Source organism: Tachypleus tridentatus, chromosome 13, assembly GCF_004210375.1.
Source record: "Tachypleus tridentatus isolate NWPU-2018 chromosome 13, ASM421037v1, whole genome shotgun sequence".
Classification (NCBI taxonomy): domain Eukaryota; kingdom Metazoa; phylum Arthropoda; class Merostomata; order Xiphosura; family Limulidae; genus Tachypleus; species Tachypleus tridentatus.
Window position 1 is genome coordinate 252,047,834 of NC_134837.1, and position 275,014 is coordinate 252,322,847.

Below are 275,014 nucleotides of genomic sequence, written 5' to 3' on the forward strand. Positions count from 1 at the left end.
GTTCGAAGTGCTATTTATTCAAAATATACTCTAATCTGAACATAATACTTTAAAATTATAAAATATGTACAATATTTGTTATTTTAAACACATCATACAGTACTGACAACACAGTTTTGATATTACTTGTGTAATGAAGGCGAAACGATTAATTTTAATTTCACTTCTTTATACGCACTGGAAATTCGTGCATGTATATATATATATATATACTACATTAACCAGTTTATAATCTAGTTTGTCCAATAAATACACCAATATTCGTGACAATCACTTTGAACGTATGACAATGAAACATAAACTCCAAATTATTTCTTAAACATAGATTCTAAATTAGTAAACGAATTTGAAAACTACTGAAATTACATGTAAATAGTAACTATTTATGCAAATTAGATGAAGATCATGGGTTTAGGCTTATATATTTGAAGGTACTCACTCTTTATAGTTAAGCCTAACTTTAGTAAGACTAAATATACTTTGATATTATTGTTCGACTAGATAAAAATAAATAAATAATATTACCACTGTAAACACACAACGTAATATTTTAAAGTAACTTTTGGGTATATCTTTATTCTGCATTCAACAGGAACAATCAATTTTTGTCACAACGAAATCGATACTGATTTAAAAAAGGAAAAGTTATAAGATTTAAAGCTTCAAAACAGTGATAGTTCATATATATATTAATACTCGTGAATTTTTTCTTTTTTATAACGCTATTGTAATAATATAGTTATCACTGATTTAAATTACTGAACAGAAATTAGTGACAAATAAAAATGTACTATAGTAATATATTTGTTGAAAACATACATGTACATTATACGGTTAACACTACTGTAGAAGGCAACATCAAAATATCCAAACACCTATTGTGCAAATTAAATATTTGAGTGTAGTATTTTATAACCAATGTTTAGCAAAGTTACAATAAATTTTATTCTCATTTATTTGTTCTCTTTCGCTGATCTCATGTAACAAGTAATTTTCTATATTTTTGAGGTAAATACCTCAAAAATGAAGATAAAAATTCACTAACTCGTAATATAAACCAGTAAATTTATAAAGTTGTATGTATATAGTGCTATATTAGTAAATAAAAAAATAACTACTTTAAGTATAACTTCAAACTAGTTATAAATTTGTATGACATTCTACAAAAGACACATAAGTTTGGAAAATCTTCACAACACATGTTAAATATTATGTGTCCCAGCTTCATTTGGCTCTTTACTTGAGGGGAAACTTGCATTGACATTCACAGGAACTAAACTGCTAGTGAACACTGTTGAATATTTTAAACTTTTAAGAGTTTGAAAATCAAAATATATTTTAACTTTTAGTGTTTAATTACTGGGAATCGAACGTATTTTGAATTAACAGAAAAGTTTCACAGTGAGTCAACGATAATTTAACGGACTTAAATAGCTAAAATCTGGGGCTCGACTACCCGCAGTGAACAGAGCGCAGACAAGACCATTGTGTAGCTTGCGAGCTAACCAGTAACGGCTGAGAGAAAACAAAACGAAAACGAGTTGTGATAAGTATGGGTGAACAACGCGGGTGAAATTATAATGTTTTGTCATAAGACTCATAAAGAACTTCATGATATAGAACAAGATCTCTGAAAAATATTAAAGGCTTTAAGCAGCATTACGTTTTATGCGAGAAGCATCACACTGATATATAGTTTCATTACTGTGCACTTTCACTCGGTATCAGTATGATATATATTTTTTAAATTTTAATGCACAGAATGTGTTTTAAAAGTTATTAGGTTAGAAATGGGGATCGTGAAATACAAATGTTTTTAATTCCTATTTAATAATAATAATATCATCCATGATGCTTAGTCTTTACTAACCCCATTCACCAAACAATCCACTCCACTTGCTAGTATGAGATGGAATCCCTACCATACAGTTTCGACTTCTTACACCCGCCTTTCTGGGTGAGCTACGTCATCATTAGTTGCTCTACCTACCAGAAACACCCAGCACGTGGGGTAGGGCAGCCAATCACAGATAGGAATTTTTCAATGACGTCTCATCACTAGCTCATATAGTTATACGGATTGCAGTTCAACAATAACCACTACCACGCTTTTCGTTGCTACAGTAGCCTGGGGTTGGGTTCAGTCGAAGAACGTAATATACACAGAAGAAACCGAAGGCAGTGGCGGTGGTGACCCACAGCCCATGCGAACCTTGTTGCAGAAGTCTGTTTCTGGTAAGTTAGTTTCCTTCCTATTTCTGTGCATGAAAATTTAATGTATATACTATATCCGAATTCAAGAAGCATGTTTGACAAGAGTTTCACAGAAAAATTATACAGGAAGGTAAAAAAATATTGCTTGTTGTTTTGGGTAATGAAAGTTCTATTTGTATATAACATTTTTTAAAGCGTTTTATATATACTTTAAAAGTTTGTTTGGGATAGTTGCGAAAAAGTACACAAATACTTCCTTATCTTGAGCTGCTAGAAAAAAGGAACTTAATAGCACCCACCGCCAACCGTTGGGTATTTTTATAATGAGCACGGCCCCAAAACGTGGATCGCCAGTTTGTTGCAATGGGTTATAAACCATAGACACAATAATTTAAATAATTAACCAAATACCAAATTATTATGTAGCTATTGTTCAGTTGCGTTTTCAGAAAATTATTATTCTCACTTGCGTATGCAAAGTGTACCAAACTTAGCAATACACTTTTGTTGATTTAGCTTGTAACCGCTAGATGTCGCCTTGGGAAAGAATGTATGAGGGTTATGTTAGACTTAATGTATACGTAAGAAAATATTATTTTTTTTGTATATTAACATCAGTTTTTTTTTAACTTCAGTTGAAGTTGATAACATTAATGTACAAATAAGTAGTACAGGTAAAATCCTGGAAGCTTAATTTGTAATATTTACACAAAAATTCAAAATCAGTATGTAATAATCATTAGGCCTAGTAATGTAGTATACTAATATGGCTGAAGTTACAAAATGAAAATAACAGCCGATGTTATTGGTATCACACGTGATATCTTACCGTTATCAAGAACATTAAACTAGCAACAATCATACTGATTTTATATGTTAAACACTTAGTGTTATTTAATGATGATATAAATTTTAGATATTCTCAACAGAATATCAATCGAATTATTTTGTCTCAACTTCAGTTTAATATAGACAAATGACAACAACAGGAAAATTGAGAAATTAAAAGATTCAAGTTAATAGTGCTGACTAAACTTAAAATACATGTATACCTGCTACACATTGCAGTGTAACTTACATTTGACAGTATTACTCTGAATGTTAGTGTTGCAGTGTCACACTGCTTTCAACAAATATCTTATATATAACAAGTTTATGTACTTGCATGTCAAAAACTGTTAATATACTATTGTGACTTATCATGTGTAAGTATTAAAAACTAGAAATAAAAATAACTAAAGAAAGTTTGTGATGTAGTAGTAAGACAAAAAAATTAGGCCTTGTCTACTAGTACCACTTATCTTCTGTTACTAAGAAATACTTAGTAGTGGCAATATTAATAGCTACGTCACTTGAATGAAAACCTTGAGTTCCATAAATGGATACAAAATTTGTTGTTGTACTTTAGTATGTATAAATGTTGTAACACAATCACTTATTTGGAAAAAAAAAAAGAATTTGTTTGAAAAAGTACACCAACTAATGTTTTTTCATAGCCTATTATTGAAACGAGGATGAAGAGTGAATGAAAAAAACCTTTCTTTTTTGTTGGGTAACTTGCTTTATACAAAGGGGACAGTATTGTAACTCTAAAAATAAAAACATATTCAAGTTACAAAGCCTATCTTTCTCCTGGTTTATTAGTAGCATAATTCACTTGTACTCTTAGCTATTTATGAGCTTTTATAACTCAAATTTTTTTCTAAGTTTCTGAAAAATGTGAAGCAGGTGACAGGCTTGTATTGTTTATATAGGGTGTATGGAAAATCACTGTGCATTTTAGTCTGTTAATAAATATATAAATGCACAGTGACTTTCCAAACACCCTGTATAATAAACAGAGAATTTTGTGATACTGTTTTTAGGTGTGTGGCTTGAATTCATTATTAGTATAAGTACATAAGTTTGATGAAAATTACAAATTATATAATGTAACGTAATTTTTAGAAACTAATTGATACCTTTGGCATACATTGGTATATCATCACTATTTGTGTTCTGTATTGGATTTCTTTATTAGAGCAACAATACAGAATTGCTTAAGAATACAGATGTTTATGTAATGTATCATTACAGACAATAAAGGATCATTTTGTCTTTCGAGGATGTCCTTGCACACTCACTTGTAAGAATCTAAATTTGCCCTGTATTATATTTTTTCTCAGAAATTATATAAACTTTAATCTATTCCCTCTTTAAAGTTTTGTAATATATTTTCTTTCACTGTTGTCTATATGTTAACCACTCAGTTAGAGAAAAGTTAACTAGAGTCTGTGTATTTCCAAACCTTAAACTTGTATCCTTTCATTCTGTTCTTTCAAAATACTACTCTATAATATCAGAGGTATTTTTCCTATCAGTTCCACATATAATCATGCAAACTTCCATATTCTATGGTTGACATAATATATTCTTCTTTGCTTTCTTTCATGAGTTTTCAGAATAACTCTTCCATCATCCTAGTATATCTTGCAGTGAGACAAGATTCCTTCTGATATAGAAAAACTAAACCTGCACACAACAATACATGCAAGGCCTAACTAGTAAAGTTATCTAACTAAAAAAAAAAAAAGATAGCTTAGTTTGAATACATTATTTTAGAGTACAAAATAACTAAAGCTTAAGTGACTTAGTTCAATATTTAGAAGTTTTAAGGGCCTGGATAAACAAACAGCCTGTGAAAGATGTGTTTTAATTGTATAACAAAAAAGTATAGGTATAAATTAGATTCTTGGAAAGAAAATGGTACATAATTTATTTTATAATATGATTTAACTGATGATGTATATTTTAATTATAAATTTATTTGAAACATTGTTTGATATATTGACGTAAGAAATGAGTTTGTATTCTCTATTTCTTTGGTTGATTTAGGGTTAACATTGTCTGGTTTGTTGAATATTTTTCTGTTTTTAAGTTGGTATGCTGTATCTTGGTTTGGTCTTCAGCCTTGATGATTTTTGGTATTTTTAAATTGTATGACCTTCGGTTGGATTTATATTTAGAATCAGGGGCTGGCAATTAGTGCAAACTGGTTGCTTTAATAATTATTTTTATGTATCATAAAGTATATAGAATTAACAGTATGATATTCTATTCAATATTGACTTTTATTGTTGTAAGGTTTTGTATGTACGTGTGGAGTTTCATACTTTTTCATCTGATATAGTTTACAACTAGTTATGTCCAGCAAATATAATCTGTTTACAAAGTTTTATTTACACAAGCTTTACTAAATGCATTTTAGCTGACGTGTGTATGATCCATTATTAGACAAGTTGATACATTTTAAATTCAACATTTATACACTAAAACCACTTTAAAAAAAGTTCAATATGAAATTTATTGACTAATTTTATTTTTATTTTATGTATTGACAGTACTAGTCAATTTTTAAGCTTTTGAAAGAAATAACAGTAGATAATTTTGAAGTGTGGATACTAATAATTTTTGTAATGGTAGGATCTATATTTATCTCAATCTGTACATATATTTGGTAATGAGAATAAGGTAACAGACACAGAACTTCACACTTGAAGTATAGGATAAAGTTCATTGATTATATAGAGATCTGGCTGTAGTAATTATAAACATACTAATTTCATTATAATTATTAGTTAGTACTGTACCATGTTCTCAGTACTCCCTTAAGAAGTTGATACCAGGGAAGGGGCTGATAATGGACTGTTAATTAATATAATTTTGTTTTCACAATTAATATGGTTAAGTGATGTACAAAAAAAAATACCATGTTATCTATGTAATGTTTTGGGACAACAAGAATTTTTTCTATGGAATTCTAATAAAATTTTGCCACTCATTAAAATATTTTCAACAATTTTGTCATAAAAGCTGGACATTATATTAGCACTACTTACTGTTTTGTATATGAAATATCTAAATAAAACTTTGGATTGTTTCAAAAACAGTTCGCATATACATATAACTTTCATTGGATGAAGTTTTGACATCAGTGAAAATGAATTGAAAAGCAAGATTAGAGCTTACTAAATTAGATAAGTGTTGGGTTACAAAGGAAGACTTGAAAGTAATTGTAGTTTTTCCAAGTAAACTGACATTTAAAGAAGTAAGCAAAGTGTCTCAGTTTTAAAATGACTTGTGTTTTTCGAAGCCTAACTATTCAGTTTGTCTCAAAGCACTAATAATTATGAACTTTATACTAAAAAATTATGACTAAATGACAGTAAATGCCTTGAAATTGATAACTGTTTAACTTCTGAATCAAGTAGAATAATTAACAAAATAATCTACTCACTGTAAGCTGCTTGTGTGTGTTGTACACATGTGCTTGCTGTTCATTGCTATCTTGTACTTGGTTGTATTAATGATTAATGAGAAATTGATATTAATACAAACTACATCTGCTGTTTACATTAATAACTAAATCATTTGCTGACTTAAAGCTGCTTAGGGGAAGGTACAGTCTATTTGACCTGTGACATGGAGTACTAGACCAGAAGCTGGCTTTTTGATTTGTCTTTTGATTTGAGAGAGAGAGAGAGAGAGAGAAAAAAAAAAGTGAAATTCTATTTATGTCGTCTTGTGTCACATTTCCTAATAGGTGCTGGAACTTACCCAGTGTTGGAAATTTTTTAAAATATTTAAATAACACCATAGACTTTTTAAAAGATATAATGCTAGTCCCAACTGTAAACATGTTATTTTTGAGGTTATTAGTTTCACATTATTCTCGTATCACTGGAAGACGTAAAGTTGTATATTATATAGGCGCAAACGTTATATTAGTACACTTACGTGATATAATTGTGAATTGTTTTTATTCACATTTCAAGCTTTATATAAAAATGAGTTAAGCGTTGCATGATCGGTGTTAGTTCTGAAAGTCAAAGCGATTTGTGTCGGTGTTGTTATTCGTGGTGAGCACAGCCCAGGTTGCTTTGTGCTTAACTACAAACTAAACAAAATAATAGTAAGTAGTGTTTGCAATGCTGTAAAGAATTTCCATTACCGTGCTCTCCCGATGGTATGTCTGCGGACTTGCAACGCAAGAAATCGGGTTTTAATACCCGGGGTAGACAGATAAATAGTCCACTGTGTAGCTTCATGTTTAATTACTAACAAAGAAACCATTGACTGCTCTGTAATGTAAATGTTTATTTTAAATTTTCCATATCACATTTCTTTTCATTAAAATATACAAAGTGCGTATTCAATTACAAGACAGTACAAATTGTCATAGCTTGAGTCGTGCTTTGCAGCAAAGCTTACTATCTGGATTTTTCTAGAACACGTTTTATTAATAAATTAAGTTGGCTTATACTTGTTTGTTTCAATTATTAATGTGTCTTGATTACTGGGGCATTGAAACTTGTTTTATTATAAAATCGCAAAGTGTGCAATCAAATTAAAAGTCCACAATTTTTCTTTCATCTTGTCTGTTTTTTTAATTTCGCGCAAAGCTTCTCAAGGGCTATTTGCGCTAGCTGTCCCTAATTTAGCAGTGTAAGACTAGAGGGAAGGCAGCTAGTCATCACCACCTATCGCCAACTCTTAGGTTACTCTTTTACCAACGAATAGTGGGATTGAGTGTAACATTATAACGCCCCCACGGCTGAAAGGTCGAGCATGTTTGGTGCGACCGGGATACGAACCCGCGACTTTCAGATTACGAGTCGAACGCCTTAACTTGCCGGGCGTCTCTTTCATTCTGAGATGGTTGTAGCTTGGAGGGCATGACGTTACATATTAAATGTGTACGTTATAGTAGTGAACCTTCCTGATGTAATTTTGATTTTTCTTCACTTTTCTACCATTCGATCAAAAGAAATGTGACATCAAATGATAAATGAACTACCTTTAACTACGGTTAAGTTATTTATGCGTGTGAAGTTGTATCAATGTGTTAGGCATCATTTCTCAACACATTGTTCAACCAACATATATATAAGATATAGTTCTAATGTTTGCCAAAAAAAACATCGCAAAAGCAATTTTAAACATTTTTTTTTTTATGTTCCACACTTGCTTGTGGTCTTTTTTCAAATAAAGTTGGTCCTGCATGGCCAGGTGGGTTAAGGCGTTCGACTCGTCATCTGAGAGTCGCGGGTTCGAATCCCCATCGCTCCAAACACACTCACCCTTTCAGCCGTGGGGGCATTATAATGTGACGGTCAATCCCACTATTCGTTGTAAAAGGAGTAGCCCAAGAGTTGGCGGTGGGTGGTGATGACTAGCTATCTTCCCTCTAGTCTTACACTGCTAAATTAGGGACGGCTAGCGCTGATAGCCCTCGTGTAGCTTTACGCGAAATTAAAAACAAAGTTGTTAATATTCAGTTTCGGCTAGATGGCGCCACTAGTATAAAAATTATAAATAAAATTGACAAAAATTATATATAAACACGTATTCATAAAAAAAAATGAGTGATGCTTAGGTAATGGTTCATTATTTATTTGCAGACTCTCCAAGTGTACAGATTGAAGTTGGAATCTAATTTCGTTTAGATGATGTGGGGTTGTATATGGTATTGTGCTAGAAAGGTTAAGTTGGCAATGGATATGGCAGATATAACGGGTTTGACACACTAGTCGTCTTTTTTTCTCTCAAGTTTTACAACGAAAATTTTCTTACTATTAAGTGAGACACTGTCTCCAACCTTAAGTTATGATTGCCTGTTGATGTGAATTTCTCAAGATAATTGCTCAACACATCTTGTTATCAATATAAATATTTAATTTGATATAAATTTTTATTTCTAATGTTTTACAAATAATGAGTACCAATAATAGACAGTTCTCACAAAAACTTTGCATGCAAAGAAAACAAGAATTTAATCACTGAAGTAACTATTTCTGTTTGACGATTGGTAGAAATAAAAGTACTTTCCATATATTATTCATAACTTATTAAAATTGTCTGTGATTCTACATAGTACACAATATTAAAACTTTGTTTTCTCCTTGAAGTTAAAGCCTTTCAGGATTCCAACTCCTATATAAAAACGAATGACTTTCCTCAATTTCCACATTTATATTACGTCCATGAGGTTAAAGCTACCACTTGGTTTATAAAAAAAAAAGAGGTAATAATCCTATGTCCAATATTTGTGCATCGTTATTTCCTAGTCGATGTCCCTTTCGCTTCTGAAACGTATTTAGAAAAAACCTTTCAAGTTTTTATGTGCTACAAGTCTGCGGAATTATAACGCTGGAAACTTGGTTTCAATACTGGTAGCAGGCACAGTACAAATAAACTATTGTGTAGCTTTGTGCTCAGCTATAAACAAACCTAAAAACAATTATGCGCAACTATCCTATCCTTTTCATTTTGAAATCCCAAATCTGTAGAATTACCCAAAGTTATTTAAGGTAAACAATTAAGCGAATCTCGTCATCCATTGTATTCTATAATGAATTTCTTTCAAATAGTTTTACAGTTGAAAAGTTATTCAACTATAAAGGATTTATGTTATAATTAAAAGTGTGCCTAAACTAAAGTACGAAAACAACTCTCTAAATATGAATTAAAACTCATGGTTGCCTTTTCCAATGGTTACAAAATAGGTACATATATTATAAGAAGGCAAACAGAGGTTATCTAAACATGTCGGTTCCATTGTATTAAAAATAGTGTTTTATTTTACGCATTATGATTGTTCCCGTGCCTTAATTTGATAGGTTTGAGCACAAAGAAGGGCGTATATTTACACATAGCTATTTTAGTTTGTTCTTTTTTTGACCTTCACACGACAGACTTTCTATCACGGGGTTAACAAGTTCTGAATGTTGAGACCATCGTTCGCTTCCTTTTGCTCCTAAAGATAAACGCACTCAATAATATGGAGCAATCGGTGCGTTATAAGGGTGACGTTCAATCCCAATATTCGGTGAGGTAAAATTTTCCGCTGTGTGCTGTGATGTGGCTTACTCTCTCCTAGTTTTTAAGTCCAAAACTAGGAATGGCTGGCACAGGTGGCCCTCGAGTGATTTTACGTGAATATATGAGAACAAACAATTATATAGATAGGTATTTAAGTGCACTCCGATACGCACGTTTTTATTATGTGGTAAACGTTGCAAATAGAACAAATAGCATACAAAAAAAATAGAACAAAAAAAAATTAAACGTAAAGGTCGTGTAGCATCTATGAATTTGATATGCGTATTGGGAAAAAAAAATGTCAGTAAAATTTTGCTTCGGTTAGTTTATATTCTCTGTAATTACAACCGACGTTACATCAAAACACCCTTATACCGTTTTTAATGGAAGCTTTGAAGAATGCTGAGAAACTTTAAAAGTGCCAGTTGCCGAAATGACGTTAAAACTATGTCCCATAGCTAATGGAGGCACCGCTAATTGTGGCATCAGTGCCTGTCAGGATCAATCATGTTCTTTTGCTCTCACTAGGAACGGAAATTGTTTGGAGACCTCAATCATGTTTTAAGATCGTCCACTTCAGCGTCACCGACATGATTTCTTACAGTTAATAGTGTTTGGTGTATTATAGAATATCGAGGCTTTTGTTCTACGGTTTGTTTGTTTGTTTGTTTTTTAAACGGGAGGTTACTATGCGTATAGATACAAGGATGTCAAGTGGCTGTTTCCATCTACTGTTTGTAGGAAAACCGCTGCCGAGACATTTTATTAAGTTGAGAGGGAAAAGGGGTTTCTAGAATATTCATCGTAAACTCTGCGCAGCGTTGGACTCGTAAGTGAAGGCGACACACGTACATGAGTTTTTGTTGAATCAGAAAACGGTCAAATGACTCTGTGAAAGCATGTTAGTTTTAGTGCCTTTCTGAACATTGTCAATCAAAACTCTTATAACGAGATAGTTTAAAAGTACGTAAACTACTCGATTCAGGTATCTAAAGATATCTTTCCAGAAAAGAACTTAAGTATCATTAAAAAGTCGTATCAATAATATATGAAATACATTTTGTTGTTAATAAAAATATTCCATTACAATACTTCCAAAAATGAAAAACAAATAATAAACAAGTATATTAATTTTTATGTGCACGTACTTGCTAGCTTAATTGGTCTACCGTCACAGTTCTTTAAAATTATGTTTTAACAGTTTCTACTGCGTGTCTGTGGGTGGGGGGGAGTGATTGATTTTTTAATTGTTCGGTAAACACTGACAGTACTGAACTAATTCACTGTCTGACTCAGTTACACATCATTCATTTTGTTTTCCTGCGACCCGGCATGGCCAGGTAGTTAGGGCGCTCGACTCGTAATCTGAGAATCAAGGGTTCGATTCCCTATCACAAATCACGCTCGCCTTTTCAGCCGTAGGGTCGTTATAAAGTGACGGTCAATCCCATTATTCGTTGGTAAGAGAGTAGCCCAAGAGTTGGCGGTGGGTGGTGATAACTATGGACTTTCTCTATAGTCTTAAACTGCTAAATAAGGGACGACTAGCGTAGATAGTTCTTGTGGAGCTTTGCTCAAAATTCAGAAAACACAAGTAACTAAATCATTTTTTACACGCTCGTAAATTGAAGATTAAAACATCCTTGAGCCAAAATAAATACAAACGTCTAAATGTTTAAAAAACCATAGCTTGCAGTAATAACAATGTGTTTGAGACAACGCGAAGTCAGTTTTCAAAATGAATATACATATGCATAAACAAAGATAACACAGGTACGATAATTTATTCTAAAATATATGTAATGATTTAATTCAAAATGTAATTTTCGTATTAACAAAAGATAAAACAATTTCACTTTAGAGTAAATATAAGATTTTTAAAGAAATATTTACTCACCTCAATTCTTATTCAAACATAAATTTCGATAACTTTACTGAATTATGTTAAAGTTTTGTTATTCATTTACATGTTACAAACGTTTATTTTCCACGATACGATATATACTTCTAGAAATCTTTTATTGTTACACGGTTAAAAGGAAGTTGCCCCCAAATAGCATAACAGTATGTCTGCGGATTAACAACGGTGGAATCGGGGTTTCGATTCTTGTGTTGGGCAGAGCACAGATAACCCATTGTGTAGCATTGTATTTAACTTCACACAAACAAGCTAATTATAAAGAATTATCAGAATCAAAGTTATGCTTCGTCACTTCTTTTGCTATTTAAGAATCTTGAAATCGATTTTATTTACTTGAGATCTTCAAGTCTAGTTTTATTATACAGGGTGCTCGGAAAGTCAATGTGCAGTTTTGTAATCATATGCTATAACAACATTCATTCAGTCTATTTCAAGCCAGCAACTGATAGCGGTGTTTAGAAACAAAATAAGAAGGATCCAGGCCTGCATTGATGCCAACGGGGGTCACTTTCAACATTGTTTATAATTGTCATTCATATTTACCTCCTGTATTCTATATTGAAACATGTCTGTTAATAAATATACAAGTGCACAGTGACTTTCGGAACACCCTGTATATAAAACAAAGTAGAACAGCAGTCTCCAATTATTTTTCACATTGGATACTACATCAGGTGATGACCATAAAGTCAAAGGTTGGGTCTGAGCTTGGGAAATATGGTATATTCTCTTAAGTGTTATAATGATTAAGGGCTCTGTTTTATAAAATATCTTATTACAATGCGAGCCACGAATCAGGTTTTCGAGAGCCTGACGTGGCTCACTGACTGCCTTGCCCGGCATGACCAGGTGGTTAAGGCACTCGACTCGTAATCGGAGGGTCGCGAGTTAGAATCCCCGTTGCATCAAACACGTTCGCCCTTTCAGCAGTGGGGCGTTATAACGTGACGGTCAATCCCACTATTCGTTGGTAAAAGAGTAGCCCAAGAGTTGGCGGTGGTCGGTAATGACTACCTGCCTTCCCTCTAGTCTTACACTGTTAAATTATAGACGGCTAGCGCAGATAGCTCTCGTGTAGCTTTGCGCGAAATTCAAAACAAACCAAACTAACCGCCTTTCGGAGATCACCGTTATTGAGGCTGGTTACTTTCTTGTTTTAAAGAGTTTACTGTCATTATATTTAAAAAGAATTGCAACATGTGTGTTCACTATTTTTTAAATTCATATAAGTATCTTTTTGTTTGCCCAAAAATAAATTAATGCTAAAGTCCCCCATAAAAGAGAGAAGCGTCGCAACCTATTATGTCATTTCAATAACAATTATGTAAAATTTACAGAAAATATGTAACTCGAACCATTACCGTTTTATTTAGTACAAACTCTAATAAGACAGCTAAAACGAAGAACTGAGTAATAAATTAACGAAATGTAAACTGAAACTAACTAAAAAAATATATATATATAAACTATGATGACACTGAGAAACTATAGTTTCTGTTCGGAAGCATTATTTAATCTTTTGCTCACTAAGCCTATTATAGAGTCTAAAATAAGATGTACATTGAATTTTATCTATGTAGAATGTTGTATACTGATGCACAGTAAAGCGTCAATATATCTAATGTTTTGTTCTCCAGTAGCGTGAGTTTGCTTTTGGAACATTCCAGAACACTCCTGTATGTTTACGACGATATTTCTGGAAACAGTTGTCACCTGTATGGGGTCAACTTCACAATGATATGTTCTAGAAAGATTGTTATTTAGTGTCGAAATGAAGTTTCAATGTTTCCGCTACGTTTCAAGCGTTGAAGGAAGTGTGTATTGAAACATGAAGCGTGTTTTCCTATTAAAGTTAAGCCCTGTATTTTATAATTTGTAGGATTTAAAGGTATGTTTTTTGTTTTAATTTAACATACACTGTGAAACTTTGTGTATTTTTCAAGTGGAAAACGGTCTTTTAGAAGCTTGAATATCACACTACGTAATTGTTCGTAAGTTCTAAACAGAGCACGAGAAGACAAGAAGGGTAAAGATATATATTCATGGTTCATTGTAATAAAAAATAAAAAAGCAGAAAATGTGTTTATACTAGTATAGCTGTATATATAACATATATATAACTACATCGGGAGACATATTGGTAAATTAAGTCTGATTGGATCCTCATGGACTACAGCTCTCACCTTTGATTTAATAGTCAATTTTGCAGCTACGCAGAAGGTTCAGAAAAACAAACAAACGAAAAAGGCATCAGAGACATTAGTTGGACACTAATTAGTTGTCCAGACAAGTGGAATATGATGAATATTTTACGTTCTATTACCTAAAATCCAGACAAGTGAAATGTGATAAATATTTGAGTAGCCCAAGAGTTGGCGGTGGGTGATGATGACTAGCTGCTTTCCCTCTTTTCTTACACTGCTAAATTAGGGACGGCTAGCGCAGATATCCCTCGTTTAACACAGTTGAAAAGGCGAGCATGTTTGGTGCGACGGGGATGATGCAAAATTAGGGACGGCTAGCAGATAGACCTCGTGTAGCTTTGCGCGAAATTCAAAAACAAACAAACAATTCACAGTTCTTATTAACTTTACACAACCAGTTACTTCTGTCCTCTTACTACTAGCTATTTAAAGTGGCTTAAAAATTATAAACTATTTTTCGAGAAATAATCTTTAATGTTTCATATTACATTCTCAAGGAGACAAAACATGAGAATATGATTCTTTTAGAATTTAAAACGTTCTCAAGATACATACATCCAACAAAATGTTTATTGGCATATAGTGTTGTTTTTGTCTCAGGACATCTGCCATGGAAATTATGTAAATTTATCATTAACATTAAATTATCTGTTTCTCGAATATGTAATTCGCCACAATTTACACATTTTAAAAGATATTTAACGTTCTTAGAATTGCAACTAAATAACTTATTAATAAAAAAACAAAACAAAATTTCTTTGTTATTGGTTTGGTAGGTTTCATATAACCTAAATTACATAAAACACAGTTCTCTCTGTTACAACTAAAGTTACCTTCTATAGAATAATTTGGGTGGGTGAGGGGTTATTCAGTAATCTATGCCAATTTTTAAGTTGTCTTTTTGATAAAATAACTTTTGAATACATGTTAGTTTTTATCTACTATTTGTTTTAACTGTTTATTAACAAATGAAATATTAAAATGTATATTTGGACAACGACGTACAACAAAAGTAATAATACTTAAATAGAGACATTAGTGACTCTAAAGCGAATATTATATGTAGATAATGTGGGTGTCAAACTTAATTACTTCAATTAGGAGAACCTGGCTTATAAGACAGAAGTGAAAATACAAAACGACAAACAGTGCAAAGTATTTATAAATTATTTATAAGGCCATTTGATAAACAATTTTTTTTAAATATTATAATTGAATATACGAGGTCTGTTCAAAAAATACTTGGACTGTTTGAATTGCGCGGCTCCAGTTGGTTCCAGTGGAATCCGCTTGGTGTCGCTAGGTTCGCACATATCAGCTGATTACGACGCCATTTTCCGATTGCAGATATCTTCATTTGTGTATTAGCTACGCGGTTTTAAGTGAAGTGCAATTTTTTCGTTTTGCGGATTTCAGAATGAATGACCTGAAGGAGCAACGACTTGCTGTGAAATTTTGTGTTAAACTTGGAAAATCTGCGACTGAAACTTTTGCTATGCTTAACACGGCTTACGGTGATGTTGCTATAAAGCGTACGGCATGTTTCAAGTGGCATGACCGTTTTAAGGATGATCGACAGTCCATTGAAGATGATGAGCATCCTGGACGTCCTTCCACGTCAACTGACGACCCACACGTCGACAAAATCAATACCCTGGTGTGGGCAAATCGACGTCTGACTGTCAGGGAGCTTGCTGAAGAGTGTGGGATATCAGTTGGATCTTGTTACGAGATTTTGACCGAAAAATTGAAGATGCACCGCGTTGCTGCGAAATTTGTGCCTCAGAACTCGTGAGTCTTTGGCCAAACACTCGATCACTGTTCTTCCCCACCCCCCGTACTCACCTGACCTTGTTCCTTGCAATTTTTTCTTGTTCCCCAAACTCAAAAGACCCTTGAAAGGAAGAAGATTTGAGACAATTCCCGAGATTAAGGCAAATGCGACGAAGGAACTGGAGGACATTACAAAAGAAGCGTACCAGGACTGTTTCAACAAGTGGAAACACCGTTGGGATAAGTGTGTGCGTTGGGGAGGAGAGTACTCTGAAGGCGTCCCAGACCTGTAATTTCTAAATAAAGTACATTTTGTTTTATGACGTCAGTCCGCGTATTTTTTTAGCAGCCCTCGTACACCTCTTTGCACGTTCTACTTAAATGAGTCAAGTCTCTCTGAGTGGGTATTTGGGTATTGATGTTAAATACCCAGGAGGGTCAGGTACATTAGACCTCTTCCTCCCTCCCGAACGTTGATAGCGTCTGTCGTTCAGGGGTTTGTTTTGTTATAGCTTTGGGCCAGATTATAACACCGTACTCAGGCCCGTTTCAGGGCACAGTCCATGCATGGACACACAATAAAAGGTTTTTTTTAATTTCATTTTAATATTTTTTGTATTTTTCTTTTTTTCTTATGTTACTTTTTTGCATAGAGAAAACGCTACTACTACTAGTAACAATAGAATAGAGAGAAAAATTAAATAAATAAAAGAGAATTATATAAGAAAATTAGGGATCAATAATAGAAAAACAAGGATTAAGTGCAAGGTGGCCAGCTTGTGCAACATTCCTCAAATACATGTTAAAAGGGGAGAGGTATTTAGGACTATTTACATCATGTACGTGGTATCTGTCGAGATCACACATTAAGTCATTCTTATGCTAATTCTTATTAAAATGATTTAGAGAATTAGAGAATACTTAAATGAGAGGGTTTCATTGTTGTTTTTTAAATTTCGCGCAAAGCTACACGCGAACTATCTGTGCTAGCCGTTCCTAATTTAAGAAGGAAAGACTCGAGGGAAGGCAGCTAGTCATCACAACCCCCTGCCAATAGTTTGGATACTCTATTACCAATGAATAGTGAGATTGACGGTAACATTATAACGCTCCCAGGGGATAAAAGGGCGAACATGGTTGGTGTGAGGGGGATTCGAACCCACGACCCTCAGCTTGCGAGTCGAATATCTTAACCACCTGGCCATGGCGGGCCCTAAGTATTTTATAACTCGTTCTTGATGAGAAACTAATAAAAGTGTTAACACCCATACCAGCCGTTCTGAGATACAGTTTTATAACTTGGTTCATTTTATTTTTAAGTGTTTCCATATTCATGAATTTTGCTCATTTAACTCTGTCAGTCTCGAATATTACCCTTTCTTAAGAAAGTTCTTATTTCGCTTATTTAAAGTATGTTATTCACCAAAGTTTTCTGACACGTGATGTAACAGAATCTCTTCTCTTGTATTACGTCTATAACTATATGATAATTCATTAACTTCCTTCCATGTTTCAGGACATTTAATTAAAAAAAAAAAAAGAGTAGATACGCTTATTTACCTATTTACCCACGCAGGTATGATTTGAAGCGTATATAGTGGCAGATTTAATGTTGTGTGGGGCCAGGGGATAATAATAGTTGGGGTCTCCATTAAAAGCATGGATCCTACGGCTGAGCCCCATATAGCCGCTACCTAAATACTCCACTGAGCGTATACTTTTAGCGTTATGGAATAAAAAAATATAAAGAATTGACGAAAAAATATTATTGTGTTTGTCCTAGGTTTACATTTTCTCTTGTGTAAACGTATATCTTAATCAACCATTCACACGAGCTTTGAGTGTCGCATGTGATTTTCACGTTGATATCATAAGTTGATTCAAAGCAAGCAGTTCGTCCTATTACCACGTTCACGAGCATCAGTTGTATATCAAATAAACGTAGCTGTGTATCGCATATCATACTCAGTTGCATTACCATTATGTCCTATGAATTACATGTGATACATAGAAAAGGAATAGGTTTAAAGTAGAATCTACAACGAACAACAAAAATAAATGTTAATGAACTTTTAAAAAACCATTTGCTAATAGAATATTTTTATTTTTCGAAAGTTTAGTGTAGTAATATATCTACTAATTCAATGTTGAATATCTTTATTATTATATTTTGCTAAGGAATCCTACTTCGTCTATATCTTATATTCATCGCGATATTGCCATTTTAACAGATGGCATAAAGATATATGAGGACCACATATTTAAGTACTAATATGAAGAAATTCGCGCAAAGCTACACGAGGGCTATCTGCGCTAGCCGTCCCTAATTTAGTAGTGTAAGACCAGAGGGAAGGCAGCTAGTCATCGCCACCGACCTCCCCTCCAACTCTTGGGATACTCTTTTACTAACGAATAGTGGAATTAACTGTAACATTATAACACCTCCACGGCTGAAATGACAAGCATTTTGATGTGACGGCGATTCAAACCCGCGACCCTAAGATTGCGAGTCGAGTGCCTTAACCACCTGGCCATGCAGGGCCACTTTAAAGATTTTCACTTTGATTTTTTAATCAACGTTCTTTAACCTTCATAATAGATACATATGCCATTTAAATTTGTTAACTGTTACACGCTGTAACGTTAAAAAAATTGGGTTTCAATAGCATCAATGGGCATAGCATAAACAGCCCATTTTGTAGCTTAACAACCAGCAAATAGCCACTATATTTTCTAAATTTGATTTTTTACCTATAGCTGGTAATTTCACCGCTTTATAACCTAACCTAACTAAAATGCATTCATTCACTTCTTAGATTTAATTTTTGCATGAATTGTTATTATAATCCATATTTTGTATAAAAAATATTCTGTTTCTGAATCTTTGGACATTTTAAATTGCATCAAAACCATTACCACTAACATAAATGTGTGCTCACACACACACACAGGTTTAAATAAATTTAAATATTTGAATGTTTTCTGCTGCTGTTTTTTTTTTTTTTTTTTTCAATTAAAATAATAACTTTGTGAAAACATAAAAAGGAATTTCGTAATATGTTTCGATATCCGTATTTTGTCTCGTTAATTTATAGGATTTCATATCCATCGTTTTAATACCAACATAAAAAAGAACATTGTATTTAAATTTCCCTTACCGATTTCCCCTTCTTAAATATCTTCTTATTTCTTATTCTATTTTATTTAGTTTAACAGAATTCAAATAACAATTATTTTTTTTATTATTGTATTTCTTTTTACACGGAATAATAAAAATATAATAGAGGTCAAATTAATGTTTCGATAATTTCCAAATTTATAATTCTTACATATGTGAATTTTCTAATCATTAATTTGCATAATATTATAAAGGCAGACGTTTGTTACATTTAAAAACTACTGTGTTTATAACCGTATTTACACCTAATTCTTGAAAATCCTTAAATATTCGTAAAATTATATAAAAATGCTTTTCATTTTTAAGTTGGTATAATACGATACTTTGTTAATATTGTGATATGTTTTATTTTAATAAAATATAATTAATCTTGCAAGTCTAGAAATTCTATGAGTGGTTACTTGAATTAACGTTTTGTATTTGCAATCAGTGTTGCTGATCATGATAGCTAAAAATATATTTGTTATTATTAAATAAGTCATTCTTTTAGTACGTATTAAATCACGTGTAAATTTACTCAGTGGTGTACTTCCATATATGTTGTTTTGAATTAAGCTACACAATGGGCTATCTGTGCTCTGCCCACCACGGGTATCGAAACCCGGTTTTTAGCAATTCCATAGAATAGTAAGATGTCACTAAAACATATGTTAGTCGTAATTGAGGAAATTATTTTCCAGAAATGAATGTTTAGGTATTAAAAGCTATACAACGTTTTTAGATGTTAATTTGTTGTAAATTATGTATATAGTGAAAAATGTGCATAAGGCATTTTGATAATTTTAAATTTTGACGCTAGGACAACATTTACAGTGCGTGTGCACATTATAGCCCATTGTGTAGCTTCATGCTATAACAACATTTGCAGTCTACACATTAGATAATTTTAAAACATGAAAAAAAGTTATCCATTTAGCATCGTAATCAATATAAGTATCTGTAGTATGTATGGAAAAAGAGGTTGAGTGAATGGACCTAAAAAAACAAACAAAAAAAAACCTTCAATAAAAATGTTTACCGACGAAAGATGGCGCCTTTACTGGAGTTAATTTCTGATTTGGACTGAAAAACTGAACGCTGTAAAGAAATAGACCAATAAAAATATACAATTTTCTGAAATGAAAATTCTAGATTTAAATAAAAAATGCAGAAAACACTTAAAGTAGGATACTGCAATTGTATACTATATACTGCAAATGTTTTTCTCTAACTTGTACTTGCAGTTTTACCTTAATACATTTTGTTTTACAAGATTTGTATTTTTAAAATTCTACAAAAATACTTTTATGAAGATAAATTAGAGATTTTTTTTTCTAAACTCGCTTTAAAGAGGATTTGCTTAGAGATATTTTTATTTCACGTTCTGAACCTTTTGTGAAAAATACTTCCCATATAGTCTTTGTTCATCTGCTGAGATCTATAGTGAACGTTTAACGCGCGGTTAGGACGTCTAGTGATAATTTGTTGAACTAATACTGTTGCGCATAACAAATATAATTATTCAATTACGCTTTAAATTAAAAACTACGATACAGTTCTAAGTATGGAACAAAAAGCTAAAGTATTAAACAGAGGTTCTGTTAAGTGTTATGCTTTTTCAAGCTATTTAAATTCAGAAAGATATATGCAGGAATAGCATATTTGTTAAAATTCTATTTCTAAATGATCCAGGAGATATAAAGACGAAATACCCTCTACAAGGAATATTTAATGTTTTTCAGCATATCTCCTTTGTTACGAATAAACAAAATGCGGTTTTCTGGTTGCTCAGAGCAAGTTTTAGAGGTTATAATAGTAAAATTGGGATTTCGATACCTTTCGTAAACACAGTGCAAATAGCAGGTAGCTTTGTGCTTGAGAACAAAGAAAGAAACTAGATACAAAATATAAACTAGAACTGTTTTTGTGTGTAGTGTATTTTATTATTATTATTATTAGCTAATGTTTTTCATCCACAGTTTTGATACTCTTAAGAAGAAACCGTACGTGCTATTAAGAGAAGACAGTACAATAACTAACACAAGGATGTACTTCACAGGGGCGAGTTCGTTAAACTTTATATATATATTTGCTCTAAGTTGAAGGTCTAGTTTTTGCTTGACAGCTCTTGGCCGTCAGATGGCCTTTCTTATAGTAGCGTAGTAGGTGCACAGCAAATAATTCCTAACGCACGTGGTAAATGTTGCCTGAAAAAAAAAAGTATGTATATTTGTCGTATTTACATGTACGGGTTTACATGTACGCATATAAATAGTGATATACCCACAGGGAAAATATGTTTGCATTATATATATATATATATTTATATGCATGTATGGTTGAGAATAGTACAACAACCACCTGTGAGTCAGCCAGTCATGAGGCGGAGCCGCGTCGCACGCTCTGCGCGCTCTTCAACCCTTGTTCACCCTTTCTGTCAGTGTTTCTCTTCTCCTGTTCGTGTGTTGACGCCCAACCGCTTTACGGCAGTTCCTCGTTCCTGGGACTAGGAACGATAGCTTCTGTTTTCTCTGAGCATTTGTAGGCCTTTTCCTATAGGCATATCACCTGGGAAAGGATTAGCTAAGTTCGCGGGATGGGCGCTAACACTTACGGAAAAACAGGAGACTGGTCGGCGTGAGTCAGACCGTTTTTACCAAATGTCAGCTGTTGTCTGTTTTTGTGTGTGGCACAAATGCGTTGTTTTTTATTGACTACTTCAACTGTGATCAGTAAAAACTTCCCAAATGAAGAAATTGCAGTTTGGTTGAACGGCGTGCCTTAATATGCTGAGAGAGGGGAGAAAGGTTTTTCAGGTTTTCTTACAAATGGAACTGCTATCAGTTCGAACTTTTATCTGTTAGAGATATTACAGGACATTAAAAGTTGTATAGGGTAATAACACACTCCCCGTAAAAAGCAATTATTCGATCTTTTAAAGCTGAAAGTCACAATTTTCGTATACATTGAGAACTCGCGAATGTTTTTTTTTTTTTTTTAATTTGTTTATTTCTTATCTAGAATAACTTTTATCTCGTGCGCAAAAGCTTTATAAGTGCCTCACTCTGGCGTTCTTTCCCTTCTTTATGGGCACCTTGCAGCCCTATTGTACAACGCAGCCGATGGAACAGGTTCGTGAGTTGATGAACCACTGTACTGTACCACCAACGCCTGACACTACGGCCACTTCTGCCCCTGGTCCAGGAGTAGGCCCCTCCTCCGGGGCTCCCTCATCCCCTTTCGTACCCACGGGATGTCTTGGAAATCGCATTATGTCACGTAACATGAATGGCACAGGTAAGTCAAGTGTTTCTCACGAAGCTTTTCTTAACCCGACCTTGTTTTCTGTTCGTTTACCTTCTATTTTCGAGTATATCTATAGAGTGTAAATATATGTTTCTTTCTCTCTTCGAGTACCTTTACGTAGAGTGCAACATTTCTTTCAGACGTACACGCACATATTTTGGTTCTTTGTAAAACTTGTAGCTACACATACAATTTCAATTTTGAACACCATTCTTACGTCCTAATAGATTCGTTTTTTCTTGTTAAACTAGGAGAGAATAAGGTTTTCTTCCCAAGACATCCGAATAAATAATTCTTATTTTCCAACATATTTTTACACAACAAAGCCTTTTTTTTCTTCTTCTGTCAACAGTAAATCCATTTAAGCAAACTTTCATCTTCGTGAGGTCTGATTATTTTTACTTCTATATATTCATCGCCTGATATAACCAACCTTTGGTTAGTAAGAAAAGCCAACATATATATATATATAATCCGGGTAATAGTTTCTGTCTGTCCTCACGATAGGGTTAAGTTTTGTTTCCAAACAAGGCAGGGGTGCTTCTTTGTTCAAAGGTATCCAATCAATTTTTTTTTATACATCGCTTTGAAAGAAGAGATGAAGAACTAACGGTTGGAAACGAAGCGCTATGCAGTAGTCTGTATGTCAGTAGCTAAATACAATAAAAATGAATTTTACAAAGAGTAATTGCCTTTATGATTGAAAGTAAAAATAAGATGACATGATTAGCCGGTATGTTTTAGCTCTGCGTTGAAAGGAGTGGCCGAAACTGTATTTCATGGTTGAAAATATTTACGGGCTTAGGGAATTTAATCTGATAACGTGCTGGTCTGTGTGGATATGAAGAGTGATTATTTCTGCTACCAAGTCAATATTTACAGTAAAACAAACATGTGTTTTTTGTATTTTATTATTTTCGTTCTTTGGTGCTGCGTGTATTTTATTTGATTTTTTAAAGTGCTTATTCTATTTCCAGTGTAGGACAGGTGATTAAGGGGCGCTTGACTCGCCATCTAAGGGTCGAAGGTTCGAATCCCCATTACCGAACATGTTAGTCCTTTCAGCCGTGGGGGCGTTAAAATGTCACAGTTAATTCCACTATTCTTTGGTAAAAGAGTAGCCTAAGAGATGGCGGTGGGCGGTGATGACTAGCTGTTTTCCCTCTAGTCTTACATTGCTAAATTAGGGAAGCTATTGCAGATAGTCCGCGTGTAGCTTTGTGCGAAATTTTAACAAAATCAAACAAATCTTATTTTTTTCAATAAACAACGAATTCAGTCCTTCGACACGTAACGTTATACAAAACAGGTTTCCGTTACAAAATATTTAGAGAAAGTATCTTTCAAGTTTAGTTTTTTTTTAAATTTATACTTATAAAAGAGACTTTTGGTTGCGAAGAACCACGTTTGTGGCAAATGTTAGTTTTAACATTGAAAGAGATAAGGGACAATAACCGTATTTCTGTAACAACTAAAGCATGAGAACTGAACTCCTGTATACAGCTTATTTGATCTAGCAGTCTCCTTGCTTCTGTTTACACCTGAGCTTATTCGTTTTACCAAAGATCTGCTATAAAGGCTAATACCAGTAAACCAGGTAAGTCACCGAACATTTGTTTTTAAACAAGATCATGCTTGTAAGTTTCTTTGGTTAAGACAACGGATAATAATGTTTTTTTTTGTTTTGTTTTTTCTGCTAGCATCTAGCTTAAATATTGTTAAAAGGCCACTTCTATTCGCCTTACCTAATCAAACGAATTGCGCCTTACGTTATTTATTTGATGTTACGAATAATAAAAGTTAGTCAGTTTCGTTCTCTGCTGTGCTGTAGAGTTGATACCCCAATACGCTTGGTTGTGCAGGTTGTGGGATCGAAACACGGCGCAGAACGTGGCATTTCTCTAGTGTGACGGTAAGTTACACCGTTAGTTTGTAAAAGAGTAGCCCTGTAGTTGGCAGAGAGTGTTGCCAGCCGGCTGAACTTGTTTGAGTTGCCATTTCGTAATTACGGAAAGCGGATAAACTTAGTAACTTTGTCACAAACAAAGCAGTAAACTATTTTTTTTCGCCCTAATATCGGACTGAACCAGTTGGATGATTAGAACAATCTATGCTTGATAAGTCTTGAGTTGGCTCAGTTTTTGTTAAAAGCTCTATAGCAACTAACTCTGTATGTATCTTAGTTTCTTTTAGTTTTCGTTCTGTCGTTATAACAGACTTGTTTTGTGGAGAAACTTGTTTGAGACAGCAAGCCGTTTGTTTCTTGTTCGTGTGACTTTGATCGTTCTGATGTGTGTAATTTGTTCATAAGTCCTTTATTTTGGGCAACGTTTGTCTCATATTCATATTTCCAGAGTTCCCAACTTAGGTGACAAAGTGAGAGAGATATATATCCTTGTGGCGAAACCGAGGTTGCTAGCACTGCGGGCACGCGACACTCCTAGGGGTGCCCTTAGGGCATGTTTCTGGTCATAATGTTGCGGAATACCATTTCTTGCGGTTGACACCAATTTAAAAGGTTATCAAACCGTAATAAAATAAACATCCGATCTGCAAAGTTTGTTGATTAAAAAAAAAATCACGTCCTTTTTCTCTGAAAAGTGGATCAACGGTAACGTTCTCAAGAAAACAAACAATGGAGTTTGTGTCTTGCTGTACGGGATAATTTCGTATATCATCGTGAGGGATGAAACGCAATCGTCACAGTTACAGTTGTCGCTGATTGGTGGAGACTTGGCACTTCTGTATACATAGTTGTATTACCGGATTAAGACAATTCCACCTTGGATCCTCTTTGTACGTTGAAAGTCAAACATACGCGATTAAATAAATTCAAAAGGCATTGACACAGCGCTAATTGCCGTAGACGTGATAGTAAAGTTTGAATTTCATCACCGAGATAGTGTAAATACTGCACGGTGCAATGCTGTTCATATGGAAGAGCAGAGTGTTGGAACTTCAATACGGAAAATACTAATTACATTTCCCTGATAGTATTCTCCGGATATCTTTCCTGCGGTCTTTGGTACAAAACCAATGTTTGTTTTTAACCACAGAAATACACGTTAGAAAGGTATTACCACAAAGATGTTATCGTGGAATAACGTATAGGAACCACGTTATATTTAACCGGATTTAACTTGACAGAATATTTTTGATACTTATATTAGTCATAATAAAGTTAGCCAGAAAAATAGCATAGCGATAATTTTGCGTACAGTACTCTCTATGCTTCATTAAGCCGTAAATATAAGAATAAGCCATGGTGAATACCGTAATTATTGTTTGTACAATAATTCTTGATTGGAACCCTGTACAAGATCCCATTAAATCTCCTGTTATTAGTACATGTCTAATTAGGAAACTACTACCACTGCCACCTGCTGGATTAAATTATATCTTTAAAATGTTAGTAAAATTGACTTCTGTCTCAATATTATCACGTGTGCAGGAAAATCTGATATGTGAATATTCATTTTAAAATTCTGTTTTACTGAACATTGATTTATCTGAGCTTCTTAGATCGCCCCTGAATTAAAACATGGTCCAGGTCACTCCCTGACCTTGAACTAAGACACGTCCCGAAGTGAATCAAGTCGCATTCAACCTCCCTTCATCTTGAACTCAAATACAGCCCAGCACGAATTGACGTAGCAAAGAAAGTGGGTTGGGTGAATGGTCAATAATGATTTATTGAGAAAAAAAAGACAGTAGAAAATACGTGTAACCTTAAAACTGTGTCTACCCCATCTTCACAGACTGTGGAAACAACCCCATCTGTTTTTTGGAAAACATCAGTGAGAAAAAAGGAAAGTAGAAATGGATATTCACTGGAACTTGTTGAACAAATTTGAATTGTGGGCAATGAATAAAACACGACATTATTATTGTGTAATAAAAACTTAACTTTTATTTACAAGTTCAAATACATACGCTTGTAGAAAGTAATTTGATGAGATTTATTGTTTTAACAGCGACACTTTAGGTATTGGGTGTTTTAATATATTAGGATTAAGTGTTAACTTATTTCAGTGTTTAGAAGCACTTTTAAGTTAGAAGAAAGTGCAAAACTTTGGATATTCGCAAAATTCTTTACGATCAGCTTTATTTTACGGCATTAATTTGGCGAAATTATTATATTTTCAAAATACTTCAACAGAATAATTGTAACGTCAAGGTTTTAAACTACTAAGTTTACGCCAGTGAATTTTTTTTTTTTTTAGAATGTCGATGCTTCTCAGTGTCACAGAGATATCTGCAAACTAACAAAGCTGACATTTGGGTTTTGATACCCCTGGTGAGCAGAACACAGATTGCTCATTCTGTAGCTTTGCACTTAATTACAAAGAAGTTACAAAAATTTCGATATGTTTATTTCAGAAAGATCTGTAATACAGTGAGTAGTTATTCTGTGAGAAATTTTATTTGATGTGTTTCGTTTGTTTTTCAAATTCGTGCAAAGCTACATGAGTGCTGTTTACGCTAGCTACAACTCCTATGGCAGTGTAACTCTAAAATAGAGGGAAGGCGGCTAGTTATCACTACCAACCACCCACTCTTGGGTGGCTCGTTTACCAACAAACAGTGGAATGACCGTCACATTAGAACGTACTCAGAGCTGAAAGGACGAGCATGTTTGTTGTGTCGGAGGTTCGAACCCGCGACTCTTAAATTGCGAGTTGAGCACCCTAACCACCTGACCATGCCGGCCCATAATTTTATTTGAAAAACAGAAATATTTTAAACATGTGTATATATATATATATATATATATATATATATAACACAATTGTGAACTCGCGTAAATCCAAAATAATTTAATATAATTTAACACAATATTATAATTATTATTAATTACCACTTCTTCTTCACTGAACTATTGTTAATTTTTGATCTTATGTGTGGTTGGAAAGATCCGTTAATATAAATACAACACAAAAGGTAGAGTAAACCGTACTTACCCTGATCCCTTTCAGGGCATTGTTCGTGTAACTACTTACATTGTTGTGACAAATATTCTTTCACTCGTATTTGGTGTTACAAAGACCTGAACAGTTTAACTTCTATTTTTACACATTTTAATAGTTCCAACAGTAGTGGTGAGCATTGAATAAATACTCTTTCTTTTGTTTGTGTGTTTTTGAATTTCGCACAAAGCTACTCGAGGGCTATCTGTGCTAGCCGTCCCTAATTTAGTAGTGTAAGACTAGAGGGAAGGCAGCTAGTCATCACCACCCACCGCCGACTCTAGGGCTACTCTTTTACCATCGAATAGTGGGATTGACCGTCACATTATAACGCCCCCATGGCTGGGAGGGCGAGCATGTTTGGTGTGACGGGGATGCGAACTCGCGACCCTCAGATTACGAGTCGCACTCCTTAACACGCTTGGCCATGCCGGGCCACGCGAAAAGCTACATGAGGTATATCTGCGCTAGCCGTCCCTAATTTAGCAAAGTAGGAATAGAGGGAAAGCAGGCAGTCATCACCACCCACCTCTTGGGCTACTCTTTTTACCAACGAATAGTGGGATTGAACTTAACATTATAACGCCTCCACGGTTGAAAGGGTGAGTATGTTTGGTGCGACAGGGGTTTGAACCCGTGACCCTCAGATTACCAGTCAAACGCTTTAAAACACCTGTTGGTTAACATCACTACATTACAATTAGAGCAAAATTGAATTTCTACTACATGTTGTTGATTTATTTCAGAACTTTGTTATAATACAAGATCTTTAGAAAATAACATTTATATTTGAGGGTTTATAATACAAAAGTAAAATAACATGTAGAGAAATTAATAGTAAGAAAACAATGACTTGCAAGTGTTAGCTATTGTTATAACTACATCACATAGTGTTATCTTTTTTTTTTTCAGTGTCGTGAGGTGTTTTGTGGGAAACATTTTTAAATATATATTCCAGTCAAAACTTCCAGGTCTTTCATGATCAGGCGGGTTAAGACGTTCCACTCGTAATCTGAGGGTTGGGGGTTCGAATCTCCGTCGCACCAAACACGTTCGCCCTTTCAGCAGTGGGGGCGTTATAATGTGACGGTCAGTCCCATTATTCATTGGTAAAAGAGTAGCCCAAGAGTTGGCGGTGGGTGGTGATGACTAGCTACCTTCCCTCTAGTCTTACACTGCTAAATTAGGGACGGCTAGCGCAGATAGCCCTCGTGTAGCTTTGCGCGAAAGTCAAAAAACAAACAAAACTTCCATCAATACAAACACTTTTATGCGAATTTAAGTCACAACCTTCGTTTAACTACTGATGTATCTATTATTTATAGATAAATAAAAAAGAAATTAGTGAAACAGTTTTCTACAGTTGGTCTCTTTTCTTGGACATGCTGTCGAAGTAATTTTTGTGTTTATAGTTCTGTTGCGTCATATAGCCTGAGATACCTGGACGACTTTTGTGTATTTTCATATGTTGCAATACGTTGTGGCATTTTGCTTACCATGGACGGGGTACGACTTATCGCAGGTCTTTTTCTGAATGGTCCTAGAACCTAATTTGATTAATTTTCCTTGGTTTTTCCAATGACATTAATTACAAGGGATAGTTTCGTATCGGAAGACCTAAATCACTGATCTGAACATCTTTTATTATCTGGGATACAGCTAGCTGTTACATACCTTCCTCGAAAGCGAATAATTTTCAGTAACATCATGCTATCTATGTAATGACAAACAATCTCAGAATGTAGTTCTGATACAGTTCGTTCCATAGTGACTTTATATCGGCTGTATTTTCACAAGATTTGCTAATTTGCACACCCAAAATCGTTTTAATGTGAGGTATGTAACTCTTGTTACGTACTAGAGGGCTTATATTTTTATTTATAGGCAGAAGCAATAATTATGTAAATTCGTATTTTTTTAAGTGCATATCGGAGATAAGGTATCATTATTTAAATAAATACAACATCCAGGTAAATGAAACCTTTTTAATGTACTCGATTTGACTTGTCTTTATCAATGGGTGGGAATGTAGGCATCTACATTTGAACCAATTCAAACATATCGGAATAGAACACAAAACAATACAACGTTCCCCGCTGGTACAGCGGTAAGTTACAGATTCTCAACGTTAAAACAGAGGCTCGACAGATAGCCTGATGTAGCTTTGCTATGAGAAAACGAACAATACATGTGACACTTTTTTGAGGAGTCCTTATTCTCCTGAAACAAATATGATAAAAAATATTCAAATGCGGTTTAAAATAAGAATACGTTTCTAAAAACTTAATTACTTGGTTTTTCACATTATATGTTCTTCCTTCAACTTGAGTGTGTTTTATTTTGCCAGAAGTGTGGCTGCATGCAAAGTGTGGATATATTTCATAAACAATGTCCACAATGAATTATTATTATTTGTTTAATTGTTTTCTTTTAAGGGCAAAACTATACAGTAGGTTATCTGTGGGTATTGAGTCCTAAATTCTAGCGTTAAAAGTTCTCAAGTTTACCGCTGAACCACTGGGACGAATTCGTACTATAACTGTTATGATTTCAAATAAGACAAGTTTGTGTTTTAAAATACAGTCTGAAGGCAGAATAATATTTAAGTTCGTGTAATATAACGTGATGTTAAGTACGGTAAGAATGCATTAAGATATTACACTGGTATTTATATAAAACTGTTTAGCGCCAAGTTTAAAAATATACATGATATCGTTTTGAGCGACTGGCTTCGTAACTCGTGTGATTCAAATGTGTTTCATAGGCGCAGTTGTCCATCTTAATGTCATTTAATATACGTGCTTGGAATGCATTACTTCAGGGTTGTCAAGGGTCCTTTTTCTTCCATATATCTTCGTACAAGACGCCAGTGTTTCTAGTATCACACTTTAAGAGAGAGAAAGATATGCTATGAATTATGTCTGGTAAGAAATAGGAAAACGCGGGAAAATAAGAATTCCGATAGCTTGGAAACTTTTTTGTGTCTGTACATAGTTCCGTAATTGTGAAAGTTCACACAAACCTCAAAACTTAATCTCGTTACAAGGGTCGTTAATTATCTTCTTCCGTGTGGTCTTCTGTCTACTTTGAGCTAGGCTTACCGTACGTCAATAGAAGAGGACGCAAAAATGTGCAGTTTGCATTGAAAGAACCATAAGGACTTCCGTATATCAAGTTTCGAGAACCCAACGAACGTAAGTGAAACTTCTTGTTGAAATACGACAACTGACGGATTACCTGATTTGTTTTTCTAAGTAGGATCACTTTTCTCGAAGCGCTTTAATTAAACGCTGTAACAGGCACAGAAACGTGTAAGTACAACGTCGTGAAGTACACGTGTACCTGAACACTCCAAGATGAAAACCGTAACTACATTCTCAGTAAAAGTATTAGTTCTGTTTGTACCAAATATAAAAACTTATGTTATAATTAAAACCATAAAATATATATTTATAAATATATATGCTAAAAACGCGTTCTTCTCTCGGAGGTAAACAGCTGTTTGGTATTGGTTACAATTTATTACTCTAGAAATGAAAAAAAAAATGTTACTTATACGAATACGTACGTGATAATTTATCGTAATATAAAACCATTTTTTTATCCTAAACTTTAGGACAACAGCTTGGTTATTACTTAGTTGTTTTTTTCATCCTGAGTTTCAAACAGTTCATTATTCAGTTAGCGTATTCACACGTACATGCTATCATTTCATAAGTGAAATTACACACACCACTGCTAGCGATTAGGAATATCGTATATTTAACATTTTAAACGTGAATTTGATCATTTCTGATGTATGGGCTGGACGTGACCTGTATGGTAATCACAGTGTTCCAACAATAATTTTCGAATATTTTAAATAAAAAGGGCTATCCGTATTGAACACAAAAATAGTCGTATATTTTGTCTATATTGTGCTTGAGTTTCACTTTCATGGCGTACAGAAATGTAATATGTGGAGGTCATAATCCTGTATCTCGAAGGAACTCCTGTGGATATTCATTATGAATCTATTTGTAAATAGATGCCAAACGTGGTCATTACGATTGTTTACCTGTGGTCACCTTGATTTTATAAATAAACGTCATTAATGGCCACGTTTTTTGTTCATTTATTTACGAAGAAGTGTGTGTGTGTGCGTGTAGTAGTGTACTTTGTGCACAGTTCTAAGAATTTACAAGTGTAAGCAAGGAATAATATATTTTTCATATTCAAGTCGATGTTCCCTCTAATGTGTGGAATGAATGCACTGGTATCAAGGTAATGCGTGCTACCATTTGGTTTTAAGGAGGGGTTTTGTTTTTGAATTTGGCGCAAAGCTACACGAGGGCTATCTGCGCTAGCCGTCCCCAATTTAGCAGTGTAAGACTAGAGGGAAGGTAGCTAGTCATCACCACCCACCGCCAACTCTTGGGCTACTCTTTTACCAACGAATAGTGGGATTGACCGTCACATTATAACGCCCCCACTGTTGAAATGGTGAGCACGTTTGGTGCGACGGGGATTCGAACCCGTGACCCTCAGATTACGAGTCGAACGCCTTAACCCACTTGACCATACCGGGTCTTAAAGAGGGGGATATATTTTTAAACCATCCATAGCATTAAATCTTTAGGTCGTTTTACAATGCTACCAGTTGGTTATTTGGGTTTAAGACTTATCGGCTACCAGGATCATTAAGGCTGTCAGTGTGTTGAGACTCCTCATCATTACAGAGGATGTGCGCGGCTGGAATAATGAAGTGTGCAGCTCATGGTTGGATATTGTGCGGCTGCACATTCTAAAGGGAATACTGATCAAGATCTGAAGAGGATTTTCGTACAGTATCAGCTCTCATCAGGTCGACTAGGGTATGACAGATAAAGTGATGGTTGAGAAGCTATTTATATCATTAATTGTATTAACAACAACTGTTGTGACATGAGCTATATTAAGTAGCTGAAATTCAAGTATTATCAATTTATTTAAGTAATTTTCAAATCAGAATTAGGGTTATGGATTGAAACAACGTCACATTGTATCCTTTTGTGAGTTGGGTTAGACATGGCCTAATAGCTAGCGTGACAGAGTAAGAAGAAAAGATCCAGGGTTCGAGCCGTTATATATAGCTGTATACCCTTTGCACTTCGGGTACAAGTATTAGCACAGATAACGAAAGGTGCTTTCTGTTCAGCAGGTACAAATTCAACACGCTCTACCTAAATGTTAATGTTGCTTAGGTTTAACCAGTATGTCGTAAAACATGCCTTTTTTAAGTACTAGATACCGGATGTGATTAAGTTCCTGAAAATAATTAAATAACAATTTATATTCTTTGATTTCATTTTTATCCTATTTTTATATCATACGTTATAACTTGTACCCTGGGATCCTTTCAATTACTGCACCGTTTTTATTTTTTTATTTATCTTTGTTTCGGCTTGTTATTGGTTATAACAATCTAATATAAATAATTAGTCAGAGGTTTGGATTTGCTGTTTTCAACGCAGTCCTTCCTTTTGTTTACTTAAATCTGTTTCTCTTAAATTTCTCTAAATATATATATATATATATATATATATATATGTTTGTGTGTATACAGTTATCTTGAAATAAACTAGCTCTCAGAAAAAATAAAATATAAGTAATGTATACATATTTATTTTAAAGATACTAAACTATGTAAACGTGCAATCTGTTTCTATTGCATTAGAAACATGAAAAATTTATTTGTATAAGTAATCGAGAGCGTCATAAAGAACCACCCAGTTTAACAAATTAACTTTTGTAAAATCTACCGATTGGTTTCAAAGGTTGTTTTATAAGCCCTCCCCATGGTGATTTAGCAGCCAGTTTAATGGATTATAACCCTAAAAATTGAAATTTCATACCCCATTGCAGGTAGAGCAGAAATAACTCATTGTGTAGCTTTTAGCATAACATAAGAAAACAAGAAGGAATCCTCAATAACCATGGCTGTAATTGGACCTCAACTTGGTCAAGAGGAGGATCTATTAACAAAAAGATTGTATTTGAAATACAAAACAAAATCGGAACCATTCTACAAGCCGCTGTGCCGCGGCTAAAAATGAGCGAGTAATATATATATATACTGATAAAAAATCAAGCGACAATAATATACACATACACACATATTCAAAATGGAGGAAAATTGCTGCGTAAAATATTTTCTGGTATACATAATCTTAAGAATTCCTTAGATGATTTCGTCATCACTCAAAAAGGAAAGCTGATGCATTCGCTCTCTTCGAAGAGAACGTTCAGATACCTTGTATACACCTAGAAGTAAAAAAATAATTCTATGGTATTTTCAGTGTTCGTTGTTGTGAAACTGGAAAACATCGTCACTTCAATTTGAAAATAGTTAACTATAATTTCGAATAAATAAAGTGGAGTTTTTATCGTAAATATATTTTTATGCACGTGGGCATACTTCTGCTGTCTTTAAATGGCTACTAGATTACAATGATAGAACCACTTTTTACTTAAAAATACACGTTTTATTGTTTCTACTTGTGACTGTCAAATGATCTCGGTTATTAAAAATCACAAGCGGGCAGAACGTATTTCATCTATAGTTAACAAAGAAAATAAAACAACAATAATATTTAATTAATTTTTATATTTCGTTTTGCAGTTTTCTCTAGGACAACCACCTTTTATGTTTCGTTTCAGTTTTCTTCAGAATGACCACTTTTTCATGTTTCGTACTGTAGTTTTGTTTATCACGAGCAGCCTGGTTTTTTTTCTTCTACTATTTCATTTTGCCATTTTCACAGGAACTAGGCTACAGAAATGTAAACTGAAAAAGGAACCACGAGTAACAATGGAAAACGTGATTTGTGGATAGATTAGTGTAAGTGCCAAGAATAACAAATGTTCATCAAAAGAAGGTGGCGCCATTAAAAATATGTAAATACTTTAAATGCAAATTAAATAAGTGACTGGTATCCTAATATCCGGTTACATATATTAAGTTTTTTGTTTTTTTTTTTGGTTTTGGAAGGTGGGTATTAGAATCGATGACAATATGTTACTGTATCAGGATATGACACTTGAAATTGACATTTGACCTTTTTATTAACGATCTTTACTTGAAAGTGACCAAATTTAGAAATATACGTCATCTTATGATTAATTGTTTAGTATTTAAGGTCAATCGAAACTCAACTTCTCTCCGTACGTTGTTTTTTGTTTTTGAAGTTTTGAGGTAAGAGTCACACCCTTACTTGTTCAGATATGCAAAGCGGTACGATCATTATCACCGTGAAACAACAAATCTAAAATAGAAGGTGGTTAGCATTTTTTTAAACCTCTGTAATGCAGTACTTGATAGTTTCTCGAGCATGTGAAAAATGGCAAATGGCCAAGTCATACGTGCAGTTTTTGACTTAACCGTATGACGTCACCTACTTTCAAGTGACCCTCTTCGCGATGGCACACTTCCTACTGGAAAACATATGCAACCCACAGTTCTCATGCACGACATTCAAGTTTGTTTTATTTTATATATTTTGGGTTCGCAACTACATCACTCACGCATTACCCTTTCCAACCCAGTATTATTTCGGTATAGTAATAGCGTCACTCACGAATGTATTATTCACGTAAGAAACTTGAAATAAAATCGAAATAACCTCCAAGTGATATTTTAAGTTAATAAAGAAACACAATGCATCACGTTTTCTTTCTCGCAGAGTAATTTACTAATATTTGTTGAATTTGTGTTGTAAACGTGAAGAAAAAATAAATACCAGCAGTCAGGCTTAAGCGATCACTAAAATTTGAGTATATATATTAAAATAGTTAACGCATCAGACATAAAACATGAATGGGTGATTTGCAGGATAAAAATAGAAAATATCTCCTTTTTTTATTCGGGTTCAATACATTTGTGACTAAGTAGCAAAGAATGAATTTAACATCAATACTCCATATGGTGTATGTATGTATGTATGTATGTAGAATTAATGCCTTGCAAAGGTATTCGCTCCTTACCAGTAGGGCCCGGCATGGCCTAGCGCGTAAGGCATGCGACTCGTAATCCGAGGGTCGCGGGTTCGCGCCCCCGTCGCGCTAAACATGCTCGACCTCCCAGCCGTGGGGGTGTATAATGTGACGGTCAATCCCACTATTCGTTGGTAAAAGAGTAGCCCAAGAGTTGGCGGTGGGTGGTGATGACTAGCTGCCTTCCCTCTAGTCTTACACTGCTAAATTAGGGACGGCTAGCACAGATAGCCCTCGAGTAGCTTTGTGCGAAATTCCAAAACAAACAAACAAACCTTACCAATAGGGCCTGGCATGGCCAGGTGGTTAAGGTTAAGGCACTCAACTCGTAATCTGACGGTCACGGGTTCGAATCCTCGTCACACCAAACATGCTCGCCCTTTCAACCGTGGGGGCGTTATAATGTGACAGTCAATCCCACTATTCGTTGGTAAAAGGATGGTCCAAGAGTTGGTGGTGATGATTAGCTGCCTTATCTCTAGTCTTTCACTACTAAATTAGGGACGGCTAGTGTAGATAGCTCTCGTGTAGCTTTGCGCGCGAAATTCAAACCAAACCCTACCAATAGTGTCACATTTTGTTGAAGTACAAATAATGTTATCAGTTTTTTAATGAGTTTGTTTTTATCCAATACTTTAAAGATCAAACGTAACACTGTGTTGTGCGAAAAGGTTGAATGTCAGCAAAACCTACAAAGAAAATGTATAAATTGAAAGTTCCTGATATCATAAGTATTCTCAGTCGGTACCTGGTGGGAGCACCTTTGGCAACAATTATTACTGCGAGTCTTTTTTGGGTAGGTCTCTACCATCTCTGCCCAATGGGGTGGTGTAATATTTGCTTAATTTGGGAGAGTGGCCTGATACGGGGAGTGATTGAATAGTATGAAGCACATTACACTTTTCAGTGGTGGACTTCACCGTACTCAAAGGGGTAATAAGTAACTTTGTAAACTTCTCCTGATCTATGCTTCTCTATCACTTTATTCCTAACTTGTTTGGATAATTCCTTGTTCTTCTTGTTTGGTTTTTTTGTATCACTATGTGTGTTGTGGGTTGAATAGATGCATTTACTCTGAAGTCAAGGTAAACCACTTTGACTATACACAGACAGAGATCATTACAATAATTTTGTCACCTTTCAAATTGCGCCCCGCTAGAACAGTGGTATGTCTACGTATTTACAACTCTACAATCAGGGATTTAATTCTCTTCGGTGGGCTCAACAGATAGTCTGATGTGGCTTTGCTATAAGAAAAAAAACAAAACCTTTCAAATCAATATTTTACATCTGAACTAATTTATGGTTGTCGTAGCAAAGCTTTGAGAATATTCTACTTTTCTTTAAGTTTAGAGTAGATTCTAAATATAAAGTCCCATTTCAAAATTTTATTTTTCCAATTTCTGATGGCAACAAAATATAGAAACTTTGCAGGATGGATGAATATTTTTGCATGAACGTAACGGCCAGATAAAAGGTCCTTAGAGTACGGATGTAATAGTTCTTAATTTGAACTAATGGGCAGAGGGAAAGCAGCCTGATAACAGAACCCACCGTCAAAAGGGCGTTCTTTAACTCTTTGACTAGAATAAGGAATCGATTGTTGTTTTATTGTACCAACTGTTCAAAATGCAAATAATATATAGCGGAATCTAGTCTTGAATTATGGACCATCGAAACTTGTCTGAAACGCTAACCAATATGTCACACCCGGTCAAAGAGGAAGGGAGTTCAATCTGTGTAATGGCTGGTAAACATTGAGACGTGTGATATCATGTAACTGCACTATCTTATTTAACTGCTCGAAACTTAAAAACCCCTTCTGTCATTCCAATCTAACAACTGACCAATCATGTCATGAAAACAACATGTTCGCTGCTTAAAAATAATGGGATATTGTGATTATTGATTAAACGTATAACTTATCACTCACCAGTCTGTATAGGTTTAGGTCAACTTATGACTCACCAGTCTGTATTGGGGTTTTGAGAAATATATTCTATATTACTTCTGAATGACATTTAATCCCTTCATTAGTAATCCTGAGTAATTATAACGCTAAAAAAACGTATTTTAATAGCTCGTTGTGTAGCTTTTTGCTCAACCACAACAACAATGAAAAACAGTTTATACCTTAACGTTGCACCATAGTTTTGACACTGGATGAGTAATTGTTGAAATAGATAGTTGAAGCTTATAGCTAAAATTCTACATCCGAAAGGAATACAACAATCGGAACTTGTATTAAATTATAGGCTGTAGCGGAAGTCATTAGCTCAAGATCTGAACGAATGATTGGACTGGTTTATAGTGTTTTACTTAATGGAACTAAGGACAGTGGATGTGCGAAACTATTAGCACCATTCGTAATAAAAGCCACTATCCAAGCGTTTAGGATCCAGACATCAAAATATTCGCTGTTAAACATTACGTTTGGCTTGTGCCTGAGACCTAACATTGATGTTTTAAATATGAACCATATCAGGAGAGCACTACCTTTCATTTATATGAATGGTTCCCTTTGTTTTAAAATACATAACATCGAGATCTCTTTCAATATCGTAAAGATTCTGCAGCCTTCATATTTTTCTCTATAATTATTTATTTTCAGCGCGCATACTTTAACTATTTGCTTAGGGGTGCGGGATTTTGTTTAAACCAAAAATGGTTAAAACAAATACTCGCAAATTTTAATGTCGAATGATAACATATTGTGCATTGAGTTTGGTAAGACCTGTGAATCCTGGGCTCGTTATTTGTGAAAGAGCATTTTGGTTTTAGTCCGACAAAACTACATATTGGGTTGAGGAATAATTCGTGAGCGTTTTTTCAAGTTAAAAAATATATTCATAAATGAAACGCTTTCGCAAAATATTTCATGTCATTTGGTAGATAATTTTTTGCTCTAATAGATGGTGTGTTTGATTTTCATATGTCTTTAATTTTTGCTTTCATTTTCAGCTCATTAAATGGAATGTCAAGTGGACAAAATCGAGCATTTTCGACACCATCTGCTTTTCGCATTTAATTTCTTGCAATTTCGTTTAAAACAATGCATACTATATACCTAGGTATTACATGAAATAAAGTATCATAATAAATGTTTTGGGTGTAATGTGTTCATGCATTGAAGTATTGTATAGTCTTGCATGTAATGCTTGAATGAAATTATTTAAAAACGCTCACGAATTATTCCTCAACCTAATATATTCTACTTATAAAGATGACGGTCAAATTACACTATTTCGTCAGAGAGGTTCTTGTTTGCCGGTAGGTGATATGGAGTAGTTGCATTCCCTCTAGTCCGTTAATTAAAATAAAAGACGACTAAATCATATTGTTCTTGAGTAACTTTGCACAAATATCCGGAAAAACAAATAAATAGTGAAATTAAGTTGGTTTTATTTACAAGTTTCTATTATTAGAATTATTAGTACTTTTACTTATTGAAAAACGTGTGTTTAAGGAGTCTTAATGTAAAATGATTAAAAAAACCTTATTACCCGAGCGATTTCGACAGGTGGACCGTTTTCTTCAGGGGCCCGGCATCGCTAGGTAGCTAGGATCGTGGGTTCGAATCCCTGTCACACCAAACATACTCGCTCTTTTAGCCGTGGGGGGCGTTATAAAGTTTCGGTCGATCTTACTATTCGTTGGTAAAAGAGTAGCACAAGAGTTGGCGGTGAGTGGTGATGACTAGCTGACTTTCTTCTAGTCTTACACTGCTAAATTAGCGCAGACATCCCTCATGTAGCTCTGCGCGAAATTAAAAGAAGAAACAAATTCTTCTTGAGTCTTCCTTGGAAGAAGGAAAGTCCATTTTTCGAAAGGGCGCGATCTCATTTTAATTAGTGCTGATTGACTTAGCTTTCAAAACGTGACATTTAATAGTAATATGTATGTCTCACATATTTTTCTAAAAAAATGTCGTTATTGCCAATAAAGGTATATAACAATATCTTCTTTATTGTATGCCACTGCTATTATCGACACTTGTTCACGTCTGTTAAGGAAATGACGTAAGTGCGAATGCGTATTTAGATTTTAAGGTGCGCGCGCATTATCATAACAAACAAAAAACGAGTTTTTGTCATAGACTAACAGAGAACTGCAAGACATTTGCGCTTATATTTTTTTTTTTTTATAGGAACAGTACTTCTTTAAATACAGGAATACGAGAATAATACCAACGAATTCTAATTGCAGACATATTGCCAGTGTAATTCTCCTGTCAAAATGCTTTATAAGCATGCGCAGTAAGAATTTTACCCAGAAAACAGTGCTTGGCGAATAAGTTACTACAACTGTTCTATGCACGAAGGAATAACAAAAAAAATTGGACGTAAATATTCTTTACTAACAATTTTGTACAATAACATTAAAAGGGTTATAGAATAACATTATAAGGTTATTTATAGATAGCATTAAATACGGTATAGTTTAGTCCTAACGAAGCTAATGTTAAAAATGTACACGACACAGAATTTCTCTTTATAAAACTTAGGCCTAACAAAGTTTTATAAAGTACGACATGAATTACAAGCAATCTTCTACAATTCGGTGTCTACAATTGCATTACGTTTGTATTATTCCACAAAACTTGTATTCATAGAAATACTGTTACAATAAAGATACTAATACGACATCAAACATTTTACGGATCTCTGCTGCTATATATATCATTATTATTGGAAAACTTTAGTGGACGCGTAAGAAATAAGGCTACTTAAATTACTATCGACATTTTTGTAATGTATTGTTAGGCACTTACTAAATATTTTTAGTTAATTTAGCTTCAAAATTAAAAGTGAATTTAGAATCAAACTATTATACGACGGATTGCCCGACAGAAAAACTAGTTTAATCCAATAACTGGTGAATTCAGCTGATAGCCCGCTATGGCTTTGCTATAAGAAAAGACACACACGTTTCATAACACCTGCATGGTCCTAGATACGTCGATTAAGTCTGACGCTGATCAAAATTGTACTGTATAATTAAGAACATTGAGGCCACCGGTGGGGTTAATGGATGAATAATGATTTTATTATTGGTTTTCGAGAGTTTTCTGGCCAGATTATTGCCAGTGTATATATTTAATAACGGATGTTAAACGAAACTGATTTTTTATTTTTCATTACCTTTGTGTAAAGCCATTTAAGTTAATTTATGTGAAACAAAAATCTTTATATTTTATATCGCTCGCTGCAATGCCAAGAGGGTAGATTATTATTATTTTTTAAAAAAACAACTTTTTGTTTTGTTATAGCAAAGCCACATCGGACTATCTGCTGAGTCCACCGAGGGAAATCGAACCCCTGATTTTAGCGTTCTAAATCCGTAGGCTTACCGCTGTACACGCGGGTGACTAAAACTGTTACTTGCGTTGAGCAATTAGTACGACTTTGAAATCTAGAATAAAGACACATAACACCATATACTTGACGCGCATGGATAAATACTAAATGTACTTCCGCAGGGTTCTGAAACTGTTTTGTTTCAAGAATAAATAAAACTAAAGTTAAAAGTAAAAGTAGTTTTATTTCTTGCTTTTCAAGTTTACATGTCACGCTGTTGTAGTCTATAGAGAGCATAATTCTTTTCGTGATTCACGCGCACGTTTTATTGACATCACGACAATACAGACTGCAACGTTAAGCGTCCCTTATGTGGCATCATTTTAGTGTCTACTGACAGCCAACACACTACTGTATTGTGGTGCGAGTGGTAAAGACAGATGACCCTCTTTCAAGGATGTCAAGTTATACAAAATGATAGAGCAGTCATTTGTTACTTAGTTCAGTACAATATAAATAATACAGATCTTGTACAGGACTCTAATAATATGCAAATACAAATTTTATACTGTTTACTCGTATATCAATATTTTACAGAAGTTATCAGAAAATCCTTGTCTTTAGATAACTTAGCTGAATACTGCCTTTGCTTAATCCGCACAACGAACAAAGCCAAAGTAGTAATGTTAATCAAACTGCTATGTTACAGTTTATCTGTGAAATGGTGGATTAACGTCTATCAACTGGTAGTTTTTTATCCCCCATACCATGGTGGGGAATATTTTTTTTTGCCTGTTTTTATTTTTGGAAAAGGTTTGAAAGGTTTGGGACATAATTTACCAAGGGTAAAGGTGGACGAGACCTAGAATGAGGTGCTGACGAATAATGTTTGATAGACACGTGACAGAGGTGAATAAGCTGTGTGTCGCATGTATACCCATAAATAAAGCAATGTTAAGGATTGAATAACACTGTAATATCATTCTTGCAGAAAATGCCATGCTGGACTGCTATTCATACCCCCTGGTGGTGATTAGTAATTTTGATTTGTTTTGAATTTTGGGCAAAGCTATGCAAGGGCTATCTGCGCTAGCCGTCCGTAATTTAGCAGTGTAATACTAGAGGGAGGACAGCTAATCATCACCCACCGCCAACTCTTGGGCTACTCTTTTTACTAACGAATAGTGGGATCGACTATAACATTATAACTCCTCCACGGCTAAAAGGGCGAGCATGTTTAGTGTGACAGGGATTCGAATCCGCGACCCTCGGTACTAGTCGAGTGCCTTACCAAACGTGAATTTATATGGTTTGTCTTTTATAGGAGTTTAGAATGGCCTGGTGGTTAGGGCGCTCGAATCGTGACCTACGGGTTTGTAATCTATATCATTCAATGCGCTCGCCCTTTCAACCTTGGGGGCGTTATAATGTGACATTAATCCCACGTTTTGCACGTAAAAGAGTAACCAAAGAGTTGGCGGCGAGTGGTGTTGAGTAGCTGTCTTCTCTGTAGTTTTTCACTGTTAGTGCTGACAGCCCTCGAGCAAGCTATGCGCGAAATTCAAACCATAGCGTACTATAAGTCGTGAAAGTGTGGGTAATAAACGAGATAAGATTGTCGCGTCACCTGCTTTATTATTCTGCTCACAGCCGAATTTATACTTTATAGTTAGACAGGATATCTGATTTATGGTTATACAAGTTTCAACAAGTGGCATTTTTGGTTAGGTTACGGAAGTACCTTTCTCATTTATTATATTTAACTTTAAGTAACTTTAACATAAGCTAAATGTATTAGAAGGCCTTTTCCTTAAAGGAGCCCCCCAGTGGTATAATGGTATGTCTGCGGACTCATACCACAAAAAACCGGGTTTCAATACACGTGATGGTCATAGCAAAGATAGCTCATTGTGTAGCTTTGTGCTTAATTCTAAACAAAGAAACGCTTAAGGTAAATAGCGGTAATATTCTGTGAACATTTTTATTGTAGCCTAAACTGTGCTTTACATAACTGTTGTGCTTTTTTTCCAGGCAAACAAAAGGTGTCGTAAATGATATGTATATATTTATACTGCCAATCTGTTTACGCACTGCTTTAAATGTATCATACCGCTTAATGAACAGTAGGCGCCTTATTATGTTACGTGACGTAAAGAGACAAAAACGCAAATTTTCTTTACAACACGAGATCCCTTGTCTGTGATTCACTATGTGTCTTAGCGCATATATTGCTTAATGCTTCTAACGCGAGATCTTGTGGTTGTGCTCTGTACGGATATACGTGTATCACCATGCGTTAATGCGTTTAGCCACTGGGCGGGCTTCATTCGGATCTCGAATGTAAACGCAGTGTACAAAACATTTCCAACATGTTTTTATGGTTACTCTAAAAAAAAATGTTAAAATGTGATTTATGTTAGTTCCTCTCATTTGAATTTCATTTACGAAGTCTTGTTCCAAAGGGGTGTTTTCATCTGTATTTTAACAAAATATGAACAGCCTTACTATTCAACTTAAAATGTCTTCAGACTTTTGAGTACAACATTTATCTTTATGTTTTAAAATTGTATTGTTAAAGTTCCAAAACCTTCTTGTTGTAAAACAGTTTGAAATGTTTGTACTTTAGTGTATAATATAAAATAAATTAGCTTACCAAGTATACACACACACACACACACACACACACACAGAGATTTGTTCGGAACTGTTGATCTGTAACTCTCCATGGTTGTCAACATCTGAACTTTTCACCCCTGATGTTTTTTTTTTATTTTACACATAAATAGGTTGAGTAAATTATATTTAAACGAATTTAGGGTCATCACGTCGTTACAGGTCGTGCCACCAAGTGCAGTCGTGCTCTATCTGATGACCGTGTGTCTTGAAAATAGCTCTTAAGTATAGTTTACGTTGCAAAGGGCTTCATTGTAAGAATGTCATCTTCAAAGCACACCACTCTTCTCTATGAACTTTCCATAATCCATATAGTTTCTTATCTGTTATTTCAACCATCTGATCGCACAAAAATCGACGTCACAGAGTCTATCTTTAAAAGTGAAACCGTGACCGAGCTTTAAGTGTCTACCCTCAAGCAAAGAAGAGATAACATGAATCCAAGGAAATTCATAACTTATGTAGCTAGAAACTCAACCAGTTTGTCCTCATATGGAATAGCATGAATACCTTTACATTTTTTAACTGTTAGGGGTATGCGACAGTGAACCCATGCCTTGTTGTCCTCTTTTCGAGACAGAGACCCTTCTTGCTTCATGCTGTTGTCTAAGTCACTTGGACAACTTTTTCCACTGACTTTTGTGCTTGTGAATTCTTACTTATTACAAACTTCCAAACTTTGCTTACCACAACTGGGTTACAAAGTGTTTCAATTCTCTTTCTGGATGTTCCTAGAAACCCAAATTGATCCATATTCTTTTTTATGTATGTGTGTATGTGTGAGTGTATATATATATATATATATATATATTTTTTTTTTTCTGAGGTGATTTCGGTTCACAAGTAAAAAGTTTAATAGTAAGTCTCGTAAACCGAATATAAGTTAACATTCATATTTATGCCCCAAACATAATTTATTTGGCCTTATTATAAAGCAACAACAACAACAACAACAAACAAACAGGGACTACGTAAATAACTTTCCTTTACTTGTTTATTATGATGTTCTCTTATGGTGACACATACGTGTTGTTGATCTGTATTTCATGGTTTCCGACCCAAGTTTTTGGTGAAAATGATGGTTGTAAGAAATCATCTTTTATCATTAACTCAATTTTTATTTGCAACAACTGGAATAGAAAATATTTACTTGATGTGTTTTGAAATTCTTGCAAAGCTATTTGAGGACTATCAGTGTTAGCCGTTCCTAATTATGTAGTAATAGTCTAGAGGGAAGACAGCTGTTTAACACCACCCACCTCAACTCTTGAGCTATTCTTTTTACTAACGAATAGTAAAATTGACCGTTACGATATAACCCCTACTGGCAGAAAGAGCAAACATGTGCAGTGATAGGGATTCAAATCCGTGACTCGAAGATTGCTAGTCGGGTGGCCTTATCATCAGTCTGTATCAGGCCTAAAAGGAAATTAAGTTGTTTGTGTTTTCTTATAGCAAAACCATATCGGACAATCTGCTGTGTTCACGGAGGAGACTCGAACTCATGATTTTATCGTTGTAAATCTGAACACTTACCACTGCTTCACTGGGGTACAGGAGAATGGGGAAGACGAAATTAAAACAATCAAACCCCTTTGTATCCTAACTAACTAGTCTAAGTAATTAATTATATAAATTATTTGCTGTGATACCGGTCATAACTGAACGAATATCTTATTCACAAAGATCTGTCACGTGATTTATTTTATTGTTGTTATTGTTAAAGTCTATCATATTTGCGTAAAAAGTTGGTTTACACTGATGTAGTATTCGAAATATGTTTTTATATTAATTAATTTACCTGAATAGTTTTAATTATGTGAGGAAGTTGGATATTCATAATTCGTTAGATGACTCTGAAACTGTACAAAAAAAAAAACTGGCTTTTGTACTGTATATAATTTCTAAGGCACGTGGTCACGTGGTTTCGTATTTCGGGACAGAGAGCATGTTAGGTGTTTCCATGATCGTGCGCATATTTGTTATCACGCGAAGATAAAAAAAAAAAAGGAAAAAAAGAGAACGTTGTGCGCATGCTCTCGTTTTTATATTAAACTAAGTGTTGAAGAACTAGTTTAGAAAGCAACAGGACTATTGTTTGTCGAGCTGAAGCCTTGTTTCTGACAGGATGGTCCTGTTGACTTAGAGTTCCAATAATTTTCTTTAAAGTTTAAAATCGCAGGGTAGGTAGGTTAAAAAAAAACAGCCATAATCAGATAGTTGAAAGGATTAGGTTTTGTGTGTGTGTGGCTTCATGAACGTGTCGAATTCTTGGATTGACCAAACAGGGTTGATGGCTTTTGCGAGAAGCAGTTACGAACTGCACCCAAAGAGAGGAAGTTTTTTTGTTTTTTTTCTTTCCCGTATGGGAATAAGCGAACCACACCGTACAAGCGTCCGCGTATTTTTAGCTATCGTTCTTGTTGATGGTGTTATCAAAGGGTTAGAGACAAAGAGGCTCGTGAACCGTCAGAATATCAGGCGACTTATTCATACGTTTCAGTACTAACCAATATATTTGGTTAAAAACACCGAATTTTCCCTCTTCTACAGAGCACGGGTACGGTACTGTTTAAAAATATATATATATATATATATATATTCGTAAAACTTGTACGTATTTAACCTTCTATTAAATATTTTGGTTACTGTCAACATTCTAGGCGTACAGCGTACAGACACACACGTACTCCAGCTTCCACTTGTACCACCGACACGGCATATTTTTTATCAGATACGTCCTCGCAGACGGAGTGATCAATACCGAGTAACAACAAGAAAATTCGTCGAGTGAGCTTAACTAGAGGACGAAGCCGTCGCTAGGAGTTTTATGTATTTTTTAAAGGCATAAAACGTCCACTTTTCCTGAAAGCAATATTCGAGAAGATTCGTCTCTGAACATTTTTTTTAAAGTACGTCGTGTATTTATGGATTTTGCTATCGCTGCGTGCTTTCTGATTCTTCTTAAAATTATGTTTTGTAATACAAGACTTCAGTGAGAGATTCTTGTTTTCTTATAAATCGTGGCACGTATTATGTTACAAATCACACTTACAAACAAAACAGAAGTCATCTTATGTAGGTAGATTATTCTTAGGTTTATGACATAATTTCACTGTGGCTTGTACATATATATGTATGTATGTATGTGTCGTGTACATGTATTTGTATTTGTTTGAAGATTGTGAGTCATTGTTCAGTCTTTTAAGGATAGTCCCTAGTCAGCTCATATATATAACTGTACATAAAAACGTCAGTGCTTCATGTTATAAACACTTTCAGGAACAGTAAGATATTAAATACTGACGCACACCTCTTTATCCGATGATCCTTACATAAATAAAAGTATCGACACGAAAGCTGTGACATATGTAGTTTTATTTGCGAATAAACAGACGAACCTTCGTAGCTAAGATTTGTTAAAAACCAAATATGTTATTTTGCTTATACTTACCTATCTAGTCTCTAGCACTTGTGTTGGATACTAATTCGAATCCTGGTCACACCAAACATGCTCGCCTTTTCTCCCGTGGGGCGTTATAATGTTAAGTTCAATTCCACTATTCGTTGATAAAAGAGTAGCCCAAGAGTTGGCGGTGGGTGGTGATGACTAGTTGCCTTCCCTCTAGTCTTACACTGCTAAATTAGGGACGGCTAGCACAGATAGCCCTCGTTTAGCTTTGCGCCAAATTCAAAATAAACCAAACCAAAAACCAGAATTTTAGTTATTCATCAAGCCTTTTATACTGAGTTGTGATAGTTACTTCTACATTTTATTTTGTTTTTATATTGATTATTTCTGTTTTTGTGACAGTGTTTGAAATAACTTCATGTATAAAGTTGCAGTAGAAAAGAAATCATGTAAGAAAGAAACTGATTTGAAGAACAGTGTAGGATACACATTGATCTGATGAACATTGCATTATGGGATGCTTAAAAGTTAGAACTTTGAAAACTGTACATCCGTTCGTCAAGGACTAAATTAATATTGAGCAAAATGTCGTGTTTTATAAGCAACACATTCTCTTTAATGTTTTATTTTGTTTGTTTCGAATTATTCTGAATTTCATTTGTAAAATAATAAGGAATTTACGTAATTTTGGGGACATGTCGTATGGGATTATTTCAATTTGTTCTTGTTAGAAACAGGAATATATAGACCAGGCCTGGCACCATGCTCAGGTGCACATGTTCCGACTTTTAAGTAACTTCCGTATGCTTGTGCCATATGTCGAAGCGCAACAGTAGACGACAGAGAGCTATGTTGTTAAAATCGACCCTTTGTTATGCTTAAGTGAAACAGATGGAATTTTACCATTATCCACTTTCATATTTGTTATACGACCTATTCTGTCTTGAGTTCGCTCTATTAATAGCTTGAAATATACTTACATGCGAAAAACGCAATCAGACTAAACCGTGTAAGACTAGCATTTTAAAATAATATAGTTTTGTTCGTTTAAATTGATACTTATTTCTTATTCTGTATGCTGTTTTTTTAGTGCTAGTGTTTCAAAGGTGATCACAGAATCAAATAAATTAAGGTTCTCTTTTTTTTATGTGAGTATTTGTTAACCCCAGGAACGTCTATAGAGCATTATAAATCACGTTCATTTAATCTGTATAATGCGTTACGTGACCAATTATGAGTTGTAATATTGAGAACTGGTGTCACTGGCTTCTTATTTACAATACGCCACCTGTAACACTTGTCTATAGGGCTTTGTTATTACATTGAGATAGAGAGCGAATACAGCATGTTTATACTTAGCGTGTGTGTGTGTTGGTCACATTCTGGTGAAAAAAATGCATAGAACTTTGTTTTTTAGCCGCGGCAGAGTGGCTCCTAGAACGACTGTTTTTTTCTTTTTTTCACCAAGTACAAACTTTTAACTTTAGCTCCATCTCTTGACCGATTTTAGACATCATCGTCATACGGTATAAGCACACAGTGATTTGTTGTTCGCAACTAAAACTGGTTAGAAAATGTCACGTTCATCAAATTTATTTTTATGTAACCAATTATGATATAGCTTCGAACCCAACGAGAAATTAGGTGGTTCGAACAAATTGCAGAAACCCATATTTGTTCTGTATAAAGTATCATAAATCTGTCATGCAAACGTCATCAGCGGCTGTCATTTTAATGTGGATTTCTAACGCTAATAATGACAGTTCGATGCGCGTGGTATGGAGGATACAGATATATCATTTTGTATCTAAATGCTTAACAATAAACAAACCAAAACTGTTTACTCTGCTTAAAAGGGGTTCTACTTTTTATGAATAAATTCATATATATTTATATATAATTTTTATTTCGGTTTTTAGAAGTTACATTACTCTTTGATTTGAAAATCAACCAAAACAATCCACACTTTTTTTTGTCGTCCTGGATAGTTACGTATAGACTTCAGCACTAGTGACCTCCAGCGTATGAAGATGATGCTTCTCGTCCATTATATTTTTTCTCTCCAAGTGTATATAAATGCTGCAGGGTACGAAGTGGATTTCTGAGAGAGAAGGAACACTGCTCTGTCGGAAAAATAACAACAAACAAACACCTCATAATTGTTTTCGTTTGACAAACGTAACAGTAAACAGGAAAAGTAGTGTCTAACTTGGACGTTTTTATTGATTTATCTGTGTGACTTGAGAAAAATAAGTACACTCTGTACGTAATGAGTGAATATATTTACCTGAAAATGGAGCTCTGGTGGTTGAAAATGGTATGACTGTATCCTAGTTATAACATGCATTTTGTATTTTCTAGTTGTTGAGGTACAACACGTTCACATTTATCTTGAGATTTAGCTCCGTAAGAGCCTTGCTTCTTTACTAAAGGAACTATAATAAAGTAATATTTTACTATAGTTGTTTACGTTGTGGTAGAGAAGTCGCTAAAACCTACATTTAGTATATAAACAGTGGTAATTAGGTAGATGTAGGATATGTGAAGTGCACTATTATGCCAGTCTCAAGCTTATGTATTCATTTAAATAATATCATTTACTCAATTTATGTTTCATATATTAACGAAATATTGAAATACTCTTTAACACTTAATGACATGAGAGGGCCACATTCCCGCCGTTAACTGGCTGACTGAATAGGTACTTTGTTTTACTCAGGTTATGGCGGGAGGATGTACCAAGAACATCACAGCGCCCCCTGCCGACAACCAGGTATGTGGTAACGCCATTCTTTAGGGTAGATATTTAACTTGTACTATTTCTTTTTATAATATGAATGCAGGATTTGCTACTCATGTTTCAAATATAATTTTCACGTATACAGCTTAGCTCCACTTACTTTTAGTTCAATACATAAATGTTTATTTGTTTTGTCGCATTAATCTCTTTGTTCGTTGGAGATATTCACTCAGTTTGGGATTTCGCCCAAATACCTTTTTTTTTGTACGTTAGACGTGTAGTACTTTTTTTGAGGTAGGAATATTTTTTTTTGCCATATAAAGATATCTACTGTAATTACAATGCCCTACTTATAGTTTGTTTTATAGAATATTGTATATCGCGTTGACACGAAAGTGATTGGTTAGTAACAGACTGTATACGTGTTAAAAATAAAATGTCAAAATATTGTGCTACATAACGGTCACACACATACGTGTTTTGATAAAGATGTATATGTGAAAGATGTACTGATACATATTACTGAAAGTAAAAGGTAGCGTCAGTTTTAATATATTTATTGCCCAGGACTTTTAAAAACAACAATTCAAACTTATTCACTTATTGTTATTAGATACAATTATATATGTAGCCTGAATAGTAACGTGCAGGGAGTCGTCAACAACAACAACAACAAAAGGACATTTTTCAATCATCACAAGGCAAGACGTTTTGTTTTTTTTTTTAAGCGGGGCTTACTGGGAGAGAGAGAGACCATGGAAACTGTGAGTTACTTCTGGTACACATAAAGTAATGAGGCGTGTCTTTTCATAGTTGCAGACATTTGTTAATGCCTCAGAAGAAGGGCATTTTTGGAGCATAAAGGAAAAAAAGCAAGAAATGATCTGTAATCAATAAATTTGGGACTAGCCTGTTAGACGAGGAAGGAGTTGTAATACAAATATCTGGGCACAGCAGTAAAATGACAGTTCAACATATTTTAATACTTAAAAAAAGAGGAAACCAAACAATGAGAAACATATTAACCAGCGTGTCAAGCAGACGTCTACAGTAACCTGGAGCTGTACCAGCGTGTCAAGCAGACGTCTACAGTAACCTGGAGCTGTACCAGCGTGTCAAGCAGACGTCTACAGTAATCTGGCGCTGTTTTCGCAAATGGCGGGAACCATGGTAACAAAAGCACAATTAAGTTTGCCAGACATCACCAGGGCGACAGAGACTTGTGAAAATAATATGCTTCGCAAAGAAACATAGGTGCCATAAATTTTCCGTTGCAAAAATCACATATGCATTAATTTCCCGTTGCACTGGCGTGTTTTTTTTTACCATAAAGGTGGTTAACGTTTACTGATGGCACCATTAAGGTACACGTGAATACACACAGTTTTCGCGAGATTTTATCAACATAATCATTTGAAGGGGGAAGCGCTCCCGAAGTCACGTGCTAAAAAAGTTAAAATAGAACAAAGGCTATTTTCACATTATTACTATATTAATAATATAGAAAAGCTACTAGGGACCGCATCACCACAGGTATCGTGTCTTCGTGAACGTGAAATTAAGTTTTGTACTATTTTACATTTAAAACAAACCCACAGATCTTTGTAACAAAAAATGTTACCTTTCGTAACGTTTTTATTTTTTAAATGTTACCGCTGATAGGATTTTTCATAAGTATAAATTAGAAAACTATGATGAGTTACTACGAACTAAAGTGGAATGGGGAATAAGGCTGGGACGATTAATTCATTTTGTGTAATAAAATACAATACCAGAAAATCTTGCATCAGACTAGCTGGCGTGTGTGATTGTGCACTGTAAGTATCATGACATAATTTCTGTGTACAACATCTAGGGCAAGATGATTAATATTTACTAAAAGCTTTTATCCCATTTTTTTCAAATGCGAAGAATATCTCAATTACGACGGTCTCACTTTTAACGCACAAAACTAATGTTGCATAATATCTTTCTCAGTTTTAAATCCCTTACAACATTACACGTTTAAAGACAACAGTTCGTTGATACCTCCATATCAGATGTTGGCGTTAAGATTTAGTGGTATCTAACAAGCTACATTGTAATAATTTAAAATATTAAAATGTACATTGAAATAGGAGGTACCAAACTGTTTCTGGTAACATTTGGTGTAATCTGTCAGTTTAACATTATGAATGGCAATGCGCAGATGGCGTGTGCTGTTTTACTAGCTGCCTTTCCTCTAGTCCACCAGTTCAATATTTTAGATGATGTGTGCTGTTTTACTAGCTGCTTTTCCTCAAGTCTGTCAGTTCAACATTTCGGATGACTATGCTCAGATGATGTTTGAAGATTACTAGCTGCCTTTCCTCTAATCCATCAGTTCAACATTTCGGATGACTATGCTCAGATGATGTGTGATGTTTACTAGCTGCCTTTCCTCTAATCCATCAGTTCAACATTTCGGATGACTATGCTCAGATGATGTGTGATGCTCACTAGCTGCCTTTCCTCTAGTTCACCAGTTCAACATTTCGGATGACTATGCTCAGATGATGTGTGATGTTTACTAGCTGCCTTTCCTCTAATCCATCAGTTCAACATTTCGGATGACTATGCTCAGATGATGTGTGATGCTCACTAGCTGCCTTTCCTCTAGTTCACCAGTTCAACATTTCGGATGATTATGCTCAGATGATGTGTGATGTTTACTAGCTACCTTTCCTCTAGTCCATCAGTTCAACATTTCGGATGACTATGCTCAGATGATGTGTGATGTTCACTAGCTACCTTTCCTCTAGTCCACCAGTTCAACATTTCGGATGATTATGCTCAGATGATGTGTGATGTTTACTAGCTGCCTTTTCTCTAGTACACCAGTTCAATATTTTAGTTGATGTGTGCTGTTTACTAGCTGCCTTTTCTCTAGTACACCAGTTCAATATTTTAGTTGATGTGTGCTGTTTACTAGCTGCTTTTCCTCAAGTCTGTCAGTTCAACATTTCGGATGACTATGCTCAGATGATGTTTGAAGATTACTAGCTGCCTTTCCTCTAATCCATCAGTTCAACATTTCGGATGACTAGGCTCAGATGATGTGTGATGCTCACTAGCTGCCTTTCCTCTAGTTCACCAGTTCAACATTTCGGATAACTATGCTCAGATGATGTGTGATGTTCACTAGCTACCTTTCCTCTAGTCCACCAGTTCAACATTTCGGATAACTATGCTCAGATGATGTGTGATGTTCACTAGCTACCTTTCCTCTAGTCCACCAGTTCAACATTTCGGATAACTATGCTCAGATGATGTGTGATGTTCACTAGCTACCTTTCCTCTAGTCCACCAGTTCAACATTTCGGATAACTATGCTCAGATGATGTGTGATGTTCACTAGTTACCTTTCCTCTAGTCCACCAGTTCAACATTTCGGATGACTATGCTCAGATGATGTGTGATGCTCACTAGCTACCTTTCCTCTAGTCCACCAGTTCAACATTTCGGATGACTATGCTCAGGTGATGTGTGATGCTCACTAGCTACCTTTCCTCTAGTCCATCAGTTCAACATTTCGGATGACTATGCTGAGGTGGCCTTTGCAAAGGATTACAGAAATATTTTTAGTAAACGTTTACTTTAGTTGGCAGTATGCAGCTTAATATGTGTATCCAAAGTGAGAACAAATAAAAATTGTATGTGTTGACATGAATACAAGATGGGGGGATTCATTTTACGTGAATGAAGATTTCAAAAAATTATTTTGACTGGCACCGCTGTAATCACTTCCTTGAAACCTTTATGAATAAATTTAGCCTAAGCTGGATCCATGCACTAATAACAGGAGTGGACACAGGAATTTGGACATAGGTATATCAGTTTAACCAGTTTCATGGTATATACAAAAATTATGGGGAAGTGGTTAGTGCGCTTGACGAGTGATTTGAGAGCCGCAGGTTTGAATCTCCTCTCCAGCGAACATGCTTGCCTTTTCAGCCGTGGGGGAGTGTGTTCTAATATTACGGTAAATCCCACTATTCATTAGTAAACGAGTAACCCAATAGTTGGCGGTTGGTGGTGATAAATAACTGCCTTCTCTCTAGTCCAGTGGTGCACAAACTTTTTGAGTCAGGGGCCACAAACAGACTTCTCGTAACCGTTGGGGGCCACAAAAAAGTGAAGATTAAAATCATCCCACAGTTGTTTCACACAAGATGGACATCACATTTAAGAACACACAAATAACGATCACATCAAAGGGTTTGCACATTATTCTAAGAAATGTTATGATACCTCAACTGTCACAAAGTCAGTGCGATAGATGATGGTGCTGCATGTCATCTACGAGCTTAGAAATGTCCGGTTTGATGTTTGACGGTGAAAGACGCAAGACTGCTTTCAGATGATCATCAGTCAGCTAATTGCGAGTGTTGTTCTTGTTCAGTTTCAGATGCGAGAAAGCCTGTTCGTAGCAGTACGTGCTGTCAAGCATGCTGGTGTGGATAAGTGCGTTCTCTTTCAGATTAGCAAATGTATCAGGCAACGTTTTGTAGAAGTCAAGCAAACTGTTTTCGCGGTAAATAGCACGCAGTTCATCAGATTCCTGGAGATCAGTAATTTCGAGTTGATATTCTGCTGACAAGTCATCCACTGACACACTGAACGGATCAGCAAAGAGTTTCATCAACAATCTGCATTGGTCAAAGTCACAAAACCGTGAGTTGAAGGATTGAATCAAGGTATCTAGCTTCCCAACATAAACTTGTGTCAATGTCCTGATTCTTCTGTAGCTGTGACTAAAAAGTGGGAAAGTGCACGAAGTTGCCTGATGCTGCTTGGTGCCGGAACAACTGCAACTTTGTCCTGAAAGCTGAGACGTGATTTGCAAGCTGACAGACAAGCTGATTTTTGCCTTGCAACTTCCAATTCAGATCATTCAAGTGTTGTGTCATGTCGACCAGAAAGGTTAAATCAGCTTGCCATGCTGGATCAGTCATGGAAATCACTTCTGTGTCTTTTGTTGTTGCTTCTGAGGAATTCTAGCTCCTCATCAGTCAACTCCCAGAATTTTCTGAGCATCTTCTCTCGACTCAGCCAGCGTACTTCGTAGTGATACACAAGGTCACCGTAGTCTGAATCAATTTCTTCAAGAAGACTTCGAAACTGACGGTGATTGAGCCCTCGCGATTTGATGAAATTAATGGTTTTCGTCGCTAATACCATCAGTGCCTGAAAACCAAGTTTTTTACTGCACAGGTTCTGTTGGTGAATAATACAGTGCAACTTCACCAACTGTCTGTTATGCTTTCCTCGATGCTTCATCAACATTGCTACCAGCCCGCTACTTTCTCCGGTCATGGCTGGTGCTCCATCAGTTGTCACACTTACCAGTTTCGTGAAATCCAATGAAACACTACTATACTACTGTTTCCTCGAATAGAGCAGACCCAGTTGTCTGACCCTTCATGGAACCCATACCGATTAGTTCTTCTGTGATATTAAATGATGACGACACATTACGAACAAAAACTAGTAGCTGTGCTGTTGAACTGACGTCAGTCGACTCGCCTGCTGCCAAAGAGAAGTAGACAAAGTTGGCTGCTTTATTTGTAAGCTGCCTTGTCACGTCTGCTGAGAGGTGTGAAATTCTTCGTTGAACTGTCATACGATTCAAAGCCACCGTCTGTAGCTTGCGAACTGCTTCCGGACACAACTTTTCCGATGCAATAATCATACACTGCTTGACAAAATCACCATCAGTGAACGGTCGGCCAGACTTCGCTATCATCAACGAAATATTGCAACTGACCTCACATGCTGCACCTAAATCTGCTGACTGCTTTGAGAAAACGTTCTACTGGTAATTCAGCGACCGCCGCAGAGATTCAATTCGAGCTGTTCGCTCATCACCGACAACGTTGTGGAAGTCTTTATGCTTTGACGCTTTATATTGGATACCTTCGCCACTGCTACTGTCCAATGACACAGCAGACAAATCACGTTCTTCTGTTGTTGAACAAAACAGTATTCCGCAGTCCAATCATCATGAAATTACCGGTTTTCGTCGCCAAATTTTCTTTTACGATTAGCTGCTATTTTTGTTACGAAATAATATCAAAATAGGGCTTGTAAGTAAATCTCGAAGAATAATTGGAACGCGTGAGATTTCGTAATTACGTTAAATATTACGTCGTTGCGCCAATGATTAAATGCTTATGCATTAACGAGATTTGCTTATTAAATTTTCTTTATTGCTTGACACAAATATGGAACCATCCAGTATCTAATCTAATGCATATTCTTCTATAGCGCTTAATCTTCGCGCAGGCGCGAACTCTCTATGTTTGACTTTCCCGTTGGACATCGCGGGCTGGACTTGTGGCACCACTGCTCTAGTCTTTCACTGCTAAATTAGAAAGGGCTGGCTGAGACAGCCCTCGTGTAGCTATGCCCTAAATTTAAACCAGACTATACTTGCCATTTTTCCCGAGAAATAAAAAGTTTCCTAGTCTTTTGGACCTTATATCTACTTTTGAATTAGTATATATATAATACCATATAACAAGAAACAGAAGTGATAATGATATATGTACTTAATTAATTGGAATTTAAAAGATTGCGTTTGATCAGTGTGTTTACATCTACAGAAAAAATAAGGAAGTGAATGTTGTTTATAATTAGAGTAGCAACTTTCTGAAATTTCTCCATTTCTCTTGATTGTTTTTCTTTTCTTACTACCATTCTGTACGTTTTCTATAGCTTATTGTAGTATAAACAGTCGATCTGTACTTAGTATGACCTTACTCTGTTGCTGCACTGTACACAAAATGTATAATTAATTATTCTAGGCTTTTGAAAATGTCTTGCACTGTGGAAGCTAACAACTCTTACCCGTTCATTTTTTCAGCTTTCATAAATCAAAGTCTAGCGTGATTTGTCGAGAATTTTTGAGTGCGCTCAGTTTCGTATATTTTTATTACAATCAATAATCAAGATTGAAAAAGGAATCGATCATGACATATTTTCTCGATCCATTCGAAAATAAGTTTAGCTTCATTTGCTACGAGAAATTTATTGATTTATTTCTTCAGAAAGTGAGTTTTTTCCTTTTATTTTTACAAACAATGGCGTAGTTTCATTGGTTAAACGTGTGTTTCACGTGCAACAAAAATAGTTCGCTGTGTCACAGACTGTATTGTTTTTGTTTAAACGGATACGTTTGCTGACGAAGACGTTTAGTTAGTTTCGTTCCATCGAAAAGGTTTCGGTTTTGTTTATTCAAATAAAGGAATAACTGTTTGTATGCAACTTAGTGTTTTCGTTTTAACATTCAAAGAAAGGTTGTTGGTGTTTTTTTTTTTGCATAGAATGGTCTAAATTATCATTTGTGCTTAAACTACGTGGTTTATTTTTTTTTTCTTTCAAGAGCTTGTTTTAAACAGCTCAAGTAAAGTTTTCAGTTTCATTTGTTCAAAGAGATGATTAGATTGAGAATTATTGAACGAGAACATTAATTGTTTTATGGGAGGCCGATTCTTCTATAACTTGATGAAAGAGTTGGTATTATTTTCACTGTTGTTTGCCAAATCACTGGCCTAGACTTTGTTTAAGATTAGTAATACTTTCGCTTCTTCACATTAGGGTTGTTCTTACTGCATCAGAGGTTTACTTGAATTTCCTAATGTAATCCACTCAAATGAGACATCAACTTTGTTTTCACTCTTTTCTGCTTCTAATCTCCATTGCTTTTCTTAACGGCGAGGTGGGGTAATCCGTGGGTCGCGGGTTCGCATCCCCGTCGCGCCAAACATGCTCGCCCTTTCAGCCGTGGGGGCGTTATAAAGTTACGGTCAATCCCACTATTCGTTGGTAAACGAGTAGCCCAAGAGTTGGCGGTGGGTGGTGATGACTAGCTGTGTTCCCTCTAGTCTTACACTGCTAAATTAGGGACGGCTAACGCAGATAGCTCCTGAGTAGCTTTGTGCGAAATTCAAAACAAACAAGCTTTTCTTAACGGATAACTGTGTAACTGGTGTGTGGTATTGTTTCCCATTCAGGATATTATACAGAGTGTCATTAGAATGTGTTTGTGATAAGGTTCTTCTGTATGCTTTTGTTGTTCTTTTCCTCTTTTGTGGTTTGTGAGTTAATGGGAAGTACAGCCCCGTCAAAGATGTTATTTAACAACTGCCAACTTTTTCATACATTCTTCTGTCATATTATTATCATTTTGCTCAAGCTGGTTGTGTAATATAAAAAAGAAAATATCTTATTAAATTGCACTCTGTACCTTTAAACGATTTCATTTTCCCCCTCCCCAGAAAGATGTCACTGTAGGAAGACGCCAGAATTAAATACAACAGAACAAAACAAGATGATTTTACTGTAAACGTAGTTATTAATGAAATAAATCAGTAAATAATAAATAATTATTGTTACTCAAGGCTGCATGTGTGTGTGTGTGTGTGTTAGCTCAAAACTGGCTAATCGCTAGACCGTCTGCCACCAATCCCACCATATAACCTTAGGAGCCTTAGGGGAATCGCGTAAGGGTCTACATTACGATTTGATCCGCAATGTCTCATCATAGGGGTCACTGTGTTTTTCTCGTGTGTTGAACGAGTATGTCAGCTAATAATGATATAAATGTTTAGTTTGTTTGCTTAAAATTAAGCACAAAGCTACACAATGGGCTATTTGTGCTCTGCAAATCACGGATATTGAACTCCGGATTCCGGCGTATTAAGTCTGCAGAAATACCGCTGTGTCACTGATGGGCATAAATGTTCAGAGTTACAGATATTTAAAACTACGAACACTAAAATATTAAGTTTCACAATAATTCCATTTAAATCAGGACCGTAACTCGCTATGTTTCTTTCGTCACGATTGTAAAGGCATATGTCGTTAGATAGAGCAGATCTGTGTTTTCCGTTAAGCAGTCATTGGGGGGGGGGGTCTTCCTAACAGAAGGTCTGACGAATACAACATCGCAGAGTATGGGTTCATTACTTTCAAAATTCTGATTATGTCCAACACAAAAAAGGATTCAACTCCTATAAATGCAAAAACAAACAACACAATCTTTAATGACAATGCAAACAACGCAGAAATGCATCATAATGTAGTAAAACAAAACTCCTGTGTTTGCAATGGTTGTGTTTGATTGGCAAGATTTTGTTTTAATTTCTTGCTAATTTAAGAGTGTAAGAACAGAAAGAAGACAGTTAGCCATCACTACACACTGTCAACTATTGGGCTACAAATTGACTGGCACTTTATAACGCCCACGGCTGAAATGGTAAGCGTGTTTGGCGTGACGGGGATTCGAACCGGCGACCCTCAGATTACGAGTCGAGTGCCCTAACCATGTGGCCACGCCGGGTCATGGACAGGCAAGAGAGAGTAATGTGAAACTAAACCTTCATTGGTTTTCTTTCAGCAGTCGTATGTGATACTTTCTGTAAGCTGAAATAAAAACAATAAAATTGGTTGGGTTTGTTTTGAATTTCGCGTAAAGCTACTCGAGGGCTATCTGCTCTAGCCGTTCCTAATTTACCAGTGTAAGACTAGAAGGAAGGCAGCTAGTCTTTACCACTCACCGTCAACTCTGGGGCTACTCTTTTACCAAGGAATAGTGAGATTGACCGTCACATTATAATGCCCCCACAGCTGAAAGGGCGAGCATCTTTGGTGTGACGGGGATTCGAACCCGCAACCTTCAGATTGCGAGTCGAGTGCCTTAACTACCTGGCAATGCCTGGCCTAAACGCAGAATAAGTAATTAAACTTCACAGCTATGCAACGAAAATAAATTTTACTGCATAACATGTTTATGTGACGTAAGACATGATTGAACTCATTAACATTCCGCATTAACAGGCAAATGATTATCAATTTGCTGCCTTTGCTGTCGATAACACTGTTAACTGATGGGAACACTCATACACAGGTATGGGTATGTTACATTAAAACTTGTTTTAAAGTCTGACCACGTTGTTACAATTATGGTGAGAACGGTACCATGTGCCTGCTACGTCCTAAATTCTATTTTTTTAATTAGAAAAATATGTTTATCTTCCACTTTAGTTTGGATATATAAAATCGCTCAAAAACAAAAAATAACAACATCGCTTTCTCTTACTGTAGCTGCACGCGAAACCAGTATCCAACAAGTGATCGTTAAACGCGCCCTCTTACAGGGAAAATAGCTGTGATGTTCCGAAATATTCAGCTGTCGTTTCTTTCTACGAATCGTATAGAAGCCCAGAACTTCTCTATCCCTGCATTCGAACTCAAGCGATTCAAAATCACGTGACCAAATTATCGTGCCATGAACAGCTTAGCTTTGTTTATATTATTGTATTTTTGGTATTAAAAGCCAATCACTCTCATGTTACACAGATTTTTTTCATTAATTTTGACTAAGAATCAGCTTTTGTAATACATATAATAGCTTACCTGAAATCTCACTCTTAAGAGATTTTGCGACTTGTATATTTTGTACGTTCGTTGTTGAGATGTTTTGCTTTAACAATGTTGTAAAATTGTTTTCATTTTATTGTTTCCCCGTCACACCAAACCGTATAGGTTTGTCAGGGTTTACTTTTAGGCGTAGCTACTCACGTGTAGGTTTGTCAGGGCTTACTTTTAGGCGTAGTTATGTGTGTATACTATTCTTAGAGTTAATTATGAAACTATGATCATATAAATGTTCTCTTACTCTAAAAGTGTGTGTGTGTGTGTGTGTGTTATGTACAGTTGTCAGTTCTAAACTAAAGTAAAAGAAGAACTCGTAACATCAACATTAAAGTTTTCTACCTACCTGACGATACTAACTACACCCAGCGAAAGGTGGTGTTTTTGAAAACTCGAAATGTTTTAAAAATGTATTCATTGTTTTATCCGTAATAAAAAAACAAAACAACTTTGATTTTTCAGCACTGCTTTATGATTGGTTATCAGTTGCTAGTTTTGTTTTACGGTTTAGTTTTCATGCTTCTCCTTCCTGTTTGATTTCGTTAGAATGGTTCTTTCGGAATCGCAGGGCATTAAAACCCTGTGCTCTAGTTTAAAAAACTAGAAATCCCAGTCTGACTACCCTGCCAATTTTCTGCATTACTGAAACCATTTTACTACCTATTACCAGGGGGCTCTGTACGGTGGTTAATTTTATAAACATACACTTGTCTGGTTATCTATCTTAGTATTCAGATGTATACCAAGGATAGGCATGTAGAGAAGTGTTATTACAGTGTTTCCCAAACACTAGTTATTGTGTCGTAGATGCATAAGACATTATAAAAAGAAAACGAAATAGATGAAATTGTGTTTGTTTGGTTGGAATTAAGCACAAAACCACACAATGTGATCCGCTCATCACGGGTATCGTAACCCGATTTCCATCGGTGAGAGTCCGCAGACACATCGCAAAATTCTGAAACTAACAACTGCCATGATAAGTGTGACAGATGATGTTAGGGCACTTGTGAGCATAAGTAGGTCTAATCAACTTGCGTGACGACAGTCTGAGTTTCGTAATCTGTTTGTTGTTCTAAAAATAAGAGATCGTAATTTGTGTGAATTTGGAGAGAATTGCAGATTTATATGGCTTGTTAGCGCGCATAAAAGCTGACATTTATGTTAGTATGACTATCTAAGATACTTGTTTTTTGAGCTACAACATTAAAATAGTGAAAATAAAAATAAAAATAATTGATATGAACGCCACATATATATATATTTATTTATATTTTTGTATTAGTTAACCTCACGTATGTTGTCGTCTAGACGGCTGAATAAAGAAATAAAAAATGTCTGGCTGACACAAGTTTTCGTGATAACGTATGCGTCTATGTTTGCTGGACTGCTCCAATAGTAATTTTTCTGCAGATATCTATCTGGTTGGAGAGTGTATGTGAAGAATGCGGAAAGTCTAATTAAATATTCATGGTCAATCTTTAGGTTACTCTGACTGAAATGAACAAAGTCTGTTTCGATGGAGACATATTTTTTAAAGAAATCTATAAAAATAATAAAAAGCGTCGCTTCAGCCCAATGAAATATTAAATTCGAAAGGATCGCAGAACAAGGTAGCTAGTTTTCGGGAAAAGATAAATACGGTCAAACAGGAAGTAAAATTAACCAACAGAGATGAGTTTTGCGTAATTTCCGCCATCTATCGGGCAGTTTCTGTAGATTATATTTACAATATGTCATTCTCTAGTCGAATTGACTTAAATTCATGAAAACAACAATTTCTCCACGATAATTGTTTGTAGCATTATTGATATATTTTGATAACGTAGAAACAAAAAGTACAACAGCAGGTGCAACGCACTTATTAACCAAATATTGACCAGTTATTTAACAATATTCCAAATAAAATGAGATCACTGTTCGGTATAAAAAGTAAATAAGTTAGTATTGAAGAAATGTGTAGTCAATATAGAAAACTGTTTGTTTGTTCTTGAATTTCGTGCATAGCTACACGAGGGTTATCTGCGCTAGCCGTCCCTAATTTAGCAGTGTAAGACTAGAGGGAGGGCAGCTAGTCATCACCACCCACCGCCAACTCTTGTCTACTCTTTTAACAACGAATAATGGGACTGACCGTCACATTATAACGCCCTCACTGCTGAAAGGGCGAGCACGTTTGGTGCGAAGGGAATTCGAACCCATGACCCACGGATAACAATTCGAGTACCTTAACTACCTGACCGTCAATATTAGAAGAATCAGAAACTGTTATTTAAAGTTTATGAACAATATAAAGAGAGCTGAAAGCATGAATAAGAAAATGTTGATGATTTGTTTATGGTTTAGTAATATACATAAATATTTATATAAATTTATATATTTATATATATTTATATAAATGTATATATGGTAATATACATTTATTGAATATTCACACACAGCAAGTCTTGTAGATCTTTATTTTTATATTATGTATTATTCGTATTTTTTTTTGTATTCTATCTGTTTTAAATTAGAACTGAATTGAATATTTAGTGCAGATTAATTAAAGAAGTAAAGCGGTGTGAATTCTATACGTTTTAACCTATATGTTTGTGGTGTAAAGGAATGTTATCTTACTTGATGTACTGGAATCACATTAGAATGTAACTGATAAATAGCGATGTGCCATTGTCGTACTTACAACGTTATTTGTATGTGTGTGTATTCATATCACGAAAGCTTACGCTGGTTCTTTATCAGAGTTCTAGTCTGTTGTAATGACATATGATTTATAAGTTGCTGGGCGTATTAATCACTAGTAATAACAAGTCCTGTAATCGATCTTTACTTCATCAAATTCTTGCACCGTGAAGAACTTGAAGTGAAATGAATTTTTATTTTTAATATGTTAACTACTATAAAATGAGTCAATACGTGGAGGGCTACACAAATGTGCATCATCCTAAATCTGATTAGTACAATAAACTCCAGCCAGGTGGTTAAGGCACTCGACTCGTAATCCGAAGGTCGCGGTTTCGAATCTCCGTCATACCAAACATGCTCGCTCCTTCAGCCGTGGAGTTGTTATAATGTAACGGTCAATCCCACTTTTCGTTGGTAAAAGAGTAGCCCAAGAGTTGGCGGTGGGTAGTGATGACTAGTGATGCCTTCCCTCTAGTCTTACACTACTAAATTAGGGATGGCTAGCGCAGATAGCTCTCGTGTAGCTTTGCGCGAAATTCAAAAACAAACTCATCCGCTATCAGAAGTTTAATTTACTTTTGTAACAGTTTTGATCTTCTCTAATCTACTCACACAAGACTAACTTGTTTTCTTGATAACCTTGAGTCCTTATTACGAAAAGACTTTACACCAGAATTATAATTTTTCGACCTACTTTATGAGATTGATAAAATATTGTATGGATTGTTTTTAGTTTTAGCCGTTTAAACATAACATATTCTTGATTGATACCTAACCGCTCCCCGTTAGTACAGTGGTACGTCTACGGATTTGCAACGCTAAAATCAGGTATTCGATTCCTCTTTGTGGGTTCAGCAGATAGCCCGATTTGGCTTTGCTATAAGATAAAACATACACACAGTACCGAGCTGTGGAAATGTCACAGTTCATATTTATATACCGCATTTAATACAAAAAAGTGAACCAATTTTCATTGCATGAATCCGGTATTACAGTTGTTTGTTTTTTTTAACTTTGCGCAAAGCTATGCGAGGGCTTTCTGTGCTAGCTGTCTCTAACTTAGCAGTGAAGGACTAGAGGAAAAGCAGCTAATTATGGTTTAATTTTAGACAGCATCCATATTGTTCTGTGTATGTTATTTGTATGAGAACGTTTTTGATGGTGATGGTAACCTTGCTTTTCATAGTGCTTTGCCTCATGCGTAGTTTTATTGAGATAGGTAAACATTCGTAAACGAAGTGATGAGGGTGCCATTGTATTTATTTTCTGAAATTTCTAACAGCATATTTGACAACAGAGCATGCAGTTGAGGAAGTCTGTTTCTCCCAAGATTTATCGGACTGTCATTGCCTGTTTCCATAGGTCTGCGATGGTTTTACTGTTTTAAAATGTGTATAGCTTCTACGGTAATTCCTGTGCGATGAATTCGAAAATATATCCACTTTTATCCAACACTTACAAATTTTTCACAAAACGTAATGTATAGTATTTTTACATAAATGAATCATTTTCACTGAAACTGGGTCACTTTTTAGTAGCTGTTTCTCTTCCCGATTCGTAAAAAAATTTAAAAAATCCTTAAATGATATTAAAATAATATTATTTTCGAAATATGCGTAGGTAAGTTATGGAAAATCCGTCATTGAAACCAAAATAACTTTTAGGAAGTTTAAATTTGCAGTCCTGTGTTGTTTTATTGCTGATGAGTGTAAACAAAAACTTCAAATATAAGTATTACATTTATTTATTTTTTCTCTCTTATAGTTGCGATGACATCACAACCCATGAACGAATCAGAATTGCAGTTATATCGAGTGCTGCAGCGAGCTAACCTTTTGTCGTACTATGACACATTCATATGTCAAGGTAAGTGGTAACCTTGCCAATTTCGTGTTAGCTAACTCGTAACTATGCGTCAAGATATAGAGTAATTATCATAATGGTTTAATGAATAGGTTTACCTTTGCTCACACATAATGTTCTAATTAGCTTAACGTACAAGTTTATTACTACTTATTTTACGAAGCATATGTCACTATTTATGTATCTAACCAAAACTTCTGCGCCATCTGTTGAATAGTATCACACACAAAAAGCCATAAAATATTCACACTTTGGGTATTCAAGAGTCAGATAATTATGAAATTAACTACAGTGTGTGCAACAACTATTTCTTTGTAACAGAACACCATTTCAAATAAGAGTACCTTCCTCACAAAAATAACACAACTTTTATTGGGATTGTCTGTACGTGAGGGTTTGATAATGTATCTTTATTGGTGTAATTTATTAATGTACTGCTCAGAAACTGGAGTTCTGAAAAACAAGTTATTCTTCAATAAACGGTATCACGTTTAAATCATTAGAGTAAAATTTATGAAAACTTGGAGTTCTGTACATTGAATCATTCTGATACGACTAGTTGCTTATGACCAAAGAATACAATTCGAACATTGTTCCAGAAAAACAAAACAATCTTTTTTTCTAGAAAATATTCACTTATCTCTCTCTCTCTCTCTTTTTTTTAGTGAGGGTACGAATACTATGATACTATGAATTACTTGTACAAACAATCGCCAGTAGGGCGGCGTTTCTGCCAGTCTATATAAATTACATGCCAAGTTACATGGGAATAATCTTACTAAGGTATCATTTGAAGCTTAATAAGTCTCTTTAGTAAGACATTTCCGTACTTTGCAAACACATCAACTTCAGTATGTTTGTTTTTGATTTATGTGACGGTTAATTGCAACCCGGGCCCGGCGTGGCCAGGTTGGTAGGGCACTGGACTCGCAATGCGAGGGTAGTGGGTTCGAATTCCCATCACACCAAACAACCTCGTCCTTTCAGTCGTGGAGACGTTATAATGTTATACTCAGCCTCGCTATTTGTTGGTAAAAGAGTAACCCAAGAGTAGGTGGTGGTTACTAGCTGTTTTCCTTCTGGTATTTCATTGCTAAGTCAGGAATCATAGCGCAGATAGCTCTCGTGTAGCCTTGGGCGAAATTAAAAAAACAACAAACAAACAAACAGTTGTAATTGCGGCTTCATGCATTGAAAGTTGGTTCAGTTTTTTTTTTTTTTCGTAATGAATTTCGTAATGAATATTAGGACGAAATATATTCCTCCCTGTGTAAAGTGTGTTCGTAATAAGAACTTAAGGTTGTCAAGGAAACACGTTAGTCTTATGATAGTAGATTACAGGTCACCACTTTCACGGAACTTAGTTAAACTTGCGATAGCGGATGAGGACAAATCAAAACCGTTAAGGAAGTGAGTCAAGTCACACTTGTGATAGCGGATGAGGACAAATCAAAACCGTTAAGGAAGTGAGTCAGGTCACGATTGTGATAGCGGATGAGGACAAATAAAACCGTTAAGGAAGTGAGTCAGGTCACGATTGTGATAGCGGATGAGGACAAATCAAAACCGTTAAGGAAGTGAGTCAAGTCACTTGTGATAGCGGATGAGGACAAATCAAAACCGTTAAGGAAGTGAGTCAGGTCACGATTGTGATAGCGGATGAGGACAAATCAAAACCGTTAAGGAAGTGAGTTAAGTCACACTTGTGATAGCGGATGAGGACAAATCAAAACCGTTAAGGAAGTGAGTCAGGTCACGATTGTGATAGCGGATGAGGACAAATCAAAACCGTTAAGGAAGTGAGTCAGGTCACGATTGTGATAGCGGATGAGGACAAATCAAAACCGTTAAGGAAGTGAGTCAGGTTACACTTGTGATAGCGGATGAGGACAAATCAAAACCGTTAAGGAAGTGAGTCAGGTCACACTTGTGATAGCGGATGAGGACAAATCAAAACCGTTAAGGAAGTGAGTCAGGTCACACTTGTGATAGCGGATGAGGACAAATCAAAACCGTTAAGGAAGTGAGTCAAGTCACACTTGTGATAGCGGATGAGGACAAATCAAAACCGTTAAGGAAGTGAGTCAAGTCACACTTGTGATAGCGGATGAGGACAAATCAAAACCGTTAAGGAAGTGAGTCAAGTCACACTTGTGATAGCGGATGAGGACAAATCAAAACCGTTAAGGAAGTGAGTCAGGTCACACTTGTGATAGCGGATGAAGACAAATCAAAACCGTTAAGGAAGTGAGTCAAGTCACACTTGTGATAGCGGATGAGGACAAATCAAAACCGTTAAGGAAGTTAGTCAGGTCACACTTGTGATAGCGGATGAGGACAAATCAAAACCGTTAAGGAAGTGAGTCAGGTCACGATTGTGATAGCTGATGAGAGAAGGTTAAGGTTTTAACAGAAGTACGGTGTTCTGCAAAATATTTTATCCCCTATGCTGCTAATAAGTTTCAGGTATTTTTGTGTGAAAGAACTAATTCAAATAACCAAAAATATTTATTATATTTATCTTGAGTCAGTTTTTAAACGTTTCAAAGAACAAAAGGTGTGTTGTTACTCACTTTAGTGATTAAACATAAAATAATGTTGAAAACATTGTGCAAAAACCTTCACTCCCTCAGCTTTTACTGTTCCTGATATCACTTTACGTCACTTTCTTGGTAAATAAATACAAGTGATTTCGTACCATTCTATCAGGTATTAAAGTATGTGGCCTACTTAGGTTAGGTGGTTAAGGCAGTCAACTCGTGATCTGAGGGTCGCAGGTTCGAATCTCCATCACACCAAACGCGCTTGCCATTTCAGCCGTGGCGTGTTATAACGTGACGGTCAATCCCACGATTCGTTGGTACAACAGTAGCCCAAGAGTTGGCGGTGGTTGGTGATGACTTGCTGCCTTCCTTCTGGTCTTACACTGCTAAATTAGAGAAGGCTAGCGCACATAGCCTTCGTGCAGCTTTTCGTAAAATGCAAACCAAAGTATGTTATAGAACCATGTGACCAAATATTTTAGATGACATATATTCATTAGTACTGATTTGAGCAGAGTATTTTGAAAAGTTAAAATTTGGTTTACTGTCACGTGTTGAGAACGTTAAGAAAAGAGCTCTCTATAGACCTATGGAATGTGTCGTGAAGAAATGTGTCACATCACCTCAACTGAGATGTAATTGTCAAGGCAACAGTGATGCTGGAGAAACTGCAAACTGTACAACAACTAGAGATATTGGGGACAATATCACGTACCTTACACAAAAAAGGCTTCTATATTAGGATGGTAAGAAAGAAGCCACTACTGATGAAAATTCATCTTATATCACGAATGAACTGTGCTCGTAAACATTTAAACAACCATAAAACAATGCGGCAGAAAGTTCTTTGGTCAGACGAAACCAAACTAGGACGTGTTGATTAAATAGCAAAAGATTTGTATGAAGGAAACGCAACACTGCTCATGACCCGGCAAATACAGTCCCAGTTCTCAAGCATGGTGGTGGGTCCATAATGCCGTGGGGATGTTTTTATGCTTGTTTGTTTGTAGTTAAACACAAAGCTGCACAAATGGCCATCTGTGTTCTGCCCACCACGGTTATCAAAATACATTTTCTAACATTGTAACTCGGCAGACATATCTTGTACCATTGTGGGGCTGTTTTTCTGTAGCTTGCATTGGAGAACTTGTAGACATTCAAGGGATCATGGACAGTGCAAAATATACACAGATGTTGGGGGTAAACCTGAAGAAATCAGCTGAAAAACTCGGTCGAAGTTTTACATTTCAACAGGATAATGATCCCAAACTCAGACTAAAGACAAGTCTAGGATTGTTTCGGAGAATTAAAATTTAGTTCCTTGACTGGTCAAGCGAAAGTCATATCTAAATCCTCTGGAAAAGGTTTCAAAGCTGCTCTGCATTGGAGACATCCCTTTGACTTACAAGAAGCAGAAGATATCTGTAAGCAGTAGTAGACAAAAATATCTCCATCATACTGTGCCAAGCTTGTGGAGGTGTAGTCCAACATTATTTTTTACTCTTATTGCTGCTAAAGGAGGTTTAACCAAATACTAATTGAATTATCATCTTAGATGGTAAACACTTTTGCAACGTGTGTTTTCAAGATTTTCCCTTTTGTTATATCACTACAGTTTGTTATAACGTACGTACCTTTTTCTCTTTGTAATAATTACAAACTGACTTGTGATTAATATAACAAAAACTGATAACTAATACAGGGGGATAAAGACTTTTGCAAGACACTGTATATTACGCTCGTTATGGCAGATAAGGAGAGGTCAAGGCTGACATCACTAGAAGAGGGCCTGGAATATTGTGCCAAATTAAAAGTGTTCTTAGAGTTTATTGCTGTTGTATCTTGCGATTTTCTTTTTTAAGATTTGTCTTGAATCTTCTGTACAGTTTTTGAAAAGATGTTTTTGTAAATTCTGTATTTAAAGAAGTATTGTCGCAATAAAGGCACCAGTTTGACTACAAATGTTTTCAAGATCTTTGCTGATACTAATTCAACATCCAGTTTGCAACAACTACGAGTGTTTAAATGACTGCTTATTTTGTATCATAACTTAACTGTCGAAGCTTAAGTATAGAACTTATAATATTGTAATTCTAAGATTTTACTTCGCTTTCCACTATTTTTGTAAGCAGCACTCTTATTTAGTGCCTTCATGACACTGTATGTAGTCTGAGTGGTTACTCTTATTTAGTGCCTTTATAACACTGTATGTAGTCTGAGTGGTCACTCTTATTTAGTGCCTTTATAACACTGTATGTAGTCTGAGTGGTCACTCTTATTTAGTGCCTTTATAACACTGTAGTTTAAGGGGTATCTCTTATTTAGTGTCTTTATAACACTTTAGTCTGAGTGGTCTCTTACTTTTCGATATTTATTGGGATCAGGATATCTTATTTCAAAGTATATATGTACAATATCACTTTAATTTAACACCAGCTCTTCTGTCTGCTGAAACGAACAACACCAGAAAAGGTATATAATACCATTTATAAGTGAAAATTAGTTTCCAGAATTCAGTAAATCTACCAACACCAGGTGACTCTGAAACACAATAAGTTTTATTTCATCATAAGAATACAGTACCGTTGAAAGTTCACTATGCTCATTTCTCTTTGTTTCAACAACAGACTCCAGGCGAGGTATACACTGTATACGTAACATATTTTCAGTGGCTTGTATCACGTGATGCAGAACATAATGTTTTTGCTCAAATGTTAACATCGGGTGGTTTTGTTAATCGACGGCTGAATAAATGAGGTGTGACTTTAAATTCCTTATGTTCAGACGTAATTCCCAATGACGTCACGTAATAAGTAAATGCTGCTTCAAGATCAACTTGCAGCGCTACCTGTCGCCGTTCTGTTTTGTAAATGTGTTCCTTGTGAATAATTTTTATACAACTGTACCCACTGTTTTTTTTTATGAATTGTTTAAAATTCGAATCTCGCAAACTTGAGTCGTGTTATCCCCATATTTTATACTTAACGATGCCTTTAATATTACACTTTGTAGGGTAATTATTCGCTTATTAATGTGAGCGAAATTTTTGACTAAAGCAAAAAGAAACTTATGCAAGTACATTCTAAAAAGATATTTTAACCGAGCTCCGATGTTCAAGTTAATTTAAAGTAAATTGGGAAATTATGCGTGAAAGTTGTATTAGTGGCCATGCTTGGTATAGAGTGTTCCTTCATAATTATGAACTGTGTATTGAGGTGGATTTTGGATGAAAAAATCAATGATATATATGATATTTCCTTTAAACCCATTAATACATATTTTCAGGTTAACTAATTTGCAAGAAACCGTTTAAGAGGTTACGTTTCTTTTGTGGAAAAACTGTAATATCACATTCGTCAAAACAATTCATTATGGCCCGGCATGGCCAGATGGTTAAGGCACTCGACTCGTAATCTGAGGGTCACGGGTTTGAATCCCTATCACACCAAACATGCACGTCCTTTCAGCCGTAGGGGTGTTATAATGCCTTTCCTCTAGACTTACAATGCAAAATTAGGGACCGCTAGCACAGATAGCCTGCGTGAAGCTTTGCGCGAAATTCAAACAAAAAAACAATTCGTTATCAGTAACTTCTGATTAAAACAAGCTGTCCCTGTAAATGAGACAAAAATTTTGGGCTAAGTCATGTAAAAAGACATTGTTAATTTAATAAATTTGTCTAACTAAGATCATGCAATGTCACAGCTTTATTTCCAGTTAAGCACAAAGCTACACAGTGGGATATCTGTGCTATGCCCACCACGGTATCGAAACACAGTTTATACCGTTGTGAATTCGCAAACATATTACTGTTACACCAGGGGCCAATGTCATAAATAAACTCGTTGTCTTTATCGACATTTTTGTTTATAATCCCAGTAATTCATCACAAAGATCTACCATTTTAGGATATTTAAGTGAATCCTAAATCAATATATTAAACTAACAACGCTAAATAAACCTCATATATACAGTCGTGAAAAAATTAGGACACCCTATGAAAGCCTGTGTATTTTTGTAACATTGTTGGATATATAGATATTTAATCTCAATTTTAACAATACTGAGATATTATAGGAATATAACTAAACAAGTAAAACCGAAGAAAAGATTTTTCAAGATCTTCTGTAAATGTAATTTTACAAAAATGCATATTATAAATGAAAAAAAAGTTAGGACACCCCCACATTTATTCCCACTTAAAATGGCTCAACTCACACACAGGTGTATCATACCAGGTGCACATGATTAGAAGATCGTTACTCAGCATTTTGAATGAGGCTTGCCCTATTTAAACCTCAGACATTTAGTTTGGTGTGCTCCTGACTATTGAAGTGAGAGTGAGCACCATGGTGACAGCAAAAGAGCTGTCTGAGGCCTTCAGAAAGAAAATTGTAGCAGCTTATGAGTCTGATAAGGGACTTAAAAAGATCCCAAAAGATTTTGAAATCGGCTATTCCATTGTCCGGAAAATAATCAACAAGTGGAGGGTTTTCAAAACAACTGCCAACATGCCCAGGTCTGGTCGTCCAAGCAAGTTCACCCCGGAGCAGACTGCAAGATGCTAAAAGAGGTCTCCAAACACCCTAACATGTCATCACGGGATCTACAGCAGGCTCTGGCTACTGTTGATGTGAAAGTGCATGCCTCTACAATCAGAAAGAGACTGCACAAGTTTAACTTGCATGGGAGGTGTGCAAGGAGGAAACCTTTGCTCTCTAACAGAAACATCAAGGCCAGACTGAAGTTTGCCAGAGAGAATGTAGACAAAGACCAGGACTTCTGGAATATTGTTCTTTGGACAGATGAGTCCAAAATTGAATTATTTGGACACCAGAGCAGAGGACATGTTTGGCGTAAACCAAATACAGCACTCCAGGAAAAGAACTTCATACCAACTGTGAAGCATGGAGGTGGAAGTGTCATGGTTTGGGGCTGCTTTGCTGCAGCAGGGTCTGGGGACAGCTCACAATCATAGAATCCACCATGAATTCTACTGTGTATCAGAGGGTGCTTTAGACCATTTGTACGAAAATTAAAGTTGAAGAGGAACTGGACCCTGCAACACTACAATGACCCAAAATATACCAGTAAATCCACCAAGAGCTGACTGAAGACTAAGAAATGGAGAGTCCTGGAATGGCCGAGTCAAAGCCCAGATCTTAATCCCATTGAGATGCTGTGGGGTGACTTGAAACTGGCTGTACATGCAAGAAACATTTCAAACATCTCACAGCTGAAAGAATTCTGCATTGAGGAGTGGGGAAAACTTTCTTCAGACCGATGTCAGAGACTGGTAGATGGCTACAAGAAGCGTCTCACTGCAGTTATTTCAGCCAAAGGGGGTAACACAAGCTATTAGGGGTAGGGTGTCCTAACTTTTTCCTCACTTAGAATATGCATTTTTGTAGAATAACATTTACAGAAGATCTTGAAAAGTGTTTTCTTCAGTTTTAATTGTTTAATTATATTCCTATAATATCTCAGTATTGTTGAAATTGAGATTAAATATCTATATATCCAAAAAAATGTTACACAAATACACAGGCTTTCACAGGGTGTCCTAACTTTTTCACATGACTGTATGTATACACACACACACACACACACACACACACACACACACACACACACACACACACACACATATATATATATATATATACAATAAATATTGTTTAAAACAATAAAAAATAAATCATTATTTATATTAAATATTTCAATAGAGATTGTTACCGAATGAAACATAACTTACAAAACCTATAAAACTGGTTGATGGTTTCATGCACCATCACTAATTTTTTGTCCCTTGGAAAAACCGTATTTAGTGTGTGGTTGTTTTGTCTTTATTTAATTAGTTTTTAACTGATGATAAAATCATGGAAAACATTTTTAAATAAACAAATGCGCATGTTTTTTTATGGCATGCTAAAAATACACGTTTTTTCCTTATTTTGATATGTTCTTATATAATAGATCATAATTATCATCTTGTTAGACAGGTAAAAAACACTTGTAAGAAATATATGCTGTTGTTTTTTTAGGATGTTTAGTTACTTGGATGTGAGTAAAAGACACTCATGTATGAAAATTAAAGTGCTCAGTGACGTGAAGTACATAAGTTGTTATGTTTTTGATCAAGTCCAGATTTGCGTCTTAGTTTACTTCTTGCTTATTTCAATTTGTTAATTTTGAAACTGTGCGCAAACCTTGATGTGAAATTAATTTTCCACAGTCAGTAAACGAAATGGTTTGTTTGTTTGTTTGTTTGCTTAGAATTTCGCATAAAACTACACGAAGGCTATTTGCATTAGTCATCCCTAGTTTACCAGTGCAAGACTAGAGGGAAGGCAGCAAGTCATCACCATCCACCGCCAATTCATGGACTGTTCTTTTACCAACGAATAGTGGGATTGATCGCATCATGATAACGCCCCCACGGCTGAAAGGGCGAGAATTTTTGGTGTGATGGGGATTTTGTACCCGCGACCCTCAGATTACGATTCGGATGATCTAACCACCTGACCATGCTTGGCCAAACGACTTTGTGGTGCGTTTTTATTTTGTTTGTAATCATTATTAGGCCCGGCATGTACAAGGTGGTTAAAGCACGCGGCTCGTAATCCGAGGGTCGCGGGTTCGAATCCCCGTCACACCAAGCATGTTCGCCCTTTCAGCCGTGAGGGCGTTATAATGTGACGATCAATCCCATTATTCGTTGGTGAAAAAGTAGCCCAAGAGTTGGTGGTGATGACTAGCTGCCTTTCCTTTAGTCTTTCACTGCTAAATGAGGAACGGCTAGCACAGACAGCTCTCGTGTAACTTTGCTAGAGATTCAGAACAAATCAAACCAAACCCAGTTATCATTAAACATTTGAATGATTGCATGGTATGCCCTTTAGGAAAAGTTTACTGACAAAAAACCAATAAAATATAGTAATATTTATAAAACAAGTGAACTGTGTATGTTTTTATCATATTCATCGTAACTAGTTTTAGATACAAATCAATAAGAATGATAAAAAAAAAAATACACCAATAGTTAGCTTGATTTTATAACAGTTTTAGCCATATTGGTTTTCTGACGTTTTTCACCTTTAAGAACACTGAAAATACGATTCTGTGTTGGATTTCGTCAGTTCTTGTTTTTATTATTTATGGGAACCATAGTCATGCAGTTGTCCAAGTGCTAGTGTGGACGGTTATGTACGAATTTTGCCGAGAGCTATTAACAAAGGTAATTGAAATACTATTTGAAACGTTCTGTGATTTGAGAGTGTAGGTCTCGAACGTTAAACTTCGTTAAAACTTCGTTAAACGTGCTTTGAACGTTTTTTTTAAATACGTCTAATAGTTGAAGCCACTTGATGGCTTAAAAAACTTTAGCTTCTTTAAGAATTGAAAATATTGTATCTGGGATCTAAAACAATAATTATGTCGCTGTGCTTCAGAATTACAGTTAAGTGGCTATTGAGGAAAAAAAAAGAAAATTAATGCACATATAAAATAAAAACAGCAGAACTTACTGCATTGCTGTTCAAAATGGTGCGTTACGTCATCCCTTTTCCGTGGTAACACACGTCACAGAAGTCGAGTCTCTCTGAGTGGGTATTTGGGTATTGATGTTAAATACCCAGGAGGGTCAGGTACATTAGACCTCTTCCTCCCTCCCGAACGATGATAGCGTCTGGCGTTCAGGGGTTTGTTTTGTTATAGCTTTGGGCCAGAGAATAACACCGTACTCAGGCCCGTTTCAGGACACAGTCCATGTATGGACACATAAGAAAAGGTTTTTTTTATTTAATTTTATTTTTTTCATTTTAATATTTTTGTATTTTTCTTTTTTTTTTCTTATGTTACTTTTATTGCATAGAGAAAAATCTACTAATGCTACTACTAGTAGTAACAATAAAATAGAAAGAAAAAATAAATAAATAAAAGAGAATTATATAAGAAAATTAGGGATCAATAATAAAAAACAAGGATTAAGTGCAAGGTGGCCAGCTTGTGTAACATTCCTTAAATACATGTTAAAAGGGAGAGGTATTTAGGACTATTTACATCATGCACGTTGTATCTGTCGAGATCACATATTAAGTTATTCTTATGCCAATTCTTATTGAAATGTTTTAGATAATTAGAGGATACTTAAATGACAGGGTTTCATTGTTGTTTTTTTAAATTATGCAAGAGTCTTTCAGATATTGTGTCTATGTTCGCATACTTGTGCATGAATGTGGTTGAAGTACTGCGTGGTATTTTATATGCCGAAGTTAAAACTGAATTTTGTATTCTTTGTAGTTTCTGTAAATGTGTGGGTGCTATGTTAATCCATACAGGAGATGCATGTTCTATTATGGGTCTAATGTACGTTTTGTAGATTTTAAGTATGTTGTCTGGTGATGTTCCTTTGTTTTTACCTGAAAGACTTGTTACATAATTTGGATCTGTTTTGTGATTTAGTTCTGAACAGAAGTTGTCCCAGTTTTCTTGTTTTTGTTGTCTTATATTATTTCTTATAGTGTTGATCTGTGCTTTTTGTGTGGGGTTGCGATTTTGTATGTACTGTCTGCGGAGTATACGTTTGTTTTTTATTAAGTGTATTATATCTTGATGTGGTTGCCAATAGTGAGTTGATGTGAAGTGTTTTTGTTTCGGTATAGAGCTGTTGGCTGCATGTTTTAGACACACAGAGATGATATGACAATACACATCTATATCTGATGCATCCGCGGCAAAATGTAGTACTTCGGGAGGTAAGGTTTGATTTAAGATAGTTTGAAAAAATGGCCAATTAGCTTTGTTATAACTCAGTTGATCTTTAACTTTAATTTTGTTTAAGTGGGGGGGTGAGATTGAAGATACACCAAACTGGGAGGTGGTCACTGTCCAAATCGTGACCAACATGAAAGTTTACAAATTTGCGACTCATATTATACGAACACAGGCATAGGTCCAGTATTTCACTGGTGCCATGTGCGTACGAGATATGTGTCGGTGTTGCATCGTTTAATAAAATTAAGTTAGTTTCATCCAGAAATTGATAAAGTATCTTGCCGTTTTCGTTTGTACTTCGACAGTAGAATGCTGTATGTTTACTATTTAAATATCTTGTAATGATTAGATTGGGATTGTTATTATACGGTGAATACAAAAGATTTGCATCTTACACTGTACCAGGCGAGCAGTATTTGCCCGCCACAGTGACGTCAGTATGATTATACGTTTTTATGTTGATAACTACGGATTCGTTAGAGGAAGGTAGGTTAAGTTCCTGAACTGTAAGTTCAGTCCTGTACAATAATAAAATTCCTCTGCTGGGATCTCTAGTATCCATCCTGTCATGTTTGATAATGGAGTAACCTCTTAATTTGAATAGATGGTAGTTATAGAGGGCAGTTTCACTAATTATAATAACATCAGGTTGTAAGGAGTTTGTTGTATCTTCAATCTCATGTTTCTTGGAAGCAAGAGCACCCTGGATATTGATGTGTAGTACTGTAAAGTTATCCATGTTTAAAGGAGTTAACGATGGAGGTTAAAATTTGCGGCAGGAATTTATGGATGTTTTTCAAAATGATTTTAATAATTATGTCTGTGAGACTGTTGGTATTGGTAAGGTTTGTATATTCTGCCATAATTTCCCAGAAGGTGGAAGTAATGGCAGATGTCAGTGTGGTTTCAATCGTCGTTTGCGTGGTTGGTTGTGTGTCTTGAGGTGGTTTGGGTGATTCGTCTTTACTTAGTGATGGTTTTTCCTGTCGGAGTGATTATGTCTTGACCACTGCGGCATAGGTGTTTGTTTGTGTAGTTGTGTTTTCTGGTGCTGGAGTGGTAGGTAGTGTGGGTTTGATGATTGTTTTCAAGGTGGTGGTGGCGGCTTGTTCGTGTTGGGATTTTTAATTTCATACAAGTGTGTTTTAATGGATTTATATTTTTGGCATCCTTTATAGTTAGCCGTATGTTCCTTCCCACAATTGCAGCATTTGGGTTTGGGGTTTTGTTTAGTGCATTGTGAAATGTGACGTCACAGAAGTTTGACTGTGTGGGTATTTGGGTATTGATGTTGTTAAATACCCAGGAGGGTCAGGTACATTTGACCTCTTCCTCCCTCCCGAACGATTATAGCGTCTGTCTTTAGGGGTTTTTTTTTTTTGGTTTTTTTTAAAGCTTTGGGCCAGAGTAAAGTATAACATCATACTCAGGTCAATTTCAGGGCTCAGTCCATGCATGGACGAACAAGGAGTTTTTTTTTTTTGTTTTTTTTTTCCATTTAATTTTTTTTTTTGTATTTTCATATATATATATATTTTTTTTGTATTTTTTCTCCTTTTTCTCGATTGAGAGAATGCTACTACTACTTGTAGTAACACAAACACTCACACAGAAAAGAAAGTAATAATAATTATTATTATTCAATACTTGAATAATAATTCAAAAGAAGAAAAAATAAAATAATAATAATGATTAAAAAAAAGAAAATAATAATTATAAAATAAAAGAAACAAGGACTAAGTGTCTAGTGCATAGTGGCCAGCTTGTGTTACATTTCTTAAATATATGTTAAAGGGGAGGTATTTAGTACCATTTACATCATGTACGTGATATCTGTCGAGATCACACATTAAGTCATTTTGTGCCAATTCTTATTGAAGTATTTTAGAGAATTATGCAAGAGTCTTTCAGCTATTGTATCTATGTTTGCATACTTGTGCATGAATGTGGTTGAGGTGCTACGTGGTACTTTGTATGCTGAAGTTAGTACAGAAGTTTGTATACGTTGAAGTTTCTGTACATGTGTGGGTGCTATGTTAATCCAGGCAGGTGATGCATATTCTATTGTTGGTCTAATGTACGTTTTGTAGATTTTAAGTATGTTGTCTGGTGATGTTCCTTGGATTTTACCTGAAAGACTTCTTGCATAGTTTGCTCTTTTCAGATTCGTATCAGTACATTTTTAATATGTGGTAGCCACGTTAATTTTGAGTCATAGGTTAGACCTAGAAATTTAGCAGAAGTAGCAGTCAGTAAAAGTGATCCATTCATATAGAGTTTTGGTGGATCTTTTTCAGCTTATTCAGTCTGCTGAATACTATGACTTGGGTTTTGGAATATTAACTTTGATTCTGTATTTCTGGCAGTATTCTTCGATGTTATTTAGGACTGGTTGTAGGTTCGTTGCTGCTATTGACGGGTGGGGGCACTTTTCCAGACTGCTACATCGTCAGCGAACTGCGATGCATAACCTAAATTTAGGTCCGACAGAGGCATATTACTCACGTACATGATAAATAATATAGGGCTAACAACCCCTCCCTGCGGGACTCCTGCTTCGGGTGAAAAGGACCCTGAGTGGGCCCCATTTACATTTACTTTACACATTCTGTTATCCAGGAAGTTGGACAGCCAGCGAATAGTTTCCTGGGGTAATGCCATTTCAAGCAATCTATGTCTTAAGCCGTTATGCCACACTGTGTCAAATGCTTTCTCAATGTCGAGAAAGCAAGCTACAGTGCATTCTTTTTTTGTTGAAGCTGTCGGTAATTGATTCTGTAAGTCGAATCAGGTGGTCTGTAGTTTGGCGGTTTTCGAAATCCGTTTTGAATTTCTGGTAATTTTGAATTTTCTTCTAAGTAAACTGACAGACGATTACTAATTATCATCTCTAATACTTTGCCAATACAACTGGTTAAGCTAATCGGGCGGTAGTTGTTTGGTTTATTCGCTGACTTTCCTTCTTTCTGGAACATTAATATTATTGCTTCCTTCCCAAGAAACGGGGATATATCCAGCTGATAGTGAGAGATTAAATAACGCTGTTAGGTGTTCATATAATCTCTGAGTGCCTTGTTTTAGGAGGATAGCTTGAATACCATCTTCTCCAGGAGCTTTGTTTTTTGTGTTTTTAATAGCAGTTACTACTTCTGTAACAGTGATATGTTTTACCAGTTGATGAGTGCTCCAGTCTTTTGTTTTTTCTTTGTTTTGAATTTCGCGCAAAGCTACACAAGAGCTATCTGCACTAGCCGTCCCTGATTTAGCAATGTAAGACTAGAAGGAAGGCAGCTATTCATCACCACCCGTCGCCAACTTTTGGGCTACTCTTTTACCAACGAATAGTGAGATTGACCGTCACTTTATAACGCTTCAACGGCTGAAAGGGCGAGCATGCTTGGTGTGACGGGGAGTCGAACGCCTTAAACTACCTACCTGGCCATGCCGGGCCAACTGTATTGCTTTATAAACGTCATTGTTTTAGAAATACTGTTTTAAATCACTGTATACGTCCCTACAAAAGATAAGTTTAAGCCCGATTTTTAAATGACCTGGAATGAAATATTAAGTGAAGTTTTATGGAAAATTGTTTCCCGCTGAAAATAGTAAATTATGCATTTTGTGTTTGCAATAAATAATCCTGGGTTTCAAGCTACCTGACTGGTATGCATTCATACAAAATACCACGAATTTTCTTTTTTGTTCTCCAGTTGCTTGAGTTATGCGACTATTGAAATATTTTTGTTTTAAAAGTAGTTTGTATCGCTTTTTTAGATAGAGATCATTCTTAATTATGTACCGTTGCCGGAGTCACGTGGATTCTTTTGCCATAATGTTCATGGATTCTCAACTATTATAATTTAGACACTGTACCTTGCTTATGGTGACTGGGATATGAATTATTATGGATATAATTCTGTATTATTCTGGTACCACAGGTTGATCAATATTCCTTTGCTTTACATTACCATTAAGTATAAGGCATATCTCACTTTAAAAGCCAAATTATCTATCTGAACACATCTGTATAATCTTGATTGTATGAATATTTTGCATCGGAAAGAACTGCCACATGCTTTTACCAAACACAACCTATTTTTGGAGAAACCATAAAACATAAGAACGCAAAAATGTAGTTCTGATACATTCCGTTTCTGATACATTTTTGTGGTTATCAAGTTATTTCTTACTTTGCATACTGAAATCTTTTTATGTTAACGTACTCAAACCTGTACTGTGCGTCTAGGCATCACATTATGTTTGGTGTTATTGTGATTAGTTAATATAAAATATTTTAATTATTAGTACCACAAGACTCTATTTGGTATATGCGTCCTGTAATTGTTTTCACATGACTGGTAGATATTACAATGTGACAGATACCTGCGTCTGTACTATGTGGTAACCTACCCTTAAAAATATTGTGTCCTTGGAAAATATTAAATATTATCTGTGACTTTGTTTTACCTTCTATTGAATAAAGAAACTCTTTAACAAACTTTTTTTTTTCTTTTTTAAAGGATCCCCTCGGGTGGGTTAGTGGTAAGTTCACAGATTTACAATGCTTAAATTCAGTGTTTGATTCCATCGGAGGATAGAGCGTTAATAGCCCGTTTTGTAGGTTGGCGCTGAAGTAAACAAATAAAGTTTATAATTAAAGCATTCGTGAGTCACCTAGCGCTATGTAGTATCTTGGTATTGTAACGTATTTACTGTTTTAGGTTTATTTTAATACTTACATTTGTTTCAGTTTGATGCTTGTGTCGTATATTGCTGGACGTGTATTGCGCAAGTCCCCACTGTTCTCTAACTTTGTAAAAGATTCTCAAGAATAAGAATCAACATTATATTTATTTTACGAAAACGCTAGTGTGTCTTCGAACATTGTTGAACATTCGAGAATCTCGCTTTAAACTATATAAATAGACGTACCGAGAGATAAAACAGAATATATCATTGGTCAGTAACAGTCAAGATACCAAAAGCCTCAGAAGCTGTAATTGTGATTAACACTGCTACGAAAAGTGGGGCCTAATAGGCCCCAGAGCAACTTGAAAGGTTATTAATATTAGGCTAATAATTTTGTATTTAAATGAAATTGCCATTTAAATCCATTAATGAATGGATTAACGAGATTCACACTGTCCCTATCTACTATCTAGCGAAACCACAGCCAGGGGAACGGGCTTAGAGAAATCAGGACTAGAAACGTCTTTTCGTAGGAGTGTTAACGCTTATTAATTGCAAAACTGTAGGATTTGACCAGGAACGTTTATATATTTCGAACATTACGAATCGTTCAAGTTCAGAGAGTTAATTTCGGACGTAAGTATTTCCACGGAAACATTAGGTATTTTCGTCGGTAAAAAGTGAGCATGTAAACCGCGTTAGGCCAAACAAGAATAGAGCTAGCTAGCATTCCCGTCAAGTAAAGTGTACCTGTGCATCAACATAAAAGTAATTTGTGCCTTGCAGACCTGGACAAACCAGATAGAAGACTGAATATTGTTTGTAAGCTTGTAATTTTATATATATATATAATTGTTTGTATTAAATATTTGTATTTCTTTGTATATTAGAATATATTTATGTTAAAAAAGAAACCTGTGTGTGCACTCTTGTTGGCAAATATTCTAAATTTGATACTAATTGAAATTCAGTTAACTTTCAAATTAAAATTATCGGCTATATGAATAAGTCGACCTTCGTCCGAAATAAATTATAAAGCGAAACAGTAACTATATGCAAAATATATTTATTTATAATAAAACCCTCAGTAAATGAATAGCAATCATCTGAAAATGTGGAATATTGTTCAGCCAACTGGTTCGCTGAATACTTAATACTTATTCACATGTGTGAAATTCGAAGGTCTTGCAAAGTTGGTCCGGCATGGCCAGGTGGGTTAAGGCGTTCAATTCCTACTCTGCGGGTCGCGGATTCGAATCCCTGTCGCCCCAACATGCTCGTCCTTACAGATGTGGGGGCGTCATAATGTGGCGGCCTATCCCATTATTCTTTTGTGGCCCAAGAGTTTGTGGTGGGTGGTGATGACTAGTTGCCTTTCCTCTAGTCTTACACTGCTAAAATAGGGACATTTAGCGTAGATAGCCCTTGTGTAGCTTTGCGCGAAATTCAAAAAGCAAACAAACTTACAAAGTTTAAATGAATTAGTGACAATTTACTGTGAAGTAAACTGTTTAACAGAGATTTAGAAAGAAAATTTACGCTTAGTTTGCTATTTGAAATAGATAAAGTATATTTACGAGTATTTTCACGCGATTTTATAAAATATGAATTAATTATCGCACCTTTTTGAGTATTCTTATTAATCAACATATTTGACACTTGTAAGTATAAAAAACAAATTAATTATAAATACATAGGTTGTTCGTGCCCCTATCTATCAAAATACGTCGTGAAGAAGTTTGGTTTGTTTTGAATTTCGCGCAAAACTACACGAGGGCTGTCTGCGCTAGCCGTCTCTAATTTAGTAGTGTAAGACTAGAGGGAAGGCAGCTAGTTATCACTACCCACCGCCAACTCTTGGGCTACTCTTTTACCAATGAATAGTGGGATTGATCGTAATATCATAACGTCCCCACGGCTGAAAGGGCGAGCATGTTTGGTGCGATCGGGATTCGAACCCGCGACCCTCAGATTACGAGTCGAGTGCCTTAACCACCTAGCTGGAGTTTATTTGTTAATTAAACACTTAAAAGAACTACATTTTTAAAATACCCATAAGTTTTGTTTTCCGTTGTACATTGCGAAACTTTTGTATATTTTATTCACAAAGTTTGACAAGGTTTACTTAGCATCAAGTGGAACGTCGTGAACAAAATATACAAAACTTTTACAGTGTACAAACAGATAAAAACACTTGTGTAGATGCTTTGTATTTAATGTTAAAAGGTTCACCTGCTTTTGTTGTTGTATTGTATAGTTTTACTGGGCTTATCTTAGTATTCATACATGTTTTGTTTTTATTAGGATGCAATTGCCAATTTTGATTTCTTCGTGTTGTTATTTTCTACAATTAGCTACTTCTGTTGCTTCTTGAAATAGGATTAGTTCTTATTTAGTATAATTCACTTAGTATACCTCTAGATACCATTATTAAAGGGTATTTTTATATAATTATATCTGAATTTTTCTTTGTTAAACAACTTAGAGTGAGTATAGGCATTTTTGTTAAGGGTAAAGATGTTGCTGTTTAATTACAGTCCTTTATATAAGGGTTCTAACGCCTTATTATATGGTTTTGTTCCAATTTTGTGCAAAGCTACATCTGCACTATCCATTCCTAATTTAGCAGTGGAAGACTAGAGAGAAGACAGCGATCGCCATCCATCGCTAGCTCTTTGGCCACTCTTTAACCAATGATAATATGATATTAATCAAAGTTTGTTGTGTATGGTGCGTGTGTTCCTATAACACGTTGTCAAGAAACTCTTTAAGTTGATGTAGTTCTACTTGTCTTTGGTCTTTGTCATTCTATTGAGGTCACACCTGTTCTACCATGGAAGGCAAGATTGAATAATTCATGTTGTGCAAGAATGTACAAAGCAATGCCCTTTAATGGTAGTTCAGGTAGCATTTCGAATAAATGCCTTCTACGAGGGCTGTTAAAAAATACGCGGACTGACGTCATAAAACAAAATGTACTTTATTTAGAAGTTACAGGTCTGGGACCCCTTCAAAGTACTCTCCTCCCCAATGCACACACTTATCCCAACGGTGTTTCCACTTGTTGAAACAGTCTTGGTACGCTTCTTTTGTAATGTCCTCCATCTCCTTCGTCGCATTTGCCTTAATCTCGGGAATCGTCTCAAATCTTCTTCCTTTCAAGGGTCTTTTGAGTTTGAGGAACAAGAAAAAATCGCAAGGAGCAAGGTCAGGTGAGTACGGGGGGTGGGGAAGAACAGTGATCGAGTGTTTGGCCAAAGACTCACGAGTTCTGAGGCACAAATTTCGCAGCAACGCGGTGCATCTTCAATTTTTCGGTCAAAATCTCGTAACAAGATCCAACTGATATCCCACACTCTTCAGCAAGCTCCCTGACAGTCAGACGTCGATTTGCCCGCACCAGGGTGTTGATTTTGTCGACGTGTGGGTCGTCAGTTGACGTGGAAGGACGTCCAGGATGCTCATCATCTTCAATGGACTGTCGATCATCCTTAAAACGGTCATGCCACTTGAAACATGCCGTACGCTTTATAGCAACATCACCGTAAGCCGTGTTAAGCATAGCAAAAGTTTCAGTCGCAGATTTTCCAAGTTTAACACAAAATTTCACAGCAAATCGTTGCTCCTTCAGGTCATTCATTCTGAAATCCGCCAAACGAAAAAATCGCACTTCACTTAAAACCGCGTAGCTAATACACAAATGAAGATATCTGCAATCGGGAAATGGCGTCGTAATCAGCTGATCTGTGCGAACCTAGCGACACCAAGTGGATTCCTCTGGAATCATCTGGAGCCGCGCAATTCAAACAGTCCGCGTATTTTTTGAACAGACCTCGTATATGGTTGAATGAGAATGACCAGTCACACAGGCATTCCTGGTTGCTTTGGGTAAATCCTACATTAATTGTGAGTTTAAACAGTGCGGTAAATGTTACCGGCCTAATCAGTTGAAGATACAATGGAAGTGAAGACATCATGTTTGTAAAGCAGGTACACACATTGTGTTTTTGTAATGAATGAATGAAATTCTTAGCGTTTATTTTACTTTGTACTAATTCTCTTAGTTTTGTTCTCACGTCAAATACTCAGAGGTTCACAACTACTTCACAATAAACATCTTGTTAACCTCCTGTTATTATACGGATCTATCCCATTGCTGTAAGGTTAATTTCTGTTTTACCTGGATGTACCATAACGATATGATCGTTTTCCATTACATGATAGGCTATAGATGGTTTGTACATTCCTATCTTTTTACAAACTCTTTTATACTTTTTTATCCTTGTTTCTAATGGTCGTTTCGTTTCTCGTATTAACATAATACTTTGAAATTCCTTATTTTGATATGTATATATTTTCTGCTATATAAAACATTGCTTAACTTGTCATGGGTTTAAAAGGTTCCGTGACTCCTGTGAGTAAGTTGCAGATTTTATTAGAAACTTTAAGGTATTAGATCATTTTTAACAAGTCCAATTCTTTGTCTGAACAGTTAGATCCTGTGAAAGACCCAGAAAATCTAGAAGAAAGATTGAGAAAAAATATTTTACTTTACTCGGGTCCATCTTGACAGTCTTTGTGATTAACCTGTATTTAATTTATTGACCGAACCAAACAAGAAGAAACAGTAAGGGTAATATAATAACATTAAATAAGCCACTTTTTCAAATGTTGGTTTTACAAATACGTGACAGAGAGTCGAATTCAACAAAATACGATGAGAAATTTGTTTGTTTGATTTGAAGTTAAGCTCAAAGCTACACAATGGGCTATCTGTGCTCTGTCCTCCACGAGTATCGAAACCCGATTTCTAGACTTGTAAGTCCACAGACGTACCTCTGTGCTACTAGGAGGCACGATTAGAAATAACACTTTTCAACATGAAGATGAAAAAAGTAAAGAATTAGAGAAAACTATACATTATCGAAATTAATTGGTCTGGAAATAGAGTCCTAATAACTTTTGAAACAATGGGCATTCCTTCTTCAGGATGAAGAAAAGTCCAGGTTCTGCCATTTAATACTGACGAAAGAATGTCTACTTTCTGAAAACGTTCGGATTATTTTGTTTTGTGCTTTTTCCTCGTAGTAGCTTGTTTTTTGTTGGTCCTTCTTGCTTTAGAATATTGTGCTGGAAGTTACTTGTCTATCACAGTCCAATATAAAAAATATATTGGTTTGGTTGTTTATAAGCTATACAATGGGCTATTCATGTTCGGGCCACCGGAGGTATAAAAACCTGATTCATAGTGTTTTAAGCCTGCAGATTTACTACTGAGCCACTGGAGGGAAGGGGAGGGGTTCTAAAAGTGAATAAAAAGGAAAATGAAACTACAGTTACATTTAACATGCCTACAACATCTCAGTCAATAATACCCAGCGATGTTGACAAAATAATCAACACTAGTGTAAGTCTCCTCTCAAGTGTTCACATACAAATTGAACTAGATACGCTACGTAGCATCTGTTTGTGACTTGTTAATCTCAGACACAAAACTAGTTAAACAAGGTATGGTCCAGACAAACCATTCCTCACACTGAAATAAAGTACAAAGTAAATAATGAACAAACTGGTTATATCTGACATTAAGGGACAATTTAAAAGTCCAAGGTATGGTCTAGACAAACCATTCCTCACACTGAAATAAAGTACAAAGTAAATAATGAACAAACTGGTTATATCTGACATTAAGGGACAATTTAAAAGTCGAAGGTATGGTCTAGACAAACCATTCCTCACATTGAAATAAAGTACAAAGTGAATAATGAACAAACTGGCTATATCTGACATTAAGGGACAATTTAAAAGTCGAAGATATGGTCTAGACAAACCATTCCTCACACTGAAATAAAGTACAAAGTAAATAATGAACAAAGTGGTTATATCTGACATTAAGGGACAATTTAAAAGCTCAAGTCTGTTTCATCAACTTTGTTAAAAGCACGTGACTTACTTAACAGGCTGAAGTATAAGATTTGTTGTTTTTGTTGTCGGAAAGTTTGAGAAGGTTACTTTTCACCAAAAGTAGTTATACATACATTTGTAAGGGTTAAATGGACGGTGTGATCTCTTGATGTCTAACGCGCAACTCATTAATGCTGTTAATTATAGTTCACATGTTTACTGCCGTGTTCATACGCGAGCGAGTAATGTAGTCCTCCAAATTTTATGTTTATCGATTTCACATTTAACTGGTGTACTTTATCCATTGGATTTACTGTTTCACTGAAGTAGCTGTGAACACGATATTCTAATGTTATTTGGTAATTACCGTTAGTTTAGGTGGAGGGAAAAAAAGCGAATGGTTACAGAAGAGTTGCGGTTACTGTTCGCTTTTCTCTCTCCTCTCTTTCTGTCTATTTACCTATGTTCTGTGGAGTAGCATCTTTAGTACTGATGAGTCTGGAGAAGAAAGGTATGATTATAACTCGTTTTGATATAATTGCTTGGGCGTGTGCTTTTATTTCGTGAGTGTCTCGATGTTCTGCGTGTGGTTTATAGTATCTCGTGTCGAGTGGTAATAAATTGTGAGTTGGTGCTTTAGGTTTATTGGAGAAACGCACTTGTAAAAGTTGTATCATTTGTACGTGTTTGTCACTGGATGTTCTGCTAAAAAACTGAATATTCGATTGTTAAGTAAACAAATAGATGTATAAGAAATGCAATACATTTACAGAAAACGTTAGACGGCCGTATTTACGCTTTGGTGTGTCAAATTTGTCATTCTGTACGTTTGAAGCCGTACTGCTTTAAGTTAGACTAAATCTTTTGACCATTACGAGAGAGGTCTGTAATCTAATTTTTACCTCAGTAAAGATTTATTTGGTAAACATATTATTTTTTATATTTTTACATCACTGCTTTAGCTTGGTAATTGCCAATAGAATGTAAATGCTTTAATGTGTTTTTATTAACAGTTAATAGAAAATATTTAAATATTATAACACTTTTAGTTTGCGTTCGTGTAAAAGTCATCGCCTGTAAATAATTTCTGGGTTATTTGTGTTGATACTTAAGAGTCGAAATTGAATTCGAAATATTCGTATTATTGAATGGTTATAAATCCACTTCCACAATGAGCACAATTCACACGAGTTCTTATAATGAAAAGATGCTTAATATGTGGAGGTTTATTTTGAATTTCACGCACAGCTACACGAGTGCTAACTGCGCTAGCCGCCCTTAATTTAGTAGTGTAAGACTAGAGGGAAAATAGCCAGTCATCACCACCCACCGCCTACTCTTGGGCTACTGTTTTACCAATGAACAGTGGGGTTGAGCGTAACATTATAACGCCTCCTCGACTAAAAGGGCAAGCATGTTTGATGTGACAGGGATTAGAACCTGCGACCCTCGAGTGCCTTAACCACGTGGCTATGCTGGGCCGCAGATGTTTAAAAGGAACCTCGCTTTAATACAGTATTATGTATTCGTAGAGTACTGTAGTACGTTGTAAACACAGTTGACAACTGAACTTAAGCAGAAAAAATATACTGCTGGCCTAAGGAATTTTTGTATGCTATTGTTATATATATGTGTATGTATGTTACAGATTTTGCAACCATTATATATGTATTATACCTAATAAAATTGATTGACTGTGGAAAGGACGGAGTTCACTTTGTTTCCCGGAACTTGTACTCTTTCGGAAATGCACAGTATTTGTAAAGATAATGAAAGTTTTATGTAAAAAAATGGACAGTATCATGGAATAAAGATTTAATATTTTAGATGAAGGAGAACAGAACTGTCATTAGTTTACCGTAATGACAAGAGAATCCCTGAAACTATGAAAAAAGTATCTTCAAAGACTAAGTGACAAATAGAAACTGTTACGTAAATAATTCAGGCTATTTGTCTATAAATTTGTAATTAAAAGGGACTAAGAGAATACTTCTTTAAATTAAAGTACAATACTGGAAGTGAAAACGAATCACGATTACAACAATGATTATAACTTATTGAGCATTTTTGTTAGAACAATGATTATAACTTATTGAGCATTTTTGTTAGAACAATGATTATAACTTATTGAACAGTATTGTTAGAACAATGATTATAACTTATTGAACAGTATTGTTAGAACAAAGATTATAACTTATTGAACAGTATTGTTAGAACAATGATTATAACTTATTGAACAGTATTGTTAAAACAATGATTATAACTTATTGAACAGTATTGTTAAAACAATGATTATAACTTATTGAACAGTATTGTTAGAACAATGATTATAACTTATTGAACAGTATTGTTAAAACAATGATTATAACTTATTGAACAGTATTGTTAGAACAATGATTATAACTTATTGAACAGTATTGTTAGAACAATAGTTATAAATTGTGGAACAGTATTGTTAGAACAATAAATGGCAACTTTTATAACAGTATTGTTAGAACAATAAATGGCAACTTTTATAACAGTATTGTTAGAACAATAAATGACAACTTATAGAACAGTATTCTTGGAACAATGGTTGGAAGCTTAATGTGTTGTCCGAGTAAAATATTTATCCTCTAGTAACAATTCTGAGTATCTTTGGCTAGGTGGAGACGATGTCCAACAGCTTTGTGAGGCCGGAGAGGAGGAGTTTTTGGAAATAATGGCTTTAGTTGGGATGGCTAGTAAACCATTGCATGTGCGACGTCTTCAGAAGGCACTACAAGAATGGGTGAACAATCCTGGTGAGTGAACCATTTTCCATTCTTTTGCGTTTTTCAAAGGCGTTTATACAAATTTTATCTGCATCTGTACAAATGAATTAAGTTCCATTAGTTACATTGTTCGTACAGGAACAATAGTAATATATATGTATGTAACAAAATTAACAGTTTTACCGTCGTTAGCTTCTGCAGTAACAGTTTGAAATACACAGGTGTCGCTGTAAGTTTCATAATCTCTTTGACTTTATTGTTTCTCTATTTTATGAAAAACTTAGCAATGTAATAGAGAGGCAAACATTTATATTACTGCAAAGTGAAATTTTAAAGCTTACGAAGCAATTTCAAAGCTAGAGTTTATACGCTTATGAACCTTAATTGGTCCCGATTTCCGTTCAGATGCTATCTGTGAGAATAGAAGTTGTTAGTAGTACCCCTGCTGTTGATTGATGCAACATTTTCGACATTCAATAACTGTCAAGTAGAAAAACAATCAAAAACAAAATTGCGATTACCGTAGATTGCAAATAATGGATGCTAGGTGTAGAAAAAGAGAGAGATTTTTCAGATTGCATGGCAGGCATCCTTACATAGGAAAAACAAACAAACGTGCATTGCTGAATAAAATCTATAAACTTCATCAAGGAGAAAGTGCTTAGAACACTCTGGATATTAAAAATTTGTCATAGCTGATCTCCCATCTACTCCTAAGTAAAAACGTAGTGCATTGACTCTTCGACTTTCAATCAAGCTAGTTTGACACAACTTTTAAATGGCGTTTCTTCATTAACTAGTCATTTCTAAACAGCTCTGTGAATTTATCTGAAATATGCTGTATAAAGTACTTTTTTGTTTCTGAGAAAAAGGTATTCTATGTAGAGTTATTTTAAACTAAGTTGTTTGATCTTTATAGGATTTGAGTGATTTGCTTTGTGGTTACATTTCTAACCTCAAGGACTAACCGTTATATTATGAGGCACTGCTTTAGTAAACGATTAAAAAAACGTTACTTATAACTAAAAACGATATGCAGTTGGCCCATAAGTAGAGCGTTTGAAAGGGTCTCTAATTTGCGAGATCAAAACCAACACGAATTTGGCGAACCACAATCAGTATACAGAGCATGCTAATACTACTATCTTCCTACCCTAAAAAATAGTTTAAAAATAGCTGATACGAGGATTAAGTTTGGACGCAATTTACCTTGAAATATAACTTGAACAATTTCCTGACTGTTCACATAAAATTCATAAACATCCAAATTGTTAACTACCATAAACAGCTGGGCTGTGACTATATAAGCACAATTCTTTATTTTTTACACCACAAAAACAGAGGATTCGGATAAACCCCTTGAACTCCCCCTACATACGTGTCTCTACACGCCCTATAAACCGTGTGGTGAGATGTGCTTAAAACTAAAATGTTTAGCTTTGTGAAACACAATAACAATGAAGGGAAGACGTGTTGGTGTTTAAGTTATGTACTGATGAGTATTTAATACGGAATGTTTAGCTTTGTGAAACACAATAACAATGAAGGGAAGACGTGTTGGTGTTTAAGTTATGTACTGATGAGTATTTAATACGGAATGTTTAGCTTTGTGAAACACAATAACAATGAAGGGAAGACGTGTTGGTGTTTAAGTTATGCACTGATGAGTATTTAATACGGAATGTTTAGCTTTGTGAAACACAATAACAATGAAGGGAAGACGTGTTGGTGTTTAAGTTATGCACTGATGAGTATTTAATACGGAATGTTTAGCTTTGTGAAACACAATAACAATGAAGGGAAGACGTGTTGGTGTTTAAGTTATGCACTGATGAGTATTTAATACGGAATGTTTAGCTTTGTGAAACACAATAACAATGAAGGGAAGACGTGTTGGTGTTTAAGTTATGCACTGATGAGTATTTAATACGGAATGTTTAGCTTTGTGAAACACAATAACAATGAAGGGAAGACGTGTTGGTGTTTAAGTTATGCACTGATGAGTATTTAATACGGAATGTTTAGCTTTGTGAAACACAATAACAATGAAGGGAAGACGTGTTGGTGTTTAAGTTATGTACTGATGAGTATTTAATACGAAATGTTTAGCTATGTGAAACACAATAACAATGAAGGGAAGACGTGTTGGTGTTTAAGTTATGTACTGATGAGTATTTAATACGGAGCTATGTTTAAGCTTTGTGAAACACAATAACAATGTTTAAGGGAAGACGTGTTGGTGTTTAAGTTATGTACTGATGAGTATTTAATACGGAATGTTTAGCTTTGTGAAACACAATAACAATGAAGGAAAGACGTGTTGGTGTTTAAGTTATGCACTGATGAGTATTTAATACGGAATGTTTAGCTATGTGAAACACAATAACAATGAAGGGAAGACGTGTTGGTGTTTAAGTTATGTACTGATGAGTATTTAATACGGAATGTTTAGCTTTGTGAAACACAATAACAATGAAGGGAAGACGTGTTGGTGTTTACGTTATGCACTGATGAGTATTTAATACGGAATGTTTAGCTTTGTGAAACACAATAACAATGAAGGGAAGACGTGTTGGTGTTTAAGTTATGCACTGATGAGTATTTAATACGGAATGTTTAGCTTTGTGAAACACAATAACAATGAAGGGAAGACGTGTTGGTGTTTAAGTTATGCACTGATGAGTATTTAATACGGAATGTTTAGCTTTGTGAAACACAATAACAATGAAGGGAAGACGTGTTGGTGTTTAAGTTATGCACTGATGAGTATTTAATACGGAATGTTTAGCTTTGTGAAACACAATAACAATGAAGGGAAGACGTGTTGGTGTTTAAGTTATGCACTGATGAGTATTTAATACGGAATGTTTAGCTTTGTGAAACACAATAACAATGAAGGGAAGACGTGTTGGTGTTTAAGTTATGTACTGATGAGTATTTAATACGGAATGTTTAGCTTTGTGAAACACAATAACAATGAAGGGAAGACGTGTTGGTGTTTAAGTTATGTACTGATGAGTATTTAATACGGAATGTTTAGCTTTGTGAAACACAATAACAATGAAGGGAAGACGTGTTGGTGTTTAAGTTATGTACTGATGAGTATTTAATACGGAATGTTTAGCTTTGTGAAACACAATAACAATGAAGGGAAGACGTGGTGGTGTATAAGTTACGTACTGATGAGTATTTAATACGGAATGTTTAGCTATGTGAAACACAATAACAACGACAGTAAGACGTGTGTGTTAAAACAGTATGGGGATGACTATTTAGTTTTAAATATTTAGCTTTGCAAACAAAACAACCAAAGTAAAACGAAAAGTACACGCGTAGGCGTTTAATTATATACTGTTGAGTATTTAATAAAAAAGCATTTAGATTTAAGAAACACAACAACGATGAAATGTGGACATGCAAATCTTTAAATTGTCTCTCGAGTTGTAATAATGTCAGCGGAATTTGATTGATAATAATTTAAATTATCTTTAGAGAATATAGACAAAATGAATTTCATTTTTGGATGAAGAAACACACGTACCTTATGTGGAAACATATTCTTAACAAAAGAAACATACCTACCTTACGTGGAAACATATTCTTAACAAAAGAAACATACCTACCTTACGTGGAAACATATTCTTAACAAAAGGAACATACCTACCTTATGTGGAAACATATTCTTAACAAAAGAAACATACCTACCTTATGTGGAAACATATTCATAACAAAAGAAACATACCTACCTTATGTGGAAACATATTCATAACAAAAGAAACATACCTACCTTACGTGGAAACATATTCTTAACAAAAGAAACATACCTACCTTATGTGGAAACATATTCTTAACAAAAGAAACATACCTACCTTACGTGTAAACATATTCATAACAAAAGGAACATACCTACCTTATGTGGAAACATATTCTTAACAAAAGAAACATACTTACCTTACGTGGAAACATATTCTTAACAAAAGAAACATACCTACCTTATGTGGAAATATATTCGTTACAAAAGAAACATACCTACCTTACGTGGAAACATATTCATAACAAAAGACACATACCTATCTTACGTCGAAACATATTCATAACAAAAGACACATACCTACCTTACGTGGAAACATATTCATAACAAAAGAAACATGCCTACCTTACGTGGAAACATATTCATGACACAAGTTCTTGTGTTGCCTTGATGTTTTCCAAGTCAGAAATACCATGAGGAACATTAGTGTAATTTAAGTTTCCACATTAATGAACCATGCTGTTTTCAGGATAATATTCAACTGAATCTTTATTATAGGTTAACATTTGATGAAGCAGTGGGTATTAACTTAAGTTTAGGAGTAGAGCATAGTGTATTAAACACCTATTAATTATATGTACGAATTACCTTCAGTACTTCGGCTTAATGGGCTGAAACAATAACCAAATAAAATAATGTCTGACCACGTGTAATGAAAGCCATATTTTGGTTTTATCGCATTTTAAATATTACCTTCGGTAACTATTGCCCTAAAAAAAAAGTGTTTTCATTTTAATGTGGCCCAGCATGGCTAAGCGTGTTAAGGCGTTCGACTCGTAATCCGAGGGTCGTGGGTTCCAATCCTTGTAGCACCAAACATGCTCGCCCTCCCAGCCGTGTGGGCGTTATAATGTGACGATCAATCCCACTATTCGTTGGTAAAAGAGTAGCTCAAGAGTTGATGGTGATAACTAGCTGCCTTCCCTCTAATCCTACACTGCTAAGTTAGGACAGCTAGCGCAAATAGCCCTCGTGTAGCTTTGCGCGAAATTCAAAAACAAACAAAACATTTTATTGCGTCATTAGCTACTAAGTGAACTCTAGGTAGAAAGCATGGAAGTAAATTATACTGATCTACTATTTTGGTAGAACCAGAGAGAAAGAAAATATATATACATATTTTACTGGATATGTTTTGTAAAATAGATTATATTACACCGAGTTTGATTATTCAAAAACCAGATTAACTGTAACTGCTTTCGAACTGGATGAGGGAATCCTTGGGAGTCCGGATGTTTCGTGATGATAAATAAACTATTAATACACAGATGTTGGGTATGCTATATTACAACTAATAAAAGTACTCCATATCAACACGTCCAGTTGTGCTCTTTCCGACAGACATTTTCCTTGATCATAACTCGACAGCGTAATTTATTCTGTAATAGGCTCCGTCGTAATGCTGTCACGTCCAAAGTACACCACTCCTACCTTTATGTTTTACACAATCCATTGTGTACAAGGACAACAGTTTCCCAATACCCTTTACAACAGCTGTTACGCATTATAATTCATCTTGGACGAGTCTCCAATTTATTATCCTATGCAGGTCTCTTTACAGAAATTTTAATTTTAATTTAAAAGATAATTAAATGTCGATATGTATTAAGTTTACGATATTTGCCAACACGATTGCTACACATTTTTTTTTCTTAACAGAAATATATTTTAATACACAAACAACAATACAATTTATAATAACGGTTGTTACAAATAATGATTTATATACAAAAGTTTTACAAATTCCCTAAGAACTTGTATCTTGTCTGGAACCGAATATTGTGTTGACGAGCGAATTAATTCTAACTTGATATTGTCACACTTTACTTAGCCTCCCAGCGGCACAGCGGTATGTCTGTGGATTCACACCGCTAGAAACCGAGTTTCAAAACTCGTGGTGGGCAGAACACAGGTAGCTCTTTGTATAACTTTGTGCTTAATGTTAACAAAAAAAAAAAACGCTTCGCTTAAGCTAGCTGTCTATTGTTAGTTGGCCTCGCGTCCCTTACAAGCTTGTCTTTTTACCGATGAAAATAAACTTATAATCTCGTAGAGAAATACTAAGGTCCGAAGTTATTTTGCTGAAGTTAAATGGTTTGTAATGTTCGAAATCTATAAACGTTCTCGGTCAACTGTCTGTAGTTTTCCGATTAATAAGCGTTTATCACAATTATAGCTCCCGAGATTTATAGTATACAAATTGTAGCAAAATAACACGTACCACCTGCTCAATACACGTAGATAGTAAAATAAATGTATAGCAATAAATCTGTTACACAGCGCAGTCTCATGCTATTCCGTACGAAGCAGCTGGAAAATGATATATGCGAATGTTAAACGGACATGTTGAAAGAACTTGCGTACAGGAGACTTATGGCGCTTTTCAGAAATATCACTTATGAGTATTTTGTATACATTTGCTCACATGTGAATGGATTTTTACCTCTGACCTTTGTGTTCCTGGATTCTCAACTGTTACAAGACACCGCACTTTGATTCGTACGGCAGGGGGTACGACTTGCTGCAGGTCTCTTTCTTCATGGTCTTAGTGTTTCAAGTTGATCCACATTCCTTTATTTTCCAACGCCATTATTTCTCTTCCTCCAGTTTGTGAGCGCTACATTTTCCTAAATTGTAATACTAAAATGTGGGGCTCATTTCCTTGCTATGGTTTGTTTATTTTAGAATTTCGCGCAAAGCTACACGAGGGCTATCTGTGCTAGCTGTTCCTAATTTAGCAGTGTAAGACTAGAGGGAAGGCAGCTAGTCATTATCACCCACCGCTAACTCTTGGGTTACTCTTTCATCAACAACTACTGGGATTGATTGTCACACTGTAGCTCCCCCACAGCTGAAATGGTGAGCATGTTTGGTGTGACTGGGATTCGTACCCGCGACCCTCAGATTACGAGTTGAACGCCCTAACCTCCTGGCCATGCCGAGCCTCCTCGCAATGGACTGAGTGCAGCTATCTCCGTGCGTAAGTTTTTGCTGAAGAACATTGGCATTAAGTACAAACGATATCCCTGTCTTGGGAATTCGAAATCCGCGAAGTAAACACATTTTTTACGATCCAAGTGTATAAATATTTTGCATACGAAAGTACTGTTACATGTCCTCTCCAAAAGCGATCGATTTTTTGTGGCACCACACCACTTACAAAACGACAAACAATGTCAAAATGTAACACCACACCACTTACAAAACGACAAACAATGTCAAAATGTAACACCACACCACTTACAAAACGACAAACAATGTCAAAATGTAGCACCACACCACTTACAAAACGACAAACAATGTCAAAATGTAGCACCACACCACTTACAAAACGACAAACAATGTCAAAATGTGGCACCACACCACTTACAAAACGACAATGTCAAAATGTGGCACCACACCACTTACAAAACGACAAACAATGTCAAAATGGGGCACCACACCACTTACAAAACGACAATGTCAAAATGTGGCACCACACCACTTACAAAACGACAAACAATGTCAAAATATAGCACCACACCACTTACAAAACGACAAACAATGTCAAAATGTGGCACCACACCACTTACAAAACGACAAACAATGTCAAAATGTGGCACCACACCACTTACAAAACGACAAACAATGTCAAAATGTGGCACCACACCACTTACAAAACGACAAACAATGTCAAAATGTGGCACCACACCACTTACGAAACGACAAACAATGTCAAAAGGTAGCACCACACCACTTACAAAACGACAAACAATGTCAAAATGTAGCACCACACCACTTACAAAACGACAAACAATGTCAAAATGTGGCACCACACCACTTACAAAACGACAAACAATGTCAAAATGTGGCACCACACCACTTACAAAACGACAAACAATGTCAAAATGTGGCACCACACCACTTACAAAACGACAAACAATGTCAAAATATAGTTTTAATACGTGCTTTCCACCGCGTCTTTATATCGGCTCTGGTTGTCTTTTTTGCTAATTTTCATGCTCAAAATTGTTTTTGCTACAACGTACTCAACCCTAAATACATGTTGCAAAGTGAACAATGCAATGACTAACATTTGACTCGTAATGATTTACCCAGAAACGTCGATATTTTACTTGGGATATCTATCACTTGTCAAACATTTAACCAACAGTTTTTTGTGCAGCTATTAAAATTTCCATAAATGTACACAAGTGTTACTCCTATAAAATATGTCTCTGATTTGGAATAATACCTTGATTATTTTTTTTAAACATGTCACAAGAAAAGGTTAATTACTTTTATCATACAGGTGTTCAGTTAAGTTTTGCAATAGTAATAAATGCGGATAATGTACATAAACAATTCTGTAGAATGCGTTGTTAGATAAACTCACTTCTACATAGTTTTGCTACTGCTGAATATGATACGTCAAGCAAAAGGATTTATTATTTAATTAATTTTAAAGAACAGTTTGATAGATTTTAACTTCGAGTGTTTAATGAAAATGATATTGTTATACTAGCTGCAGATAGAAGGGATATTTAACTCAGTTGGAGTAACGTTAAAGCCAACTTATGATAAAATTGTTCCACTCCTTTAACTCTGTAATTATAGAAGTGTATTTTATAAATAAAGCTGTGTATTGTTAACAGCAAGTGACCCGTATATCCATCCACTTGTATTTTGCAGCTGCAAAACATTTTTCAGTCTTAGTATGACATGGTGGTTAGGGCGCTCTACTGATAATAAGTGAATTTCAAATTCGAATACCGTCACCAAACTCGCTCGTTTTATCAGTCATGGGAACGTAGTAGTTGATAGTTAAAAAGTGTAGCCCAAGAGTTGACGGTAGGCGGTGTTGTCTAAATGTCTTTCCTCTTCTATATTAGGAACGGCTATCGCAGACAGCCCTTTGGTTGCTTTACTGAAAATCTTAAACAAGGTGCACAAAATAAAAGAGAAAAGCGGATATTTTTTGTCATAACATAATGTCAAAGGAATTTGGTTTTCTGTGAAAACAGAGAAAATTTGTAATTAAACTTTTTATTTTAAAACTGCAATGGCTTTTAAAACTTTAAGGTGATTTCCAGGTAAAGGCTATTGGTGATTTATTTTGATGATTTCTGAAACGTACAAGTGATTTCATTGTTTCTAATTACTTATTGTTGAATAACGTGGATTGTTCTTTATATACATGCACACCCGTACACCAAGCCACCCCACACTGTAGGAATATTTCACTAACCATAGAACTTGTGACTTATTTATTCTTCGTGGCACAGACTCATTTTTACCCTTGCGTAGTGAAATAAGCCATTTTTGTATTTCAGTTAGGTCTTTAGAATAAAACGCTCTAAACAAATCAATAAAACCTGTGTGAATGGGTGTAATGAGAAAGTTAAACAGGCCACGTGCTCTTCATCAGTCATGTACTTGTCAAACATGTGTGTGTATATATATATAAACACACACACTTATTAGGGTGTTTTAAAGCTGTTTTATGAAAAGCAACAAAGTAGTCACACTTATCACCAGTGTATAGCATATGTTTATATGCCTATTGTTTTATATAAATATGTTATTTTTAGGAAAGAATTTAAGATTGTTCAACTGATAATTTCTTTCTCTCTCTCTTTTTAATCTGTAAAAAACGATTGTAAAACACGTGAATACTTACTGAGAGAACTAAATATAACTGTGTTAAAATCTAAGAACCGACAACTCAACTTTCATATTCAATTTACTGCGATTTGGTTAACGAAAACTTGAGAGAATGTGGCAGTATCTATGTATGCGTTGTTTCTAGAAATGATGTGACACTATACAAGGAATATGTATATATTTATAAACACACATACACAACTTGTTCAATGATCCCTTTTATATAGCCATACACAAACGTCTCCAACGTTTTAAATGAGTTATAATTGAATGTACATATGAATGTGATGTTATACAAGGACTAATGATACTTCTAGTTGCTAAAAAACTATACGTGACCAGTAGGACTTCTCGTGGGGACTGCTTATGTGTTCACATAGTGCAAAAGTTTTTTTGTGTGTATACTTGTGTACAAAGACGACTTAGGTATTCAGCCAGAGAAAACCGCTTGTGTGTATAATTATATACAAGGACTTGTTACATGTTTAATTAGAGAGAAGGCTAATTTTGTGTATAATTACATACAAGGACTGGTTACATGTTTAGTTAGAGAGAAGGCTAATTTTGTGTATAATTATATACAAGGACTGGTTACATGTTTAGTTAGAGAGAAGGCTAATTTTGTGTATAATTATATACAAGGACTGGTTACATGTTCAGTTAGAGAGAAGGCTAATTTTGTGTATAATTATATACAAGGACTGGTTACATGTTTAGTTAGAGAGAAGGCTAATTTTGTGTATAATTACATACAATGACTTGTTACATGTTTAATTAGAGAGAAGGCTAATTTTGTGTATAATTATATACAAGGACTGGTTACATGTTTAGTTAGAGAGAAGGCTAATTTTGTGTATAATTATATACAAGGACTGGTTACATGTTTAGTTAGAGAGAAGGCTAATTTTGTGTATAATTATATACAAGGATTGGTTACAAATTTAGTTCGAGAGAATACTGCTCTGTGTTTAATTACACACAACTCTGTATGGTTGTTCAGAATTCCTCAATAGCAGCGGCATTTGAAAAGCTCTAAGGCAAGATTAGAATAAATTAGTCTATCAGATCTTTGTATTCCATCTTGTGAGGCCCGGCATGGCCAGGTGGTTAGAGCGCTCGACTCGTAATTTGAGAGTTACGAGTTCGAATGCCCGTCGCACCATGCGCGCCCTTTCAGTCGTGTGGACGTTATAATGTAACAGTCAATCCCACTATTCGTTGGTAAAAGAGTAGCTCAAGAGCTGTCGGTGAGTGGTGATGACTAGCTGCCTTCCTTCTAGTCTTGCACTGCTGAATTATGGACGGCTTGCGCAGATAGCCCTCGAGTAGCTTTGCGCGAAATTCAAAACAAACCAAACCTTTTTGTGAGGTATATTTTTGTGCGCCAGCAATACCAAGCGCGGTGCACGGTATACCCTATTCAGTTTTATCACTCTTCAGGATTTTATCAGCCTGCCTCAAATTGAAATTCCTTTAAGTAGGATTAGAGTAAATTAATCCATAAAACTGTGGGCTTGGTCAATTACATCAATTCAAAAGGTTTGGCCTCCTTGGTCCAGAACTGAAATTAGATCTCAAATCGGTCAAGAAATGACGGAGGCATGAGCTAAAAACTGAAATTAGATCTCAAATCGGTCAAGAAATGACGGAGGCATGAGCTAAAAGTTTGTACTTGAAAAACAAACAAACAAACAAACAAAAAAACTCAGAGTCATTCAATGAGTCGCCATGCTGCTGCAAATAATAAGCTATTTGAGCTTTGACAACTGTGGGGAAGAGAATCCCGAATTTTAGCGTTATAAGCTCGTTAACTTACCTCTGAACCACCGGATAACCATCAGTGGAGTCAAATCTGCATGCGTATCATACCCCCAGTGACACAGCAATATGTCTGCAGACTCACGTCGCTAGAAACCGGGTTTGGATACCCGTTGTGGGAAGAGCACAAACAACTTATTGTGTAGCCTTGTGCTTAACTTACAAACAAACAAGCTGCATGAAAAGTTGTTTGTGGCTGATGAGCTGTATTTTGTGATCAATTGGGAGATTCTTCGTTTGTTATATACTAATCATTTTACAGTATAAAATTTATATTTATTATATATGTTAACTTTCAATATAAAATACTGAATTAGTAACGCAAGGGTTGGGTTGGACGTGTACAAAAGCACTTCACGAAGATAGATTAAATAGAATTACAAATTGATGTCCAAAAATAAGTTTAATTCTGTCCGTACTGTTCTGTCCCTGAACGCTACATATATGTTTCTGTATTTTTATTTTTCAGCCATATTTCAGACACCTCTTGTGCCCGCCTTGCCCCCAAATCATCTTATGAATTCTCTAACAGCTTCCAACAGGGCGGGTCCTGGCCACTGTTCTAACCCTGGAGCTCCCGTAAATCTATCTCAGTCTTCGAGAATGACAATTCGGCCCAGCCCCCCTATACCAATTCTTCCCAACACTAGCAGCCATTCTTCCCCCTCACCCGGTAGAAAGGAGGTACCGTCTCCCAGTCAGACGTTTCATCAACATCACCAGCATCAACATTTTTCTCAGTTGCCACAACAACAACATCAAATTAGCCAGTCATATCAACAGGTAATTAAACCAGTTTGTATATGCTTGCCTTTGTTTATTTGCTACCAAATGAAATTTAAATTTACATTTCTCCTTCATTTGTAGCAATTGATATTTGTTTTGGTTTCGTGTAACTGTTGTCTTGTGCTAGTTTTGATGGTTGTATGTATATACGAAATTAATGTTTATTTTAAAACTGGATTTTTCTATTAGTTGTTAAACAGAAATCTACATAACGAACTATCTGTGCTTTGCCCACCGCGGGTATTGAAATCCGATTTGTAGAATTACAAGCTCTCAGACTTCTCTCTGAGCCACACGGGACAGGGGAATTCAACTGAAAATAATGTATGTTGGAATACATTAAATATCATTAAAAGTAAACAAAAAAATTAACACTGGTAGTACACCAGCTTCAGTCTAATAAGTAATTATATTACCACTTTCCTACCGAATGTAAACTCACATTAAAGTTATTACAATGCGAGACTAGAGCTAACCAGTAACTACTACAATCTCTAATGATATCGATGTCTATTTAGAACAAAACTCGAGTGTCAGTCACTTTCTCTTTGTCGGGATTTAGGTCTTTAATTAAATACCAGGGAGAATCAGGTTTCTCCTTCCTGTACTATGGCTTATGGTTTTTGTAGATACAACATGAAGGTCAGAGTAAACCGCGCCTACTGAGCTTGCTGATTCTGCCTCATCGAGATTTAGGTCCTTTGTTTGGACCTAGGAGAGTCAGGTGCAACTGTGACCTCATCCTTCTGCATCATGGATGCAATTCCTCCTTCATCCTGGATGTGATTTTAATTTCTCAGCATGGGCTTTGTGTGCACTATTAAATGTTAAACACAACATGAAAGATGGCACTGCCTTCAGGAATGTTTATCACATGAATTCAGTTCCTCTGTCAGGATCAGTACATTTATGTTCTAACGTTCATCATTTACAATGAGATGAACTTACTATTTATAATCCATATGTTTCAGTGTCATTCATATTGTGGCATATACTATGTGTATTTACATAAATACCTCCCCTTTTATAAACTACAAAATGATATGAGGTTTAGCAATAAGTGGGATATTACTAAATTTATAGTACACGTATAAGGGTTAGATATACTTTAAGTTAATTTCCATGAGATATGATATAGCGATATAATGTGCGTAACATTTCATTTTTATATAGGTTATTTTCAAATAAGTGAATGATCTGTTTAGAAGTCTGTTGGTTGTGTGTTTGCATATTTATGTACGAATTTAGGGTTTGTTGAGCGGGGAGCTTTATATACGTTAGTAATATAGCCTTTTTGTTTTTGTAGCTTAGTTTTAATTGTCTTAGATGCGACATTCATTTAGGCTGGTCAAATGTATTCTATGACTGATCGTATGTTTTGTTCGTTTATTTTTGATATGTTAGTTGGTGTTGTTCCTGTATTATTTCCTGACAGACTTTCAATTTCTTTTATTCTTTGCCAGATTTTATTTGAAATTTCGTTTTATATATATCTTTTCCAAGATAATTTTGCGTCATGGGTGGAGAACAAGAAATTTTGCTGATGTGGTCGTCTGTTCCACAATTTGGAGTTGATTTTGATCATTTTCTTTAGTTTTTGCTAGAACTAGGAGTTATGGGTTTAGTATATTAAGTTTTATTCGTTTTTTGAAACGAATTTCAGTGATCGTATTTAATGGGTGTTGTAGATTTGTGGCCGCTATAAATAATGTTTTGGAACTCTTACAGATAACTACATTGTCTGCACATTTTGAAGTGAAGAAAAATGTGGGTCATCAATTGGAATGTCACATACATGATGAAGAGTATGGGGCAAACTACACCTCTTTGAGGTACACCTGCCTCACGGACAAAATACTCTGAGTAGGTGCCCTCGGCATTTTCTATTTTTCTGGAAAGTTTGACAAACAGCCAATAAATCTTGGCGATAATTTAATTTCTAACACCTCATACCTGAGTGCCAGGTTGTATCGAAAGCCTCTTCTAAATCGAGGAGATAACCAACTGTGCACTCTATCAATAACAGTTTCAGTTAATCCTACTAAATGATCACGTACTAAGTACAATAAAGGTTAGGTTAGTTTTGAATCTCGCGCAAAGCTGCACGAGGGTTATCTGTCCCTAATTTAGCAGTGTAAGATTAGAGGGAAGGCAAATAGTCATCACCACCCACCGCAAACTCTTGAACTACTCTTTCATCAACCAATAGTAGGATTGACTGTAACATTATATAGCGCCCCCACAGCTGAAAGGCGAGCATGTTTGGTGTAACTGGGATTCAAACCCCCGAATTGTGAGTCAAGCGCCCTAAACACCTGGCCATGCCGAGTCTGCTACGTTAGGTAGTAGAAATGAAAGACAAATTATTGGTTGAGAGTCTGAGTCATCTAACGAAAATGGAGTTTTGCAAATAAAGAACAAATCCTGGTCAATAAATTTTTACAGAGATCTTTTCTGAGTTATTCAGTCTTTATAATATATTATTTTTTGCATAAATATTTAGTTTATTTGTAGACAAGCCCAAAGGTACGCAGTGGGTTTTATATGTGCCGTGGCCCCAAAGGTATCGAAACCCAGTTTGTAATGTTACAAGCCTATTTCAGGTTTATCTGAACCACTGTGAGTATCACCATAGTGATGTAGCTCAGCTTGGTTGATGTTTTGATGCTGCTTTTTAGATTATTTACAATCTTCTTGGGAAGAATTTGTGTGAAGCAGAGACAAACCCAGGTTTATCCATGAAAAGCATTAGTATTCAGTTCTTGGGTTGTCCAAGGTATGTAGTCTGGACTCCAGTGTCAATGGTCTTGATTGTGAAAATCAATCAATACAGGATTTCGATTATTGTAGACAGCTGTCTTGAGTAAGTCGCAAAGTTTGGATCGATACAAGTACAGTAAATACGTTTTGACGTTAACACTGAGCACCAGCGCAGTCACGAAAGTGTATCAACCCCCCCCCTCCACGTGGATCAGCGGCAAGTCTGAAGGCTTATAACGTTAAAAGCCAAGTTTCGATACCTGTGGTGGGCACAACAAAAAATTTGTCGCCTTTGATCGACCAGTTATGTCTCGCTACTCCTCCAAACACGAGAAATAATACACCAAGTCACATCTGAGGCAACAATAACATAACATTGACACACACCCATTTTACATCACACTGAGACCACGTGACAATTCTTTCACATTTAAATCTCCGCTGACGCGTTCTTAAGCAATAATGGCGCGAAATGCAAATGTAAGAATGTAAAAACTAAAAGTAATTAAAAAAGTTAAGTAAAGCATTCCCTTTGGCTAAAACCTCTTAATTGGAGGACTCTGCAATTCATGCGAAGTTTAATAAGCAATAAATCAAATAGAGTAAATATTACTCGCTCAATTGAATATAATGCCTTCATCAGTTGAAAGGAGTCAATACTGTGTAATTGTTAGCGCTGAGAAATCGTAATATCGAACAAATTTTGAGTTGTGAATATAGTCTCTGGATATCCGTGAAATATCATTATATGAAGAACTCTTGGCCGTTCTTTATTTTTGGCCCCTGACGTAACAGGATTTAGCAAAACTAAAACCATTACATAAGAAATACAAAACAGCAGTACTGAATTAAGGGAAAAAATAATCTGTTTAGACATTCAATTTTTTTTTTTTTTTAAGCTATACCAGCTTTAAGTTTTAACAATTCATTTTTTCACAGTGTAATTCAGTTGGTAAATAATAATAATTTATATATTATAAAGAATTGCAACACGCTCTTAACCAACAATATATTAAGTACGTACTATTAGGAAATTAAAATAATAAAAAAAAGTAAAACGTTTATGATGTATAAGCACTTTGGAAGTGCTACAATACGACTCTTTGCACTTTCCTGCTGGCTCATGTGCCATTCATTTTGTACATTCTTCGCATAATCAAAGAGTCTCCTATATAAACAAGACACTTATCGATTTTTATTATCCTGCACGGTAATATTTCATCAAAGGTTTTAAAGGAAGTTAAGAACGGGACACGTGCTACTTTTTTTTTTTTTTGCAAGTCCTTAAATAGTGCGCATGTGCCAAAGGAGTGGAAGTCAGCTAATTTCATTCCTCTTTCCAAGGAAGGCAATAGAAATTGCCCCAGAGACTACTGTCCTATTAGTCTTATATCAATTGTGGAATAAAGTTTTGGAAAGCTTTGATAAAAGATGCTTTGTAAAGCCATTTAACAAAGTTTAAATTTTTATTCTATAGTCAACATGGTTTCACTAAAGGAAAATGTTGCCTTACAAATCTTTTGACATTTTTTGAAAAGGTTACTGCTTATGTTGATGAGGGCAAAAGAGTAGACTTGGTATATCTGGAATTTCACAAAACCTTTGACAAAGTGCCATATAAAAGGCTTGTAAAAATTTTCTCTGTAGATGTGGGAGATAAGTTAGCAAATTGGACAGATGAGTGACTGGATGGAAGAAAGCAGAGGGTTGTTATAAATGGAGACCATTCAAACTAGATTACTGTTACAAGTAGGGTACCTCAGGTCTCAGTCTTAGGACTTTTGCACTTGTGATTTTCATCAATAATATAGACGAAGGAATGTTCAATAAATGATTTAAATTTGCTGATAATATTAAAGTTTGGGTGTTGCTAACTGTGAAGAGGATGCTGCTGTTTTATAAAAGAACTTTAATCATCTAGTGAGTTGGACAAATAAATGACAGATGAGTTTTATGATAAATGCAAGATGATGCATGTGAGTCATTATAATTTGAATTTTAAGTATAACTTGGATGGGAATAACCTTAAGAGTGTCGTGAAGGAAAACTATCTCGGTGTAATGGTTGATCAGTTTCATAAATTCAGTGTGTTATTACTAGCAGTAGGGGAAGTAGGCTTTTAGGATATATCTACAGAAATATTGAATACAAGTTTAAAGATGTTATAATTTCATTGTATAAGCCACTGGTTAGACCACATTTGGAGTATTGCATTTAGTTTAGGGTTCCTTTCCTTTGGAAAGGCAGTGAATTGTTGGAAAGTGTTCAGAGAAGGGTTACAAAATGGTGCCTGGGATGGAGAGGTTATCATACAAAGAGAGGATGAAATCTCACAAATTGTTTTCTCATGAAAGAAAAAGGCCTAGAGGGCATCTGATTGAGCTGTTTAAGATTGGGTACCTAATAGTGTTGATACATCATGTTTAACAGAGAGAATAGTAGGACTAAGGGAAGCATATAAATTTTGGTAAGATAGGTGTCATCTTCAACTAAGGCAGTTTTATTTTTCTAACAGGGTGGTTGGTCTTTGGAATGGATTGCCTTTAGATGTTGTAGGGCCAATACATTTAAGTGGGTTTAAGATAGTATACGTATGATAAAAACTTGATAAGTATATGGATGAGAAAGTCTGGCTTTAAGATACTTTTTTTTTTTAATTTATTTGATAACTTAGTTTAGTTTAGAGGATAGGACAGCCAAAATGGACCAATAGTGCCTTGTTGTCACTAAATATTATACTAACCTATCATCTCTTGAGAATATTGTATCAGTTTCTTAGTTCATCTCCTTTTATGATGTCATACCATGTCCTTAAACAATGGTTAATTAAACGCGGATTTGAACGCCATTATAAAGAAAATTTATAGTACGATTGCACTTAATTAATCTGCTGGAAAAGATAAACGAGAATACGTTTTGGAAATATAACTCAAGCATGTTGTAGGATATGTATGTATATACTTGTTTCAATATTTACACACCTTTTGAAGTAATGTAATTACCTTTTCTAGTACAGAAATAACTTTGGCTAATTTTCACCAAGTTTGTTTTCAAAGTTAGTTAATAGTTACTTACTTAAATTCGCGAATTGAGTATTTTTTATAGTTTGGTTTGTTGCAAGTTAAGAACAAAGCTACACGATGGGCTATCTGTTCTCTGCCCACCACGGGCATCTAAGCCCGTTTTCTAGCGTTGTAAGTCCGTTACCTTACCACTGTGCCACTAGGGGGATATCTTATTTTGGTCATTATGCTTTGTATCGAATGCAGCTTAAACTTCATGGATTTTTGTGCCTGAAAGAGTTTCCGGTGTTTTTTGCTATGTTTACCATTTTATGACGCTACAAATCCGGTTTTGAAACCCGTGGTAGGTATATCTCACATATCCTATTGTGTAGCTTTGCCTTTAACAATAAACAAACAAAAAGTATTATTTACTTAACAGCTTGTTACTAAATACAAAACTGGTATATCGAAATACATAATAACGCCGAGCATTGTGATTATGTTATGGCGTGTGAAAACGTTTTTACTGTGTTAAATCGCAGGAATCTGTGAGGTACCCCAAAACAATAAGCCAGAATGCTTGCATAGGGTGGTTTACTGGAAACTAATGTACACAATAATACTGTTTGTTTGTTGTTTTATTCATATAAGTACTTGAAAATCAAAATCACTTGTATTATCTTTAACTTATGGCTATTAGCACTTTTTACTTTCGCGTGTTACCAAATATTGTGTGTAGGAATACGAATCGGAAGGTTTAGTGTTCGAAACAGAATTCCCCAGAGTTGAGGGTTTGTTATGAGAATGAAATCAATCCCAATATTTGTTTCTGAGAATTGCAGAAAAACAAACAATAAACTCTTACTTCTCGTTGTCTATTGCCTTTCAAGTCAGTAATTTAAAATTATGAACACTTCCACTCGAATCTTTCAGGTCTCACCAAACATGCTTGTCCTTTCAGCCGTGGGGCGATGTAATGTTACGGTCAATCCCACTATTCGTTGGTAAAAGAGTGACCCAAGAGATGACGGTGTGTGGGGATGAATAGCTGCCTTCCCTTTAGTCTTACACTGCTAAATTAGGGACGGGTAGCGCAGATATCCCTCGTATAGCTTTGCGCGAAAATTCAAAACAAACAAACAAACCTTTAGGGCTATGACCTGACCGTTTAGCGCACGCGCACATAATGTGTCGTTAGGGTTACAAGTTACGATACTTCAGCAAGTATTAAATTCTGTTGCAGTTACAAAGCAGGAATGATGTTACTTATAGATAAGTATTACATTTGATCAGTTAGAAACTGATGAGGGGCAAACCAGAATTTATCTGGTATATTAAGTTTGAAAAACGAAGTAATGAACCAGTGTAATTTTCTTGCTTTTAGTTCCATCTTCCACAATCACATAGTGTTGTACAGTTGGCTTTATAATACGAATTTCGTCTCAACCATTAATATTTTGTCAGTTGTATCTCAGCCGGTCTGAAGATTGCAACAAATGTTCATATAATAGTGTTATCTGTTTTTGAAGAACTATACTCTCTGAAGTATTGAATTTACCTGCTAATTGTATCCATGTTTATATTGGTATCTACATCAGTTGTTCTAACAATATGTTTTCTACCGATGTGCATATTTTCATAATGTTCAAATCTCTCTGCAAAATTGTTTGTTTTCAGTGTTAGCTACCCATGAAATGTGATGTTGAGATGAATATTTCGTTTCAGTTCTGGTGGCTGTATAGGGGGCGTTTTTTAGACAGTTTATTCTGCAAAACTAGGCATAGGTACCACAACAGAACATTTTTTACGACATGTTTTTACGAAAGAAAAGTGCAGTTTTGTATAATTTCACGTTACATTTTGTACCAATAGTGTTCTCTCTGCATTTACTCTTTAACCCTCAAATGTCCGGTTTGTTTTTATACCACTTGTTGCATATTTTATCCACGTGCAGCATCATATTGATAGAAAGAAGGAAAAATGAAATCACTCAGGAGGATCCCAGCATTAATTATTAGGATTAGTTGCACTACTACTGTTATTTTTGGTTGGTTAGTCATTTGTGTGTATGACTCTTGCCATCAGGGTTCCTGTAATTAACAGTCATGAACTAACAAACAATCTGCTGTTAACTAACTTCGAAAAATATATTTTTTAAGAGAAGATGAAGATCTTTGGACCCTCAGCGTTAATTAACTCTTGGGTTGTTTAATTTATTGTGGCCATTCTCATCCCCAGTGGAGGGCAGAACATAGAGTGGCCATTGTGTAGCATTGTGTTTACCACCAAACAAACTAACTACTGCAATGCACTTTCGTTAACCCTATTTATTCTTTGAATATTGCTCAATATATATATATATACATTATCGTTCAGAACGAGGCGTAGAAAACTGTTATTCATTTTGTGTGGTTATCTGTGATCTGTTTGTGTTGGGATTTAATATTTGTGTTAATGGAAGGCATGCATAACAACCGTAATTCACTCTACATAAAGATACGCTTCAAGGCCACTCAGTTTCTGTAGTAGGACAGAAGTAAGATCAGACAGTAATGTTATTTTTATTACGGACTAACCCAAACAGAATGGCCAACGTTGGCGCGTCTGAATCACCGTCGTCTGAAAAGGTTTAACTTGTTTACAAGTCTCACTATGTGAACCCACCATCGGAAACACCAAAATATTTATTTGTTAGTCAGAAAACATTAGCAAGTCGTTTATTTCAACTGCAGCTCGAAGACATTATAATATGAATGAAGAACCTCGAATCCGCTTTATAGTGTGTGTATATATAGATATATCGAGACGTGTGTAACGTATAATATAAAATATTTCTTGTCATACTTATCTGTGGAGCTCCACAAAGCTAGGTGGTTGGTTATGGGGTGCTTGGCTCGTAATCTAAGTGGTCATTGGTTGGAATCTCTGGCACACCAAATGTGCTCGCCCTTTCAGCCGTGGGAGCATTATAAAGTTTCGGTCAATCCCACTATTTGTTGGTAAAAGAGTAGACAGAGTCATCGGTGAGTAGCAATAACTTGCTGCCTTCTCTCTAGTCTTACACTACTAAATTAGGGATGGTAGCTTTGTGCGAAATTCAAACAAAGTAACAAACAATTTAACTGTTGGTTGAAAGGAACACCAGGTTCTAACTCTTAAGCTGTACAACACGAGACGCAGAAATACTCCAGGAACCTCCAAAATGATGGGTCGTTAGAATTAGTTAGAAAATATTTGGGAAACAGCTGGGTAGACCAAGATCATTCGATGGTCTTCTTCCCACTGAAGAATAAGTGTAGAATAAATTAGGACGTCTTCGTAGGGACGTAGATAAAGTCTTCCTATCTACCTTTCTTTACAAGGCTTCTAAGCTAAAACAGTTATATCCTTAAAGTACGATCAAACTATTACTTTTATATCATCCATAGACATTATAGCAAGCAATCTCATATAAGCTGTATTTAAGAGGCTTTTACAGATCGTTTTGTTGTTAAGCGCAAAGCTAAACAAATGGCTACCCCTGCTATGCCCAACACGGGTATCGAAACCCGATTTATTGCATCATGAATCATAAGACTTACTGTGAAGAGAAAGTTTAGAATTTTCGACTGTGGTCTCGCGACGTTACAGCAATGGAAAACGAAATATAAGTGATGTAGCAAATATAGCAAAAAAAAAGGATAAACATTTCTGTATAACAAACAAGTCAAGAGAAATATCGGTGAATTTGTGCCACGTGTGTTCGATTCTGAAAGGAAAGCTGTCTCGGGAGGGATGTGGTTACATTTGTAGTTGTTAAGATAAAACTCGTGTACTGTTTGTAAATTTGTGAATATTTTTACCTCACGTGTGAGACATGTAACTAGGAATGTAACGCCCGTATAAAAGAAAGGGGGCGTTGCGAATTAATTTGTGTAAAAAAAAAAAGTATCGTAATACCGAACATAATAGGTGTGTGTTGTATATGTGAAAGTATACACCTCCGAGAAAAATAATATACATTATGTGTGGTATTGTGAAGGTAAATACTTTGTATAGATATAGAATATGGCATGTGAATATTTCTGGTAGACTTATGGTTATTAACCCCACATAAATGTATGTATGTATGTGTGTGTGGGGGGGTTGTTGCATGCATAAACGCTGTTATCTTTACCTTTTTATTAGGTTTTACAGCAGGTTAAAGTACACCCTGTAATACATACACCTTATTAATAAATATTTTACATTTCGTGATTGTTAGCCAATGCTATTTCTCAGCTCTGTGGTGTATGTGTGTTATAGCAAAGCCACATCGGGCTATCTGCTGAGACCACGGAGGGGAATTGAACCCCTGATTTTAGCGTTGTAAATCCGTACTACCGTGTTTCTCCGAAAATAAGACAGGGCTTATATTAATTTTCACTCCAAAATATGACACTAGGGCTTATTTTCGGGGGATGTCTTATTTTGATATATTAAAAAAATGAAGTTACAAAGTAAAACTATTAAACTAACCATTTAAAATAAACTATTATTAAACTATTAACCTAACTGATTAATACTTAAACAAACTAATTAACTAACTATTAAACTAATTAATAAATTAATTTTTTTTTATTTCTTTTCTCTTCCTGCCACTATTAACTAGGGCTTATTTTAAGGGTAGGGCTTATATTAAAACTATCCCCAAAAATCACACTAGGTCTTATTTTATGGGTAGGTCTTATTATCGGAGAAACACGGTAGCTGTACTAGTAGGGGGCAGCTCTGTGGTAACATGGTCCTGATTTTAGCGTTGTAAATCCGTACTAGCTGTACTAGTAGGGGGCAGCACTGTGGTAACAGGGTTAATTAGAGACATAACATATCCTCGTCCACCCCCCTCCTTTTTGCGATTTAATTCACTTTCGAAAACTCATAAAATCCTTCTCAGATCCATAATGATCAACAGTCCGTATCATTTTATGTGGTATGTTGAGGAGTTTCAGCCCTAATGTGCCCATGAACTTTGGTACAAATCCGATCACGTTTTACGTAGTTACTGACCCTATACTGCGAAAATGATCTTATCTCTTCGTTATGTAAGATGTTTCGAAGTGACGCATAATCCGGATCCGGACTAAACTTGGGGAGGACTGTCCCACATTGACTTCCCACAGTGTGTAAAATGTTCATATACATTTGTTTGTTAGCTTTCGAGATACACGCGTTGAAACACAGACACACACACGGACTCCATTACCCTCTCCCGTTTTACAGGCTTTCATTCTCTTTGTTGTGATGAGTCCCCTGCTGGTACAGCGGTTAGTCTACGAATTTACAATGCTAAAATCAGGAGATCGATTCCCTTCGGTAGACTCAGCAAATAGCCTGATTTGGATTTGCTATAAGAAACACACACACTCGCTGTGATGACACTAACCGTAATATCTAACAAAGACATCCGGTCACTAAAAACCGATGACTTTAGTGTATTTGGAGCTACTTGAAAAATGTGCTCATAGATGCTGTTATATCTAATAAGGATTTTTACAGGAAGAGTGATGGGCGATTGTGGCCAAATGGTTAGTGTGCCAGACTTTAGAACCTCGAATGCAATGTAAATCGCGCTCTGCACTTTGGGTCCGTGGATGCGTTACAAGAGTTACTGTCAAACCCCATTATCCCGTCAGACAAGAGTCAAGATTACTCTAAGAGTTGGCGGCGAGTGTTGATGACTGCTAGATACTACCTCTAGTCTCTCACTTCAAAATTTGATATGGCTAGAACAATTAGCCCTTGAGTAGTTTCACGCGAATGTCCGTAAAACAAATACTCAAGTTTAAAATTATACTATTGATTAGTAGGCTTCTTTTTTACTGTGTAGTTTGGTAAGGAAATAGTTTTCGAACACGTGTTCAATTCACTTCAGAAACCATAACACATAGTCCGCTCAGTTCGCACTGTGTCTGTACAGTTTTGCATATTAGATTTTGTCTCTCTAGACATGAACATAAGAAATATCTCCAAGAGAAGATATTTAGTAATGCGTGTCAAGCATATAAATTAACTTTCGTCTGAAAGGTTCGAACAATATTAAAAGAAAGAAGTATGTAATGAAAAAGACGTTCAAACAAAGGCACGTGTTTCCCTGTAGTAGAGCTCTAATATGTATATGATGAACGGCGTTCAAAACCCTGCAATACCAAAAATTCTATTTCCCGTATTTTAATCTGCGTTATTTATTTAGCCTATCGCTGCTAAATTAGCAGCTTGCGCAGATAGCTTTCGTGTAGCTTTGCAGGAAATTCAAACCAAACCAAGATATTTTTTGATTTATTGTAATTTATTATAGTGTTTCTGGTAATTAAGAAAGGGTATTCGCTGTTTGTTTTTGGTTGATAAATAGAAGGACTTCACAGAATGCTGTGAAAATTGACATTTATACTTACCAATAATTTTAAATTGAAAACATTTATAACACGGATGTGAATATATAAGCGTTTGTGAATTGTTCAAAGCTGTATTGCTATTTTTATGAATAATTGGTGGAATTCACTATGATATATTATATGTGCTTGAAAAGTTTCAAAAAGTTCTTCCAAAGTATATTCCAAGTTATTCCAACACTGAAGTCAGAAATCAACGCTGGTTGCAAGCAAACCATTACGTACTGAGTGACCTTTGAGGACCGTGACCTCTGCCAGTAAAAAAAATCATGACTTTCAACGAAAATGAAGGAGCTATATCTAATTTTGGAGGCTGTTAAGATCTGAGTGGCATAATAAAAGGGTAAAAACTGGAGCTGAATATTTGGAATCTGTGGGAGTTAAAATACTTAGCGACGAAATAGACGGGTGAAAATGGAACTCAGATACTTGGAATTTATCAGAGTTAAGGTGTTTAGTGGCGTGACAGAAGGGCTAAAAAAGTGGAGATTAGATGTTTGGATATTGTCTTCATCGGATTTTGTCTAGAACTCAACCAGTAGTTACTCTGTAGTTTATACCTGTCTACAGTTGTTAATATTTGTCTTCAAGTTTATCCACGTCCCCAAAACAACAATCTAATCCTCAAGGTCACCTCTCTGTCAAGATCATAATATTCTCGAAGTTCATATATGTTTATCCAAATCCTGAGTGATTTAACAACCTGTGTGTTCTTAAATTCAGCAATTTTAAATATAGTTCCAAGACATTCTATTTATGTATACTGTGTTATAGTTCAACCTGTGCGTTTTTGAACTATGTATTTGTCTCTGGTAGACTCTAATTTCTGTCCACTATACATACTCTTTATTCATATAATTTTATTTGCGTTATGAAACTCTTCGGTGGTTCAGTAATAAGTTCGAAGGTTTATAACGCTACAAACTGGGTTTCAATACTTGGTGGGCGTAACACAGATATCGTAACTTGTAACTTTGCACTAACCAACCCACCAACAAATAAAATCAAAAAGTAAACACAGAAAGAGTGTACATAAACACCTTGGAAATTAACATTTATTTAAAACTCCAACGTTGGCATGTATAGAAAATGTGTTTGTTTCTGAATTTTGCGCAGTGTAAGACTAGAGGGAAGGTAGCTAGTCATCACCACCCACCGCCAACTCTTGGGCTACTCTTTTCCAGTGAATAGTGGGATTGACCGTCACTTATAACGCCTCAATGGCTGAAAGGATGAGCGTGTTTGGTGGGGCAGGGAGTCGAGCCCACGACCAGCAAATTATAAATCGAACTCCCCAACCACCTGGCCTTGCCTGGCCTGCAGAGAAAATAGTAAAAGGACATACAAACATATACGTGATGACGAGAAACACACTTGAAGTAAAAATGTATTCTCAAGACGGCTGGTATGGGTATTAAAACTGCCATTAAAAAAAAGTACAGAACAGCGTTTCGGCGTTCTTAGGTCATCTTCAGATTAACAACAACAACAACAAAGATGACCTTAGAAGGTCAAAACTTTGTTCTGTATTTTACTTAAAGTATTAATACTTATACCAGCCCTCTTGAGAACACGTGGACAGAAATATTTTATTCGTGAAAAATGAGATAAAAATATCCGAAATTATTATATGTTTCTCAGAAACGTTGACACTTTTATTTTACCTTGACCACCCCTGTTATTCGTTAAAATTAGTTTTGTTTGTCGCAGCGTTATGCTTTTGTATGCATAAAAATAAAGAGGTCTCTCTTACAAGTATTTTTTATCCTTTTACAAAACAACCTATGCTGAAGAATTAAAAAAGAAATACCATTATTTCTGAGTACACTTCCGATAACCGAATACACTTGAACATGACACTCAACCCTTTGGTCCCTTAACTAACTCTAAACTGGAGCAGATAAATAGAGAGAGTTGGGTGACGTTAGAAACAGGCGTCACCTCTCTCTTCCGGCCGTTACCTAACAGATGGCGTTGTTTTTGCTTTTTACATCTAGGTTCTTTTCGCTCTTCTCGCTCGTTCTTTTCTTTTTATATGGTGCTGTCAAAATCACCAAAGAACAAGAACCACTTAGGTAGCTTGACTTTAGTCACCAAACTCGATTTTTTTTTCACACTGTGAAATAACAATGTTGCTCAGTGTATTTTGTAAAATGCATTTGAATTAAATGAACCAGTTCGTACCGATAAATAAACAGCGTGTTTGATGTTAATAACGCATGCGTTAACCAAAGGATGGCAGCTGCTTTTTGGCCGGAAGTGGTCTGCTCTTATTTAACTGGCAATTTCAGACAAACAAACAAAAAGTAACCCGTGGAACTGACAAGATAAGATTGTATGTTTTCAGTCTACTGATCGTGTTTGTGAATAACATGTCTAGCCGTTGTCTGTTGCGTTTGTTGAACTATCCAAATAAAATATATTCTGCAACATGCAGTTTCGACGTGTTTAGATTACAAAATTTGTGTACAACGTTGTTTGCACAAACTTGGAGTTCACCTGGATTTGTTCGTTTTTCTCGACTCTAAAGTAGATACGAATGTTTCCAGTGTTAAATGTTGGAGAATTTCGTATTGTTACTTTAAAGAAAACCATGTTTGGTTTTGAATTTCGCTCAATGCTACACGAGGGCTATCTGCGCTATCCATCCCTAATTTAGCAGTGTAAGACTAGAGGGAAGGCAGTTAGTCATCACCACCCACCGCCAACTCTTGGGCTACTCTTTTACCAAAGAATAGTGGAATTGACCATCATATCACACTCCCACCGCTGACAGGGTGTGCATGTCTGGTGTGACGGGGATTCGAACTCGCGACTCTCGGATTTCAAGTCGAGTGCCTTAACCATCTGGCTATGTCGGGCCTTTTTTCTAAATTTTCTCTATTTCTAGGTATAGTGTTGAATTACACCTAAATTATACTGAAAGGGTTTATAATAAAGATGATTTTTCTTTTCAGAATTGTTGTAACTAAATGTTTAAATGGGAAGCGATAAGTCTACGGACATACAACGCTAAATTTCAGAGTTCGATTCCTAGTGGTGAACACAACAGCTTGCCTATTGTGGATTTATTCTAAAACAAATAAACAAAATGGTAAAATAAAACAATTTCAACTACATTGCCGCAAATCAGGGAACACGAGATAAAGTCTTAGATATTTTCTACTTCCTCACGAATGTTGTTGTTGCACCAAGCACTACAGTATTTATTTGTATTTAAACTCAAGAAATGTTCTTGAAATACTCTATTATGAAATGGAAACGTGTAGAATAAGCAACTACGATACATAATTTTGTTCGCCTTCTCCTACCCGTGGCTTCAGTGGTAACACTGTGCTCTTGTAACGATTAAAATCGTGTTTTTGACGCCCGTGGTGGGCACAGCACAGATAGCTCATTGTGTAGCTTTGTGCTTAAACCAAATAAATAAAGTATAATTTTTCAGGAATTTTTAAAGGTTTACGTTCTATATCGGATTTGACTACTTTTCATTACGACAATAGTTTGTTTCTTTTTTCAATTTCGTGTTAAGCTACACGAGGGCTATCTGCGTTAGCCGTCCCTAATTTAGCAGTGTGAGACTAGAGGGAAGGCAGCTAGTCATCACCACCCACCGCCAACTCTTGGGCTATTCTTTTACCAACGAATAGCGGTATTGACTGTCACATTATAACGCTCCCATGGATGAAAGGGCGAGCATGTTTGGTATGACGGGGATTCGAACCAGTGACCCTCAGATTACGAGTCGAGTGCCTTAATCACCTAGCCATTCCGGGTCTCACGACAATGGTCTGGGTGTTAGGACATCTTTGATTGTAGTCCACTCATCGAGGAGTATTGTCTGCATTTGCATTTGGTTCACAGATGAAGATGAAAAAAAGTCGAAAGAGACATTAATCTTAAAGGTACTCAATCTTATTGCATCCTGGTGGTTGTGCTGGCCGAAAATTAAATAAGTCATTTCGCTTTTCGAACCAATATTGAACAACGTAATTTCAGTGCATTGTTCAATTATAGTTTGTAAGAAACTTATCCATCAAGTTGGCAACGACACCTTTTGTGCTAGCGTGACGATAGAGAACAATGTTAAAAAACATTGTAGATGTTATCCACCTTTTTTAAGGAGCCAAAGGGTCTAACCCATGCTATGAGGACGTTCTTGATGCAATTTGAACTGTCGTAACAACACAAGAAAGGTGAATGTCTCATGTAGTCTTATCCAAAACTTCCCTCTTTTATCAGAACAGAAAATGGCAGGAAGTAGTGAAACCTTGATCATTTTGAAGGAATCGAAACACCTGGAACATGATTTAAATCCTACCACATTTTAGAACTCTCCTCAGTCGTCTTTTCCTTTGGTCAGTTACCACCAGTTGATGACCACAGTTTTTCTTAATTACATTTGTGTTTTGTTTCGATTACCAATATTGTTAAACTTTGACAGCTGTGTTTTAATAGCCCATCAAAGTTAGTGTCTTTGGTAACGACACTGCTATTGGAAAAGTAACTATTACTATGCCTTTGAAAATCGATGAGATTACTACTCCTACCTCTTAACTTAAGGATAAGCATGATATTGTTACATCTCTGTAAATGTAAGGCTCAGTCAATCACCTGACACATCCCATGATGAGTCTACTTAATTATGCAAATGAAATGTTATAGGAACGCGTGAGAGGGGTGGGATCTTTAACACGTGACCAGTCAATATATCTTCAAACAAGAAACCTTCAAACCATCGTAACTTTTTGTTTCTGTGTATAATGGTGGTAAAACTGTCTTTTTATATTTAACTCTAAACTTGATTTAGAAGCATTATATTAAAGGATCCTATATAAACTAGCAAATGTATAATTTTCAATATTATCATCGGTAAGTATTGAATTAACAGCATAAAGAAGTGGACTATAAATTTTGAAATATAATTACGTGACTACAATAATAAACATGAAGGTGAATGTGCGATATTTCTTAAAGAAATAAGTCTAATAAAATTAAGTGTATACGTGTTGATATTGTTACTAGTTTCACTAATATAGTTAAATAGTAATTGCGTAGAATTACATTTATCACAGTCAGTTTTATTTTAATATAAAATACAAATTAAACTTTTAACGGATATTTATGTATTGTTTGAAATATGTACAAGTTTTATTCAGAAAGATTTGTTCTGTTCTTTAATCATAAGAGTCTGTTGCTATTCTTTATGTTTTACAATCTGTTAGCTCAAGCAACCAGTTTTCAAACTGAAACACGCCAAACATGCTCGCCCTTTCAGCCGTGGGGGCGTTATAGGTTTCGTTCAATCAAGTCTTACACTGTTAAATTGCCCTCATGTAGCTTTACGCGAAATAAAAAACAAACAAACAAACGTAATACGATTTAACATCCTTATTATAGCGCATATATGGCTACAAAGTGTGAAACGCGCGTTTTTGCGACGATGGGACACAAACCATGAGTTCTTGGAATTCATAAGGCCACACCATGCCCAAACAGACATTTTAACATTCCACTTATTTCCTCTAAGTTTTAATATTGGGCTTCTGATAACAGAAAACATATAGTAACGGAGTTACTGTTATAGACGTTGACTTCAGACAACAAATCGCTAATCTTCGTCACGACAAAACAAAAGTTCAAACAGTTGTGTTGGTAAAACTGAAAGTCTATTGACGAAATTACTTGACTTCTCTTTAACTCCCATATATAAAAACTACACGTTTAATAGTGTTCCATCTACTAAGGTCGTATATGTCAATTAACAGGTCAACGACAACTATACAGGTTGAAAGTCTGGTTTCGATATCCTTGTAAGGCAGAACGTAGATATCCTATTGTGTAGCTATGCGCTTAACTACCAAACCATAGTTAATTAAGTACGTGAAGTGTGAGATGATTACCATAGCATTATTTCAAGAAGCAAAACTAAATAGTGAAGTAAACACATTTGAAAAAAGGCGGTTAATTCCATAGTCTAGACTGGCGTATCAGATATTTCACAGTCTGAACTTAATCCAAGGCTGTCTTGTAACTGCACAGACAAAACATACAAAAACAAAGGAATTTAGTGATTGTGCAATACCTTGTAGGTTTCGAGCTATTTATATTGTTGATCTTTAACTTTTCAAAGCCCTCTATTTATTTTAAACATTGCTAGTAAGACTTACTCGGATTTGAGGAAGGAAAAAAACAAACAACCACAAAAAAGTTCAACATATTTTGAAAAAAGTTCTTTGGAATAAAACCGTAATATTACAAAAAACATGGCCGAGTAGAAATGAAAACGTATTTTCACTGAAAGGCCTGATTATTATTATTTATTTATTTATTTTCAAACGACACCATTTTTTATACTGATCTTTTTAAATTGTACTTGTTTCTGTAAGGTGTGTTTGTTTTGAATTTCGCGCACAGCTGCTCGAGGGTTGTCTGCATTAGTTCACCCAAATTTAGAAAACAGCTAGATAGAAACAGTTACAGTTGTTGTTTTTTTAAATTTCGCCCAAAGCTAGTGGTTCTTAACTTAGCAGTGAAAGACTAGAGCAGGGATTCCCAACCGGTGGGTCGCGACCCCAGGGGCGCGCAGCCTTGGCAGGGGAGTCGCGTAGCCTTGTTAGAAGTAGCTTGGGATAACATTAATTTTATTTCATCAATTACATTTTCAAGTCGCGAGTGCCAAAAGGTTGGGAACCCCTGGACTAGAGGTAGCGCAACTAGTCATCACAACCCACTCTTGGGTTAATCTTTTATCAACGAATAGTGGGATTGACAGTTAGATTATAACACTCACACTGCTGAAAGGGTGACCATGTTTAGTGTGACAGAAATTTAAACCTCCGTTCCCTCATATTACGAGTCCAGTGCCCTAACCACCTAGCCATACCATTGTGTAAATTTGTGCTTAAAAACGAACGCAATAAGATATTTTCATAAGGATTTTTTCCAATGCACAGTTATATTTTTATCCGTTTCTAATACATAACTCCTTATTGCACCTCGTATATACGTGTTATAAGTGTGAATTTTCAACTGTACAAATATTTTTACTGGTGTACAATTTGTGACCAGTTGCACACTAGGAAACTCCCTGAACACAATAAACTAATATATGAGAATATGAAATTAAAAAATTCAGTGAATTGATTAAGTCATAACAAATATTAAATTTATTATTTAAGGTCACACGACACAAATGTTTTTTTTTATCTACACGATGACACAGTTTTACAACTAAATATTACCGTATAGACCATTATAAGGTTAAGATAGTTTATGTGTAGTAATTTTTTACATGTTTTTCTCGATAAAATAACTAAACACGCATAAACTTGGATACACACACGTGTATATATTAAATTTCTAACATGCGTAAAGGACACAAAAATATTTTTAAAAATTTGGGGACAGCTTGGAGGAGTGATGGGTGTCTATAACTTCTTGATAGTAAGTTTCAACAATAACAAAGCAGCACACTGTCCACTTGTTTCAAAATAATATATTTAAAGAAGTCAAATGTATATACAAATATTCGTCTCTTTTGGTCAAAAGCCCACACAGGCTGATTTAAGTACGTTACAACACAATTGATAAGACAAATTTTTCTCCTCTACTTTGTTGTTACAATACAGTTAGTTATAATTTCACTTATGTTACACTGTTTATTACCACGGTTCCATTAAGATTTTTAAATAAATGCTTCTTTTTGTCAAAGGTCTTCACATATTTGTTCAATTACATTAGATTGATTAGAACGTTGTTGATGAAACAAATAATTCTTCTTTACTGTATTGTTACAATACACACTGTGATAATTTCACTTAAAAACGCGCCACTATACACTCGTTACGGCTAAACTCACTCTCTAGCTAACCGTCTATCTTTGTCTTACTTGAACTATATTTTGACGCGGATTCATAAATAGCCCAACTGAAGCTTAGAACTTTCCACATAATACCAGATATTGTGATGTAATAATGCTTGAGAAAAACTTAGAAGTCCGTAATGACGAGAAAACCCAATTGTAGAGAAAAAATATATATGTAAAAACTTAGAAGGTGCTGGTAATATGGCGCAATAATATTAAAATCGCCAATTCGCAATAGTTGAACTACACAACATATGATTCGTACACAGTTAGGTAAACAAACCTGCGTTAAACTATCGCTTGTAAAAATAAGAAAATTCAACATTTGCACTATATAACCTATCTAAATCATAACACTTGTATTAATATTAAACTGAAATAGTTGTGTATATCTTACAACGAGCATTTAAAAAATGTTGATCAAAGAAGGAAGAGAAGAAGCCAGATTATGAAGGAAAATAATCGGAGAATTTAAATTATTTTTTGGAAAAACGTAAAGAGAGCGAAAAAATATTTTTTAAGAGAAAAATAAATATCAGATGATCTTAAAAAGGTGACTCCTCTGTGTTGTTTAAAATAAGAAATATTATGATTCCAACATGAGATACAGGTGAATGAAGGTCGCTTTGGAAGTGTCTTTCGTTACATGCTCCCTAGTGGTTCAGCGGTAAGTGTCCGGTCTAAAATCTATAGCTCGATTTCCTCCAGTGAACAGAGTACAGATAGTCCATTTAGTAGCTTCGTGAGGAAAAAGCATTTTGTCGCCTCTAAAAGAGTTGAAGAGAAGCTAACAATTTGAAAAACATATACAGGTCACATGTTTAACAATGTTCCAGATGCAGGGTACTTATTTACTTTCTTTGTTTGTAATTTCGCGCAAAGCTACACGAGGGTTATCTACGCTAGCCGTTCCTAATTTAACAGTGTAATACCAGAGGGAAGACAGCTAGTCATCACCACCTACCGCCAACTCTTTGGCTACTCTTTTACCAAAGAATAGTGGGATTGACCGTCACCTTTTAACGCATTTTTGGTGCGACGGCGATTTGAACCCGCGACCCTCGGATTACGAGTCGAACGTCTTAACCCACCTGGCCATGCCAGGCCTCGCTAATAAAGAGGAGTTATTAACGAAAGAGGAATGGTATGTATCTTTGCGCGAAATTCCAAAACAAACAAACAAACGTTATGAAAATATTGTTTGTTTTGTACTTTGCAATTGTAACAAAGCTATTGTAACTATCGGCGGCCGTCTCCTGATTTTACTGATCAAACGGAGAGTAGCACAGCGAATATCCGCTGACTTAACAATGTTGGAATTCAGGTGGACAGAGCACAGACAGCCCTCGTGTAGCTTTGTGCTTAATACCAAACAACAACAGAAACACATGTATTACATCTCCAGACAACGAGATATATACGATTGTCTAATACTAAGTTATTTCAGTTTACAAAAGATTTTGTTTGTTTGTTTATTTTTTTTGGGTAGGAACATATATTTGATTTAGATGTACATTTCTCGTGTATTCTTCATATCACTGAAATTGTACGATCAGAATACGAAACGTGTGTATTTTTGTCATGCCAATCAACTCTTGAAGATTGTCTTTGGTTGTTGTCCTAACGGTGTAGGAGTTTCATACGAACTATCCGTTGTTAAATAACTCTATTAAATGGCGTTCCCCATCCCCAGAGATATAAGGATTTAGATAGAATGTTCATGTTTCATTTGATAAGTTGGCGATATTAAACATACATCCAATAGTTTTATACACCGAAGAGGAAACATGTGAACTAATGTTAGGCGTAATCGTGATATTAAATATATCATTTTATTGCCTTTTATAAGTATATAAACGTGTTAGTTTCACCATGGTGTGTAAACTCTAAGGCCATTGCAACAGAAGAACCATGGTTCTGTGGACTGAGAACTGACTAAGCAGTAAGTCCATGTTTGTTTAGGGTACAGGAGAGTACGGACAACCGGGTTCTCCCATTTCCCTTACACCGGTTCTGGTTGAAACTCAAATCCAGCGGTTATCGGAGGCAGCAGAGATGCTGGTCAAGACGCTACCACCTTTAGAACCTAAACCTCAAAATAACAAGAAGAAGATAAGTAAAGAATTAGAGGTAGGCAATGTTCTATTAAACACGACAGGCACAATGGTTCTGACTTGGTAAACCCCTCAGAGTGTAGAGTAATCAGTGCTTAACTTCTGTCATCTTCATCAGGATCTGATAACTGGGACCTTTTTTTGTCCTTTTAAACCTAAAAGTGGAAACCATAACTGTAAAACTACATTGGTTGCATTGCGAATTGATATTTGAATAAACTAGTCAAGTACTTTACTAAGCTCTCCGTCCCACATTATGGCCTCAAAAACATTTAAATTTTTATCTTCCAAAACTTTAAATCCCCCTCACAACTCGAAAGAGACTCCACGTATGTGATTTTTTTTGTTTCTTCTAGAAATTAAGCACTGACAGTAAAGAAAGGTAAGTCTTATTGTTATTATTTTTGTCTTTTTGTTGTTATGAATACTTCATGTCAGAGGGCAAACCTGTTGGTATCAGGATTGGTAGGTACGTTTGTTTATTTGCTGGTTTGGTTTGGAGGTTCTGATTTAGGTGGTTCTGTACAGTCTGTATCACACTGCTCTATCTTAATTCCAGTTAGTGAAAATATTTGTTATATTTGTAACTGATGTCTATGAATCCAAGGGTTTGTGGTTCGTGTCACGTTTTCGCAAAATTGTGATTCTCACTTTGGGTCTGTGGATATATTTTAAGAGTGGTGAGCAACGTTAATTGTTTGAGTAGGTTAGAATAACTGAACATTTGGCATAGCTTGCTACGAACTACCGTCCTTACCTTTATCTAGTCTGTCAGCTCAAAATTAAGAACGACCAGTTCTTATAACTCTTTTGTAGCTCCGAATATCCGAAACAATCAATTCCAATTTTTAGAGATACAATGTTTTAAAAGTAAAAGTTTTCGAAGAATGAAACAACTTATTTTTTAAGCAGTCCGAAATATATTTCAAAATAATAATTATCCATAACAGCAAAGGATGTCGAATTTGTGATACATGAATTATTTACAAATACACCAGACAGTTATCAGAGACAATATGTTAATCATGTCAAGAATAGGAACAAAATATCTAAATGTTAAGTAGGATTTAACAGCTTGCTTACTATTAAAAACAGTTAACTTTTATTTTAGTTTTTGTTGAAAATAATAGATTTAAATAGTTGTATTTTACAAACGTACTGTTAACTGTCGCTGATGGTTGACACAGCGCCAAACGAAATGCTGTTTTATATTTATCAAATACTGTTTTTTTAGAAAGTAAGGAATCTCAGCTGAATTTCATAAAATCCTTTCCTTTTTTTAATAAAGGTGAAAATAATTTTAGGACTAAAAGTAAACCTTATTATACGATGGGATCAGATTTAAAAGAGGGACAACTTAAGTTAAGATGACATGGTCTGCTGATAAGGGCACCGGCAAACTGCAGATGACAAGCTCGACTCCTGCCACTGAGCATGTTTATCATTTCAACTGTGGACGTATTATAATGTGACAGTCAGTTCTAGTATTCGTAGATAAAAGAGTAGCTCAAACGTTAGGTGGTGTTGACTAGCTGCCTTGTCTCCAGCCTATCACTTCAAAATTAGGAACGGCATGCGTAGATAGTCCTCGAGTAGCTTTGCGCGAAATTCAGTAAACTAACCTTTAATACATCCTGCATTGTGGTATGCCTGAAACGTCAGATCAATGTAGCTTCTCTCTAAAATAAATAAACGTTTCTAGGTAAATGCTTTTGTTAGTATTTTTTCTCAGTGTCTTGGAAAACGTAGAATAACAGACGAGTTTAGTTTGAAGCTGAAAGGATGTAGTTATTCGCTTGCTGTGTATTTAAATTTTAGTTGGCATGAATGTAGGCTTCGATTAAATACCCCAGAAATATCTCGTGGATAAAACAAAACAGTAGGTGTTGAACAAAAACACAAACCAACCTAACGTCCAGTTGCCATATTTTAAAACACTTGTGTACCGTGTTACTATAACGGGTTTCTACTGTATAAATAATTTATTGGCTTAGGTACATTTTGAGTGACTTGACGTGTTTTAGTAATAAAAAGAAAATTAATTCTGGGATTACGCCCGAAAGTGCTGTCAATAGCGAAAGTATATCAGATGGAGGCTCACTGTATTTTAACCTCTGTAGGTTTTATTTTTCCTGTAGATTGATATCTGATGATACGTACTTCTGTTAAATTTGTTTTATATCACTGACTTCGTTAATAATGTGTTACTTTTTAAATATTTTTGTATGGTCTTAACCTATTGATCATGAAAAATAGCGTAAAATCGCGAATGTTTTTGGTGTACGTTTGTATGAAATTGAACAGAAGATTACAACACACGTTTTTACACTGCTTTTCCATTACATACCGTTTACTCCTATTTTGTTATAACTATGCAAACATTAATAAATGTATTGACTAGAAATACAAACTATGCTCTGATTCACAGCGCAGATAGCCCATTACGAAATTTTGTGTTGAAACAAAAAACGTTTAATTCGTGTATTTGTTGTAACGCAAGGTTAGTATTTAAAAGTATACATCTTAGGTTGAAGAAGACATTATAATTAATGAATCTGGGTTTTTAGATGGTGTATAATTTGTACAGTAGTACGATGTCTATCAGTCAATCAGTAGACCCTAAAATGCTGTCACATAAGGAAAGCGAATTGTACTATGGTAATGTTACAAAACATGCGCATGCCATGAATCACGAGAAAAATTAAGCACTGTGTAGATTTCAACATAGTATGACATACAAACTTCAAAATGTTTCTTACTCTTAATTTTGGTTTTATTTACTCTTGAAACTGAACCGTTTAGAGGACCTTATGAAAGTACATTTAGTCAGTATATTTACTGGAGGTAATTTATTCTGCGTCTACATTTGGATAAAAATATTGTTACCCTGACATTAAGATAATTAAGTGAATGCTCTTCTTCAAAGAATGGTTAAGAATGTTGCAAGTACTCAAACGTTCATATCAATTCTAAGAAGGGTGTAGTAGGTCCGTTTGTTTTCTAATTTAGCTCAAAGCTAGTCGAGGACTATCTGCGCTAGCTCTCCCTAATTTAGCAGTGTAAGACTAGAGGGAAGGCAACTAGTCATCACAATCCACTGCCAACTCTTGGGCTACTCTTTTACCAATGAATAGTGTGATTGACCATCACATTATGACGCCTCCACGGCTGAAATGGCGAGCATGTTTGGTGTGATGGGGATTCGAACCCGCGACCCTCATATTACGAGTCGAGGGCTCTAACCACGTGGTCATGCCAGGTTTTAGCTACACAAAGAGCTATCTATGTTCCGCCCATCACAGGTATCGAAACCCGATTTCTAGCAGTATAAGTCCGCAGACACACCACTGTGCTACTGGAGGACTAGTATGTTTGTTTGTTTTAGAACAAAGCACATTGAGCTATTTGTTGTGCCCACCGTGGGAGACTCGAACCGTGGATGTTAATATTGTAAGTACCCAAAGTTATTGTTGTCTACCATGGGGCGTAATAAATTAGGTTTGACTACACTTTTCAACCTGAATGGCACATTTGGTCTAAGTGGGTATTCAGAGATTCCCCTAGGAATTAATAGGTACGGGCGTCCGAAATTTCCCACGACTGACCACAGTGAAGGTCTTTGAGAATGAAGTGTTCTACGGAATTGGCATGTACATAAATTATGGAAAGTGTTGACGTCTACTTGAACTTTCAGTAAATAGTTCGCCTCTTTGTTAAGTACAAGTGCCACTTTTTGATGCCACGTAACACACCCAAACTCGTGAAAGAAGAGAACTAATCACGGTCGAACAAATGGTATAAAACATCGTTTGCTTTCAGGCATTTTTATCACATTTTTCTTAATTATACTATTATATATCAATACTTTCTGTGAGCTGATTATCGGAAGAAACTATGTATTCGCTTTATTTGGGGAAATCTTTACTATTCAGTAAACAAATATCTTCTTAAACGTCAAGGTACCTACAGCTCTGTATCACTACTGAGCTTTTAAGAACCAGAAAACTTGCGCGCGTGTGGTTTTATATGAACTACGTAATTCAAGCAATCAATTATACAACCCCGAAGGTTCTACAGATTAGTAATAAAAACAACTTTTTCGCTAATGCAATACCTGAACAATATCCAATCTATTCGTCATCTAGTCACGCAACAATATCTACACAATGCGCAACCTATTAGTTACCGTCAGCAGTGTTATGCTTCATAATTGGACATTCATTCATAAAAAGAACTAACGTTCCTTCTTTAACCATCCAGTGCTCTACGTAAACGGTTTATAAAATAACCGCAATTTAAGACTATATAACACTAATTTAAAAACCTTATAACACGTATAATCGGATTAGCAACGTTTATTTATTAAATACTAAATTGTGTTTTCAATTAACGTCCCTCCTCCCCTCACACAGGATTTTTATAACGGCAAGAAACTTATCCTTTTAGCGGATAACATCTTTTTAACACATGCACACTAACGTAACCACGGGGGTGGCGGGGAGAAAAGGAGTCGCTGTTCAGGAGCTTCGTTCGGAATTTGCAATTATTTTAATGAAATGACAAACACTTCTTCCTCACTAGCCCGGGCGAACCCCCTCCGTAAGTATCTTCAAGAGTTATGTTGAGCAAACACTACTTACTCTAAACATTGGCCATGTGCTTTAAAACTAAAGCAAGCAGGAATACTTCAGATAGAGTGTGTTTTATGGATTATCATAAGATAATGTATTAAATTATCTATTCTGATTCAGGCTGTGGGTCCTTCTTTTCCTCAAACTTTATTTACTACAGGAAGATTAAGTCCAGCTCAGTCATTAACACAGAGAAGAAACTAAACCAACTCTTTAAAAAACAGAACTAGTCAAACATCTAAGAGTGTATCACAGTACCACATCACACAACTATCTATAGTTTACCAAAAATTTACAAACGCTACAACCTTTTCAGTCTGTAAATAAATGAAGATATTCATCATACGACGCCATCGTGTGCATATAATATCAGTATTAACAGTCAAAACATCAACAAGTGTTAAGAACTCAACCCTCTTTTATTGATTATAAAAGCAACATAAAGAAATACTAGTCAAGTGTTCTTATCACAATACTCATTAACCTTTACGTGTTCTAGTAACGGTGCTCAATAACTTCCATGTGTCCTTATCACAGTGCTCAATAACCTCCATGTGACCTTATTACAGTACTCAGTAACCACTGTGTGTTTTGGTAACAGTGCTCAATAATCTCCATATGTCCTTAGTAACTTCTACGTGTTCTGGTAACAGTGCTCAATAATTTCCATGTATCATTCTTATCACAGTACTCAGTAACCCCCATGTGTCCTTCTTATTGCGGTACTCAGAAACCTTCATGTGCTTTTGTATTACACTTGGATTATGTTTGTAAGCTACTAATTAATAATTACATCTAGGTGCTCGTATAGACTACACATCGTGGCAACGATTCACTTAGGTGCTCTCATATGATTCATTGTAGCTAAGCGCAAAACTACACGACGGGCTTTCTTTACTTTGCCCACTACGGATATGGAAACCCAGTTTCTAAAACTAATCTGTAAATAGTGGAATATATGTATTGTTAAAGGTACTAAAACATAAATGGAATCACGGTTTCAGGAAAGTGGTTTGGATTGAAAGATAAATTAGCGGGGGTCGTGGGCGTGTATTATTATTACTCTCTAATATGTTATTATAAACATTTTTGTCTGTATCTGATTCATTGGTAACCCCGTCTTGTCTAATCATCTTTTTTTCATTCCCGAATCCCCTTGTACTCACTGATACTGGATTCTTATTTTGTCTACACTTCCTGTATCCTTACAACTCCCATCTTTCACTGTTAATGTTTACTTAAAGATATTATATTGGCTGTTATCTTCGTATGATTATAGAATCCGCTTTCGTTCAACTGTAACTGTTTATTCAGAAAGTATGTTCTTCTCTGTGTTATTATATCACTGCAGATCTCCTGTTTAGTGTGACTGTTTATTCGGTGTACATACCCTTGTCTATGTCCTTGTACTACTATACAATCTTTTGTTTATTGTACCTGTATGTTCTAAGTATCGCTGTATCATCAAAGAACCATTCTGTACACAGTCGTGTTCTTCAGAAGGTCACTCGATTGACAAACATTCATACATTATATAAGGAGGTCAGAACGAATGTTGAGATATAGAGATAAGCATTGATTATATATACAAGACTAGCATTTAATTAGCAGGTTTCATTAAATTTCAACAAAGACTGTAATAATTTCGAATCATTTGCTTTTTTGGTTTGACCGTCTCGTTACAAACTCACTAAATGTTACATTTAATTGTCTTTTCTTAAAACATCTTTCCGTCCAGTATTCCCGTTTCATTATTTTAGCCTCTCCCACTATAGAACTCAGCATCCGTTTGATGTTCGATGTTTTTAGTTTCAATAGATGTTCTCGTTCTGTTCATTTAGTACTACCATCCTCACTAAATATCCTGTTTGCGTGTGCCATTCTTCTAAGAGATTCTCACCAAGGACCTTTCACTCATCCTGTAATGAAACCTCTTCAAAAGTTGTCGGTTTCTTCCCTTTTTAATAATTCCGGTTTTTGTTTCACCTTGTATTTTATTCTAGTTTATATATGTATCGTTCTCTACAGAACTTGCTTATGATGAAGAATATCCTTCCCTTCAACGTGCATGTTATTTTCTTGTCTCGTGCGTTCAACTTAAAAACCAACAATATATTTGCTTCTGTTGATTTTCTTCTTTCTCTGGAACATTCCCACGTGTACGTCACGTTAATTCTTCGTTAATACATGTTCACCTTCCGAGAGATTTTTTCCTTGCCGATGTCCTGTGAAAGTTTTTATATTTCTTGTCGCACCGAAAGAACTTTCTTTGGTGAGAAATTCGATCCGCTTAAATTTTTTATAATTTTCAACACGTGCATTTCTGCTCAATTTCCCTAGCTGACAAAGCAAATTCATCTGTTTAACGTTTCCGTCTTACTAGTAACATTTCTCTCACCAGGGAGAGTTATGAAGCTTGATACTCTAGTTTTCTTATTAAATATTTTATTGTTTAAAGTCCCTGAACCAATATAAAATACTCCAATTTAACAATACTTTCTCATTAGAAAGACTAATAATCTTTGATATTCTTGTCTTGCTTCTAAATTTTCTACTTTTTTAAAGCCCAACTATCAGTAGCAAGACTGTTATTAATATATAATATTACCATTATGTTAATTTCTTTTATTTTAACTTTCGTGTGCGAACAGCATGAGCCTAACGAGTCCACCAACTGTTTGTTTCTCTTGTTAATTTATCTAACACTCTAGTCAGTAGGAAATATACACTTTCATATTCGTGATCGGCCTAAAATGGCAAGGTGATTAAGGAATTCGACTCGTAATCTGAGGGTCGCGAGTTCGATTCCCTGCCCCACCAAACATGTTTACCCTTTCAGCCGTGAGGGCGTTATAATTTTACGGTTAATCCCACTATTCATTAGTAAAAGAGTAGCCCAAGAGTTGGTGGTGGGTGGTGATGACTAGCTGTCTTCCCTCTAGTCTTACACTGCTAAATTAGGGACGGCTAGCGCAGATAACCCTCGTGTAGCTTTGTGCGAAACTCAGAAACAAACAAACATATTTGTGATTCACCATTATTCTTTTCTAATATTATTTTTATTCTTCGTGTTTAACATTATTTCTTCTTACTAACTATATTTTTAGTTTTATGTTTAACGTTACTAGAAATTACTGCTGTTAATGTTTATAAGTTACTAGGGGTTCCTCCTGTTCACTGTTTCTACGTTACTAAAGATGTTTTCTGTTTAATGTTTTACTTTAATGGAAATTACTTATGTTTAATGTTTCTACAGTACTATATGTTACTGCTGTTAATGTTTCTACAATACTAGATATTACTGTTCTTAATGTTTCTACAATACTAGATATTACTCCTGTTAATGTTTGTACAATAGTAGATGCTACTGCTGCTAATGTCTCTACAATAGTAGATGTTAGTGCTGTTAATTTGTCTACAATACTAGATATTACTCCTGTTAATGTTTTTACAATACTAGATGCTACTGCTGTTAATATTTCTACAATAGTAGATGCTACTGCTGCTAATGTCTCTACAATAGTAGATGTTAGTGCTGTTAATTTGTCTACAATACTAGATATTACTCTTGTTAATGTTTTTACAATACTAGATGTTACTGCTGCTAATGTTTCTACAATAGTAGATGCTACTGCTGTTAATCTTCTGTGTCTATTGCTGGAAGTCGAACCCCGAATTTTAGGTATTGCAAATTTGTAAACCTATCACTCTTCCCCGGGTGCCAATTGATCAGGCTTTATTATACTAGGTTTTCATTGAAAGTAATACCTAATGCAATCTGCCATTACATCTGAGTGAAAATACTTACAAAGGGTTTAAAAGTTTCTAGAAAAGTAAAAAAAGAAAGATAGGATTGCCTTCCTTCTGTCAAAGTGTTTTCTTCAGCCCTATAAGCCCCACACAGTTAACGGAATATAGCGTTTGACAAACCAGTACGAATATTTACTAATAGGAAAGCTAAAAATATACGAATATATCTCACATGAATATTTGTCAAAGATGGAAGCCTGGATTCCAGTTTATCACATCTGTTAGATTAAAACATTTCTCATCTGTGGGACTATGTATCTGACTCGAGATTATTGCTATAAATTTCTGTACAGCTTTTTAGTGTTTTTCATTAACTTCTGGCACGGCATGGCCAGGTGGTTTGGGCGTTCGACTCGTAATCTGAGGGTCGTGGGTTCGATTTCCCGTCACATCAAAACATTCTTGTCCTTTCAGCCGTGGGGACGCTATAATATGACGGTCAATTTTTTATTCGTTGATAAAATAGTAGCGCAAAAGTTAGCGGTGGGTGGTGAAGGCTAGCTACCTTCCCTCTAGTCTTACAATGTTAAATTAGGGACGGCTAGCGCAGATAGCCTTGTGTTGTTTTGTGCGAAATTCATAGAAGAAACAAACAATCAACTACAGTGTAAGTAACATATTAATATTTTTTCCCCCAATAGCCTCTGTAGAAGGCGTCTGTTGTTTGTAGCTGAACCCAGAACTTTCGGCGGTTTAAAAACCTTTATTATTAAATGCCATCTAGTTTATGGCAAAGTGCCAAGAAAGTACATACAGGCAACTCCAAAGCGAGCAGAAGATGTAAGCGCATACTCTTTAAAGCTGTAGACACCGTGTTACGCTACAATGGTATATTGTGGTTTTAGATATCGTGTCGTGGAATACTCACAGCTTGTTTTTACCCCATTAGTTCTAACCCCATAGGAATACTCACTACTCATTTGGATATAGCAGTTCTTTGTCACACGATTGTCTTCTCGGCCAATTCCTGTGGGAATTTTACCCCCACGTAAACAAACGGTTGAAGATGATGAAATGGAGGAGGTAATATTATTGAACAAAGATTTGTTTTCGTAAAATCCCACAATCTTCTTTATAAACGGAGATTACAATGAATTAGTGTCATATTTCTGTGCACGAGAACTGTAAAGTCACGTGCTCTTACTCACACGAAACAGAGATAAGGTACATTTAAAGAAAGAAATTTGCATTAAGCTAATATTTTACGCTGGTCAATTTTTTTTAAATTTTATTTAATTTAAAAATTTTGGAAAATATTAAAAGCTGTAGCTCCTATTGATAACCGTTTATTATGCAGTGCTAAATAAAAGCAACAACAAAATAAATAAATGATATGAACGTTATGTATAATAAAAAATAAATTTAAAACGCATTATTCAATAAGTTAACATTAGTCTTCAAAGTTAAATTCAACATACACAACTCTGACCATAAGCGACGCCATTTTCTCCATAGGAATTGGAAAGAGCGTAAAATAGAATAAATATATAATAAAAAATTCAACAAAGCCAGAATTAGTTGTTGCCATTTGTAAACTTATTCCCCCCTTACAACTTTTAAACATTTTTTTTTCAGTCTCGTTGCCCAAATAGTAATACCAGATTTAATAAAGATTAATCCATTTCTGAAATCCACGAAGAAAGGGAAATTTCAAAGCAACAGAGGAGTTTATTTTGGAAATGCAAAGATTCATTATTTATTTTGGGAACTTCTGTTTTAATTTTTTGCTGCTGCACCTGATATAAAGGAATTACTTTCACGTTATAGCACTAAGGAAGATTTTAAAAACAACAACACTATAGATTACCTGGAGAAAAATCAAAATGACTAAGATTTAAAAAGGAAGAGTCACTCATTCCCAAGTAATGATAACATCCACATGATGATAAAAGTTACATTTCCAGGCAAGCAAAGAGAATACTGGCATATTTTTGCTATTAAGCACATAGATATTTGCACTATTCTCACTGTAGGAATCAAACCCAGACTTCTAGTAGGCCAGTGGGGTGTGTGTGATGATCGCGTGGATTCTGAGAAAGTGAAAAGGATAAAAGAAAGATATATTTATATCTTCAAGTTAATGATTGAGTAAAGCATCCACATGAAGTTGAGGTTATTAATGCTATGTTCTTTAACTACACGATCTATGTAGGTCATGAACTTCAATGGTATTGTTGCATTGAAATACAATTGGCAAAATTCAAAACAACCGTATTATTTGATAAATTGTTTAGGCAGAGTATTCATGATGAAACTTTCTAGAATGGACGGCAACTGTCTATTGTGGAGACACAAGTGTAGAGGACGACGTTTCGAAAGTCTTCCGCCTTTCGTCTTTAGGTCAGTGTGTGTGTAGGTGTTGTCCGTCTTTTATACTGTCCTGGTGGATTGTGAAGAGCGTGTTATGATTGGTTGGATTATCACTGTTTCTACACTAAGAGGAAACACTGAACATCACATTAAAAACTCGACAGATTTCATAAGACAACTCAGAATGCTGCACATCAAATCCCAGGATATTATGGTCAGTTTTGATGTCACAGATCTATTTACCAATGTTTCAACTTCACAAACTCTTCACATCACCAGACAACTGCTGAATGACAACTCTCTACCATAAAGAACAGATATGAAAATAGACGCCATAAGGGAACTAAACCATTTGTCTACAATCAACCTATTTCCAATACAACGAGGAATTCTACGAACAAATAGATGGTCTAACCATGAGATCACCACTCTCTTCAATCCTAGCAGACATTTTCATGGAAGATTTTGAAGAAAATCCCTTTAATCCAGATCTATAAAACTAAGTTTCTAAACACGTTATGTCGACGACACCTTCGTTGTTCGGCCCCACGGTCATAAAAATTTACCAGCCTTCCTAGAACATCTTAATTCCGTAGACAAAAGAATTCACTTCACTTTGGAAATAAAGGAACAAAACAGTCTATTGTTTCTTGACATACTCATCAGCAAACAAGCAAAACAAATAACCACAACTGTATACAGAAAACCCACCCACACTGACAGATAGATACCTACACTTCCAGTCCTATCATTCAACCTCGATAAAACGTGGTATAATCCAATGCCTAAACAAGATAATAGAAAACATTTGCGATAAGACATCCATCGAAGCAGAACGCCAAAAGATCATAGAGAGTTTTAAACAGAATGGTTATACCTCCTCCTTCATCACAAACTCCTTGAAGAAGACCGTTAGAGAAAGAAAACATCAGAAAGTCACCACCATACCTACAACATTTCAGTGAAAAACTCAAACGCATAGCAAAAAAATTCAACATAGAAGTCTGGTGAGAATCCTACAATACCTTAGGTCCATTCTGGTAAAAAAACAAACAACGACCTAACAAAGAGAATTTCAAAAACTTCATTTATGAAATTCCGTGTTCCTGCAACGATACATAAATTGGAGAAACGGGAAGAAAATTTGTGACAAGAATAAAAGAACATAAAAATAGTACAAGACTCATGAAAACACAAAATTCGCCTTTGCAGAGCATGCAATGTCAACTGTACACAGAATAAACTGGGGGAAAACTAGAATCATCGACACAGACAAATTCTGGAAGACAAGAAAAATCAAAGAATCATTTTATATTAACACTATTAAACCTTCACTAAACAGAGATTCCTGATTTGAAATGAGTAACCTGTAGCTGCCATTGGTTGAATCTACAGGAAATCTCTCCTCCAATCAGAAACAGTGATAATCCAACCAATCATAACACGCTCTTCACAATCCACCAGGACACTGTAAGAGATCGACAACACCAACACACACACATTCCCGGTAAGACACTAGGAAACTATTCAAGTTCAATCAATAGAAAAATCACCACCACAGAACTCAAAATTAACATTCAAAACTCGAAAAACATTTCAACCAGACATGATCAAATACCAAATATTATTTTCAAAAAAGGTTCCAGTCTCCTCTTACAACATCTCACGAATATCATGAATACCTCATTAGCAACTGGTTGTTACCCCGACACATGGAAAAAAGCCATTATCACCAAGATAACAAAGAAACAAACAAACAGGACAAATCCTGACAACTTCCAACCCATCAGTCTGTTAAGTTGTCTTGGCAAACTGATGGAGAAAATCATTTCAGATCGACTCCTCCATTTCTGTGAAATAAATGACATCCTACCCGAATCTCAAAATGCTTCCAGGAAAAACAGACGAACAATGGATCACCTCACACGGATCACTGAATCAATTTACAAAACATTTAACAACAATCAGGTAACTACAGGTGCATTTTTAGACGTTAAAAAGCATTTGACAGTGTTTGGCATAACGCCATGAAGTATAAATTAACTCATCTGAAAATAAATCACTGTTATTAAATGGATATTAAACTTCTTAACTGATAAAACAGCCCAAGTAAAAGTCAATAAAACTTTATCAAAATCTTTCAATATAACTGCAGGAGTGACCCAAGGTTCCGTCCTGTGGCCACTCCTGTACATTATTTTTGTTCGTGATATAACTTTTCCCAGTTTAACGTCCACTTACAATTCACAATACGCATACCACATTGCTATCTGGAGTATCTCTTGAAACCCACTAATAACCATGTTTCGCGTTCAAGAAACACTAAATAATATCACGAGCTGAAGCAACAGGTGGAGAGTAGTTTTAAATCCAACAAAAACGCAAGCAATAACTTTTTACAGGAAATTAAAGACACAGAAAAACTCTGACAAAAGTAAACATCACACTTGGCAATACGCCTATCATCATGAGCAAACACATCACAGTCCTTAGCATTACATTTGACTCAAGACTAACATGGAAAAAAACATGCCAACAACATACACTCATCCATCAAAAAACGCATTTCACATTTAATGACCATATCTAGTAAACATTCAAATTGCACACCAGAGACTATAATTCAAATATACGAGGCTTGCATCCGTTCGTTAATAGAATACGGATGTCAAATCACATATAATATGTCTAACAACACACTACAAAAAATCCAAGTACAACAAAATAAAATACTAAGAGCAGCAAACAGACTTCCATCATACACACCTGTAAACTATATACACCAAATCAGTAACCTACCAACTGTTAGAAACAGGCCCACAGAAATAAACTGCATCGTTATGTAAATTAGCCAGTGCACCTACAAAATACATTTCACCATATAACATATTTCAACAATCACAAATCATTCAACAAAATACATAACCACAGACAAGGTAGATTCATGTTTATATTTCTTTTTCACTTTCGGGCACAGCACAGGTAAAACTCTCGGCGCCTTGTTTCGCTCTTTCTTCTCACCCGACAATTTTATAGTCCCCCATCGCACTGCATATCTCAAACAGTTTCATTTTGTTTTGAATTTTGCGCAAAGCTACTCGAGGGCTATCTGTGCTAGCCGTCCCTAATTTAGCAGTGTAAGACCAGAGGGAAGGCAGCTAGTCATCACCACCTACCGCCAACTGTTAGGCTACTCTTTTACCAACGAATAGTGGGATTGACCGTAACTTATAACGCCCCCACGGCTGAAAGGGCGAGCATATTTGGTGCGACCGGAATTCGAACCCGCGACCCTCGGAATACGAGTCGAACGCCTTAACACACTTGGCTATACCGGGCCTTACCTCTAACACCTAAAAATTAAAACACAAGCAAAGTTTCAAGTACACTTGAATAAATTCTCACATGAGGGGACGAAGAGGAACCATAACGTTCCTGATCACCCCAGTAGGGGAGGTAATTCTTGAAACGTCTCTCTCTATAAACTAAACCCCTGCCAAGTTCGATTCGTTTCACACACACTAACTTCAACAAGCAGCTGCCGTCCATTCTACAAAGTTTTATCAAAATAACCATTTACTTGACGAAATTGGACCTGCACGGCCAGGTGGTTAAGGCTTTCTATTCGTAATCTTAGGGTCGAGGGTTCCCTGTTACACCAAACAGACTCGCCCCTTCAGCCATGGGGGCGTACAATGTGACTGTCAATCCAACTATTTGTTGGTAAAAGAGTAGTCCAAGAGTTGGTGGTGAGTGGTGATGACTAGCTACTTTCCCTCTAGTCCTACACTGCCAAATTATGGACGGCTAGCGCATATAGCTCTCGTGTAGCATTGAGCGAAATTTAAAAAACAAACAAGCGACTTGACCACATAACTATTATATATTCAAACATCTAAGCACGCCCTCTACATTCCGACACTCAATTACACAACCCCTTTCAAACATGTGGTCAGCTTCCGGTCAGTTACCTCTTCCTTTCTTTGTGAACCTGACGATGACCGAAGAAGGTCGAAACGTTGTTCGCTCCTCTACGTAAAAAATAAAATAAAAAAATTCTCAACCCAAACGAGCCGTTTTCACATAAATATTTTTCCACATGACTTCTGTTGAGATGGTACGTTGTCATGTAATCCTTCAGTTCTTCCAAGTTGACGAATTGGTTTTACCATGTGACACTTCATAGAATAATATGTTTGTGCAAGGTAATTTCGTAATGCTCTCTGGCGGGGTGATGTGTACGGGAGGAACTTTCATAATACTGTCATAGTTTATCGGAGAACGTTATTTATTATATGAACGTAAGGTATGTCATAAAACAAAAGAACAAACACGTCGATTGGCATATGAGCCTTTCAGAGAGATGAACAAATACACAGAGCCAGAGCTGCGAAAGAAACAACAACAAACGTTACGCGACCGTCATAAATTTAGCCACCTTATGAAACTAAACAGCAACCAGGCTATGGTTATAATTTAGTTTTAGATGCCAACGACAAACTGTAGACTCAGAAACAATGACCCAAGGTAATCTGATGAGAGGGGTTGGCATTCTCCCTCCCCCCATCAAATAGAGGTGGGTATGTTTTTAATATGGCAAAAAAACAACAAAAGTGTACGCCACGAATGCTTCATTTCCAACTATAGAGAATGCAGAAGGTTTCATTTCGGGTGGGCCATATTTCGGTGGTATGAATTTTTCATAATAATTCCTCCATTTTTTACAAATAAATTTTTAGGAGTCCAGAGTAGTCCTATGATGCAACAGTTCTACCCAGCTGACACCCTAGGATACCAGACACATTCTGCTATGCTTACCCACAGAGCAAACAATTGTTGGAAACCGACATCCTCACTATGATAAAGCCTTCAGTCGCCCAGTCACAGCTTAGTCACATCTAACCATCACGGGGCACCATTAACACTCAACTGCAACACGTTATCAATCTACAACACCCCTCACAGAACATGTGTTCAGTCACGGGTTTAGTCACCTTATGGAGCTATCTAGAAACCCAGATTCGACATGTTGTCCTACTGTAACATATCTCAGGGAATGCCTTTCTAGTCACTAAATGTAATTCTATTGAACCATGAGGGAGATTATAGGGATCCACCTTCAAAGTATTTGTTCTGGACTAACACCACTAAATAAATGCATTTCCAATCACCCGATTTAGTCTCATTCAACCAGTATTGATCATATTCGAAACTAAGCTTCGAAATATTTTCGTTTTCTGACATTTGTGAAATAATAATATATGTTAAATAGAGAGAGATTAATAAATATTATTTTGATATTAATATTGCAAAACAAACAGGCGCATTGAGGACGTACGTCAGAATCGACACGTTACTTAATTCGTCTTTTCCACACATTCGTTTTATTGGCGTGTGAACAGAAACTTTCTGTTCCAAAAAGGTACTTAGGTTTTACTCAATGGCCACTACGTGGTGCTCAAACAAAGCTTCACCGAAATTATGCAATAAGCTTGTTGTGTTTTCCTTCAACATTACAGTTCGATTGATACAAAGAAACGTTTTCTGTATTTTGTTTCATGTAAATTGTATAATGGTTAATTCCTTTTCAGAACGATATTCTGGGTGAGTACTAACTATATTCGAAAAAAAAAAAGCAAACAACAACAGCGGCATAGTGGCACTTGTCTGCAGACACGTGCCGTTAAAAACCGGGTTTCGATACCTATGGTAGACAGAGCACAGATAGCTCATTATGTAGCTTTGTGGTTAATCCCAAACAAACAACAACGAATATATCATTGTTATCAAGTGTATTTGTAAGTGTACTGTTTACATAAAATGTTTAAACAAAACCAAAACCTTCACGAAGTAATTATCATCACTTTCATGATGACAAGATCATATTTTTTCATCTCATAAAAAAATAACAGTCAATTCAAGGTTGGGCACAGCATGAACTGTTTACTGTTTCTGCATTTCCTTTTAATGCGTCCGCTCTGGGATAACGGTAAGTCTACGGATTTACAACGTTAAAATCAGGTGGACACAGAAGATATCCCGATGTGGCTTTGCTGTAAGAAAATACACACACACACACACACACACACACTCCTTTTAATGCAATCAGTACAGTCGTCTAGAATAGTAGCTAAAAACAAAGAAAACTGCCGGAACACACTACTGTGTAATTGGCTGCTCGTAGTCTTTACGTTAAATTCGAGCCTCTGTATTCTGGCGAGTTGTATTATTTAGCGTTTTGTTTAAAGTTGGTTTTAATTGCAGTGATCCAACCTCCAACGTGTTAGCTTTGGAAAATAAACGAACTGGCTGTGTGAGGTAAAATGAGTTTTGCTACTTTGTTTCAAGAATTTGCTGTAAGATATGTGTATCTGTTTGAAGTTAAGCACAAATCTACACAATGGACTATCTGTGTTCTGCTCACCACGGGTATCGAAACTCGGATTTCAGTGTTGTAAGTCTGCAGACATACCGCTGTGCCAATGGGGGACATGTATCTCTGTTTTCTTACTTAGTGGAAGTTGTATATCTACAAGGTTTCCCTAAAACATCCTAAAAAAAAAAAGGAAAAATTGTTTCTAAATGAAAAATGTCCACTGCGTGTTAAGATGGATCTTAATGTTTGTTTTAGATTTAATCCATATAACCGGCCATTTGTGCTCTGTACAACGCGGGGTATCGAACACCGGACTTTAGTGTTATAAATACGTAAACTTACCGCTGACTCACCGAATCACTTGATTTAAATGGTTAAAATAAACGTAATGATACTTTGCGTCCTAAATTAAAAACTATGTCTACATATATTCAGAGAGGGACGTTTATTTAGTGTAAGATCCTCTAAAGGTCACTCGGAGGTTTTAGGGATCGATTTCCTTTGTGGACACAGTGCCTATTACTTCAGCTTTGCGCTTAAAATAAACAAGCTGAGATCATTTTTAGATGCTGACTAAGACACGTCATCAGGTCTGTAAGAAACTTTGTATTTGAGGGATGATTAAAAGAGTTGTGTGGTATAAGAAAACAGGAAGACCTAAATAACTAATAAAAATGTTATTTTACAACAATAGAGCCTGATGGTTAAGGCTTAATGTACAGTGTTATTATATGGAACTAATAAAAATATAGCAACTAACTGACATAATTAAATTAAAACTTGTGGTTAAAAAAAAAAAGATATTGGGCTTTTGGATAGAATGCCTTAGTTGGCGTAGAATGATATTTAATAGTTATTTGAGAGTGTCCTTAAGTTACCATTAAAACTGTGTATGATAACATTTCAGTAATTTAGGTTATTGTTAAGTTTTATTTTGAAATAATATTACGTTCTTATTACTGTTAGATGTCATGATCTGCCAGTTAAGGCCATCTACGCTATAAGATCTGATGTCTTATAAACAACATAGCGTTCAACCAAGACTTATAATATTGTAACCAGCTTGCTTTATGACGTACTGAGCGATAGATCTCATCGGCAGCGGCATATAACAAATAAAGTATACTTGAAACAATATTCCATATTCTTCTTACTAGAAGTCCTTATTGAGGAACGGTCATCTTAAGATATTCGGTTTTTAAACTGTCGCTCGTTTAGAGAAAGAAAAAGTTAATATATTTCTTTTCAAAGGATGTCGACACTTGGTGGCTTTACGATCGCACAGAGCCTTCTCAATAAAATAGCAGGACCGCACACAAAAAGCAGGACCGCACGCTTTGACATCTAGTAAAGAAATACTTTCAAAGTGTCTGGACGTAACAACGTTTACTAACACGAAAGAAATTTATAAGGTATTTCTCCATATAACACCATTTTAAAGTAGTGTGATACTAAAACAGTTATGTGTGTGTGTGTGTTTTTTTCTTATAGCAAAGCCACATCGGGCTATCTGCTTAGCCCACCGAGGGGAAACGAACCCCTGATTTTAGCGTTGCAAATCTGTAGACTTTCCGCTGTACTCGCGGAGGGCAACAGATATGATGTAGATCGAAATAGAAGCCGTTGGTTTCGATGTATGGTAGGAAGTTTGTGTTTTGGTTTTTAGAGTAAGGGGCGGTCAAAGGGTTCACTTTCGTAGCCAGGGGCTTTACTCTGCTGAGAGTGACTTTTTTCCGGATAGAATTATGGTGCCGTTCCAGAGACTTCTTCTGTATTAAACGCACTGCGGTGCGAATTTTTCCAAGGAAACATTGAAGAATTTCGTCTTAGAAAAGTTCAACAAACTCGCTATTTGAATGTTTTGCTAGTGATAAGTCTATTCGTGGCAACACTGTCCATTGCTCGGGATTTTGCCAGGAACCAAATACATGGGTCCTAAATACATCGTCCATGGCGCCACTACCTGTATCTGTGACGACACATCATTGCATAAGTGTATACAAATCTTCTAATAAAGTAAAAATAAACTAATTTGAAAAATATTTTGCACATATGTTCACATCCTTTAACTGATAACTTTAGCTGTCTCAGAAAATTACGTTAGTACTAATTATAAGACTGAACGCAGTGTGACAGTGAAGAATTCCATAACCGATTTTCCCATTCAATACGCAATCTATTTATTTCTCGACATCTTCAGTTAAAAAATCACTGATGAAATAGTTTCGAGGATCATGATGCTAGTTCACCATGCATACTTCTGTAACATTCAGTGAGTGTTAAATATATTAATAACGAATCTTATGACATTCAGCCTGTGTTAAATATATTAATAACAAATCTTATGATATTCAGCCTGTGTTAAATATATTAATAAAGAATCTTATGACATTCAGCATGTGTTAAATATATTAATAACGAATCTTATGACATTCAGCATGTGTTAAATATATTAATAACGAATCTTATGACATTCAGCATGTGTTATAATATCTTACGACATTGTGTTAAATATATTAATAACGAATCTTACGACATTCAGCATGTGTTAAATATATTAATAACGAATCTTACGACATTCAGCATGTGTTAAATATATTAATAACGAATCTTATGACATTCAGCATGTGTTAAATATATTAGTAAAAAGGTTTGTGGTATTCAGTGGGTATTAAAATTCTCAAAAGAGAGCCTCATGATATTCAATACTTTTGTTTAAAAAGGACCTCGCACTATTCTGTATACCATAAATAATTGTATCATGACGTTTTAGGGACAATCCTTATATTAACCTGCATATAAATTATGAACGTTGTACTTTAGGGTAAATACGTTAATTAGAAATATTTTGTTACTCCAGTATGTGATGAATATGCCCGAGGATGATGGTCGAAGGATGGACGAAATGAGGAAGTATGCTGCAATATATGGACGATTCGACTGCAAGAGAAAACCAGAAAAACCATTAACCTTACACGAGGTTAGTTAGGGGCTTTCATTTGAACAGAATGAAATATAAAATTTAAATATGTATATTGTGACGTACTGTTCCTAACGTATTAGTCTGTGTGAACTGTCGTAAATTTGTGTCTGACTTATTAGTCCATCTGATATATAATTTGGAAATAATCAGCCTAATAATGTATACAACTCTTCATTAGTTTTCATCAGAGTAATTTGTTTGAGGTGTTTGTACCTTATTATGTCCCCTAGTGGGACACCTGTAAGTTTAAGGACTTACTAAAATCCGGAACTAGAGTTCCCTGTGATGTACGGAGTACAGGTAGGGTACTACACAAAATACCTTATAATGATATCGATTTATCAAAATATATCACTATAGATCGAGTGAAACATTATGTTGGAAAGCATCCTGTATGGATAAAAGGTACTGGTTGACTTACCAGCAGTACCTTTCTTTTTGTGATTTAGGCTTACGTTATGGTAAAATAACAGTGTCCTTTGGATTTCTTTACCCTTGATAACCTTTGAACAACCTTTGCTGTTGCTTAATTATCTGTTCTAACGACACATCAGGCTGTTGTTGTTTAATTATCCTTTCTAACAACAGATTACGCTGTTGTTGCTTAATTATCTTCTCTAACAACAGATTACGCTGTTTTTGTTGCTTAATTATCTTCTCTAACAACAGATTACGCTGTTTTTGTTGCTTAATTAACTTTTCTAATAACATATTACGCTGTTGTTGCTCAATTATCTTCTCTAACAACAGATTACGCTGTTGTTGCTGAATTATCTTCTCTAACAACAGATTACACTGTTTTTGTTGCTTAATTAACTTTTCTAATAACATATTACGCTGTTGTTGCTCAATTATCTTTTCTAACAACATAGTAGGCTGTTGTTGCTGTTTAATTATTTGTTCTAACGACACATCAGGCCGTTAGTATTGCTGTTTAATTATTGTTCTAACGACACATCAGGCCGTTATTGTTGTTGTTTAATTATCTGCTCTAACGACACATCAGACCATTATTATTGTTGTTTAATAATCTGTTCTAACGACACATCAGGCCGTTATTGTTGTTGTTTAATTATCTGTTCTAGCTGGCACTAATTTTCAAATGATAGATTGTAAGGAAGGCAGTTAGTCAATATCTCTCACCGCCAATACTTGGGCTATTATAAACGAATAGTTGTATTTGGCTGTTTCTCATAAATCGTACCCACATCCCTAAAGTTAGAAACGTATGTTTTCACTAAGGGGTCTCGAACCATGGAACCTCGAATACATAGTTCGGCATGCCAGGCTCAAGAAATTGTGATTTAAAATCAATTTCTAAACAATAATTTCATAAGTTACTAAGAATGGAAAAGTTCTATTATTCTGTTAAAAAGAAAACGCGAAAGATTACAGAAACGAAAATGTATATTTCATATCGAGAAGTATTGATGTATAAGTAACAGTTACTTTAAAGTGGTAACTGTTTCTGTGATAAAAACTGTCTTCAACATAGTAATATGGTCTGTATTTGTGGCTCATCTGGGAAATTCCTAACTTCAATATCGTAGGGTTGTCGTTTCTTTGTAATGGGTAAATATACAGGTGAATATATGTGTTTGCCTTCCATTGGTAGTCGGTTCTAGAATTTCATACAGCACCATAAAAATAAAATAGTTCATTTTAATAACATACTAGAATCGCTATTTTTGAAAAGATTAATAACATATTTCACTAGGCTAAAGTGGAACAAAATATGTGCAATAAACTTTGAATTAGAGACTTTTATATACCAACGTTTTGGCAGGAAAATAAGGGTAAAAACATTGAATCAATCAATAATATTTTTTTATACGTCTCTAAGCCATTTTCAATTTAAAATAATTAACGTAATCCAGTACACAATAATACGACAGTAGTTATTCATTATGAACTTGAAAATGTTATACGTTAACTGGTTTGGTTTATTTTGAATTTCGCGCAAAGTTACACTAGGACTATCTGCGCTAGCCGTCCCTAATTTAGCAGTGTAAGACTAGAGGGAAGGCAGCTTGTCATCACCACCCACCGTCAACCTTTGGGCTACTCTTTTACCAACGAATAGTGGGATTGACTGTCACATTATAACGCCCTCACAGCTGAAAGGGTAAGCAAGTTTGGTGTGATGGGGATTCGAACCCGCGACCCTCGGGTTACGAGTCGAGTGCCTTAACCACCTGGCTATGCCGAGCTTTTTGAATATTTACAGCTCTGTCTTGGATTCTTAGCAATTGTATTTTGTGATAACAGTTATGGTTTAAAAACAGAAATTTAATAAATTATTACTATTTTTGAATTCTTAGTACTAAATGGCACACACTGTGTTAAAACCAAAATAAAATATAACTTGATAATATTGAATAGTTGTATATTTTTATAAACGGAAACTTAATCAAGTATATATATATACACACATTTACTTCCTGCATTATCAAGTACAATTTCATTTTTTTTTTCCAATATTATGTATTTTACTTCGTAAAATTACAAGTTGTTGTAGTTTTAAAAACAATTCCAGGTGTCAGTGAACGAAGCTGCTGCTCAGATCTGTAAACACATCCCTGCCCTCCTCACCCGAAGAGATGAGCTTTTTCCCTTGGCCCGACAGGTGGTGCGAGACAGTGGGTATCAGTATTCAAAAGGCCATTCCAGGTATTGAGGTTTCTGTCTCGTTGGTGTAATAGATGTATGTATCCTATATATATATAAATAGATGTACCTTCCCAACATGTAAACAGATGTACGTTCCATAGAAGTACTGGAGAAACATTTGTTAGTTACAGACATGTATGTGTTAACAAATCACCCTCAATTTCTTTGATAAGTTTAGGTATATATGTATGTGTTAACACAGCACCCTCAATTTTTTTTATAATTTTAGGTATATATGTAGACTGCATGGCCAAAGTACATGGGCATCCCTTCTAATCAGTGGGTTCGGCTATTTCAGCCACATCCATTGCTAACAGGTGCATAAAATCAAGCATACAGCCTTACAATCTCCATAGACAAACATTGGCAGTAGAATGGGTTGTACTGAAGAACTCACTGACTTTCAACGTGGCACTGTCATAGGATGTCACCTTTCCAACAAGTCAGTTCGTCAAATTTCTGCCCTACTAGAACTGCCCCAGTCAACTGTAAGTACTGTTATTGTGAAATGGAAACGTCTAGAAACAACAACAGCTCAGTCACGAAGCGGTAGGCCACATAAGCTCACAGAACGGGACCATCGATTGCTAAAGCGCATAAAAATTGTCTGTCTACAGTTGCAACACTCACTACCGGCTTCCACATTGCTTCTTGAAGCAACGTCAGCACAATAACTGTTCTTCAGGAGCTTCATGAAATGGGTTTCCATGGCCGAGCAGCCGCACACAAGCCTAAGATCACCAAACGCAATGCAAAGCGTCAGGTGGAGTGGTATAAAGCACGCCACTATTGGACTCTGGATGAGTGGAAACGCGTGTTCTGGACTGATGAATCACGCTTCACTATTGGCAGTCTGACGGACGAATCTGGGTTTGGCGGATGGCAGGAGAACGCCACCTGCCTTAATGCATAGTGCCAACTGTAAAGTTTTGTGGAGGAGGAATAATGGTGTGGAGTTATTTTTCTTGGTTTGGGCAAGGCTTTTAGTTCCAGTGAAGGGAAACCTCAATGCTATAGCATACAATGACATTCCAGAGAATCGTGTGCTTCCAACTTTGTGACAACAGTTTGAGGAAGGCCCTTTTTTGTTTCAGCATGACAATGCCTCCGTACACAAAGCGAAATCCATAAAGACAAGGTTTGCCGAGGATGGTGTGGAAGAACTTGACTGGCCTGCACAGAGCCCTGACCTCAACCCCTATCGAACAACTTTGGTATGAATAGGAACGCCGACTACGAGCCAGGCCTTCTGCCCGACCTCACCAACGCTGTTGTGACTAAATAGAAGCGAAATCCCTGCAGCCATGTTACAAAATGTAGTGAAAAACCTTCCCAGAAAAGTGGAGGCTGTTATAGCATCAGGAGGGGGATCAACTCCATATCGATGTCCATGGTTTTGGAATGAGATGTTCAACAAGCACATGTGGGTGTGATGGTCGGGTGTCCACATACTTTTGGCCCTGTAGTGTATGTGTTAACAAAGCATTCCCTTATCCTTTAGATTCATAGTTATGTATGTTTATGTAACAACAACACCCCTTCTAGCTTTGATAGATATATATGTAAGCATGTCCTCTTCTCTATTGATGATATTTCACTACAAAGTGCGGTGCTTTTTGTTTATTCACCTTTCTTTATCTAATATTTATTTTAATAATGTTTTATTACAATATGGTATCTCAAGAGATAGGACCCAAACAACAAAAGGGATACGCCGTTTAACCTGTGTTCGTAAGACTTCATTGTCGAAGTGTTTTAAAATTATAGTAATACATTAACCTGTCTTGGCTGGTAATTAGAATATTCGACTAGTAATCTGAGGATCGTGGGTTCGAATCCCATGCCTGAGCATGCTCATTTTCTTAACCGTAGAGGCGTTATAATGTTACAATCAATTCTACTATTTGTTTACAAAAAAAAAGTATCCCAATAGTCGACGGTGGGTGACGTTGATTAGTTGCCTTCCTTATAGTCTATTAACACTAAACTAGGGACGGCTAGCACATATGGGTTTCGAAGGGTTAAGCTAGCTTTACAAGTAATTCAAAAGTAAAAAAACAAAATTAAATACACGTAAAACATATATACATACAAGACGTGTGGCAGTAATATTCTCCAGCTATGAAACTGACAGCATCTTGTTTAAAAAAGAAAGAAAAAAAAAACACATGTAATATATTATGAAGAAATGGTATTGGTAAAATTTTAAAAAATGAAATTTTTTTTCAGGTTTGGTTTGAATTTCGCGCAAAGCTACACGAGGGCTATCTGCGCCAGCCGTCCCTAATTTAGCAGGGTAAGATTAGAGGGAAGGCAGTTAATCATCACCACCCACCGCCAACTCTTGGGCTACTCTTTTACTAACAAATAAATAGTGGGATTAACCGTCACTTTATAACGTCCCCACGGCTGAAAGGGCGAGCATGTTTGGTATGACGGAGATTCGAACCCGCGACCCTCAGCTTACAAGTCGAGTGCCTTAACCCACCTGGCCATGCCGGGCTGCCAATTTTTTTCAGGAAATGCAATTTACTATAGCCTCAAATGTGTTGTTCGTTCTGAAACTATGTCGGGATTTTGTGAACAATGTTGAATTTATCAACAACGACAGCGAATTATCATTACGTGTGTGTGTGTATGGTATGAGCGTGAACTATGATAAGGGGCCGTAAGCTCAGTGCTCTCAGTATAAGAGGAAAAATTACTGTGGAATGAACACGATAGTGTATCGTTCGAGAGTACAAAAGTATATGTAAATATCCAAACTGATGTTTAATAGTGTCCGTGTAGTATTAATTAACTTTTTTTTGCGAGAATGTTAATTAACTTGGTCCTCAACTTAACAGGGAGGACCGTCGAGAATTAATGACATATGTGAATCTACTCGTTCCTCCATTCCCGAAAAGCTCTACACATATAACTTCTATTAATTAAACGTCTCTACCCTTGGTTGCCCTTACACATCTAACATGTACACGACGTTTGAAGAACAGTTTCCAAGCGCGCTATTCTGTAATGTCATGTTCGAACTTAAATCGCCGAACCAAGTATGTTATAAGCACCGGCCGAACTGTAGTTTTTATTTTATCAGTTTCTGCATTTTGATTACAAATACAATATTTACTAATATATTTTTATACAGCGCGTTTTATGGATTGTACACCATTCGATTAATGATCTGGCCTTATTAACTTGTCTGACAATATTATGTGACGTAATATGCAAAACTTGTTACAGTGTTGGATTTTATGACTTGTAAAGTCATGAGTTAAAAAAATAGTCGTATAACTGGACTTATGGTTATTTTGTCCGTTAATCTATAGAGTATGGTGTATGATAGGACTCGTAAGGTGGTTTAATCTGGCTGATATATAGCACTACAACAAAATCGGTTATCGTTAAGAACAAAATACACTGTACTTCTTGAGAACAGCGCCACGCGTGCGTGAATATTGCTTCCAGTATTAGAATATTAAGTAAGATTGCACCATATTGTTAACATGTTAACCGGAAGTGTAAAACCGATTCAGTTGCACACAAAAGAAGCACCTAAACATATCTGTTGTTATTTTTCTTTTAATTTCAAAACAAAGCTTCAAAACTTCGAAAATACAAACCCGTTGTAATCTCAGCTTGTATGTAATATCGATAGTTCATTATTCGAGAATATATGTACTTGTCTTATTACCAGTGATATGTCGTCACCAGGTACAGTTAATGAAAAAAGATTCATTTACTGTCTGCTGTTGTAGATTAATTTGTTGTTGTTTTTTTCCAGTTGATGTCGGCTAGATTTTTTTAATGTACTTATTCGTTGCAGGCGAGGTGTTGTTTTAATATTTTTGTTAACTTTGTAAAGCAAGTGTTTCTTTCGGAAACTACTGTTAACCGCTGCTGGCTGTACTTTTTTTAACCACTGTAGACAAAGCAGTTTTGTTAACTTCTGTAACCTGAATGTTTTGTTGTTGTTAAGCCTCATGCTCTGTTTTTTCTTCTTCCCTGTTTTTGGTTCTTCGTAATTGAGGGTTTTGTCTGGCCTTATACAGGGTGTTCGGAAAGTCACTGTGCACATATATATTTATTAACAGACAAAACTGCACAGTGACTTTCCGAACACTCTGTGTATTGTTAACCATTACATACAAGACCTTTCACCTACAATATACTCTAGCTTATCAGGTAGATGGAGCCACAGTATAGTTGAAAAATTTTGAATTGTCAGTCGAACTGAGCGATTTAAAACTATCAGTCAAGTGCTTCAAGAGCTGGGTAAAAATACAAAAGGAAAAGAATGGAAACGTTTTCTAATGTCAAGTATTTTCTGAGTAACAAGTATATAAATATATAAAATTATTACTTGAGTTTCGATATATCTTCATGTTGTGTTGAGTTGAACCTCGAAATACTTGCTGGAAAATTTATTTGACCACTTTTTTAAACCTTCAGCTTTATCTTGTAGCTATGTGATGACAAGCTTATCAGTGATATTACTTCTCAGCTCAGTATTATGTATGTCACTCTTTTATCCCGAATGTACCAAGGCTGTTGTACTTGTAGCTTCGCATTACCCTAAAAAAAGAAACGTACCCGGCATGGCCAGGCGGTTAGAGCGCTCGACTCGTAATCTGAGGGTCGCGGGTTCGAATCCCCGTCGCAGCATACATGCTTACTCTTTTAGCCGTGGGGACCGTTATAATGTGACGGCCAATCCCACTATTCGTTGGTAAAAGAGAAGTCCAAGAGTTGTTAGTGGGTGGAGATGACTAGCTGCCTTCCCCCTCTAGTCTTACACTGCTAAATTAGGGACGGCTAGCGCAGATAGCTCTTGAATAGTTTTGCGCGAAATGAAAAAAAAAACGAATGAACAAAAAGAAACCATTGCTATTTCGGATTCAGGCGTGATGAGCATCTCTAAAGTTTGAAATGTTAGTCACTCTCGACAAGATGACAGAAAATAGTGTTTAAGGCTTAAAACTTGTTTCCTTGTAAGCCTAGAGTGTAGTTTGAATTCCCTTCGATTCTAAAGCAAAGCTTAAATTTAAAAACTTTCTTGGGCGAAATAAAATAAAAGATGGACGGAAACGAACATGTGAACGTTTACCATATAAACTTGTGATTCCTTAATAGCCAATCTGAATTTTATTTGTGATTGCTTTGTACAATATTGAATGTTCACCTACTATTCCCCTTTTATCATCACGTATACTGGTTGACAAAGAGGGTCAAACACTTTATGGTTTATTAGCTGTTTACCTGTCGAAAATCTCAGTATTACAAGTGGTAAAGTTTGCCATAGATTTCTTTCGTGGAAAGTCAACTCCTAGTTTTATTGACTTTAGCGTTTTTTTCCAGAGAATATACAGATAAGTAAATGATTTTAATCGATATCCATTGGGGGGAGGTGGGGAGAGAGAGGACACGTATCTCAGCAATATTTTTTGTGCAACATAACTGAGAATGACTGTAAATATGTGTTCTCTTTACCGTTTCCCTTAGGAAAAATATGGGAAAGATTCTACACGTATTTCCGAATAAACTAAAGTGCTCTCTTATGATTGTGTATAGGTTTGGCTCATTTTGGATTTCGCGTTATTCTACACGAGGGCTATCTGCACTAGCCGTCTCTAATTTAGCAGTGAAAGGCTATAGGGAAGGCAGCTAGTCATTACCACTCACCGCCGACTTTTGAGCTACTCCTTCACCAACTACTAGTGCGATTCAGGCACTAGAAATCTTAATAGTTAAGTTCTAATCTAAGAGTGTCTGATAGGGCTCCATAACCTCACCTTGTTTCTAAACACTTTTTCAAACGAATTCATATACCAATTTTTATTCTTTTGTTGGTTAAACGGTCCCGAATAAGGTACGAATAACACAATAATTATCACCAACACTGTAATTAATCCCACTAATTAGGAGATCTTTAGCTATTTTATATCCTAAGAAATGAGTGATTTCATTGAATTTTTAATCAGTTCTTTACAGTGAGCGACATAACGGACAAAAGACATAAACGTATTTAATACGCTACAATATATGGATTCACCCTACTAGTAAATGGTGTACAGAAAAGCCAGTAATTTGAGTGTTAAATCGTTACGTTTCCTGCCAGTAAAGTACATGGCAGCTAGAACAAAATGATCAGTTTTGATGATACTTCTAGGTCTCAGGGCTATAGGTCTTATGATGAAGATTCATGTAAGCGACCCAGGCTGGACTCGAACCCAGATAAAGCTCACTTAGAAGAAGAGAAGAAAAAGCGACAGGTAATGTAAAGAGACAATCGTGAACAGACAATGATTTTTTGAACTTCTCCACATTTGTCGTACATTAGTAATACAACTAACTGGAGAACAAATTTAATTTTAAGTAAAAAATACAAGCAAGTCAAACTCTGGTATATCAAATATTGGTCACGTTTTGGTTTTTGTTGTTTATTTTTGAAGAAAAGAGTGAAAGTAAAAACCAGTGGACTCCGTAATAACAAAGTAATATGGATTTACAATTTTTACTGTTATTTTGCTTACCTTAAATACAAAATAATAACATATCTCTATTTTTAAATTGCGCGCGCGTGTGTGTTTTCATGTAGCAAAGCCACATCGGGCTATCTACTGAATCCACCGAGGGGAATCGAAAGCCTGTATTAGCGGGGGACTTTTATATTGCAACTGAAAATATATATAGTATTAGTAATTCTCGTGAAAGTTATATCAATTTCAAATAATGAAAGGTTGCTATTCTAACGTATAATAAACCCTCGTGAACATGGCTACTTCAAAATCTGACCTATATAAAAAAAGTTTTGTTCGCTAGTGTTTTTCCAAATGTTAAATAGGCCTGGCATGGCCAGGTGGTTAAGGCACTTGACTCGTAGTGTGAGAGTCGCGGGTTCGAATCCCCGTCGCAACAAACATGCTCATCCTTTCAGCCGTGGGGGTGTTATAATGTGACAGTCAATCCCACTATTCGTTAGTAAAAGAGTAGCCCAAGAGTTAGCGGTGGGTGGTGATGACTAATCTTCACTCTAATCTTACACTACTAAATTAAGGACGGCTAGCGCAAATAGCCCTCGAGTAGCTTTGCGCGAAATTCAAAAGAAACCCAGAACTTTAAATATCAGCACCCTATCGACATAGACGACATTAAGGTTGCATTAAGTGAACAAAACATAAAACACGTTTCAGTAGAACGCATAATTTCAAACACCACAAAAAAAACCAACAAATTTAATTAAAGTAGTAACTGACAATATCCAAGACATAACTCAGTTAATAAATAATGATATCACAATGTGGTACCGAAAATACATGGTAGAACAAACCAAAACACCAGCAGCGGTTATAACACAGTGCTACCAATGCTAAAGGTTTGGACATGTAGCAGCAGCATGTCAAGCAACTGCGCGTGGCGTAGGCTGTGGAGAAAATCACCACATATCACAATGTACCAAACAAAACCCCAAACCTAAATGCTGCAATTGTGGGGAAGAACATACGACAAACTATAAAGGATGCCAAAAATACAAATCCATTAAGACACACTTATACGAAATAAAAAATCCAAACACGAACGAGCCACAAACAAACAAAATTCACGAACCATCAAAACTAACTACCACTCAATCACCAGAAAACACAAACACACAAACAAACTCGTATGCTGCAGGGGTCAAGAAATCACCACACAGGCAGGAAAAACCATCGCCAAGTAATCAAGATTAACCCAAAGCAACTCAAGACACACATAAAACCACACCAACAAATATTGATAACACATTAACAAATACCATTACTTCCACTTTCTCTGAAATAATGGCAGAATATACAAATCCAAACAATACAAACAGTATCACAGACATAATCATTAAAATAATTTTGAAAAATATCCAAAAATACCTACCGCAAATTTATATCATGAACTCTGTCAACCATGGATAAATTCATAGTACTACATATCAATATCCAGGGTGCTATTGCTTCCAAGAAACATGAGATTGAAGATATAACGAACTCCATAAAACCAGTGAAACCATAATTAGTGAAACTGCCCTTTATACATACTATAGTTTCAAAATAAAAAGGTTTCTCCATCATCAGACATGATGGATAAAAGAGATCCCAACCGAGGAATTTTATTATTGTACAGAACTGAACTTACAGTTCAGGAACTTAAACTACCCTCCTCTAACGAATCAGTAATCATAAACATAAGAATGCAAAATAATACTGACGTAACTGTGGCGAGCATTTATTGTTCGCTTAGCAAAGTATTAGATGCAAATCTTTTGCATTCAATATATAATCAAAATCTCAATATAGTTATTACAGGAGATTTAAATAGCAAACACACAACATTCAACTGTCGTTGTAGAAACGCAACTGGTAAAATACCTTATAAATTTCTAGCCGAAACCAATTTGATATTAAACGATGCAACACCGACACATATCTCGTACGCACATGGCACCAGTGAAATACTGGACCTATGTCTGTGTTCGTATAATATGAGTCGCAAATTTGTAAACTTTCATGTTGGTCACGATTTGGACAATGACCACCTCCCAGTTTGGTGTATCTTCAATCTCACCCCCCACTTAAACAAAATTAAAGTTAAAGATAAACTGAATTATAACAAAGTAAATTGGCCAATATATCAAACTGTCATAAATCAAACTTTACCATCTTAAGTACTACATTTTGCCGCGGAAGCATCAGATATAGATGTATACCGTCATATAATCTCCGAGTGTCTGAAACATGCAGCCAACAGCTCTATATCGAAACAAAAAACACATCACAACAACTCACTCATGGAAACCACATCAAGATATAATACACTTAATAAAGGACTACGCAGACAGAACATACAAAATCGCAACTCCACGCTAAAAACAAAAAAATACTATAAGAAATAAGACATTTAATCCGACAACAAAAACAAGATAACTGGGAAAACTTCTGTTCAGAATTAAATCACAAAACAGATCCAAAACAATTCTGGACACATTTAAAAAGATTTACGAATACAGGAACAACAAACACAATATACCCACCACTTGAACTAGATGGAGAAACAACGTACACTAACATAGAAAAAGCTGAGATCTTTAATAAAACCTAATAAACACATTCAAGACACATCATGAACCAGACATGAACAGATACTTCTATAATACAGTCAATAACTTTATTGATCATAACAAAAGTGTATACAAACCTATATTCCAAGTAAACACATTAATAAAACCAGAGAAAACAATAGACTGGAGCACTCATCAACTAATAAAAGATATAACAGTAACAACTGCTATCAAAAACACAAAAAACAAAGCTCCTGGAGAAGATGGCATCTAAGCAATACTCCTAAAACACGGCACTCAGAAATTATATGAACACCTAACAGCCTTATTTAACCTATCATTATCAGCTGGATATATCCCCGCTTCTTGGAAGGAAGCAATAATATTAATGTTCCAGAAAGAAGGAAAGCCAGCGAATAAACCAAACAACTACCGCCCAATTAGCCTAACCAGTTGTATTGGTAAAATATTAGAGAGGATAATTAGTAATCGTCTATCCGTATATTTAGAAGTAAATTCAAAATTACCAGAAATTGAAAACGGATTTAGAAACTACAGACAAACTACAGACCACTTAATCAGATTAACTGAATCAATTACAGACAGCTTTAACAAAAACGAATGCACTGTAACTTGCTTTCTCGATATTGAGAAAGCATTTGACACAGTGTGGCATAATGGATTACGTCATCGGTTAAAAGAAATGGCTTTACCCCAGGGAATTATTCGCTGGCTATCTAACTTCCTGGAAAACAGAATGTGCAAAGTAGATGTGAATGTGGCCCACTCAGGGTCCTTTTCACCCGAGACAGGAATCCCACAGGGGGGGTAGTTAGCCCTATCTTATTTATCATGTATGTGAGTAATAAGTCGGACCTAAATTTAGGTTTAGCATCACAATTTGTTGACTGTGTAGCAGTCTGAAAAGTGCCCCTACTCCTACAATAGCAGCAACAAACCTCCAGCCAGTCCTGAATAATAGAAGAATACTGAAGGAAATATAGAATAAAAATAAATAATCCGAAAACCCGAGTAATATTATTCAACAGATTAAATAAACTGAAAAAAGATCCACCCAAGTTATACATGAATGGATCACTTTTACTGACTGCTACTTTTGCTAAATTTCTCGGTCTAACTTACGATTTAAAATTAACGTGGATACAGCATACAAACAATAACCTGATACGAATCTGGAAAAGAGCAAATTATGCAAGAAGTCTTTCAGGTAAAAACCAAGGAACATCACCAGACAATATAATAAAAATCTACAAAACCTACATTAGACCCATAGTGGACTACGCATCTCCTGCCTGGATAAACATATCACCCAAACAACTACAGAAACTACAAAGAATACAAAATGCAGTTCTAACTTATCCTATAAAGTACCATGTAGCACTTCATCCACATTCATGTACAAGTATGTAAACAGAGAAACAATATCTGAAAGACTCTTGCATAATGCACTAAATTATTTTAATAAAATTGGCATAAAAATGACTTAATGTGTGATCTCGACAGACACTACATACATGATGAACATAGTCCTAAGTACCTCTCTCCGACAGACACTACGTGCATGATGAAATAGTCCTAAGTACCTCTCTCCGACAGACACTACGTGCATGATGAAAGTAGTCTTAAGTACCTCTCTCCTATAAATATATATTTAAGAAATATGAAACAAGCTGGCCACCACGCACTAAACACGTAATACTAGTTTTATTTTTATCATTATTTTTCTTATTATTAGTAATAGTATTTTATATATATGGAAAAAGAAAGGAAAAAATAAAATAAATAAGAAAGAAATGAAAAAAATAAAATAAAAAACAAAAGAGGGACAAACAAATTTTTTCACGACTATACATGAACACTGCCCTGAAACAGGCCTGAGTACGGTGTCATATTCTGGCCCAAAGTTATACCAAATACCACACCCTAACTATAGACGCCATCAAAGTACGGGATGGAGGAAGTGCACCTGACCCTCCAGGGTATTCCACATAATTACCCAAATACCAACACAGAGAAAGCTATCAGCGCCCACCTGACTAAACAAAGTTTTCGTTGTGCGTCCCTTCACATTAAAATAATCACAAGTGAAAGCAATAACATCAGTGTTTTATTTATTTGTTTTTAATAATTCTTTTAAAATGAAAATAGGAGAGCAGGAAATTAAGAGCGACAGATTTGTTAGGTTATCGACGTCTATATCTCTTCTGTTTCTTCCGTCGTTATTTTTTTTGCCTCCTCCGCCAAAAGTGCGCACCCCCACCAGTTACCAGAACGCGCACCAAATGTTTTTAAAACAGTGTTGTAGGCTATTAAAAACAGAGAGAAATTTGTGTTATTAAGAATGTTTCCTGCAACTTATAGGAAGAAATAATAAAACTAGCTGGTATTTGAAATAATGATAAAGAAGTTATGTGAGTATTTTGGTTCATCCTAGGAATTTAAGTATCCTTTTTTTTTTATATTCAACATGGCATGGAATTGTTTAGGAACGAATTGAAGTGATAGGAGAACAACTGAAGACCTTAGGAGCCCAACAGGAGGAACTAAAAGCTAAACTGCAGCAGTGTCGAGAGCTCCAGAACTATCCTGGAGTTACACAGACTCAACGACAGTTGGATCAGTTGTCCACACAGCAAATGAAACTCATTAATGAAAAAAGTGAACTGAATAAGCAGCTGAAGCGACTTGAGAGGTGAGTCTGTGTACTGTGCAGAAGTGAGAAGGCAAATAGCATATAAACAGGAAGTGAACAATATATATACTGTATGAACGTGAGAAGTAAAAACTGTATATACTGTATGAATGTGAGAAGTAAAAACTGTATATACTGTATGAATGTGAGAAGTAAGAACCGTATATACTGTATGAATGTGAGAAGTAAGAACCGTATATACTGTATGAATGTGAGAAGTAAGAACCGTATATACTGTATGAATGTGAGAAGTAAGAACCGTATATACTGTATGAATGTGAGAAGTAAAACCGTATATACTGTATGAATGTGAGAAGTAAAACCGTATATACTGTATGAATGTGAGAAGTAAAACCGTATATACTGTATGAATGTGAGAAGTAAGAACCGTATATACTGTATGAATGTGAGAAGTAAAAACCGTATATACTGTATGAATGTGAGAAGTAAGAACCGTATATACTGTATGGATGTGAGAAGTAAAAACCGTATATACTGTATGGATGTGAGAAGTAAAAACCGTATATACTGTATGAATGTGAGAAGTAAGAACCGTATATACTGTATGGATGTGAGAAGTAAAAACCGTATATACTGTATGAATGTGAGAAGTAAAAACCGTATATACTGTATGAATGTGAGAAGTAAGAACCGTATATACTGTATGAATGTGAGAAGTAGAAATTGTATATACTGTATGAATGTGAGAAGTAGAAATTGTATATACTGTATGAATGTGAGAAGTAAAAACCGTATATACTGTATGAATGTGAGAAGTAAGAACCGTATATACTGTATGAATGTGAGAAGTAAGAACCGTATATACTGTATGAATGTGAGAAGTAAGAACCGTATATACTGTATGAATGTGAGAAGTAAGAACCGTATATACTGTATGAATGTGAGAAGTAGAAACCGTATATACTGTATGAATGTGAGAAGTAAGAACCGTATATACTGTATGAATGTGAGAAGTAAAACCGTATATACTGTATGAATGTGAGAAGTAAGAACCGTATATACTGTATGAATGTGAGAAGTAGAAACCGTATATACTGTATGAATGTGAGAAGTAAGAACCGTATATACTGTATGAATGTGAGAAGTAAAAACCGTATATACTGTATGAATGTGAGAAGTAAGAACCGTATATACTGTATGAATGTGAGAAGTAAAACCGTATATACTGTATGAATGTGAGAAGTAAGAACCGTATATACTGTATGAATGTGAGAAGTAAGAACCGTATATAATACATGAACGTGAGAAGTAGAAATTGTATACAGGATATACAAGCATTTTATGAACACTTTTGAAAAATCATACCGGGAAAATTGTTTAATATAGAAGCACGCGTTTTGTTACACTTGCAAGAATAATATTTAAAGTTTTGTTTACATCACGTGAAGAAGTTAAAAGCAGTCCAGAAGTGAACATCCGGGCAACAATCACCCGTCATTGGTCCTTTCTTGTTTGTAGAGATAAATGTTAGGGGGAAACGCGTTCTTTGTCATGTTTCAGAACTTTGTTTCACCACATTTGGGGATATTACAAACTAAAGTGCTTCTGAATACTGTTTTAAAGTACGAATGAATTACGTGAAAAGTTACTGGACGTCTTGCACATAACCAAAACGTGTTCATATATTTTAACTTGTTTTTCAGGTGTGAATTTCTTCAAAAGTTATCCAAAATTTTTGGACACCCTACATATATATCAGATACGCATCTATTTTTTTATTTGACCAAACTGAAGGTAAAAGCTTAAACATACTATATATAACACATAATAATTTCTTTTCTATTAGTTATACAATTTGTTTGTCAATTTGTGTTTTACTTCCATTGTGTTATGCACTTAATAGTGTATGTGTGCTTACAAAACTATACACAAAATTTATTCTAAACCTTTGTTTACAATGCACGAGAGAAATATCAGATAGCTTTCAATTTATGTTATAAATAAATCCAGGAAGGGATATCAATAATATTTATTTATTGTATTTATTATAATGTTTATAAATGACAGTGTCTAAATTCTTTAGTCTGGTTTATTTATTATCAGGAGTACAAACTAGTACGAATCTATTATTAAAAATAAAGACATTTTTAGTAGCTGTATGTCTGCGCGGTCCTTGAAGGTTTTCGGTTTCAAAAATAGATAGAACTAAGAGCAACAAATATTTTTATTTCTTCCTTTTCAAATTCGGTGTTGTAGCCTACAGAGTGCGTAACTCTTCTAGCCTTTTTTAGTATCTACTGACTAACTGATAACACACTAGTGTACAGTGGTGCGAGTGGTTAAAACAGGTGGTGCTCTCAGGCTGTTTTCGGCCCCTTTATGTCAACCGTACAATATATGGCATATCTAATATTGACGAGACCTTTCGTGTAAGACCAGGGCTCAATAGGCTAGTTTCCATGAACAACAACTGTTGTAGTGTGGATAAAATTAAACAAGTGAATTATAATTATTATGAATTTTATTTGAGTCATTTACAATTAGTCATTTATGTACGAATTAATAACACAAAATTACTTAATGTATTTTTTTAAATATTGATTGGTTAATGTTATGGATATTATTTCTAGCTATTTGTGAACAGTTTTGTTTGGTGGTGTGTATGTATATGTATATATACACATACACAATACATTTGCATCATTTTTTTTTTTGTATTCCATTCTAATGAAAGTTGTTATACGTGCAAAAATCAGGCATAGCTTGTATATCTTTGTGTGTATTAAGCTGTAATTGATTCTGTTAACTAAAACTGGGAGTTCGGTCCACCCAGACGGGTACAGCGCAGAAAACCCATTGTGAAGTTTGAGTGAAGGGAAACAATTATCGTTATGGACAAATGAATAAGCTTTTGTTGCTACTTTTTACCTTACCCCCAACCCCCGGTTAAAAAGTGGTAAGTCAGTAGGCTTACAGTGCTAAACACTGGGTTTCGATACATACCTGTGGTGAACAGGGCACAGATACCCCATTGTGTACGTTTGTACATAAGAACAATCAAATATATAACACCTTCTATCATAATAATTACTAATACTATTTTATATATTTAGTGGCACTAATGTATTTCGAATTTTGACAGTATTGGTCTACCACGCTTTTTTTCATTATAAATTTCAAACGTATTTTCAATATTTCATAAATATAATTTAAAACAGCTGCCGATTTTTAAATACAATAAAATCGCTAACATTCTTGTGTAGCATTGAAGGTCCATTAACCGAAACGTTCATTCAGTTTTCCCCTCAGAATAACTTTTAACCCTTATGTATTTTCAGATGTTATCACCATGTGTCTACGTTTGTTTATTATTAGTTCAATTGTTGGCCAGTTGTGGCTTGATGAATTAAGGTGCCTGGCTGGTAATTCATGGTCCGCGCCCCGTTGTTGTAAAACACTCTCCGTACTTTGGATTATTAAAAGAGTAACGGTCAAATCCCACTACTTAATCAGACACGGAAAAAGGAATAGCCTAAATGTTGGCGGTGGGTGTTGTTGTTTATCTTCCTTCTAGTTTCTCAGTTCAACACTACTGGTGGCTGTGCGCTGTCAGTCTTTGTGTAGCGTTGCGTGAAGTGTTTGAAAACGTAAAATCGTGTAACCACTGGCTCAGCTCAGTTTATAGAAACTGATACAGTTTTAAGTTTATTGTCGTATGAGCGTTGTTCATTAGTGCGAGCTAATGCATCTTACGTTACTAAAATAAACATATGCCTAATAGTATTCTACTCCCTAAAGAATGATCTTGAGACAATAACAAGAGATACATGTGTACATGTTATTATATTTCTTCATAGAAATATGTTCGATAGACGTGACTTCGAATTTTCCAGTTTCATTCAGGTTTGAAAGTGAAAAACGGAATAGCACATTCAGAAGCGTAATTCGAATGTTCGTCGGTTTCCTAAAATTGAATCATACTTGCCATCTGCCCAGTTGTTGCTTCTTATTGTTCCGTTTTAGTTATTGAAGAATTAGAAATGTTCTAAGCAATTGCATGAGCAGACTGAAAGTTGAAAGCATTATTCATTGAAGAAACTGTGGAACAGTTTACTGACACTGCGAGAACCCCGTTTCATTTTTCATTCCATACTTTTCATATTTATCGATTTTCGAATTTTTTTGATATATTATAAATAAACACACCTAACTTAACTTAGCCTTACGTGATCGCAAAGAAGTTTCTGATTCAGGTCATAAGAGAGCAAGTTAATACTCAACCAACGGTTACTATAAGACACATTAATCTTTTGTCATAAGGAAAATTACACGCAATCTACATATGCATCTATAAACAACAACAACAAAAGGGAATCTTCAATAGTCATGGCACTTGAAAATCCTTTAGGTAGGATTAAAGTAAGTTAATTAATGAGACTTACGCGTGGTCAAATATGCCAGTCGAAATGTTTTGATGTCCTTAGTCCAAAACTGTAACTAAATCTAAATCGGTCAAGAGATGACGGAGGTATGAGCTAAAAATCTGTACTCAGAAAAAATCAAATCATGCTATGAGCCATTTCGCCGCAGCTAAAAAAAAACACACACGAAAGTTTCTGGATAACGAGTGGTTGTTAAGAAATCAGCTATTAAGATAAGATTTTGCGAAACACTCAAAGGAATATTATCTAGAAAAGGACCAAGTGACATTTTCAGACGAGAACCTCGTGATCTTGAACTGAGGAATTGATTGGCAAACTCATGGGTGGGCGGAGTTATGAAAGAGCGAAAAAAAAAAAAAAATTAGTTAGCTGAGTGGCTGAGGTTGCAAAAATTAATTAATTAATTTGTTAATGTGAATAAGTCAGAGTTGTGAACACAGAAATAAAAAAAAGCAAGAAAAAAACGTAGCGTGATGTAAAGCTTGTGTTAATCTAGTCGAGAAGTCTTCTGGGCTATTGGTTTTGGATATGGTCGTTCCTTGTAGTTATCATGATTCATGGACTAGTAAGGAAGTGCTTAATCAAATGGACGGTGAAGAAATTGAGAACAAAATGTTTTAAAATGAAGCGCATATGGAACGAGAAATGTACGATATTGCATATGCATATGAAAAATAATGGAAAGGTGGCTCAGAGAGCAATACGGGAACATTAACTTGCTAGTCTTGGTGAAGAAGTAGTCATATTCATATTGTGAACGGGTTAAAATGTAAGAAGGGATTGAAATCTGACAGCTCGTCGTGACGAAGAGGTCACTCGGACAACGCTTGGTACCAAGATATATGGATTACTAGTTTTACTAATGACTCGTAAGAGATGTTCATTGTAGAAAAAAGGCTTACTTATTGACAAGTCCCACGCTGGTACAGCGGTAAGTCTTTGGATTTACAACGCTAAAATCAGGGGTTCGATTCCTCTCGGTGGACTTAGCAGATAGCCCAAAGTGGCTTTGCTATAAGAAAACACACGCTTTTTGATAAAGTTGTCTATGATTGAAAAATCCGTTATTGCCTAAAATTTATGAGACGTGACTAAAGAAATGATTATAATAAATTAACTTTGGTTAGAACATGGTGTTGAAGTACAAGTTTTAAATTGATGTATTATAGTGGTTCATAATAGGGATCGCAAAAAAATTACACAAAATCGCCATCGAACGTTCGTGTAGAAAGCACCTTAAACATTAAAGATTCAGTTCAAGTAACACTGCCTGCTAAAGTTGTTCACATATAAACATGCAACAAAAGCACACACGTTAGACTTACAAGGTGAAGAAGACCCACTCAGAGCGGCCTGTTTGTAATTATTCTTTTTATTCACTTGCCATTCTATAACAAAAACGACTCTGTATATTGCACCCAAACCTTTTATAGATAAACGATGTTATCATTGCCCCTTGGAGTTAGCTTTCTTACAAATATCTGATTTTTCTTTTAAAAGCTTAAGAATAGGGTTGAAACAGGAATTACCAGTCAATGAAAAATGAATATTAGATGACTGTAACATGTAGAAACTTAATGCTTTAGGGTCTTTAGGGAGTCAGTTCCTCTATTATGTATGAAGTTGAAGGAGAAAAGAAAACAAAAAAAAACATAATATTAAATTTTATTACATAATTCCTCAAATAGTTATTGAAAAGACACGAAGGCTTATTTAAAACAATGCTTTATTTGAAATGACTGCTTTTCTACTTGTAAAGTTTTATATGTGCTTAATGGGAAAGTTGTATCTTTCTTCAAACCTATATTTTCCCATTGCTTTGCATTATATATAGTGAATGTAGTAACACAGAAGCTATACGTGCTCACGATATTCTCAAAATATCCAGTTGTAGCTTAATATTTTACATCTTACACTAATGCGATCAACTAGTCAATAGCTATAGTAAATCATCATGAACCATATCAGCTAGGTACTACCTATGTTTATTATTATTACAATGCATAAAGCTAGCTATCATATCAAGTAATCCTTTGTCTGTAGTTGTGCATAAAAAAAACCAACAACAAACAAGAGAAATATAAAAACTGAGAATTAGAAAACCTACGTACAGGGGTCATAAATAATTAAGGAAACAGGGCTGGAAATACTGGAGAGATTATTCACTTATACTACGTATCTCTATTTTGATTCCACTAAATGTAATTCTAGGTAACAGCATGAGGCAGAAAACAGACGTTTGTGGTTTGAGTAAATAATGTCTACAGTAGCACTAGCGTTGTTCTCTTACTTTTTATTACCCCTATTAGCAGGTTTTTAAATTTCCATTTTTTTATTTATTTTGTTTTACGATAATAAGTGCACGTAAAGAAACATTAACAAGAAAATTGAATTTAAATTCTTAATGAATTGTAGGTTAACTATTCAAGAGATGTTGATAATCGGACAAAACAAAACTTTGGTTTAAAAGTATTAGCTTACAGTGAGCTGAAAATTATAAAAAAAAAAGTATTTGTTTGGAATTTCGCACAAAGCTACTCGAGGGCTATGTGTGCTAGTCGTCCCTAATTTAGCAGTGTAAGACTAGAGGGAAGGCAGCTAGTCATCACCACCCACCGCCAACTCTTGGGCTACTCTTTGAACGACAAATAGTGGGACTGATTATTACATTATAACGCCCCCACGGCTGAAAGGACGAGCATGTTTGGTGCGAGGGGAATGCGAACCCGCGACCCTCAGATTACGAGTCGAACGTCTTAACCCACTTTTCCAAGCCGAACTACGATAAACTATATGTATATATAAGTAGATGTATAAGTATTGCGTTGATAGATTACACATTGTCCTAATTATGCATTTTTAAGCTAACAGTGAATAATGATTTAAAACCGTTCATAAAATAACCTCACTCATTCAAGAAATAGATCAGAATGCAACAGAATATGTAAGAAATTGTAAACATGTATGTCTTCATTTTCCTTTTGAAATAGTATATCAGTCAAAAAGTTTAACATGACGAAAGAAACCAAATAATCTGAGTGAGCTCGAGTTATTGGGTTTTCATTTCACTCCTGATAAAGGAAAGTCTTCTCTCCGAAAATCTCGAGATATTTGATTCATTTTGAAAAGCTAATTTTTACGTTCATATTGTGTACTTTAGAATACCATTAGCTATAAAGTTTAGAAACATATGTTAAATAATGTATATTCTCGAGTTAAAATACATTTCGTATACCAATCTAAAAAATCAATTTCTTGTGTGCATGCGCTGTAATTTATGGTTCTTAAACTCTGTGAGACAGATATATTGCAAGTCCACAAAACGCCATCTATCGACACCATTGTACCGTTGGAACATACATAAAAGTACACTGACACACTGAATTTGTTTGTTAAGCCACACTGGAGTTTCTGCTGTTTCCTTCGCAGGAGATCAAACCCTGGATTTTAGCGTTGTAATTGCATAGACTTAACCGCTGTTCGTACGTGAATATATTGAGAAATATATATGCATGAACAAAAAAGCAACTTTCTTTCTAGGAGATGATTCACATTTAAATTATTCTTTAAAAATGTGTAGCATAACTGGTATAGGTCTAAAATAACATATTACGCAGAACGTGCAGCACATCCAAAGAGAAAACCTTTTTTTTTTTAATTTTATGTACATTCGTAAAACTACACCTCTTTGTGATCTTTGCTAATGGCATTGGCGCAATATGCAACCCTGTGCTGTGTAGACCCTGCTCTAAAACAAACAATCGGAAGTAATTTATAGAGATGTCCTGTACATAAGTTTGATTTTCATTATGTATTTGCTTACTTAATGTTTTAGCTCGCGTACGTGACTAGCCAACTCAGAAAGTAAGCGAACTCTTTTCAGTTTAGTTGTTAAGATTTATGCACCCACCCATCCACCCCCAGAAAAAAAAAAGTATTGAAAATTTTTACAATTGTTTTGTTTTCGAGTCGAGTGCTTTAAAATAAGTTAATGTATATTGTGTGTGCTCACATAGATTTAAATTGAATGTTTTCGCACAAACGTTCTCAGGTATGATACCTCTGAATCAGTTGCAATTAGAAATTATATGATCCTGCTAGAAAATGAATGCCCTCCGCTAGTACAGCGGTATGTCTTTGGATTTACAACGCTAAAATCAGGGGTTCGATTCCTCTCGGTGGGCTCAGCAGATAGCCTGATGTGGCTTTGCTATAAGAAAACACAAACACACACAAAATGAATATCCACACAGTTACATATATTTTTTTCAAATCTGTAATCGAACTGTACTGAAGAAAACCGATTGGTTTACTTTCTCTGCACGTGCATCTCTCTCAATCCATGTCTTGTCTGTTGCTATAATCTAAAAAAATAGTTCCGCGTGTGTGAGCACTGTATTACACTCGATTGCCACCCCTCACTCTTTATAAATAGAAGATATGAAGCTGGTGCTTCTTTACGTTAAGCTCACTTGACTAGCACGTGGCAGCGTTTAGTTTATTAGCTTCGAAGACATCACTTGCAACACTAGAGCTCTTTTATGTTTTATCATATGAGAAGTTTTGGTTGTTTGTTGTTTTTAATCTATTATTTCGCTGTTTTTCATTTTAGTCGTAAAGTGTTTTATATCAAACTGTTTGTACGAATATGTCAGAAATATGGAAAAAAATCATCCCGTTTATTCATCAAAAAGGAAAAAAAATGTTGAACACGGAGTAGGCGCTGTACAGCAGACGTCACGAGCATTGGAAAGACGCCCGTTTTTTCATTGTCTGGTTTTTTATGTTGTCTGAGAGACATTCTGGGCCTGCATGAACTTCGCGTCCGTTAGGAGACGGAATGTGTTGCTGTGAGATTTTTTATTTTATTTGTTTACATTAACTGGTTTACGAAAGCCAGAAAGATTATGTGTATATGTAAGGTACATATTTATGTATAAATACACGGAAAGTAACGCTTTTAAAAACTATTGTTGTAGTTTTTTAGAGCTATAAGAGACCTTAGACCTTGTTTAAATGCTAATATCTTTACCTCTGTGCTTCTGCATATACACGTGAAAGTGTTACCTTTGCATAACATAATAATAAACTGCGAACATCAGCAACGGTGTGCATGGGTGGGTAATTTTTTTTTAAATCACGTAGACACGTGTCATTGTTAATAACATCTGTTTCCAAATTAATAGACCCTTATGGATTGAACTATTTTCTAGATAGAATTTAAGCACTGAACCTAATGGTTGAAACTAGTTAATACTATACGAAGATTAGGAGTTTTGTATAAGCACATTGTAGGAGCATGCGTCGTGTACATTTACGTGTTAATGAATTTTGGGGCGTCAAATACACTAATTATGGGTATTCCTATAATGTCTGTTAAGTAAAGGATGCTTACTCGCCTTTATGTTTTAATCTCGTGTCCAGTTTCGTTTGTTTACGTTCAACATTATCTATCTCATACAAACTCAGTAATTAAAGATGTGTCATAACATCACGCAGAAGTTTCGGAGTAATCTTTCATTCTTCTCGTTCAAATAATTGGATCAATATTTGGATAATTTATTTATTTTTTATCGAAAGTGTTTCCGACAGTTAAATAAACAATACCTGAAACCAACAAAGGGTTAGGAGTGGCCTAGTGATGAGCGTTTTGGAAAATCCAAAATTCGAGCTACAGCGTTGTTGAACACATTCTGTGCTTTCAGTTTTAGGGCGTTATAAAACTGACAGTCAACCTTATCGTTTAGTTCCAGGAACAGCGCAAAGCTTTAGGGCGTTATAAAACTGACAGTCAATCTTATCGTTCAGTTCCAGGAACAGCGCAAAGCTTTAGGGCGTTATAAAACTGACAGTCAATCTTATCGTTCAGTTCCAGGAACACCGCAAAGCTTTAGGGCGTTATAAAACTGACAGTCAATCTTATCGTTCAGTTCCAGGAACAGCGCAAAGCTTTAGGGCGTTATAAAACTGACAGTCAATCTTATCGTTCAGTTCCAGGAACAGCGCAAATCTTTAGGGCGTTATAAAACTGACAGTCAATCTTATCGTTCAGTTCCAGGAACAGCGCAAAGCTTTAGGGCGTTATAAAACTGACAGTCAATCTTATCGTTCAGTTCCAGGAACAGCGCAAAGCTTTAGGGCGTTATAAAACTGACAGTCAATCTTATCGTACAGTTCCAGGAACAGCGCAAAACTTTAGGGCGTTATAAAACTGACAGTCAATCTTATCGTTCAGTTCCAGGAGCAGCGCAAAGCTTTAGGGTGTTATAAAACTGACAGTCAATCTTATCGTTCAGTTCCAGGAACAGCGCGAAACCCTTGTGGCGGGAGGTGGGGTGCTGACTGGCCGTCTTTGGTATGTTTAGTAGCTCAAAACTGAAGGACAGCTAACAGCAATACCTGAAAGTTATATAAAAGTTTCCGTATTGATAATTAACTCTATGAATCGCTAAGTTGCCGTTGAGGCTCATATACCAATACATTTATGTTAGCTAATCTTTAAATACGTTCGTTGTACGAAACTACTTGAGTGACAGACAAACAGAAAGTAGGATACATCATGACTTAACTATAGAAATTGTATTTAGTGATGCACTATCTAAGGCTTAGCTTTGTGGGTCGAACGTAGCCCCTGATTATTGTGCCAGACTTCGGATCCAGGAGTCAGTCCATCGCTCGTGTATCACGATTCTGAAACAAACAAGAAAACAACAAATACGTGTTTCACAATTGGGAGCCATTTGTGCGTTATAGGAGTGACGATCAAATCTCATTGTTCGATAAAACAAGAGTTGACGTGAAGTGCTGTTGACTATCTGCCTTCCCTCTAGTCAGTCAATTCAAAATTAGTTACTACTATGCAGAGATAGTTTTACGTATTGTTGAGCACAAAGCTATACAATGAGGTGTCTGTGCTGTGCCTACCACAGGTATCGAAGACAGATTTTTAGTCTTATAATCCACCAGACTTACCGATGAGGCAAACAGCGACTATCCTTACATATTTAACCGTTGATTTCGAGAGACTTCTGTTCAAAATAAAGCATTCATTGAGCTTTGTTAAAAAAAAATTAGTTTAATTACTTTTACAAACAGCATTTGGTATCTGAAAGCCTATAGCTCACTTAACAGTCGAAAGGCTTACGTCTAATCTTGTCTGTACGAATCTTCATAGGAGTTCTTTAAATTTCTCTACTGCTTCGTTGAATACAAAACATCAAAAATGGGTGAGGATCGCACCTCCCCAGTGTACAAACGGTAAGTTTAACAACAACTAAAAATCCAGTGTTCGATTCCTCGCTAAAAGAAAGAGAAAGAAAAGTTAGGATAACCCGAAATTTAACATAATTGTACAACTGTATTCAGGCCCGGCATGGTCAACTGGTTAGGGACGCTCGACTCGCAATCTTAGGGTCGCGGGTTCGAATTCTCATCATACCAAACATGCTCACCCTTTCAACCGTGGGGGCGTTATAATGTGACGGTCAGTCGAACTATTTCTTGGTAAAAGAGCTGGCGGTGGACGGTTATGACTAGCTGCCTTCCTTCAAGTCTTACACTACTAAATTAGGGACGGCTAGCACAGATAGCCTTCGTGTAGCTTTGCGCGAAATTTAAAACAAACCATACCATCTATATCCGAGTAATACTGACTAATTATTCCGTAATTTATAGTAATAGGAGGATTTGAAATATGGTGTCAAAAGGTGAATAATATTTCGGTCACTCTCACGGGGTAAAAAGAGAAAATATTTAAACTAACAACGTAAGTACTTATGAAAGTTTTAAAGATTCGAAGCTCGAGCTTTGTGACCGATTCTGAATAACAGTATCATTTGTTTTACTCAATAGATCGATTTTATAAGAGTATTTCCTATCATTCTTATGAAACTACAGGTACTATATAAGTATCCCTCTTCCTCCCAGTGGCTAAATGGTACATTTGAGGGTTTCTAATGTTAAAAACCGGCTTACAATACTCTAGTCACCTCCCGCTGGTATAGCGGTAAGTCTACGGATTTACACTAAAATTAGGTGTTCGATTCCCTTCAGTGCACTCAGCAGATAGCCCGATGTGGCTTTGCTATAAGAAAGACACTCAATACTCTCGATGAACATATGTAACTCGTTGTGTAGCTTTGTGTTTAATAACGAACACATATATAAATCAGTGTACTCTAAAGTGGTGATTCCTGTTGTAGCAATAGGTAACACCTACTATGATTTATTTTTTCCTCTCGGTCCAACTGGTTAATATACGAATAAAGAAATTTAAAACTTTTTCGTATATCAAGAACCAGCCTAAAACGTAGGATTAATTGCACGTTTCAGAGCATGACTTTGCAGCTAATAATAAAAGAATTAAAGACGAAAGGGTAACAACAACGACTAGTATAATGTGAAGTACCACTATTCCTTCAAAAAGAGTAACTTTCCCTCTACTCTTACACTGCTAAATTAGGGACGGCTAACGCAGATAGCCCTCATGTGGCTTAGCGCGAAATTAAAAAACAACAACAAACAAACAAATTAATCGGAGATCCGTGAAAATTCTGAAAGAAACTTAGTAACTCTCTCAAACCGTCGCATAAAAATCATAAAACATTGTTGAAATAATGTTGATTATGAGCTTGAAAGGCCCGGCTTGGCCAGGTGGTTAAAGCACTCGCCTCGTAACCCAAGGGTCAGGGTCGCGGGTTCGAATCCCCATCACACCAAACACACTTTTAGCCGTGGTGGCGTTATAATGTTACGATCAATTCCACTATTCTTTGGTAAAAAGAGTAACCCAAGAGTTGGCGGTGGGTGGTGATGATTAGTTGCCTTCCCTCTAGTCTTACACTGCTAAATTAGGGGCGGCTAGCGCAGATAGCCTTCGTGTAGCTTTGCGCGAAATTCAAAAATAAACAAGCAAATAAGCTTGAAATATAATAAGGCCTAGGGAAAAACACAGCTTGGTATCCTCGTATGTGCTGAAGAAAGTTCGGTAAATAATCATTCCTTTTTTCTACTTTTTTACATCCTCGAAAATAGGGTAAGTTAGTAGAGTATTGGGCTGATTGGATTTTTACTTTACTCTATACTTTCATTCACTGTTACTTTCAACTTCCGCGAGGCATTTTGATTCAGGCCTACAGTGAAATTAAAATTGATTTTGCACCGAACGTGTCTATTAATTATTCTATCCAATCCAGATCAACATGAACGTGTCTATTAATTACTCTATTCAATCCAGATCAACATGTGTTGATGTCTGCCCATAATCATTCCAATTTATTTTAGAATATTACAACACCACTGTTCCAGTAAACTGTGGTATTGCTTTTTTGTAGGAAAACGTGGGCATTTGTCAAACACGACAGCCACAATTTAAGCCGCCATGATGACATGTTTGACGTTCCCTGAATGGAAGCGCACGTATAATTGGTCACACCACGCCAGTTAACGAATCAGAGACGTGTTTTTCAATGGCCTGTTACTTGTACAATATGGCAGCAGATTGGTATAATAATTTAGTTGTTTGTATTTTTGGAATTTCGCGCAAATCTACACGAGGGCTATCTGCGCTAGCCGCCCTTAATTTAGCAGTATAAGACTATAGAGAAGGCAACTAGTCATCACCACCCACCGCCAACTCTTGGGCTACTCTTTTAACAACGAATAGTGGGATTGACCGTCACATTATAACGTTCCCACGGCTGAAAAGGCGAGCGTGTTTTGTGCGACTGGGATTCGAACCTGCGACCCTCAGACTTCGAGTCGAACGCCTTAACACACCTGGACATGCCGGACCCCAATAATTTATTGAAAATAATATAAGTAATTGAAGAGCCTTTTTTCACTAGAATCGATCTTAAGGTGTATTATTTTAGGTGGAGGGAAGCTTTGTAAAAGGTAGAGTTAGGCATTTTTACGTATGGTCGGTCGGAAACAAAGCATTTTATTTTCTAGGCATAATCATATAAAATAAAAATTAATAAACGATGATAGCAAGAACATGGATACGAATTTAAATATTTAATTTTGATTGTTATGTACTGAACAAAGTCTAATGTCTAATGGATTAAGTTATGAACATTTTCAACTCGGCCTCCGTAATGAAAACGTTTTAATTTTTTATCGTTATTTTTTGAACTAAAATAAATAAAATCTATTATAAAACTATATTTTATTAGCGTCAGTATTTTGCATTTATATTAATCTTGTGTTATTTTATTCGTGAATAAAACGTTTATTTTAACAATTCCAGTTATAAGAACTATGCGAATGTTGAATGATTAATATGAACACGACAGATTAAACCATTCGTCTTTTATTTTCTGGAAAGACAAATTTTGTGCACGCGAAGTATTTTATGAATTTGGTTTTGTTGTACTTTGTACATAAGAGTTATTTAATCCTTATAATTTGCATACTATTTGCGTTTAGATACATTTGATGCTATACAAAATGTATTTGCGGGATTTAAGCTTTAAAGTAAAGGTTGGGATTAAAAACTAACAAGGAAATACAAAAGGGGGCATGAATAATTACATAATAACCAGATTAATATCCTTGTACCCAATGTAATGAAATTATAACCTATATTTATATCTTGATTCATGGGGACAAAGAGTGTTTAATGTACAGAGGGCGTGCATTAATCTGTGATTCAAGAACATAGCTTAAACTTTACGGTCGTTTTTTTTTTCTTCTTCTTTCGTATTTTGTGCTTAAAACATAAATGTAATGATTGCTTTAGTAACTGTTTATTAGCACGTGACACCCCACTGGGTGTTTCTTTGCTTACAGAGGTAGTAGTCACGGCTGTGCGGTGAAGTGCAACGTACGCATTCTACCCCTAAAATTAGTTTTAGAACTTGGCCCCTGTCCCTTGTTTCTCTTTTGGTTACGGAGAGTAAAGCAATTTGCTTACTGGAGCCTTATTTGCATACTGTAATTCACAATGAAAGTCGAACACAAGTAACCACCTCGTGAATATTCATCACGTGCTCTGATTAACAGCAACGACGAGTAAAAGTTTGCTAATTACATGTAGTGCGCGGTTCGTGCTTCAGTGTAATTAGTGCATTACGCTTCTCATGAGCAAGCCTGAAGAACTCAGATGTAAAACAAATTGTTGTTTTCCCTTATTCAGCGTTATTGATGTCTTTGTCACAGAAGCAAGAGAAATACACAATCAGTTCGGAATAGATAAACAATTATAGAAACCTGTCAAAGCACAAAAGTAAACGTAAAATCCGATCCGGATATAACGCATATCGTTCGAAACAATCTAAATTCGAGTCGTATGACATCACTGTTATTGATTATACAACCCACTCGATGGCAGCACCGTAATACTAAGACGAATTAATTTTAGTAATCGGCTCGTAACAAACGTGAACTTTGGTTTACACACGCACACACACATATGTGTTCGCGCTCGCATGCGCAGAATGTGAGTAGATGCGTTTCTGTTTATGATCTCTGAGATGTGCTCTACAGAATAAAAAGCAGACAAGTTTTTAATAAGTTTGATCGTGTTCACTTCTGAAAAATCTTGTCAGACGATGCACCTGCTGTGGTGTTATGTTAGTAATTAATTACAATGAAACAATCTGCACAAGAAGCCGCCATGTTATTAAACGTTCACTGTGTTTGGAACAATTCAACCACTTTTTTTGTTTGTTTGTTTAACACTGTTGAAAACTGAGTAAAATTAATTTACAGCCTTTGTAACCTTTAACCTGCCTTACAATGTTAGAATCACAAAAGTATAGTGTTAAATGCATAGTTTCGTTTCTTCTACCTTTTGAGCCCCCCGCTAGTACAGCGGTATGTCTACGGATTTACAACGCTAAAATCACGGGTTCAATTCCACTCGGTGGGCTCAGCAGATAGCCTATGTAGCTTTGCTATAAGAAAACACACACACACACTCTACCTTTTGAAGCAGTGTTTGTTCACTATCTATTGTACACGACTGTTAATACAAGTTTAAGTAGTTGTATAATATATGTAAAATGAGTTTAGATTGAGCTAACCAATAGCGAACATTTAAGGGAGCGAGGGCTGGTGGTGCGATTGCCTTCTTCATACTTTAATTTATAGGAAATAAATCAACCTATCGGAAATTATAAAAATCAAAGCCATTAAACATTAGTATAATACCTTACACGTTTCTTTATGAATCGAAGTTTCAAAGTGTGTTGACCAAGCCAGCCAGATCACGTACGTGTACCCAGTACATGCAGATATTAGTTAATAAGTTCGTCATGACTCGATTATAGGGTGTCTTTGAGTGAAGTATCTTTCCTTCCCCACTATGCAAATCTCAGATTATGGGAAATCATCGCTGAAATATAAATGTGTCTGTGTGTGTTTTTCTTATAGCAAAGTCACATCGAATTATCTGCTGTGTCCACCGAGGGGAATCAAACCCGTGATTTTAGTGAAAGTAGACTTACCGCTGTTCCAGGGGCGGACGAAATATGAATATATAAATTTACCAGATATTTTTAAAATAATTTCCAAAGTGAATGTCTTGAATTATTTAAAATAACCTTTAACCAGTATCAAACGTGTATATATATAATACAATAATGTCCCACAGATTCGGTTCTATATAAACTATATATATAATACAATAATGTCCCACAGATTCGGTTCTATAAACTATATATATATAATACAATAATGTCCCACAGATTCGGTTCTATAAACTATATATATATATGATACAATAATGTCCCACAGATTCGGTTCTACAAACATTTAACCTTCACAAGTGAACAGTATCTTACAATTTCAGTCTGTTGGATTTTGTTGGGTCTTGTTCCCTCGCCAAGTTTTGATATATCCGCCACTGAAACTAACCCATTTGTATTTAGATATAAAGTTTTGTTCAAATGAAATATTTCATATATAAAATCACAATTAAAAAAAAAACAACTGAAATTAAATTCAGTATTTGTTGGTTTGTGTGTGTGAGTTCTGTTTACTTCTTAAGGAGATAGATATGCACAGGGGTGTTTCACTCTTAAACATCCTGGACTTTATCAAATTATTGTCAATATTATTGGAGAAATAATATTTTTATGTCCATAAAAACTATCCATTGTACAATTAGATTTTCAAGAATATTTACTAGAGCCTGTGGCAATATACGAAATGTATTTTAACTTGAGAATATACATTATTTAACATATGTTTCTAAACTTTATAGCTAATGGTTTTCTAAAGTACACAATATGAACGTAAAAAATTAGCTTTTCAAAATGAATCAAATATCTCGAGACTTTCGGAGAGAAGACTTTCCTTTATCAGGAGTGAAATGAAAACCCAATAACTCGAGCTCACTCAGATTATTTGGTTTCTTTCGTCATGTTAAACTTTTTGACTGATATACTATTTCAAAAGGAAAATGAAGACATACATGTTTACAATGTCTTACATATTCTGTTGCATTCTGATCTATTTCTTGAATGAGTGAGGTTATTTTTTGAACGGTTTTAAATCATTATTCACTGTTAGCTTAAAAATGCATAATTAGGAAAATGTGTAATCTATCAATGCAATACTTATACATCTACTTATATATACATATAGTTTATCGTAGTTCGGCTTGGAAAAGTGGGTTAAGACGTGCGACTCGTAATCTGAGGGTCGCGGGTTCGAATCCCCGTCGCGCCAAACATGCTCGCCCTCCCAGCCGTGGGAGCGTTATAACGTGACAGTCAATCTTTTACCAACGAATAGCCCAAGAGTTGGCGGTGTGTAGTGATGACTAGCTGCCTTCCACTACTAAATTACGGGCGGCTAGCACAGATAGCCTTCGAGAAGCTTTGTGCGAAATTAAAAAACAAACCAAAAAACAAGCGTGTTTATGCGAGAGCACTGGCGAGTCCAGAATTTTCAGAAGTCAGATGTGTTTCGAATTACAAAGCAGAATGTTCAAATTAAGGTTACAAATTTCTTTAAATAATATATAAACACATTCTTTTCCAATTTATTATTCATAGCTTGTGTTGAAACAAATGCTCTACAGAATGTTGTTTTATGAGAGGCGATTATTATCTTAAGTCAACTTTTTTTCATTTGGAATTTATCGCATGTTTATCTCTTAAAGTAACATTCTCATCGTCTTAAATTTAGTCCTAACTTCTTCCTTCGACAGATACTATTCTTGATTATACAGTAAATAATCGCTCTCTTTTCTTTGTTTAAAATGGCGGTTCCCATGGTAACAGTTTTGTTGGTTGTACGTGAACAAAAACTGGGTAGCCTTGGTCGATACATATAATAAATAAAAACTCACATGACGACTGAGTTTTATTGGCAACAAGAAACCAACATACATGCTTATGACAATCGATCCGTTTGGCCAATCCAAGGAGAGATAGAATTTACTTTGAAATGCCAGATTAAAGTACGTACCCGGAAGTATTACAGCTCAGCCTTATTTGCTCTCTTTACTTGTAGCTTTTGAATGTTATTTTTGTTATTCTATGACCTTGACTTTATCTTATCATAACTGTAATAGTATGACTTGTATAGCACCTGTTTATTTGGAGAAGCAATGGTTAGTTTGATGTTTCAGTTGATATTGTAAATTATTCTAAAAAATCTCTTTATACTTGTTTGTAATTAGTGTGTTTCTGTTGATGAAAATAAAATGTTTCAACTTTTAGCTTTTAAAGATTAACAGGACAAAAAAAGTGTTGTTATCAAAAACGCAGACATACACCATATATGGTAATGTGGCGTCCTCTATGGGCAGATATTTACGTCAAAAAAACAATAGCGGGTTGTATTAGTCGAGAAAAACATGGATCATATTAATAAGAAATAAAAAATAATGAACTCATTCATTTAGCTGTTAGAAAACCTGTAGATCTTTTGTTATTTTTCGTGTATTCACAGGGTTACCTTTGTTTCAAGTAAAATGCTTAAATTTATTTTTTACTTGCATTTCTACGTTATATAAATATAAGCCCAACATTTAAAAAACACTAATGCTTTGAAATTGTTTTGACAAGCTTTCAAAAATATTTCAGAATTTGCATTACATTTACCATAATAACTTTCTTGATCTGATTGCAATTTGGTTGTGTGAGACTATGTATAGCCTGTCTAAATTAACTGCTAACCCTAGATGTTTGAATACCACGCAAGACGTCAAGCACTTTGTTACTTACTACCTTATGATTAAAGGGAAGTATTTTCATTTTGCTTCATTAAGTACTGTTTCGTATAAAACAAAACATAATCCTCCAACAAAATATATACATATCAATGTAAATTCACAAAGTTATTTTCAAAAATATGAACAAACTCTACATGTGCTCTCTCTGGCTTAGTGGTATGTCATTGCGACGATACTATAAAGCTCAAACACATGTCAATAACGGCAGTTAGAAGAGAACATATAACCTATTTTTTACAGTTACGCTTAAACAACAAGCAAATAATACTGTACTTTACCTGAGTAAGGGAGCATATTATGCTAATATAATAACAGGTATGCAAACAATGATTTATAAACATAAGGCAAAGTTTTTTTATGGTGGAACACATATATGCATATGTTAAGTCATCTGTAAACTTTTCCTTATGTTTATAAATCTTTGTCTGCCTTCCTATTATTATAATACTACACTTCATAAAATATCGCGACGTCCTCTATTGACAGGTATGTTTTTAAAGTTAGGGCGAAGAAAAAATAACGATTTATTAAACTAAAACATTCGAAAGAACCAACAGATAATAAGAACTAACTCTTATTTGCAGTTTTTCTGGTGTGTTTTTTACACTATCTTGTGAAAAAATAGTTTGAAATAAACTATTACTGGATGTATAAATTATGTTGCTACTAATCTTAAACGTATCCAATTTTAACATTAATAGAAAATATGCAATCTTGAAAAATAAAAGAAAGAGAATCATATAACCGAACATGATGAATTAATTTCATTTTTAAGAAAATCTTTAATTTGTTCTTTAGTTATTTAGGTTTCACAGAGAGAAAAATACTTTAAATAAACAATTATAGAAAGTTTAAAATGTTACGTACGTGTATAAACAACTAGAATAATTCCATACAAAACTATTTATAATAATTGCAATATTGATAGAGAAATATAAAGAAGGTGAAAATACATTAACGCTCCAATTGTTTATTATTAAACTCGCGTAGTCGTAAAATAAAGGAAAGTTAAACAGTTGTGTGTAAATGTATTTTAAAACTAGCGCGTTATTGGTTTGGTTTTCAGTTTCGCGCCAACTCTTGGGCTACTATTTTACCACCGAAAAGTGGGATTGACCGTAACATTGTAACGCCCCCACGGCTGAAAGGGCGAGCATGTTTGGTGTAACGGGGATTCGAACTCGCAACCCTCAGATAGCGCATTATTACTGAAATTGTTCTACTTGAACAGTATAGTTTCTAGTCTCTGTTGGGCGTCTATCAACATGAGGAAAGCTTATCTCACATTCATCTGTAATACACTTAGAATGTAGTTTATATATCAGATAAATCAATTTTGCATTTAAAACAATAATTATTCAATTATGAAAGCAGAATACTAGAAGTAATCCACCAAAGTGAATCAATTAAAGTAAACTTTCCAACAAATTCCTGAAATTTTTGTTCACTTCTCACCTTTTTCACTTAGTTACAGTGCAGATTATTAGCAAGGATACTATGAAACAAAACTGTTAATTTGTTTTTGTAATAACCTAATTAATCAGTTTTCTTAAATTTGTTACTTTTTTTAAAAATATGCCATGCACAAAATGGTTATAAAGCATGAATTTCAAAGGAATATGAACTATTTTTTTATGCTAACCTTAAACAAGGTTACACTTGAGTTCATACAAAGGAGGCCCATCATGGCCTGGTGGTTAAGGCCCTTGACTCGTAATCTGAGGGTCATGGATTCTAATCTCCGTCGCACCAAACATGCTTGCCCTTTCAGTCGTGGGAGCATTATAATGTGACACTCAATCCCACTATGTGTTGGTAAAAGAGTAGCCCAAGAGTTGGTTGTGGGTGGTAAGACTAGCTGTTTTCCCTCTAGTTTTATACTACTAAATTAGGGATGGCTAGTGCAGATAGCCCTCATGTAGCTTTGTGCAAAATTTAAACGAATTATACAAAGGATGTTTATTTTGTTATAAAAATTGAAAGTCATGTGACCATAAAAAAGAAGACCCCATGTAAAACATTAGTTATTAAAGTTATTTAACTGTATATATTATTAGTTATTAAGGTTATTTAAGTATGTATATATATATTTAATAATATTTATTGCCAAACAGGTACTCTTATAGTGGTAGAGGATATGGGCACCTTTCAAATTGCTCTGAATCAGAAAAACTTGACACTGATGACACAGGTGAAATAATTTTAATACTTTATTATGTGTGTGTTTCTATAACTTATTAGACAGAAAATATGTTAGGATCACCATAAGTTATTATATTATTACTTTAAAATATTTAAATAATAAAATACAAAAAGTAGTAAGGTTGCATATAATCATGTTGTTCAGATATAGTTATGGAAATTGTAAAAAATAAATACTTTTTTATTGTTATTATCTTGCATACTGATTGGTTGAAGGCAGTTCTCAGTAGCTTTGTTAACAAGAGGCCTTCAAGGTATTCACAGATTGAAAAACAGTGTAGAGGCAATTAATTGAAAATGTTATTTATTACAGGAAAAAACTTTTCATGAAAAGCCTAAGCAATCTTCATTCATAAAATATTTACCCTATAGTGGATTCTGGATCTGGACACATCCACACATCTATCCATAATGTTATATCACAGTTGATGTCCAACTTCTTATGATTACTTTATTTTCAGCAAGGTTTATTCATATTTACAAACTTAAAATGAGCAATAATTTACACCAAAATAAATTTCTTTCTTTCAAAACATTTCTTTAATGCTACTAATAAATGATAGAAGCTCATTTTTTAAAAGTATCATTTCAATCTGATGGTCAAAACAAAAATGACTTCCACTGATAATAATATCAAATCATTAATTGACATTATAGAACACAAAGGTGATATTATTGTTAATAAGATGATGATTATTCTAATGTCAGTATAATATTGTCAGTAATTAGTATACAAGTAGAAATTATTTTATTGTTAATATGTTAATCCCAATAATAAATCCCTTGGTAATCTGGGGTTATTTCACTTTTAGCAAGGTAAAGTCAGCAGTTAACAACTTTTGACACTATATCAGTGGATTTTGTTTTTCATTTTTGAAAGGGTGAAAACCTCAAGTAACTGATAGACAATGCATAATTATTATGTTTTTATTTGAACTTTAACCCTCAGATTCACAGTTCTCAGCATACAGCAACACCTCTTCTCCTCCGATGAACCAGGAAACCAATGACTCCCCATCACTGGATTTCAACCATTCGCTCCCAACTGCAGACATGTTTAGTGCCATGAAAACGGTGTCTACCGGCAGGAAAACTAATGCCCAAATAACCAAGCAACTAGTTCAGGAAACCCTCATGGATGAAGGGCTCCGGGTTGTAAAAGAATTTGCTAATCAGATAAAGGACGAAAATAACAGCTCTGTACCCCACTCCAAAGTAGGTCTTCATTCTGAGGAACATATGATTGAAGTGGAGAAGGAGTATGCCAATCATTCCTCTGCTTCTACCAGCTCATCATCAGCTGTTACGGCTTCATTAGGACTTTCTAGTGCCACATGTTCTTCTACTGTGCCATTAGGAGTTTCATCGACAGCACAAAATGGCTATGGCCTGGTCAGTTTGAATGGACCAGTATAAAGCCATAATTAAGGTATAAGAGAAGTTGTAGAACCATTATGTGTGTTGGGACCAATGGTGAAACTTAATAAATCTTCTGACTTTGAAGTTGGTGTGCAATAGTAATGAAAATGTTATTCGTGCATGAGAAGAACAAGCAGTGCAGTCTTAAACTGGGGTTGAAATGTGTCTGAATGGGCAGGCAACACCCAAGCTGAAACCACCCAATAAATAAATTTATTTTTTGTCATCCCAGAATGTCTATCTTCTGTTTAAAACCAATATCTTTTTATTGGTTTTCTTCTTTATAATTACCATGCTACTGATCAGTACTTACAGACTTTGAAAGTCTATATAATGTTTTCTTTTATTCGTGTAATAGTTGCAGAATGATCAGCTATAAAAAGTGTGTGTGCAATAAGCTGTGCACAAAGGTACACTTCCTAAGATTACATAAAGGTGAGACTTTTTCTTCAAGTCAGGCCAAACTAATGAGATAATAGACAAAGGAGAAGCATATAGATGGGATCTCATCTGTGATGGCTAGTTGTGGTTGTGATTTGCTGTAGTGGTTCAAACAACTGTCCAGTGGCCAGTACTGGAATTTAAACATCATAAAATTTGTGCATATCTATAATTTTTGTCTTGTAAGGTCTAGTTTTAGACTTGAAACATTGGAGGCAAAAAATGACAACAACAACAAACTCATGGATTCGAGGAAATACTAATATTTTTTCTTGATGTGGTTGCAAAATTAATATCTTAATCATTAAGGTACAGGTGTCATAGTATGAAAATAATCTGTTGTGCCTATTGCTCCTGCAGTAACAGTTTCTATAAAAATCTGTGTTTATTTTAAAGGAGCATGTTGTATCATTTGTGTTTTATCTGTGGCCTAGTCAAGGCATGAGAATCTAGCAAATCATCTAGATTTTTTTACATAAGGACTTTATTATTTGAAGATAATTTCAGTGGCCCAATCTTAACTTTTTTTTCTTCAAAATCAAAAAAAAGAATTCTTGGTTACTGCTTTATACTGTTTATTGAAATTGTTTAACTGCTTTTTGTTGTTCATATAGTATTGTTTAATCACTGCACAAAAGTGAACATTTGGTTAAATACCATATTTCATGTATTGTTAACATTTTTTCTGTAAGTTTGAGTAATGTTATCTTTTTATAGTGATTTTTTTTGTTAACACACTTTTAATGTTTTCCAAAAAAAAAAATTTTGTTGTGCTTGACTATAGACACTTCAAAATGTACTGTAAAGAGACAGGAGTTATTCAGCACACTTAAATAACATATCTTTAAGATGGACACTGATTATTGTAAAATATACAGTGTTTGTGACCCTCGATGTAATGACAACATCATAATTTGGGCCTTTTTAACGTAAACTTTATGAATATTCAGAAATTGAAAGATTTATTTGAAATAGAGAAGATTGACCACTTTAAAATATGTTATATAATTTTTTTTTATGTAATGGGCAATCACTCAGTCATTCTGTTCAACAGAATGAAGATACAAGGTATGTTATCATGTTCTTATAGATGCTAAAGTAGCCCCTTGATCCTAAATTCTGCTTCTCATTCATTTCAAGAAAGGCATTATATAAACAGGGTGATAAACTGAAAGATATTTAGATTGTTTTGAAATATGATATTTGTTGTAAAAATATTGGTGCAAATTTGCTGTGTGTGTTTTCTGTGAAGAAGAAAAACAAATCTCTATGGTATCAGTCATTTAAGAGGCTGAAAATAATAATGTGTAGGTGTGATACAGAAATAATAATTTTTTATCTTGTCAAAAATGAGAAAAAAAAAGTCCAGGTATGTGATATAATGTGATACTTGTCACTCATAGAATTTTCCATTAGAGTAGTTTTTGTGGTGAAACGTGGTTTCTAATAATTAAGATGGAAATAATGGTAAAGATGTTTTTTGTTTGTTTCAAAAATTAGGTAAAGATAATATGTGCAACAAAAAGTAATTTATGAAAAATGACTTGACTTGTAAAGTGTCTTTTTGTGCAGCCACACTAGGTAAGAATAACAAGGAAAGGATAGGTATGTTAAGTGATTAAATGTATTTGGAAATACAGCCTATAATCTGGGGAAACAAGCTAGGTGTTGGTGATCTTTTTTAACTAAAAGTTTATAATCAACAGAAAAATTTGGTTAATGAAAAGTTTCTATAATTATAAAAAAACATATTACAATAATCCCTTGCAAGGTCAATGGAAAGTATACTGTAGAATTACAATGCTAAATTTCTGGAATTCGATTCACTACAGTGGACACATCAGATAACCCAATGTGGCTTTGTTCTAATATCAAACAAATATATCGTTTAAAATCAAACAGACTGTATACTGTAATGAGTTTTTGACTTAAAGCTTATAGAAGCATAACATTTTTCTTTGATACTCTTTAGATTGTTTTCACTTTTATCAATTTATATTTAAATTTTCGTGAAACGAAACTGTAAAAAACGTTTTACTCAATTTTTTTTTTTTTTACTTTTTTTAGGAAAAAACCATAATGAACTATTTGCTGTGTCTATCGGGGATAATCTAATCCCAGTTTTTAGCTTTGTAAATCCATAGACCTACCAATCCTGCCCCCCAGTGACTCAGCGGTATGTCTGCGGACCTACAACGCTAAAATCTGGGTTTCGATGCCCGTGGTGGAGCACAGATAGTCCTTCGTGTAAAATGTATTTACATACATATTTTTCTCTACAAGTGGGTTTTCTCGACATCACTGAGTTCTTTGTGTAGCTTTGTGCTTAATTCAAAATGACGAATAACAATAACAACCAATCCCCTACTGGTGGATTGTAAAAAGAAGAGAAAATAAAGTTTATGAAGAATTATATCATAAATTTAACCATTACGAAAATATTGTTTAAAGCAAAACGAGTGCTAAAGTTAAATTCTTAAACTAGAATTTCAAACAATTCCTTTTCCAGCTTTAAAATAGACAAAAGATCTGTATAACACAATTGTTGTATGAATTAACGTGTGTCATAGACTGGGTACAGTAGTTTGATGTATCTGTGATATTTGTATTTTCTTTTAGATAATTTCTCAAAATTACTATATATTTTTAAATTAACAAAGAGTTTACTATCCTCGTAATAATTGTTATGAACGACACTTCTCACACGAGTTTAAGCTGAAACGCTTGGAAGCTCATCAACATATATTTTCTGTCAACGACCAAATTGACTATAATGTAATTTGAATTTTTGTGAATTAAGTATTAATATGTAGTATTCTAGTCTGACAACACTCGCTGTTGCACTCAACTAGTTCAAATACAGTTAATTAAAACATATTTTACATAAGTGCTAGGCTTGGTCGTTGCTTCTGCCACTTAATTTAACTAAAATGCAAAAACTAACAACTGGGAGGTCATACTTTAATCCCTGAAATTCAAGTTAAAAATCAATAACATATTTGTATACTCCAGTTATTCTCGCTTGTTAAACGTCGTTATTTTAACATTTATACGCATAAATACATTCATAAAAAATTTGCTTAATTGCGAGATTTTGGGATGTAAACTTTCTCAGGCAACATAAATTTTACTACTGTAACTTTACAATTCAGAGATCACATTAAATCTAATTTTATAAAACAATAGAGATGCCCAATGCAACCTTTTGTGTAACTCTAAAATCGCTAGTTCAAATCACATATAAATTGTTTTAGTATTCATTTAGACTACTTGCAAGTCTACACTTATTGAAACACGATATAATAATAATAGGCAACAATAATTGAAGAACTGCGTATTGAATAAGCTTATAGGTGTCACCATACTTGAAAATAGCTGTCTGTGATAATTGATGAGCAATTAAAAATAACTGCATTTCAACCATTTCTTTAAACTTCATATGAAAAGCAATAATTCCCTGTCTTCACAATAGTAAATAAAGAGCAGTTAAGCAAGTCTACTGATCAAAATTTTCGGATCAGTTTAAACTTGTTGAACTAGAACTATACGTCATAAATCATACAGATTTCGAAGCTGTTTAATTAGTTTTACATATTATGTGCAATTTTCAAAATTTTATACAAGTTTTTATTTTATTTTATAAGGATAGGTTAGGTGGTGCTTTGTAGACATGGTGTGTCGGTATACGTAAGTTTTCATATGTGATAAGTATTATTATTTAAGTTACTTGATAAATGTTCAATATATAGATTTGTAAATTGGAATTGCTTTAATATTTTTTGTAAATAAGTTTCATCTAGTGTGGCTGTACAAAATTGAATCCATTATTAGTCACAAAGTGTGGCATACCATGTGGCAATCTCATTGTAGGAACTTCTGTGTTTATCGTTGTTTGTATGTGCAGAGTGTAGGCCTAGCCTTTTATTATTTGGCGAAGTGACCAAAGATCTTGTATAATTTGTTGTCTAGTAGATTAGCTACTTCGTATTTTCTAAATGCCAGCACACCAATTAATTTAGCTCTCCGTTTGCCTCCACAGTGAACAGTGTGTACAGAAGATATGTTCACAGTGGCTGTATTAGTACTCGATTATATCTATCTATCTATCTATCTAAAGCAATACAGTCATTTTCTTTGTATGGAAAAATACCGGCGTCGAGTCTTGCTTTTTAATTATTCATTTAAGAATGGAATACCTTGTTGTAATAGTCTGGAAGAGTAAATGGAAACATAAATTAAGTACTTAGGTCATTACAAAATGTCTTTATAAGAAAAGAAAAAGACGTGTAATGAATATATCTTGTCAGTCGTTCCTTTTTATTAGCAAAATATTAAAGAACTGTGTTAAGATAAATGTATAGGCCTACCGTAGTTTTTATTCTGATATTGTATTGAAGATTCCACAGTGAACTGACCCATAGTGTCTCCTGTTTTTGGTTGGTGATTAAGAACAACCGATATTGACGGTTTGGTTCATATATATATATATACCTGTACTAAATGTCAGACTAATAGCAGTGAAGGTCCATTGGTCACTGTTAAATCTATCTTGCGAAAATCTCAAGAAAAAACTTGTCTGCTTGGCTGATCCTGAAGTGAACAAATCTGAAATAACATCAATTAGGTTCATCGCAGTTTGATCAGTTAACGCGTATCCAGGTTATGTAGATCTACTGGACTCAATATAACTAAACAGTTTTCATTCCTGGTTTTATTCTAATCATGTTTAGTATCTTATACCTAATTTCTAACATACGAATATAATAAGTTATTTGATTATTGACCTACAGACTGTTGAAGCTAACAGAGAATGTTGTGCCGACTCGTTCGTATGTTGATTTATTGGAAATTGTCTTAAACTCATTTGATATTCATGAAGCAGAACTGTAGAGTTACGATTTTTGTGTTATATATATATATGTATGTTAAACAACTTACTTTATCCTAATTATTTGACTACAGGCAGTTCTATCCTACTGAGGTTACAGTTTGTGAAAACTGATTAACTTGTTAGCCAGCAATCACTGTCAGTTGGTAAATAGATTTTATGATGTTATTAAGTATATATATATATTCGTATTTCGAGTGTTTTGTTTCAACTTACTATAATGTTTTTATGTGTTTAAACGTGTTATTCAACAAACTACAAACAAATATATTCAGTCATCCCTGTTTAGCCTTAATTGTTGTTTTCTTGAAATTTTCACGTTATAAAATGTATGGAGCCTTTTAAAAAGCATTATTCTGTATAGATGATTTCAAAAATAATATCATAACAGTTTAATCTGTGCTCTAAGACCATGAATCATGGTGGTTCGTGCGAAGGTTGCATAAATATAGAAAGGAACAAGTAACATGTTGTATAGCTAGACCCCACTGTAACTAAGATAAAAAAACAACTTGAAAATTACTGAATTGTAGAAAAAACTCAAACCTGAGTTTCGAATGGCAGCCCTCTATTCTGAAATTGCTGTTGTCATTTATTACTTTAAAAAAAGGCAAACTTTTTAAACTACTTTATGAATGATTCTATTCAAGTTTTCAAACGTAGAAAGCACTTGAGCGATTTTGACGTGGTTCACCACCAGCGGTGGTTTAAAATCACTGTTTATATATTTTTTATAAGCAAACATTGAAAAGTTAATATTGATTTGTTCTTTCTTTAAAAAAAGTGAACAAAATGTATGAAAACAAAAAGCCGATTTTTTTTTTTATTAGCTGGCGTCTCTGAAACAGTCCGAAAAGCTGATATATATTACCGCCAAGGATTACATGTTCTTTCTAAAATAAGTTGTGATACTGTATTATTTTGTACCTGTTTTGTTTTAACGAGTGATACGTTACTTCCAGCAGCCATCATAGGAAAATAAATATCTGTTTTCAGTAAACTGCTTTTTATGTGTGCAGTAGACATCTTAAAAATTATTTTTTTTTATTGTATATATAATTGTTTATTCAATTGTTTTCTCGGAGGAAGCTTTCGATCTACTTTAAGCAATATTAATATTCATCATTTGTAGTGCCCCCTAGTGGCACAGCGGTATGCCTGTAGACATACAACACTAGAAACCGGGTTTCGATATCCTTGGTTGGGAAAGCAGAGATAGGCCTTTGTGTTTCATTAAAAACATCACCATTTGTAAAAATAGCCTAACAGATGTTTTCTTTTAAATTTTTATTAAACAATATTTTTTCTACATTTTCAGCCAGTATCCTTCAAAGTATTTTTTAGTATTTTGATGTATAAAATTTTTATTTTCAAACTTGTTTTCATACACTTACGAAACAATGTTACTTGTTTTTCATTTGATAATTAACATTTATTTCTCTAGGAGCTTATCACTTATTTGTACATTGTTTTGTTTTGTTTTGTTTTTCAAATCTTAAGATTTTAAAGCAAAAAGCTGAAGAAGCAGTAAAAGCTAATAGGCTTTAAATTTGTAATAGAAATTTTGTTAGCTGCATATATTTTTTTTTTTCATATTCCTTTTAATTTATCCAGTGTGGATTCGAAATAAGTGTGTTGAGATAGTATTTCAGATCTATGTTTTTATCTCCCACTAATCACTGCCATGGGCGTTTGAGGGGAATAATCCCCCACCCCGGCAAACGAGAAACAATTCCTTCTTTATTCGCCTCTCTATTTTCATTCGCCTCTCTATTTCACACAACTTCGTGGAAAAAAAAAAAAAAAGTCTGTTGACGTCCATGGTCACTACCCAAGACGCCTTTTGGTCAGTATCAGACTGGTCACCTGGATTGGTAGTTACTCAGTGTCCAACCCCTCTGACGAAGTCTGGTATTGTACGAAAGACCTCTTGTGGGAAACCAAAAGATAGATGTAAAGCGTTATTTTTATATATACCTCTGATTTTCATCCCACAATAAACAAATTAACGAGTAACGTGAATTAAAACTGCTGTTGACGTGATTTTAAACGTCGAATATATTTTAACTCATTTACTGGCATTAAATATTTTAATTGATTTTGCACTCAGCTAATAACTGTTAAATAAAACTCCTCTGTCTGTTTATAAAATTTTCAAACAATACTTGATTTGACTCGTGTTTTGATGCTTTACAAAAGCGTGTCCCTTCTATCGGTTGTTTAGTCTGTATAACTGACGCTAAACATGTACTTTTTATATGTAGAATTATTCTCGTGTTTTAATATTTGTTACTTCCGCAAACCAATTCATTAACTAGCTAATAATTTGTATATTAAAACATGAAAGCGAGGCATGGTTCTTTTTTGACGTTTTACATATTATTATATTTTTGTACTGCCTTTAGCATTCCTGCGCATGTGTTTATTTCAGACATAGTATAACTAATCCTACCTCTCTGTTTATACAGTTTTAAGAAAATAAAAGTGTAATTAAGGAAACGTTTGAGCGATTTAAACATAATTTTGTTATTTGAAATTGAAGGTACTTTGGTTTCAAAATATCAAGGAATTTTCCGTTTTTAACACCAACAATTTGTTGAATAATGTTTTATGTTGAAGTATGAGTGATGGTTCTATTATGTTCTGTATATTTTGGCGAGATATCTTAGATGAGGCGGCAGTTTATTTCTACCATTACCACATAACTTCTTTTGTATGGGTGTTTCTATCTCTTCCTTCCAGACACCGTATAGCTATAGACGAAAAACAGTTCAGATGTTTATAAAAAAAACATGTTTTAAGGCAAAAAAAAACGTACGATAATTTGAGAAACGTATTGTGATTATATTTACCACATATTCATGTAAAATTGGAAAGTAGAACTAAATAATATTGAAACTCGATAAGTTTATGAAATTCATATACCAACTACATCATCGTACCCAGAAATCAGCGCTCATATTGCTACTAGAAATAACGAGTGTTAATATTCTAATTGCAGCCTGTTGTGTTATAAGTTATAACGTATACATATTTTAAAATTGTTTCTCACAATGGGAATCTCTTGCCAATTTTCAGTTGTTGTTTTATTATTATTTTTTTTTTTAGATTTTCGGAAAGAGTCTCCTAGTCATTTTTTTTTTTTTTATAAGTTGCTTGAAAAATTAGATCAAATTTGTATGTATGATCCGGGAATCTGTTTGCAATAAAAATGAGACTAGATCACTTTTAGTGCATGAACAGTTTAATAGTAAGTAACGTTAAGAACGAACTACTTTAAGTTAACTTGCTAATAAAATATTTCAGTCGGTCTTATCTGCTCACTAGCTACTGATGTTATTTACATTAACCAACTAACCGCTTGTAAAGTTCGTGAAGAGCATATGTGCCGCACGAGTAGCTTAGTTACAATTAAGTTTCACATATCTTAGAAGTTGGTTACCTAGGTAATCAAATAATAACTAGACTTTCTTATCACAGTGGTGGATAAAACGTGTAATACTGTAGTTTCTTGGAACTACGGTAGGAGACATGATATTAAGAGATCCCTAATGGGTAAATTTAGTAGCTTTACCAGTAGGAAAGCACTTGAAGATGTGTTTTACTATAAGTACTTCCCAGTGGGTATCTTTTGTTACATACTGCTCAGATGATGGTAATAAATTAAAGTATTAGATTTTGTCTAAGACGCGCATACAGCAGTTAATAATATGGGATACTCTAGTGTTACTGGCCTTGAACTGTCTCTACCAATAAACTGGGTTATTTTGTTTAGCTGATAGGTTAGTGAGAGGGTACAAGGTTTACGTTGGAAGTAGTCAAATATCATTAGTACCTACTACAAAACCAAACTGAAACGGCTCAGATGTTTGTAGCAAGTGGAACCTAACGTTCTAGAGTCGAGTTACCTACTGGTACGTGTAATTAGGTTATGTATGGTCTTGTGTTATTAGAATGTGTGTATGCGCAGTGAGGCACTGCAAGATATCTTTTTCTCTAGAACGGCGAATAGAAGTATTTCTGAAAAAATCAACAACAACAGTTGAGGTTGATAGGTCTTTTACGTAAAAATTGATTTACACGTGACGAGTCCTTTGCTAGTCATTATGACGAATTAAATGTTTTCTTTAAAATAACAGTTGCAAATTATCCAGAGATGGTTTGCGCATGTAGTTACACAAGGAAAAAATGTATTGGGTTGGTTTTGTTCCCCACTTCTACTGCAATAAACAGTGTAAGTGATATTTAAGTGTAAATGGACAGTTACAGTATATAGAGTTATCAATGTAAAGCTCGTTTTCAGATTCAAATTCTAGGCTCTGCGGTTTAATATTTTCGTTGTTGTAGACACGTGTTCTAAGAAGGTGATGTTGGTACAGCACTCCTTCACATTTATGTGGTCGAAGTCAGTATTGTTGTATTTCTTTCTTGTAATACAGTTCATTATTAGTTCAGGTAAACTATACGTTTTTATTCATTTATAATTTATATTGACTAAAGGCTGTGCGTTGAGGTTAGGTGAGGAGGAATGTCTTTCTTGTCACATGGCTGGAAATAAAGTATCTTTCTTGTCAAATTCACACATAATTAATCGGTCAAGAATGATGACACCTTTTCAAATTCACATACAGCCACATGCCGTTGTCTGTGTGATAACGACTTAACTGTAAACCGTGGATTTGGTCAGAATAGCGTTTTTTTAAATGAATCCAACATGATTAGTAGAAAAGCGCAAGAACATTTATAGGAGTTTTCCCCCTTTAGGCCCAGAACCGTCCATATCACTGCGTGAGAAGTTAGTGTTATATCCAATTTATCATTTTTTTTAAAAATAACAGTGCTAGACTACAGTGACAAAGTAGGTTCATCAATCGGAAAACGATTTGTTAGAGATCTTAAAATAGTTTAATATGGCGGGCTATCACATACATGTACAACTGTGATAATAGTTATACAGAAAAGTTCAAAATGTCACAAAGCAGACGACAACAAAGTGCCTGTCTTCCTGCGTCTTTCATTTCAATCTCAATATTTACAGATTTTTCATTAAATTTATGAAGTAAAATCGATTTTACGCGACTAAAATATGTCCAGGTATTTTCCCTGTAACTTTCCAAGCATGTTTTCCTTGAAAAGGACACGTTTGATAAAAACTTTGAGAAAACTAGAATCTTGCAGTGTCTCGAACCATTTTCGTTGTCACTTTATCTTGAACCAAGCGATGTAAACTTTTTTAATTCACGCGTATTTTTATTCTTTTTTCACTTATACGTGCTTTTTACTTTACTTTTTTGTACACATTGTTTCCGTGCGTAAGCTGGCCAAATAAAATGTTGAAAATAGATTCTCTGAGTGTGTTTTTTCATTCCATTTCTTAACCTTAATAAAATATGTGTGCATCGTAATTTGAGACTTAATGTATATGTAAAAAGAAATTTTAAAAATGTGAGAGGCCTTAAAATAGTCACTTTATTAAAGAAACAACAAACAGACTGAATAATCAACAAGTTTCAGTTACTTGTGTGTTTATAAAATTAAAAATAATAATTCATATCAGCCATTATATTTTGAATACTTTTAGACTGAATATAACAAACCTTAAGGTATTTCCTCTAAACATCCTAATCTGAGGGTCGCGGGTTCAAATCCCCGTCACACCAAACATGCTCGTTCTTTCAGCCGTGGGTGCGTCATAATGTTACGGTCAATCCCACTATTCGTTGGTAAAAGAGTAGTCCAAGAGTTGGCGATGATGACTAGCTGCCTTCCCTCTACTTTTAAACTGCTAACTTAGGGACGGCTAGCGCAGATGGCCTTCGTGTAGCTTTGCGCGAAATTCTAAAACAAACATGGCTAATTAACGAATTATAATACCTTAATACTTTGGTTAGCAGTAGTAAGACGTAAGTTAAAACGATGTTTGGTTTTCTGCTTCATTAATTAATACCAAACTTCATTGTAGAGAAACGTATGAAAGGAGTGTGTGTGTTTTCTTATAGCAAAGTCACGTTAGACTATCTGCTGAGTCCATCGAGGGAAATCGAACTCCTGATTTTAGCGTTGCAAATCCGAAGACTTACCGCCCTACCAGCGGGTGACATTGAAAGGAATATTAAATACTTTTAATCTTGAATGGTCTAATACTGCACGACATTTTTCGCTTTAACTATCACATACAAACGTTATTCCTTCAGTGAGAAAAACAAAACGTTGTTTAGTTAAAGGTTCCAAAGTCTGGCAGTTGACATGATGAATGATTTTACTGTCGAATATAATAATACAGTTAAAATAAATACTTCAGTGAAACACAGAAACAGGAACCGAACATGTTAAAAGTTTTTGCATCACTCATATATTTCTTCGTTTGTTTTTTTTGTAATTTAACACATAACTACAATGGGCTCTGTGTGTTCTTCCCACCAGGGTTATTGAAACCCAATTTATATAGTTGTAAATCTGCAGACATGCCACTTAACCACTGGGGAGGCTTATAAATTGGCAATAGAAAAAATAATCAGGTGTTCTTAGTTTGATATTACATAGGATGGAAGAAGAAAAAGTCCAAGTAGTGTTGGTTTTATTATATGTTCTAGAACTGCATGATAAGTGACCAAGTGTTGTTAGTTTGATATTACATAGGATGGAAGAAGAAAAAGTCCAAGTAGTGTTAGTTTTATATGTTCTAGAACTGCATGACAAGTGACCAAGTGTTGTTAGTTTGATATTACATAGGATGGAAGAAGAAAAAGTCCAAGTAGTGTTGGTTTTATATGTTCTAGAACTGCATGACAAGTGACCAAGTGTTGTTAGTTTGATATTACATAGGATGGAAGAAGAAAAAGTCCAAGTAGTGTTGGTTTTATATGTTCTAGAACTGCATGACAAGTGACCAAGTGTTGTTAGTTTGATATTACATAGGATGGAAGAAGAAAAAGTCCAAGTAGTGTTGGTTTTATATGTTCTAGAACTGCATGATAAGTGACCAAGTGTTGGTAGTTTGATATTACATAGGATGGAAGAAGAAAAAGTCCAAGTAGTGTTGGTTTTATATGTTCTAGAACTGCATGACAAGTGACCAAGTGTTGTTAGTTTGATATTACATAGGATGGAAGAAGAAAAGTCCAAGTAGTGTTGGTTTTATATGTTCTAGAACTGCATGACAAGTGACCAAGTGTTGTTAGTTTGATATTACATAGGATGGAAGAAGAAAAAGTCCAAGTAGTGTTGGTTTTATATGTTCTAGAACTGCATGACAAGTGACCAAGTGTTGTTAGTTTGATATTACATAGGATGGAAGAAGAAAAGTCCAAGTAGTGTTGGTTTTATATGTTCTAGAACTGCATGACAAGTGACCAAGTGTTGTTAGTTTGATATTACATAGGATGGAAGAAGAAAAAGTCCAAGTAGTGTTGGTTTTATATGTTCTAGAACTGCATGACAAGTGACCAAGTGTTGTTAGTTTGATATTACATAGGATGGAAGAAGAAAAAGTCCAAGTAGTGTTGGTTTTATATGTTCTAGAACTGCATGACAAGTGACCAAGTGTTGTTAGTTTGATATTACATAGGATGGAAGAAGAAAAAGTCCAAGTAGTGTTGGTTTTATATGTTCTAGAACTGCATGACAAGTGACCAAGTGTTGTTAGTTTGATATTACATAGGATGGAAGAAGAAAAAGTCCAAGTAGTGTTGGTTTTATATGTTCTAGAACTGCATGACAAGTGACCAAGTGTTGTTAGTTTGATATTACATAGGATGGAAGAAGAAAAAAGTCCAAGTAGTGTTGGTTTTATATGTTCTAGAACCGCATGACAAGTGACCAAGTGTTGTTAGTTTGATATTACATAGGATGGAAGAAGAAAAAGTCCAAGTAGTGTTGGTTTTATATGTTCTGGAACTGCATGACAAGTGACCAAGTGTTGTTAGTTTGATATTACATAGGATGGAAGAAGAAAAGTCCAAGTAGTGTTGGTTTTATATGTTCTAGAAATGCATGACAAGTGACCAAGTGTTGTTAGTTTGATATTACATAGGATGGAAGAAGAAAAAGTCCAAGTAGTGTTGGTTTTATATGTTCTAGAACTGCATGACAAGTGACCAAGTGTTGTTAGTTTGATATTACATAGGATGGAAGAAGAAAAAGTCCAAGTAGTGTTGGTTTTATATGTTCTAGAACTGCATGACAAGTGACCAAGTGTTGTTAGTTTGATATTACATAGGATGGAAGAAGAAAAAAAGTCAAGTAGTGTTGGTTTTATATGTTCTAGAACTGCATGACAAGTGACCAAGTGTTGTTAGTTTGATATTACATAGGATGGAAGAAGAAAAAGTCCAAGTAGTGTTGGTTTTATTATATGTTCTAGAACTGCATGACAAGTGACCAAGTGTTGTTAGTTTGATATTACATAGGATGGAAGAAGAAAAAGTCCAAGTAGTGTTAGTTTTATTATATGTTCTAGAACTGCATGACAAGTGACCAAGTGTTGTTAGTTTGATATTACATAGGATGGAAGAAGAAAAAGTCCAAGTAGTGTTGGTTTTATATGTTCTAGAACTGCATGACAAGTGACCAAGTGTTGTTAGTTTGATATTACATAGGATGGAAGAAGAAAAAGTCCAAGTAGTGTTGGTTTTATATGTTCTAGAACTGCATGACAAGTGACCAAGTGTTGTTAGTTTGATATTACATAGGATGGAAGAAGAAAAAGTCCAAGTAGTGTTGGTTTTATATGTTCTGGAAATGCATGACAAGTGACCAAGTGTTGTTAGTGTCATATTACATAGGATGGAAGAAGAAAAAGTCCAAGTAGTGTTAGTTTTATATGTTCTGGAAATGCATGACAAGTGACCAAGTGTTGTTAGTGTCATATTACATAGGATGGAAGAAGAAAAAGTCCAAGTAGTGTTAGTTTTATATGTTCTGGAAATGCATGACAAGTGACCAAGTGTTGTTAGTGTCATATTACATAGGATGGAAGAAGAAAAAGTCCAAGTAGTGTTGGTTTTATATGTTCTGGAAATGCATGACAAGTGACCAAGTGTTGTTAGTGTCATATTACATAGGATGGAAGAAGAAAAAGTCCAAGTAGTGTTAGTTTTATATGTTCTGGAAATGCATGACAAGTGACCAAGTGTTGTTAGTTTGATATTACATAGGATGGAAGAAGAAAAAGTCCAAGTAGTGTTGGTTTTATATGTTCTAGAACTGCATGACAAGTGACCAAGTGTTGTTAGTTTGATATTACATAGGATGGAAGAAGAAAAAGTCCAAGTAGTGTTGGTTTTATATGTTCTAGAACTGCATGACAAGTGACCAAGTGTTGTTAGTTTGATATTACATAGGATGGAAGAAGAAAAAGTCCAAGTAGTGTTAGTTTTATTATATGTTCTGGAAATGCATGACAAGTGACCAAGTGTTGTTAGTTTGATATTACATAGGATGGAAGAAGAAAAAGTCCAAGTAGTGTTGGTTTTATATGTTCTGGAAATGCATGACAAGTGACCAAGTGTTGTTAGTTTGATATTACATAGGATGGAAGAAGAAAAAGTCCAAGTAGTGTTGGTTTTATATGTTCTAGAACTGCATGACAAGTGACCAAGTGTTGTTAGTTTGATATTACATAGGATGGAAGAAGAAAAAGTCCAAGTAGTGTTGGTTTTATTATATGTTCTAGAACTGCATGACAAGTGACCAAGTGTTGTTAGTTTGATATTACATAGGATGGAAGAAGAAAAAGTCCAAGTAGTGTTGGTTTTATATGTTCTGGAAATGCATGACAAGTGACCAAGTGTTGTTAGTTTGATATTACATAGGATGGAAGAAGAAAAAGTCCAAGTAGTGTTGGTTTTATTATATGTTCTAGAACTGCATGACAAGTGACCAAGTGTTGTTAGTTTGATATTACATAGGATGGAAGAAGAAAAAGTCTAAGTAGTGTTGGTTTTATATGTTCTGGAAATGCATGACAAGTGACCAAGTGTTGTTAGTGTCATATTACATAGGATGGAAGAAGAAAAAGTCCAAGTAGTGTTGGTTTTATATGTTCTGGAAATGCATGACAAGTGACCAAGTGTTGTTAGTGTCATATTACATAGGATGGAAGAAGAAAAAGTCCAAGTAGTGTTAGTTTTATATGTTCTGGAAATGCATGACAAGTGACCAAGTGTTGTTAGTGTCATATTACATAGGATGGAAGAAGAAAAAGTCCAAGTAGTGTTGGTTTTATATGTTCTAGAACTGCATGACAAGTGACCAAGTGTTGTTAGTTTGATATTACATAGGATGGAAGAAGAAAAAGTCCAAGTAGTGTTGGTTTTATATGTTCTAGAACTGCATGACAAGTGACCAAGTGTTGTTAGTTTGATATTACATAGGATGGAAGAAGAAAAAAGTCCAAGTAGTGTTGGTTTTATATGTTCTAGAACTGCATGACAAGTGACCAAGTGTTGTTAGTTTGATATTACATAGGATGGAAGAAGAAAAAGTCCAAGGAGTGTTGGTTTTATATGTTCTAGAACTGCATGACAAGTGACCAAGTGTTGTTAGTTTGATATTACATAGGATGGAAGAAGAAAAAGTCCAAGTAGTGTTGGTTTTATATGTTCTAGAACTGCATGACAAGTGACCAAGTGTTGTTAGTTTGATATTACATAGGATGGAAGAAGAAAAAGTCCAAGTAGTGTTGGTTTTATATGTTCTAGAACTGCATGACAAGTGACCAAGTGTTGTTAGTTTGATATTACATAGGATGGAAGAAGAAAAAGTCCAAGTAGTGTTGGTTTTATATGTTCTAGAACTGCATGACAAGTGACCAAGTGTTGTTAGTTTGATATTACATAGGATGGAAGAAGAAAAAGTCCAAGTAGTGTTGGTTTTATATGTTCTAGAACTGCATGACAAGTGACCAAGTGTTGTTAGTTTGATATTACATAGGATGGAAGAAGAAAAAGTCCAAGTAGTGTTGGTTTTATATGTTCTAGAACTGCATGACAAGTGACCAAGTGTTGTTAGTTTGATATTTTTTAAGATAATAGAACAAACGACCTGATATTGTTAATCTGATATTTTCTGGGTTGGGGAAAGAAAGGTTATGATATGGTTTGATATTTTCTAGGATAACAGAATAAAGAATTCAGCATTGTTAGTTTCATTATCTAGCATGGTGTGGTTAGTCTGATATTTTCTCATTCGGCGGAATAATAGAGAATGACTCAGCATTGTTAGTTTCATTTTTTTTTTTTTTTTTGGAATGGCACAGCAACAGACTATGTATGTTAAGTTTGTCATTTCTAAGGATTGCAAAGTATCTATAAAGGATCAACTGTTCTTAGTTTTATATATTCTAAGATGAAAGCACCCGATGTTGTCAGTTTGAAAAATGTTAAAATGACAAGACGAAGAGACTGAAATTATTAGTTTGTTATTTTATGGGGTAACAGAGTAAAAAAATCTGGTGTTGTTAGTTTCATTATCTAGCATGGTGTGGTTAGTCTGATATTTTCTCATTCGGCGGAATAATAGAGAATGACTCAGTATTGTTAGTTTCATATTTTCTTGTTCGACAGAGTAATAGAAAAGAAGGCTTAGCTGCTTCACGCCAAACAACAAATAGTTGTCGAGTTTGTTACTACTGTAAAAATGTTCCACTTTATAAAATATTTCTCTGTACCTATTTTAATGTATCATTCAAAAAAAGATCTGGTTTGAGTCTAAAAAACATATTTATTTACCTGTCAGATATATTTCTGTGTTAACATTACGGGAACGTACCGACCATGCTAAACACGACATCTACAATATTAGTTATGGTTTCTAGGATAAAAAGCCCGTATGTTTACAAATAATTAACTAAATTGTGACATTTAAAACAGTGGCTGCATCACAACTGAATGCTACGTTATGTACATATATACGTACATTGTATCCATAGCATCAGCTTTGGTTGTTGTTTTGAATTAAGCACAAAGCTACACAATGGGCTATCTTTGCTCTGCCCACCACGGGTATTAAAACCCGGATTTTAGTGTTTTAAGTCCGCAGACATAGCGCTGAGCCACTGGGAGGCATCAAATTTGGTATGATTGTGCCTTATGTAGAAGTAAACAATACATCCCACTCAGTCTGGGAAATAATTAACGCTACCTTTGTAACATTTACCGTCAACAGTTTTTATAAATCGACAATACATTCGACAGATCCACTGTTACTTTTAATATTAGAATCAGTTACACTGTTATTTTAATATCACGTCCAAAACTCAGAAATACTGTGCATTTCACTAAACCAAACCATCCTATACACAACTTAAAATATGTAGTAAAAACGTTCAACCCATCCAGTTACGTGCGGGCCCAGCATGGCCAAGTGGTTAAGGCGCTCAATTCCTAATCTGAAGATCGCGGGTTCGAATCCTCGTCGCATCAAACATGCTCCCCTTTTCAAGCGTGGGGGCGTTATAATGTGACGGTCAATCCCACTATTCGTTGGTAAGAGCTTGCGGCAGATGGTGATGACTAGCTGCCTTCCCTCTAGTCTTACACTGCTAAATCAGCGACGGCTAGCGCAGATAGCCCTCGTGTAGCTTTGCGCGAAATTCAAAGAGAAACAAACAATTCATTCAAGTTGAATGTTGTATAGAAACGTCCCGACAAAGAGCGTAAATATGTCACATGTTGTGTATCAGATTATTTGTTGTTTTATTTTTTCAGTTGTAGGACCTGTTTCTTTTAGAAAACGCAAATTGGCAGCATTTTTCTTAACTCATACCCACTTGTAGTATTTACATTTGTTTACACACGTTTCTAGTGGCTACAACAAAAAGGCATACACCAAGCTGGCAGTTGGTTTACTACAGTGACTAGCAAATATATGACAGCTAATAAAACTCTTGTTCGATCTGTGCTACCTTGAAATATACATGTAAGACAAATTTTCACACACAACAGTTAAGTCAACTCCGTCTTTCATTCGCCATATTTGATACAGTATAATCAGTAACAAAATATTTGATGGACAATTATGAAATTTAGCTTCATTGACTGGAGTGGACTTTAATAAGTGGCTGGAATTTACTAATCAGATGTAATAAACCATCACGAAGAAATACTAATCTTGCTATATATGTAACTTTCATAAAAGTTATTTAATCAAGTGGCTTACAAGGTATGATGGATAAAGAAAATATTAATCACCGATTTTTCCTTAACAGTTCAGTAAGACACATGAAACAAGAAAGAATGTCCTGTTTTGTAAAATGAATAAAAACACATCTCTCTTAATTCTTGTTTTAGATTATCTTTTTATTCTTGCTACTAATTAACGAATTGTTTCCTTGACGTTAAGCACAAAGCTACACAATGGGCTGTCTGTGGTCTGCCCACCATGCATATTGTTACCTATTACAATTTGAAATAGTCTAAAACTGAGTTAAATTGTGATTTAGATTTAGAAGTTTATTAAATGTCTATATGTATCAAATTTATGACATTTGCCAACAAGACTCTTACACAGTATCTTTTTTTAACACAAATATATTTTAATATATAAACAATAATACAATTTATAATGATGGTTATTACAAATAATGATTTATGTATAAAAGTTTTACAAACTTATGAACAATACTGAGTCTTCTCTCTGGTCCGGAACTTCCTTGATATCCAACTCAGGGCTCCCGATGAGTGAATTCAATTCGAGTTCATATGGGTACAATTCACTTAACGAAGAACTAGCTAACTTTCCGCTGATCACACGTGAGTTTTTCACCACTGAAGTTATATAATGTATTCGTAAAAATACTAACGTTCGATGTTAATCCGCTGAAGTTAAATGGTTTGTAATGTTTGACATTTATAAATGTTGCTGGTCAAATATCTGAAGTTCCCAATTAATAAGCATTAATTATAGTTATAGTTTTTGAGCTTTATAGTATACTAATTCTCATAATCTTCTACAATTTTAGTGAATAGACAGGAATTTTGCAATACACTTTTAACAGTTTATGTTACGTGCATTTCTAAATATATACTTAACTGCAACAAACGTCAATATTAAGATGGATATACAATAATAAATTCATTAAAGTATCGATTTCTAGTGTTGTAAGTCCGAAGATATACAGTTGTGCCACTGGGGGACTCTAATTTATGGAACAGTTGGTATTTTATACAATTTTTAAAATATTTTCAAAACATTTAGGCCCGGCATGGCCAGGTGGTTAAGGTACTCGACCCGTAATCCGAGGGTCGCGGGTTCGAATCCTGGTCACACCAAACATGCTCGCCTTTTCTGCCGTGGGGCATTATAATGCTAAGTTCAATTCCACTATTCGTTGGTAAAAAAGTAGGCCAATAGTTGGGTTGGCGGTGGGTGGTGATGACTAGCTGCCTTACCTCTAGTCTTACACTGCTAAATTAGGGACGGCTAGCGCATATAGCCCTCATGTAACTTTACGCGAAATTCAAAATAAACCAAAACATTTAAATGGACATTTTTAGACACAATTACTGTTAAGTTTTGTTCCTTTAGCATTAAAAACTATGAAATAATGAATAAAAATTTACTTCAAGGAAAACAAACATACTGAAGTTACTTAATGTAACCAAAGTATTATTTATATCTTACTGAGATAACAATTTTATTTTGTATTTCATTTGATTGAAATTAATATTGTATTTTTATTTCGTTTCGTATAGGTGTTAATTAATACTTACTTTACATCCACATATTTTTAATTTTTGTTATCATGAAACATTATTTTTCACAGCTTAGTTTATTATGAAAAAGGTGTTTTTATTTAAAAAGTTATGCAATTATAACTGTGTTACAGAGATTTCAAAGTCAAGATGGTCAGTCAGGATCTAATGGTAAAAGGACAATGCAGCGCTTTTGGAAAAGCAGGATGAACCATGCAACCAGGTAATATAATGTGGGCCTCCAAAAAATTGCCCGGCATGGTAAGGTGGTTAAGGCACTCGACTCGTAATCCGAGGGTCGCGGGTTCGAATCCTCGTCACATCAAACATGCTCGCCCTCCCAGCCGTGGGGGCGTTATAATGTGACGGTCAATCCCACTAGTTGGCGGTGGGTGCTGATGACTGGCTGCCTTCCCTCTAGTCTTACACTACTAAATTAGGGACGGCTCGGTGCAGTGGGCTAATAACCTACTTGTTGAAGAATCCGCAAGCGATTCCGGCCCTATGTTCCTTGATGGAATATAATGGTGATAACTAACTAACTAATTCGAGACATTGGGCAAGTTACTTTTGTTTGTTTGTTTGTTTTGGAAATTCGCACAAAGCTACTCGAGGGCTATCTGTGCTAGCCGTCCCTAATTTAGCAGTGTAAGACTAGAGGGAAGGCAGCTAGTCATCACCACCCACCGCCAACTCTTGGGCTACTCTTTTACCAACGAATAGTGGGATTGACCGTCACATTATACACCCCCACGGCTGGGAGGGCGAGCATGTTTAGCGCGACGGGGGCGCGAACCCGCGACCCTCGGATTACGAGTCGCACGCCTTACGCGCTAGGCCATGCCGGGCCAAGTTACTTTTACCTCGTCCTGTATACTTGTATAGTATTATACTTTTGTCCTGTATAATTATATAGTTTTACTTAATTTAGAACTTAGAGGAATTTTTCCCCACACACACACAAAAAGTAATATTACTCTAGTGTTATTTGGCATTAGTATATGCAAAATAAACCATGATTCTGTCATAAATAAAATAATATATTTATTTATTATGCAGCCACTTTATAGTTCTGAAAGGTAATCATGTATCTCTAAAACAGTAACAGTACAAACTATTAACCAGCGATAACTAAGAGACACAGAATAGGGGAATGACATATAAGAAATACCCAAGTTGATGATTTGTTGAGCAATAACTAATACAAAGTACGCATTTTAAATTTGTTCGACAATGTTTACACTCCTTTCCAATCATTTGTTTATATGTTAAATAACAATAAGCATTTACTGATTTTATAAAATTTTGTCTGTATGAATTATATAATGATTCGAATTTTGTTTAGATATTGTAGTCAAACATAATGGGTAAAATTATGGGTAAAATACTATCAAAACTTCATAAATAATTCTTGGCTTCTTTAGGCCTGAAACATGTCTTCTTTCATCAAAACTGTACTCACAAAGCGTCTTCTCTCTCTAGCTGACCAAATGTAAAAAAAGGCATTGAAATGAGGGCATTTGTTCATTTATGACAGTTGTACCACAAACAAGATCAAACAAAACACAATGCAACTGTCCTATGAAACATTAGTAAAATTTCTTGACAGTTAAAACTACAAAAAAGTAGAACTTGTGGCAGAATTTATACACAGTTAATTTGAGGTAGTATGTTTGTAACATAGAACTCAGGAGAGGGAAATTATTTTAATGTTGGCAAACAGCCATTTGTTTCAGCTTGAATCATAGTTTGTCAGTCTGAGTACTTAACACGTGCAGGTCTATATGCAGAATGTGAGAAAGAGGTATTTGAGATCAAAAGCAACACTATGGGGATTTCGTGGCATGTGACTATTTCGAGCAACAAAATGCTAATGTTTCATCAGAAGAATGTTGACTACTTAGAAAACGTTGCACACCATAAGTAGCTGGCTATATGCATAATTTTTTTTACAGCATATAAATAGGGGGTTTGACCAAAATATTCCACACTTACACAAAATAACACTGAACACCCTACATTCTCAATAAACAACACTGAATCACAATGTATGGCTTGAGTGTTAGAGAGTGTGGCCAGTAAAAAAAACAGAGAACAAAGTTATTGGAAAGATTAAATACAAGTTATTCTCATAAAAGAAAACATATTCAGATATTATACAAACACTTATTAGGTTTATTCAATAAATTCTTAATCAGGCTTTGCACACAACTCTTGAAAGCATGAAAATGTAACGATGTGTTAAGAAATAAAAGAAACCAGCAAATAAATCAAAAAGACATCGAACTGTTAGCCTCAGTAGCTGCCTGGGAAAAGTCTTTTTAAAATCATCTTACTGGTGGACTTCTCACTGTGGTTGATATGGCTAACAAACAAGTTGAAATTAAAAATGAATTTAAGTTACTCAAGCATAATTTAACCAGTTTCACAAACAGTTTTGGATAGTTTGATTAGGAATTATTTCACAGTTGTTTGTTTTCTCGACATAGAAAGAGCCTTTAATAGTGTTTTATATAACTGTCTTTGGTTTCAATTGTTACAAACAACAGTGTATTATCAGGAAAGGCAGTGAGGCCTGTTTTGAACTTTTTTCATTGGAATATTTTTCTGATATTGGGAAACCCAATGACTTACTAGGGGACCACATTGAGCATTAAACAGAGAAAATATTTTCTTTCATAGTTGATTTAAGCAGTGTGTTCATATTGAAAAGATAAATTGGACAACAACTGCCTGGTTTAAAGTGACACTTTTAGTAAAATTCTTGAAGGACAGTGATATGCAGTTATATCAGGTTTCCCTAACCTTCTATAGTAATATATAATGCGTTTCAGGCTTCCCTAACCTTCTATAGTAATATATTATGCTTTTAAAATGTATTGATTATTTAGTTTCCACACCATCATGGTGATAAAATGCAGTCCAGAGAGTTGACAACATTGTTTTGATTTAGTTTCTAAACCTAACCTTTTGTTGTCTAGTAGGTGGTGTCTCCTCTGTCTACAGCCTACAAGTACCGTGTTTCTCCGATAATAAGACCTACCCATAAAATAAGACCTAGTGTGATTTTTGGGGATAGTTTTAATATAAGCCCTACCCTTAAAATAAGCCCTAGTTAAGAGTGGCAGGAAGAGGAAAGAAATAAAAAAAAATTAATTTATTAATTAGTTTAATAGTTAGTTAATTAGTTTGTTTAAGTATTAATCAGTTAGTTTAATAGTTTATTTTAAATGGTTAGTTTAATAGTTTTACTTTGTAACTTCATTTTTTTAATATATCAAAATAAGACATCCCCCCGAAAATAAGCCCTAGTGTCATATTTTGGAGTGAAAATTAATGTAAGCCCTGTCTTATTTTGGGAGAAACACGGTATGTTTCAGGTTGAGTGGGATAGTACTGAAATATCATTGGTTGGTTGAATATGATATTGACTGAAGATGACATTTAACTAATGCTGTCAGTGAACAGTGACCACAAGATGCCACAGTCCACTGGACAAACAAAGCAAGTTTACATTTTGAATCCGAGTGAACCTTTCTTGCTTCAGTTCTCCATTACTTAATCAATTGGAAGGATTTAGCCTCTAGGGAAAACAAAACACAAACAAAATGGAAGGACTGTCTCATCCACTGGTGGTACACATGCTAGTATTAGTTTTATTGTTGAAACAAAGTGTTGCTTGTTTGTTGAAAACTTGTTCAGTTTATACACTTGATTTGAAGAGATTGTTTTTGTTTTTGGGAAATATGACTGAGCAAAGTATCTTGAGGCAAAAAAGTTGCATATATGTTTCAATCAAAAATAAAATATTAATAACTAATATTCCATTAAAATCTGACCACTTAAAAAACGAAATTTTCAAAAATGTCTCGAGATTTCTTGGAAATGAAAAATACTTCTTTTAGTTTCAGAAATTGTTTTAAGCCTGCCATAATCGTTCCAGATTATATAAAAAAACTACACAAGATACATTTTCACACAAAAAATAATATTTTATTAATTAAGCCACCATTTTCCACATGAACACTTGAGTTCAAATTGTCACACTAAAAACAACTAACACTTTTACGCAATGACAAGATCGTAGTTTTTAAATATTGAGTGCATATAGGAAAAAAAACCACCAGTAATGATAAAAAAATAACAAAGTTATATGGTATATACTTTTCTAAAATACCATAATTTTACACACAATGAAAAACAAAGAGAAAAAAGAAACAGCAGAGATATTTTGTTTATAAATTTTACACACAAGAACAATAATGACCTGGAAAAATAAAACTAATTAAAAACACTATGGAAGAAGCATGCTGAGAAAAAGTGATTTACTTCACAATTTAGAAAATAAACTAGAAGATCAGTTTAGTATTTGAAGAATACCTGTAAGACTGAATTTCACATGTAGCTCTTACTGTTTCTGATATTTATATGCAGATAAGGTAAATTTTTTAAGAGTAATACTTTACAGGTTGACAAACACTGCATGTACTACCAAGAAACTATGTAAAGATGTTTCTTACTAAACCATTTGACTACTTATATTTCTTCTTTCTGTGTTTCCAAAATATAAAATGGAAGAACATAATTCTAGAAGTTTATTATATTTCAATATGACTTGAGTTGATTGTGCTAAGAAATTGTATGTTAGAAGGCAGAAGAGAGTACATAGTTACAACACAAGAACTTGATGGAAAAATGGAAAATGTTTAACGATGGTTATCAAGAATCAGACACATTTTAAGTATATCGGGTAGGAGTACTTCAAAGCATTAATTTTAATTATATTTTGTTTCATACAAAAAATACAATTTATGGAATGACTCGCATATCAAAGCACACTTTTGTATATGATTCAACCAAATCACAAAAAATTTCATGCTCATAACAAATCTGTGAATGGAAACACAAAATGGTGTAATGTTCTGGAAAACACAGTTTTTTTACATCTTAAAATGAAAATAGTTACTTATGCTTCACGTTACCATCTCACTGATGAACTAAAGTTTCCTTAAATCACAATAAGAAAACAAGTAAACAGTTTTTTCTTCTTATATGTAATGAGGGCCAAATTATGGGTAGGGTTGAAAGAACAACAATCCCTGCTAGAAAAATATTTGGGACCCATTAGATTTTTTGATGCAGTTAAATATTAACAAACCTAGAAGTCGTTTGAACTACTACTTTACTATTAAAAGGTATCAGCTCTTCTATTAATAAAAAAAAAAACATGCGTCATTGTTTCTGCCTACAAGTATATTTGGTTTACTTAAGTCACATGCAGATTATTGTAAACTTGCATGAGAATATGATTTTTTTTCTAGTTTGTCTCCAGGCCCCTTGTTCCCTTGACCTGGCCCTGTACCTAACAGAAAATAATTTAGTACATTTATCTGGGTCACACAGTTGCTTAGCAATGGCATCCCAGCTGAAATTTTCGTTCACCTGAAACTTTCAGTTGCAATATTGTAGAACTGACGTAGAATTTTTTCTAACATTTCTGCAAGAAGTGAAAACTGATATCTAGAATATGAATATTGACAAGAGAAACATTCAAACCTAACACTACCCAATAGTACACACACACACACACACACACACACACACACACAAAGTTTTTATCTTAACATGTTGATGACAATACAAACCATCTTTACAATACCAAGTAGCTTATCCAACCTAATAAGGTACACACAGTATTATTGTACTATCACTTTCTTTAAGAGCATTCAGTATGTTAGTATGAATTATCTAGAGAATCCTGTTAATTGTTGTGTCACATTTTTATTTTGTATGTATGATTCCCTGTTTTGTACCGTAATACAAAAACCATAATAATAATAAAAACACACCTATGAACATACATGTACTTACCAAACATTAAATTTATATTATTGTAATACAAAATGAGGAACAATGTTTCACATCCCTCACCCAAAAATCTCATACACCCTCATCAATAGAAATTAGAAGGAAACTAAACTTGTCACTTCTATAATCTTTTAAATTGTCTAAAAAACGCTTATATTTTCAGAAGCTCCAATTTAAATTATAATGCTTTTGCAACTCAATGCTTAAGAGCCATTTTTAAATTTTCACCCAGTGTAGTAAACCAAAGTGTCATTAAAATACATTTAAGTACAAAAGTGTTCACTTTTGTAACAGTCCTAAAATGCACTTTGGTATCTTTTAATCATTTGCTTTATTTTTTTTTCCTTCTTTATAATAAAGAACTAACAAATGTATACAATAATTCCTACAACATATTCAAAGCACACCTAGTTTTGGGTCTTACATATTAGAGATCCATACTTACAAGTACTTAGTTTATAAATCAGCTAGGCACACTATAATATTGGAAAGAAGGAACTCAATTTCTTCACAACACGTATTTAGAAGATACTTATAAGTATTACCCGTTTGCCGTGAATATGTTCTTTATACCACACAGAGGATATAAAAGAAAATTAATACTAGGATACAGACTCAATTTCATTACTTATCTATGACTATTACTATGATATGCAAGAAATGTAACCACCATGGAACAATAAAATTTTATCACTTCAATGAAAATAGGCATGACAGTTACAATAAATTCTAAAGAGATATGCAGAGTAAAAGGATTATTTTTACAAATAAAAGTTAAAAAACAAGTGAAGTACACACAAGATTTTGAAGCAGTATTTAAACTTTATTTTTCTCCAAAAACAAAAAGGATAATTAGGATAAACTGTATAAAAATATGTTACTTCTGGTTTATGATGAATGCATTTTGTTTTCAAAAACAGCAATACAAAGTAGCAAAATGTAAAACCAAATAAATAAACAGAACATTTTACAAAATTGTCATAAAATTATATGTTAAATTATGAAACTGTTGAATAAGAATAATGACATAACTCATCCTCTGGCTGTATTTACAGTTTTAATATGCTGATTGTTACTAGTAACATCCTATAGAACATATAAAAAAACAAACAATTTTCACTCTTAAAATGTTACATTAATATATACTTGGAGGTATAAAATAATACCTTTCCCACTGATAAATCATGTATATGCACTTTCTTTCCATATTACAATGACAGAAATTTCTTTACAGCTTTCACTTCTTGAAATAAACTTATTCAACCGTTCTTTCATTCTTTCCTTTACCAAAAATTACTCAACTCTTTTATTAAAAAAATTTTCTTCTGTTTATTTTACACAATAAAATTTATGTAAATCTTTTTTTTACTTTTCTTTCTTTCCTTATTTTATACACATTTAACCTTTTTTCTACTTAAATTAACCTAATCTAAATATTTATATTAACCTAAATATTTATAAATCCCTAACACTACGCCACCTTCATTTTCTTTTACAGTTTATTACAGAAATATATTTTTCATTGTCAATCAACTACTAATTCTTCCCTTCATTCATTTTATTCTTAAACTTCCATGTATTTTTGTACTTCCAATAAAGTTATCTTCTCTCTTTTTATCTCCTCACTCTACCAAACATTTTAAATCTCTTTAATATTAAAGAATCATCCATCCATCATGTATCCGTAACTATGCCCTTCAATTTCTATACTACTTACAAATATTTATCTTCTTCCCTCTACCCTAATCTAGTACAATCTTCCATCGATCATGTATCCATAACTATGCCCTTCAATTTCTATACTACTTACAAATATTTATCTTCTTCCCTCTATCCTAATCTAGTACAATCTTCCATCAATCATGTATCCATAACTATGCCCTTCAATTTCTATACTACTTACAAATATTTATCTTCTTCCCTCTACCCTAATCTAGTACAATCTTCCATCGATCATGTATCCATAACTGTGCCCTTCAATTTCTATACTACTTACAAATATTTATCTTCTTCCCTCTATCCTAATCTAGTACAATCTTCCATCGATCATGTATCCATAACTATGCCCTTCAATTTCTATACTACTTACAAATATTTATTTTCTTCCCTCTACCCTAATCTAGTATGAATATGTATTTTTTCTTAGATTTCCTGCTAGAGACAATCTGTTTTGATTATTCTTATATTTTTTATAAACATCAGATTTTCCTTCAGTTACATTTAAATCTCTCATTTTGTCTATTTTTTCATTTATTCATACAATTTCTCATCTTTTTTCAGTACTTAAGTTTACAGAGAAATGTTTTTTTTCTGTTAATCACAGGTTTGGGTTTGTTAGCCCAAACATCTTATCTTGAGGTTAATTTTATGGGCTTTAATGGGTTCCTTCATTCATTGTTTCTAATCTTAAACTAATAAATATTCAAGAGAGATAACAGCACAAATTCAAGTTCTTTACCCATATATATATATATATACAGCTTAACCTAGTTATTTTGATGTGGTTTAAGGATTACTTAAATTAATACCACTGGATCAAATATAAATAAAGCTATAGGGTCAAAGGTTTTTTTTTCATCAAGTAAGATCAATCTTTCAACAAATACTTGCATACAGTAGTATGACAAAACTTCACAACTGTTGAGTAGCTAAACAATGAATAACACTCGATAAAACTCGACAAAATGTGTACATATACACATATATTTGTGCATTAACTTAACTGCTGTATTCACTTTTATTTATTTCTCGAACCTAATACATATTCCATGGTTAATTTTATAGTTTTTATAGTTAATTAAATTCTAAATACTCATTAAATAAAACTATGGCTGTATTATCTGAACTTAGAAAGTTAATATTTTCATTTCATAATCATACAAAATAGAATCAGGAAAGCTAAAGATAGAAACTTCTAGCTGGAAAAAAAATTCTATGACCTACAGGAACATTCAAATTATAAATACATTTTACCTAATTACAATTATATTCTCAAACAAACCAAAACTTCATAGGCAATAGTCTTTCAGAGATAACCTACACATACAACGTATCTTCAGATAAAGTTTTGATGCGCCAGTAATCAAATCAACAGTTCTAAGCAAATGTATTAGAAAAATTATAAACAAACACTAAGAAGATCCTTCTAGCTACTGAACTGGACATGAAATAATTCTTAATAAGCATTTCTATATGAAATAAAACAAACTACAAAACAGTGACAGTTTTTTTGTACCTTTTTAAAAAGGTTAGGTGTTAGATATGAAGACAATATTCGCTAAATGGTTCATGAAAACAATAACTTATTAAGGGAACATATAATACAGATTCTAAAATATTATCTTAATGGTCTTTTGATACTTTAATTTTTTTTAATGTACTAGAACTATTATTGCAGACGTATTTAATAAGTGCATGGATGATGCTCATGTACACAAGCTTTTCTTTGGAAACATGCAAAAAACTTTTCTCAGTAGTATGAAATCAGGATATTGATGTATGAATATGCTAAGTAAAAAAGAACTTCAAGACTACAGAAACATAAACAGTAATAATTAAAGAGTAATAAAACATTACACCTTGAGAATTACTTGACTACAAAAATAGATTATAAAGCAGCTCTATAAGTTTATATACGTTTATTTCAAATATACTGAGTCATATGTATATATATATATATACAATGATTTATATTAAACTTTAATTGCCTTTGAATAAACTCATTGAATTAGAATATACTGGAAAACTTAAAAAAACAGTATTTTTGTATTAAAGTTATTTAGGCCTAGTTTACTTATAAATGTAAAAGTTGAAACAAGTTTCATTAAAAATATTCAAAGCATCAAGAGATATGATAAATAAATACTATTTGTAAAATTGAAAACATCTTTGCAAAATTATTTTAAATCTTTACTTTAGTTGTGTTACTTTTTAAATTAACAACTATTTTCTGCAGTTTTAAGGAATGTATTATTATAATGAACACTTTACAAGTGTTGAAATTATGGACACATAGATACGTATTTATAAGTTTTATCACAGTGATGAAATTAACACAGACATTAATCTACTGCTGGAATACTCTTAGCTACTAAGTTTTTCAAGTACTACTGGTGAATTTTTTATTGACTGATAAGTAATGAGGAATTAAAGTTTTTGATTAATTTTGGCTGGGTGGAATGTGTAGGAGAGAATTTTTCAATTAGATGTCTTTTTCATATTTAGAGGCAAGTGATTTCTTGTAGTGGTTCATGCTTTTGTTTTCACAAAGAATGTAGGTACACCATTCTGGCACTCAATGCTACATTATAACTTCTGAATGGTGGAGAAAGATTTTGTTTTAAAAAAACAAATGAAGTTTATGTATATAAAGAGGACTTAATGTATATTCTCTAAATGATTGATAGGAAATCTGTGCAAGTCTTCAGTTAAGACTCTTGAAGGAAGCATGAGTTAACATTTGTTTTTTATACATTTTTAGGCAAATACACATAAAGTGTGCACTTAAAAACTAAATAAATAAATCTATCTCTTCTATGTTAGTTTCTTTGTGAATTCTTCACTTTTAAGTATCTCATCAAAGTATCTGAAAACTATTGTTTCCATATATTACAGCTATTCTAATCAACCAACCAATGTTTCGCATAGCTTACAAGTTAAGAAAAATCATAAGAGTTATGGCACTGAATATATAGTAATATTAGATAACATATATTCAACACAGATATTCTATCACATGTATCATAACTACTATCTAAATGGACAATGATGCCAAATACTAATAATTGATTTCAAACATCACTGCTTATTATATATATAGCACCGCAAGACATGTTTATTTTTTTGGCAATAAAGAAGCTAACTCAGTTGTCTTGTTACAATAATGTGCAAAATATATAAATGTTCAGAGCAACATTGAAAATATTTTGGTTCAGCAACCTTAATTTCTCTGTAATGTATGATGTAAATGCTTTGTTAACTAGGGTATGTATTCCCTGAGATGACTGTAGCAGTCTGTATAATACTGTGCTGCATTGAAAAATAAGAGAGAAAAGTGTTGAGCTATGTGTTAACATACACTAAGTTTTATGGCTTTGTGAAATGGCATTTGTGAAACCATACAAAAGCAAATTACGTTTACTGGAACTTTGTCCATTTTCATTCAATGTTTATCAGGTTTTGATATTTAAAATGTGTTTAGAATTTCTTTACATGCGATGTTTTTTTATTGTTTCAACACAAAAATTTGCAAGTTTTATTTTTTTTTGTCTCTTAGATTAGCAAGCAAAGTGTATTCCTTCATTAAGATCTACATATGAAAATTCAAAAATATATGAAAAACATTTGTTTTTCATTATACCTCTATCTAATAACAAAAACCGTCTAAACGACACACATTATCAAATTCTAAATTGCAAATAGTTATAAATGAAATCAAACTGCAATCCAAAAGTTAAAATTATTTTGTTCAAGCATTCTATGTAATTGTCAGATGCCATCCTGTTGGCAGACTGTTACTGTTTGCACTTACATGCAGTATTTGAATCTATTTTGTTATTGTAGTTTATTCCATGATTTTCAACTCTCGTACAATGTTAGTTTCAACTCTTGCATATCGTAGGGTAAAATTATATCCTTAAGAAAACTGTAAGAAACTTAAAATATTTACTCTGATGATGAGTTGTAATTATTATGAGTTTAATACATTACCTGTTCTTCACTATACAATCTACACCTTGTTATACTGAACATTTTAAAAATTGTAAATTGAGATAAGTAGAACATAAAAAGGAATGTGTAAACAATCTTTCTCACTCAATTCTTTCCATTTTCTACACACTTTCACAGTTATTTAAAGTTTTCATTCTTTAAGTACCAACAGAAATGTAGAAGATAAAAACTGTGAAAACATTAAACATTCTATGACATTATTTCTAAACATCATTTAGTCTATTCTTCAAGTAGCTCTAATTTCATGTGAAAATTATTATGTCTAAAACGAGAAGCTAATTAAGAACTTATTTTTATACTAATGACACAATATATATCAATAGTAAACCTTTGTATAAAAAAACAACTTTGAAAATTTTGCCACAAATGAAATGTCTTCTGAAACTGGAAAATGGTTAAGTTTGTATACAGTTTGTTCACAGTAAGTAAGATTACCCTAAACTATAGGTAATATACATTTTTTTCTTTCCAACATCACAAGCAATAAAAATAGTAATTTCTGAGTGCAACTGCTCACAAACAAACATACACATACTCAGACAGCTATCAATTTTCAAACAAACTTTTAACATGCAGAATGTGCTTAAACTGAAATAATTCACTAAAAATGCAATATTTAGTTAAAGATATTTTTTGTATAAATGTCAACAAAAAAACACCTTTTTATCTAAATACTGGAAGTATTTTCACATCATTATAATTGAGGATTTTACAAATACAATTTTGTTAAAATGCTCCAGTAGAAATACATTCATGAAAATGTTTAAAGGAATATTAGTAACTTTATCATGATAATGTATGAATGTTCTTGTTTCTATGCTACACTCAGTAAATTTTAACTTGTTCATTCACAGAAAATCTTTTAAAATATTTTCATTCACTGTAATATGATTATGGTTTATTAACTGGAATATATAAGTATACTGTCTGGGATATTAACAAAAAACATACACGTACATGTTGAGCAAAAAACAAAACTATAAAGACTAGGTTACACAAAAAATAACAAGTTTCATGCTTGATTAACATTTAATGTAGCTGTTTTTCTAGACTTTGTTCATATTGATAGATTATGATGGTAATAATACGTTCTCTTATTAGTAATTACCATTTAAAAAGGAACGTTATTTTGACTAAAAGATATGAAAAATACTATTTTTAAAATAAAATAAAAAGCAATAACAACTGTAAATTTATAATTATTCCAATCAGAATCATAATTTCAACAAAAAGTCATTATATCTGTAAAGATATTACATAACTTAATATTAAAGTTTGTAGTTTATTCATAGTTCAGTGAAGCAAACCATCTGTCATTATTCAAATCGTAATTAACTGGCTTTCATTCCTTAAAATCAGGAATAGAAAATTTGTGAAAAATTTTACACTCGCCCTTTTCAATAGCATTTCTTTACTCTAATAATTCTAATTTTATTAGTTTTGTTCATTTGTTTCATATACTTATGCAAAATAGCACAAGGTATATTTGCATTAACCATTCTTAATTTTAAACTAATAGACTAGATGGAAGGGAGCTAGTCAACAGCACCTAGTGCTAACTCTATTCAAAAAGTTTTTCTTATAATGCAGCTCCAAAGTGTGGAGTGAGGACACAAACCACTGATCCGTAGGTTCACAGTTCAGCATACTAACCACTACGACAATTCTGGCCTACCTCACTTTTATACATATTTGTCTACAAAATGTGCAATTTAAGGAAACAAAATAATCGTGAAGGTTATTTACTTCCTAGTATTAATAATATAACATATTTGGACAACATGGGATGTACTGGTCCATCTCAGCTGATCCATCCTATAAACTAACTTGAAATAATTAAAAACAACATCTTAAAGCCCTTATGATTCATATACTTATCAAGCTTTTAATTTAAAGCCATTTAAATTTACTGCCTCTACAACATCCAAAGACCAACCACCCTGTTAGAAAAATAAAACTGCCTTAGTTGAAGATGACACCTATCTTACCAAAATTTATATGCTTCCCTCAGTCCTACTATTCTCACTGTTAAACATGATGTATCAACACTATTAGGTACCCAATCTTAAACACCTCAATCAGATACCTTCTAGATCTTTTTTTTATCATCCTCTCTTTGTATGATAACCTCTCCATCCCAGGCACCATTTTGTAACCCTTCTCTGAACACTTTCCAACAATTCACTGCCTTTCCAAAGGAAAGGAGCCCCAGACTGAATGTAATACTCCAAATGTGGTCTAACCAGTGGCTTATACAATGGAATTATAACGTCTTTAAACTTGTATTGAGTATATTTCTGTAGATATATCCTAAAAGCCTACTTCCCCTATTGCTAGTAATAACACACTGAATTTATGAAACTGATCAACCATTACACCAAGATCACTTTCCTTCATGACACTCTTAAGGTTATTCCCATCCAAGTTATACTTAAAGTTCAAATTATAATGACTCGCATGCATTATCTTGCATTTATTATAATTAAAACCCATCTGCCATTTATTTGCCCAACTCATTAAAGCTTTTGTAAATCAGCATTATCCTCTTCACAGCTAGCAACACTCAAAACCTTAATATAATCTGCAAAATTTAAGTAACTTATTGACTATTCCTTCACCTATGTCAGGAGTCTCCAAACTACAACCTGCGACTTTGGTTTATCTGACCCACTAACAGTTTATTAAAATAATAATTTTTTAATGTTATAAAAACAAAAATGAAATGTAATTGAGCAAAAGCCTACCTAGGTGCAATACACTTTTCTATTTGTTGGAAAATGTCATATTACTAGTACTGCATCATCTCACTTATTGATCCCAATGCCCTGAAGCAGCATGTTTTTTTCCCATGCCTGCCTTGTGTATCTCACTGTGTGTCAGTGAATGCTGCTGTTTACTTTATGTTCGAGTTCACAGCTATTCCCAGTTATTATATCATGACAAGGGAAGAGTAACATTGTGTTTATAAAGAATAGTGGAATGTGGACTACTTCACTATTGAATCACATAACAAAGCATTGTGCTTAATATGCAACAAGACAATCCCATTGCTAAAAGAATACAACACTTGTTGACATTACCAAACCAAGCACTGAAACTATTCTCAGTTCATGGAACACCTACGTTAAGACAAATTGAAAACCTTGAAACAAGACTTATCATCACAACAATTTGTATTTAGGAGGAAGAAAACTGAGAATGAAGCTGTAACAAGAGCAATTTTCCAAGTGACACACCTGTTAGCCAAGCGAGAAAAAAACATTTACTGATGATATGCTAATTACATTATGTATACTTAAAGCAGCCAAATATATGTGCCTAGAAAAAGTAGACCTATTTAAGGCTATTAGTCTTGGTGCAAATATAGTTGCTTGTAGACTGAAGGACATTTGAAGCAATATTGTGTCTCAGCTGAAAGACAAGGCCAAAGAGTTCGAGTGCTTTTCCATTACGCTTGACAAGTCAACAGATGTGTCCAGTTGCTGTTGTTTATTTGCAGAGTTAATATTAATTTTGAAGTTATTAACTTCTGTGCACAGTATGCATGGAACAACCACAGGTAAGGACATCTTCAAAGAGGTCAAAAATCACTAGCTCAGTACAACCTGGAATGGAAATGGCTGAAGTGCATTGTAACAGATGGTGATAAAAATACAAGAAATGCAAGAAAAGATTTAGTTGGACAAATTTACAAAGCTGTTGAAAATGAAGGTTGTTCCAAGGCTATGGTACTTCACTTCATTATTCATCAGCAGGTACTGTGTGTTAAGTATCTGGATCTGTTATGTGTCATGGTATCTGTAGTTTCAACAGTGAACTTCATTTACTCTCATGGACTCAACCATCATCAATTCCATGAATTTTTGGTGGAAATAGAAGCAATATATCCCGACGTACCCTTCCACACTTCAGTTTAATGGCTTCACTGTGGAAAGGTTATGTTGTGATTTTTGAGCTTAGAATTTGGATTAAAATTTTCTTAAATCAAAAGAACTGCACTCAACCATTACTCACAAGCAATGAATGGCTTTAGAAATTAGTTTTATCTGGAGACTTGACTGCATACTCAAATGAACTCAATCTTGATCACAAGGTGTAACTGCACTTATCTGCATTATGTACACCAAGGTGAAAACATTTCAGCAAAAACTAATTATTTTGAGTTCCAATTGATGAGGAGTTGCTTCACACACTTTCCATGTTGTGAAAAGTTAAAGCAAGAAGTGGGATCCTCATTGCCATGCAGGTTTGTATAAGATATCCTTTCTGACCTGAAACTACAGTTCAAGGAGCATTTTTCTGATCTTGATGTGGGTGCAAAAGAAATAAGGATTTTTCCAAAACCCATTTGATTGTTTTACTGATGAACTGCCACTTGAAGTTCAAACAGAAATGACTGATCTGCAATCCAATGACATGTTGAAGGATAACTACACAGAAGGGAAACTGATGGAGTTCTCTAAATGTCCTCCAAGTGATCAATACATTCAATTAAAAAACTTTGCTCGTAGATTCATTTCAGTTTTAGGCGCTACCTGTTTCTGTGAAAAGCTATTTTCAAAGATAAAGACACAAAATCTAGTTACAGATCAGACTTATCTGATGAACATTTGCAATCACTTTTGATGATAGGGAGCAGTAACTTTGAATCTCAATTAAGTGCTATTTTGTCAGAAAAACACCAGTTTCATGCTTCTCACTAATACATAGTTGTGTATCTTAAATATTTTCAATATGTGCTCATATGAGAAATAAATTACTGATGTTATGTACTGATCATATATGCATCCCTACTTAATTTTACCACAACTCTGGCCCGTGAAGCCTATAAATACCTACCTCCCAACCCTTGTCCAAAAACGTTTGGAGACCGTTGATGTCATTGATGTAAATAAAAAAGAGCAAAGGTCCTATGGTTGAGCTTTGAGGTACCCCACTTGAGACATTAACCCAGTTTAACTGAACTCCATTTTTAACAACACTCTGCTTTCTTTCTTCCAGGCCCTTATTCAATCCAATTTGCTAATTATCATCCACATCTCAAGATGGATTTTTTTCAACCCTTTTATGTGTAATTTTGTCAAATGTTTCATCAGAAGTCCACATACACCAAATCTACACTCTTACCCTCATCTACATAAGTAGTAACCTAAGTAAAGAATGTCAAAAGATTTGAAAGACAAGATTTTCCTTTATTGAATCAATACGAACTATCCAATAAAATTTTAAACTTTGTTAGTATGCCAAAAGCATTTTTTTACAAGTTCCAAAATTTTTCCCACATGATACAAGACTGATGGGTCTATAATTACTGGGACAATGTTTAACACCTCTCTTGAAAAGAGGAATTGCATTACTTAACTTCCAATCCTCTGGTATTTTCCCACTATTCAAGGACTATCAAAAAATAGTAGTAAGTGATTCATATATCCAATCCAATCTTTAACCTCCTTCAGAACTTTTGAGGAAATAATATCTGGCCCAGGAGACATATTGTTTTGTAAACTTCCCAATTTGTTCTTAATAAGCTAAACAGATGTTTCATAAATACACTAATATTTATATTATCATAAAGATTGTATCAACTTGTCAGCAGTTCATTTTTTAAGTTAAACAAATTGGCTCAAGCCAGGGTATCCAGGAAAGGCTTTATTAGGCCTCTTATACAATGAACTTATGTATTAGTCATGTTCATACATGCACTTCTTAGAACGGTTTAGCATGTTATGTATATATTCGTTCACATCAAGCATTTATATTAATGCTAATAATTTTGATGCTTCCACCTTTATGAAAAATATCCGTGTAAAATAATTATCACTGTCACATATCTCATCTGCCAATACCAATAGTTGAAATTAGCATTACTTGGTAGGAAATGAGAATTTTAACTTAATGTAAAAGTAAAAACCTTTATTAATACAATTTGAAATTAGTTACTTGAAAACGTAAACAATGCTTGCATTTCCTAAGTTACTACCTACAATCTTAAAAAAAAATACTTTCTGTGGTTTAAAAAAGAACAAAATTAATCATAAAAATGTCATAAAAATAATGATTTAAATTTTTCATTTCCTATTAAGTAGCCAAAGGAGGGTTTTAGCAACATTAAAAAAATATTTTTCATCCAATACTTGGAATATATTACTTCATATGCTGTTAGAAGAAAATCATAAATAAATATCTCCACAAAATAGTATATGAAACTTGGGACAAAACTACACTTGAAGAGATGAGAGCCACACTTATAAGAATCCCAGATATGCAGGAATGTATGCAAAACTCATATTTTACTGGCAGTGTAATCAAGTGTTGAAATCAGATGTAATGAACACATACAAGTATTTGCATTTCTTTCCATACTGGCAGTGTGTCATGAGCTCTAACCCATCTTTAAGCAAATGTTCTACATAATGAAAAGAAAAATCCTTCCAAAGAAAAGGGCAAGTAAAGAATAATTCAGCTACTAATCATTTCAATATTTTTTCTCTAACGTAAAAAGTTAGAGAAGAAACGTTTCAAAATGCAATTCTGTCCAAGCATGGTATGATAGCCATAAAAAGTAAGTCACATGCTAATAAAATCATCTATTCACAATTACAAATTGCTTTCAACACAATACCAGCTTTTAGCATAAATGTATGTAATATCTTTTTCAAATTCTGACACAATATTCCAACAACTATATATTATGAAACGCTGGTTTTTTACGATGTACATGAGACATGCATGCTGGTCATTACTTAATAGCATACCAACTTTAAAAACAACAACAATGTAATGTACTTATATGTGGCATATTTCATTTCAGTTAGCCTGTAGCAGGACTCTGTATAGAAAACTGGTTATTTTTCATCGGGGTTATAGGACTAAGTAAATGTTGCTGAAGAGTTGGGGAAATAGGAGGAAGTTTTATAGTGGGTAAGGACATGGAAGGGGTCTGGGGGGTAGGAGATAATTTGCTATGTAAAGTTAAGGTATGGTGTTTACTAACAGAATTCTCTGGTATATGTGGCTGTGTCTCTCCTACTATCTGCTGATGTGGCGTAATGCTTCTTTCAGACTGATCTTGGGAAGTTTCTGTCAAAGTGACTGCAGGATTCATTGAAGAAGTTACAGATTCTGTCATATTGGACACAGCAGGGGTGTGGTTAGAACTAACTGCTTCACAAATCATAGCAAATCCAGTTGTGCTGTCTGCTTTCCTTTGAACTACCAAATTAGTACAATCCTTCTTAAGTTCATTACCTACATGCACCTCTCCATTTTTTAAGCACTGATGAAGGATCAACGCTTTCTGTGGACTAGCTGTTGGAGACATTTCTTGACCAGTAGGATGCTGAGTAGACTGGACAATTTGTTTGACCTCTGAACTTGCACCTGTTATAGTGTTGATGTTTTGAAGTACATGACTTTGTGTCATTACTGTGGCTGATTGGACTGACTGACCTTGAGTTAGTAGAGCAAGGGTGGCAGGACTGTTGACCATTGCTGTTAAAGATCTTTCCTTTGTGAGAGGAGAAAGTGTGGATGTCGTCGATAAGCTGGTATGGTGCATTAAACTATGGTTTTTCAAACCCTGGGATGTCATGTACGTTTTACCACATTGGCACTTGTAAGTCTTCTTAGGTCTGAGATAGACAAGAAGAAAAATGAACAATAACATACACAGACACTCTCCGTTCTTAGATGAGTCTAATACGATAATGAACTATTCTTACAAACTACTGGCTTTTGAAAAAAATGAATGAAATATTATTATGAAACTGAGAATTATTTTTGTTAAAATCTCTATTTAGTATGTATAGAATTCATTAATATTAAATCACAGCACAGTTTTTGTGTGTACATGTACAACCAGAAACCAAGAAAACAATAGCTTTTAGTACGTAAATTTTTTAAAAGTTCAACATAAAACTCATAAGTTCATCACTTAGATAAAAAAAAATGTAACTGGAGAAAGTAAGGTTTCTAAATGTAGCTTATAACAGGATTATGCAAGAAACACACCAACACATGTGCAAAACAGGCCATAAAGACAATACAAAAGTTTCATTTAATACTGAGGAGAAAAACAAAAGTGTGATTCAGCCTTCTCTGCTGTAAAAACTATTTGGTGACATGTGTGCAAAATAAATCACAAATATGATACACAAACTATATAGAAACAATATTATACAGTGGCTTTAAAGTTCATAAGAGAAACAGAAACTGGAAGAGTACTGTCTTGCCAAATGAAGATTTTTTAGCATGATACAATGTACAGGGTGATTATAAAGTCCTCAGCAGTATTTGAAACGGTTTGTTGATTGTACCATGTAACACACACATGGGTGAAATATTTTGCATGCATGCTTAAGAAATCACAATAAATTGCAATACACTAGTTTTTGGAAATGGCCATTAGGGGGTGACAATAGAGCTGTTCAATGTAGCCATCATCAATTGTGGTTACTGAATCATCCTGACAATGATGTTGAATACTGCAATACATAACATTCTGATAGAAATCAAATAATTATAATTCTAGTACATTAAAAATGTATTTCCAACAGGTTTTACTACCATTCACATACATGGCTATTCTTGCTCAGTGCTGTCCTCTATTTGAAAAAAAATTTCCACATAGCACAAACCTTTCACTTCCACACACCCCTCTATTCACACGGGTTAACTGATCCTCAAATGTGAATTATTACACAACATACCTCCACCAATAGTAATGCTACATGACTATCGTGACTTCTTTGGTATTCTACCTAACTATTATTTAGGTTTAGGTAGAAATATAAAAGGCATCAGTTGACAGGGGGGAAGATGGGTCAGAAATGAGAGAGAAGATATGTTAGAAATACATTTTCAGTGTAGGAAAATAATAACTTCTGATAAGGTATTTTACTTCTCTTTGCTTACAAAGCTAGAATCCCAAATTGAATAGGTGGAGGAACCTGTGCAAGAAAGATAGTAAAAGCATGCTTTGATAGCATCCAAAGGATACCCTAACAAGGAGACTGCACCAATTTTGAACCAGGTATACTCTTGCTCAGGTGTGGAAAAAGTGTGGCAGAATCAGACAGAAATGAGAGAAGCACATCTCAAATGAAGGGAAAACAGCTGGACAGTGATGCAAAGTGCAATATAGTATAATTTCAATCTCCCTGATAAACAGAATGTGGGTAAAATAATGGATATTTCCCAAGTTGTAGAGCAGTGAGGGTATAATGGATCATACCTGGCAAGTCAACTGCATTGAAACCTTGATTGTCAGAAACTGACATCCATGCACTGGTAGGACAAAGATCATATCTTTGATAAGTCAAGTACGATCCAAAATTCAACAGGAATCAAAATCCATGGGAGGGTAGGAAAGAGGATCATACTGTCTTCATCTGAAGTTCAACAAACCAGAGAGAGAAATCCTACCACAAATATGAAAACAGAACACATTTCAGCAGAGTGAAATAGCATAAATATATGTGTGTATTTTTCCCACTTAAATCAAACAGACTGAAACTACCTAAACTGCAATAATATCCTTGACAATCCTAAATGTCTAAAATACCTGCACTAACATACTCACCATATACAAACTGATTGTCCCCAAGTTTCACAGTTTGCCTTCCTAATGGTTTAAAATACCCAAACTGACTTTATAACCATCCTTAACAGAAAGAAATAACATGTTACTCTGTGAAGAATGAGTACAACACTAAACCATCCTGAAACACAACAAAGATGTGCATGTGTGATTAGGTAAAGAAATGAGAAAAGCATTAAATTACCAAGGGCAAAAAAATTTAAAAAATGCACAAGTCACTCCAATATTAAAATAAGAGAGAAGATGTACATTAGGGTAAACAAAACTACACCGAATTAAGTTAGAAACCAATAAAACCTCTTGTAATATCACCATATGAAAAGTGTAATAAAACATTTTATGGTCTTCATACAGATTGATAGAATGTAAATTAAATATAAATTATTATCTTTTAACCTGTAAGATTAGGTACAGGTTTCTTTTAATTTGCTGTCATAAAATTTTATTAATTGTAATACAATTACTTAAGTTTTAAAAAGGACAACAAGAAAAATCAGTTGTTTCACTTCATATGTTATTTTTCATGAATTAATTAATTTTTTTCTCACAAAATTAAGAGTGGTTAGTTGTTTGTAGTTATGCACAAAGATACACTATGGGCTATCTGTCCTCTGTCTGCCATGGCTATCAAATCCAGTTTCTAGCAATATAAATTAAGGATGATTTCTTCAAAAAGAGTGTCTTATTTTAAGAATATACTTCTTAAGTTACATATCCACTTACTTTAATGATTCTCAAGTTACTTAACCACTTACTTTAATGATTCTCAAGTTACTTAACCACTTACTTTGCTTCTTTCTTGTGCCCATTCTTTGCATGGTATTTGATACCATTGAGATTCTTGTATCGTTTTTTACATCCAGTAACAGGACAAGCAAATGGTCTACCCTCATTTGAATTTGCTGAACCAATCATCCTGTGTAGTACAATCTTCATATTTAATCAATAAACAAAAAACAAACAAACTAGGCTTTGACTAAACCACTGTAGAACTATTTTTCTGTTGCCACATAATCCATAATGAAAACAACTTTAAATTTTGGAGTAAATTCTATTTAGAAGTATATACATGATACTCCAAATGATAGTTTTATAAATGCATTATACCTATGGATCTGATTCATCATTCACAATGCACTTAATACACAGCATGCACATGTCAGTTAACAATAAGTTAATTTACATTAAGATATCTGAAAATGCAAAGAAATGATTAAATCTCTGTTTCATGTTGTTTCCAATTTAGAAATAACCACATCCAATTTAAATTAAATGCCAAATCTTTCCTTAACACATTTTTGGTATCTAAAGAAACAAGCTACAATGATTCAAAATAAGCTACAATCATCTTGCATGTTTTTCTTGCCAACATTACCAAATAAACTTTGAATATAGTCAGATCTCCAAATAAACCTGAAAAGATCAGTAAACAGTCTTTATACCGATTAGTAAACTGTTATTTCTTTTCACAAATGTGACATTTTTCAAAGGATGGGTGTACATTTCATTGAATTTTCTGTCATAAGATTTTATTTATTATAAGTACTCAAGTTTTCAAAGGAAAAAAAATTGGTTGTTAAATTTTATGTGCTATTTTTTCACAAAATTATGGGTGATTTCTTCACAAAGAGATTCTCATGTTTGAGGACCTAGAAGAAACCCTGATTGTTTGAAAAAAATATTCCATTAGAAATTCCTCCCACAAAGTTCCACAATCTTTACATTTAGTATTATAAATTTTAATTTCTGATAAAATTATCATAATTGATAGATTTAGACAAAACTTAAAACTTGTTAAAACTTAGTAGTAATATATTAAACAAATCTGTACTTGAATTAAAATTTTCATCCCAGAATAGAACTTTACTTAACCAGTATTCCTAAAACTCTTGGTATGTAATGTATCAAAGCACTTTGATAGTTTAGCTCAAAACTTCTATTAATTTAAAACATTTTGTTACAAAGCACCCATTTGGATATGCTAAATAAAAAAAGACTTATTTTAAAATAAATACCCAATAGAGGGAAATTACGTGTAAAGTATTTCTGGGAGACTATCAGTAGTAATCCACCATGCAAGTAAAATAACAACGCAAATCAAAAGTTATGCTTAACATTTGGAATACTTTGATAAACATCCGTTATCTTGAATTTTGTAAGTTGAAAATAAAGTACATTTAAGCATTAAAGTTTTCACTGACAGTTGTACTACTTCATAACTGATGAATAAACTCAGAAAGTCACGTGATCAGAGTATTAAGCTAAACTGATCAGCTACCATATTGTTCCTTATACTAACTATCAATAGTCAAAAATATATATATAAATAAAGATATGATTTCTGGGATCAGATTTTATATCATTTCAATCAAAGAAATCAAATGTTGACACCAAATTAAATTTGCTTTCTCTTTCTCCCTGTTATAAAGTTAACTAATGAAAGCTTTAAAAAGCAATATATATAAATATTACTTTATATCAATGTATTCATTTCTACAGCTTTAGTTTGTTTCTTTTTTTTTTATAATGAACCTAATTTGTAAAATATGTTAATACACATTTTTTGTGAATTATTCTGTTATGTACGAGCTTTAAGCTTGTTTATTGTTGGATATACAGAGTACAATATTTATGGTTATAATGTCTTATCAAGATAAATTGGCATCATTAATAACTTTGCAGCTATAGCAGAATGCTGTTGCTTTACATTGAAAATATTTAACAAAACCTTTTAAACAAGAGAGAATGACAGTATCTTACATCTAAAACTTTAGTTTGTATTTACACTGACAAAAGGTGAAGACAACTAGTTATGTCCAAAAAATGTTAAATTTTAAACTGTATCATTTTATAGTTTCAGTACATCTGTTCCCCTCCAGCTAATAAAACTGCAGATGCAAATGAATAGAAAAATATGAAATATATAGATACAGATTTTGTATTTTTTTGCATTATAATAAACCTTTCCAAAGGATATATCATCACATTTATGATACGAAAATTGCTAAAACCTGTAAGTAGTAAGTCATTTATAAAAGATTATGGACTATGCAAGGTAGGTAAATGCTTACATGTGATGAATCCACTATACTCGCAAAATGATACCTGTTCACAGATTGGTTAATTACAAATTATTCATGAATAGTTACTACAGAACTAAATAACCTTATACGTTGTAATATGAACTATTAATATTTCAATACCTCAGAATGAATTCAGATAGAAATTCGTCCTGATTGGCCCACGAGTCATTGCTATCTTCTGAGCCACTCATCATATCTTCATCATCAACCTCACTCCCTGAACAGAAATAAATAGCCTGCTGATCATACATTTTGTTTTTAAATCATCAAAATTAGGCAACAGCATATACTCTTAATATCTTAATATCAAACCATTGATGACACAATTAATCAGAAGTAAACTGGTCATAATAGTTACCAGAAAACTTTCCTGATGATCTGAGGCGTATCAATATAACTCAGTAAAATAAATAAATAAGATAACAAATTGACAGTTATCACAAGGCTTCACTTTATATATTAAGCTACATGTACAAACCCCAGTGTGACGTTGACCAACACAATCGGGAGTGATAGTTCTACTCTGTTTTCAGTGGTTACTGTTGGCCTACTGTATCTATGTATGAGTTTCATTCATAGTTTATACTACCATTAAACACTACATATGCTAACAACATACAGCCATATACTGATCTCTAATGCACTTTTAATATTATTGTCTATTGTTAGATATACATGTTCCTAATGTACTGATAATAAATTTATATATGTTTATATATACAAATATTTCTATCCTAAGCCACTTTCCACCAACTCGCATGGTACATTAGGTTATCTACACCAATATTCTAAAGTTTGTTGAAACAACACATAAGAGAATCTTCTCATCAAATAGGAGAACAAAACTTAATCAATACTTCTATAATTTTTGAAGTATCGAACAGCTTAAAATATCAAGGAAGGGGATAGAAATAAATCTCAAATATAATCTAATCACTGTTCAGAAAAGAAAACTTGAAATAAGTATTATAAAACAAAGATCTACTTAGGTGCAGGTTAGGTTTCACAAAGTATTCCACAATAACTGGCCATAATTATGTTATTTTTGAAATGATTTCTCCTCTGTTTTATTTCACACCTATGACAGCTGCATGTGATTTGAAATTAAAAGTAAATTGAAAAGTTAGTTCAATTTTGTTGTATTTCAGAATTTTATCTACAGGGTGTTTGGAAAGTCACTGTGCACTTATATATTTATTAACAGACAAAACTGCACAGTGGCTTTCCAAACACCCTGTATATAAAATTCTGAAATACAACAAAATTGAACTAACTTTTCAATTTACTTTTAATTTATAATGAAAGTTATTGTGCTATCAATCTGAATTTACATCATGGAACAGGATCTGTAAACCCATACAAAACAGATCTACACATGTTTAAATAATAAAAAACAGGCAGTTTATGATAACAATAGTATAATACATATGTACTAAGCATTTTGGAATTATATACTCTTTGTATAAGTATTCTGAGAGTAAACACAATCATACCAACAGTATGTATACTGTACAACTTAATGTATTCATATTATGTATCTTATTGGTTACTTTCAAAATGTTCATAACAGAACCTGTGTATTTCAAAACATTTAGTAAATGCCATCACAATTCTTCTTAAACTAAATTAAGATTTTAAACAAAGAAATCCACTAGTTGTTGCCATATAGTTCAAACTTCCATTAACTGCAAAAACAGCTGTTTACAGATGACAATTATTTCAAAATTAATTACAAAATCATTCTTCTATTGAGGTTTGCAAACCATGTCACTGAATACAAGTAATGTTCTATCTTATGTATTGTTTTATATACCACTTCTGTTGTATGATTGTTATGATTTTTTATGTAAATAGTAAACTAAATCCCAAGATCTAGGTAAATGATAGAACAAATGTAATATTATACCAGTGCCAATTGGTGGTATGCTGTTTAAAGATGAAGTTGGAGACTGGCTGTGATGTCTTTTTTTTTGTCCATCATTGGTTTCTTTTTTTCCAGTTTCTGTAAACACTCTATAAGAAAAGCCAGACAAAATATTTTAGAAATACATTTGTTTTGATATTAATCAGAAAACATATCACATTTTTTCAGTAAAATTCCATTAAAATTTAGCCTTTCAAGTAGGTATGACAACTTTGTATGCCATGATCTTTGAGACAATTTAGTAGGAATGACAGATGAAGCAAAACACAGGCTAAGTTTGAGATCATTTCAATCATTATGTTCAAATAAATTAGTTTTATTCAAAGGATTCAACTTTATCATATTCTGTGAATAATTTATATACAAGTCCAATGCTAACTATGATTTCTTAAAGGACGTTTTGTGTTTTACTACTTTTTTCTTTTTTTATTGTGTTAAGAATTGTCACTAACTTTGAAGTACATATAAAAGGAATCCTGTTGTGACATTTATATGTACACTTGAAGAGAAAAGTCATGATGGCTTGTCACTTTTGTATAACAGGTTTGGAATCTCTATTTACTTAAATGTTGATTTTGTAGTTTCAAAAAAAATATACAAATAACTAGTTTCAACAACAAATAATCCACATAACACATGAAACTGACAGGTCAACACAAGTTTGAACACTGACTTTGGGTGTTATATGCCCTTCATGAAGGTATGGACCCATGATATAATGGTTTCTCAAAGGGGCGAGAGGAAAATATGTGAATATTTTGTCTGATGTTACGTACAGTAACAACTTCACATGTAAAAAGACTTTGTAATAGCCCTCATTTTATTCATTAATAATGTTGGAAAAGCTGTTCTGTCCTAACTCATATAGTCTCACTTGTAAGAAACATAAAATTAACAATTTTGGAGTCTGGGGCTCACCTTATACACAAATCCAACTTGTGAAATGCTCACCTGTGAACAGAGCCAGTGCTGTTTGAAGGCTCTCTGTGTGCCAACACCTGGGTGTACCAAATATACTGAGAAGTACAAAGCTGAAGGAGTTAGTTATCAGTGCTATCAACTGAAGAGGCATGAGTAGAAACAGTGAATTTCAATGCTGTGATAGACATTTATACAACACAAGGATTAAAGAAGGATTTTTTCTCTAATATGGATAAAAAAAACCAACTTATTTTGTAAATTTACTTAGGTATTTGCCAGATTTCAGAAAGTACACATTCATGATTTAATTGTAGTGATGTACATAACTTGCCAGTATTAAGGGTGCATCAGTTTCACCCAGCTTTTTATAGTAGGTTAGAGTCTGTGCAGGAAGTAAAATATTACTTCTCCAGGGCCTTCATGGATTTACATATGGCACTGAATTTGGTCTTTTTTGTGACTTGAAGCTCAGAAATACAACTAAAAAGCTACACTAAGAGAACAAGAAAATCAAGCAAAATATATTTGTAACTAATTCGTTCCAGAGTAAACCTATCAAGAGACGACAATGAAGTTCAAATATTCTGACAAATTTCATTTACAGCTTTAAAATACAGTTCAGATCATTGTAAGTATTGTATTTAAAAGACACAAAATTCATATTAATGAACAAACTTGTGAGAGTACAAAGCAGTTTCTACAACATCCAACACTATGATATCACTAAAGAAAGATACAAAATCAACAGAAGTTGACACATCTTGAACAGGCAATCTTTACTTCAAAATATAAACATTCAAATTTTCTGTGAGTAACTTTTATTCAGAGTGAGAAACTTGGAACAGTCTATAATAATTTTAATGAAAATAAAGAGAGACAAAAGTGTGTAGACTTCAGTTCTTTTTTACTTCAGTTGCATTTCAACTGCAGTTAAAACTTAGTGAAGAAACTACAACATCAGAATTTCCAAAAGTCTTGAGTTATGAACATAAAAACATTTACACATCCTCTACATGTAAAAAATGTACATGCAATTTTCATACACAGCTAGGGCAATCATCATGTGCATGCCTTTCCCAACACACAATTCAAGGTCTTTGAGATGCCTATACACTAAACTCCAAACAAACCTTCAAGGACCTTTAATATTACAATTCCTTTTACACAGAGCGGGGAAAAAAATTACATGTAAATAAATACAACTTATCATTATGTACACTGTAAAAGATGAATTGAAAAAAAATTGGATTTAGCTAATCCTTCAGTAACACAAGATCTCCTAAAAAAAGAAGATAGGATTATACAGTTTTTAAAGATTTACAAAATCTTTGACTTCAAGCATTTGTTTTATATTACAAGAACAAGTCGTAGCTAAGGACTACTTTTTCCACCTAATAATAAACAATTATCACATTTATTCACTTGCTTCCAGTGCTTGTTACTTATGGAGAGAATGTATACCTATATCTTTCTCTCCAAATATGCACAAACAATTTCTGGTATTTAGTTTAAAAGATTACATTAAAAAAACAATAATCTTTGTAACAGAAAACTCTTTACTTTTTGAACTAAATTATTTGTTCATTCACATGTTTATTCAACTAAACATACAACTGACTTGGCCCAGCATGGCCAGGTGCATTAAGAATTTTGACTTGTAATCAAAGGGTCACAGGTTTGAACCAAACATGTTGCACCAAACATGCTCATCCTTTTAGCAATGGGGGCATTATAATGTAACAGTCAATCTCACTGTTTGTTGGTAAAAGATTAGCCCAAGAATTGGTGGTGGGTGGTGATGACTAGCTGCCTTCCCTCTAGTCTTACACTATTGAATTAGGGATGGCTAGCAAAGATAGCTCTCATGTAGCTTTGCACGAAATTCAAAAACAAAAAACTGACTTACCTTAAAATATAGCTAATAGGGAGACATGATGGTGGCTGAAGTTCTTGCTTCTCAATGAAATGAGGATCGAAATCTTAAAGACAACATAAACAATATACAACTATCTGAAAACTGAAAACAATGCCACAACATAAACTATCCCTAATTTAATTTACTCTGACATAAAGCTTCTAAAGTTTTACCCTAGGTGCTTAAAAGGTTATCTTTCCACCCATAATTTAAACTTATTAGTACTTCTAAGTGAATAATATGAGGCATAATGAATACAAGAATAATACATAAAATACAACAACACTAAATCAATATAAAAAATACATCTATATTTTCAAAATGTTTGCATTATTAAGAAATCATGTATGTGTGTTTACCATCCACACATGATATGTACACAACTCAGTTCCCCCATTTCTGCTGGTATAAAGTCAGCATGCCACACTAGGCAGTCAAATGTTATAGATTCTACAGAAATGTTCCTGATTTGGTAGTCAAATGCAACTTTACTGGATAAATACGGAATCTGATTTGTTCTTTAGTTTGTCCAGGATACATCATTCTTTTTAAAACTTAGTCACCTCTACAGATATGACTTCACAAAAATGCTGAAAGTTATCAAACACCAACAAAAGTGTTACTTGTTTCACAACTGCTTCAGTGACAACTTCTGATGGCATAACATAGCAACATCTTTACACATTACATAAACCAAGTAATGTGATCAAAACAGTTATAGAAAGAATTAGTAAGAGATAACCGACTAGAGCAACAGCTGAGACCTAACCTAAACTTATTTTCAGAGATTACTCAAGTTAGGCATTTAGAATTATTAAATGATTTGAAGACTGTAATGTGAAAATAAATAATTAGGTGCAATAAGTTTTAGCTTTGGAAGCCTATTTTGATTAATTTTTAAAAAGGTATTCCTCCTATAGAGTTACAAAATAATAATAATATACACTTAAAATAAAACCCTGCATTCTTCTACTGAGTTTCTACCTGTGATCAATCAAAACAAATAAACATCTTAGCTCTATTTAAACAAAGCTTTAACTTGAGAGAAATCACATAAGTCTCTGATGGATCACACAAGTCTCCGATGGTTTTATTGTCTTGAAATTTGTACAGGTTCTACAACAATTCCTACACTCTGAATCTGAAAATAATATCCTTTTTTCTCCATCATGTATAGATTTTTCACAAAATGTCGTATATACTTTCACACAAGTGAAAATTTTAATTAAAACTGGGTCACATTCTGTTAAGTTTTAAAAAAAGAGTCCATAGAATGTGACACCTCACTACAGAGGAACACACTAATGAGACTGTACCATGTCTGAAGCAGGTATATTCTTTGATCATTTTGAAAAATATGTCACTAATTCAGGCAGAAAGGATGTACATCTAGTACCACATCAGATATGCCAAAAGGAGTAGAGCTATGGTGAATTGGGTTATAACTAATGGGTCTACTAGAGTTCAAAGTCAGGTGGCACTGGCTATTTATCAACTAGCCTGTGATATGAGAGTTCCTCCAATTTTCACTTCAAGACAAAGACAATCCTTTATAAAAGGATTTGGATCATTTGGTGAGTTGGGCATATAAATGGTAGGTAACTTGTTGCTATAAACAGAAGCAATATAATGCATATGAAATATAATTTGAATTGTCCTAAGCCTTTCAGGCAATGTATTGTTGCCAATGGCAATACAATTAGGATTTTAGGTTATGTGTACAAAAATATTAAATAGTTGTCCAAAAAGGTTAATGGTTAGGCCTTATTTGAAGTACTGTGTTCAGTCTTAAGCTCTTTACCTTAGAAGAGAGATTAAATTGTTATAAAGAGATAAGAGGAGGGTAACTAAGGTGATATGCAGGATGAAAAGGTTGTCATATGAATATAGGTTAAAACCTCTAAACTTGTTTTATCTTGAATAATGAAGAGTTGGAGGGGAATTTGACTGAGGAATTGAGGAATGAAGAGTACTGATGCATTATCTTTTTAATGGTGAGAATGGGAACACTGGAGAACACAAATATAAATTTTGATTGGTTAGGAGCCATCTTAAGTTAGAACAGTTTTATTTCTTTAATAGGGTGGTTGATGTTTTGGATGGGTTGCCTTCAGGTGCGATAGATACAGTTAATTTAAAGGAGTTTAAGGGCAAGTTTCATAAATATTTGAATTACAAGGACTGGCTTTGAGTTGTTTCTTTATAGTGACTAATTTATGTGTGGATAGGATGGTCTAGATGGATAAAAAAGATCTCTTGTGACCCTTTAATGTTATTATGTTACAACAGACAAGCTGCTTGGACTAATGTGATTGGCTTTCCATGTAAAGGTGAATTAAATGCCAGAGATAGGCTGAGCTGCAAGAAGTTGAGGACAGACTTAAAGAAATTCATTAATGGCAGTTTTAAACAAAACTTGTAAGGTGATAAGGGAGTCTGGGAAATTGGGAATAAATAAAAAATATTTAGAGCATAATAAGTTAAATAAAGCTTGAGTAATAATTCAGTCAGATTGAAAAATTAATTTACTTGTTATTATTCTAATGTACATCAGGAATGTAAGGAACGAAATGCACAAATTCAGATCTTGTTGAATGCAAAACTATATCAAGGAAATTACCAAAACCAAGACTTGTAGAATAATGTTACTAGAAATTGTTTTGCAATTGTAAGTTATTTAATTGTGCCAGACTTTAAACAGGGTGGTGGTTGGGGTGTGTGGTTCTCTCTATTAGGAAAAATTGCATCTTGTTAAAACTGAAAATAAAAGGAACAGTCAAGAGGTTGGATCTACATAGAGTACAATCAAGAGCTTAAAGGGTAGAAATTTTACTGGCAATTGTCATAAGCCAATTGATGAGTCAAATGACACCAATGAGAAACTGTATAATTAGAACAGAATTGTAAACAATAATTAAGAGACTAATTTTAGACATTACTTAAAATTATGTAGAATTAGCTGGAGTTCCTGTCCATTTACTGGGTAAAAAAACAAAGAAACCTGTTTGCAACAAAGGATAGGAAATCATGCTTCTATTTTTTTTTTCTCAACACAAATAAAGGTGCCAACACTGAAAAGAAAAACAGTGTTTTCAAGAATTATAACAACAGAGGTTACGTAGTTCATTCAAATACTAAAAGATACACAATGTTGGAAGTTTTTTCCAAAATTATATATGGCATTAGATGGAGGATTTAACACCACATGAACTTCCTCATGTTATCTTGCATCACTGTATCAAGTTTGATGCTATTAGATCAAGAAATGTGGAAATGTAAAAGGAACAGATACACACATGTTGACATTCATTTATACAGGTTCATTTCTAGGGAAAAGATATTTCTTTATTTTTTGTACCAAATGGTTAGATAGCCAACCAGGTGGGATACAAATTTTGGGTTATTTTTTAATCACTGATGAGAAAGCAGTCGTATGAGTGATGATAGTAAAATTAGGACTGATGTTTTGTTACATGTTGATATAATATTTTAGTTTCTTAATTTTATAAAGTTCATTCTGAGGGCTGACAGAACTGTTAATAAAAAATTAAGTAGTTAAAAGATGATGTGGGACTCACAAAAAAAAAAAAAAATGGCTGTTACTTCAAAATAGATGTTTCTAAAAAGAGGTCAAGGGTAGCAAGAAAGATCAAATCTTACTGGATTCCTAAAGATTAAATAATCAAGGATAAAAACACTAGTTTGAGAAACATAAATTAACAGATAGGATGAAAGATTTAGAGAATTATATAGAAGCAAAAGATCTGTTGAATAACAGAAATAGAAAATCTAAACAGGCGTACGTGAAAAAAACTGGCTGCTAATAAGTAGCAGCAAGAATTTTAAGTATGTTAAAGATATAAAAAAAATATTAAAATGTGGATTCAGCCCTTAAAAGAGTTTCTTTTAAATGTTTCCTTCTGTTTGTACAAGAGGATAGATTAGATGTATTCCTCATTCTGAACATTCTGTAAGAAATACTACATTTGACCCAAATAATTTAGATGACAAAAAAAAAAAAATGAGAGATCAAAAATACCAGTACCAAAAAGTTATCTTATGGAGGTCAAAGATCAGACATGCAGGCCCCTCTTTTCATTTTAGGAACTGCAGGTTAAAGGACAACTGACAGTTGCTTGAGGATTGAAGAATTGAAAATGCTATTCCTATTTTTGAAGGAAATAATTTTTCTAATTATTCATTTAGTTTTATTTTTGTAGTGGGAAAAAATTCCAGTGTAATAAAAAAAAGCTTTACAAAATCACAAAATGAGATAATGACATCATGAAATAAACTCAAGATGGATTCTCTACAGAGAATTCCTTACTAATTTATTAACTTATTTGAAGATGTCAAGTGTTATCTAGTGTACTCTAATGTTCAAAAAAGCTTTTGGTTAGGTTGTGGTTAAGGAAAGACCAGTTTGATCTAACATAGATAGATAAAAGAAAAGAAAATGTTATTAATAAAGTTTCATCAAACTGGACTATTGTTTCAAGTTAAGTGTATGAGAGGTCAGCACTTGCACCTTTGCTTTTCCCTATATACATAAATATTGATAAGGGAATAACTAGTAACTAAGTGCAGTTTGCAGAGTACATTAAATAATTACGTATTTCTGAATGTACTGAGGACACTGAGCTATTATAAAATGAACTGGATCAATTGGTTAGTTTGACAAGTGTTTAGCAAATAACCTCTAATTATATTAATTGCATGATAATGCATTTGTGTCATCATAATTTGAATCACATTTAATACAGTTAAGAACCCCCTGAACAGCAAGAGTGAAGAAAAGAATTTTGGCATAGTAGTGGATAAGTCATTCAAACCATCAAGGCAATGTTTTGGTTCTAGCAAAAAAAAAAACAAAAAGAAACTTGGGTGTATTTACCGATATATTGAATAAAACACAAAAACATTAAGGAACTCTACACAAATCACCAGTTAGGCCTCATTTGGAATGCCATATATGGTCTTGGTCTCATTACCTAAGAACGAATATTCAATTATTGAAAAAGGTTCAAGGTAGAGCTAATAGAATAGCTATGGGAATGGATGAAGGTTATCTTTTGGGAATAGTTATGATCCATTAACTTTATTTTTCATGAGAAGAGAACATTAACAGGCAATTTTACTCAAGTTTATAAGACTCTTTAAGGGGTCAGTAGGATAAAAAGACTTCGATTTGTTTGCATCATATACTGAAAATATAAGGACAAGAGGAGAAAAAAGGTAGTTTACTTTTCTAACAGGGTGATTGACTCATAGAGTGAGTTGCTATTGATACATGTAGAAACTAAACATTACAAGAGCTTTAAAAGAAACATTTATGTAGGAACAGTCTTTAAACATTAAATGGTCTCTTGTTGCCTGTATATTATCTTAATACATATTTAATATTGTACTTAAGATGAACAAAGCATAAATAAAGACTTGGGACAATTGAAGAACTGTGTTAAAGCCTGTGAGATGTCTTTTAGTATTAACAAAAACAAGATTATGCTCATTGTACTACCAACACTCACCCATGAGACTCTTACATCTGGGCCTATTCTCATGTTCAGATGCATTAGTGAAAAAAAGAAATAAATAAAAATATCACACACTATTCAAAGTAGTCATCTTCTATGACACACTATGGCTGGATAACTAGCTGGATCCATGTCAAATTCAATATCACATTGATCTACAAGTTGCACCATACTGCCTTATAATGCTTCACTGGATAAACACTTTCAGGGAAAGCATGTCCCTAAACCTCCCCTAAAAGGCATTGCCCTCAGCACTCATATCATTTTACTGTGCATTAAACTTTTCCTTTTTCAAGCATCTTACTCAATGGGACCCTGTAAGTTAAAAACCTTAATATCATTATCATAACAATTATTCTTATAACCTTGGAGAAGAAACTTTAATTTAAGTTACCAAAAAAATGTCTGGAACTACATATTCTCCTACACAATGTACATTGACAAGTAAATATATCAAACAGACTGTATATATATATATATAAAAATTTTGATCAAGCCAAAGGAAGTTATCAGTTCTCTCTGTACAGTGATGATTAGACCTAATTTGGAATAGTGTATTTGGTTTCACTAGCCTTATTTAATCAAAGATAGAGTTATTGGAAAGGGTTCAGAGAAGAATTACCAGGAATATTTAAGGTTTAGAAAGATTAATATATAAAGATGGCTCGAAATGTATACATCTTTTTACTGGTGAGATACGAGTGTCTGAAGTTTTTAAAATTGTAAGAGATTTGGAATTCATAAAAATTAGTAATTTTAAAAAATATGCAGGCAATAAGACTATAGGTAACAGTTGTGAAACTCAGACATAACTCTGACAAATCATGCTATTATTTTTCTAATACAGTATGATCTATATAAATACTTTGTCTTCAGATAAGGTACAAAATACAACAATCAAGGGCTTCACAAATGGCTTTGATGAGCATTTTAGTGATAATGGTTGAATATATGAAAATGAGTTATTTAATTTGGAAAAAAGGTAAACCAGATGAGTTAAATGGCCCCTTGTTAATCCTTGGAAATTAAATGATAACAGATTTGAGCTTAGAATATACCTTGATTCAGACTTGTTTCTTGGCAATCTTTCCCTTTTCTTGGTCAGTTATAAACTTGTGTAATGTTCTGGTGATGAGAATTTTAGGTTGCTCTGAAATTGTTCACACATTTTTTTTTTTTAGATATATAATGAATTAAGTTTATTTTGAATTTAATGTATTGTGTTTTTTTCGTGAGTCAAAAAAAATAACCTCAAAGGGTTGAATCAGCAAATGATGCTTTCATAGTCACTTAGCAATAACATGCAGGTTAGAAGGGACACAAACCCCTCCTATCCAGTTTTTGCAGTTAGTGCACATACATTATTAATATTAACAATTATACTATTGTGATTTAATTTGTCAACCCCACCATTTACTCATAAAATTGACGTTAGGAGTTAGTTATGTCAACTATTTTACTCATAGCCACAGGTTAAGTTGGTTGTGAGATCCTACCCTAATTAACTGAAAAATATATAATTTTATATATCATCATACACCGTAATATAGTATGTTGCATCGTTGCAATGTTGTTTTAAAGTAAAATCATTTTTTCTTCCCCGCAAAAACTTATGACAACCTCATAAAACTGCATTTTTTTCCATTTAATTTAAAATACTTAATTCTCTTTTTTTCTAAAAATTAAAGAAGTAATAAACAGATAAACAAAAACTAGGAAACCTAAAAAAAATATTTAATTCTAAACAACTCACCAATGTGTGTTTCTTCAATATGTTGAATGAGCTCTCGTAAAGTAGGAAAAGTTAAACCACAACCGTTAAATTTGCAGACATTCATGAGAAACACCGCCATGACCAAAACTGATAACAGCTGATAATATATTCCAGTATCATTATTTCATAGTTTACGTATAGATGGCTCTGTTAGTAAAAATAAAAAGTATCAATTCTTATTATACACACATGCACACACAAACACATATATATGCGTGTGTGTGTATATAGTTTGTTATAAACAAAAGCAACTTGAAACGAATAAAAACAATAAAAAACGCTGCACCAATTGAAAGGATCCCTAGGGTATAAACTATAACGTGGGAAATAAAAAGTACCCTAGCTTTTGCAGCTGACCGCGGAATAGGACCCGTTCGCCAGTCTCACATAAAGAAATAAAATAAATAATAGAAATATAAATTAGGAAAGCGAGATGTGGATGTTCAAGTGTTTATAACTTCACTGTTCCTACATCATGACAATGTACAAATGTTTATAACTGCACTGTTCCTAGCACCCGCATCCCGCTTTCCTAATTTCTATTTCTATCCTTGTATTTTGGTTTATATTGCCATTCCTTTATTATACCATGGGATTCCTTTCGATTGGTGAAGAAATGTTGTTTTTTATTTTTGTTTCGGCTTCTTTTCGTTTATAACAAATTAACATTTTTCAGAGGTTTGGATTTGCTGTTTTTAACACAGTCTTTCCTTTTGAGTTTCTTTCATTTTACTTCACTCTCCAGTTGTAATATTTCCTCTCTCTCTCTCTCTATATATATATATATATAATTACAATAAAATATTTCCATAGTTTAGTTCATATTACGTTTTAATATATAAAATCCCCCAGTACGGTGGCGATAAGTCTACGGAATTATAACATTAAGTACCTAAGTTCTATTACCTGTGGCGAATACAGTAGATAGCTTGATGTCGCACTCATCTAAGAACAACAACCAAATTATTTTATAAAGCATAAATGAATTACATCTCTCCGCAATATTTTTTCCAGACAAAATATGATTAAACTCACGCTATTAAAAACAATTCATAATAAAAACAGTTATTTCTCATAAGAGCTTTTGTAGTAATTATAAATATAAAAATAAATATTACAGCTACCTACGACTAACAACAACAGACTCTTTAATACTTTCAGAACAACGGTACAGTGATGTAAAATAGATATTTATAATTATAGTTTTGTTTGAATTTCGCGCAAAGCTACACGAGGGATATCTGCCGTTCCTAATTTAGGAGTGTAAGACTAGAGGGAAAGCAAATGTTGGGCTACTTTTTTACCAACGAATAATGAGACTGACCGTCACATTATAACGCCCCCACGGCTGAAAGGGCGAGCATCTTTGGTGCGAGGGGGATTCAAACCCACGACCCTCAAATTACGATTCAAGCACTCTTAACCACCTGGCCACGCTGGGCCGTATTTAACCCCTTCTATTTCACAATTCTTTATTGTACTCCCATGTTTGTGCACAAGAAAAGCTAGATATAGCATAAGACCAGTTTAGGCATTCTATGCTTCACAACTCTAAGAGCTGAAAAAACGGTAGATTAAAAACATTCGAAAATCGTTTTACTAAACGAACTCTCTTAAGATTTTAAAGCTTTACCTGAACATGATTGTTTTAAAAGACCCTGAAATACTTAGCGGACTAGATCACGTTGGATACTGGCTGCTAAAATTTAAATGTAAAATAAAATAAAAAAGCACCCACAGAGATTCGAGAAAACTATATTTATAAAACAATATTTCATAGTTGCATTTTCAGGTTCACAATATAACCTTTCGATAGTAACTGCAAATAACAGGAGGAACAGACAATATATGTCGTAAAACTGAAAATTTTTACATCAGTGGATTGCGTAGAAATAGACAGGATACAATATTAAACGTTATCTGTTGGGTCATTTGGGCTTACAACGCCAAAATTTGGGATCCGATTCTCTGCAGATAGCCTCTTGTATAGCTTTGTGGTAAAACAAATAAACCAAATGAAAAAAAAAATGTTAAGCAGAGTAACAAACAATCTTTATTTCATACAAACAAGTCGAAATACTGATGATAAACAAAGCAATTTTAGGTTAAAGAAAAACTTTGGGATCATCTATTTATTCTTTATACTCTGAAACTCCCCTCTAGCTACATACAACACTAGAACCCAGGTTTCGATACCCGTAGTGGGTAGAACACAGATAGCCTTGTGTAGCTTTGTGTTTAAAGTAGAATAAAACTATATATAAACCATACTCTAAAAGAATGACACTATGTATACACAAACACCATCCATTTCAGAGAACAGGTGCTATTTATGTCATTGAATATCTCAAGACTAGCATTGTCCATTTGAAACATCTATAAGTAACTAAGTGGGACTGATACCTCGGCTTACATGTAACTAGCGCAAGAAATAAGGTATTACTGCACGTGACAGATTAAGTGAATGTTTCTATGCACCTTGAGAATTTTGAAAATTGTGATAAGCTATATGGTTTACCTTTCTAAGCTAAGAAAGAAAATTCGAGGCTTTTCAAAGTACCCCCACAAAAATGTTAAGTATAATTCATACAAAACAAAACCCTCATGAAATATGATTGTTTTTTTGCTCGTTTGTTTTCGAATTTCGCGCAAAGCTACATGTCGCACCAAACATGCTCGGATTTTCAGCCGTGGGAGCGTTATAATGTGACGGTCAATCCCAAGTGTTGGCGGTGGATGGTGATGACTAGTGGCCTTCCCTCTAATCTTACACAGCTAAATTAGGGACGGCTAGCGCAGATAGCCCTCGAATAGCTTTGCGCGAAATTCAAAAACAAACAGACCAGGAATTAACTCTACCTAAATTACCTAATTCTCTTCGGTTCCGGCACGGCCATGTGGTTAAGGCGCTCGAATCGTAATATGAGATTTGCGGGTTCGAATCCCCGTCACACTAAACATGCTCGCTCTTTCAGCCATGAAGATGTTATAATATGACGGTTAATTCTACTATTCGTTAGTAAAAGAGTAGTCCAAGAGTTGACGGTGGGTGGTGATGACTAGCTGTCTTTCCTCTAGTCTTACACTGCTAAATTAGTGATGGCGTGCGCAAATAGTCCTCGTGTAACTTTACGCAAAATTTAAAAAAAATCTTTTAAAAATGGTGAACAGGAATGGTCAATGTAGTCACTTAAATACATCACCCAAAACCAAGGGTTCGATTCTCCAGGTGAACACAGCAGATAATCCGATGTAGCTTTGCTGTAAGTAAAACACATACAAACGCTATTTAAGATATTCATAATATAACTGATTTTCTAATAAATTTGCTATTAGGACATAATGAAATATAGAAAGTGATATTCATTGCTTAGTAGAATAATTGCACACAAATAAATCACATGAATGTAACAAGAAGTTCGAAGATACAGCTGGATGGAAAGTTAACAAAGGTTAGAAGAGAAGAAACGAACATGTTTAAGGAACATAATAATGTATTACTTATTTCAGGCTCAGTGTACATGTCTTTCAGGCTAAAAAGACGAAATTAAAGTGAAATAAAAACTTTCACAATGAACTCTGACTCTTTCTTTTATAACAAGGAATGATCACGTTTTTTCAAAAAGTTGAAAATAATTTTTTCTGAGACCAACGAAGCTGAATTTGCAATACGTTTTCTCCAGGTATATCTGATCAATCAGAAAAAAAAAAGCTGAAATAAAGGTGTATTTTCACTCCAAGTAAAAGTCATAAAGTTTCTCAAACGTAACATTAAGCGGGACAAAAAGAAACTCTCTCATAAAACAGCAGATACGATCCCTGACTAGTCAAACTCAAGCTCACACGCAATATTAACCAGATTTAGTGATTTTCAAAATCATAAGACCGAATGTGCCAGATTTAGGAATCTATGTGTCCAGTGTTCGTGTTTCGTTATTGAAAAGAAAATGTACTCCACATTTTGAAGTTATGTGTGTGCATCATAAAAACATGGTCAAGTCCCGCTGTTCAGTCAGATAAGAGTAGCCCAAGAGTTGGTGATGAGCACTGTTGATAGCTGCTTTTACTTCTACCTATCACTTTAACATTAGAGACAGTTAATGTAGTCAACTCTTCAGTAGCTTTGCATAAATATCTGAGAACAAGTAAACAAACAAAAATACATGTTACTTTTTTTATGTGTTGAGGATATTAAATACAAGCTTAAATAATTTCAACGTCATTAATAGGTGTCATCTTTCTTATATAGAAGGCTAAGTTGAAGTGCGCGAAACTGTTGTACCAATACGATGGCACGTTTACACTGTGCTATGGTGCTAACAGTAACAGGATAATATTTCTGATTTTTTCTTCCTACAAAATCCTGTACAGCAGTGATTCCCAATCTGTGGTATACAGGATCCCTTCAGGTTGCTCATGAAAGGGTTACATAATTACAGGATGGAAGTGGCAGCATAAGTCCCACTGTGGTTTTATGTTAGAAAGAAAACCAGATCGTCTACAGTATCAGTACCACAGAGTAGATATTCTGGAGTAATAAATATGTTTCTTTTTTAAAAACAGATAAGCATGATTAGGTCTAAAAACAATCTGAAGAACTTCTCGAATTGTTAGAGCACGACAACTATTACAAAATACTATAGCATCATCTCTAAGAGTACATTAACTACCTTTTTTACTACTGGTTGTTTCAACAGAATACAATTTGATATGAGTTCGTTCTTCTTTCTTATCCCACTTCTGTAAATACTTGCTGTCGTAAGCAGCGTTGGATTCTGACAAAACACGTTGTTATTGTCAGGTCTGAATGTTGACTTTGTGCTGGTTTAGATTAGCCACCGCTCAGTGTGACCATTTAAAGTCACAACAGAGAATTGTAAGTTAGCCGGTAGGTGGCACCTCTCCAGCGGCTCAGCAGCAGGTCTAAAAACTTACAAGGTTAAAGTCAGGGCTTCAATACTTGTGGTGAGCACAACACGGGTAGACTATTTCGTGCTTTTGTGCTTAAGAAGAAACGAACAGAAGGTATTAAAAAGTACACACTTTTTGTGAATGAAAATTATGTTTATTTGTTCACTTATGTTTATGTGTTTCTTTCTCTCTCTTTTTTGTTGTTGTCCGTGTTCATTTTTCAGTCTGTGTAACATTTTTGAGATCTGCACCTCAAAGATACTTTTGGCATTGTCTATGGGTTACCAATGAGCCTGAATGCCACATACTAATTAACTAAGTAGCACTTTGTGTCATGGCCATGATTTTTGCCAAGAAGTGAAAACATTTTCTTATTCACTTGTTTCACATGTTTCATTGTATTTAAATTTAGCATTTATGGCAAAGCTACTAAGACTACAAAAAAAAACAAAAGAAAGCCTCACAGAAAATGTTGTTAATTTGTTATATCTTTTATTAAATACAAGCTTGCTTGTTTGAATTTCGCGCAAAGCTTGTTTGTTTGTTTTGGAATTTTGCACAAAGCTACTCGAGGGCTATTCTTTTATCAACGAAAAGTGGGATTGACCGTCACATTATAATGCCCCCACGGCTGGGAGGGCGATCATGTTTTGGCGCGACTCGGGCGCAAATCCGCGACCCTCAGATTGCGAAGGGCACGCCTTAACGCGCTAGGCCATCACGCAAAGCTACACGAGGGCTATCTGTGCTAGTCGTCCCAAATTTAGCAGTGTAAGACTAGAGGGAAGACAGCTAGTCATCACCACCCACCGCCAACTTTTGGGCTACTCTTTTACCAACGAATAGTTGGATTGACCGTCACATTATAACGTCCCCACGACTGAAAGGGCAAGCATGTTTGGTGTGACGTGGATTCGAACAAGCGAATCTCAGATTACGAACCAGGCGCCTTAACCACTTGGCTATGCCGGGCCTCATTAGTGATTAAAAGTTTGCAATTCAGTAGCATTTTATGCATTGGTGTAGTGTTAGATTCCATACCAGAGTCCTTCCAAAATTTCTGTTATACGTCTGACGTCACCATCAGATTAAAGAACTCGTATTCAAAATTTTATTTCCCTCTCTGGACTTTAGGTGCCGAAGCGCCGCTCATGTAGTACTGTACCACTTATTTTGTTTGTCATTAAGAACTATAAGAACTATAGAAACCTCGTTAGTTGTACTGAGTGTTGGTTGTTTTTGTTTCTTGTTATCTTTAGCTGTTGGATTGAGATAGATATTACTTATTTTGTGTTGTCAGTTTCAACAAAGTTTCCTCTCACAGGATTCGTCCTTGTTTCTTATCTTCCACGTCAGCTCTACTATCGACAGATCGATGTTTCTACAAGGCCAGCGAAACTAAGTTTGTTTGTGAATTATAGCTCGACATAACTATATCGGAATCTTGCTTATTTTTTAGACCATAAATAGAATAACACATTTTTTTCAACGTGAGTTAAAAAAAGGTTTGAATCAGAAAAGCATTTCGCAAATGTGGGATTTTGAATCACTCTGTACAAACCAAGACAAAAGCTACAGGCTTTCAATAATACATTTATTGATTTATGCTTATTGCTAGCGTGAGGTGTATGTAATTTCTGTGCCAAAATAAGTGGATTAAAATGAACGATAATTATACGCATTTAAAACCACGAGATAAATTACCACGTGTCTGATTTGTATACCAATGAATTGGGGTGGTGATCAATATTGTTTTATAACGGAAATTGTGCGTAGTCACAATTTGTTTTTTTTTTTAAATATCGCGCAAAGCTACACGAGGGCTATCTGCGCAAGCTGTCCGTAACTTAGCAGTGTAAGACCAGAGGGAAGGCAGCTAGTCATCACCACCCTCCGCCAACTATTGGGCTACTCTTTTACCAACGAATAGTGGGTTGACCGTTAACATTATAACTTCCCCACGGCTGAAAGGTCGAGCATATTTGAGGCGACATGGATTCGAACCCGCGACCTTCAGATTACTAGTCAAACGCCTTAACCCACCCGGCCATGCCGGGCCGACGTAGTCAGATCCATAATATTACCAGTTCCAAATATTGTTTAAATGTGTTATATCATTATGCGTTATGTTACAACAGTTAAAATCCTGAAAGAGGAAAGAGACATGGGTTTCATTACAAAACGTCAACGTAAAGAGAGAAAATGTATTTAATTTTGTAGAACATGATCGGTTTATTTGTTAAATTATTTTCTTTCATTTATTTCAATAAATAAAAGTGACAGAGAGGCCTAATATATTCTTTTATTCGTTCTTCCTGGTGTAACAAATCACCTTAGCCGAATGCACAGCACACCAGTGCTCGTTGAAAGAACGAACAGAATAAATAAAAAAATTATATTATGCTATTTCTTTCCAGTTCCAGAAAGGAAGCAGGCGAACCAGTGAAGAGTTACGCCTTCCTTCGACCACAAGAAATATTCAGCTGTATGAATTTCTGGAAGGATGGATGAGCAGGTGCTCATAAAAAGAGTGTTAAGACAGAAAATGAAGCAAATAATTAAAACAGGTCTCGCGTAGTGATGAAATGTAAACAGCTTGTTTGTTTTAGATGTATTGTTCTTTACCAATGAATACTAAGGTAATATTATGACAGAACATTGTGTCATTGCTACCTAAATATTCATTTATCAACAAAAATAATATTTATTAGTTCTTTACTAATTGGAATTTGGAGCTTTATCGGTGTTTGGTCTTGTTTTACGCGACCTGAGAGAAACGGGTTCTTTTCAGACATCTTCCTCCTGCCATTCATCAATACTGATGAAATGTGCAAACGTAAAATGTACGCTAATCCTGGTACTGGTGTGAAACTTATCTTCATTTGGTCATTTTAAAACTCGCAAACAGTGACTAAACAAGTAGATGTTTTATCAGTTTGTTTGTTTCTGTACACAAAATTGCACAAAGGGCTATCTGTGCTTTGCTCACCACGGGTATCGAATCACGGTTTCCAGCAGTGTAAGTCCACAGGCATATCACTGTCCCACTGGGGGCAGTGTTTACATATAAAACTCCTTTTATTATAATCTGAGGTCACGGGTTCGAATTTCTGCCACACCAAACATGCTCGCCCTTTCAGCCGTGGGGGCTTTATAATGTGACGGTCAATCCACTTATGCTAACGTCCTCTGCTGGCATAGCGGTAAGTCTCCGGATTTACAACGTTAAAATTAGCGATTTGATTCCCGTCGGTGAACTCAGCAGATAGCCCAATGTGGTTTTGTTATAAGAAAACACACACACCTTTATGGTAATTTAAACAAAACATTACATTACTGAGTAATGTAGGCGGACCTTTTATTGTACCTGTTGAGTCCAGTGCCGGATCAGGACGATAGTAGGTCCTAGGCACCTTCTGTTCGTAGGCCATACAAGACATATAAGTTAAACCAGATTAGGAAAATGTTCATGGATCCATAATTTTCGTAGGTCCTAGGTACTGTGCATACTGTGCCTGGTTCGAATCCCCGTCGCACCAAACATGCTCGCCTTTTCAGCCGTGGGGGCGTTATAATGTGACGGTCAATCCCACTATTCTTTGGTAAAAGAGTAGCCCAATAGTTGGCGGTGGGCGGTGATGACTAGCTGCCTTCCATCTAGTCTTACACTGCTAAATTAGGGACGACTAGCGCAGATAGCCCTCGTGTAGCTTTGCGCCAAATTCAAACCAAACCAAACCACTTATGTATAAGAATTACTTCCCCCTGGTTCACAGTTAGTTTAATTCATGCAGGAATCAAATCTGCGCCCTCTAGTAACACTGGAAATTGATTATTTGGAGTCTTCGTAAATTTGGAGTCCTAGTTAACTGCCTATTTTTCTACTTTTTAGCACCAGACGAGCTTATAAGCAACGAACTGCTTAAGAAATTGAACAACGTAGAATAAAAAATTATTAATTAACTTTGAGTGTGTGTTTGTGAGTTTTCTTATAGCAAAGCCACATCAGGCTATCTGCTGAGCCCATCGAGGTGAATCGAACCCCTGATTTTAGCGTTGTAAATCCTTAGACTTATCACTGTACTAGCGGGGGGCTATTAACTATGAGAGTTAATTAGGTAAAATATAATTAGGTATTTCCAGTAACAGCATGGGTTAAGCAATTAAGATGAATTAGAGTGTTACGAGTTCTGTTCCGTAAGACCTATTAAATGTACATTAGAACCCCAATACCTTATAAGTTTACTTGTTTGTTTTAGAGCAAAGCAACATTGAGGTTCTTGTTGTGTTCATCTCGGGGTACCGCACCTCGGATCTTAGCGTTGCAAGTCCGTACAGCTGTTGCTGTTCCACAAAGAGCACAGCATTTTGATTAAACTACTTCGAACTGAGAAAAACATAGTTTACACAAAAACATACATATATATCTATGTTTTAACCACTGAAATACATGCAATACCTACACGAAGGTACTAGTTTGTAACATAATTCTCCAGCTTAAGGACACTAGTGATACTGAGTGTTAACTAAAATCCTAATGAAAAGATGCAATAGGAAAATTTGTGGATGCACCTGTTTAACAATTTCTCATAACAGAATATAAGGATGTTATGAGAATCTATGGCGCTTCATGGCCACAACCTTGATCTGGTCGTATTTTCTTAGCAAGTGCCGATAGAGCGATGGCTCTGTCTACAACATGTTACGTAGAAGGCACGTAATTAGTCCTTGAGTAGGATAAATACACATACATATATATTTGGTTTTTTTTCCATCGCTTAGGGGCATTTCAGGTGTGAAGGCCTGCTGTTGCTATGCGAATCACAAGTAGGCTATTTGCACTCGTTTACCACTGTGGTTGTTTTTTGCTGCATAATCATTCTTATTCTTCCTAAACCCTTTGTCGTTTCTTCTGAGAAGGGTACTTCATTTGATTCACTGAGAAAGGTCTAAAGGATCTGTAGCAAAAGCGATGAGGAAACCTTTCTAATAAATAGATGTTTTTGTTGGTTTATTATAGCAAACAAAAGAGGGATCTTTAACGTTTGATATAAACAAATCATGAATATTTGATTGTAACACATCAGGACATTACAAGCATAGCTAATGGTAGCATCCATGGAAGATTAAGGAAAGACTTCCAACAGGAGGTTTCTTCATGATTACGTAACACTGAGATAATTTGATATGTTCAAAACTAGCCTTTAGCGCTACTTCGGCCAACCGAAGAAATATATTGGAAAAATAATTACCACGTACGATTATTGTCTTTTACATTTGTCATTGGACGTTACGACTAACGAAGAGAAATGTAAAGAAAACATGTTGTAAATTGTGACTATCATTACTAACCGTTGTTTAATTATTATATTGTTCATCACTATAACATGGAATGTAACATTGGTTGATTACTATATTGTTACATTCCATCACCATAACATTGGTTGATGACAATATTGTTGGTATATCATCACTATAACATTGGTTGATTGTGATATTGTTTGCACTTCATCACCATAAAGTTAGTTGATTATTACATTGTTTGCACTTCATCACTATAAAATTGGTTAATTATTACATTATTACATTCCATCACTATAATATTGGTTAATAACCATATTGTTAGTATATCATCACTATAACATTGGTTGATTGCCATATGGTTTGCAGTATATTTGAAAGTTTGGAATGTTTTACTTCATAACCTCTATATAAGAAACCATCAACTTAATTACACTGAATAAAGTAGAAGATGTTACTGCTGTTATTAGTTCTGTAGCAGTGTTTCTAAACTCTAGTTTATTGCAATTCGTTTAGTTTTTTCTTAATATCAAAAACCACTATGGTTCTCTGTTGTAGTCCATAATTTTGAACTGTTGACCAAAAGGAAGGCAACAACTGACATCATCCGCAGCCAAATCCTGGAAAACTCTTTTACCAACGAATAGTAGGATTAACGTCAAATTATAATGCCCCCACCAATGAAAACGCGGATATAAACGTGGCTGGGTTTCGATTCCGCGACGCGCAGTCGAGTACCCTAGCTGTCAAGTCATAGGTGGCCACTCTTTTACGTGTCATAGTGTTAAGTCCTTGCTAAAATGTAAGTCATTATTCACATGTAGGATCTTCTGATCATTTTAGCTTTCCTAGGAGTCATATCACAAACACAAGTAGAAGATAAAGACAATTTTGTAAGTTGAAGTATTAGTCTTATACTGCTAAATTAAGGACGGCTCGGTGCAGTGGGCTAACAACCTACTCACTTAAATACTTGTTGAGGAATCCGCAAGCGATTGCGGCCCTATGGAATCTAATGGTGATAACTAACTAACTAACAACAAAACGGTAAACATCGTGCTCTCTGAGTAATCTCCATGTTTCAAAAAGAAAGTTATTTTGATGACAGATCGTTCAATAATACGGCATAGCAAAACTTGCTAGATTTGCTTACATTAAGAAATAAATTATAATAAATTGTTGACTGGTTGGTAAAGCCAAATCTGGTCTAATATCGAGCTTTCTTTAGTTTCATCTTATTATTGCAATATTGTTTTCTTTTTAATTTCGCGCAAAGCTACTTGAGGGCTATCTGTGCTAGCCGTCCCTAATTTTACAGTGTAAGACTAGATGGAAGGCAGCTAGTTATCACCACCCACCCACAAGTCTTGGATTACTCTTTTATCAACGCATAGTAGGATTGACCGTCACATAATAACGTCCACACGGCTGAAAGGGCGAGCATGTTTGGTGTGACGATGATTCGAACCGGCGACCCTCGGATTACGAGTCGAGTGTCTTAAGCACCTGGCCATGCCGGGTCTTATTGTAATATTAGAAATATTCATATATTGAGATTATAATTAACACTGGCAGGTACTGTAACATGAGGGGGGGGAGCACAAGGATGCAAGATTTGGTTTGGGGGGAATAGAAAGTTTAATAGTTTCATATCAGTGGGAGTCACAATGTAGATAATTTTAAACTCTTAAAAGACTGAATTGTTATCTCTCAGATGGGGAGGGGGCTGCTGGTGGACAGAGCTCTCCAGTGGGGTCTGCTCCCACGATACTCTACTGGAAAAGTCACCACACTGCAGAAGGGTTTCTACGACAGTCATAGCTGACCACGAAAAGCAGATAGCATGTGGTCTTGGAACGAATAGTTTATTAACCGTTTACGACCAGCGAGGTCACCATACTGAGTTATCTTATGTTTCGAGTGCAGTATTAACAGCGTTTTTGTGTAATTTTCTTCGTATATCTTACGAGACACTCTGTAATCAACAAATTCATGGGCCTACAAGCTCTTTGATGTATCTATAAGTTTAACAAAAATGTGTTTTAACATCGTGTGAGTGAACGTTAGTTCTGTCGTTAACTCTGTTGGCTGTTAGATAATTTTAATGTTCTATCAACTTAATGTACATTTCGAATTTCTTGAGACATCTTACCTGTATTACATGTGTGGGGACAGAACTAAACCTTTCAAAAAAAAAAATTTTTTTTTTGGGGGGGTGTGTGATCAAAAATCAAGCTCGTAATACGAAAGGTTCAATAAAGAGAAAGTTCTAGGTGTCGTTACAAATTTAACTTTATGATATAAAAATATAAAACATTGATATAACTAGGACAGACATAAAAAATCGTTGCTTGTAAAGTATGTAGATTATAATGTTGGTCAAACGTGCCCGTGTCTTAGTGACTGGTAAATGCAGAAACATAAACCACACCGCAGTGGTGATTCACCGACTAAAACCTAAGAAAATATAATTAAGTATTAGTAGTTGACAAATGTCCTCGAGTCTGTAATGCCCTATAGGAAAAATTAAGATTTGTTGTGTGTGGCTAGTTGTAGAAAGGAAATTTTTCGTAATGAAACGTGAAAGCTTGGAGAAAGAAGGGAATATATACAACAAAATATATCATTGGTGGTGACGAGTCAAACTTCTTGTCGGAACCCAGCCTCCTGAATAATCAGTCATGCGTATAGACAGCATTACAAAAGCTGGAATATTTAGGTTCTAGATCAATAAATATTTTCAAGCGATAAACGAAATTTGAAATTTTCCGTCCAAATTTCAATTATATACTAATGCATATCTTTGGACTTTCATAAACTATAGCTGTAATGTTTGATATTCATGTATTAACTGCCACAGTTACGAACGTATGATCGGAAATTACTATTACATTTGATGATTTTTAGATGTTCCATAATTTTATTTTAATCTTGGGTTTTGTTAAAATTCAGCATGAAGGACATTAAATGGCATTTACATGTGCTAATAATTTCATCAGATTAATCGCCACAGCAGCTTTTGCTATTGACGCTCTAATCTCGACTGTAACTTTGGGTAAAAGATTCGATTAGAGAGGATAACTTTTAACCTTTGGAACTACCATGACGTCAACTGTGGCAGATTTCTCCTTCTGTGAATTATATGTACCAATATGCCTTAAAATTAAAAGCAAGTTAAGTCAGATAATAAGATTAGGCAACAGTGACGTGGTTGAAACACCGTCTTATAACATCTGATTTAGCAGAAAATGATTTCCAGCTGCCTCTTGAAGTATCAGCTTTCGTCAGTTATTAGTATCACCTTTTAAATTTAACAAAATCTGCTATTTTGAATTTGCTTGTTTATTTAGTATATAGAAATCATGCTTAGTCCATCTGGTGTGAAATAACTATAACGTTTTCTGAGAGTACATCTTCGAGTCAAAGATTTTGGTCATATACCTTTAAAATATTGTGCAGGGTACAATTTTCCCAAACTTTAGAACTTATGTCATAAAATTTTTAATAATTTTGCATTACTAAAAGCAGTTAAAGAATTTAAAACAATTCTTTTTCTTTGAGCTTATTTGTTTTCAACTCAAAATTACACAATGGACAAGTTGCGCTTTATCAATCAAATGGATTGATCAATCAAGTTTTTAAACTTACTGTTGACCACCAGAGAACCACTACCTTTTAAAGCTCGTCTTTATTTTCTGAATGCAATTCCTTCTTAAAATCAAAATAATTATATAACTTACAACCTATTACAAAGATTCACGTTACAGCTCCAACAGTAAATATACAATTTCATTAATTATGATAACGTTCGAATAATATTTAGCCCTCCAACGATAATTATACATCTACCACAATTCTGATAATCTGTAGCACCTGAAGCAAGTTATTGAATAACTACACTTCACGCCGTTGTAACTAAAAGCGTTGACAATGAAATTAGCATTGCTTTTTTCCATTTAGAAATAATAATTTTTGTAACTTTTGTTTTTCCACACTAGGATCGCTAGTTTCGCAGTTGATGAGTTAATGGCGTATCATGTGTGAAATTTCTCATTGCATACAGTTATGAAAATAAATCAAAGGCTAGTTTAAAAGTGGTTTAGTGTGATAACTAACTTAAATATCTTTTAATATTTTAATTAATTAAATTTGAGTAAATCGGTGTTAGGTGGAGAGTAGAGTAACTTTTCCTCGTGTGAACATTGACCATTTTATGACCTGAAGAAGATTACAGTGTATGAAAGCAAAAATACCGTTAGCGAATTACTGCTTCAACCAGTTCATAAAGTAAGGACTGTTACATCTGTAGAGGACCCGGCATGGCCAGATGGTTAAGGGGTTCGACTCGTAATCCGAGGGTCGCGGGTTCGCGCCCGCGTCGTGCTAAACATGCTCGCCCTCCCAGCCGTGGGGGTGTATAATGTGACGGTCAATCCCACTATTCGGTGATAAAATAGTAGCCCAAGAGTTGGCGGTGGGTGGTGATGACTAGTTGCCTTCCCTCTAGTCTTACACTGCTAAATTAGGGACGGCTAGCACAGATAGCCCTCGAGTAGCTTTGTGCGAAATTCCAAAACCAAACCAAATATGTTCGCCATTTCAGTCGTGGGGTCGTTATAAAGTGACGGTGAATCCCACTATTCGTTGATAGAAGAGTAGCCCAAGAGTTGGCGGTGCATGGTAATGACTAGTTGCCTTCTTTCTAGTCTTACACTGCTAAATTAGGGACGGCTAGCACAGATAGCCCTTGTGTAGCTTTGTGCGAAATTCAAAAACAAACCAAATAATACGTGTGTAGATAATTTTTCTTGCTGTAATCCTCGATTACAGTAAAAGTAAATAGACTGCTATGATTATTTCTTGTTAGACCACTTATATCCTCCCATTTTTATACATTGTTTGGTTTATTGTAAAGGCACACAATGGGTTATTTGCTTTCTATCCACGAAGAGAAATCGAGCCACGGACTTCAGCGTTGTAACTCCATAAGCTTATCGCTGACCTACTGGAAGACCTCGTTATCCTAAACGGTCAAAAAAAAAAAAAGTTAATTAACATAACCATTCAATAAAATCTGTATTGTATGAACACACAGCCTTCCAGTGGCTCAGCGGTATGTCTGCGGGCTTACAACGCTAAAAACCGGGTTTCGTTACCCGTGGTGGGCAGAGCACAAATAGCCCATTGAGTAGCTTTGTGCTTAATTCAAAAACAACAACATGAACACACCTGTTTTTTGTTTTTGTTTTTCAGATTTGGATAGAAAAAAATTTTGTGCGTCCAAAAAGAAGTTATACAGCAATCATGACAAGAATAGAAGACATAGGAAGTCCAACTTATTCATTTTTAAATAAATTATATGTTTATATATATATTTAACCTGGATCACGTTTCTTGCAAACAGTTACACTAAGTGATAGAAGGAATTGTAAGTTGCAAACGTGTGTAAGTTACTATATCTGGCCGCTAGAAAATCAAACTGTTATAAAAAATATCGTCTTTTGGGATTGATTGGAAAAACACGTGTTTAATTTCGTCATTTAGAGTAAATTAACCGTGCCAGGATTAGAGCACAACAAACTTCCAAACTAACGTATTACAAGGCCAGTTATATACATCCACCTCATTGGATCCGCGACACTAGGTGGATGTAATGACGTCAGAATGAGAGTGTTGAAATTTTGATCACTGTTTGCAAGTGCACAAAATAAAATAAAAACAATTATTCACTGGATACGGGGACGTTAAACAAACGACATTGTTTTTTTAATTATTCTGGTTATTTCCTACTTATAAGAAAGAACAGTTTCCGATCATTTTCTCCCTTAAATTGTTTTTACTTCTCGTTTTCTGGCAAGGTCAGGGTTTATGGTTGATTAGTTAGTTAGTTATCACCATTAGATTCCATCTAGGAACATAGGGCCGCAATCGCTTGCGGATTCTTCAACAAGTACTTAAGTGAGCCCACTGCACCGAGCCGTCCCTAATTTAGCAGTGTAAGACTAGAGGGAAGGCAGCTAGTCATCACCACCCGTCGCCAACTCTTGGGCTACTCTTTTTTACCAACGAATAGTGGGATTGACCACACATTATAACGCCCCCACGGCTGGGAGGGCGAGCATGTTTGGCGCGACGCGGGCTCGAACCCGCGACCCGCGGATTACGAGTCACACGCCTTACGCACTAGGCCATGCCAGGCCCTTTTTTGGTTCATTGATAAATATAAATTCCGTTCTCGACTAAATACAAAATTGCTTGAAACTAAGGAAAGATATTAATATTAAACTGTTTTTATACATAAGATTGTTTTGCTAGTGACGTTATACATTGTGCAAATTACTGGTTATGCAGATGATATGGTAACTTCTAATTGTGCAGAATACTATAGTAGCTATTGTTACTGAAGCTGATACGAGTTACATAAAGTAGAAATTATTGGTGTATTAGTAAATATAACAAATACTGACCATGTAGAATACTACAGTAATTGTTGGTCTTTTTGTAACCAAATCTGCTATTGTTTTTAGAAAGTAAAAGAAACTGAGTATGTCATTAAATATAGAAAATTCTGTTAGATCATAAGGGCTCAAAGGTTAACGTGTCAGGCGTTCGCCCACCTTAAGTAAAAGAAAATCGTGCTCGGCATATTGGTGCCTTGAGTGTGTTATAAAGGGTATAGCCAAATCCCACTGTTCAGTAAGTTTGTTTGTTTATTTTGAATTTCGAGCAAAGCTTCGCGAGGACTATCTGTGCTAGCCGTCCCTAATTTAGCAGTGTAAAACTAGAAAGAAAGCAACTAGTCATCACCAACCACCGCTTACTCTTGGATTACTCTTTTACCAACGAATAGTGGGATTGACAGATACTTTATAACGCTACTACGGCTGAAAGGACGAGCATGTTTGGTGTGACGGGGATTTGAGCCCGCGACCCTCGGATTATGAGTCGAGTTCCTTGACAATCTGGCCATCCCGAGTCAATTATTCAGTAAGGCAAGAGCAGTCAAAGAACTGTCGCTGTTCAATAGCCGCCTTCTCTCTAGTCTATTAATTCATAATTTTGAATGACAAGCGCAGGGTACAGAGACTGGACACCATCTTGGAAGAACAGCAATAAATAATAAAATTCCTGTAAAGGAGGACACCAAAACCTAAAATTAGACCACTGGATAAGTTTTAATGTCTTATTTATGCACTTTACAGCATTGTTTGTCTTTATAAAAAGACACACACACGATATCACAAGATACGAATACAGCGTGCAGTGTTCTTATTTTCCTTTGGCTAATGGAATGCCTTACTCTTATGTTTCTAAGTCTAATAGTCCGTGATTAGTTGTTTCTGTTTCTTAAAAGTAAAAAGTTCTGTTGATTTTGTATAGCCTTCACACTCGCCAACATTCTGTATCCATGCTTTCATGTTTTTTAAAAAATATTGTTGGCATTATATCTGTAAAAGAAACCCCAACAGAGGTAGACCTCTGAAACGACAAGACCAAAGGGTCTTTATCCTCTAACTTTTTAAACATGGGACAACACTGGCCTCCTAGTTTTAACCTGTTCAGTGCCGCAGACGAGATGACTCGTCCAAGCCGATCGGTAACACAGTGCCACGGACGAGTTAATTCATTCTCAAAAATACCTAACTTCAACGCTAGATGCCAGAACCATACATGCATTTGACCTACTTACAAACTGTTTCACTTTCGATCCAAAATGGTGTCACGAAAAACGTTACAAAATGAAGAAGCATTAGAGTTGTATAGTAGCAGCTGAAATACTTGGCAGTCAACAGGTTAATAACCTGAACTCAAGTAAATGTATAAACAATGTACAAGAATAGCGGCGAAAAGTTTTAAACACATATGTGATACAAAACTATGACTACTCACCGCATTACCTGCCTAATTTGAATTACGCAACACCTTCCGGTAAGCTGTTTTTGCTCTGTTCACCACTGGATATCAAACCCAGAAGTTTAGAAATGTGGTGATGGTGGATGTCAAACGAAAGGAAGGTATTACGTCACTGAAGAGAGCTGCTAATGTTTGGCTACTATGTTCGTTTTACAAAACAAAATATGAACAGTGCCCATCCCATGCTTGGCATGGCCAAGTGGTTAAGGCGCTCGACTCACAATCTGAGAGGCGCGGATTCGAATCCCCATCACACCAAACATGCTCGCCCTTTTAGCCGTAGGTGCATTATAATGTTATGGTCAATCCCACTATTCGTAGGTAAAAGAGTAGTCCAAGAGTTGGCGGTGCATGGTAATGACTAGTTGCCTTCCTTCTAGTCTTACACTGCTGAATTAGGAGCCCACTTGTACATACTGATATGAAGCATCAATAATTATTTGTCTGATGTCGTCATGCACGGCCATCTCTGTCTAAAGATCGTTCATCTTGGCAATAATCCTGCAGAGTAGTTTCCATTGCAAAGAACTCTGTCGTTACGCTGTCATGTCCAAAACACATCACTACTTCCTAAATGCTTTTCATATATCATCTATTAGAGCCCGTTTGTAAAGTATGATTGCCCCAATATCCATAGACGACTAGTTGTAGTATGTCTCTGTCTGGAATAAAGTGAATACTTGTTTTAATCTACAATTGCTTGAGATATATAACTATAAAACGGATATATCGCAGAAAAAAAAACTTGTGTAGACATGACTTTGTTTGCTCTCGAGATGAAGATCATTCTTGATCATACTGCCTAGGGCATGTGGACTGCTTTTGCCACTGATCATTGTGTTCGCGGTTTCTTATATGTTACAATACTCTACACTTTGCCTACCACAGTGGTGCACGACTTGTTGGAAATCTCTTTCTATATGATCTTGGAGTCCTAAATTGATACATATTTTTTTATTTTCCAATAACATTGACTACCTCGACTTGGAAATTCAAAACACTCGATATATGTTATGTATAAACACACACACACACAAAACATAAATATACATATATATATACTTTCTTCAACAAAGCCCCCAGCTAGTACAGATTATCCCCTCGGATAGCAGAAAGCCCGATGTGGCATTGCTATAAGACAAACATACTCTTTAACAAGAAACAATTAATTTCCAAATTATATATATTTTGTTTCGGACATTCTTGGTCTCACTTGGTAAATTCTATAAACTGCATTTTAGATTTTCTTGAGCTAACATTAAAAGTTTTATGTTATAAGTGACTCCTTCTTTCTTGTTCAATATGTGTGTTCCGATTGAGACTCATCTGAGCTACAAAAATATCCATAAACTGCTTGATGTTATAAACTCTTTTTCTGCCTTGAAATTATGTAAAATGAAGTTAAGATACATCTTCATCTTGGGTCAAGGAATTCAGTTCGTCCGTGGCCTTATTTAGCATACATTTACAACATAAACAACTTACTGATAGACAGTATACGTTCACACGAAACGACCTCGTCAAGCTTGTTCTAACACTTTCTTTTGGGTCTCATCAACCGTTTGGTGCCTTGTCTCGTCATACAAGGTCATTATTGATGGGAACAATTATAGCAGGCACGCTTGCTCCTATAAAGTATGAAGATACAACGTGTGTTTCATTACAGACTGTCTCACCTCTCCAGTAAACTGGACATTTGCCCTGAACCCCACACAAGGATGGTCCCCCAATGATATGACTTTTAATGAACTTCTGAGTTTTCGCATCCCGCTAGTACAGCGGTATGTCTCCGGACTTACAACCCTAAAATCAGGGGTTCGATTCCCCTCGGTGGGCTGAGCAGATAGCCCGATGTGGCTTTGCTATAAGAAAAAACACGTTCTGAGTTTTCTTGTTGTTATGGGACTCCAGGTACTGAATTATGTCTGGGGCTCCCTAATGACTAAGACCAAGCTTGTATTTTCATGAATACATATGAATATAAAGAAGTCAATCATAGGAACAGATGCGGTAATTACCGTTCTCTGCTCACAAGGAAGGTTAGAGGAATATGACAGTAAAATAATTGTTGTATTGTATGATTTTAAAGCCATAACGTAAAACAGCAATGATAGTTTATATACTGTTGCATTTACACTTCAGAACAATCCAAGAGCTCTCAGGCGATCTTCAGTAAACCCTCTTCCCACAAATATACCAGGAAGCAAACCTGTTTTGACCAAGAAAGTGTTAAAAAGTTCTAAGAACATTTGATTATTGTTTGTTTGTTCCTTTTTAAACTTCGTGCAAAACTACTCGAAGGGCATCTGAGCTAGCCGTTTCTAATTTGACAGTGTGAGACTAGATGGAAGGTAACTGGTCCTAATCACCCACTGCCAGCTTTTGGGCTATTCTTTTACCTACTAATAGTGGGATTGACCATAACTTTATAATGTCCTCATGGTTTAAAGCGCGAACATGTTTGGTGTGACGAGGATTCGAACCCGCGACCTTCAGATAACCAATCCTAACTACCTGGCCATGTCGGCCCTGCTATTTCTTGGAATACTCTTGTCAGGCCTAATAGTGAGATTGGACCGTTACTCTTATAACACACGCACATCCACAAAGTACGGAAGAAGTTTTTATTTGTTGTTGTTAAAGTGATGAGAACCTTAATTTTCATATCCATAGTCTTCAAACTCTAATCACTTGGTTACTCTCAGCTAACCAGTAAGATAACCCGCGTTATTGAAATGTGTCTCAGAAGGAAAAAGTAAAACACGAAAATGAGAAAAAGAATTTTTGATGTACAAATGTTAAAGTTTATTAAGAGGGAAAATGTTATTTAAAGACTTTGTCCAAACTATTAAGAAACGTGAATTATTTAAAGAAAACTTCAATGTGCCTGAAATATCTGATATGAAGTTTTGTTTTTACGGATAAATGCTAGTTATACTCAATCAATTAAGGAGGGCAGTTTCTTCTCTGTATGTTATTACTGTTGTAAATACAGTAAATTTCTCTTGTTACAATTGCTAATCTTTGATCATCACAAAGCAACTGTTTTCCACTGGAATAGAAGAAGTGATTTTGGATTGGTCACGCAACTAAATATGTTTTGTTTATTTCTTTTGAATTTTCGCGCAAAGCTACACGAGGGCTATCTGCGCTAGCCTTTCCTAATTTAGCAGTGTAAGGCTAGAGGGAAGGCAGCTAGTCACCACCACCCACTGCCAACTCTTGGGATTTTCTTTACCTACGAATATTGGGATTGACCATGAGCTTACAACGCCCTCAACGCTGAAAGGGCGAGCATGTTTGGTGTGATGGTGATTCGAACCCGAGATCCTCAGATTACGAGTCGAGCGCCCTAACCATTTGGCCATACCAGGCCGTAACTTAAAAATAATGTGCAAAGCATGCCATTGTTGGAGGAAGGAGGGGTCTGGGTACATGCTTACCCAGGAAAATTTTGAAAAACAGGTGCCCCTAAGACTGAATTTATGTTTTAGTTTTACTGTAATTTATTGGAAGTAATCATTTGCAAGCATTTCTTTACGCTTCACCAAAATAGGTGATCACTGGCACTTATACTCAGTTAGCTACAATTATGTACATTTGCAGGTCACACATGTAATTTATTACACATTGCTGTGCTGATTCACACACATACTATTATAAGCTTCTCCTTACCTTTAAACATTTTTTGAAGTGCAAGTTAAAATTTAAAAAATTCCACGGTTACTGTGAAAACACGTTGGTCCGACTACTGTTCGGTCTGCCGGAAGTGCTCCGGCTCAAATTTGTTTCCTTGTTACACCTGCTACATTTTGCTGTGACGGATCTGACTACAATAATACAACTACAATAATGAGGTTACTTTTAAATACATTTGTTTTTCTTGTATTGTTGTTATTGTTAGTAAGTGATTTTGTTCTTAGCTCTGTTACCTAAAATATTTAAAGAATAACTCTGAAAGAAGGTCAAAATATAATTAAACTAGTTCACAAAACCTTGTTAGTGTCGGTTGGTTAAAGTCACAGCAGAATTTCATATTGCTCTGTTTTGCTGCTTTTACATATTGTATTGTTTCTTTCTGTTAAATAACACATTCATAGAATTTGCACTTTTACGGATACTGTTTAACAGTACGGTACAGTATAAGTTGAATGATTTTAAAGAATGTTTCTTGAAAATTGTTATTATTTCAGCAGTCAAGGATACGAAACAGTTTTGTTGAGGTACTTCTAACCATGTATACGACACACATAACAGTGAAATTCAAAGGAAATATTTTTATCTCGCTGCTGATGGTTGGGCTCGTGACAAGCAAGTTTATACTGTTTGTAGTTAAGTACAAGGCTACACAATGGACTATCTGTGCTCTGGCCACCAGCGGTACCGAAACCAGGTTTCTAGCGTTATAAGTCCGCAGATTTTCCACTGTGCAACTGGTGGGGAGCGCGGGGGAGGCAGTAGGTTTATAGTTTTATTGCTGAGATATTTTTTTATAATATATATGCGTATGAAAACAATGCCGCCTAATATCAGGGGTTCGATTCTCCTCAGTGGACTCAGCAGGTAGCCCAATGTGGCTTTGCTGTAAGCAAATACACATACACAAACAATGTCGCATTAAGGGACCAGTGGGCTCTAGGCGAAGCATAAACTATTGGGTCTCCTTTCATTTAAGAAAATACCAAAACATATGATGAATTAAATTCAGTAGTATGTGTTTGTGTGTGTTTTTCTTATTGCAAAGCCACATCGGGCTATCTGCTATGCCCACCGAGGGGAATCGAACTCCTGATTTTAGAGTTGTAAATACGTAGAGATACCGCTGTACTAGCGGGGGGCAAATTCATTAGTATAAAAAAGTAAGGAAATAAAAAAAGAAAATAATTTAAAAATATATATTTAAAATATATTACTATACTCGCAACAAGCGGTTTAATAATAAATTATTGATCATGCTATACATCTATATATAAGTTATACTGACGTCTAGTTTTCAAATGTCTGATATTGAAAAATATAATTATGCCTCTATTGCGGTTTTAAGTTGAGGCATAGTGCTGAGTTATATAACTGCACGTTACTAACAAAGCCTTGATAAATTGGCTTTATGTTTTGTGATAACAGAGAAGTGACATAAAATTAATGAGAGAACTAGAATAAATTACTTATTTCTTTCTTCATTTCGTATCATTATTTTAAAAAGAACTGCAGAAAACCTTTCTCAGCAAAGCTTGCAAAACTTAGGTACTTTGAACTTGTTTTCCTGATGTTGAAGTCTTATATAAACATGTTTTTTTGAGATCGCGAGCTTCAGATTTTAGTCGTTTAAATACCAGTAATAATAGTCAAATCATCATTTGATTTCAATTGGTGGCAAAACTATTGACCCAGAATGTGGACAAAATGAAGAAAAAAAGCCAGAACTGTCATCAAACAATGCTCATAGCATACAAATCGCACAAGAAGAAGAAAAACTAGCATCGTTCTATACGGTAAACAACCATGTTCTTTAGGGCTTATTTGTGCTATAGGTTTATAAAAAAATATTCACAAGGCCCCAGCAACAGTATGTCATCGTGTTCGAGGGTTATCACATCAAATTGTTATTTCGCTCTCGGGTTCTAGCCGTGCGTCAGCAAAGAAACGTAAACATTTGATTGACGGGTGAATTCTCTATATAAAGGCTCAATGAAAGTTGTGGTGATTAATAGATCTCACAGAGGGAAGAGTAGGAGGGAGGTAGAAAGAGAGAGGGAGAGAGGGGGAAGAGCTCAGAAGCCAGCTTTCAGCAAATGCGTGCCTGATTTGGTTGAAGAGACCAACTGGTGAGAGGTAGTTGCTAATTTAAATATTATTAAGTTAAAATTATACATTAGTGTCAGAATTATTTGATTTCAACGTGTAAATTAAATTCTTCAATTACACACGCAAAAAAGACTTTTAATAAGTAGTTCTATTTATTTATCATAAAAATAATCACGTCAACTGCAAATGCTGTTTTAAAATGTACTCTCAGTTTGTCAGTTATGGATTAAAAATTAGGAGCGTACAAAACAAGTTTTATTATTGAACGAAGAGCCTCTTAGACGATAACTTGTGGAGACAGGTGGATCTGAAATGCAGAAAAACTCATCTGCTATTTACGTGATTTTCATCACAAATGTTAGGCCTATTGATTTATACTGCTTTCATCATGTAAACTGTAACTTTTTCTTAACATTGTTACAGTTTCGGTAAATTACTTCATAAATCTTACACTCGTATCATCATTTTTGTGTGTAACAATATCTGCTTTTTATTAACTAAGATGCTGAAGAAACGTTAAGTTTGAGTATTCATTTCCGCTAAAGATAGCGAACAATATTAGCGCAAGTGATTATAAAGTATAGTTTTGAGTGTGGTAATAGTGTAAAAAAAAATTAATGTAATGTTATACGCAGTAAAATATTTTGTATTGTGACTTTATAATTTTAATGATGACAAAATGTAAATTGATATGCACCTGAGAAACAAATTATGCGCCATAGTACATGTAATAGTTTACAAGTACATAATGCAGAATATTTTGGCTTAAGTAAGGCCTAAAACGTATTTCCAGTTTTCCAACCACTCCTTTATTTTATCGCTAATCCAAAATTTTCGACATTTTATTCTTTTAAGTGATAAGAAATTAATTTTGTATTCGTCTTCAAAAACATTACCACGTACTTTATTTTCTTTTTAGAGAGGGAAGTTAAACCATAATTTTTGGGCTTAATCAATGGAAAACAAATATCTGTTAGACTTTTATCAACAATTGTACCTACATATGGGAATTTGCAACTTTCTCATTAATATTTTTAAATATATTCTTTAGGTTTCTTGATCCTTTCAACCCTGTCGTTTTATAAGCTACGATATCCACAGTTTCATAGAAAATGGATCTAGTATATGAAAACAGCGTTTCAGCAATTCAAACTTTACAAACAAAGTAAGGAAACTGGTATATGCACTATTCTAATTATTCACTCAACTTTTATTTGTGATATAGATCTTAAATATCAAACATTGATTAAATAATTGACATTATTTGGTGAAATTTATTTTTATTACACAAAATAACTTTTAATTAGTTTGTTTTAAAGCTCTATTTTTTAAACACGATACTTGGCAGAATATAAAAATAATAATAATTATTTTTTAAAAATCAAATTAAATAATTTTCATTGTTGCAGGTTTCACCAGCAGAAGGACGTCTTTTTCACTATTTCGAACTTTGGGGATCCACGTCATGCTTTTCTTTTCTATGCACCTTTGGTTTATTCATTGGATCGCAGGATAGGGACAAAGCTGATGTGGGTTACCATCATTGCTGAATGGTCTAACCAAGTTCTAAAATGGTAAAAGTTTTCAGTTGTTCTTTTGTACAAAGTGTACATGTTATGGTGTTTGTTTTTCTAGTTATGCCCCTCAATAAAGAAACCCGAACTCATACACTGTGTAAAGAAATAATAATAATAATAAAATTATTCCAACACGAATTACGACAACAAATGACATTCAGAATTGACAAAATTTAAATTTATTTTATACTAAATTAATAGCTGTGTTTTCTTACTGCTTGTAGGATGCTTCACGGAGAACGCCCTTACTGGTGGATATACGAAACACAAGTTTACAATAAGACAGGTTCCAATACACCAGCAATTCAGCAGTATTTCCTGACATGTGAGACCGGACCAGGTACGTCATACGTGTATATATATATATACACGTGTATATATATATATATAGGCAGTATTTTGCGTATTTTTCAAAGACGTTTTCTAAGAATTTTGTAAAACTACGTAAATTGTAACGATAATGCGGGCTAATCATACAATGAATGAACAAACTAATAAATTGGCATAATTCACAGAGTACAAAACATTTTAAATTATTTGGGGTTCCCGGGGGAACAGTAGTGTGTTTATGAACTTTAAACGATAAAATCTGGGGTTCCAATCCCCCGGGTGGGCACAGCAGATATCTCAATGTGGCTTTGCTCTGAAACAATTAATTTGGAATTAATTCCTTGTAAAGGTTATTACTTCCCCACTTCTATTCGTTTCCGTAAAAAAGTTACTCTGTTTCATATATATTAATATTTTTATAAAAAAATTACTATGTTGACTTTGGTAGGCATTTTGATAGAAGTCTTAAGTATTTCCTTAAAACTCGCATTAAAAAGAATTGTTTATCTGAGGCAATTAAAATCAAGATCACCGTTTATGTAGTAGTGGTATCACCGACGTAAAATCTAATTTTTCTTACGATTACTTGTTTGTTTGTTTGTTTTAATTTCGCACAAAGCTACTTAAGGGCCATCTGCGCTAGCCGTCCCTATTTTAACAGTGTAAGACTAGAGGAAAGCAGCTAGTCATCACCACCCACCGCCAACTCTTGGGCTTCTCTTTTACTAACGAATAGTGGGATTGACCATCATTATATAATGCTTCCACGGTTGAAAGGGCGAGCATGTTTGGTGCGACTGGGATTCAAACCCGCGACCCTCAGATTACGAGTCGAATGCCTTAACCCACCGGGCCTACGATTACTTGAAATTAAGTAACCACTAAATTTGAGCTATTATTAAAATAATTGAATTAAAAGTTAACTCTTAATGATTATCATTACGTGAACTCCACTAATCCAAAAACAGGAAAATAACAACAAAATAACATTACAGTTTCGTTCATGATAACGTATGTGTATGTGACATAATATTTCGTAACTAATGACTTCGCAAAAGAAAATTGTTTATACTACAGGATTATCATTTATTGACACAAGCTAGAAAAGAAAAGTTATTTATTTACTTTCAGGGAGTCCTTCAGGGCATGCTATGATATATGCAGCTGTGTGGTACACTCTTATTACAGCCTTTCTAGAAAAGTCTGGAGCTGTCAGCAAAAATAGGTAAGTGACAATTCTCTCTGGGTTTTTTCAGTCCATGTGTAGATTGAATTTTTCATGAGCACCACTATCAGTGTGCTGATATGCGCTGTCGACCCTATTGTATTATTAGGCCACTTTGCAATGCTACCAATTGGTTATTTGGACTTTAGGCCTATCGATTGTAAGGGTCATTAAGGCCGTCTATGTATTGAGACTACTCACCATTACTGAGGATGTGCGCGACAGTTGATTGATTGCTGTACAGCCGCATGGTCTAGTAACCACTAATAAAATGGCTGCTACAGTGAGATGTCAGTTTTTAATGTGTGGATGAACGTTAATTTGATTTTAACATTTTGTGTTCAATAACTAACAGGAGTTTATTGGATCAACCTATACACTTTAATATGAAGGTAACTATAACATTAATTACTGTAATAATAAGGAAGGCGTGACGTCAACGTTTTGTCGCAAAAAAAACAACAACAAAAACCGCTCCGTACTTTGCGATATAAAATTAATAGTCAAGTCCCTCCAACTCGGTCAGACAAAAATAGCCCGAGAATTGGCGGTATGTACAGTCGATTAGCTACCGTCATTTTAATCTAGTTCTCCGCTGGTACAGCGCTAAGTCTACGGTTTTACAAGACTAAAATAAGGAATTCGATTCCTCTCGGTGGACTCATCAGATAACCCAATGTAGTTTTGCTACAAGAAAACACACATACATATCTCAAATCTAACATTCAGAAATCTGGATTGATGTATGGATAAAATATTTATTTGTAACTTTGTGCAAGATTTGTAAAAGAAACATGTCAGAACAATGAAATAAGAAAATACAAAATAACACACAAAAGGTTTGCTAAGATAAGTATATATAAGAACTTAATAAAAGAGACAGTTTTTAATACAATATAACCTACAAGAAAAAGAAACTTTATATAACCAATATTTAATCACATCTCGATAAAACTATTCTGAAAACTTTTTTTTTTTTAGTTTTGAAATCCTTACTTCAATATGATTACAGTTTTCGATTCGGATATTTAAATTTCCAGGCATTAACTCTGCATATTTATCTTCATTAATTAGTAAGAACATGCTGGTTTCTGTGAGTTGGTCAATCTACACAGTCTTGCTGTGTGTGGTCAGTCTATCTCGAGTGTACATCGCAGCCCATTTTCCTCATCAGTGTTTGTTGGGAATGATTATTGGTAAGCTAAGCCATTCTTTTTCTTTATCACATTTTAAAATTTTAGACATGCCTTATGGTCATACACAAACATACAAAGTGTCCTATTCGTAAGTATCTATTTTATTTTTCTAACTATTACACGAACGTAAAGCTTTCCAGTTGAAACTGATATGGGGCAATTGGTTTAGTCGAGCTTTGTTTAGGACCCAATACACCTTTTTCAACACACTTCTGGAGATGTTCAACGACATTATCCATAACCTTTCAAACCCAGACGACACAGGATTTATCCACAACAACATCAGTGATGTGATCTTGTAGCTCATCCAAGGACTGTGGATGCGTAATATAAACACTATCCTTGATGAAACTCCACAGAAAAAAGTCACAAGGAGTGACGTCGGGTGACCTTGGGTACCAAGCAATGGGTCCACCTCGACCGATCCACTTGTTGGTGGATGTTGTATCAAGGAAATTACGATCGCCCAGTGAGAAATACAATCTTGCTGCAGACGAGTTTAATACATCGTACGTTTAATGTATAATTGAAGAACCAAAATGTTTTAACATGTTTAAGCACGTTTCGATACTGACGGTTTTTACATCAAAGGAAAATGGCTAAATGGTGTGACTAGATGTCAGTAGAAACCACAGGTCCACTTATGGAGAGTCTTGAATATGTTGTCGAGTCGGTCGTGTAAAAAAATATACTAAACAAAAGTTCAAATATTGCACTAACTGTCCAATACCAGTGTGAATTGGAAGGCTGTACATTATCGTAATACTCATAAAAATACAAATGGCTACCTCCGAGTGGAACATTCTATATTTAATTCGCCAAGCAAAAGATAACTAATAAATAAATAAATGAAACACATAAAACATTATACAGTGGTACCTCGGTTCTCGAACTTAATCCCTTCCAGAAGGCTGTTCGAAAACCGAATCAATTTTTCCCATAAGAAATACTGTAAATTAAATTAATCCGTTACAGATCTCCAGAAATTACGCATTATGAAGCATTTTATGTAAAAATATTGCTTATTTATACCTGTATAATAATACTTACATGCATAAAGTCAACCACAAAAACTATAAATACAAAAAAACAACAATAAATGAGAATTTAACTGCATTTTACCTGTGCTGAGGAGAGCTGATGGTGTAAGTGAAAGGTGGTGAGGAACGTAGAGAGTAGGAGGGTTATTATTTTTTGGAAGTGGAGTCACCTGCCATAAAAACGTCAGGTAACTCTCCTTCTGGGGTTCTTTCTCTTTGCACCGCTACAACCTGCTTGAGACTCACTGGACCAATTTTTCATTAAAAATTGTTTCATGAGGTTTGTTTCTGCCTGGCACCCTCCCCATGTCTCACCACACTATGTATGCCACTTCTCTTTCTAAATTTTTCAAACCACCCCTACTAGTCTTAAAGGCATCATTTGTATCAGCACTCGTTCCAGGGGTGTTTTCCAGGAGGTCAACATGCAACTGCTTTGTTTCTTACAAATGATGGTCTCAGAAATGCTATCACCAGCTAACTGTTTTTTGTTTACCCAAATCAACAACAGTTTTTCTACCTCTTCCATTGTTTGTGATCTTTGTTTTGTAAGTACTGTCACTCTTTTTGCAACATCAGCTCCTTTGACGACCTCTATTTTTCAGTATGGTGCAGACTGTAGACTTCGCCATACCAAACTGTGTAGCAAGGTCTAACACACAAACACCACTCTCATACTTTGATATGAGATCTATTTCATCTCTATTGTGGCTCTAACAACTTTTCTTTTTGGTTTGCTGCTTTCATTATCCTTCTTTGACCCCATGATGGCTTATTTAATCAGAATATTTAGAGAAATAACAAAACAAAAAACAAACAAAAAGAAAAACGAGAATGTTCAATGCAGATTATATGGGGGTTGGGAATGAGTGACAGGTGAGGGTAAAATGTTTTGGGCTAGCTTGGCGTGGACCAAAAATGGTCGAAGGGTCGTTCGGGGGTTTGGGCCACGACAGCTTGGTTCGTGAACCGAGTTTATGTTCGACAACCGAAACATTTTTTTCTCCAACAATATGTTCGAAAACCGAATTGTTCGAGAACCGAGGTACCACTGTATTTTCAAGATTTAATCACTACCACGTTATAAAGTGATTATGAACTTTACATATTGTACATGTTTCAATAAAGTTAAGTATTTCTTAAGGTAGGATTTCTTAGCAATTACTCCAGTGATTAAAACACAGATAGTCCATTGTGTAGCTTTGTATTAAAGCGAAAACGCGCATTTCACAGTAAAAACAAGGTGTTATTGTAACTGAATGAACAAATTAAGTATATTATTTCAAGTAATCACAGTTGTATGGCAATTATGATGATTCTTTGCCTGTCAAAGTATGTTCTAATAAATTTTTGTTCTTTTCTTTTGATACACTGGTTTCAGTTACGAGTTCTTTTTTTTTTTTATCGTTATAGGATGCGGTCTCGCTATTACCATGAGTAAGATTACTCTGGACAGTTTGAAGTTGAAGCACTATGTGATGGCAACTGCTGGACTGCTGGGAAGTGCTTTGACCACGTATGCTTTTCTACGTGCCTTAGGTCTGAATCCTCTGTGGTCAGTGGATAGGGCTATGAAATGGTGTGCCAAACAGGAATTCATTCACCTTGACACTACCCCTTTCTTCTCTATGATGCGCTACTGCGGCTTTCTGTTGGGTATGGGTATCAGTCTGAACTCTGTTTTTAACAAAAAAACTGAAGAAGTCCCCTTCAGTACGGGTATGAAGATTACCTCCGCCATCTTGGCTATTGGACTGGTAAAACTGTATGGGCGAGTCCCTTTGCCAAGATATAACATCAACTTCTTCTATTTTTGTGCATTCGTCTCTAACACCATTTTACCCTTTTTGATGATTGCTATGGCTCCGTATATCGTGTCTAGAGTATGGCCAGCAGTGGTCAGGCAAATGGGTAAGAAGAAGAGAGAGTAGGCGTGCTACACCAGTTTTGTAAGAACTAACGAACAAATCGTTCAAATCGACATTTTCTTTTCCACATTGGAGACCACTAAAGCGCCACCGTGGGGATTACTATAAATTAATTTCTGATTATTATAGACATAGGAAACAAAATAAGAATAAAATCAAATTTTCACCAGAAATCTTTACAAGTTTAAGTTTAGACCCATCTTGTTGTAACAACAACAAAAAATATGTTGGAAAACAGAAGAATAACCTAAATCAATGCGAAATAAGTAGTTTAATGACCAACTCACATAATTTTCTGCCCCCTCAATGGCACAGCGGACTCACACCGATAGAATCCGGGTTTCAGTACCGGTGGTGGGCAAAGCACAGATAGCCCATTGTGTAGCTTTGTGCTTAATTCCAAACAAACATAAACTTCCATTTTTACCTTAAGCTCTTCACTTTATAATTTCTATTATTTATCTTAGGCAGCTAATGACTTATTTTCGCATTGTATCTACTTATTTCGAATCACGTATGTGAGACATAAACTAAATTTAATTGGGAGATGTGGTAACACTTTCAAGATTTACGGGGGAAAAAGTGATATCCCTGTTCCGAGACCTATGACTTGGGAGGCCCGGCATGGCCAAGCGTGTGACTCGTAATCTGAGAGTCGCGGGTTCGCATCACCGTCGCGCCAAACATGCTCGCCCTCCCAGCCGTGGAGGCGTTATAATGTGACAGTCAATCTCACTATTCGTTGGTAAAAAAGTAGCCCAAGAGTTGGCGGTGGGTGGTGATGAGTAGCTGCCTTCCTTCTAGTCTAAATTAGGGACGGCTAGCGCAGATAGCCCTCGAGTAGCTTTGTGCGAAATTCAAAAAACAAACAAACAAACAAACATGATCTTGGGTAATTTTGTAGTATTTTAGTTGCTTGAATAGAACAAATATTACAGTAAAAATCAAGGGTTATTAAAACTATTTCTTTAGTTTTTAAAAGAGTTAGTTATAGTAACTAACTTATCATTTTATACAGTAATTCCTGCCTGTAAACCCGAAATGCATATTTCTCATGAATGGTACTTTGCATAAAATAGTATTTTTGTAAGAAACAAATAACAATGTGTAAGTAAACAAAGTACACTATTACAATACATGGATTTTTCCTGTCAGTTAAGTAATATTGTAGTGTAGTATTGGAATGTATGCATTATGTTACTACTAGTATAGTGTGTTGTGTTGAAATTTTGTGTCAAGATGTATTTCAGACTTCTGTAAATAGTTAACCTAGTTTTATTTGGTCGTTTACATTAAATATTACACTTCAAAAATTGTAAATAATACCCTCGTTTAATAAAGTGACATTTAAAAAAATTGTAGAGTTGTTTCGTTATGTACTGTGCTTCCACTGTTCTAATGCTTATAACAGTCTTACCAATTATGGGATGAATGAAACTTCATCAAAGTGAACTAGTATCTTTCAATCCTTTTAGAATATTAAGCTCTTGACAAAATAAATAGTAACAAAAACAATTTACGTATTTGTGTGTGTTCATACGCATACATGTATATATACACTGAACCACTTATATATCATTGAATATACAGGGTGTTCGGAAAGTCACTGTGCACTTGTCTGTTTATAAACAGACAAAACTGCACAGTGACTCTCCGAACACCCTGTATATAAATGTTGCAACTATAATCTTTATTAAAATGGCTAACCTTGCACCAGAGGGGTGTGGTATACAATAGTCATCTTCTGAAATATTTTATAATTTCTGGGATTTTTCCTATGGCTCGTTCTATTTAATTATCGTTTAAGAGGCACTTTCAGTAATTTTAAGATATTAGGGTTAGTATGACGAATTTTCGCGCAAAACTATTCGAAGGCAATCTGCGCTAACTGTTCTAATTTTTAGGTGGTAGCCTAGAAGGAAGGCCGTAAATTCCACCCACCGCTAACTGTTCGATTATTCTTTTACCAACGAACATCGGAATTGAACGTAATGTTAAATGTCCCACAGCTGAAAAGAGGAACATGTTAGGCTACGGGATTTCATCACACGATCCTTCAATTAAAGCGTAGCGTATAATAAACATTTAGAGGATTTGGCACCAATTATATTCGGCCATAGTAACAGGTATTTTAAGTTATGATGAATGATAATTAAAAGAAAAAAGCATTACACGAGAATATAACATGTACATAAACTAATTTTGATTAAAGCCTTGCGACACTATTGTTTTTCTCCAATGAAAAAATACATTTTCAATTACAAAAAGAAAAGTGTAAAACTAACTCCATCAGTTTTTGATATATCTAGATACATCACTATACGACTCAAATTACTGAACTGAAAAATTGTCAGAATTGTTAGTCAGCAGAAAGTTTTAGAATGTCAAAAAATACTAAGCCTAATCTACTATTACATTGTTCATTGTCGTTTTTTTGTTGTCGCCGTTCTTCTTTGATGTATTTAACGATTTCTATAGTTTATTAAGTACACTAACGTTCACGATTTCAGTGAATTGCCAGGAATGAAACAGATCACATTTCGCAGCATAAAACTGTAAAGTTCTTCCAGATATATCACCAGAAGTCAACAGAAGTGATATTTCTGATAGTTGTGTCAGATTTAGCAAAGTGTTATAAACGTCGCTTCGTGAATTAAGTTAACAATAAAATTATTACAGGGTAGGAAAACTGACTCTTTCTAATTTGATTACACAAAAAAAAAACAAGCGTCTTTGTGTCGAATACTTACGTAAAGCCACACAAGGAGTACCTACGATAGCTGTTTCTAATATTGAACTGGTAAAATAGATTGAAAAAAAAAGCACCATCCGCTACCATTTGAGCCACTCGAATCGATTCGAGTTGCCATTAGTGTATTATTTGTTCGTATTAATACACCCATGGCTTAAAAGCAAGCGCGGAATGCAATTTCACTGCAACACGACATGAACCGGTCTCTTAGATACAGCTTTCTAGCACGCTAATCACTAAGTCATACTTAATCCAGTTGTCAAAGAAATGGCGTTTCAAGTTAGTGGATAATGATTAAATTCCAATGGTGAAACAAGCATCGCAACAGGACGAGTGTGACGCTCTGCTTGTGGAAGTTGAAACTATCAACTTGAAACTGTAGGAAACGAATGACAATTTAGATTACCAAGTGAAGAATTTCATATACAAAGACAGCAAGTATAATTCTAACACAATTTGTGATTAAACCATTTGAAAGCCAAACAAATATATAAAGTACAAATTTTAGGTAACATGAAAGAACATTCTTCAAATTTTAATGCTAGTAGCAGAACTGATTATGGTAGGTAAATAAAGGCGGAATTATAATGAAGTGTAAATGATTCAGTGCTTTGTTAACACACATTTTAATGTTATCAGATACTTCCAGTGTTAGATTAGGACTAAGATATATCTACAAGCGTCCCAACCGTGTTTACCGTCACTAAACTATTTAAAAACTAAATATCACAAACTACAAGCTGAAATTGATTGAAGTAATGCCTATTTCTAGTAAACTCTCTTTTGTGGAAGTGTTACATTAGAATTCATAGTGTCATGTAGAATCAAATATGAGAATCTATTTCAAACAGTTGTTTCTCACCTTTTACCGATCACCTGAGATTAATCTATCTTACCTTGTAATTGAAAATATTAATTTCAAAACTCCCTTTTTAAGCTCCCACATGTGATGTCTCTGAAGCAGCTAACCATGTATTCTTCTATCAGCTCCTCACATGACTTCATTGCAGACAGACTGACAAGTGAATTGTATAGTTATATGTAATTAAATGTCGTGTATTCCAAAGTCCTGTCTCTTTCTACAAACCACGTGTTCCACAGTGAGTGTGTTTCAGGGTACATGCATAACGCCCCTTAATAGCACAACGAAATGTCTACGAATTCGCACCGCTAGAAACCGTGTTTCGATACCCGGGAAGGCAGAGCACAGATAGCCCATTGGATAACTTTGTGCTTAATTCAAAACAAGCAAACAAACAATACATGTATGATAACTACAACTAATAACTGAATTACATCTTAAATGAAAAGTAAAAACAACTAACTAAATATACACATTTTACAGGACGAAGCACTAAAATACAAGTTCAGTAATTACATAGGGTTTAAAGTTTATACTACTGAAAAAAAACAAACAAACAGGCTTTAAAGGTAAACTGGGACACCTGTGAGTGTATACTGTAACTGATTTTCTGCTTTTCACTTATTTTAATACCAACGTTTGTTTCATGCAGTTTTTGATGCATGTGATTTATATTGATGGATGAGTATTGCGCAAGTCCCACCTGTTCTTTCAGTTTGTAAAAGATTATTAAGATCAAGAATGAAGAATATGTGGTATATGAAAACACTAGCGTGTCTTCGAACATTGTTCAATGTTCGTGAATCTCAGGTAAGTATGTAAAAGCAAGCCATCACAAAACGTCAAGAGCAATATTGTTTGTCAGCTACAAACAGTATGCTATAAGCCTTAGAAGCTATAATTGTGATTAACGCTCATTAATTGGGAAACTACAGATATTTGGCCAGGCGTGTTTATATATTATTAAAACTGTAAACCGTTCAACTTCAGAGAATAAACTCCGGACATCAGTGTTCCTACAAGAACATTAGATATTGCCATTTGATGAAAACTTGTGTGCTTAAAGCTGGCTAGCTGTCAAGAGGAGTGTACAGGAATATCAATAAAAAATTAATCTGCACTCCATGAACACCAATAAGGATTCAGTTCCAGACCAGATATAACTCAGTATTGTTTGTAAAACTCTTGTACGTAAACTATAATTTGCAATAACGTTATTATAAATTGTATTTTTTTTAAATATTAATATATAATTTTGTTAAAACAAGTTGTGTCTATCAATCTTGTTTGTAAATGTCATAAATTTGATAAAAATTAATATTTAATTAACTTCTAAATTAAAATTTCGGGTTATTTGAAATAGTAATACCTATTATAAATTGAAGACTCATCCATGATAACTTGTAACACGTAACAATACATATATGTATTTTCTAATAAAGGAAAACAAACTACAATAAAAAAAAAAAAACACTGCACAAATCAATATTTATAGTATTTCCAGCCCTGTGTGTATACATTTAAGTTACTAAGCCAATGTTTATAGTATTTCCAGCCCTGTGTGTATACATATAAGTTACTAAGCCAATGTTTATAGTATTTTCAGCATTTATGTCAATAACAAAATAGTTGAATTGACAATTACTTTCTCACCTGGTATCTCTTGTTCTGATTCAACACAATGAGAATTCTTACAATGACTCAAAAATTTTGCTCTCCCAGTATTTAAATACTTTTGAGCATTTACTTAAGATAGATTACTTACTTTATTTTTGCGAATCAAACATCCTTCCAGAATCTCAAAATGCCTCCAGAAAAAATAGACAAACAACAGATCACCTCACACGACTCACCGAATCAATCTACAAAGCTTACAACAACAATCAAGCAACCATCGGGGTATTCCTAGATGTCAAAAAAGCATTCGACAGCGTTTGGCACAACGCCATCATATACAAACTAAATCACCTACAAATAAATCCCACGATAGTCAAATGGATTTCAAATTTCTTAAACAATAGAACAGCACAAGTAAAAGTCAATAAAACCATATCCAAATTATTTAATATAACGGCAGGAGTGCCCCAAGGATCAGTCCTCTCTCCACTTCTATACATAATTTTCGTCAGTGACATACCTTTTCCAAATCTAATATACACACACAATTCACAATACGCAGACGACATCGCAATCTGGAGCACCTCCAGAAACCCAGTAATGGCCATGTCTCGCGTACAAGAATCACTAAACAACGTCTCAACATGGAGCAACAAGTGGAGGGTCGTGTTAAATCCAACAAAAACACAAGCAATCACCTTCTATAGAAAACTAAAGCAGCAAAGAAAAAATCTAGAAAAAATAAAACTATCACTTGGAAACACAACCATTAACATGAGCAAAAACATCACATTCCTTGGCGTCACTTTCGACACAAAACTAACATGGAAAAACACATAAACAATATACACTCATCAATCAGAAAAGGATTTCATATCTAAAGACTATAACTGGTAAACAATCGAAATGCTATACAAATATACAAGGCTTACATCCGTCCACTAATAGTACGGATGTCAAGTAACAATGTCAAACAACACACTCCA

At 34.7% G+C, this 275,014-nt stretch overlaps 3 protein-coding genes and 1 long non-coding RNA gene across 12 annotated transcripts; 3 read left to right on the forward strand and 1 right to left on the reverse strand.

The window, feature by feature from the left end:
• Window positions 1-2,087: 2,087 nt before the first annotated feature.
• Window positions 2,088-187,530, forward strand: LOC143240121 (NAB transcription cofactor mab-10-like). 8 transcript variants are annotated; one of them, XM_076482030.1, is made up of 13 exons: window positions 2,100-2,235; window positions 22,231-22,426; window positions 49,514-49,567; window positions 64,439-64,540; window positions 89,094-89,231; window positions 100,943-101,256; window positions 123,264-123,431; window positions 143,403-143,522; window positions 146,062-146,195; window positions 152,341-152,461; window positions 157,785-157,990; window positions 179,695-179,771; window positions 180,732-187,530. In XM_076482030.1, exons 2-13 carry the CDS (start codon window positions 22,252-22,254, stop codon window positions 181,196-181,198), a joined length of 2,076 nt encoding a protein of 691 aa, XP_076338145.1. In that variant the 5' UTR covers window positions 2,100-2,235; window positions 22,231-22,251; the 3' UTR covers window positions 181,199-187,530. The 8 variants fall into 8 exon arrangements, with proteins under 8 accessions (XP_076338148.1, XP_076338152.1, XP_076338153.1 ...); XM_076482031.1 differs by having other exon boundaries at window positions 152,359-152,461; XM_076482033.1 differs by lacking the exon at window positions 22,231-22,426 and having other exon boundaries at window positions 2,088-2,235.
• Window positions 187,531-190,340: 2,810 nt separating this feature from the next.
• LOC143240123 (uncharacterized) lies at window positions 190,341-224,661 on the forward strand. The gene is made up of 3 exons (XR_013021582.1): window positions 190,341-190,444; window positions 201,358-201,446; window positions 219,884-224,661. It is a non-coding gene; the product is annotated as an uncharacterized LOC143240123 (long non-coding RNA).
• Window positions 217,991-237,666, reverse strand: LOC143240122 (uncharacterized). Its single transcript, XM_076482039.1, has 6 exons — window positions 237,550-237,666; window positions 230,254-230,326; window positions 227,409-227,515; window positions 225,623-225,719; window positions 223,207-223,335; window positions 217,991-220,452 (listed from the first exon to the last, which is right to left on the reverse strand). The coding sequence occupies exons 1-6, from the start codon at window positions 237,647-237,649 to the stop codon at window positions 219,633-219,635; spliced, it is 1,326 nt and encodes a 441-aa protein (XP_076338154.1). The 5' UTR covers window positions 237,650-237,666; the 3' UTR covers window positions 217,991-219,632.
• Window positions 237,667-261,390: 23,724 nt separating this feature from the next.
• LOC143239656 (glucose-6-phosphatase catalytic subunit 1-like) lies at window positions 261,391-270,312 on the forward strand. Of its 2 annotated transcripts, none has more exons than XM_076480984.1 (7): window positions 261,391-261,521; window positions 262,553-262,666; window positions 262,911-263,075; window positions 263,303-263,418; window positions 264,540-264,633; window positions 265,708-265,829; window positions 268,283-270,312. In XM_076480984.1, exons 2-7 carry the CDS (start codon window positions 262,614-262,616, stop codon window positions 268,798-268,800), a joined length of 1,068 nt encoding a protein of 355 aa, XP_076337099.1. In that variant the 5' UTR covers window positions 261,391-261,521; window positions 262,553-262,613; the 3' UTR covers window positions 268,801-270,312. The 2 variants fall into 2 exon arrangements, with proteins under 2 accessions (XP_076337099.1, XP_076337098.1); XM_076480983.1 differs by having other exon boundaries at window positions 261,395-261,528.
• Window positions 270,313-275,014: the final 4,702 nt, after the last annotated feature.

Bases quoted from the DNA above. Each gene is read 5' to 3' on its own strand.
- LOC143240121 (XM_076482030.1), top strand. From the start codon at position 22,252: ATGGAACAGGTTCGTGAGTTGATGAACCACTGTACTGTACCACCAACG. The intron at 152,462-157,784 runs GTAATGTAAAGA...GGAATTGTTTAG, and splicing joins AAGAGAAGAAAAAGCGACAG to GAACGAATTGAAGTGATAGG. The intron at 179,772-180,731 runs GTGAAATAATTT...TTTAACCCTCAG, and splicing joins ACTTGACACTGATGACACAG to ATTCACAGTTCTCAGCATAC.
- LOC143240122 (XM_076482039.1), bottom strand. From the start codon at position 237,649: ATGGCGGTGTTTCTCATGAATGTCTGCAAATTTAACGGTTGTGGTTTA. The intron at 225,720-227,408 runs GTATAATATTAC...ATTTCTGTTCAG, and splicing joins CATACCACCAATTGGCACTG to GGAGTGAGGTTGATGATGAA. The intron at 220,453-223,206 runs GTAAGTGGTTAA...TGTCTATCTCAG, and splicing joins GGGCACAAGAAAGAAGCAAA to ACCTAAGAAGACTTACAAGT.
- LOC143239656 (XM_076480984.1), top strand. From the start codon at position 262,614: ATGGATCTAGTATATGAAAACAGCGTTTCAGCAATTCAAACTTTACAA. The intron at 262,667-262,910 runs GTAAGGAAACTG...TCATTGTTGCAG, and splicing joins ATTCAAACTTTACAAACAAA to GTTTCACCAGCAGAAGGACG. The intron at 265,830-268,282 runs GTAAGCTAAGCC...TTATCGTTATAG, and splicing joins TTTGTTGGGAATGATTATTG to GATGCGGTCTCGCTATTACC.